The 242,076-nt window shown below is 35.8% G+C and overlaps 1 protein-coding gene across 1 annotated transcript; it reads right to left on the bottom strand.

Moving 5' to 3' along the window:
- Positions 1-22,511: 22,511 nt before the first annotated feature.
- Positions 22,512-235,961, bottom strand: trhde.2 (thyrotropin releasing hormone degrading enzyme, tandem duplicate 2). The gene is made up of 19 exons (XM_056455542.1): positions 234,948-235,961; positions 228,619-228,892; positions 215,952-216,078; positions 138,235-138,389; positions 123,389-123,502; positions 112,074-112,211; positions 107,664-107,729; positions 92,509-92,574; positions 86,981-87,168; positions 70,091-70,179; positions 64,996-65,129; positions 63,124-63,179; positions 47,739-47,886; positions 40,125-40,222; positions 39,811-39,918; positions 36,272-36,439; positions 28,545-28,685; positions 28,227-28,308; positions 22,512-25,929 (listed from the first exon to the last, which is right to left on the bottom strand). The coding sequence occupies exons 1-19, from the start codon at positions 235,634-235,636 to the stop codon at positions 25,786-25,788; spliced, it is 2,985 nt and encodes a 994-aa protein (XP_056311517.1). The 5' UTR covers positions 235,637-235,961; the 3' UTR covers positions 22,512-25,785.
- Between the last annotated feature and the right edge of the window lie 6,115 nt (positions 235,962-242,076).

Raw genomic sequence — 242,076 nt, 5'->3', positions numbered from 1 at the left:
CTCTGTTCTTGGTTGAGCAAGAGTGTTGACTCATTCTGCCATGTTTCACCTCTTAGAGACGTAATAAACCCTGTGATCTGTAAAAACTTCAAAAAGCCTCAGAGTATAAATAAATAATTCTAATCCGGCAGACAACGGCAAACTTTCCAATTGTGCTGACATTTCAGAACAAAGCACTACAAGAGACCATAAATCCTTTTTGTGCCTCGAATGCAAATTAATATTTTGCCATTTCCACAATACCTATAATCAGAGCGCTTTCACATTCAAATCAATGGCGGGATTGGGAACGGATTCTCTCTTATCGCAGGCCTTTGTTCTCTGTAGAGTCGGAAAAATAAGGGAGAAGATCCAAGCATGCGAAAAATAAACAACTTAGTGCCACTCTAGATTCCTTACAGCAAGACGAATCACAGAAAAACCTTAATCTGTTTCATCTGCTTTGTAAAAGTACTTCAACAACACCTTCAAAACCACGATGAACTGACACTGAACAGATACAAGGACTGCTACTATATTTTTGTAGTAGAAAATTGTTTTTTCCAGACAATTAGATTCTTTCATGCTTAAACACATTATATTAAAATTATATATCATGTCATCTTGGACACGGGATATTTGAAATTATGCAAACAAAAGGTTCAGTGACATTTTACTTCAAGGAGGGCTACTATAACATTTGGGATATTCATGTCAGGAATTCACTAACCTTGCTTTGGCTTCAAGGACAGAAGTTAAAGTAAACAGTGGAACAGCAATTGATATGAATCCCACGCTTGCTTAAAGCACTTAATAATAAATGAAAAGTACAATGACCTTGACTGACTGTAAACACTGCAAATGCACAACAAATCTGTGATAAATACTGTAGTAACAGTGCTGCAGTACTCTATAAACCAAAAAACAAACACTGGGAGCTAACATAATCTGACAGCAAACACAGAGGTGATAGGTAAAAGGGTGAACATTTTTAGAGGGATATGATGACAAAGCTTTGTCTATGAAAAAAAAATTAATAATTTGGATGAGGATAAATTCCCAAAGTGAGGGTCTTCAGAAGAATATAGTGAGTAGCCTCTGTTTATGGTCTTCAGAAGTTTAAAACTTCTACATTTAAAGTTTAAAGTTGTTTGGTGATTGATTGGTTGATCTTTCCACAACAATCAGAGATAAGCTGTGGTAAGATGTTATTTAAACCCAAACTGCGTAATATATGGACTAACCCAAGCATTGGGTTAAATTTGATCCTATTCATTTAAATTAAAATAACCCAGCAGTTGGTTTTGTTCGTATAACACCCAGAATTGGGTTGAAATACCCTCATAACTAATATCATAACTAATACCCTCATAACTATAACTAATATTTAATCTGACTGCAAACACAGACACAACAGATGAGAGATATATGGTATGAATAATAATATGACGATTCATCTTAATTGTTTATCAGGAATGTATTTACATTTTATGTTACAGCTTTATTCCAAAATGGTTAAAATGCAAACATTTTCTCAAAATTCTTCAAAAATCTTGTATAATTTTTCTTGTATCTTGCAAATATTGCAATATTTTTATTATTATTGTATTATTTTTTATTATTGTTATTTAAAAATTACATATTAACAACTAAAGGGTCTATACTGGTACATCAAAAGACTACATTTTAGATGCAAGTGTGTACCACAGCACTGAAAAAAAATATTCAAAGATGATTGCTTAGATTTACTAAAAAAGATTGTGTAAGTGGTTGTAAACTATTTATTTGGGCTGAATTTAAATGGACAAATTAAGTTGAACATTGCTACATTTATTTTGTTTGTTTCAATTCAACACATAAATTGTTTGCACAATTTTGCAGACATCATTTTTTTCAGTGTGAGGTAACAATATCGGGGAGTCAATTTTTGATGTCTTCAGAAATCTTCAATTGGGTTCAGGTCTGGGCTTTGTTCGAGCCACTTAGGAACATTCACATTTGCACTGACACATAGTTTTGTGCTGGCATTGTTGTGCTGTTGAAAGTTGAACTATTATCCCAGTGTGAGGTCCAGAGCACACTGGAGCAGATTGCTACATTAATCTTTCTTCTTGATCCTGACTGGTCTCCCAGGTTTTGTCACAGAAAACAACATCCCCCCAGCTTCCAGCATGCTTCACTATAGGGATAATCGTTGCCTGCTTTCAAACAAACTTCTTTCATGATGTCATTGTGGGTGGTGTTTTTAAATTTTTTGGGAAATTATGAGAGGAATTCAACCCATTTTCATATTCAATGTTATAAAGCAAACACACAATTCATCACCATCAATACTTGCCCAAAGATTTATTAAATGTAACGTTTCCTTCTCCTAGCGTTCAGCAGATTCAATGTTGTAAAAGCAAAATGCAGAAAAACAGTAAAGCACTGTGAATACTTTCCGGATGCATTGCATCAAGAAAAAAAAAAACATCAAAATGAACAATACAGATGATGGGACAGGCTGCTTTGGGGAAACTAGTGGACTTCATGTACTGTACTGAGGAAAACGGTGGTGACTGGTGCTGCTGTTACCTTCGGCAGATTACTATTGATTTCTGTGCCACAAGAGGGTTGGCCTTTAAAGATCAAACATATGCCCTCACATCCTGCCCCACAGCAAATGCAACCACTTTCTGTGCCAGTTTTTGCCTCTGTATTGTCCTCAGTGGATTGCGTAGCTCTTGTACAAGCTTCCCATGTGTACTGCGAATTTCTTTGAACAAGTGAAAAAAAATAAAATGCTGTGTTTTGGTCACAACACCACTAGAGAGTTGACTTTTATACATATAAAAAATTATTTCTCAATGTCTGTTGAAAGATATTGATTTAGCACAAGTACATGTCATATGGATATTTCTGTATGAAGTTGTTGCATAGTTTAAGACTAAAATTTAAAAGCAAAATTGTCATAATCAATTGAGTTTATCCAGCTATCCTATACCCAATCATGCTTTTTAAAAAAAAATAATTATGATGGATAAAAATCGAGCACAATTTTTACTACAGATATGAATTATTTAAAATTATTTCAGTTCTTTGGAAGAATGGACAGTTTGTTCTACATCAAATTGTATTATTTAAACAAATCAATACTGTTTCTGATGGGCACATCAAGTTAAATATTGTGAATATATTTTATTATTTAGGAGAGTTTTTCATTTTATTTTTCTATCTAAATGATAAATAGAACACTGCATGCAACTTGCTTTACATGAGGATAACATGTTTCAAAGTACTATAGTCTACTGACAACAATTATCTGTGTAGTTCTTTAAAATTAATGTAAGTAAAGACAATGTATGTTTATTTACATGCACTCAAAAAATAGCCTTTGATGCTTTTTCAAACTAATTTAAAATGAATTGAAACAACACAATTCTTATGTTTTTTGAGGGGACAACTTAATTATTTTATGTTCAATGGACTTAAGTGTGGAAAAACAGTTAAGTAAACTTAAGTGATTCTGTTGGGACAAAATGAAGGAATAGTGTGAAACACAGCATTTTTTACAGTGTCTAAATGGTGTGTTTATTTGTATTTCAAACCAATAAACTGCACTGTAAAAAAATTCGTAATTTTACCCTTTTTTTTTTGGCAGCTAGGGTGCCAGAAAAAAACTGTAAAATAACGGCTGTTAAATTACAGAAATTTACTGTAAAATAACATGTTAAATTACAGAAATTTTACTAGAATTTAATATTTAAGGAATTTTCTGTAATTTAACATCCGTTATTTTACGGTAAATTTCTGTAATTTAACGACCGTTATTTTAAGTTTTTTTCCAGCACGCTAGCTGCTGGAAGAAAACCGTAAAATTGTACATTTTTTAGTGTTCATTTCTATCTTTTTAACTTTATTTAGTAATTTTTAAAATACTGTTACAATACAGATGGCCACAATAAAGATAAAGCAAATACTGCGCCACGGAAATTTGACACAGTCACTAATATATTTGTTAAGCATATTTGTTATAACTTACATTTACATTAAATTTATTCATTTAGTAATGCTTTTAGCCACTTTTGCTTTTAAGCAACTTACAAGTAAAGATAAAAAAGTATATTAAAGCCCAAGTCTAAGCTAATTTAGCAGTTTAGCCTACTCGCCTGACTGAAACACACTCAGTATTGCACAATGTTTTCTCCAAAACATGGACTGTTGATAAGAAAGTGTCTTATATATTATTCAAAGGCACAGTATTAAAACTTTAAATAATATATTTGAAATATACACTTTTAGAAACTTCACAGTCATCCAAAGCAACAGCCTCTAATCTTACTACGTGTTTTTGAAATCCTGTAACATTCCGTAATCTTTCCTTATCCTAACAACATTGCTGTTCTCTATTTTTAAGGGTTTAAACTGTTTTTTTGTTGAATGTTTTTTTACATTTATTTTGTAAAACACTCTTCAACAGCACTCAAAGATCATTTCTACTTGTTCAAACTACTTATTTAAAATTTTAAATTAAAAAAACTTAATTGTTTTATGTTCAATCCACTTAACTTCGTAAAAACAATTAAGTTAACTTATTTAATTTGTGTTGAGACAACTTTAAGACATTTTGTGGAACCCAGCATTTATTAAAATGTAGCATGGCAGCACCACAACAAAAATTTCTTGTAATGTACAGTCATGTGTGTTTATATAGCAAATTTATCGTGTATGGCCATGCACCCAAAGTGCTTTACAATCATGAAGGGTGTTTAACTTTGTCCAAAAGATGGCGCTCACTGACAGTATAGTGTCCCCTTCACTATACTGGGGCATTAGGACTCACACAGATCGCATGTTGAGTGCCCCCTGCTGGCCTCACTAACACCACGTCCAATAGCAACCTAGTTTTCCCATGTGGTCTCATATCCAGGTACTGACCAGGCTCAGCCCTGCTTAGCTTCAGTGAGTAACCGAATAGTCTTGTATTGTATAGTCTTGGGCTGCAGTGTGATATGGCTGTGGCATTTCTTGAATTTTTTTTTTTTTACTTTGTTTATAAATTCTGTATTTTTATTATATTGTAATGCATTGTGTTATTGATTTGTGCTCTTCTGATGTATGCACGTTATCAAACATTCCAAAATGTCTTTTCCAAAGGCTCTTGCTGTCGCACTGTCTGAAACAATTTTTTCATCATCACCACATCTATGCCCGGTCCCTAAAGCGACTCCACAGGGACCTTGTTCTCATTTCTCTCTTCTCCCTCTGGAGCGATGCAGGTGATCAATGTCTGTCGGCTACACCAGGCCCTGCGGGACGCCCTCGAAACCAACAGGTACTCTGTCTGAGAGTCGTCAAATCGCTCTCATTCATCTACAAGCTGATTATGTGACTCTGGGGCTGAGATGGTATTGATCAGGGGTCAGAGAGCCACAAGACGGCCATACACATTATCTAACCCTCAGTGTAATCTATAAGGCTGAGAGTAATCTTCTTTCCTGACGCTCCGACTTTACCCAAGATGGAGAAGGGGAACATGGAAGATGATTTATAGGGACAAAGCCCAAATGAAATAGAGCGAAAGAAGAATTGAATGAAGGCACAAAGTGAAACTCATAGGACAAAGGTGGAGCGATCGTTGGGAGGAGTGAAAATGGCTCAAGAGTGGAATTAATTGTAAGGAAATGGAAAGCAGATGGCAGAGATGAAGTCTGTCAAGCAGAACCGCAACCAAGTTCAACTCTTTTCCCCAACTCGGTCTTGTAATCTGTATCAGTCGTGTTAAATCAAAAAGCACTTTATACACTGAACATGTTATGAAACCTGAGCTTGTATTGAACCTATAATGAAAGCAGCTTTTCAATTACATCAACCAATAAATCAATCAAAAATACATTCTTAAATAAACTTAATTTTGTATTAGAGGTTATTGACTGGTTTTGGAGAATTGTGAAGCAATTTTCTATAATAATAAGCATAATAATTTTTTAAAAAGGCTTTAACAAGAAACTTAAAGGTGCACCAAGCAATATTTGACATTGTGGTCAAAGGGGTTTTTCACTGTCATTATTAGCTCACAGTGATTAGTGAGGGGGGTTTGGGGCACGGCAAGCTAGATAGACCGTCAGGCCACCCGGTGCTCCTTATGGCCAGTCCGCCCCTGGTTGCCATTCTTGGAGCACCTCTGACACTTTTCTGCAGTTACTGTATAATGAATTTTTACATATCTTGCACTCTTAGATTGTACCTTCCAGATGGGTAATAGTGCTGATATAGCACAAACATACAACTCTTTAACACCCCCATGCCATGCCACCTCCAACATATTCAGTTTAATATATTTTCCTTTTCTCTCTCTCTAAAATGAATGCACATCATATATTGCTTATGCACATATACTGTTTGTTGCACAATATGTGGGTTATAGTGTGGTTCTAATATAATATAATATAATATAATATAATATAATATAATATAATATAATATAATATAATATAATATAATATAATATAATATAATATAATATAATATAATAATAAATACAGTGAAATAATTGTAGCTGTGTAGCGTGCAAACAGAATTGTGAAGTATTGGACAAGTTAATAAAAATAATTGAGTTTGTGTAATTATCATCAACATGGGGCAAATGGGAAAAGTCATAGAACATGTCTTGTCATAGTTTAAAGCACAATGCATAGCCCAAAGCAAAAAAACTGAACGTAAACAACAACAAATAAGGCAGATTTGGTGCAGTTGTGGAGAAGTTTAAACATTAGCCTCACTAATTTACTTGAACAACCAAAAATATAATGTTTTCCAGATTCATTGACATGAGTTACCCTGAAGTGATGCACGGGATTCATCTTGTACTTTTTTTGCCTCTTCTTGGCTCCAGACTGCTGCGGGCATAGAGCTGCAACTTGCATCAATTGTAATTATATGGTGATAGCAGCCACAAAGATAAGTAGGACCGGACTGTAAAAAAATTCTGTCAACATATTATTAATCACATATTTTATTTACACTCAGTTTATGTTAATATTATTCAATAAATATTAATACTTTTTTTAAACAACAGAGATGAACCCCCTCTCCGGAGTTGATGCCCTATGCAGCCTATAGGAAGCGGTGGTACGGTGTCTATTAGTCTTCTAAACATAGTCATATTGGCTAGAACAAGGCTAAATTGGGGGTGTCAGTGAAAATCTAATAGACTTCTAAAACTAGGCCAAAACTAGATTAGTCAACAAATAAACAGAAATGAATGACTACACATATATTGTAAAGTCTGTCTAATCTGTCTATCTGATGACTAGTTTTGGGGTATTCTTAGAAGTCAGTTAGATTTTCACTGACATCCCAATTTCAGCCAAGCAGCCTATGTTTAGATGTTTATTAGATGTCCGTTATACACAAAATTGTTTGCTGGGATGTTTTACTACTTAAATACTACTGTATTTTCAACACTGTAAAAAATCCCACACTCCCTCTGAAAGCAAAAATCCTGTCTACTTTAATCTGATTGGCCACCTAATAGCTCGCCATTTTGACACAAAAAAGTGCTGCTACAGTAGATGGCTGAGGCAGACCAGCCAGTAGAAATTATAGCCACTGAACTGACAACACAAAATAGTTACGCTTCCTCATGAGATCAGGCTGAAATGTCACTTTAAACCATCTTGCGAAGAGTTCAGTGGAAAGAATATAGACATAAGCAATCTAAAGCAACGGAAAATTGGTATTTGTGTCATATATTTGTATACAAAGTTTGTTGCATTTTGTGCCTATTCAAGCAACTGCTTAGCTTAGCATGCTAACAACAACATCTAAAATGCATTGCTAGCTGTGTGTGAAGTTGTGTGCGAAGTCATTGTCAAGTTAAGATTAATTCAAGAGCTTCCTATTTAGACAGTAAACAACAAGGGAGCTCACTAGGTGTGATAGCATTGCTAATGAGAAGGAAATAGGAACAGCAGGTGATGTGCTAACTGTTAAATGTTAAATAGTGTCTCTTGCCCCCACTGAATCAACTATTAAAACCCCAGGCCTTTTGATAAAGGTAATTAGATATTGATTACATTGCTAATCCAATATCCGCCCGCATCTTCAAAAGCAGGTTGCTCTCACAGGAAATTCACATGAGAACAATCGGTTACATACAAAGGAGAAAAATAAGTGTGATCAAATTGGATATTACATATCTCACCTACCATATCAAGCTCTTTACTTGTCTTCAAATAGCTGACGTAAAGAAAAAAAAGTTAAATATCTATAGTTAAATCTCTCTGCAAGGTATAATGGTGTAATTATCCAAAACACTTTCAGACTCTGTTCGGCGAGGTTTAATTAAATCCCCCACAGCAAATATTGTAAAATTATAATGGGAATTATAAATACAGAACGGAGTGCTGATAAGAGTAATGGAGCTTTTGGAAGACAAAGTCACAGCAAGGTTACTGTGTTTTGGAGATTAGACCTGTCTCTATTTCAGACACATTCTTGGTTAAGTTTGACTGCACCTATGTGTTTTACAAAGCAGATATTCAAATGGGATCAATGCAGGCTTTGAATATAGATACATCTTCAATCTTAGGAATGTTTGAAGAAAATTCAAGGTCAGTGTGAAATATCATCACAAATACCACCAGAACTGTTTTGTCTTTTTCTGTTCAGTGCCTAAGTTTTCATTGTAACTATCCCTGCATCTGAAAATGCCTACTTTAATATGCAGGTAAATACAGTATCTGAACAAGTACTGTATGTTCAATTTTATAGTATTAATAAAACACTAGTTTAAAGCTATTTTTGGTTAAAGTCAAACCTATGAGGTCATAATTGTGTTTGGAATAACATAAATGATAGTAGATTTATAAACTTGAAATAAAGTAATATAATAATAAATCACAATTGTTTATAATTAATTATTAGATTATAATTTTTTTCCAGAAGACATTTATTTCTAAAATGGTTCATTTAACTGGTCATTTAATAAATCAATAATAAAGTTTCAATTGATAACATTAGTTTAAGCTTAAGCTATCAAACAAACAATGACCAATACATTTGGTAACACTTTATTTTGGTGGTTCATTTAAGTATTAGTAGACCGTCTGCTTAATATCTGTTGATACTGCTCCTTTAACAGATATTTTAACTAACTATAACAAACTTTGAAAGTATGTCAACTTACACTAACCATAACCCCAACCCTAACCCCAACGTAACAGTCTACAGTACTTATAATCTAATGAGAATTAGTTGGCATGTAGATGCAATGTAACTAAATTCAACAAACAGACCATCAAAATAAACAACTTTTTGATTCTCTCCCTTCACAAATTTGTCATCCAAGGCATTGGTTCTCAAACTTTTTACACCACGTACCAACTCGGAAAATATTTGTTTCTCCAAGTACCACCATATGGACCTGCAGTAAAATACAGTAGTGTAGTGGGCCTAACTATGTAGCTACAGCTCTGCACATTTCTAAAAACAAGTTTTCTTGTATTTAAAGTTTCCATTGTGGCGCATTTCCATTGTACAACTTGACACACTGCAGCCGATGATTTATGGATTTCCCCATTCTGCACATAATGACAAACATCATTAATTACAAACATTATAATTATGTTGTAAAATATCTGATATTCTGCTTCTCAAATATGTGTAAGAACATGCACTTACTGTAGTCATTTAAACAGCTCGTTAGAAGGAGAGATTGTTGCTGCTAGATTTTCAACATGTTATTTCATCAACTGCTTCTGAATTACATTAAAGTAAATGGCTGTTGAACTGGGAGAAGAATAAAGTAATCTAAACAGTGTGTATCTGCTGTGAATAACAAACATTGTCATATATTATGTGTTCAATAATTATTATAGCCGTCTCTTTAGACGTCAATGTGTATTTTACAAACCATAATGGTAATATATTGCTAGTACTTATATGTATTTATACAACAGTTCTTTCTAGTTCTCAAATCTGATTGGCTGATAGCCGTGCAATATTCTGCAATAGCGGCACTCGTACAGCCTCTTCACATTTTTGTATTACTCCACCCATAAAGAGTGACAACAGATCAATAAACTCACCACAGTTTAACAAATATTGCAGCTGTTGGACAACATAACATAGTTTTGAGGCTTTTTTAGGAGAAAATATAGTTTTTTAGACTGCAACTTTGCAGGGGTGCATTTCCGAAAACCATCATTAGCCAACCAAGGTTGTAAGTTGCGTCATTACAAACATAGTTTGTTGATTCAGCATTTCCCAAATCTGTCGTTCCAACAAACATTCGCAAACTGCGTCACAAACTTATGTGCTTGCAATTACACCTCTGGAGCTGTAGTTAGAAACATAGTTCCTGGTTGTGTCCTATTCCCAGTTATCCCCCTATGACCTATTTGTTGAGAACATTCTAACACTTAAACTTGGAATGATTTTTTTTAAACATTAAAGTCATCTCTCTTAAGTGTAATTTGCTTTCAAAGCATTTTTAAAGTTCAGTTTAGCGATCTTTATGTTTACAATTGTGCTCCCTTCGCAGTGCACTTGTGAAAACATTTATGATATTTTGAACACAGCTGTGGCTCATGAGGAAAGCTATAGGTGACCTATTATTTAAAAGCGGAATTTACGTTACGTCTCAAAAGCTTGTGAAAACAAAAAACATAGCATACGTTAATCATTTAAATTTATAGTGGGTTATATATTAAGTATCTGTACTGAATATGACATGGGCCTGTTGTTTAGAACATTTCAGCAGTGGTTTGCATGTGTCATATTGCAAATGTAGACTTTTCAAAAAATAAAAATTAAACGATATACTACTTAACAACAACAATAATAATAATGATAATAATAATAATAATAATACTAACAACATTATCATCATCATTATTATAATTATTATTAATATTATTAGTAAAGTAGTTTTTTAAATTGCCTAATAAATAATAAATAAATAAAAATTTCATTTCTTAATAAATAGCCTCGTTATTTATTTATATTATTTAAATATGATATTAGAATACGCTTTTGTAAGTGATTTTATGTTAATTTAGAATAGACGGAATATATGGAATATTCTCAATAATATTTGGAAAGGAATCATATACGCCCTATATTTGCCATTTAAATATATTTCAGTTAATATGGAAAGCGAGTGCATGTTTTTACCAAAATTAATATTGGATTTTTTTTAATGCGTGTGCGTGTTTTTTTTTTTTTTGCACAATGAAATCATGGGGTTCTTCTTTAAAGAAGTTGTTACCACCCCATTTAGAGCATCATTATAGGTGTTTTACGTTATAACTAACGTGTTTCAAACGATGGATCTGCGACAGAGAAACTGAGGTTTTGGGAAACACTCGTCACTACATGGTTCTTTTCCCAAACGATGCATCATACTATGATAGTTCAGCCACGAGTAATGTCGTTGTTTGGGAAAGGCACCCCAGTTCATTTATTAGGACAGTGCTTATTTTAAATGTTTATAATTTCTGAGATGCAGTGCGTCTGCATCCATCAGCCTGTCATACTGAGCAGAGCAAAGACAGTTGACGTTCCACCTTAAGATGGCGACAGAGACCGCATAATAAGTCTTTAGAGGAGAAAAACTCTGCGTAATTTCTTTATAAAACAGGTAAGTGACATTCTAAGTCCATCTCTCTCTTATATATGTTGTACTGCAGTGTTTATACCAAAGTCTGGTAGTGTATCTGGTAGTGATTGCTTTGCTTTGGCTTTTCCAGGGTTTATTATTGTGATATTGCAATTGCAACAGAGAAATACTGGAAAATGTCTTTAGACTGATGGCAAGTCATGAATGTTTGAAAAATTTTAGAAAAATCATAATGTTTTGTCATTACTTTAGATATTACAGAGAATAAATCGAATACTAGCTTTAAACTGATGTTTGTGAAGTCGCAACAGTTTCTGCTGTTCTGACTTCAGCTGCAGATGTCAATGAATAGCGGAAAAAATAGTTTCTCATACAAAAGCATTTTGAGACTCTCCGTGCTTGATCTTTTTTTATATACACAATTATGCCTTCAAATTGTTGTATAAACGCAGTATCACACTCGTAGCGATGCAATATGGCTGTATATTGTCACTGGTAAGGCACAACACGTGCCTCCCACCAGTGCCGATATGCAGCCATATCACACTGCTAATCGTGCGATATTGCTCATTCAAATTTCTGAAACCTAAAATAAACGTTATTTGTTTGGAAACGCTGAAAATGTATAATTTGTGACAAGAGTCATGCAGCTATTCCTCTGGCTCAGCTTGAGCCATTGTCAGAAGCAAATTTATGTTCAGCAGCTAATGACGTGATGCACTAAACTTTCTAATCACCCCGGTATGATTGACACGTCAAAGGGTTAAAAATGTTTTAATCTCCACCAGGTGGCACTCCACCCTGCATCTCTTCCATTCAGCCAGACTGCACTTCCCACTATGCATTGTGACAATCAACCCACTACAGCTGTGACCCATCTGAACTCTGATTACACTATACCTGCAGGACATTACTGACTCACATATAACCACCAAACTCACACACATTTAGGGCTAAGTGTTTTTCACTGTTGTGTGCATCTCTCCACATTTTCCTGTTCCTGTCTTTTCACTGCATTGTTTAGTATTTTGGATTATGGATTGACCTGTCCTGTTTCCTCATGTTTCGACTACTGATTGTTGACTATTCTTTATTATAACTCAGTTCCTAATAGTAGCACATCAGTCAAGACCAAACAATGTACATTATTTATTATGTACTTTTCGAGAGTTATCAGGACAGAATTGTATGCTAACCAGCATTTCTTTTGAATATCTTCCATGTTCAACAGAAGAAATCAACTCATTTAGGTTTGGAGCAAGTTGACGGTGAGTAAATGGTGACCAAATTTCTATTATTATTGTTCCACATTATTAATGTTCCTTTCATTTTGCTTGTTTTAAAATGAATACAAATGTAATTAGCTATTTAATTCATGCTATTTTTTAATAGCTTTGTATCAGCAAAAAAAAGAGAAAAAAATCTGAACAAAATGAAACAAAAGCAATGTGGGTGTAAGAGAATATTTCTGTCCTCTGAACACAATCTCCGCTGAGATTTGTTTCAGATGAGATGTCCGCTGTGAGATTTAGCGCACAATATCAGAGCTCAGAGAACACAATGACAGCTTGAGCGCTGTTTTCCCATAAGATGCTCAGTCAACCCACAGTTTCGTTATTTTTCCCTTTGATTCATTAAACTGAAACATCAAAGCCTATTCCTTTCCCAAACATGTCAAATGCTTCGAATTCATTAGGATTTGATGTAAAAAGAAGTCTTTTCTTCAAATTCATTGCAGTCTTCCTTGATAATTAGCACAATAGACTTACATTGATTGATCATTAGCAAAGCTGTTGTTTGATACTGAAAAAACCCGAAGGATCTGAAATGCTTACTAATTGTGTGTGACTCTAATACGCGAGAAGAAAATGTGCAGAATTATGCAAATGTTTCCATCATCTTGAAAAGGTTACCTTAAAGATGAAACTCTTTTCACTTTTTTTTTTCACGGAACAGTAAACAATGCAGAGATTTATTCATTTTCTAATTGAATTTCTCATATTTTTTAGATTTAGGGCTGATACAAGCCATACATGATTAATAACGGTGGCCATTCAGACCAAAACACTGAGCATCAATAATTCATGCTGAGGTGATAAAATTGGTTTTCTCAATTTCGCTCTCCCTCTCACTCTCCCATCAGCCCCTGCATTTGGCGCGCATTGTTGTTTTGATCTGTTGTTAGTGTCTCGCAGCACTTTTCCAAATGGAAGAGAACAAGGACAATATTAGCCATTGTACTTGGCCATCATGCCACATTAGAGCCCAGAGCGAACTGAATGTCTGGTAAAACATCTTCACTTTGCTGATAAAAGAATGGCTAATGTGTTTCCATTTTGTTGTCTCTGTGTTCGTATCTGAAAGAAGAAGGAGAAAAAAAACCCAACAACAACAGTGGCCTCCACTTACCTGTACAGTAAATATAGAGCACAATGTATTTTGATGGACAGGAGTGAAAAGTTTACATGAATGAACTGTAATAGAAGGAATTTATCAGAGAAATGAACATTTATGAGATGGAAATATGTTTAAGGGTCATTCCTGGTGGATTTTATGAAACAATAGTGAATATCTGACATTTAAATGTACATCAGCTGGTTTTCAACATAGTATACAATGCATAGTTATACCACATTGTCACAAAGTGCTTATACTTAAAAGAAATTGCCATTATCTTTATATGAGTTGCAGTTTAAGTTCCAATTTATTTGCTTTTAATTGTGAAATAAGGTCAGTTGTAACCATAACCTAATCATTACTTTTGATTTATGACCTAAATTAAACACATTAATATAAAAAAATGTGAATTTTGAAGCTGTAATGTTAATTTTAGAATAATAAAACTAGTTATAGCAGACTAGATAAGAACGTTTATGTTGAGTCTGTGCAGTTTATGATGTAGAGCAAAAAGTCTAAGTATTGTCTTTATAAAAACCAGAACCAGCAGTTCATTTGTATTCTGAGTTTTGAATCCACAAACTGCAGCACTATATACAAGCCAGAAACAATGGGGATATCTTATGTTGTAAATAAATGTAAATTTTAAAATAAAGTTTTATTGTTATTATTATTATTTTATTATGTTCTTAATATAAAATGCATTATACATTATGTGTGTGGCCCCTCTCTATACCTTTATGAAGCTTACATCTCTTCTTTTAACTCCTTGGAGTGTATAGTCACATTTATAGAGAGTAATGTACAAATATCTGTTAAACACATAAAAAATATTACAAAAAAATTTAAACTGTCAGCGAGAGTCAAAAGCACATATAAATGCAAAGCTACACTTCAAACATGATCAATAGCCCCCATTTATTTATTTATTATTTATTCTGCATTACATAAAATAACTATTATTAATTTTGAACTAAATCTTCAACCACTTCGAGTCAGAGTGGCTATGTGCATTCAAGTTGTGAACAAACTGATTCATAACCTGTGAAACTGTTTGGCAAATTGCTTCTTTTGTCAACTGGACTGATATGATTGCATTTCTTTTTTTATTCCATAACTCACTAATTCAAACGATCCATTCAAAGGAGGTCTTCTAACGGTTCACAACCAAGAACGGACAATAGTGTCTGGATGCAGCCTTTATGATGCAAGATGAGACTGCATATCTCAGTGATACAATGTCAGACCCAATGCTCTCAATGAATCTAGTAACGTCACTGTGAAATGTAGAATTAGGGGGTGGGATTAGAATCATTAAAATCATTGCATGCAGTTCAGATTGCATCTGCACCAAGTCTGCAGTCAGACCTCTCAGAACGGCAGGTCCGCAGAGCTTGATTGATCAAAAATATTTTCAAAATTGTCCTAGGACAAGGATGTTGTACAATAGTTTTAAGACAACTTTGATGACAGGATTTGATCTACTTCAAATGTTGGCTATAAAGAAGGTTCACTTGTTTTCTTTTAGAATTATCATTATCAACATTTTGTAGTAAGCTAGTGCATACGTTTTCATTCATTCATTTTCTTTTCGGCTTAGTCCCTCCATTAATCAGGGGTCGCCACAGCGGAATGAACCGCCAACTTATCCCACATATGTTCTACACAGCAGATGCCCTTCCAGCTGCAACCCATGACCGGGAAACACCCATACACTGCCATACACACACACGCAGACAATTTAGCCTACCCAATTCACCTTTAGCACATGCCTTCGGACTTGTGGGGGAAACCGGAGCAGCCGGAGGAAACTCACACAAACACAAGATGAACATGAAAACTCCACACAGAAATGGCAACTGACACAAACGAGGCTCAAACCAGCAACCTTCTTGCAATGAGGCGACAGCACTACCCACTGAGCCACCTTGCTGCCCCTAAATAAGGACAGACCACCCTGCATAAGTTTCCATAATAAAATAAAATGTTTTCTTTAATAAAAATATATGCTTATATTACTTAAATCAGTATATATATATATATATATATATATATATATATATATATATATATATATATATATATATATATATATATATATATATATATATGTAGCTTATCCCTTTAATACTGGGTACGCTTTAATAATGTGTCTGTACTTTTCGATTTGTGTAATTCGTCCACTACTTCATCCACTACTGACACATCTTGAATGGCTAGAAGAAGGTATGTAACAGTAATAAAAGAAACAAAAAATACCAAAGCAAAAAGAACTGTTAATTATCTTAAAGCCTTAAATCTTCTCTTTGAATAATTGTAATTTTTATATTGTATTTATTTTGATGTCAATTTAGTTTTATGTTATTGCCCTTGTATGTTTTGTGTTCTAAACTTGCAATAATAATGATAAAAAAAAACATTAACAGCACAAAAGTTTTGGCATGAAGTGCTACCCCTTTACAATTAATGGTGCGGTTCCGCCGCACAAAGTCACATGACCATAATCAGCAGGTGTTCATTAGTTTCACTGTCCCTACCTGCAAATGGATCATCTTTCTGAAGTGCCAAACGCTGTAAAACAAAACAAAACAAAACAAAATACAAAGTAAGTCTTAGATATAAACATGCCTGTCTTTTCTTTCTTCCAAAATGAAATGTTATTCCCCGAATAGCGCGTTGTTCTTTCCTATAATGTAATGTGTATCATTATCGTTAGCTTAAAACTTCCTCCCTGTTAAGGTCCATCCTGTTATATGAAGTAAGTTAGACTGAGACTGTCTGCACTGAAAGAACGCAGCAAAGTAAACGTTTCATATCGATTTGTCTGTCATTTTAGAGGTATTGAGTAACGCTATGTCATAAATAAATGGAGGTTATATAGAAATATAACTCATGCAGTGTAAATAGTAGGCTAACGTTAGTGTCGATTATTATCATTATCGTGTTATCGTATCAGTCGCGCATCACTGCACTTTCTGCCAATGATACGCTTAAGGACAGGCATAAAGGGTAGTACTGACATCTGGTGAAGCATTCTTATAATAGTGAGGTACTGCATGACACATAACCTACTGTATTCCAGCTACTTTTTCCAGTTCTGCCTCCCTCTTTCAATTTTATCTTTGACCCTGCGCCAAACTTTAGTCATCCTTAAAAGAAATACACCATTTCACAAACCTTGAAAGCATAAGAGTGAGGTTTTTATAGCGTAAAAATTGCCCTGAAGGGATGTTCTGGAGTTTTTGTCATGGTCCTTGATGTTGCCTCATGGATCAGAACAATTTCTCCAGTCACAGTATATAGTGCTGCTATTCTGGCCCCAGTGTTCACTTTCTTGTGTCGCTCTCAGTGGTGTGTGTGTAGAAGAAAAACCTGTACACAGACTAGTGGTCTAGTGGTCTCAATTTTGTGGGACTGTGAAACATTACTTTGATGATTATGACTGATTTATGGAAAATATGCCTCAGCAGTCACCTAAAACTTGATGTGAATGAACTAGAGTATAACACAGTAATATTAAAATATCAATATAATATTTAAAAGCTGGAATCTGCTTGATCAATTTTTAAATATTAATTTGTGTAATGGACAAGCTGAATTTTCAGTTTTACTGGATCCTTCATTAATAATTATGATACTCTGATTCTGTGCTCAAGAATAATTTCTTATTATCAGCGTTGAAAGCAGCAGTTCTTCCTAAAGGTTTAGTGTACCAGGATACTTTGTTTTTGTAGGATTCATTAATTTATAGAAATGAAAAAAGAAAGCATTTATATAAAAGAAACTTTGTTAAAACAAAGAATAACTACTCTAATATAATAAATATTCTGTAATTTTGATACACTTTCAAATACAGTAGAAAGACAAAGCATTTTTTGTATCTTTATGGATTTTTAGCAAAAAATAAAGGCAGTCGTATGTATTTTTAGCATTATTTACACACGAAATGCTAAAATGCAGTTTGGTGTAAGAATTATATATATATATATATATATATATATATATATATATATATATATATATATATATATATATATATATATATATATATATATATGTGTATGTATATATATATATATATATATATACATATATATATATATATATATATATATATATATATATATATATATATATATATATATATACATATATATATATACATATATATATATATATATATATATATATATATATATATATATATATATATATATATATATATATATATATATATATATATATATATATATAAATCAGGCATAGAAGAAGAATCTTTTCACAGTGTAGCCACCATTAGGTTTTACCCATTTTCCATCAAGAGTTAATCATAATTAAAATATAATACAGTTTAATATGATAACTTAACGTATAAGAATCAGTATGTTGCTTTATTATTTACATAAATATAATATTTGAAGATTTTTTGACTCAAAACTTTTCTTGCTTTTTATTGGATTTCTATGTATATAACAAAGAATTAATTTGCTGTAGGTAATTTGATCAAACATGAATATGAAACCTCACATGTTTTAACCAAATTGTATATTTGCAAACTAGCCAAGGGATTTTAGAACCTGTCAGAGATGCTATGGTTATAAGTGCATTAATATGTGAAGGAATCTGAGAACTTCTATTATGTATTTACAGGGGCCTGATGCACAAAATGAGTTGGACAAACACCGGGTTGCACAGTAAGTTTTGGGTTAACAAATTCAACCTGGATGCTTAAGATCAGGTTACTGTAGGTGCTTTCACAATGTTTATAAATGACATAAGCGTTCTCTGTTAACTCATAGTTTAACCAAGAGTTTGTAATTAACTCTGGACAGCATGCACCTGAAATAGTGCTGCAAACAGCAAATCACATGACACATGAGAGTATCAGTTTGATTAATTTCTCATGGGAGTGTCAACAATTCACTTCTCTGTTGATTAAGATATCATTATTAGAAATACTGTATAATGAATTTAAACACATATACAAGGCAGAAATAAACACTTCTGATCCAGTGAAAGTTTAGGAAGGCAATTTATTATATAGTTATATCATTGCATATCAATCATTTATTTTAATAATGCAGGTTCACAAGCAGCTCAAAAGACAGACATTTTAAAAGCTTTATATATTAAAGGAAAATGTATGCTAATATGTAAATGCTTAATTAAAGCCATTAGCAATTTATCAATTGAACATTCTAAACTGTTTGAATATTAAATGTAGTACAAGTATAAATCACTATAATTGGTAACACTTTAAATCAGTTAATGTTAATGTATTTACTAACATAAACTAGTAATACATTTATTATGACATTTATTCATCTTTGTTAACATTAGTTAATTTTGTTTAAGTCCAATCAATGTTAGTTTATGTTAACTTAGAGTTCATTAACTAATCTTAACAACCCCAACATTGGATTTTGATAATGCATTAGGTAATGTTGAACTATGATTAATAAATGCTTTACAAGATTATTCATACTTAATGTTAGTAAACAAATTAACTGTATAAAACTAACAGACCATTATTCTAAATTGTTACCTTAATATTTGTATAATATAAATAAATATTTAGCAACAGAATATAATTTTAACTCAAAAATACTTTTATTGTAAAGGTTTTAATTTGGAGCAAGAAATGAGCACTGCGGGTGGCTTTATTGCATTGATTCAGTTTGGGTAGGCGATCTAAAGGTATACCAATCAAAACCAACCTACCATCTTGAGCTACAAAACTCAGTGTTTGCTCGAACTAACTACAAACTTACTTGGATAAAAACCCTGGCTTTGTGCAACAGACCTCAGACTTACGATCTCTTTCACTCTTCATGATTTCTGCAAAACCGCACTGAAAAATTGATAAATGAAAACATGTCTATTTTGAGACACAAGATTATTTTCAACTGTGAGAGCTAATGAAGCTATTTTTCACTGTGACATTTAAAAAAAACTGAGGATAAATAGTTTATTTACAGCTTACAGTTACACTTATAGTCTAAGGTGCATATTTTGAGTGCAACTATGAGAATCAAATTCACTGCTGTATAGCAGTCGCCTTCAATAAAAGAGCTCATTCGCAACCACAGGCAGCAGCCACATGATCGAAATGTGAAAATGTGAACTTGATGAATGAGTAATGCAAGGCAGTACTTATCAGCACTTCAGCATGGGGTTATGGGAAGGAAGAAAGTGTGCTCATATTTTCCAGAAATTCTTGTCACCATTCAGCTTTGAACACACTGATCCAATCAGACAATGACTGGTCAGTTTTCCCCCCTATATTGTCAATTTCTTTTGGACTGAGAACAACAGTTTGGCTGATTTGTCAGACCTTAACTATAACTTTTCATTTTGGCACCACCATAAATAATATCAAGGTGGAGAGATGTTTTTTTTTATGGTATAATATTGCTATCCTGTTGTTTTACGAACGCTCAACAAAATAGAGTGATAAACTGAACTCATCCAGAGAAAGAGCAGACGGTTGCAGAATTGTTTTGGCTTGTGCTGTATACACTACAGCTGTTTTATTTGGTCGTCTGTCAAGCCTTTTTATGTCATTTGTTGCACTTTTTCCCATCCAATGCAGTGATTCACAGAGTAACAGTCACAACAGAGCCTGAAAATTTGCGAATACTGAATATTTGCGATCTTTCTGTGTCCTGTTTTAGATACTAAGGCACTATGAAGCACATTTTATGTTTTCCCAAATTTCGTTAACATATAATTTTCTTCCTTAAACTCCATTTTAATTTATAGATTTTAATTGAACAGATTTAGTTTTTTATTAAAATTTATTTTTTCTTGTTTTCTTCTCTTTTATGACAAAATAATACAAACGCGTTACAAATCATCACTGGTAGGCCTAATGTAAAGCCAGGATGTATACAGTGGTTACTATGGACAAACATACAATATTACAAAGAAAACCTGGCGAGTGATTTTAAATTGTCTTACAAGACATCGTTAAATAAGACCAGAAGTCTTCCCACATTGGGATACATACAGGGACCCCTGATTTGTCCTTATTATGTAATTTGTAAAGTAAATATTCATACGAAGCAGTTTTAGTTATTATATTGACCCATTCTTTTAACTCTGGAATTTTGGGAGTTTTATTATGTTTTAAGATGACTTTAGCCATCACTGAAATCCCCACCATGATCACTGTGAACTCTCCTTTTGTAATATGTGACATCTGCTCCCTGTCTCCCAGTAAGCAAAACCTTGGTGACAGTGGTATTAATGTTCCAAGCCATTTACTCAGAATATATAGGGTTTGGGGCCAAAAAGGCTGAACTAGTGAACAGTTCCAATTACAATGAATAAATGTGCTTCTTTTTTGAAATTTCAAAGAAACGTTATTATTTGCCAAACCCATTCTATTGAGTCAAACAGGTGTGAAGTAAAACTTGTGAGTAAATTGTCCTCTAGCTTCTCTTACATATTTACCAGTATTTGAAAACACACTTTTCCATTTCTCATCCCCTTATTGCATTCTGAATATCCTTTTCCCAAATTGTCTTTAAGTGTGTGCAGTCAATGCTGAGCACATGGATGGTCATCTTGTAGAAAACAGAGGCTTTTTATTGAAGATGAGGCAGTGTTAGAAGGTCTAGGATATGGTTTCCATCTGTGTGTTGGCAGATTTTGGTTTTTAAATGCATGTCTAGTTATTGAAGGTTCTTCAATTTAAAAACATGTTTAGAAGGGTTAAATTGACAAAAATGTAATTAGTTTGAATCAGAATTAGTTCCAGATCTGTACAGGTAATTCAGATTTTACTGCATTGTAGAAATAAAAGGGCTAAATTATATACACTCGAAAAAACAACACAATTCTTGAGTTTTTTGGGGTTTAAGGTTTTATGTTTAATCCACTGAAATTTGTAAAAACAGTTACGTTTACTTGATCAATTTTTGGTGGGACAACATGAACGAATTGTGTGGAACCCAGCATTTTTTTACAGTGTTTGAAGAATTTAGAATCTGCTTCAAAAAATAAAAATAAAAAATAAAATCACGGTCATAAGAATATTAATGACAGTTTCTAGATTTACTTTTAGTGTATATGCTAATTTCTTCCAGTCTCATCTGCTGTTGTCTTTGTGTTTCAACGAAGCTCCTGTGGACTAACAGTGACTTCTTGGTTGACCTTTTTTGTTTTGCAGTTGAACCTTCTGGACTTCGGTCTACACCCTAACTCTACCCTCCGTTGCATGGTTAAAAGCATCAGGTAACTATTTTGCTATATCAAGTATATGGCATATATTAGTATTATTTCTTAATAGTTTCTTGATTTTGAGGTTATACAATTTGATATTGTATAACATGACTTGACAAATTGTATACAAAATGCTTGTTATATGCACAGTGAATTTTAAAAACATTTCTTTCTTAAAAATATGAAATAAATTATTACGCATAATTATTGTAAAACATTTCAGTCATTTAATGGTTATGCCAACATTTTATTTGAATATTCACAAAATATATATATATATATAAAAAAAATATTGAAACTCATAATTTGAATACTCTCATCATAGACGCACAGCATTCCTCTCACTGTCTATATAAAATGCATAAGTACAATCATTTAAAGGGATAGTTCAGCCAAAATTCAGTAATTTAAACAGCCATGCTTGCTTAACATGCAAGCCAATGAGCTTTATTCTTACATGAGTGACCTTATTTGATAAGCTCTACGTATGTGCATTGATCATTGTTTAATAAAGGGCTGGATTAAAAATGTCATGTAAGACAAAAATGATCTTGAATTAAACCAATCAGTGCACATGGATTACTTTTACCATGTCTTGATACTCTTACAATGTCGTACTTTTGATGTTGCTTTTTAGGTTGCTTGAAAAAAATATTTAAATGCCTTTATTTTTGCTCCAAAGATGAAGAAAATGATGAGTAAATGATGACATTAATGCTGTTTATGGGTGAAATATCCCTTTTATTAAAAAAGAAAAAACAAACAAGCGAAAAAAATCCACATCTTTGACCCATATGCACTTAACTTTGTATAAATATATACATAAACACACATACATATGCATTTCCCTCAAGTTATATCATCATCAATACCATAGAATGTCCATTGTAAAAACTCACTTTCAGTCCACTACTGACCCAATACAACAGAGATATAGGCACCTTAAAGAATTCCTTAATTAGCATCGACCCCTAATAAGACAAACCTGTGTTTGTTCATGATAACGGACAACTGACAGTGGCCTGGTCTGAATCCTCCTGTGACCTGTAGTTATCTTTAGCTAACTGTTTGATGAAGGTAGATATGGCCTCATTTGATACTATACAAAATAGAATTCAACAAAATGGTGTGATTGTGCAAGGAAAGCAAACAGCAGCTTATCACTGAAATTTAAACCTTTTTTAAAAAAAAGAGTCTTCGTTTCTTCTGAGAATCGCAGCAGTCCTATGGAAAATAAAGGCATGTATTATAGAATAGTCCCTTTGTGGCCATTTTCTTTTGTTGTTGTTGGTGCTATCAAACATGAAAATACAGCTTCTGAATCTGGCTGATTTGGGGAAAGAAAATGTAAGATTTTTTTCACATTATAACCGTCCTAACAACACTCGACCCAACAAGATTCCTGTATCAAGCAATCAAGCAAACATTTAAATGCCAGCCATTTTTAAGAGAAGAATAGTACACTCAACAAAATAGACAGATTTACAACCGAATTAATAAATAATAAACCTATTTAATGTTATTACAAGAACATACTGAGTGATTGATGATAATTTGCACGCTTACAGTTCTGATGTTTATATGTTGCTGGCTATTTTATTTTCAACATCTGAAGGACTTCTGTATCTGCTGTCATGTAAAAAGGTATTCAAACTCATATTGGTAGCAATTAACACTGAATAAAGCACAAAATAAGCACCTGAGGTGATCTTTGTCATGCTGTTTTTTCAGCCGTGACATTGCAGAAAAAGAAACCCTTTCATTCATTCATTCTCCTTCGGCTTAGTCCCTGTATTCATCAAGGGTTGCCACAGCGGAATGAACCGCCAACTTATCTGGCATACTGTATGTTTTATGCAGTGGATGGCCTTCTAGCTGCAACCCAATGCTGGGAAACATCCATACACTCTCACATTCACACACATACACTACGGCCAATTTATCTTACCCAATTCACCTATAGGGCATGTCTTTGGACTTGTGGGGGAAACCGGAGCACCCAGAGGAAACCCATGCGAACGCTGGGAGTACATGCAAACTCAACACAGAAATGCCAACTGACCCAGCTGGGACTCGAACCAGAGACCTTCTTGCTGTGAGGTGATAGTGCTAACCACTGAGCCACCATGTCACCTGGAAACCATTTCTAAAATAGTAAAACTGTGTGTCACCATTGTGGATGGTTTGGGCAAAAACTCCCTTTAACATTGAAAAGATACTTTTTTTATTTGTGTGTCACAGCATCGTGTGTAGTTAGGACACTGTGATACGAATGCAATCTGACCAGAAAAAGGATCAAATATTTGCCTGTTTGGCTATTTATTTCTACATGTGTGGTTTGTAGTAAATTGGGACTTGACTGAGACCAGAGTATTGACAATTTCATCTATTCATTTTATACCAGGGGTCTCAAACTGCCAGCCTATGAGCCATTTACGGGCCACCCTTCCTCTCCCTCCAGCCCGCACCTGACGTTAAAAATATAATGAGATTCTGCCTGCCAAAACATAGATTTTTGAACCACTATCATTGTTGTGCAGTCACGTCTAGCCACTTGGGGTATTGACCCGCCACCTAGTTGATGTTTATGGTACTGCATTCAGATTCGTTTTTCTTATATTTTTTCTCAGTGTACGGTCAGGAGTAACACACATGCGTTTTAATTTTTATGGCTGATTTAAACGTTAAAATATATGTCTGTAATTTCTCTATTTTTACTAAAGCTCTATTATAGTAAATATTCAAGGGTCGTTTGATTATTATCAGTTTTATACTATTGCATTTTGTTGTACAAACACTTCTTTATGGCTTGCACGTTATGCTGGTGGTGTAACAAATGTGATCAGTTTGCTAATAGCTGATTCAAATGGTCCCATTTAATAGATTTTTTTCATACGCTTATTAAGATTTGCATAAAAACTATGTGCATAAGTAAAATTGTACTGCTACTTGAAATGAACTTGTTAAAGTAAATGTGAATGTGTACATTCTTTTTCCCTCTTTGCTGTAGTTTTACAAAAAAGAAAGAAATTGAGAAGAACAATTGCCAGTAAAGTCACTTAAGTTACCCAAACTGTTTTCTGCTGTTCTAACACTATTGGGACAATACAATTGGTTGGGACAGAATAATAATTATTATGCCTATTATTTGTAGTATTTTCATAGCAATTTAAACGACCCCTTCAATATGTACAACAAGAAACAAAAAGCATACTTTTTGTTAGGTTTCCACTTTTTTGTGCTTGCATGTTAAAACGGTCCTGCTATGAATTGTCAGTCACTGAAATGGCCCCCCCATCAATTTGAGTTTGAGACCCCTGTTTTATTCAAGCTGCCAGTCTCCTCTTCATTTTACAGTCTCAGTTGTAGTAAGTGTGTTGGACAGCAGGGCGGCACTGTTGTTTTCTGGGAATTTTTCCTGATCCATCAGTCCTCACATGGATATAAAAGTAAAGTTGTGCTGCTTCCCAGACTCTGTAAATGTTTGATCTTTAATATGACGTAGGTGTCCTCATGTCACTGGCCTCGAAATGTCTAATAGAGTCTCCATGCTAATTGAACGCTCCATGCTAAATGTTGCATTATCCATCGGGAGCTTTCTGCAGCCATTGGTAAAACTGTTCCTGGAACAGGATGTGCCATTTTACATTGGCTTGAACGATCTCAACGGCTCGAGCGAACGCAGGCACCGACTCTCCTCCGCTGGTCAAGATGAACTCTTTCAGCTGAGAAGAAGATAAACAATTCTCATTAACATTATCATATGTATCAGAGATTGTGTGTTTATGTTTGTAAGTGGCACCTTCGTCTCTGACTGATAAACAGCATTAGAATATATGACGCATTTACATGCAAATGCCTGATGTGTAATTTAGCAGATAACAATGATGTTTATGATAATGAGGTGTGGAAATGCATTCAAGTAAACAGAATTATCGGTGTTGTTTTAGTTGTTTGTCTGATAGGGAAGGACACGGGTTTCTGAAAAAAAAAAATAAAATTATGATAATATTTTCAATTGGTGATGTTGTGAGGTCTTGTGCATATGAAAGAATGTGCACTCAGATTTAGTATTCAACATCTTTGTTTAGTTTTAATCCATTTCAGAATTGCATTTCATAGAATCTTTCAACAGAAATGTAGAAATGCCAATCCAACAGTTAATGTGAATCTGTGGATGAAGTGCTCTGGCAGCAGCTGATTGTCAATGACAGTATGCTAATGCTCTGCTTAAGAAAACAATGAGAGGGTTCGTATTATCTTTTTATAAATGATAAGTTGTGGAAGGCAAAGTCAGCCGGATGAGAAAGTGCTGCAGTGAGAAGCATCAGCAGTCTGTTTCCTCTGGGACTGAAGCTGAATGAATTTGAATAAGTGAATATGTGTTACATTTCCTCTAATAAGGTTAAGAAGTTACAATGAAGAAATAACCCAACTAATCAGTCTAGGGAACATTTCTGCAGTCTCCAAACTGTACTTTTGCTCATATTACATATTGCTCATCTACTTTGCTCACACAATCTGCTGATAACATGGTTCACTTTTCGCAGTTTCGCATTTTTTTAGTGCAATTTGTGCGCAAATTGGTTGTAGACCATTGTCAATCTATCTTCTCTGTGCCGTGTCTCCTGTAAAGTACAGAATGTGTTCAGCTTGCCAAATTGACATTAATCTTTGATTGCTAGTAGTGTGACTCTGAAGTACTGTACTGTATGCTTGCAAGCTTTCTCCCCAACAAACCCCATAATGTCAATGAAACTTTCTGCACCATCGAAGGCACCCATGGTAGCACCCAAAAGACAGAGAAAGTTGCCAACCATTACAAATAAAGTTGGACTTCTAGACATGCTCATGGAAGGTAGAAATTTACTGAGTATTTAAACAAGAGAGTAAAGTATGAAAATGTTAATGCCTATCTGAGAAAGTAGTGTAGTGAGGGTTTTACAGTCTCAAAACATCTATGATAATTGTAAAAAATAAAGAGGACTACTTTGCGGATTTCACCTATTGGGGGCTATTTTTAGAACTATTTTTAAACGAGGGACCACTGTAGTTCATTAGTGTTTATATATAATTTTTACAATGGTGTGTAGATAAACAAGAAAATTTTCTGTTATTTTTTAAGCTTAGTACAGATGACTATTTCCATAGTGACCCCATTCATACTTAAACAGAAAATGTTGTGTTATGCATACCAAATCAAGTTGCAATGCCATTTTGTGAAAAAATACTTCTTTTCAGCACTCATATGTGACCCAAAACCAGTCATAAGGGTCAATTTTTGAAATTGAGATTTGCACATCACTTGATGTATATGTATATTGAATGAACAAATAGGTTTTCTATTAATATACTGTATACTCTGTTAGGAAAGGTCAATATTTGGCTGAGATTCAGCTATTAAATCTGGAATCTGAGGGTTAAAAACATCAAAACAGTGAGAAAATCACCTTTAAAGATGTCTTAATGAAGTGCTTAGCATTGCACATGACTAATCAAAAACTTTTTTGATATATTTACAGTTATCCAAATCCAAACAGCAAATCCAAACAGAACATGATCATTAATATTCTAATGATTTTTGGCGTAAAAGAAAAAAATATATAAAATTTTATGGTAACACTTTATTTTGATGGTCCATTTGAGTATTAGTAGACTGTCTGCTTAATATATGTTGATACTGCTCCTTCAACAGATATTTAACTGACTATAAAAAACTTAAAATCTAATGAAAATTGGTTGCAATGTAACTTAAATTCAACAAACGGACCATCAAAATAAAGTGTGACCAATTTTATTGACCCATATAATGTGTTTTTGGATATTTTGGTTTTGTGCTCCAGGGTCACATATACTGTAATGTTGTAGTCTGTTGCTGTTGTTAATATGTTAGTACAAATTCTTCATTAAATAGATTGGGAATGCAGTTTTAGGCTCTCAAAACGTTGATGCCATATAAATTAATGGCCCAATTGTGTAAAGATTTCCATGTTTATTTGAAAATGGTGTCATGCAGACTCACCTCATTCAATTCGGCCTCAGTATTAAGAAACTCTGTCACACCGCTGATTAATTTTGAGTTCATAAATAAAGCTTCTCCATACCTGCGAATGAGAGACGCAAACTATTTTATTAAAAACTTTGGGGAGCCTTTAATCAGCCCAGCAGTAAACAAACACCAGTAAATATTTCTCATAATTCGTTCTGGTCCTCCAACAACAAACAAGAAATAACATTCACCAATAAATATCTTATGAGAGTGTGGATGTAAAATTCATATCAGGGACTGAAAAGAAGGTTAAATTCACTGATAAGCAGGGATGAATAGAACTACATTCACCTGGAGTTCAAAATGTCCCACTTCTCTCTGAAATATCTCCATGCTAAATGTCTTCCCAGTGGATTGCGGGCCACATGTATGATGACATCAATCACATCCTGATCCGGCACAAGGTCTGACGTGAGGGACAGATTCAGGAGCCTGTGGACAACAAAACAAAATTCTGTCATACTTTAGGTACAATTTTCGCCATTAACAAATCATTAACTATGATTTTAGCACAATAAACCCCTAATTTGCTGCTTATTATTAGTTATTAATGTAGTATTTAGGTCTAGGTATTAGGTAGGATTAGGGATGTAGAATAAGATCATGCAGACTATGTACTTCATATGTACAAAATAAGCTACATAGTCTTAATAGGCAAGTAATAATCCACTAGTTAATGATGACAACTGGTATTTAAGTCTAAAGTGTTACCCAAATGTCCTTAGTTTGTAAGAATATATTGAAATCTTTATAAGTTATTCTAAACAAATCAGTTTCGCAATCTACTGTATTTGAGCCAATCTTCTCATTCTTGGTTGTTTTCCACAACATCCACTGACAGGCAGCAAAAACGCAATAATTCAAAAATGCTTTCAATGCTGTGAGTCCGCATCATCAAAAAGTAATTAATCGAGTTCAGACAGACCCATTCACTTTAAATTGGTGCAAAATGTCAAGTAGATGATGATGGAGGAAATAGGAAATGAGATGTTACACATAAAGACGTTCAAGTTTTCAATTTGCAATGACATGTGAGTTAATTTCTTCACCGTGATTTCAGTTCAGCTGCTCTTCCGGGCTTTTGACTTGCGTCATGAAGTCACTTCCTGCAGCTTTTCATTAACAACCTAGACATCATTGCCACGAGGATAAAGCTAACATCTGAGTGAAAACAAGCTTTTAGAATATTTTTCATTCGTTCAATCATTTTCCTTCAGCTTAGTCCCTTATTTTTCTGATAATGCACCTGTATGGATTAACAAAGTAGGATAATACTGTTTTAAGTATTTAATGTGTACATGTATGTCATAAGTGGGGTGTGGCCGAGAGCTATGGGAATAAGCTGATGAGCATCACGTGCCACCAAAGTCTCTTTGGCTGCATCCAAAATCGCAAACTTATATATTAGTTCGCTAAAAACAGTATGCAAGCCGAGTAGTATGTTCGAATTCATAGTATTCGAAAAACAGTATGTGAGGAGTACCAGGATGACCTACTACTTGCGGCGAGATTCTGAAGTGCGCATCCGATGCACCGTGAGAGAATTCATGAATGGGAGTGAAGCAATGCAACTGACTTGAGTAGGTTATGTGACTATGACAAAATGGCGATTGTAGTACGTAGTACGAGTTTCATTCATCCTACTCACATTTATACTGTATAGAACGTACTTTTTTTTAATAGTCGAGTAGTACATTCAAATTCAAATGCACTACCTACTGAGTAGTAGGTAATTTCAGATGCAGCCTTTGTGAATTATGGATGCCACCAAAGTGAATTCTATTCACTTGGCTGCCATGTTTACAAAGCAATGTTTGCAATCCAAATGAGTGGGGAATCCTGAAATCCCCAAAACTGCTTGCTTTAATTTTACAATAAAGTACATACTTTACATCAGCAACAAGTAGTGACCTGTCCCATTACTTTTGCTCTAATTACTACTTAAGCTCTAATTACATGAAAACATTTCCAGTTTGCTCTAGCTACTGTGCATGTGCAAAGATTGACAAAACCCCAGTCTCATTTACCGCTGTTTCAATTGTAACCAGAGGACATAGTTATAAATTTAAAAAAAAAAAAACAGAGACAGAACCCATAACAAAAAAATGGAACATGGAAAGGGAAGGACACAATATGTGACAAGTTCTGCAGTCCAGCTCAAAAGCACCCACATCACTGGCCTCGCTCCATTCACAATTCCATTTATTACTATATACTACGTTATATGTGCAGCTGTTATGTGCAAATTGGCATGTAAAGTGTGTTGTTAAATAAGTGTATAAGTGTTGCGATCCAGTGTGCCTTAAGGCTCAGGTGGATTAGACTTAATTTTCCAAGTTCAGCTCTGTCTTCAGCAGAATTTCTATGTTTTTGTTTTTGACCATGAAAATGTGTCATTTGCGCAAAATGTGTAAATGTTGACAATGTATACTGCATTTAAAACATTTACACATTTTGCGCAAAGGACACATTTTCATGGTCAAAAAAAAACAAAAACGTAAAAATTCTGCTGAAGACAGAGCTGAACTTGGAAAATTAAGTCTAATCCACCTGAGCCTTAAGGCACACTGGATCGCAACACTTATCAAAAGAAAAAAGAACATGGAGGAGGGGGATACAATTTACTTCATGTCATAGAAATCAATACCAAATGTACCCATGCACCCCATCCTTCACATTCAGTGATTGAAGCACATTTACTAGCTCACTCCAAGCAGGGTAGTTTTTCTCTGTGGTAGATTAAATATCAAACACACACACACATGTGCGCACACACTCACACAGCTCATCTGGGATGGGGCTTTGCTTGTGCTTGCGGTGTGAAATTTAAGTGTGCCTGAAATCAATGAACTGCTGCTAAAGGTCTTCTCTACTCTTTTAAGTCTGGCAGTAGAGCAAAGGTGGATGTCTGAATGCTGCAGTCAAATGTCTTCCATGTTTGGGGTTCTGGATAACCCTGAATGAACTGATATTAGAGTCACTTCAAATGCAGGCAGGTTCCTAATGTAATGTGTAGTTTCTACTTGCATGGCTTTTTAAATGAGACTCGCTGTTAAGTGTGTAATGTAGACCTTACTCTTGAGACCTCATTTGAGAAAAGCACTTAGACATTTGCACCTTTGGATCATGATCTGGATGTTTCTGAAATCACACAGTTTAGATAGCCAAGAATAAAGGGATGGAAATCCCAGTACAAATCCAATGGGACAAATTAGGGCTGGTAAGTGTGGATTCCTGTTCATTTACGCACACTGTGAGAATTATGGGTCTTCAGCAACAGCAAGTTGAAACTAGGAAGGTATATAAATCTTACTGGCATTAAGTCAACTATATACTATAAATACATCTTCCTAATGTGAATCAAAATCAATTCTTAGAGAAGAAAGATTTTGAAGGATATAGCAAATGTGAATAAATGTTTCCCCTACATGTTGTTTAGAGATAACAAACACTTTTATATCATGGAGAATGATATTTATTAACACGGTTTATACTCTCAGAGGACAGTCAACAGTAGATCCCCCCCCCCCCCCCCCTTTGAGCTTTGACTTTGTTACAGGTTCTCCACACAGCAGTGTGGCTATCACATCATGCTAATGCTATGCATTGTAGCCCTTGGTGCCAGTTTCTAATTATCACATGAGTGTTTTTAGCGCCTGTGTTTTTCTAACTATGATGTCTAACACTTCAACACCAGCACATCACTTCTGCTGCTGCTGCTAGCGCCACATCATTTGCTAATATTCATATATTTTTGTGATGTGGAAGAAAAAAATTTAAGTTAGCAACCAGATTTAAACTACTGTACCAGCAAAGTTGATCTTACCATGATCTGATCACACAAATGCAGTGTGTTCCTGGATCAAGAATTACAGTGTGTCAAAAAACACAGTCCTAATCAGTAACCAGTGTTGTAGTCAAGACTAACTCATTTGAGTCAAAGTCAAGACTCTATCCAAAAAAGGAGTCAGTCCTATTATAAGATCAAGACTTAGAGTTTTGGAATCTTGGCTTACAAACAATAGGTACTGCAACAAACTAGATAATGCAACAGCAGTTTTTCTGCACAAGCTTATTGATGAAGAGGAGAAAAGCAGTTAGTAGATATTGGGACGGTTAGGAGGGCACGATAAACAGAGGCCAGTTGACAAGTTTGGCCAAGATATGAAGAGTTTTTGAAGGAAATCCTGAGATTTTTATTGACCTCAAAGTTATGTCTCATCTGAAGTTTCTCATTGATAGTGTCACTATACTGATGACTTGAACCTTAACTCAAACACTCTTTGGATTAAAATCTTCATTCAGACCCAATGTTATTTTGGTTTTGACTGTAATATTATACTATACAGTGTGTCCTTGTCACTATACTGGGGCACTAAGACCCACACAGACTACACCTCTTTCAGCAGCAACCTAGTTTTCCCATATGGCCTTTCATCCGGGTACTAACCAGACACACCTTGCTTAGCTTCAGCGGGCAACCATGTGAAAGCTGCAGAGCGCTAGCTGCCTTAACCCTGTTCTGGCAGCTGATTTGAATGTTATCACTCGATTGAATTGCCGTTATCAGTGGTTATCATATCATACATATGGGCCAGTAGGGGCCTTCTGCGCCTACTGGTAGACTCAGAAGACTGTTATCATTCATCCACATGGTTAATCAGCTATAGATCACATACGACTGCGGCTGGAAGTTAATGAGAATTATTTATATTATTTATTAAATTTGCCATTAATTGCAATTTCTACCCCTTCCCCAACCCTAAACCCAATCGTCACAGTAATGTAAAAACAGATCTGGATCTGGAGTCTTCTCTATTAGTGTAGTAGGTTTGCCCTTTAAATGACTGCATTGCGTGCTAATCATGCCACGGCTTTATAGGAGCAGGTGAGGTCTCCGTCTCTGGTTGGCATTTTGTTGTTTTGACCTGTTGATGGGACTCTCTCCACAAGCCCTCCAGTTAGTAAAGCATGTTGGAAACCGTAAGTAAGATGGAATGGATTATCAATTTTAAATGACTGTATTTTGGCTGTAGGAAATTAACTTGATTGGGCGCAGCCCAATGTTAAGTGTACATGTATAGTTAATTTATGGTGTACATGTATAGTTAATTCCAAAGGTAAGTCTTCTGCGTTAGAGTATATCTAGGGAAAAAAAGAAGAGTTGTAAGGAGTTGTTGTTTTACAGAGTCTGCTAGCTGCTGCTTTGCTGTAGCTTGAGTGTCATCTAGCCTTATGCGAAAATGGCATTTCCATGTGTGTGTGTGTATTGGAATTCTGACATAAGCACATTGAATTTCACATCATCGGTGGTCAATTCATGTGCGCTGGCTTTGTATGATTTACAAAAGTCCTCAAACCACCTGCGCGTGTTGCTTTTGGAAACCATCATTAGTTAAGTGTGTTTGTGAGAGGTGAGTTTTGTATTAGTGTTGTTATTATTTCGTTTTCTATTCTTTACTTTTGTATGTGCTATTATTATTACTTTTTTTGAGAAGTTGGTATCATTGTTGTGATTGTAGGGATTATGTGACATTACACTTGTTTATTGGTATTGCCAAATCGGAAGCAAGAGTTTGGTGTGCATTTGATATTTTGAATTGTGTGGTTGGTGGCGTATACAATTCATTATATTTTGATTTTTGGGGGGTTTGTGATTTTGTTCTCAATGATTATGGATGATATGTAGTGGTTATATGCTGGAGTGAGACACATTGAATAACAACTGATAACTAATCTCATTTCTGTTTGGTTGTATGTGGAATATATATTGGTACAGACTTCTTGGTTATTGTATAGATGTTGTCTTTGATTATTTTGTTCTTGTATTTTTCTTTCTGTTGTATTTTGCTCTAGAATAACAAAATATGACTAATTTTTCTTAAAGAGTAAGGCCTTAAAGGGTACAGAATTGGTAAAGTATTTGCCACTAGGAAATTGTTCAATTAAGGGAATATTTTTATTGTGATGTTGAGCTCAATATTTTAAATAGTAAATGTACGAAATAAAATTGAGATTTTTTTAACTGTTAACTGCACGTCACTGTCCATTAAGTTGGAAACTTACCATTTAGGAGACCATCGTTGGTTTGGTCATAGGGGCCTTGAGGGCCATGTTCTCTGCCCATTTTACATTAGAGTAGCTGAATACCCATGTGGATGGATGATAATAGCCTTCTGAGCCTACCAATAGGCACAGAAGCCCCCTACTGTGACATATCTATAAGCTGATAACCACTGATAATGGCCATTCAATCGAGTGATAACATTCGAAGTGGGTGGTTCTCAGACTCGATTCTTAACACAAACATAACACTCTTTTGACTAATATCTTTTTTAAGACTCAACTTTCTTCTGGTATTGATCCTGACTCATATTCAACCCACGTATGGTCTTGACCTTTATGTAAACTTAATTTTCTGGTCTTGAACGTTGACTCAGAATTGAGTCAGATTTGGCTTGATCCTCTTTTGGTCTCAAACCCATACCTGCCAACGCTGACGTCTTTTTTTTCTGGGAGTCTCTCGTATTTCACTCCCATCTCCGTCCCCCCAAGAACCTTAACTTCTTTGGTACACCCCCCAGCCCCCAGTTTTATAGGAGAATGGTGGTTCCAAAGTATCTGTTAAATGTAGGATTCAGCTGCTTCACTTTAATGTGCTGTATTTTGGTTTGGTTTACAGAGAGCTTGTAAGCCTCATTGATTTTACCTTCAAGGAAGGCAATTACCAGCATCTAAAAAAAATGAAAAGGATCCTCACTGACTGTAATTTGATGAATAGTATCTAAACATGAACAAAATGAAATCTGGATGTAGAGCACTGAAATGTGTACTTGCTAAATGTGGCTCCATTTGTCTTCCCCCTCTACCAAGGCAAGATCCCTCTCCACAATCTCATACCGAAGATTCCCACAGGAATCAGCCAGTTGAGTGCTGAACACTCAATGCAGAGAAGGGTCATGGAGGGTCTCTTTATATGGCCAAGTTTCTTTCTCTCTGTGCATCTATAAAACAACAAACTGCAACTGAATAAATGGAGATGTCAAACCAGCAGTGAATCCTGAGAGAACTGCTTCAGAATTTGTGTGGGCTGTGAGATCCTCGTCTGGTCTGGACAGGGTGTAATCCGTCACCGTCCTCATCCTGCTATTGAGTCGGCAGGATTTAAGACACCATGGAGATTTGTGGAGAAAGCTCCTACAGCAGCCATTGTCTTTACTGCCCCATCAGAGGAGTGAGAGTCACTCTGTTGCTGTGAGTGGCTTGATGTGGAGGAAAGGACTGAATAGGATTACTTCATGAGGTACAGTAGACTGCAAACTAACAAGCGGGTTATAGTCAAAGTGGAGCTGTACATGCTCCAGACACCTCCAGATACTCCTTGCATTCAATGAAATGACAAAAGCTTTGTGCAGAAGTGAATAAAATGGTTGATGCATCCAGGGGTGGAAATTTCTTCTAACAGCAGGGGGGACGAAAAACATAAAACGTTGTAAGACCAATTTCTTAAGGGGGACAGAAATAAGAAGACTGAAATTAGTCTTTAAAGTTTAACCCCTCTAATTCAATAGCTACAATACTGTTCCAAGTATGTGAAAAAGTGGAAAGCAGGCATTTGTACCAAAGCAATTCAGGGGAAAGGAGAGGGAGACTGAAAATGTTCTAAACCTGTTTGCGTTTGTCTTGATTTACACATTTCTAAAGGTATAAAATTGACACATTATTTAAAGTGTAAAGCATTGTTATTTACAATTTTTAATCATAGTTTTTTTTGGGGGGTGGGGGGGGCAAGTTTGACAAACCTTAAGTGGGGGTAGGATTGGGGGATTTCCACCAATGCATGGTACAGAGTTGTCAAAGATTTTTCAAAATTTATATTTATTTCAAACAAAGTTTAAATTAGCTGATAAATGCATCATGCTACATAACCGTATTATTATTATTATTATTAATATTATTATTATTAGTATTATTATTATTATTATTATCATTATTAAAGTGTAATAGTGTTGGCTGACCTGTTAAGCAGGAAGATGTTGTCACTGCAGGTCAAGGCCTCCAGAAGAACCTTCTTCTCAGAGACAGCTGTAGATGAGTGAAACTTCATCCAGATAAACTCCCACACATCCTCATCCATTAGAGAAACACCTGTGCAGTACACAATGTCCCGGACGTTGGGTGGAATCCTGTGAGACAGAAGATTAAAGAACTGAGTGAAGCCAAGAGCTGAAAACACATTTATAGTTAGATACATTTTGAGGTAAATACCAAAGTAGATCCAAACTCTACTGATTTTCTTTCACATAAATATGAAGAATGACTTTTAGAGTAGAAGGGGAAAATGTGGAGAATGCTAGTACTTGACATTGCATTCCTTAGGTGATTAGCATTCCTCAGTGTCTTTTCATTAAATATTTACAGAGATTTACTGTAGATTCACAAGTTTTAGATTACATTGTGTTCACGGCTAATTCTTATTTATGTTCCTGGGAATTCGTTTTTTCTGAAGACATGTTTTTTCACAGGAGTCGGTGAAGTCCCTTGGGGTTGTTCAAAGATAGCAAGTCACAAGCCAATCTTTTCACCTCCAGAAGAATCAGTGAAAACAGTGTGAGTGTATGTCTGCATGTTTTTATCAGTCGTACTTTTTTTACCGTTTCTTCTTAAACAGTTTTTGCTGATAATATCAATGTTAAATAAAGGCACATTTACATTTGAAAAAGACAAGTTTGGCTAAAAAAAATATTGTCTTAAAAATAGATAGACATTTAGGTAAAAAATTGCTTTCTGCTGTCTGCAATCACTTTGAATCAGTTGAATTCAGTTGAAATCAGTTGAAATGTCACAATGATAAATGGCCATAATAACACAAGCTGATCTAATTTGATGATCTTGCGCGAGGTTATAAATTAAGTGGTAAAATATGACCTGAATTCTCACTCCAGCCCTTCAAAAGTAACTCATAGTGCAATATATATATTCTGGCGATATATCGGTCATGAGAAAGAGCTCTCTGTGGACCCATGATATCATCTGGTTATAAATCGGAGAAAAGAATAGCAGAGTATAGTGGAGCTACACAGAGAGAAAAGCATCTCAGGCTGTGAGGCGATGCATGTAATATTCGTACAGAAAGAAATAACATTAAACCTCAAGAGGAGCTGCGGCGATACAGTGACTGAACTTTTGATTTGCTCAAACAAAGCGCAATAAAGACCTGCTGATTCTGGATGAGCCGTCTGAGCCTCTGGGAGTTTTCAATGTAGCGAAACCAAGAACGGCACCTTCAGTTAGATATGAAATCTTGTCACATCCAATTGGAGTGTATAGACTGAATTTCCACACCTGAGAAGGTGATGTCTTGTTTATGACTGCCAATGGCAGGATGTTTTACTGATTTCCAAAACCTAGTTAGAGAATAATATTTGCGACCTGCCATTATATCTGGAAAATTCATGAATTATAACATGTTCAGCAAGAGAAAAGAAGACAACACGAGTCATAAATCTAGTATTTACCTCTGATATTGTAACCTGAATATAAATATATGATTTCTTTTTATATTTAACGATGTGAAGGCAACTTTAAACTAAATGTCTTTTTTCCTGACTTCTACAGAGGAGAAAGCTTAATTTCCCCGCCTTATAGAAAAACAAGCAGCTTTAAAGTATGATATGCAGTGAAATGCGTATTAAAAATGCTTGTTTTGCTTTCCCACATTTTTACATGCCAATTTTCACCTATTGTCTCTTTAAGTGTGCTGAGTTTGAACTGATGGGTCGTAGTGATACGTAATTTTTCAGAAAATCACTGATATTCCATGAATTAGTCTAAAATAGATCATATAATATCATACAAGTTTAATGACTGGAATTTACCTTTAAAATTTCATGATTTTCCAGAAACTTCCTGACCCATGGGATCCTTACACATACTTTTGCTCATAATGTGTGAACATTAATTGTTTCAAACACAGTTTTAAACTTGTTATTTAGCTTGAGCAGTTTCTGCTACTATTATAGTTAATCTTGTTTCTTATGTTCTGTTTTCTAATCAATAAAACACATGAGGAGATTTTCTCAGCGTTTGACTTTTACTGTACAGTGAACTGAAGCCTCTCTCTGCAGCTCATAAACTCTGCTAGGTCATTCCTATGACATTATCACCACCTTAACCATAAAAAGACATAAAGGTCAAACACATTGCTCTTTTATGATGTGCTCATTCCTGAATATCAAGCTGAACATCATTGTTTTATTATCCCAGCAGGACTAGAGGTCATTTTTGAAGAAAGGACACTGAAGGACACATCTGGCAGACCCAAACTTCAACTGGTAGGTCAGAGGCAAACAACACAGTGTGAAAAATACAGTTCACAAGTATCAAAAGGAAGATATAACTAATAACACAAAATTGCTGCAGCAGAAAGACATCACAATTTTTCTAGCAGGTGCACTTTTCAAGTAATTTCTTACCATCTGTTGAGTTTGACATTTGTACACAAGCAACTAAAGCAGTTTTAATAGTCGTTCTGGATAAAAGTATGCCCTAAATGCCTTAAAAATGAAAATCTCTCAACTTTCATCTTTCTAAATGTCTGCCAGTGGATTAAACTAAACTCACATGATGATCCATCTAGTAGGAAGTATTGTGTTCAGTACAGAGACTACTCCACAGGGTAATAATTAGAGCCACTGCTAGAGCAATTGAGCAGTTTCAGGGCAAAAGAGTGTAAAATCTTTGACTTGGCAGGTCAAGCATTGGTTTACTTTAAGTATTTCACATGTTAAAAGCAAAAATATAAGCCAAAAAAAAATCTGTTAAAAGAGCATTTCATTGCTACAGTATCACAGTCACATTCGAAACCTAAATCAATCGTTAAATACACATAATATGAATCCAAGGTCAAGATGGGATACATAATATGAGAAAAACAGCATCTGTGTGTAGATTTAAGGTCTATCTGTCGATTTTAGGTCACGATTTTGAAACAAGCAAGCAAATTTCCAATGCGCTAAAGGTTGCCAATGTGAATAAAATGAACTGTGTGTGTGTGTGAGGCCTTTCATGTATTTATAGGCATGCGGCCAACAGTTTGGCCCGGGGACAAAAAAATATTCCTAAAAACTGAGCAAACACAATATCTTGTGCAGGCTAACATGATTTCTTCAGATACACAAACAGACACCCGCAATTATGTTTATTTTCCATTTTGGTCATTAGTCCCTGCCGGTGGCCTGGGGTTTTTGCCAGTGTGAAATAGCATACAGTACATGCATGTGAACATTGCTGTGGGCAGCAGGGAAAACAAATTACAGTAGATGAACAAATGCGTGTTGCCATGGACACCTGGCATAGAGATCTTACAGTATGAATGTTTGGAGGGTTGAACATACTAAACAGTAACCAACCTTTTTTTTGTGATTAGACCAAGCAGGAATCAGTCTAATACAGTAACTTTCAAGTCTGTAACAAATTTGCTTGCTAAATTAATTTTGTAACTACAGTGAGCAGAATCACTGAGCTTGAATATAAGCTATGCTGTATATTTGCTCACCTGTTCTTGTTGCTGGAAATCCAGTCTGAAATGAGAGAAACAGCCTGGCGGTGACAGTGTTTGTTTCCAAAACTGCAGGCCAGCATGATCACCTCTCTCTGCAGCTCTCTGAGGAGGAAAGAGGGCCGGAAACCAGCAGGAAAGTACAGGAGCAGGAAGGGGGAAATTAAAATTTAAATACACCTCTGTTGAGGTCATTCCCTCTCTTTGAGGTGGAAAATGTATGGCTTACACTTTGCAGTGTCTTTACTTCAACTACATAAACGTTTATAAAGACTATAGATAATTCAAGAAAGATGAAATGCAAGACTTACTCGGTCTGATAAGCTGAATGCATGAAGGAGCCGTCAGGGGAAGTGGCTGGCCAGCCGAGCTTGTGATACTTTGGTTCCACCTGTCTTAGAACATAATCCTGAGGAATGAAACAAAAAGCAACACAAAGCAAATCATTAAACACGGTACGAATTAAAGCAAATCAGTCTGTCTGACCAAATAGTTAGACAAGATTTGACTTACAGAAACTGCAGTTAAAACACAGATGAGTTGTTCTAAACCATATGTGTGCACGTTTGTGTGTGTGCACAGGTTATACTATTTTCAACCAAAAAATCCTCATAATTCAGAGATGTCCTCACTCACTAATGTAATGAAATTTGTTGAAAACAGAGTAGTTAGCCAGATCTCACTAGTTAAAAAAAGCATATATATCGGCATAATTATGTTTATAGTCATGAGTGACATTAGGGGTGCTATCATGGAATACCAGTCATCAGAAAGGCAGTCAACCAGTGCTCAGCAGTAGTTGGTTATAGATTTGAAAGCGTTCACTAGAACATATGAAATGTGTACCAATCAGCTGATCCATCAGCAGATCACTCATGTACTGTATGTGCATGGTTCGGCTTATAGACCGCCAACCTGTATTCACCATGTTGGACATGTTCCTAGATCAACATCTGTGTTGATCCTGGATCAACATTCCACTCAGCCAATCAGAATTAAGGGATATGTTTACCGTTTATGTTAATTTTAGGTTAAGTTTGTGCACTTCTACATGATTGTTATCCAACTATTATTCCCCTGTGATTTTGGGAATAATTTACAGTTATGGTTGGGTTTAGGGGTAGGGAATAGGTATGGATTGCATTTTTGAACAAAAATGATGTTCCAGAATCAACATAGATGTTAATCCAGGATCGCATCGTACATGGCAAAATCATGATGTTCTCTTATCGACGTGGCTTTCAAACTGTCCTGCTCAGTGGGGAACATGAATCCATGATCATTTTAGCCAATCACAGACATTTCTGTTGCACCTGATGAGCATGTAAAGTCAAGTCAGCATACCAGTCCAGATATTTGGCATGCTAGATATTAGGGATGCCACAATTCAGTATAATATTATGAATTATTATAATATACAGAACCTTATGGCTCAATATGCATATGTAAATTGCGTTTTTTCAGTTTTGCATTTAAATGTAAAAATCCATTTTTTATTTTCCTCTGCCTTTTATGACTTTCTGTCTCTGTGCATGTTTGAATGTATGTCCATGAGCTGAGAGTGGAACATGGCTCTCCGCGAGAAGATATTTAGTCAGAGAGGGCTAAAGTTTGAAAAGATTTGCTTTTAATTAGAGGTGCAACAGTTCTCGATAAAATAATAAAATAATCATAATAATTGAGCTGTATTATTCTTCATCCACATGTTGTTCTTGCCATCTGTTTTATAAAGAATCTAACTCGTCTAATCTGCAACCAAGAATCTTTACACTGCATACCTAACCAACTGCACAAACACAACACTGAGAACTAAACACACACCGTGAACACTAGTCACTATTTGTGAACATTGTTCAGTCCGTGTTCAGTCAGGTGTTCAGTCATTCATGCCATTTTTACTCACGTTTTAACAGTGTGAAAATGTGTTTGGGACCAGAAGCACACACTAGCTGTGTCTGAAATGGCACACTATGCACTTATGCACTATGTACTTATGCACTTACACACTCAACTATGATTGTAGTGTCATCCCAAATGGAACACTAATGGGTTTTTACCAAGCGGAAATTCAAACCGTTTCTCAGATGACATTTGATGGTTGCCAAATTAGTGAAATAAATCATGAAAGTACCAAATAATATCTGTCATGAGTATAACCACGTTCACCATCGGGAGGTGACATAATCACTTTTGTTGGAGAATTTTGCTTTCACAATCCAAAATAAATACCCCACCCCTTCCGCTACTTAAGCAAAGCGTTTATCATTACACACTTCATTTTAATGGTTGAATGGTTGAATGAGTTTGAATGGTTGAATGAGTGCATCATCTGTGTAATTAAAGTGCACTTATTCTTTTTAGAGTTTTCAGTGTGAACGCACTTCGTTCACTATTTAAACTACAAAATGGCGTAGAATAGTGCATAAGTATGCGATTTGGGACACACCTACTGTATATCGCTATCCATGTTTACATTTATTTAATTTAGGTTTCTGTTATTTAAACATTCATCCCCAAGGCACCCAACTTGACAAGTATTCAATCAGTTTTGGTAATGCCTTAGAACATAAACTCTCCAGAAATTGTGTAGCCTGTAGGAGAAAGTTTGCTTGATTTGTGGATTGTCTTAACAATATCTTTTGGATACCTGAAAAATTGGAAAGCAGATTATGTTATTAGTATCTTTACTATATTGTATATATCAGTGCTTCTGCTTGTACAGTAGATATATTTTTCTTTATTTTTATTTGACATTGTGCTATTTTGTTTACTGAACATATCATAAACAAAACCGTACTGTAACTGTGGCCATAAAACAATGATACCAACCGATCCATGAGCAATCTGTACCATTGCACCAGAACTAGATATTTGTATTCATGTCAGTGAGGCTCTTTGATGTGTTGTTGAGTAGTTTGCACATAAAGATTGCTAGGCACGCGCTTGTTAATTTGCTAATCAAGTTTAAATCTGCCTCAAAATCCTGTATTGGGATGTAGTGTAGGTTGTTGTCTCGATACTTATTTATATTTTCTAATTAAAATATAATTTGCTGATGGAGGTACAGAAAGACACATTTTGCTGATTTTTTATTACTAACCTGATAGAATAATCAATGAAATCAATGAAATGTCTGTTATAGTGAAACAAGTGTGTGCTTGTGTCTCTGTTTGACTCTCCATATGGTGAAGGGAAATGTCGCAGCAGGTAATGTCATGGCTAATTTAGCATGACTGCTCTCCTTCATGCCCTCTTACTGAGACCACTGAATGATCACAATTAGAGCCTGCTATGCAGCAATTCAATTCTTAACACACTCTTACAAAAGCAGGCAGAGGACATTGTTTTTTTAATATTGTAGTGATGGTTGAGCTGATTATGAGTGTTTGTCAAGCTGTTACTGCAGCAATTGAGTGATGTGTCATTGTTTTGTCTCAGATTTGATGAATGATGACCCTGTTTGTAAAAAGGCTGAAATACACTGGCCAAGACACAGGTTCGGATTGAAACGTGGTCACATGATTATAAGACACCTGACTAAACTGCTCCAGCTGTTTCCTGTCTTGAATTCCATCCAAAACATCTGCTGCATATCACAGTCAATGTGGTAAGAAGAGCTACAGAGACACGTTTAAATGCATCACACACTCACTGTGGACACTAAAGGCTCATCCATTGCAGAATAGGGGAAGAAATGACTCATGCACACCAAAGGATTGTGGGTAGTTGTGTGAATGATGTTCTGAATAACAAAGTGATGAGTTTGAAAGCAAATGGACAGGTAGGATAGAAGCCACAAAAACACAGAAAGACTCTGAAATCATGTTAAACTATACACCTGATGAAAGTCTTGTCGCCTATCTAAGGTTTAGAAATAATAATTTGACTTCTAGTTGATCATTTGGTATCAGAAGTGGCTATCATGAAAGGCAAAGACCTCGAGATTATGCTTATTTTACCAAAATAAAATATGATCATGCCTTGTTTTTTAATTAGTTAATTAGGATAGTAATGTCTAACTTTGCTTAGACAAAAGTCTTGTCACTTAACAGAAATAATGTACAGTATATAATATAAAGTCATGGTGCAGTGGAAGAAGAATTAATATTGTGTATGACTCCCATGAGCTTGGACAGCTGCATCCATACATCTCTCCAATGACTCAAATAACTTATTAATAAAGTCATCTGGAATGGCAAAGAAATCGTTCTTGCAGGACTCCCACAGTTTATCAAGATACTTTGCATTCATCTTCAATACCTCCTCCTTCATTTTACCCCAGACATGCTTAATAATTTTCATGTCTGGTGACTGGGCTGACCAATCCTGGAACACCTCAACCGTCTTTGATTTAAGGAACTTTTATGTGGAGGCTGAAGTATGAGGAGCGCTATTCTGCTAAAGAATTTGCCCTCTCCTGTGGTTTGTAATGTAATGGGCAGCACAAATGTCTAGATACCTCAGGGTGTTGATGTTGCCATCCATTCTGCAGATCTTTTGCATGCCCCTGTACTGAATGTAACCCCAAACCATGATTTTTCCTTCACCAACCTTGACTTATTTCTATGAGAATCTTGGGTTCATGCGGGTGTTCCAATAGGTGTTCCAATAGGGATGCAGTTCAACAGATGATTCATCGGAAAAATCTGCCTTCTGCCACTTTTCCAACTGATCGTCTAGAAGTCAAGTTATTATTTGTTGCTCTTACAACTAGGATCGATGACAAGACTTTTGTCAGGTAGTACTGTACATACTTTAAAGTATACTTTTTTGCTCCTCTAAAAATCAAAGTTTTGTTTAATGTTTGACATAATTTCAACTGAAACTGATTTAATTTATATCACAGCTCTGTCAGTCAGAGTAATTGAATTAAAGCATATCTGACTCATGACAGCCACAATTTATAATAGTCATGCTGAGACTGTCTGATCGTTTCTCTTCTTTAAAATGTGACATTCTGTTTCACTCAGATGGGTCCAATATGTTTTTTGGTCCTTGCCGATTTGCACATATGGCATGGGTCTGTGATGCCATCTATCTCTTGGTTGAAGCGGATCATGTAACTATGTGCTGCAGTGTTTCATAAAATATTAACATGAAATTAGACTTCATTCACCACAAAGGGACCGTATTTACATTGTCCAAATTGCTTTTCCCCCTATATAAAACTATTAAGCATATAAAAAGGTCACACTTTTTTTTGATGGTCCGTTGAATTTAAGTTACAATGCATCTACATGTCAACTAATTCTCAGTCGATTATAAATAGACTGTTAGGTTGGGGTTAGGGTTAGTGTAAGTTGACATGTACTTGCAAAGTTTCTTATAGTCAGTTAAATGTCTGTTGAAGAAGCAGATCAACAGATATTAAGTCTACTAATACTCAAATGGACCATCAAAATAAATGTTACCTTTAAAAACTGTAATTATGTCTAATAGGTTTAGTTTTGAATCTCCTAGTTGAATACATACACATATACTGACTTTTACATGTGTGTGCATTGTGTTTTGCGTGTTTGGAGCTTGTCGTTGATAAGTCAGTGATTATACACACAGCATATTTCAACGGGATGTAGTGTAGCTTCTTCCCCTTTTAAAAAAAAATACAGATAATAGCATTTTGTTTTTATCACAGCTCTGCCAGGGAGAGTGGTTAATAAGTTTGCATGCTGTTGTGGATGTTTTCATCCACTCTGAGGTGATTTTGAGTCTTAATTTGGCAACAACCTTTTCTGATTTTCAGCAAATGGAATGATTTTTGGTGACAAATCTAATTTTGACACAACTTGGGAAAATGCCTTGAAATTTTAAAAAACTTAATACACTCTGGGCAACTTTACTACCCTTTCATTATGTTAGTGGCTGTTTTTGCCCCATTGACTTCCATTATAATGACAATTTTAACTATATTTATGCATGCACATTTGTTGTTTTACTCCATAGAACTCCATTTACAAAAAAGCAGGAACTTTTTGCCACAGGCCTATCTGAAGGGTTAATAGTGCCAACTGATAATCAACAGTAAAAGTTTCAAAATTTGCCTCTTCCCAACAGGAAAAAAAACACCAACATTTAAGAATGCATGATTATATGCTGTCATGGATTTGCAATCAAAACATGGTGTTCTATTAGAAGTCACTGGGACAAATATAGCCACTAACATAACAAAAGGGGGCAGGATATGTCAAATACTAGAGAAAATTTGATTGGTCTGAAGATTTGAAGAGTGACATCAAAACAAATATGTTAATCCATTTAGGCGGACGTGACTGACTGCAAGCTTTGAATGTTTATATATTACTAATATGAATTTTGTCACTGTTTTGGAGCACACTAGATTTTAGGAATCCTTGAGACTATTATACTGATACTAGCATCTAAAAAACTTTATTTTGATTTTACGGAGACTTTAAGAGTAACATACTGATCCTAAAACCCATTTCACTAGCATTTATTTTTTATTGTTACAGGACAGCAGATTTTTGCAGAAAAATGTGGGACACCATGACTCATGTAAATATTGATTGACATAAATTCTTAAAATCAACTTGTGTACTGCACACACTGTACTGAGCTTGTAATTTGTTACGGGCACTAAGTTTGATGAGGTTAGAGTCAAGTGATACCTTACAGGAACTATTCAGCCTGTTAAATCTGAATATAGCAAACTAGTACAGGTACCTGCATTTTAGCTAAATCACTGTAACTTGATCTGGCAGCTCTAATAAAGATCTTGTGAAGAGAAAGATTTTGTAAAGAATATATCTAGAAGTCCATGCTGGTGTGATATTTTTTAATACATTGAGCATTATTAGCAGGGGGAAAAAAACAAGAAACAAACTTTCTCTGAATACAATGTTTGGCCTTTTTTCACCATTATAGCTAGAACATGACTGAAGGATTAATGGATATTTAAAAATCAACATTAGTTTTTGTTCATATTTAGTATACTTTTAATAGTGATATTGGCCAAAAATATGCATCTAAAATTTAAACGTGGGATGCTGTTTAAGTCTTGGAGGATGCAGGACAGATCTCACAACTATGGATGATCTAAGATGCAAAAATATTGGCATAACAGCAGAAATAGTTTGAGTAGTGTGATAGTACAATATCCTGACATATAAGGGTGTATTCCCACTAGGCTATCTGAACTATGTGAGGGTGTTTGACCCCCAAATGCCAGTTCGTTTGACAAGTGTGAGCACTCTTGGTTTGATTGGGGGTGAACATGAAATCTTAGATTTGAAGTCATTTTAACCATTCCAAATGGATTTATAACACATTCTTAACATGTAAACGAATGTGAATTGTCGTGTTTATCAAAGATATATACTCTTCACTGCACTTCAGCTTCAATATTACAAATATGTTAATATGTGCAGCATGATGTGTTAAAAATTTGTGACGAGTGGTGGATCTGTTCAGCAATCTATTTGGCTGCGTGTCACTGCATCCCAAATGATTTAAAATAATACACCACAGTTTAATTACAGCAATGTACTCCATAGCACTAAACGAGAGCAGTTCTCTGCATGTTTTCCCCTAAGAATTGTATTGTAATGATGCATACATCTTCATACTTTGAAAGCAAAGTACAGTGTGAGTGCAGTATGGTGGGGCAGGGTGCAGAATTGTTTCCTGGCTCGATTCAAGGCAACCTTACCTAGTTTGAATACACCTTAAAACACAGCTAATGGTAGATTATTTATTTATTTTTTTTAAATTGCCATTGTGTTTGGAAACATTGTGGACTGGATGATCAGTTTTGGATGACAGTTTTCAGTTCTTGGATTCATTGATTTTTGATGATGATCAGAGGAAGTTTGTTTTGTCTGTCTTGTTGTGAGTCAAGTCAATCAAGTCATGATGCTTGATATCAGTTAAACACAACATTTATCAAACTGATGTGAGGTCAGACTCACGCTGAACAGGCTGTGGTCTAAAGTGCGGTCCAGGAGTTTGTCCAGCTGGTAAAGTGCTCGACTAGCAGCGTGCCAGGGCAGGAACTCAGTCTCATGAGACAAATAGGAGATCATCTGCAGGGGGATGTTTTGTGGCAAATATGCAGCTCTGGAGGAAAGAAAGACACATTTTTACTCATATTACCTCTTTGGTTGGCACATTGTTAACATTTGATTACAAACAGTTCATTTGTTCATCATTATTCATTTGGAATAACTGCCAGGCATTGTGCTTTGCGTGGGGAGACATAATGTGCTGAAAGAATCCCAAAAAAAAACAGCTTCTCCTGTATGGCTACAGTCATGTTCAATTTGCATAAATCCATAAAACATAAGCTCTCTTCTAAAATACAGACATGAGCATTAACGGCACACATTCACTGTCATTTAGAGTAGCGCATCAAATCCCAGATGTGTTACAGCAGGACCTTGGGCTGTAGTCAAATGAGACCGTGTTTCTAGGGCACACATCGGTGCCTTCTTCATTTATTTTCATTCCACGTTTCTTTCCGACTTTCCCCTTCAGTCTTTTTAGAAACTCCCACAACTTTCCCACGAGAGCTGAAAAAGTGAATGTGGCCAATATCCTCAGAGCACAAACGCAAGAGAGACAAGATTTTCCAAGATTCTTGAAAGAGAATGCTTAGGGTTTTTTATTTTTTTGGCTAAGGCTCTGAATTGGAACACTTTAGCAACCACATACTGTAGCATTCTGGAGACCTAACACAGGATGGAAAGAAGTTATATGCATCACAAATACTTCAAATACATTCTTAGGGAAGTTTCAGATTTACATTTATGCATTCGGCAGACCATTTCATCCAAAAAAATGTACACCAAGTTAAAGTTATACATTTTTATCAGTCCAACTCCATTGACTAAATATTTACACATATCAATGCAGGATTAAAACAGTTACTCTGGCATGGGAAGGCAATCTGATTGGCTGTTCTGCTACAAATTGATGCACAAGAACAACAACTTAGTTACTTACTCCCAGGGCCGTTTATATTGAAGTTGATATTTAGCTGCATGTTGGTGTTTCGTAAATTCAAATTGTGCATCAGCCCAACGCTCAACCCCTGACTTGGAGAACCAGGACATGCACACATACACTACGGACAATTTAGCTTACCCAATTCACCTATTGCGCATGACTTTGGACTTGTTGGGGAAACCCATGTGAACACAGGGAGAACATGCAAACTCCACAGAAATGCCAACTGATCCAGCCGGGGCTCGAACCACCTTCTTGCTGTGAGGCAACAGTGGTACCCACTGCGCCACCATGCCACCCCAAGAACTAAAATGACAAGTAAAATGACAAAACTAAGTGACCAACACAGGTCAAGAGGGAACACAAAAAAGGCTGCCATTTCTTTGCATATCTTACATATTTGCAAATGATATGGATTATCAGACATATTTTCACAAGTGAATCCCTTTGTGGTGAGTGAGAAGTACTGTGAAAATGCTGTATAAATGTATACGTGTAGCGCTAGCTCTGACAAAACAGACTAGTGCCATCTGCAGGAAAAGAAAGATATCGTAAATCAGTGGTCCCCAACCCCCGGGTCATGAACCGGTAGCACTCTGTCGATCAATTGGTACCATGCCACACAAGAAATCTTTCATTATTTCCGTTTTATTTATTATCTGAGTCTGAACGGTCTTTTATTTAGAAATATATTTTATTTTGAAAAAAAAATATTATTTTGTTCACTCGAGCGCCAACATTTTACACAAGCTATCAAAATGAGCAAAAAACAGACGCCTTTGGAAAGTTTCTTTGTGAAGGGGAAAAGGCCCAGTGAAGGGCACAAGAACTGCCAAGGAATGTATCTGCAACCCATTTGTCACCAAATCAGGTGAATCCAGCATGTCTGTCCAAGAAACTGAAGATTGCTGGAAAACTCAACTGCTGGAGATCGCAAAAGACAGCGGTTGTTCACATATTGCATCTTTCCATGCGCAAATTCAACTTGACGTGCTCGTACCTTCCAGGTGCACCACCCAGTTACACACCGCGAGTCACATGATCAGAACTGACCAATCAGCTTTACATTTTGTATGCAATTTAAAATTGTGATCACTGAATCTTAACGCAAAATCAACAAATAGTCGCAAATTTCTGCGATCCTGCTAAATTCTTAATTAAAAGCTAAATAATCGTTAAAATAATAATAATTTCATAAAACATCAAATTCTAAACCATATAATCAAATAATATTTATTTCAGTTTGCAATGAATAGTTTTACATAACTTATAGACGTGGTATATGCAGCTCACTTGATATATTTCAGTGCCTCTCGAAAAGTAAAGTCTCACCTACGCCCTCACAAGCAGACGCAGATGGAGCGCGAGTGATTTACATGTGAAGTCAATGCAAAGATGAGATATAGGCATCTTATAGTGCAAATTGGCCGTTTTGTGTGTTTGACATGCTTCAGACTGCAAAAGAAAGTTGAAGCAAACTGGAACAAACAGGTGGAGATGAGATTGGTTCAAGAGTGACGTCCGCTGGACGTGATCGAACTGAAGGACATTATTTGTGCTTTACATGTATGGCTGGTATTATGATGTGCATCAAATCAATAAATTATTTCGTTTAACTCTTTCCCTGCAGTTAACAAAAGAAAACTATTCCCTGCCGTTGACGAGCTTTACGGTAGTGCGTGTTTTAGGTGTATTACGGTAGGGGAAGCCCTAACGCATGCCCTGTGTGTGACGATGTCAGATGCCCTGGGCAGTGAATTCTGGGAAAAAGTAACATCGTGGATAAAAATAAGAGTAATACAACCTTCCTTTGGCTTAATTCCTACCATTTATATCTTGACACAAGACCAAAATAAAGAAGCTAGCAATCTACATACACACACCACCTGGGCTGTTTTAAAAATTGTCAAGCGTTGACCGGTCCATGGTGATAAAAAGGTTGGGGACCACTGCTTTACATCATCTCATGCAGGTGCTGAACGAACATTCTCAGTTAAGCTGTCCGGTGTATTTATGCTGAGCTTTTTGGTGGTACTAGACACAGCCAGCGCGCGGTGACAGGAAAGTCAGTTTTCGTTGCAACTAGTACTTTGAGATCGTCTTGGTGCTGCTTCTAACTTCTTCTAGCTGCTTCTAACATCAGTTGGTAGGGCATCTCTTGAGGTAAGTTGAGTGGTGTTTACTCAAACAGCTTCTACTGCCTGGCTTTAAGTTCAATCTGTCCCTTTAAACTCATTCTTATCCAGTTTAAAACACCAATGTAACCCTACTATCTATGCTTGCACTGCTTCAAATGGGATTCAAACCTGAGATTGTATGCACTGACAAGGACTCTTAAGACCATAACTTTTATGGGTTAGTCAGTAGAGTGCATCTTGAAGTACAGTATGTAGAATGTTTGTATTTGCTTATACTGGCTGATCTCTATTACACTAGGCATCTTGCTTTTTTGCCCAGCAAAATTTATTCAAACAAGAATATACACGTCAGACATTTACTGACATTGAAGAGATGAAATTGTCAAATAAAGTCATGAAGGTGTTCTCAAAATTTCAATATATGAACAGTTGACCCCTTGCTGACTATGGGTCAGAGAACTCTTGGATTTTATCACAAATATCTTAATTTGTGTTTCAAAGATGAAAAGTCTAACTGGTTTGGAATGACTGAGGGTGAGTGATTAATGACAGAATCTCTTTGGTAGATGCACTAACAGAGGTACTAAATGTATGACCACCGCCTCTAGCTTTTTGACACCTGGGGAGTGAGGTTTTTGCACAGTCATTGAAATGAAGTAAAAATTGATGTGAAATGTCTGCTTTTTGTGTTTAGTACAGAGGGACAGTGGTGGACTGTGGTCACACCAGACACTGTGTATGTACAGCAATCAGATTTGCACACCTAAGCACACTACTAAAATGCTAAATCTAGTTTAGCTCATATTTATGTTCCACTTGTGCTGTGGTCTTCCTGTTAAAGGCCTTCCTCTGACTCATAATGCCTGAAATTAATCTTCATTTCTTATAATTCCATGCAGGGCACATAAATGCTCTGTATCAGAGGTCAAGAAAAAAAAAGGAAGTGATCAGACTTGGAAACGCACTCATTAAATTCCCGGGGACAGATTCACCCAACACACATTTAATTGGGACATTAATCACAGTTACTCACAGACACCCACTGCTACCCTAGGAGGTTTTTAACATTTCTAGAGAAACCGATTTGCATTAACATTAGTAAGAAATATTTGAGACTGTGAAGAATTTAAAACAAATTTCAACATCTCAATACTCACGTGTTGAATCAAATGTACTGAATTTAGAATATCTAGCAAAGTAAAATATTATTGTGTAACTGAGAAGAGATTTACTTCAAATTGTCAAAAGGTTTGTGTGTTAGTAATGTCATAAACCATGCTATTCATCTTCATATTCAGTATATTTAAAATTTTGGATGAGATATCCCTTTAACCCATACACATTATTTCAATTATTCAATGTAACTTAATACATTGAATTACACATGGTTTTGTTGTAGAAAGTAATATTAACTGTCATTTAATGTACAAATATAATATATAGTAAAAATACAGTATAAGTATTTTTTATCCGAATAACTTCCATGTTAAATATGTTCCACATTTAAATAGTTGAAGTCAGAATTATTAGCCCCCCTTTTTTATTTTTTTCCCCCAATTTCTGTTTAACGGAGAGAAGATTAATTCAACACATTTCTAAACATAATAGTTTTAATAACTCATATCAAATAACTGCTTTATTTAATCTTTGTTATGACAGTAAAAAATATTTTACTAGATATTTTTAAGACACTTCTATACATTTAACATTGCTTAACTTGCTTAACGTGACATTTAAAGGCTTAACTAGGTTAATTAGGTTAACTAGGCAGGTTAGAGTAATTAGGCAAGTTATTGTATGCTTTTATTCTAGCTGAAATAAAACAAATAAGACTTTCTCCAGAAGAAAAAATATTATCAGATATACTATGTAAATTTCCTTGCTGTGTTAAACATCATTTGGGAAATATTTAAAAATTAAAAGCGGTGCTAATAATTCTGACCTCAACTATATATATATATATATATATATACATATATATATATATATATATATATATATATATATATATATATATATATATATATATATATATATATATATATATATATATATATATATATATATACAGGCACATCTGTCTTCACAGATACAGTACATGAACTTTAATGGATTCATGTCATGTAAGACAAGGAAAGGGGTTTAAGGATTGGTTTTAACCACAGCGATTTAAACTGTAGTTTTGCCGAATGACTAAAAAGTTATCAGTATGATGGTGAAAAACTGTACATTACTAGTCAAACCATCCTTTTGCAATCTTATATAAAAAATGGAAAAATGGTGTTGCTATTATGTGATTATATTGTATTGCAATATGGAGCAATCAAATGTTTATGTTAAGTCAAAAGTAATTCACAAATACTAGAAAATGAAATGATTTAATAACAACAATTTGCTATGGTTAAACTGAATTAGTTACAAAATAACTGTATAAATCATGTTCTCCTCATGTTGGCGTGGGTCACTCCGGTTTCCCCCACAGTCCAGACATGCACTGTAAGTGAATTGGATAAACAAAATTGGCTGTGGAGTATGAGTGTGTGTGTGTGAATGTGAGATTGTATGGGTGTTTCCCAATCCTGGGTTGCAGCTGGAACGGCATCCGCTGCGTAAAGTATATACTGGCATAGTTGGCGGTTCATTCTGCTGTGGTGACCCCTGATAAATAAGGAACTAAGCCAAATGAAAATGAATGAATAACCGTATAAATTATAAAACATGATATTAATTGTACCCAGCTTAAGTGTAATTAAAGTTACCCGAGAGAGAGAGAGAGTTGAGCAGAGAGTAAGAGCCAAAGAGAGAGCCAGATAGAAGTAGCCAGTGAAAAAAGGCTCCAGAGCAGGAAAGAGCAGAGTAGGAAAAGAGAAAGAGCAAAGTTTACAATTCAGTTTTGTCTCTTCCTTGACCATGTGAGCCCACATACTGTCAAACAGTCAAACTGACCAATCAACATATGACCACATCACAAAACTCCCAAGATACACACACATCTTCGTCAGGCCCTAATCTTAGCAGAATCTGACTTTGGAATATGTATGAACCTTCTTGGTGAAAAATATATGCAATATAAACAAATGCATATAATAATTTGCACTCTGACAGGGGAATCTGATAACTGTTCCTACAAAGTTGAGAGTATGTAATTGTCAAAAATGTCTTTGTATGATAAAGCATAAAAACTAAGAAATGGCAAGCCAAGAATAATAATAATAATAAAAAAACAACAACACCACCATAATCCTCTCTCAAACAAACTTTACACTTTACACAATACAGTCAAGCAAGAACCATTCTCCTGGCAAACACCAAACATAGACCTATCTATCAGATTGCCAGACAGAGAAGCATGATTAATTACTTTATTATAATACCAATAAGTGTTGACTGTAGAATATTTAGCAGTTTTTAAAATTCAAGCATTCAAGCAACACCACAGTTGAGTTCAGTAAGCTTCTGAGAGCTACCCATTCTGTCACAAATGTTTGTAGAAGTAGTCTGAATGTCAAGGTGCTTGATTTTATACAGATGTGGCCATGGAAGTGTTTGTCAAACTTTTGCCAACAATAGGTATTGTATCCAAGATTCAGTTTGCCAGAACTAAGCATCAAAATTTCATCTAATGAGCCATGATTGTACAGTATATAATAAACAATTAATCAGTCTGTAATGATGCCGAAAAATTCCAGACACTCATCATCTATCATTCTTTCAAACTGATTACATGGAAATATTCAATGTATATTCTCATGATTAATGTGCACACAAGATATGAAGGATGGAGTTTTAGCATTGCTTCAAGAGCTTAATCATGTCATGCGCATATTAGTTGTTGTGTTTCTCATTAAGGTTCAGTATTTATAGACATTTCAGCACAGCGTATTGCTATATTTGAAGGGTTTGATTTAAAAAAAAACAATGTACTGTATATAGTATTTTGGTACAGATGGTTATGCGTTAAAATCCCAGTAGGATTTGGTTGGTTTGAACTTCATCAAATCTTTTTGACTGTCTGTCTAATTGCATTTATTTGCTACCACTTGATTAAAAACTGTTAGTCAGCACTTATTTCTGGGGATTTGCACCTACCTAAATTTAAATAGTAACAGTTCTTGACTCCAGTGAGCTACAAACATTATTTAGGTATAATTGGAAAGAAGACAATTTGAGCTTCACTATGGTCCGTCTAGAAAGTTTAGAATGCTAAAAAATATAAAAAGTTATACATCATGATGTAATGAGAAAGAAAAATTGTACTGTGTTAAAAACTTGTTTTTCCATATACAAACAAAGGAAAACATTAATGTAATAACCTAGAAAAATGCCTTGAAAGCCAAGTTAATCACTATTAAATTGAATATGAAACACAAAAATAATAATTTACATGGAAAATAGCAAACTTAAAATCATTACTTCATAATAATCACCGATGCTTCAATTATTACCACATTTTAACAGTAGCAACTGGAATAAGGTCATTGTATTTATACTCTCCATGAAAATCCTCATTTCCTTTTTTTATTTTTGAATTATTCAGTAGAAATAGCCATTAAAAAGAAAAGATCAGAACATTACCATAAAACTATTATGAGGCACTGACATTTTCACTGCTTTTGGCGATCCAAGTAATGTATGACTTCTTTTGTTCTAATCAAAAGAATCATACTAATGTATGATCTTTTTTGAGACATGATATACACAATGTCAATGGGATAGCACAGAGAAAATATAATATACAATATACAATTTTAATTTTTTAATCAAAATGCAATAGCTGTGTTTCATTTTTAAACAAGGCAAATGCTGCTGACATTGAAATAAATAATGAGTAACATAAGAGACTCCTAAATAAATCATTGACTTCTAAATTGGCCTGTAATTGTAACTCATTTAGCCCGAGCTTTAGCAGAACATTTCAAACAGACCTATTAAGAAGCTTCATCAATGAGACTTTAATGAGTCTCTGCACACAGACACACACAATATATATTTTATATATAATTAATTTTATTCAAACGAACGAAGTATGTGAAAAAATATATTTTTTCAGTTCTTTCTTGTTGCTGCGTGAGATGCAACAGAATTGTCAGCAAGTGTTGTGATGTTTTTTTAAAGCACTACAACCTTTGGACTCTGTGGTAACAACATTCTGATGTCAATGTGAAGTTAGAATCATATCTGTGTTTCTTTGGAAGTTCAAAACACAGCGTTAAGACAAGTAATTTTAGATCACATTAATGACTGAGAGTTGTTAACAGCAACTGATAATTACTTAAGTAGATGCAGTTTAGGAAAACTGAAGCAAACACCCAACGCACAGGGGTGGGTACAGGAGGCAGATCTGGTAGCTACAGCAGAGGAATTTATTCAGTTAAAAGTTATTTAACAGCTGATATCATTTTAGAGACATTATTTTACGGTCGAAAAACTTGCATAGTGCTGCTTTAATACCAAAATCAAAACAAGCAAGCACTTAAAAATAATGTTCATAAGAAAATGATTTGCTATTTTAGCATTCTAGTAGAGGTTTGCAGTCCAAAATTATAAATTTCTGAATAAAACATGGTAACTCTAGCGGTCTAACAATATAGTGTTCCCGAGTCCCGATGTTATTTCGGAACAGTATGTTTGTGATTTCCTCATTTTTATTGAGCACAGCCATGTACAGCCATTGCTCACGACTGTTACACATAATGCATGCCCAGTGCTTTCTGCATGTACTTTTTTTTTTTGTACAGTCTGTGCAAATCTGCATAACGGTCCTCTGAGCGGGCTTTACTATTGCAAAGCAAACTGAAGATGCGCTGTCCTTGAAGGACGTTCAGCTTGCATTACAAAACAGTCAGTTTACTGTTAGAATGTATGGAAGTCTTTTCCTTTTGTCATAGAGGCAAATGGAAAAAAAACTACCCTTTGCATGATGTGATAATACCTCAAAGTTTTACCCTTTAGCAGTCACAAGACTGGAACCTCAGGTTTAAGGCGGCACTCATGTCTCCTAACAAAGGGGCAAACAAAACTGACATTTAGCCTACAATGTTTGCACAACCTACAGTTTTATCTGTTACCTCTCTCTTTTGGTAGTACCCAATTTAAATGTGAGATTTTGGAAACCAGATCTTAATTTAACGGGAATAGTCGGTTGGGTACAACATTAATCTAAACAGGCAGTGGGTGAACAAAGACTGAATATACAGAAGGATTGGTCGAGTGCGGAATAAAACGTCACAAGAGCGAGACTATAAAAACAGTCCTGCACAGACCTCTACTTTCTAGGGCTATTTTCATGATTCTTAAACAAATTCTCTTCTACAATTAGTACGAAGTGAGTTTTTTTTATATTAAATATAACTGACTATGACCTTGTTAATATGTTAACTGTAAACATATTTTGTCTTTTAACTTTGCAAAAAGATTTAAATCACTTTTTTATTTTAAATTACAGTTCCATCAAATGTTTAAATGTAACCTGATCTGGAGTCGGGTGTGATTCAGGCAGTGGTGCTGAGTATTATGGATGATCTAAATAACGACCATGGCACATGTCCAAGTGAGTTGGGTAACACTGGAAAGTGTAGCCACATGGGAAAGGTTGACATTTAAGGCCAGGAATGTCTGGTCATTAGGAAGGATAGGGTAACAATCAAATTTGGCCTCTATGTTCAGGATGAGACAATTCCATCCATTGAAGAGAGTCCTAACAAGTGCTTTGGCAAACAGACAATTTGGTTGAAGAATATTGACTAATCCAGAGTTTCTGAAAAGTTTAAATCCTGGCTGTACCAGCACGGCCTTCTCCCCAAACTAATTTGGCTCCTCACAGTCTATGAGTTTTTTCTAACAGCTGTGGAAGGCATTGAAAGGAAAATTAACATGCACCTGCTGAGGTGGTTGGGGATACCCTACTCTATATTCCATCAGGTCAGTTGCAGCTCCGTCTTTCATCTGTCTTGGAGGAGTTTAAGGTGGCAAAATGTAGAGTCACACTAACTCTGAGAGATTCTAAAGATGCTCTGGTATATCCCTCATATGCAAACCACTCTGAAAACAGTATATTGTTTTTACAGAAATTATTCACTATTTCCTTGGAGATCATAAACTTGGACAGCATAAACTTAAGCTCTGATTTCTTTAAAATTAGTCTTCACCACCAGACTGAGATATTATATAAAATGGGTCTCAGACCACACAAGAATCATTCAGTTTATATCCATTTTTTGTGCCAAATTTTTATAATATGAAATGTATTCTACCACTGTATTTCCAATGGGGTTTCTAAATTCGCTTGCTGCTACTGACGGTGCTTGCATTTTAACCGTGATTCATTTTGTTTCACACTAGAACAACTAAATGAATGCTTAAGTCTATTTAACAGATTATATTTTAAATGCATTACAACGTCGATGCTGTAAAAGGAACCTTATGAAATTTAAAATAGTAGTATTAACCTTTCATTGAAAGTTTATCAGCAGCTGAAAAATACTTAGGGGCTGATCACACCAAACGCGCTTTTTGCGTTGAGAGGTGCCTTTTTTGAATGATTTACCAATGGCCACGAGCTAGTTGTGTGCTGCTTATGCTTCCTGCGTGCCTTATGTTTTAACTGCCTGCTGCGCATCACATTTTTGCCCTTGCCAGCTTTGCTCACAGTTGAAAAATGTCAACTTTTGAGTGGAAAAAGTGTGTTATGTCAGTTGCGTCTTTTTCATTCTGCAATCAAACGAAAACAAAGGTGGGGTTTCCGTTGAGGGGACAGCACTGTTTGTGTTGTCAAGATGACTACAGATATTTTTGAAGATACAGGAGAGACTTGTGGTTGCTGTATGACAAATCTTGAATTTTAAAATATTATTAAAATTTTAATATTTTAAAATATAAAAATTATACCAATATCAACAGCAACACTCGTACAATACCCAGTTGATTCAGTCATTGCCTAGCGACAAAACCACGAAAGAACCATGTTTCTTTTTTCTTGTCAATAAACGCGTCTTGCATTGTTGAAATGTAAAATCTCGTTTGGTGTGACCGGGCCCTTAATGTGCATATAGCCCATTGTTGATTGTGTTCACCTGTGTCTTGTTTAACTGATTTTCCCTGCGTGTATTAGCACTATCGTTGTTGTGTTGTGTTTTTAGGTGGTGTCTCTTTACAGCAGATTACTGAGATTATGCAATTCTCTATTTATTATTTCTGGCTGTTATGTTTTGTATATGTTGGTTACATATATATATAATAGTAGAAATATCTGAGTTTGATTTGTTGTCTGTGTTGTTATTTTATGTTTTAAATCTGGCTTAAATATGACTTAAAATTTTAATGAGACTAATCAAACCTCTCTGTAGAGCTGGTGCTGCATATGCCAATATCTCTGTGTTAAAGATATTTTTTGTAAAGTTGCAAAATTATGCAATTAACCCAATTATTATATTCCTCCATTAATAATGCATATTAAATATGATCTTCTGTCTCAAACTAGGCTCTGCTAACGGCAGCTTTCTTCTCTCCAATTGATCCAGTAATTCATAATCACAATAAAGGCTGACTGAGCTTTGTGCGGCTGAATTGATCTGTGTGAATGATTCCCATGAGCACCAGGGGCATTTAATTAGGTGACATCACTCCAGGCATTCAGTTCCCTCAGTCATATGAAAACTCTTTATCATCCAGCAATTTTACAAAGAGACATTTTACACATGGTGATTTACGCTGATGCTGTTTTAACACAGGTTGGCATTTCCGCTTCTTGAGAGCCAATAAAAACATCCACAGCCCTGAGGTAGAATAAGACATCCTGTTAGCATCCACAGTTTTATTAAGAGTAGCGGTAAACAACAACAGAGAGAAACAATATGCACCAACCTGAAATAAATCAAAGCTGAGGAACTGAAGGATTTGCGTTTAGTCCTGTTAGTTTTCAATTATCCAGCTCTTCGGTAAACAAGGCCAAGCTGAATAAACAGGCTAAATGAACATGACGTACGACAACGCAGCAGGAACAGGTTTCCATTCTCAGCTTAATGTGATGGCAATAAACACACAGTTCCCTGCGGGTTTGTCATCAGTTGACTGAATCGTCATGGTTAGGAAACATCTGTGGCCAAAAACACAATTCTCCACATGCCCACTAAACCCCTGTCTAGCTCAACGTGAGCCGCGCAGACGAGTCTGTCGCTTCGGTATGATGAACAGCAGCGCTAATGCTAGCAGAGCATCTGGCAGCTTCCTCATTTAGTTTGGTGGAAGAGTAAAAATGACTGTCCAAACTAACGTCATTCAACAAACAAAGCAGCTCCAGAAAATACAGAGTTCGATGTTTAAACAAGCCCATCAGTGATACGTAAACTCTGATTAGTTTTCTTAGCATCCAAGCTGCTCGCGATTGAATATTTACTTCATAACACAGAAAGAATGAGAGGCCCTGAGGGAGAGCAGTCGCTCCTGACAGGACTAATGACTGCTTCTGGTGCTTACTTTTATCATTTCTGTTTCATTGGACGTGTGTATGAGAGTCTCCAGCTAATGATGAAGCTCTAAATCTGGATCTACACAATGAGGTAACAGTGAAAAGGCAGGAGTGCAGAGGTTTACTTCACTTTCTTATTATCCACTATGGCAGTAACGGCTGAATAGTCTCACCACAGGTCTATTCTTGATGAGCTAAAGGCTTTTTCTTCAATAATGCCTTCAGGCTGAAGGAGAAAAGGAAGGAACTAACAGTACAAGAGCTGCATCTGTCAGTGATGAACGGTCAGAAGTTGACTGGATCTGACTGCTCTTTCTAGTGTGATGGACGGCTTTATAACAATCCATTTAAACTAACTAGAAAAAAAGTGAGTGTTAGCTTTGAGATTAAGGTCCTTCCAAAGGCCAGATGCCAAATTTCTGTATTTTTTTTGGACAGAATTAACTGTTCATTCCATGTCAACCAAAAAAGAGGTGGCATTTGCTGCTGATTGGCTAATTATTTTGGATTGATAAGGTTCACAATAATTATGAGCAGAACATAATTATATATTCAAATTAAATTAATATTACAGGATTTTATTGTTAAATGTTAGTATTCTGACATCAGAAGATCAAATATAACATGAACATTATTCTGGTGGTGCTATTTTGAGATTGTTATGAAAGCATGTGGCGTCAAATGTTGTGAGACTAACACATACATGTATATAGAAAGCTTACAGACAGTTGTTTTGGAATCTATAACAGTCTCAGCTTGGTGACAGATCAATCGAGTTGCATGTTAATACCAGGACTGAACAAGTCTTTGAGTCTTGCAACACTTTGCTTTCATACTGATCTGTCAGTCATGATGTAATCTTTTGAAATCTCATGAAGATGAAAATGTATTTGCTCTGTTTGTCTAGACTATAACCTTAAGTTTAAGCTCCCCGTCTGTACTTTGACATTTGAAAATTGAGAATATTCATGCAGAAATAAAGCTTATTTTTATTTAAAGTTACATTTTCAAAATGATAGAACAGAAATGGGTATTTTCAGTTAGTGGAACAAAAAATGTGTTCAGTTTTTAAAAAATGACTATGGCAACTTTTTATTTTGTCATTTCATTTACAAATATCCAGTGGTGGAAAGTGTACTAAAAGTATTCTCAAGTAAAAATTCCATTACTTGCCAAATAATGTAAAGTATATTTTTTGAATACTACTGAAACTATGAGTAAAAAGTAGTCCTTCTAAAAGTGCTTGAGTAGTGAGTATTACGCTGTGAAAATTATACCACATTATACCATGCAAATTAACAGTGTAGCTTACAGTCATTTTCTTTTAAGGGTGTAACTTTTAACTGTAAGTTTATTTGCCATTCATGGAATATAGATTTAAAATGTAAGATCAAATTTAGCTGTGACAATATGTAAGTGCTTATTTTGCAAGCTACAAGTGTCCAGCAGTTGGCACTGCAAACCAAGCATGCGTATGTGTTTGAAAACGTAACATTCTGTAGCGCATTTAGTCATTGTTTAAGGCCATTCTGTGATTTCAGTCGTCCTACAATAGGCATCCTTTATCTTCTCACCAGTCTAAAAAATCTCTTGGCTTTTGCGAGTAATGGTTTTAATGATTTTGCCTCTTTTGACATTTTTGATGCTTCCACACCATACATGTTTATTGCATTTATAAAGCATCCATGTTTTAAAGTCAGTCAGTCTTATGGGATTTTTCTGTGTGATTTGATGAGATGGGAATCACGGCACTGATTATTCTACTTAGCCAATCACTGTAGAAAACATAAAGTACTAATACAGCACTAAAATGTAGTCAAGTAAAAGTAAAGGTACACATAAAAAAAGTACAATTTCTGAGGAAAAACTACACTATTACAGAAATGTGAGTATTTGTAATGCATTACTTTACACCACTACACATATCTGCAGTTTGGAAACCAAATGGTGTATAAGTGATGTTAAAAAAATAAAGTGTTTTACCACATTTGAAAATACCACATTCACTAAACCTTACCCTAAAGTGATCAAAACATGCACTAAAAATCCAAGCATGTCATTTTATGTTGTATTTACATGGTTTGGGATAATTATCAAATTGTTTTATGGGACTTAAGCACACAAAAAAGTGTTTCATGAAAAGTTCAATGCTTTACCAGGTGAACTATTGAGCAAGTTTACTACGAAAGAAAATACATGCAGAGAAAGATGTTTAATGTAAGTGATTAGAAGTATTATTTTACAAATTACATAGTATGGTAGTACTGTACAAAGGAGTGTGCAGAAGTGTGTCTTCAGTAATCAGCTCTATAATCAGAATTATAATCAGAATTTATAATAAAGTTGGTTGTATGAGCACTCAATAGTCTGGATATATTCACTTAATAATGTGTAGACTTAATTAATTAATTCTGACCATAGCTACATTTACAGAGATGAGTTTCATTTGAACAATTTGTGATTGTGTGTGTGAGTGTGCTGAATAACCCAGACATGCTCTCAGTGGGCTTTTATACTCTGAGAGTTTTCCCTCACCGCTGTCACTTTGTACTTTCTCAGTGGTTGGTCAAAGACCTCCTGAAATAACCTGACAGTTAGTGTGACAATAAAAAGCAGCACACAAATAAAGCTGAATTAGACTCTGCAGGGGTGTGAAGGACATTAAATAGATCTCTAGTGCAGGTTTCGGGCTCTCTGAATGACTCTGCATGTTTCCAGAGGCTCCATTTAACAAACACAACTCACCTCGCCAGGTTGAAGACGTCATCAATCAGACCGGCCCTGTTGCCCGCAGAGATGATCTGCCACAAGAGAACAGCACACACATTTATAATGCAGCAGAAAGCAGGCGGATAGATGAGAGATGAGGAGGAAAAGAGGAATCATGACTGAAGGGGAAACATGATTTGAAACAGAAAGAAAAGATGACAAAGTGACAAAAACCTGCTTTCCAATAATTCATTCGGGATTAAACAAACAAACAAAAAACTACTGCAAAAAAAAAAGATGTTTCCATTTGCCATTGCTATGCAGCTAAATAATATTTTCTCTTCTAATGAGAAGTAATTAAAAAAATTATAACGACAGATGTTGTTAGGTTCATTTGTATGGCTGCCATATATTTAATCAAAGCCCACATGAAAGAAATACTAAAGTAATTTATAATAAATACTATAGTGTTTTTGAACTATACTATAGTGAAGTATATTATACTGTATATATTGTAGTATCTACACATCTTCGCTAATGAATGCAACTGAATAATGTAGTATTACCTATAGTGAATTGAAAGATTATAATAAATACTGTAGTTTTACTTCAATACTTTTTTAGACCCAAGATTCTCCCAGAAATCAGTCAAGTTTGGTGAAGTTACTTTCAGTATGGGGGCATGTGAGAGATCTGAAGAGTGAATGGCAACATCAACAGCATGAGGTATCAAGACATTTGTGCTGCCCATTACATTACAAACCACAGAAGAGGGCAAATTCTTCAGCAGGATTCCTCATTCTTCTGCCTCCACATCAAAGTTCCTGAAAGCAAATAAGGTCAAGGTACTCCAGTATTGGCCAGCCCAGTAACCAGACATGAACAGAATTGAGCATGTCTGGGGTAAGATGAAGGAGGACTGAAGATAAATCCAAAGAATCTTGATGAACTCTGGGAGTCCTGCAAGAATGCTTTCGTTGCCATTCCACATGACTTTATTAATAAGTTATTTGAGTCATTGCAGAGATGTATGGATGCAGTCCTCCAAGCTCATGAGAGTCAGACACACTATTAATTCTTTTCCCACTGCACCATGACTTATATGTAAGTTTTTTTCTGTTAAGTAACAAGACTTTTGTCTAAGCAAAGTCAGACTTTACTGTCCTAATTAAATGATTAAAAATCAAGGCATGATCATATTTTATTTTGGTAAAATAAGCGTAATCTAGAGGCCTTTGCTTTTCAAATAAGCCACTTCTAATACCAAATGATCAACTAGAAGTCAAGTTGTTATCTGTTGTTCCTAAAACTTGGATAGGCGACAAGACTTCTGTCAGGTAGTGTATTATTTACTATAGTTGTTGTGTAACCATAGCGAGCATAGAATTACCACAACAGATTAATTCAAGAATTTTACTATAATATGGTTTAAAAACACATCATTATTTACTACACTTTACTATAGTATTTTTTTCATGTGGGAAGTGACATAGTCATGTTACCCAAACATTGATGGCAAGGAAAGCCCCTTATACTTGGCAGTACGCAGTATTAGATGCTCCTGGTACATTATAATTTGATTTTCAGGATGAACAGATCAAGCTTTTTTGAGTTGTGCAATGCAATGTATCCAAGAGAAGCAGTTTCTTCAAATAAACCCATCATAAAGACTGGCCATGGGACTTTACATGTTGAATGTAAACTGGTGATCTGTAAATGTGAAAAACTGTGATTACAGTTTTGTGAAATATAACTTTTATAAAATGGCTTAAACCACCTCAAGCAAAATATGGGAGTTTTAACATATGTCCATTAAGTATATTTTAGTCAGCTTGTTTCAGTTTGCACAGCTTGAAGCGGAATGGAAACACACATAGAGATGGATGAAAGGGATTGTGGGATTTTTACCGTCGGGTTTCTCATCAGCTGTTGAATAAGAAGTTTCCAGTTGTGAAGATCGTAGTTCACTCTAAAGTAGCCCGTCTGATTGATGTTGCCCAGCAACCATGTCTCACCAACCATGTGACCCACTCTGTGCATCTCTGTAAATACATGAGCATGAAAAGGAAATCTCTGTAGCTACAAGCACGCACATGTTTTGAGCAAAAAAATAAATAAAAAACCGGTAGCACTTGTGTCACATCTGGTGTATCTGTGTTGTGTCATGTGATGTTATGTTGTGCCGTGTTCCATGTGTGTGTGTTTATGTCATGTGACCCCTTTGTTTTGTTTCCCTGCTGTCTGTTAATGATCATTAGTTCCACCTGTTGTGTCACCCCTGTTTGTAATCTGTGTAATTGTGTCCTGTGTATTTATACCCCTGTTTTGGTTTAGTTTATTGTCCGATATTGAAGTGTCAGCCTCCATGTGAGTCCTGTGTGCCAAGTTTCTGTTGTAAGTGCGATTTTGTAAATAAATAGGTGTTTTTGATAATCTCTGAGTCTCGATCATCTGTGGTGCGACACCGACTGTGACAACTTAAAGAGGTGTAAGATGGTGTAAGAGGTTTATGGGAACTCTCATTAAGTGTCAGTCACACAGTTATACACCCTTACACACCTTTAAGTGCATTTGACATAACCAAATAAATGATAACATGTTTTGTCATGACATCTTGACATTACAATAAAACCTATCAATGTTTTTGTCATGGCAGCTTGACATTATCAAGACAAGACAACATAACTTGTCATAAATCTGTCATGACTGTCATGAAGCCATTATAATTGTGTCACGAATTGTATAAAAACATCATTATTAAATTTCTTGACCTTAACTACAGTGGTATAATTGAATCTGTCATTAAAATATCAATAAATGTCATTAAATATTAATGGCAAGGTAAAAAAAAAATGATTTGACAATATTGACACTTAAAGAGAAAGTGTAATGACAAATTCAGTTTGTTTGAAAAAAGTCATGACACATTTACAGTGGCCTCAAAACAATCAGATTTATGACAAGTTTTGTTGTCTTGGTAATATTAAGTTGTTATGACAGACACTGAAAGGTTATGATGGATTGGTTATGAGTAGGGTTAGATGGAATCTGCGGACGTTTTTTGCTATTTCTGTTGAGAATTTTGGTAAAAATCTGCTGATTTCTGCTGAATTATTTTGGGAGCATCATAACTAAAACCTTAATTTGTGAAATAAAAAATATTATCTTTTTAACTTTTATTTAATGTTTAAAATGCAAATCCAATTAGATCCACTTTATTTGGTAAACAAAGATTCTCATATAATATATATAATATCTCTACTAAAAGACAGAAAATATTACTTTAAAACTGCATTGTACATAAATCAGATGAACATTTCCACATTAGTCAATAATATTACTGTAATTAATAAAAAACTGAATAAATATAGATTTACACACATTTACTCAAGTAAATAAACAGAATTAATGATGGTCTAAAAATCTGCGGAAAAATCTGCAGAATTCTGCGCGCGCAGATTCCGTGTGGGCCTAGTTATGAGTCATATCAAACAATGTCATATTTTTATTTAAAATGACATAAGTGAGCAAATGACACTTAATGGCAGTTGTCATAAGCAGGCATAAAATATCATTCATATTCATGACATGTCATCTTATAATATTATAATATTATTATAAAGGTGTCAAGCTGGTAATGAGCATCACCTGTTCGCGCACCGGTCTTAAGTCTCACGGAGGAGCGGAAGCATAAAAAGAGGAGTGAAAACAAAGGAAGAGAAGCGAGAACCAAGCCTAAACACTTGTGTTTTGTTTTGCTTTTTAAGCCATACAACCTTTTTTATTACAGTAACATTGGGTTAATTATTTTGAATTCAATTTAATTGATACTTTTTAACCCAATGGTTGGGTATGTCCACATTTGACCCAATTTTGGGTTACAACAATCCAGAATTTTTTCGAGAGCAGAGATAAATTTGCATGTCTTAGAGGCCAATCACACCACTACGCTTTCAGTTCTGTAAGAGAGAGACACTTTTTATGTTGCCAAGCAGTCGTTTTATCATCAGTCTTTTTGCTGGAGTGTGTGATATTGGGCACTTTTTCCTCAAACAGTTGACTTTTCAGCGACAGTCGCACAGAACACTCCATCAAAAATGCGAAGTGTGATTAAAACATGAGCCTGGGATGAATAAACAGCGTGAGTAACATTAACTTCCAATAGAAAACCATTTTAAAAAGGTTTCTCTCATAAAAAAACACATCCTTTGTGATCAGGACTTTAGGATAGCATAATTTGGTTCATTATTATACATTTTATCTAAACTTTTGATAAAATATAACTAGACAGAATCTTACTTTTTGCTACTTCTCCTACTACTTATTTTTGAGAAATATCTGTAAATTATGCAGAAGGATGTTGAGAGTATAGGAGCTCTAAGCTGAAAACTTAGGATTAAAAATAAAATAAATTATAAAATTGTATTTAGGCGTTACAATGCAAATCCAATTAGAATCGATCATTTGATAATAAAAAAAAACAGCAGTCATATTTATAATATTAAAAAACTGAAAATATTACTTTACAAATTGTATTTTTTTTTTTTTGCATTTGCATATTATTCAGTAATATTAATGACATTAATATATAACCTGAATAAATAAATATTTACACACATAAGAAAATAAATAGTAATTGAATGATTCAAAAATGTGTTAACTTTTATGCAGATTTCTGTGGTAATAGATTTCTTGTGTGTCTAAATATAAGTAACAAATGCTCACTTTGTCACATGGACTGATAGAGTTTGCCTGACTGCACTTGCAAAATGTTGAAAATTGCCATTACTATTTATCATCACTCGAATGAACTCATAACAGCAGTTCTGCATAAATATATACACGAAGAGATGATGTGTTTAGCATTTGAGTAATGTACAACATCTGTAATCTAACATGTTTGCAATATTCCAGCCAGACCTTGTGCTTTTTTGTGGAAAATAAATGCACTAGTTAAGTGCTTTCCAGCTTATGCACTGGATGGATTTTTGGAGTGTATCATGATCCCGAGCGCAGCCGACCAGATTGCAAGAGTCAGGCGGTGAGCTAATGCATATAAATGGGGTCTCTGCGTTCCAGACTCTGTTTCCTCCAAGAGTCATTGTCTCCGCTTCACTCTGTGTTGTCTGCATTGTTGCCCTGATGAGCCTCTTTTTCAGGAAAGGTGAGCTGAAAATGGAGGCTGTTAAATGCTCTCATAATCAGTGGACTCTCAGCTCTGAGCCGCTCGCAGAACAAATTCAATTCCTGCTCTTAGAATTTGACTCGCTGTGGCTCCATCCGAATAAAATCCACCTCTTTCTCCCAAAGGAGAAGAAAGAAATCACATATAATGACGGTGAATGTGGAGCTCATGCAAGAGTGTGTGGAGTGTGTGAATTACTAGCAAAAAGCACTAAAATGTTTTCATAAAAAGACATTTTACATAAATTCACTTTTGGAAGTGAATTATTCTAATTTAATGAGGAAATCCAATTAAAGTTGTACTTTGTAATTATGATGTAATTTGCTGTTATGGCAGCATAGACTTTAGACTTCATAGACTTTATAGGTCAAGGACTCTCAAAATTTTCTTTACACTCAAATACACTTCTGCTATGAGCATGTTTTGCTTTTTAATTAAAATTAGTTTCTCTTTCGACTTAGTTCTTGAAAAGTCAAAAAAGTCAGGGTGATGCATCTGACCTGAGATTATAATGAATGACAAGCCTTATTAAAATAATGATTATCTTGGGAGAGAAAGCTTGTGAAGCTTTGAACTCATTGGCATTTCATTGGCATTTCATTGGCCATTATTGAATTTTTATACTCTTTCAGATGATTGGATTCTGATAAAATCCCCATAGTGAAAGTTTTCCACATAGCATTTTCATCCCCCCCCCCCTTGGGGAACGAGGGTTACTTTAGTAACCGTTGCGTTTTTTATTCATATTTTTGTATGTATTTGTTAATTTACTCGTGTGAAGTAACTAACATGCAGTCAATACGTCAGTCAATCAATGTATAAAACATACTGTTGTGCATCATGGTTATTAAGTCTCTTAAATTTCTGTATCAAATAATCAAAAATCATCATGTTGTGAGAGACATCCCCCCCCCCCCCTAAAACATTGACAATTATCAACAATTTAAAAATAATGAACAAGAATTTACCCCCCTGATAAATGCAATTTTGACAATTACTTTACAAATTGTGTGTGTTACACATATTTACACAGTAAGAAGGTCACTGGTTTGAGTCCCGGCTGGGCCAGTTGGCTTTTCTGTGTGGAGTTTGCATGTTCTCCCAGTGTTCTCTTGGGCTTCCTCCGGGTGTTCTGGTTTCCCCGCATAGTCCAAAGACAATGCGCCATAAGTGAATTAACAAAATTGGCCATAGTGTTCATATTTTTATTATTATTTAGATATGGAGTTGTCGTAAGAACATGTCTGGTGCAAATGTGCAAACCAGACTGGTTCAAGTGTCAGAGAAATGAAAGAGTGTGTGTTCTAAAAGTGGTTTGTCAAACCCACTCACCTGTGTGAGGCACTATCAGAATTGCATTAAGTTTTGAGGTTGTTGTGTGGTGTGGTAGGGGAGAGAGAAGAGTGGATCCTGGTTACACAGATAAAAACATGCCAGTCCATGTAATGCCCCAAACATTTACAAAATTGTCTCCAGTAAGGATTTGGTATTATGCATTTAGTTTAACTGTGCATTTTTAACCCCTATATGAATTTATATTTATATTATATGATAATATATTGCTGAACTTTTAAAAAATGAATTAATTAGTTAATTAATTAATTTGTTATTTCAGTTATTCAATTAGTTTGTTCGTTAGTTAGTTAATAGCATTATTGCCACAAACCCCCAGTATTTTTATGACTCTGAGTATTTTCTTTAGTGTTCGAGGAAAATTCTATTACTTTTCATCTAGTGTTTACACCACATGCCATATTCAGAGTCCTATTAAAAGTCATATCGTGACTATGTTCATCAAACACTGATAATAATTCATACCTGTTTTATCTGTGACCCAAATGATGGTCTCAGTTGATATGTGACTGGCGTTTCCCACTGCGAGCGTTAGCGGTATTTGCCACTGGAAGCTGAAATAAAACAAAGACAGAGATACTAGATGAAACACGTCTGTCTGATCTCAGGGGTTTAAGTGTCACGTACTGTATGAAGCACATAATCTGACACATATGGACTCCCACCACTTAATGGGATTGTGGGATTTATTCATCCGATATCCTCGGTCATGACACCGACGGGCAAAGTGACAAAATCAGAAACATCAGATGATTGTGAAGCTCAAAGAAAGCCCAGCAGTGTCAGAGCTCAAAGAAATCATATCTCATTCTTTCCCAGACTGCACTGCTTTGTCTTTCTCTCTCTCTCTGTCACACACACTTTCATTCGTCACCTGATCGCTGTCATGTTCTGTGCCGCCGCCTCATTCTGACGTAGAATCATCTGTGTGTTTGTGCTTTCATGTGTTGGTGCGTGTGCATGAACATCTCCAGGTATGAGTGCACATCCTGTAAAAGCCTGTCTGACAGCTGTCACACTGGACGGCCAGCCCGCTTTCAGCCTGTCAAAATGGCAGACACACAGGTGGACAAGGCCTGCTTTCTGCCAGAATAAATCACCTCAGAGAACCCCAATAATGTAATACTGTAACATTGGAAGAGCTAATGTAATATTAAATGCAAAGTAGTTAAATTAGCATTTTCCACAATAAAAACCTTCCATTAGCTGAGAAATCCTAATGGTTTTCATTATAAAACATTATAAACCATCAAAATTTAACCAGTAAAAGCAGTAGATTTTGGAATATGTTCCATTAGGTTGGATTTAACATGCAATAGAAGGCACAAATTGCCAGTAGAGACATGAAAGGAACATTATAATTTCCATTAAAGCTCATTATAAACATTAAAACAATAAAAATGTGTATTTATCAGCAGGGATTTTTCAGTGCCTCATAAGAAATGATAGCGCCAACCATGACTTGATGGTGTTTTTTTATTCATAATCATGAAAATATGGTAATAAGTGAATTTCAAATTGCATATCGCAATACATTTCTAAAGTTAAAATGATTACGAACCACATCCTTTTCTGTTTGCCTTGGGTTAGCAAGCTAACAGCTTATCCTGCTTACCATAGTGATAATTGCTTCGAAAAAGCTCTATTCATTAGCTACTGTAGAACAAAACATCACATTAAATTGTCTTTTATCTTTATGCAAAAACACTGAAAACACCTTGCTTTTGACAACATCCAGTCATCGCAAAAGCCTAGCATTGTGGCAGTGAACTTTACAAAGGCACGCACCACATTTCCTTCATAAAATGTCAAGATTTAGTCATCTGATATGAGAAGAGCAGCCTGGATTATTTCCTGGCGTCGCTCTCGGATGTGTGGATCATTAGGGATTTGTGTTAGAAAAATCACAGGAATGGACAAAATCCTTTTCAAGCTGCTGGTGACACCTCAAATCACTCATTAAGATTATATTCATCATATAATGTCTGTTAATTTTGTCTGAATAAACCCCTTTTGAATTAAGAAAGCTGTAATAAAAGAACGTTTCAAAGATAAACTTTTATTTAAGCTGTAAACAGCAAACACAGGAGATACAAGAACTGAATGTTTCCATCACAGAGGAATCTATAGCTCAGTTGAAGAGACATCACGCATAAGATGAAGCAATATGAAGCCCTGCTGGGAAACAGTATTTAACCGCATATGTTTGTAAGGGGACTATAGAGAGAGATTGTGAAAGAGACGAGCGCTGATAACAACACTTCTGAATTCCAGTGATAATAGAAGCATCTGTGTGTGTTCAAATGAAATACATTTACATAAAACCGTGTTCATCAGTGGGATTGAGCAAAATAAGAAAGCAGAGGAAAATTAAAGTTCTCCACAGGCTGGTAATTTGGTGGCTCGTGTTTATGTTCATTTATGGAAGCGTCTGTTATCATCAGCGTTATTTACATCCCTCAGGGACTTTGTGTTCTGGCCCAGAGCTTTAGATAAAACACAAATGAAGGTTTGGTTCTCTGCAGCAGATGGATAAATGCGTGTCAGATGAGACATGTGGGCATCATATCATGTTTATGGAATGATGCAACGTTTGTTATCTTCACTTGTAGATATTGTTCACTTGCTGTATGTTGAAAAGTGTTTATAAATAAGAAGTAATAAGGCAGAACAAGGAGTGTATTATAAAGCAATAATCTCCAAGAAACAGTGGTTTACAGGGATTTTATAACAGCTGAAGGGCATTGTTAGGCACAACGCATGTTTTTACAAAACTAAACAAAGTTTTTGGCTCATTACTGATGTGTCTGTGTTTATAATCTTCAAACATGGCACAGTCTGTCAGAATGAAAGACAAGAACTATTATTTTTACACCAGTGATTATACCACAGTCAAGAAGAATTATGCATAATCTGAATTAAAATGTAATAATTAGGACATTTTAAGAGAAAATGTAAAATGCTCTGTATAGTAGTGGTGCAACGGATCACAAATCTCACAGTTCGGATCACACTGCGGACATACAAGCAGGAGACAAATATCATTTGCTTTCCATTTATACAAAAAATATTACTGCAAAAACCATTGGTTTTGACAAACAGAACTTAGAATCTGTAATTTTAACAAAAATAAAAATCAAGGAAGAACCAGCTGAAAAAAAACGAAAATATTCAATAAGAGAAATGATCGTTGCTACAGCTGCTGATAATGCTAAATATAGAAATCTAACATCTTGTACAACATATCATATTTATTTTCAATTAATGATTCAAAAACTTAATTCATTATAGGTGGATAATTTTTGAAAACCTTTTCAGTGACATAATTTTGATGGTTGTTTGTCGCCACCCATTGCTTAAACAATGTAAATACTACAACAGTCACCAGCGTCAAGTTCCATTAAACCAGGGGTCTCAAATTGGTGATCGGCCATTTCAGTGACTAACAATTAGGAGGGCCGTTTTAACATTCAAGCACAAAAAAAAGTGATGCATCTTAAGACAACAGATATGACGTTTATATTTCAAGCATTGTCTATGCAAATCAGCATGTTTTTTGCTTCACACAACTTCTGAAAATGGCTGTTTAAATTAGCATTTTGACATTTAAATAGTCATAATATTGATAAAAATAAATATTATTATTCTTTCCCAAACAATTGTTGCTTTGCCAAAAGTTTAACAGATAGCGTAATAACAGCAGAAACAATTTGTGTAACTTTAGTGACTTTACTGGCTATTGATCTTCTTAGTATCTTTTTTTTTTTTTTGTAAAACTACAACATAGAGAGGGAAAAGTTTTGTACATACTCACATTTACTTTATCATGTTCAGTTCAGCCAGCAGCAAAATGTAAATAGTTTTTTGTAGAAATCTCAATACACTGTATGAGGAAAATCTATTAAATTGGACCATTTGAATCAAATAGTAGCAAAATTATTATATTTGTTACACCACCACCATAACGTGTAAGCAATAAAAAAGTGTTTGTTAAACAAAAAACAGGTGGTGTATAACTAATCAAATGACCCTTGAATATTTACAAAAATTGAGTTTTAGTAAAAACAGAGCACTTATGCACATTTGTTTTAACGTTTAAATCAGCCACAGAAATAATAAGCATGTGCGTTGCTCTCAACCACACGCTCAGAAAAAAGACAGTAAAACAGAAATACAGTATAATATATTGCAGTACTTTAAACGTCCAGAAGGTGGGGGGTTCAAAACCACAAGTGGCTATACGCAACAGCACAATAATGGTAGTGATTCAAAATATATGTTTTGGTGGGCTGAATCTCGTGTTATTTTTGACGTCATTTACGGGCAGGGAGTTTGAGACCGCTGCATTAAATGGGGATTTTAATCTTTACCATAAACGTGTTTATATCTGAACTGTAAACTGTTCTCCCAGTACTTCTGTGTTATTTAATGGTTTGTAACGAACTGAAAAAGTGTAAAAACAGAATCTATCTCGATCAAATGCAGATTTAAATGCAGTGCTTTGAAGGATTAATAAACATATACAAATCATTATCATTTATCATCCATGTTGCGCGGGTTTGAATTGAGATCACGATCTATTAATGATTAATTTTGCAGGTTTACACTGAATGCGTTACTGCAGGCTAAACAAACAGTGACAGAAAACATCTTTATTAATAACCTAGGAAAGCATTTAGGTAGGTCCACAACTTCTTCCTTCATCATTATGTTTTACAAGGAAGCCAAAATGCTTTCATACACGTGATTTGAATAACGCGAGAGGTAATCTCTCTGCAATTGTTATAAATGTTGGATTAACTTACAAGTTCAAAAAAGTTCAATTAAAAGTTATTAATCAATGGGTCACATGCATTCCGAACTGTGGGTAGTCATCTGTATGGATCCGTTACACCCCTACTGTATAGACTGTGCTGCAACAATGTTCGAGTGCTGTATGTTTGCTAAGGTGTTCCAATGGGTTGCTAGGGTGTTCCCTAGATGTTCTTGGTGGTTGATTGCAAGCATTTTTTTCTAATATTAAAAATTCAGGCAATTTCCAATAATGACTGAGTTGGTGCAGTGCTTGAGCCTTGAAGTGCATATCAGCGCAGTAAAAGAGTAACAGCTGTGGTCTGGATGTGTCTACATTTAAAATTCACTGTGATTAAGCAGCATCCACTGTTTTTCTGCTGCTCTCTCTTTTGCTCATGGGTTGTGAGCTCTCAGTCTCTCTGTGCGGCTGTGATAATATCTCAGACTCTCTTTAGGGAGCGCTGGCTTTTGCAGTCTATAATGAGTCACTGGGGGCTTTTGTGGCTCAACATGTGTGATTCTGCAGATCCTCCAACACTTTTATCCAATACCGACTGCACTGAAGAGAGGAAAAGATACAACTGTCTTCATTCGAAACCTTCCCTGGATGTTGGACGCAGTGTGGAGCTTGAGCGGTTGTGTTCATTTGTGTTGTGTAGACTCGTGTTAGAGTTTCAGTCAATCATCGTGAAACCACTGAGACATGAGAAACTGGACAAAAGAAGATGATCATGTTCTGCTGCATGGCTATGGGATATGTTTGATATTGAGGAAAGCTACAGTATTTACCCGTAGAGAGCAACTTGAAGCTAAACATCTGTGAAAACTGCTGTAGGATTTCTGGGAAAACGAGGGAGTACTAGAGACTTACAACTAAAGTTTCTGAAGGCTACAGCAGTCAAGTATGAGTAGGAAGTGTAAAAGTTCTTGCTTTGAATGGCTTCAGCACATCTGAACACAGGACATCAATATTAGTCTCTAGGTCAGCTCTTCTTCAGTCTCTTTCACAGTTCACTGACTGTAGTGGTTTTCTTAGCCATAACTTTTGGCCAAGGATTTTCGATAGATTTTTAATCATGTTAAAAAACATTCTTCAGACCATGATAGATTCTTCTCAACATTTCACAGACTAATTAAACATGCTTTTATTACTGAAGTAAACTTTGGACCATTTCTCTGTCCACACAACCTCCTCCTCAGCAAAGGTTACTCCTTTGATTCCTTCTACTGACGAAGGTTTGGCCACTGTTGGGATTTCAGCCCAAGTTTTCTTAAAACAGATTAGGCTGTTCAGAGCTGAACTGATGATCAATTCCAGGTGAGAGTCTTAGCATTTTCCTGTACTCTTCTGCATTTGAAAAATTGAAAATTTCTCATGCGAATTATAGGTGCGTTTCCATCCAGTTGCTAGGGTGACTGTCTGTAATATCGGTAATCTAGGAACCAGCAGTAAACAAGGTAAGCACAATGGAGAAAGCTCATTAGTATTGTGATTAGATTATATAGTAATTAGAGCCAATCATAGCCATTTCTGTTGACCATGTGAACACAATGGCCAATCATAAGTGTTTTAAAAGCTCACTCGACAATTGCTCAAGAAGCAAGTGGGAAACGGTGGTACCTCACTTAGTAGTTTTTTACTTTTGTGTTTTCGCTTTAATGGCCTGTTTCCACTGAGTGGCTTGCGTTTCCACTGCATAAAGGGTACCGATTGTACCCTTTTGGTGGGTGTGGTGTATGACAGTTTCAGTTGACATCATTCTCACATATAAGTCAAAGTAAAGCTAAATAGGTCATTCATATATCATATGATGCTTTATACTCATAAAAACTTGCGTTTAAATGTTTATTACAACCCTTTCTATGAATATGATTTGATTATAACTGCAGATCAATAATGATGCAAAATAGCCTACTGTGATGTCTACAATTATATAAAATAAATAAATAAATGCAACATATATGAACACTTATTCCATGGTCTGTTGAAATTCTGGATTCTGATTGGCTGGAGGGTGTGCTATATTTTTGTTGCAACGTTCCAGTCAGTTTTGATCACAGTTCGAAATGCTTCCAGCTTCCAGCCTCCGGTGCTTAAACTGCAGCTCTGCACAAGACGTTTGGCAAGTGGAGAAATGGTTGTACCCATCTGAGCCTGGTTCTCTTGGGGTTTTTTTTTCTTCACTTTTGCCAATTGGTGAAGTTTTAGTGATTATTAAATCACACTGAACTGAGCTAAACTGAACTGAACTTAAACTTTAAAAACTGAACTACACTGTTTTAATTTACTATGATCTTTTATGTGAAGCTGCTTTGACACAAAGCGATATACAAGTAAAGGTGAATTGAATTAAATTGAAATAATGCGCTTCTCCCAAACATTTATAATTACCATAGCAACTCGCATTTGATGCACAGGAAACCAATGAGGACTTTTAATGGCGGACGGGAATCCGCAAAATTTGAAAAATACTCATAAATTATGCCACAAAATTAAGTTTTAAGAGTTTTTCAAGCAAGAATATAGTTATTTTAAAGTCAAATCGGCAGTTTATGTATCAGGATAGCGCGTGTTTAAAAATGTTGGATGCTCCAGGCGGTCAGCAGCAGAGAAGCTTTATATTGGCCAGACCATCTCAGGACCTAGGATCTAATCTCTTGCATCTCTGTTGTTAAAACGTGATATATAATTGATCTTTTGTGTATCTAACGGTCAGTCTTTGGACTTTTGAACCTATTATTTGTTCTCAGGTGTATTTTTTGGCAGATCGCAGAGATAAGTTTCATAATTAATTTATGACCATAAGTAATGTAATACTACACTGATCCTGCGTGTTTGGCAGCTTGCTTTTGTTTTAAAGAAGATAAATAAAGCAGAATGTTCTCCTACCTGTCCCGATATGTTTTTTTCTTTTGCTAAATTTCCTTACATATTTTACAGCAAATATTTCTGAAAAGGGCTTTGGCTGCTTTTTCTTTAATGCATCTTATGTGCCCTTGGACTGGCGTTTCTTAAGTTACAGCTTTGTTGGATTAATGTGTTTTAATAATCGTAACAATATTCTACTTAACGCAGTGATCGCGGTATTTTTGTTAGATCAATTCCATGAGATCAGTTCTCCACGTCCTGCCTTAAAATCCTTTAACACACGGAAAGCTGTTGATTGTCCCTTACATACAGACCCTTACAGTCTCCGATATGTTACCAACTACAGGAAAAAATTACACACAGCATACATTTAGTCGTTATTTGGGTTCAAAAACAACATGCAACGTATAGCCCACAGTAACCTCTCGTCTGTATCTTCAATCTTCACCAGGACAGGTAACCTCTATTAAAGTAATTTCGTCATTCCGAGTTCATAATAGACCAAAAGGCGGTGATAATAGTTAATCATGGTAGTTTGTTTTAGGTTGCTGAATGAATCATTTGCTCCTTTGTTTTTTTCAAGCTTCTCCTTTGATTTTTTTGTGATTCGCTCTCGCGTTTGTCCGTTTCTGAAAGAATAGGATGTCAGAACAACAATCACATGCATGTTATTATCATCAGCTCAAGAAGTTCATTTCAAATATACATGCACATGTGAGCTCCATTGAGAAAGTGAAACTGCTTGCTCTTTAGACGGCCTTGTAAACAACAAGGAAACAGGGAAGATTCTGCTCTTCTTCTTGGCTGTGTGGCAGTTCATCAAGACGACGACAAGGTTTGTTTGAGCTCGGGTCGTCCATGGCTCCTTATTATATGTATATATTATTACCGTGTACTGTCTCGGCTGTGTATTTAAAAACGGCGATTTCTTTGTTGGGATTCTCCTGCTTGTGTACAAGCTAGTGACGTATCTCTGTAAACCAACAGTGTTGGGGAGTAACTAGTTACATGTAATGGCGTTACGTATTTTAAATACAAAATAAAAGTAACAGTAATTCGTTACAGTTACTGAGAATTTTTTTTTATTACAGTTACTTATGAAAATGTTAAAGATTACAAATGGGGTTACATCTAAATATGCTGAATAATATTCATCTGTTGCTTTGCCTGTTTTTGAAATTCACAATGCCTTCTGCTAAGGCCATTTATTAAAGCAGTGCTATTCTGATGCTTTTGATTGGTTTTCCGGTTTGATTGCGGCGCACCACATCTACCACTTACGGTAATCCTCTCTGCCGCTGAAAACAGTAGGCTACTACGACCAGTCTGAGAGCTGGTACCATAGTAAGTGATAAAAATGCATTTCATTGCTGGAAATTACAAATAATTTCACCCTGAAATCCGAGAAGGGCACAAATATAACAGTTCAGTGCAAAATTAGTTTGCCAAAGGCTTCAATGTCGAACCTGGGGAAGCATCTACAGGTACGCAACCTAGCCTTACTTGTTGATGATGACATATTATGACTCTCAAGGTTATCGATTTGTGAAATTCAGGGCACCAACAGACTCCTCCGGCCAAAGCGATTTTATCACATTAACAGTGTTGGGCAGTAGCGTCGCTACAAGTTGTGACACTACTAGCTTAATCACATTTCTCAGTAGCGTTGCGTCGCTACTTTATAAATCAAAAAATTTTCAGAAGCAAAGCTATTTTAATAGCGAAGTAGTGCAGTAGTGTCCACACAAGCTACATTTACCGATCGCGGATCAATAAGTGGCAGCACCTACATTCACAGAGCTGTGAGGCCGGTGTCTAGCCGATGAAAGTAAATCCATATGATATCGAGGATGATGATTTCTTCTTCTTGCTGTTTTTCAGTGGTCAACAACAAACTTTTTGGTGCATTACTGCCACCTCTCGCTCTGGTCGGTGACGTTGCCAACCAGTTACAGCTAGGCTGACACGAAAAAATTTCCTTGATGGAAAGATGACTGAGGGAAAGGAGGTCTATATATATATATATATATATATATATATATATATATATATATATATATATATATATATACTGTAGTAAAGGCTGAAGTATACTATGTTAATTACTATTAGTTCATGATAGTTACTAATGATACTACATTATGTAGTGTAATTTATTAATGAAGAGTTGTAAATATATAGACAATATAATGCTTTTCCCTAAATATTTCCATTTAATATAAATTACTATAGTATTTTAAATGTGAAACACCTGCTTTTATTGGATTTTTTTTAGTTTTTGCTGTTATATATCATTTGTTTCTGTTTGGTACAGCATATTATTTACAGTAAATAACTGAACTGAACAGTTATGCCTCATATGCTTCATTGTCAGTTTTATTGATCACTAAGATATGATTGACTTGGATTTAAGTTGCTTTGATTTAAAAATGAAAATTGCAAAAATAGCTGAGATGTACTGTTTATTGCGAATGCCACAAAAATCACCCTGCACAACTAACAAAAATTTAGATGTTGTAACAACAGTAAACACATTTTTGTTATAAGGTCTGGTTTTGTGGTATCTGTACTTTAAAATTAAATTATTATAATTTTAATTCAAGTGATGAAAGATTTTGAAATTCTAACAGTAATCAGGGCTATTGTAAGGTCACATCTGCTTGGTATAAATGCTTGAAATTGATTTAGTTGAAAATCTCCATTAGAAACTTAAAAGTAATCAAAAAGTAATCAGATGTAATCTGTTACTTTACTTTTATAAAGTAATTGAAAAGGTACACTACTTATTACTTTTTAAATTGGGTAACTTGTAATCTGTAATCTATTACATTTCCAAAGTCACTTCCCCAACACTGTAAACCAACATCGTTCAACTGCACGTCTTGCTCTGCCTTTTGGTACCCTTTTGAAAAGTGGTACGGTACGGTTCCCTTTTTGGTACCTTTTGACAGTGGAAATGGCCACAAAAGCTTACTGAACTATACTGTGCCGTACCACTCAGTTGAAATGGTCCATAAATGCTCCTATTGTCTATTGTGCCCGTAATGTTACTTGAGCTGTTTGATACATACAAGAAGTGTTTTTTTTTTCTTTGAGCAGGTACAATTAAAGTTTCAGTTCATATATCTGACTGCTTGTATTAAAAGACAAAATTGTATTCTTGTGAAGTAAAATTAAAAAGTGTGGATGGAAAACTATGTCAATGCATTGCCAGCAATGAAACCCAGCTATTGTGAAGATAGAATATTTGAGAAGTCACAGATGTGGAAAGGGCTACTTTTATATGGCTAAAAGGACAATTCCCTTGGCCTTCATCTGGACAGCCTGGTGTCTAAGGGTTTCAGTACATTTAGAGCAGATCACATCTTCCAAAGTCAGAGAAAACTGGAAAGCTTGGCTGCCAGTTAAACGGTGCTTGTCGGTTAATTAAGGAAATAACCCCCTGGTGCCAGATACTGGGAGGTATTAGAAAGTGTCCTCTAAATTGGATCTGTGTGTTTTTTAAATATTTTTCATAAGGTTTCAATACTATGCTTCAGAATAATATTACTATATAAATAAAGCAGTAACCTTGTAGGTAGTTCTCTAATTTCCATATCCACTGTATATAGACGTATATACTGTATACTAAAGTGTATCTTAGATTTGTGCACTCTGTACTATTATAGTAATGCTGTATTTCCCTTCAAGGATTACTGAGGTATCTAAACCAGGAGCATTATCTTCAGGTTAAAAGTGGTCCTTGATAGTTTTATTATCAGTTTCTTGATGGATTTTTTATTGTGTGTCTGATCATCACCTTGTGACCCTGAATGTGAATGTTATACACCAGCCTGAAGTACACCTACACTTACCTGCAAGATTATAGACTATACAACTCTATAAGGTTTGAATCCAGCAGGGCACTATAAAATAATTCAAAAAAACTTCTCGTCCCCATTATAGTCTATGATGGCAGAATCCAGTTGCATCTTCAAGTGCTAATAAGATGTTTATATTCTCTATAATCTCACCTCAGCACAAATTCTGTGCAGTGTAAATTCCAGCAGAAGCCAGGTATGATACGAGTGTAAAGGTGTTAATGAAGAAACAGATTCAGATTTTTTTTATGCTGTTGAAAAAAATGGTGAGATTTGCAAACTATCTTGGGCATTGAACAGTCCTTTGATTTCAGATGAAGCAGTCTTTTGATTTGCTGTGATCTGCCTGAGAGAAAACCATGTACTTGAACTTCTGTAAGTTTTATAAGCTAACTAGTATTATGCCAACAAGCTGGTGTTGCTGTGTGTAATGGAGGCTAGCTGATGAGCGCTGTGTGGGTAATACCTCACTTCTCTGATGCCAAGAGTTGCTCTAGCAACAAACACTGTTAGACTGCTTGCATCTCACGTTGAAATCACTGTTTGAGCTCCACTTGTAATGGGTGAGTAGGCGTCAGACCAGAAAGGTTAAATTGGTGCCGTGACCCGGATGGGAGTGAGGTTTAGGGAGGTGAGTGAAATAGAGGCCAGATGGTGTGTGGGTAAAACATCACTCCAAATGCTTGAGACTGCAGTCTTTGTTTGTAATCCTTGTTAGAGCACTTGGGTGTTGGTTTAGAGGGGTTACACCAGTTACATTACCCAGATGGGATATACAGTGGGGGAAATAAGTATTGAACACATCACCATTTTTCTCAGAAAACATATTTCTAAAGGTGCTGTTGACTTGAAATTTCCACCAGATGTTGATAAGAGAATGATGTTGAGAAAACAAAAGACAGTGAAAGCCCAGACAGCAGATAAAATCTCTCAGTAGTTCTTCAGCAACCATCTGCCCTTGGTCATTTTAAATGAATATAAGCTGCTTCAGTCCAACATCCACATTAGCAGGATGATAAACATGGAACCAGGGTAAACATTTTAGCAAGACAATGATCCAAAACACAGACACTAAAACTCTCAAATGCTTTCAGAGAAAGAAAATCAAGCCCAGCTAATCACCTGACTTGAATCCAATGGAGAATACAAAATCAGAATTGGTAGAAGTGACCCACAGAACCATCAAGATTTTTACACTCTGTTGAAGTCTGTGAAAGAAATCACACCTGAGCAATGCATGTGACTTAATTCTCCATATGACAGGTGCATCTTTAAGCTGCTATCACCAAAAAAGGCTTTTAAATAAAGTATTAAATACATTTTAGTAGTTCAGTACTTTCGCCTTGTCATTTCATTGTTATTACATAAAACAAATTTTTCATTTTTACGTTTATATATTTGTGTTTTTACAAAAATCTGGTTCAATTCCATGTCAACAGCTCCTTTAGAAATATAACATGACATGTTGAATACTTATTTCCCCTATTGCATATATAACATTAAATACATATGATAGTATTTTAAAATCCAATAACCATCAAATGATATTTAAGAAATGAATAGGCTTCTGTGGTAGTACTTTAATATAAAGGCCAAAGGATGAGTCAGATTTAATCAATGTGGTAGTAAATAACAGAGCAAAGAAGGAATTATTACAGCCCTAGTTGTATTTAACCTTTTTAACCCAGAAAAAGACTGCTTTAATGCGGGTCTGAAAGAGGAAGTCAATTAGCACATCAAGTGTGAGGCTCTTTGCTTGCTGGATTATGGAGCAGCTTCAACAGAATATCTAAATGCAGGAACAAGTGTAATGTGTCTAATAAATATAATTTTCTGCAGTTTTCTGTGTGGAGTTTGGACCTCTCCAGAAGCAGACCCTTTATGAACTTTAATAAGACAGCGGTGGACATGAAACACACAGAAGGAGTGTGAAATACATTCAAACTGACCTTCTCTGTTTTCCTTTAGTTGCTGCCAATGTTTCTGTCAGCACATTTTGCTTGGCTGGCTTAAAGCCTCAAGTGAGGTGTTACACTGCATTTACAAAGGTGCCAAATCCCCCTGCATTCTGGCAGGTTGTCTGGTACTCAGATGAAAACCCGCCTGAGGGGCAAAACAGGAAAGAGACGCCCCTACTCACAACACAGCTTGGCTATTGATTCTTGGAGCCGCTGTGCCTCTGAACGCCTCTGCAGAAGAACCGCAGCTCTCAGAAAACACGTTCACGTAGGAGGAGACGCTCACAGGAAGGTGCCTTTGTCTGCGCTCAACAAATGAACTCAGGAAAGAGGTCGACTAACAGATTTCTACCTGTATGTTTCATATTTATCCCAACAGATGACTCTGTGAAGGGTTAGCCTTGCCGCACTAAGTTTTAGAATGAAAACGATCCACGTCCACACTGCCATTTCACCTAGCGTTTCTAAACAGCTCTCCTTCCACACTAGATAGCTGAAAACACAGATCACGTGACTACACACACACTCTGGCAAGTGCTGCAGCGTATGTGCGCATCTGAGCTTCAGGCAGTCAGCGAGTGCTTTGAGCATAGAATCCCAGGTGAGAGCTGCGCATGTCAAACGGTTCATCAAATGGATCTGCGCATGTTAGTCGGCTCTACCGCTAGATCTAATCTCACTACATTTGTTAAACGTGATATTTGTCTATATCTAACAACATATTACAAGACTGGTTTTTTGAATCTATTACTTGTTCTCTGGTAATGGGTTTTGGCTGAGCCATTACTTTATGTAACCACGCACGCTGATTCTGCACATGTGACTGATTGCTTGCCTTTATTTCCTATAATGTATAAACCTATTCTTCGTTATACTTTTATAACGGCCATTATTGATTATTAAAACTGATATTCAACAAAAGAGACAGGATATGTTTAATATTTTTCTTTGAAAATGAAAGGAGGCAGTTATTTTATAGGCTTCATTTTGTTATTAATATGCATACAGTGAAGATGATGGTTATATAAATATGTAGCTACACGTTGCCTCTTTTGGTGTCTGTTAAGTTGCTAATATCAAAATGAAAATAAGCATCTCCTTAAGTGTTTTCATTTTGTTGTTAAGATGGTGAAACAACGTAGTCAGGGTGATGTGAATGAGGTTATAAAGTACACTGTTCCATTTGAAGATTTACTTTGCGTGTCCTTGAGAGTTTGTTTTCCATATCAAACTTGTGAGTCTGAACTTACAAGGAGAGGTTGCGAGACTGAACTTTGTGCACTTAATACTGAGGAAAAAGCCCCAATCAGATGATATCTGCAGCTACGCCTCCATTTTCAGATGTCTCCGTTTTTCTTCATCCACACTGACACAGAGCAGCGTTTTAGAATAAAAATGGCCTATTCAGCGTTTTCAAAAAGCTCCGTTTTTTAGGAGCTCAAAAATGGGGCCTAAAACATAAAGGGCCCTATCATACACCCGGCGCAAGGCGCGACGCAATTGTTGTTTGCTAGTTTCAGCTTGGCGCAAGAGTCGTTTTGACGTTTTGCACCACACTGTTTAAATAGCAAATGCATTTGCTCTCATATGTGCGCCCATAGGCGTTCTGGTCTAAAAAAGGAGGCGCATTGCTCTTTTGAGGAACTTAAATAGACTGTTCAATAGATCAGATCAAATCAGATCTATAGTCCAGCGCGTTAGTTGTGCTCCTCGCTTACACATTGCTTAATACACACAGGGTGTACAGCTATACGCAAATATCTTTACAAATGAAAAAGACAAAAAAAACAAAAAATTTCTAGCCTATATAAATACCACTGCCTCCATGCCTTCTTCATCAAAGGGGGCTTTTTCAGTTTATTCATGACAGTTTGCTTTTGTATAATGTCATTATTAGTAGCAGTATTATGTATTATATGCATATTAATACTTGTTTTATTAAAAACAAGCTTAGATTTGCCCACCTGTCAGGTTTTAGACCATATGGGGCATAGCATGTGTATTAGGATATAACTCTGGTTTTTGACCACACTTCGTTATTATTGTTCATTTATTAGTTTGCTGGAAATTAGAACTGAATTTAAAAATAGTTTTGAAACAAATCTTTGCAATTACCAAACTAAATTAAATATGTATAGGCTAATTGATGTCTGTATGTACAACACGGTTCCCTATCCACGAGAGTGAAAGTGAAAGTAAATAATGAGGAGGCTTATCTCTCCTTCTCCCGCCGTAGATGCTCTGTTTAACTGTTTTATTGCTAGTGAAATGCTCAGTTTTTACCCTTACAAAGTCCCCCATGTAAATAGCAAATGCACCATGGGGCGACGCAACTGACTCTTAAAGGGAATGGGAGATGAGAGTCTGATTGGTTTATTCTCAAAACGCACCTAACTCATTAAGAGAATAAGCTCAACCCTTTTAGACCATGCGCCACAATGCAAGGCGGATTTTTCCGTCCTTAAAATAGCAAAAGTGGATTCTGACACGCCCTTAGTGTGTTTGCGCCCTGCGCTTTGCACTTTGCGCATGGATTGTCAAAATAGAGCCCCATGTCTTTGATCATTTGCAAATAGTAAATCAAAGGCTTTTGTGAAGACTTTAATCTCACTAGAATTGGTCGGCGCCAATAGCCTAGTGGTTAGCGCGTCGACACATAGCACCGATGTGCTCACGGCGACCTGAGTTTGATTACCGGCTTGAGGTCCTTTGCCGATCCTTCTCTTATCTCTCCTCCCCACACTTTCCTGTCTCTAATCTCCACTCCACTAGAATTATTTTTTCTACTATTTATAACAAATGTGAGTTTTAAACACATTTAATCAAAAGTTACAATAAAATATTAAACAAAGATTACATGTTACAAGTTAATTTCTTTTAATAAAAAAAAATTTTGCACTGATTTTGTTCTCAATATGAGAAACTTTTCTTACTATCTCAATGACAAAAGAGCTCAGCAACATTCACTCCTCACACTCAGACTGACAGTTCAGCATTAAAATTCAATTCTTAAGTCAATTCTTGCACCGCTAACAGTGTCTGATCCTAAACAAAAGGAAGATTTCTAAAGAGGATCAGAGGCAGTATTGAATTATTCATCTCACCCTAACAAAGAATTAAACTAATCTATCCGTCAGTGACACACGCAGTTTTCTGCGACGACGCAGACGCTGCCAAACAGGATGTGGCAGTGACAGGTTAGCATGGGTCGCTAATAATAAATGAAATGCTCAGCTAATAGCCGCTTAATAGCTTGTGTGTGTGAACATGACATGAAATATGATTCATACAAACAGGGTTGTGTTACACTTTACAGTAGTGAAAAAAATATATAAATGAAATATCAACATAAGCTTTAGTATGCTGCTTTAGCTAACTGGAAAGACTTAAAGCTAGTTTATGGCTAGTTTTCTTTTATCATTTTTGCTAAAGGCAGACATCTAAAGACATGCTAACAATAAAATATTCACATCACTTGGATAAGTGAGGAAATCCTCTGGGTCTTCATGCTGCGGGGCGCTAGGCTAGTCTTTAGCTGTCTAGCTGTGCTTATAATCTCCAGATGGTCTATTCTTCTGTATTTCTTCCAAAATAACTTAATGTTTAATCTTTTAATCAAAATCCGATCCTCTCTGCAGTTACAGAACTACAGTATTGAATCTGATCACAGGAAACTATCAGAGGATTCTTGAATCATGTGTGTGATTTTTACGTTATTCAGCATTGCAACATTCGGCAAACATAAGGACCGGCACACAATACATTTTCTACAGCGATCTATGAGCTTTTGAGGAATCAATGTGAAGAGGTCAGTTGACTGATGGGCTTTCATTTTCATGTAACAACCTGTCACCACTGAAATATGGCAGACTACCTTTTGTTGAACAGCTCAGGATTCTGGATCTTGGCGTCTGTGTCGTAGACAAAGTGCTCTTGGGAAATAGTGATACTGTTGTCCAGACTGTCGTTCTTGCTGATGGTGACGACCGGATAGCCCATCTGTAGAGTCCAGCGGTCCATAACCTGTGTGATGTTGATATCCTTTCCCTCTCGCTGCATAGCCTGTAACGCAAAACACAAAAACACATCACACATATAAATATTTATGTAGCTGAATAGGCTAATTTAAATGAATGGAAGTTTTTTGTCATCTTTATAGTTGAGGCCCCACCAAATGGAAACATATTCATAAAATAATCCAGATTTGATGTAATTAATGAGTGTTTTTTTTAGATTGTCTAGCATCTAGGACTTTTTATTTCTTTAATTAAATATGATTTAATAATAAAATATATATTTTTATGTTATAATAAAAAACTCTAAAGGAATAAAAAGGAAATTAAACATTACCGTTCTATTTAACAGCGCACACAGGATTATCATAAAGCAATTTCTAGTTATCTAACTTCTCTACACAAGAGTGACTCTTGTAAAAGAGCAAAATTAGATTTATAGGTCTGATTTGTTCAGAGGAAGCTGCTCCTCCTATTTTAAAGAAGTAAAACATAAAATTGGATCTCACGGCTCATTAATGAAGAAAGCTTGTAATATGACTGAGTTTTGTCCCTGAGGGAAATGTGCTGCATACACCGCTCCTCCTTATTCTTTAAAAATGCAACTATAAATGGCTCGGCACGGTGGACAACTGGCAGTTTTCTGAGTGAATTGTTTTCAAAAGCTTTCTGTATGTATGAGGAATGTTTTAATACTTTATAGAATTTCTTCCATGTTTCACCTTGAGCTGCTGTATCCATTTTCTAAACTACAGTAGCTGACTGCATAACACTGGAAATGCTATGAATAACATTTATTTTTTTTATATAAAAAATGTTGTCCTTAGACATCAAAAATTTAAAAGAGTATGATCAAGGTGAACTTCAAATGTCAGAACAAAGAACTCAAAGTCTATATTGATTACAGCAATCCCAGAATGCACTGCATCTGGAATGTGGAAAAATACTAACTATACACTTGTATTCCAATCAGGCCTTAAAACGTAATAAAAATATGTTTTTATCTTATTCAACCTTTGCTCTCAAGAGGTATGTCAACAGTTTTTCTTCTTTTTTAGCACACTGGCACAGTTGATATGGGTTCAAGACAAGTAATCTCTACTAAGGGAATGGGTAAAAACTTTCCTGCCTGTACAATTCTAGAAACCTCAGTTGAATTTGCATCACCATGTTAATGTGCATTTTGAAATACCACATGACCCTTAATCACAAAAAAGTTTTTAGGCTCCCTTGAGGTGGGCATATTGCTAATACATAAAAAGGGTTACTGTGAATAATGGTAAATGGAAGAACATTTGCTGAATAAACTCTGATGTAGTGAACATTTCACCCACATCACTAACCAGCTTTTGTCATCATGTGTACCTGTGTTTACTGTTGGTTTTACTACACTCAGTAACTCTAACAACTTATTGGAAGCACACATAAACTCATTGGCCACTTTATTAGCTACACCATACTAGTACCTCTTGTGCCTTCAAAACTGCCTTAATCCTTCGTGGCATATATTCAACAAGGTACTAGAAATATTCCACATGGATTTTGGTCCATATTGACATTATAGCATCACACAGCTCCTGCAGATTTGTCGGCTGCACATCCATAATGCGAATCTCCCATTCCACCACATCCCAAAGGTGCTCTATTGGATTGAGCTCTGGTGACTGTGGAGGCCATTTGAGTACAGTGAACTCATTGTCATGTTCAAGAAACCAGTCTGAGATGATTCGCACTTTATGATATGGCACGTTATGCTGCTGGAAATAGCCATCAGAAGATGGGTACACTGTGGTCATAAAGGGATGGACTTGGCCAGCAACAATACTCAGGTAGGCTGTAGCGTTGACAAGATGCTTAATTGGTACTAATGAGCCCAAAGTGTGCCAAGAAAATATCCCCCATACCATTACACCACCACCACCATCCTGAGCTGTTGATACAAGGCAGGATGGATCCATGCTGTCATGTTGTTGATGCCAAATTCTGCCCCTACCTATGATCTGAATGTTGCAGCAGAAATCGAGACTCATCAGACCAGAAAACATTTTTCCAATCATCTATTGTCCAATATTGGTGAGCCAGTGCCAATTGTAGCCTCAGTTTCCAGACAGGAGTGGCCCCCATTGTGGTCTTCTGCTGCTGTAGTCCATCCGCTGGTGTGCGTTCAGAGATGCTCTTTTGCATACCTTGGTTGTGACGAGTGGTTATTTGAGTTACTGTCGCCATTCTATCAGCTTAAACCAGTCTGGCTATTCTCCTCTGACCTTTGGCATCAACAAGGCATTTGCACCCACAGAACTGCCGCTCACTGGATATTTTCCTTTTTTCAAACCATTCTCTGTAAACCCAAGAGAAAATCCCAGTAGATCAGCAGTTTCTGAAATACTCAGACCAGCCTGTCTGGCATCAACAACCATGCCACATTCAAAGTCACTTAAATCAACTTTCTTTGAACTGCAGCAGATCGTCTTGACCATGTCTACATGCCTAAATGCATTGAGTTGCTGCCATGTGATTGGATGATTAGTAATTTGCGTTAACGAGCAGTTGGACAGGTGGACCTAATAAAGTAGCTAGTGAGTTTAGTTTGCATTTGGAATTTTTTCCTTGTTTTTGAAAACTGAAAAGATTTGCTTCATGTTAAAATGTTAGGCCGGCTACTTAGACCTTGACTTGCTTTTCTGGCTGTGTTTTATTTTGGTTGGAGAGAATCTCTGCAAGGCTATGGCTTTGCTGGACTGAATTTCTCATCCATGCTCTGTAACCACAATGATACTGTGACCTGAATATAGGTGTGACAATAAGTGCTGTGCTAAAACCTAATTTCTCTGGCCTAAAGAGGTGCAATTAGCAACTGATGCTAAAATCATGCACCTAATATCCAGTGGTGCCTATTTATTGTTTAAGTTCCTTTTTGTGCATGCGTGCAATGCACTGAAGTAAAACACAACAGAAATCAATTGTAAGTCAAGCCTCTTGTGTGCTACATATGAGAAGTATCTGTATCACTGCCAGTGCAAAGTCAATGATTTATGGGGTTTTATTTCAGTCCTGATCTAGCTGTCTGTTTTGGTAGTAGATAGGAAAGCAGTCTGCTAGGTTTTGGATCAAAGTGAATTTCATTGGATTCACAGGCATTTCCAATCATTTCCATTCGCTGCATCCTAAATATGTGCCGCATTTCATATTTACTAAGTCCATTTGGTAGTTTTGTCTGAAACTGGTTGTAAAGCTGTGTACAGTGTTTCTGCAGCAGCACAGAGTCAGTGTGTTGTTTTGACCCGTGGGAATTAAAGGGGAATGTGGTGACAGAAACAAAAGTGCTCTGTCAGGCTCTCTTGCTCTTCTGTAAACTTCAACCTGACCAGATCAGTCGAGCATGTGCACTAGTGAAACTCTTGCTTATACAGATTATTATGACCATCATGAGCATTCAAATATGAGCGTAACCAAGCTGACTGATGAGTGTCTAGAATATATAACAGAAACTGGATGACTTTTCACATTTGTAGATGACTCATATTTTGTTTACCGTATGAATACAGAAGAAGAGAAGAGGCTGATGACGGCAGCTCATGTTCCTACATTATGAATCATTTTCTGTAGGAAGGCTTTCAGGAAGCTACTGTACCTTTACTCTGGTGGAAATAATTAAAGGAAGTGAAGGCCAGTCCGGCGATGGGTCGTGAGCTTGACAAAGGGCTTTGTGGGCGCTAAGCACTGCCAGATTATTGCAGCAAATTGGATTTCATGAATAGCTAATGAACACAGCGCATATCAGTATTCATTAGATGATGGGCTGTCACGGACTGTTAATGTAGCTAAATTCGTCAGTGCCTCACAAACACGGTCACTGAGAGGATAGAGGGGTCCAGGTTCGGCTACTCCGCATGAATTCACCTTTAAATCTCTTCAGATCTTAGAGAGAAAATGAAAAAGAGTCGCCCATCAGCCGGGAGAGTGATGTGAATGACAAAACGCTTCACTCGACACTGATAGCTGCTAAATGTCCTGCTGGTATATTACAAAGTATAATAACGTTGAGATTACGCTTGAAAGTAATCTCATTAAAGTCATGACACTTGTGAGATGAGCACTGAGAGGACTTGCTGAGAGTCTTCCGACTTTAAAAGCAGATCTCAGTGTTCAGGACTTGAACTCAATGCTCAGTTTCTCTGTGATTATGGCTGTTGGCTACGTTTATTAATAATCACTCACTTTCATTCTTGCTTCCTCTTGCAGTATCAAGTTCTTTTCATGTCCTAAACTGCCATTTAAAAACTTAAATCTTTGATATTATACTTTTAAAATCTTTGATATTACACTTTTAAATAACATCTGGATAATTTACAACAGCATGATTATCATATTAGCATGTTTGTTAGGTTAACACATCCACCCGAAAAAGTTTGTTAAGTCTAAAATTGTGTTTCACCATGGTATATCCTCTCATTATTTGATAAATCTGACCATGAAGACATTTAGCTGATGGCCAGATAATGGTGTATAAAGAGATCTGCTGTATTATCATGTAATGAAAAAGCATTAGCATCAGCGTTAGCCTTCCTGGTAATGAAACAGAAGGAATTATGGGAAGTGAAGTGTGCAAGTAACAATATATGTTTGCTAAACCTTCAGTGGTACTACAAAAGACAGAGAAACTGAAGCAGCGGATCACAGAAAACACACCTGAGTGTTTCTGTCAGGAGGGGGACAGTCATGCCAAACCCAATAAATACTGTATTTCTGAGGCCAGAGTCAAGCATTAAATAGGTCAACTTTCCTCCAGCAGACGATCATTTTTAGATTCTTCTTGGGTTATTTTTGACTACACCTGAGCTAAAGGGCTAACACTCATGCTTGAGACTCATCAGGCTTGTCAACAATTATGCTACACTTCACTAATTAAGATTCAAGTCATTTATAAACTGATTAAAATCAGCAGAATCAGCAACAGAAAGACTTGATTTGCAGTATCAATGTACATTTGCATTCAGTTGGTTTGCAGTGATGAGATTTCTGGATCAATATCTGACCTTCCTCAGTAAGAAACATTTCCATTTTAAGTGAAACCTCAAGTGTAAAAGCAAGAGAATCAAACATAACCCAGACTCTTTCCCATGTGGCATTTGTATAAAACCCTTATGCATTGATGTGAGTAGGTGGTGTGTTGGCATAAATTATGCTCTGCTGATGATGTGCAGTTATATAATGGCCTCTGACCCAAATGCAGCATATGAATCTCTGAGCACCTGCAGGAGCTTCACTCACTGAATTTAAGTGGGTTGAACACACACAATTTCACTCGCTGCTGAGTATTAACTGACCCCAGCCATGATTCCTGCTCACGGATGTAGGTCTCACACCCAGAAGATGTGTAAAATCTTACCTCGGAGAGTTTGTTCCATAAGTCATCTCTTGCTGCATTCCCGTACATGTGCGTCATCAAGTAATCCTGCAAACACACAGAGATGCAGATCAATATTGGAAGAGGAATAGATTGGACTTGGACAGGAATGCCAACTTGGGAAACCGAATAAGCCCAAACAATAACATTACTAATCCTCTCAATTCAAGCTGAACTTATGCAAATCAGCAGCAGATGTTTGGGTGTGATTGGCTGTCAGTTCAAGGAGGACCATAAGGAGGCCAATTAGAGGCTGATTATGTTGTTCAAGTCGATGCTGCATCAGTGTGTGTCACTGCATGAGTAAAATACAAATCAGCAACATGATTTTACAAGAGTTTCATTCAAGACACAAAAGATGGGGAAGTTATCCACTTTAAAATAAGCATCTTGAGTTTTAAAGGAGAATGTTTTTAACAAGAGAAATACACTAATTCCTTCAGTATGTACAATTCTTAATACTGCTTTAAGCTATTTCTTGTGTAGTGCTATTATATTACATGTGTTATTATCATAGTACATGTCCAAAAGACATGGTCTGTTTGGAAACATTTCAAACATTTTTCCATATTCTTTTCCTGTGCTTGAATGATTTACAACTAATGTATGATTTACAGTATTTGTTATTAATGTGAAGTAATGCAAAATGATTTAATGTGGTTAATTGTATTATGATTCTAAATGTTTAACTTATTAAACCACTTTTTAAACCACTAACAAGTAACAAAGGTGACATTTTCATCATTTTGTGTTTCTAACTTCAAACCAGATACCACATGGTATGTCTAAAACAGTCTTTTCATCATATTATTGGTTTTAAGATTCTGTGAAAAATCACAATAACAAATAGTTGACAAAGAATTGGATACCATTGGTGTATTCTAAACATTTAGCTAAAATTAACGAGAGATTAATGATGTGCCTCAATGCCTTCCAGATTTTTATTTTTATTTTTTGTCATAGGAAGTAAAATCAATTGGAGCAAGTTACACAATCTGAGTGAGTTACTCAGATTATTATTTCTTTCAGGAACATTCTATATATTTATATATATATATATATATATATATATATATATATATATATATATATATATATATATATATATATATATCCCCTCAAATATATATATGCCCTCAAATGTATCTTTTAAATTCATATCTTAATAGGAAGCTATAATATTATATTTGTGCATACATTAGATTAATCTTAAAATCTGAAGCCAAATCTGGAGCTTAACAAAATAACTTACGATAACAGTGCAAAAACAGTACACCCAAATTTATATGTTATAGAAAAATATGAAATACAAATTTAAAAAGAGGAAAAATCAAGAGATGCAAAAAAATTGAAACATTTTATTTATATTTTATTTATTTATTTTACAATATTTAGCTTGAATTTAATTGTTTTATCTTTCAATTTCTAAATATGTTTGATGACTAAAATATTATTTTAAAAAATATATCTGTTTAATAAATCTGTTTTGTTTAAATGCACCAAAATACTGTGCAAATGCCTATAATTATATAATTACAAATAATGCAGAAAATAGATATTTTATGTAATTGTTTATATAATTTAGTAGAGTGAACACAGGCAAAAAATTTGACCCAAGTTAAATTTTAATTATAATTTAAGCTAAATACATGATTCAATAGGCAGAGACAGTATAAAATAGGTAGAGTGGGGTAAATAGGAATTCAACACGTCACTGTTTTTCTCAGAAAACATATTGCTAAAGGTGCTGACTTGAAATTTTCACCAAATGTTGGTAACAACCAAATAAATCCATATATGCAAAGAAAACAATTGGTGGAACAGGAAAAAAGTATTGAACACATGAAGAAATAAAGGTGTAAAAAGGCAGTGAAAGCCCAGACAGCAGCTGAAATCTCTCAGTAGTTATTAAAAAACCCTCTGCCCTTTCTTATTGTAAATTAATATCAGCTGATTCCGTCCAAAATCTACATTATCAGGATGATGAAGATGAAACCAGTGGACATTTCAGCAAGACAATGATCCAAAACACAGACAAGGAAACTCTCATGGTTTCAGAGAGAGAAAATCAAGCTGTAGAATGGCCCAGCCAATCACCTGACTTAAATCTACTGGAAAACACAAAGTAAAGATAAGATTTGATAGACGAGACTCCCAGAACCATCAGGATTTTTACACTGTTGAAGCAATGCATGGCTTCATTCTCCATATGAGAAGCGTCTTTAAGCTGCCGTTTTTTGTTTTGTTATATTTTTATGTTGGTATTGTTTGGGTTTTTACCAAAATCTGGTTCAATTCCATGTCAACAGCACCTTCATAATATTTTTCCCAGAAAAAAAAATACGTTTCCCCCCACAGTATATAAAGGGAGTTAAACTTTTCAAGACATAATGTCCCTAAATACACTTAAAAACATTATTTTTCAAGATAACTTTATATAATTTGTGTTATTATTATTCAAAATGGTTTTATTAATGTTTTGGAAAAAGAACGAGGTTTATCTTGGAGATGCTAAATGCACCCACAATTCTAGAATCACACATATAAAAGTTCATTATTATGCATGATTTTTGCGATGAAAGGAAACATCTCACCCTAAGTCAGCAAACTGCTTAAAAAATCAATTTGAAATCATATTTAATGTATCCTAATCCAAGTGCCTCTACATCAAACACAGACAAATTTGCACTAAAAAGTGAAAGTAATATCTGTGTTGTGTATTATTGAAGCAAAGACACCAGTGGGTGTTCATTTGACTGCTAAAAGACTTTAATCTGTTAAACAGCGGCAGTTCTTCATTATCAGTCTTATTCTGCCCTGCAGTCTCAGTGATACAGGTGGTGGGCGACATGAAGATGAAGGTGTCTGGTCCTGGAAAGCACATTTGCATTCATCTGATAAGAACATTTAGTGGGAGGTCTTTACTCGACTTTACTAGATTCTTTGATAACTTTTGACTGACTGTGAGCGATAAACTGGCTGGAGTCAAGAGATCAAGCTGACCAAAAACTGCTTTTTTTTGCTAAATCTTTTTAACTCTTTATTGGTTTTAAAGGTAGCGATTTCAAAGTGGTTTTGATTTTGTCCATAAAGCACAAATAAAAGTATTTTGCAGAATGTTCAAGCAAGAAAATGAGTATTTGAAAATTTTGCAGTTGTTATGTCTGTGTAACATCTGAAAAAAATAAGAGTCTTTGAAAATGATAATGTAATGCACATGCATGGTACTTGTTGAGGAAGGTGTACAATGGAAGCATGGCAAGTATGGACAAGTTTTAGGAACAACAAAAAATAAACTTGACTTCTAGTTGATCTTTTGCTAACAGAAGGGGCTGATATGAAAGGCAAAGGCCTCTAAATTACGCTTATTGGACCAAAATAAAATATGATCATGCCTTGATTTTTAATTATTTAATTAGGACAGTAATGTCTGACTTTGCTTAGACAAAAGTCTTGTCATTTAACTGAAATAATATACAGTATAGAATATAAAGTCATACTGCAGTGGAAAAATAATTAATATTGTGTATGACTCCCATGAGCTTGGAGGACTGCATCAGTACATCTCTGACTCAAATAACTTATAATAAAGTCATCTGGAATAGCGAAGAAAGCATTCTTGCAGGACTCCCAGAGTTCATCAAGATTCTTAAGATTCATCTTCAATGCCTTCTCCTTTATCTTACCCCAGGCATGCTCAATAATGTTCATGTCTGGTGTCTGGGCTGGTCAATCCTGGAGCACCTTGACCTTCTTTGCTTTCAGAAATTTTTATGTGGAAGCTGAAGTATGAGGAGTATGGAGCGCTATCCTGCTGAAAAAATTGCCCTCTCCTGTGTTTTGTAATGGGCAGCACAAATGTCTTGATACTTCAGGCTGTATAGTTGCCATCCACTCTGCAGATCTCTCGCACACCCCCATACTGAATGTAACCCCAAACCATAATTTTTCCTTGACCAAACTTGACTGATTTCTAGAAGAATATTGGGTCCATGTGGGTTTCAATAGGTCTTATGCAGCATTTGTGATTATTTGAATGCAGTTCAACAGATGAACCATCGAAAAATCTACCTTCTGCCACTTTTCCAAGTAATTAAAGAGCCCATATTATACATGAAATAGGGTCATATTTAGGTTGTAAGGGTCTCCAACAACAGTCTAATATGCATGCAAGGTCAAAAAACACTTTGATGGTCTTATAATCTGCATTTATTTTTACCTAATTATCCCAGCGACTCCCATATGAATCGTTCAGCGATTCATTTGTTCCCAAACATGTCCTCAGCGCGAAGCTAATCTGCGCTGATTGGACCGATGACAACCTGCTGCGATTGGTCGACACAGACAAGGCTTCAGCGCGAGGCAGAGTGAAATGCCCAGCTGCTAATCAACAATATAAAAGTAGTCTCAGTGCATACACGCTTTATAGTGGATTTTGGCTGCCCATGGGTGAATGTAAATACAGACGATAGACTAGAAAATACCGACGACTAACTATTTTATCAAGCAAAAAGTCCAAGAACTGGCGAGGAGATCTCCTAGCCCGTCCCGTCGCAGTCTACTTGCTCTTTTCACACACACACACACCCACACGCACGCACGCACGCACACACAGGGCCAGCGCGTCCATAGAGGAGACCTAGAGCGGCAGAATAGAGAGGGGGCGGCGCTCAGTTATATCCGCGAATCGCTCCGTTATATCCGCGGCGCTCAGAGGAGACACACACACACACACACACACACGACACACATTACAATCCTCCCCGAGGACACGACACACACGCCTAGAGCGCCAGTTCAGCTTGCTGGGTGCAATTTATACACCTCACCTCGAAAACTAAGCTGAACTATTTTGAAACTTGACCGTTGCATGCGTGTAGCAACAGCTGATGATCCGTAAACAAAGCGGCACGCGTCACATTTTCAACGTGGCTTTACACGCGATATGAGAAAATAAAGAGTTAACCTGATACAGTACACACGGTTACAAGTAACAAAACACAACTAAATACCTCATGTGCAAGCTAGAGTAAACGAGGCAACAGTTTTAATCGCACGTACTTACACTGGTGAAATGGGGGAAGAAACTGATTCATGATGCACTGATCCATGTTCTGACAGTCTTTACTGATCCTTCCTTTGACAAACCGATGAAGTCTTCTTTGTAAGCAGGTAGTTTCCAGAAGCACTAGATCTGCTCAAGGCTAGGCTATATTGCTGAGGTTTCATCTTTGATTAGACTGTCAATAAAATCCATCTTCACAGCGTGACTTCATTCCACTGGTGTCTCTCTCTGTGTGTGTGTGTGTGTGTGTGAGAGAGACTTTTTTTCTGTTAGTGGGCGGGGCCGCAGGTTTCAAATCTCCCGGGTTTGCGCGTGCAACTACTTGTGTTTCGTAGACGGGTCATCACGAAACACCTAATGACTCGTTATCAAGACGACTCGTTTGAAGCACTATGAGTCGACTCTTTTATAGATGAATCAATAGTTTTAAACACTGTACACTTACAGATTTAAGCCTTAGCTGGATATTTCACTTCACTTAGAGCTGTGTTACACACTACATGGAAGGGCATTTTCAAAAACCCATAATATGGGCTCTTTAACTAGAAGTCAAGTTATTATTTGTTGCCTTTACAACTGGGATGAACGACAAGACTTTTGTCAGGTAGTGTATAATGACACAGCAGATGAAGTTTTAGTAAATTGAAACTGCTTCAGTTCAGTTGTCACAGTTGAAGTTCAGTAAAGACCAGTTTAGTAATGCAAATGTCAAAACACGAAGAGCAACTCCACCAATGCACTGTTCCACTAGTTGCGAGCCAAGCAAGCGATACACACCAATGTGTAAACATGGTGTAAACATTGCAATAAACAAGTGAGAACTGCACAAAAACCCCTTGTGTGTGCTTTAAAGTAGAGGTTTTCAACATTTTACTTTTTTTTGTCTTTATTAATCCCTCATCCAAAGAGCACCATCAATTACCCTTGAAGCACTTTTTGTTTGATTCTGGATTTATAATCTTTTTTTAATCTTTTTTATAATCTTTAATAATCAGATTTTTTTTTTTTTTTGAGAAAATGCTACTGGTCTAATGTGATTCAATGAATTATGCTAAGCTAAGCTAAACATCCTCCCCGATACCTGTAGATTGGCTGAATGGATTCAAACATGGTAAAGCTCAACTGTTTAACTCTAGGTGACTTAAAATGAGCCTGTTTTAAAAAGAAAGATAAGAAAAGAAAAGAAAAGAATAAGTGGAGATTTTTTTTAATGCACCTTTTTCTTTAATAAACCACAAAGAGATCACATAAATGTAACTGTAAGTGAATAACTGAAGACAAATTCTATAGACTAGAAATGGTGTGAGCAGATAGTGTCAGGGATTTTATTGTGGGATGACCAATTCCTTTAATAAGGCAATTATTCTAGCCTTTGCCTCACAAATCAAATCAAAAAGGGCACTTGTTGACAGGAGTCATGCTGAGAGGTCTGAGCAAATTGCATTGGGATCCTGAAAGCGTGACTCAGTCCAGCTGGCCTTCTTCTCTCTACATGCTCTGCTGAGCTCTCAGAGAGTCTGGGATTTGAGTCTGGAGCTGCACCAGATTCATGTTACCACCCTGATGAATCTGTTTTAAATCGGTGCAATTCCTCTTCCTCTTTCTCGCTCTCTCTTTTTTCTATTTGTAGAGTTATTCCCCTCAGGCAGAGTGACCATGTGGCATAAACCTGCCTCTGATAGGGCCGTCACAGTGTGTTGTCATTATTTTGACACTGATTTGTTCTGCTGACTGCCATGGCAGGAGGAGAAAAAATACATCCAGTTGCACACAAATTGGATTATTTATCCAAAGTCGACCAATCAACAAGCAACTTACGATCTGAATTCACTTCTTTTTGTAATTAATGACAAATTTGAGTGAGTTTTTAACCATTTCCCAGTCTCTTTCAGCAGATATCAGTGCTGAGAGAATCTGAATTCAAGTGTTGCAGTATGAAATACCCATTCGGCTCATTTGCATGCATTTGCATGGCGGCGAGGGACCACCCAGAGCCATTTTATGCTGGTGTTGACATTTTCCAGTCTGCTTGCCCTAAAAGTGTGTATTTTAATGACTATGTTGCTACCCACTGCAGTTTAGTGACCAAAAGCTCTTATAGAGAGACAGAAAAAAAGGAGAAAAACACTCAGACAACCAAAACACAGCGAGTCGATCATCTTAAAAGCTCTGCCATCTACATACTGTGGTCATTTATATAGTAAGAAAACATTGTGATTTAAACGAAATTTCATATGACTGATATGAAACATTTAGCATCTGCATTGCCATGAAAGTACTATCAGACTAGTGTTAGCATATGTTGCTAAGCTAGCATGGTTTTGTAAGAAGAATACAAATGACATATTCTGCAAAACTTAATATGTAAACAACTACTTTTTCAGTTTTTCAATGCACCCTGGGGGTGCTTTAGCTAGTGACTAATCATTTTAGCAGTTAGCTGTAACAGTATCTGCATTTGGGAAACACTTGAAGCCGACTTATACTCATAATGCTGAAAAATCTGTCTATAAACAGACAGCTTGGATCAGACCTACAGACTCACTTCATAGCAGATTCCATTAAGATGCTGGTGTTAATTTTATTTAACTTACTGTAATTAGCATAGGCTAGTTACTCTTCTGACTTCTCGTTAGGACTAAATAAAATCCTAAACGACCCTTCATCAGATTTTATAACCACATTCAGTTCTGTCTTCTGATTCTGCAAAGTCAAATTACTTATAAAGGGAGACAAAAGATTGATCACTTTCGATATGCAAATCCCCCTGAGCTAGAACACAAGATTTCTGAGAGAACCTTCACCACCAGAGTCAAAGCAGATCATAAATAATTAATTATTCATCCAACTAAATGAGTTCCCTCAAAAGTAATACGAGAAGAAATATATCCACAATTTTCCTGCATATGAAAAGTAATTTGGAGGCAATGGAGGCAGAATGTTTGGTGAGGTGCTGTGTTTATCTATTCTTCTCATCAATCACTCAGAGACAGACAGAGATGCTGAAAGTTCCCACAAGAGAGAGACAGAAAACAGTAATAATGAGGCGGAACAGCCTAGCCGGAGGGAGAAGAAGAGGAAGACGGGGAAAAATGGATCCTCTCTGTGTTCCAGGATGTTGGCAAATTGAATCGAGGAGTATCTGGCGATTTCATCTGTGTTCAGAGCAGATTATTATCCCACAACATCCACAGGGATTTCACAGAGTGTCTTTCTCCAAGTCAGGAACCCGTTGAGAGCCGACAAACAGGAATTCAGGAAAGGAGAAGCTTCAAATCACACCCGGAGGATGAAGGAGGACTGTAACACACTGGAGTTTATTTCTCCCGGGCAGAAGCGCACTTGTCCTCTGCTATTCACAGGTCACGATTTCACATTTCCAGGCGGAATGAATATTTCTCCCATCCCATAATATGATCCGTCTGAAAGTGGCTTTAAAAGCGATGGGCAGTGTGTGTAAATGACATGGCGGAGCTTCATCACTCCAGCAGTAGACTTCATTTATGACTCCCACTACTCTTTATAAGAGACATTCATCCTCCGCCTCAGCAGCGCATCCACCATTTACCAATGAAGACGCCCTCGTGCTCACAGAAAGAGAGAGAGCATGATGGGTAATGGACTTCAATCTGTCTGCTGTTTAAGTATTCTGAAGAGTTCAGCTTCACTTCTGTCTGCTGCTCCAATATTGGAGAGACACGAGGAGGAGAAGAGATGCCACACAGAGCAAAAGAGAGACACTGAGAGAATGAAATCAGCTACAGTCAACAGAGGAAGACACACGGCAGAGGAGAGAACAGAGCTGATTAAGGACATATGTTGAATGACGCAAGCCGTCCACATAAGGGATATTTTGCCCAAAATCAAACATTTTCTAATAATCTGGTAAGCTGAATGAAATGGTAAATAATTGGTAGGATCAAATATGACAGTTTGTATTGGCTCATTTCAAACTGGAATGAACGTAAGTTTTAGATCTGTGTTGACTCGAGCTGCTTACTTTCAGATTGTTTTGTATCATTTGATGAACTGGTTAACTCTAGAACTACTGAGGCAGTCATTTTCACCATTTTTAAAATTTACGTAATAACTTTGTTAAAATAAAACCTTTCCTAAACATCTGTATATTTGTATTTAATGTAGTTAATCTTATACAATTACTTGCTTACTAACTCCCAGGGCCGTTTATATCGAAGTTGATATAGCCGCACCATATTGGTGTTTCGTAACATTTTACTTTTACAAGGTGGGTCGTTAGCGAAATGCTCAAACCCTAACCTGGAGGACTAGGACATACATACAATATACTACATACAATTTAGCTTAACCAGTTCACCTATAGTGCATGTCTTTGGACTTATGGGGGAATCCGGAGCACTCAGAGGAAACCCACATGAACTGGGGGAGAACATGCAAACTCCACACCTAAATGCCAAACGACCCACCTGGGGCTTGAATCAGCGATCGTCTTGCTGTGAGGCCACAGTGCTGACCACTGCACCACCATGCCGCCCAGTTTAATACAATTACAAAACACAGAAGAGTTCTGGTTATTTCTACCTTGAGCTCAAAATGACCACATGCAATGCAGTCTCCATTACGTTTCCCCGTGCCGTTGAATATGTGTACCTCTTTACTTCAAATATGTCTTTCAAAAACAACTTATTCAGTGCTACAAAAAAACCTTGCTCTCTTACTTGTGAAGTAAAAGTGAGGTGCCTCTATCAGGGATGGGGAGTTACGAAATGCGTTGTATAAAATATAAAAGTGATTGTATTTCATTATAATTACATTTCAAATAGGTGGTATTGAAACTGGAGTTACATCAGAAAACAAGTTTAGATTTTAAAATACCTAAGTAATTACTGTGAATTTTAATGTCATTATTTTAATTGACATTTTAAGTAAACATGGGTTTTTTAACCAATAAGGCAACTCATAGTAGTGCTGATCATCATGGCAGGATAACAGTTGACACAGAAAACATTTTTTTTTCCTTCTCTGCTGAAATTACAAACAGCATTTTGCTTTTAAATCTGAAAATGGACACAACCTACTCTATGCCTACCTGCAACAAAATTTTTATCATTTCGAGCCAGTTCATGGTCATGAAATTTGTTATCAGTAAGCCTTGTTTTCAATACCCTCATATTTTCACTGTGGATTGGTTATTGCTGTTGTTGTTTTAGATAATTTAATGAAAAAATAAACTGAATTCTCATAGAAATCACTTTGCTTTCACTTAACTGTACCACACAAATTATGTATGGTTATAAACGTTTTTAAAGTCAAACTAGAGCTTTGTGTGTTTTACAGATAAACTTGAAGTCGTTCAAGTTCATGCATTCAAAATGTTGGTGCAGTAATGCGAGTTCATGATCCGATTCGTTGTGAACAGATGACTCAATCAATCTTAATTTTATAATTTCTTTTGCTTAACAAAACCCGTTTGAGTGATTCCCGAACTGGATAGATCTGGAGCATTTTTCCTAAAGCATTGTTAGTGAATTGTCCTTGTTAAATTACACTGAAATGTAACAACATTACTTGTGATCGTAGTTGTTTTGCTTGTCAAAATTTATCCGAAGTTTCAGGTGCTGCACATCTTGTATCTTCACACCATAGACAATTGCCTTCAGATGACCCCAAAGATAAAAGTCTAAGGGGGTCAGATCGGGAGACCTTGGGGGCCATTCAACTGGCCCACAACGACCAATCCACTTTTCAGGAAACTGTTCATCTAGGAATGCGCGGACCTGACACCCATAATGTGGTCTTGCACCATCTTGCTGGAAAAACTCAGGGAACGTGTGAGCTTCAGTGCATAAAGAGGGAAACACATCATCATGTAGCAATTTCAAATATCCAGTGGCCTTGAGGTTTCCATTGATGAAGAAGGGCCCCACTATCTCTGTTGTCTGTGGTGTGAAGATACAAGATGTGCAGCACCTGAAACTTCGGATAGTGGAAGCCTGTGCTGGCATTTCTCCTGCGGTGTTGCTATCAGTGTGTGAAGAGTGGGAGAAGAGGGTTGCATTGACAATCCAACACAATGGGCAGCACATTGAACACATTTTATAAGTGGTCAGAAACTTGTAAATAACTCATGAAAGAATAAAGTTACGTTAAAACCAAGCACACCATAGTTTTTCTTGTGAAATTCCCAATAAGTTTGATGTGTCAAATGACCTTCTTCCTATTGGAAATACAAAAGTTGGATCCAAGATGGCCGACTTCAAAATGGCCACTATGGTCACCACCCATCTTGAAAAGTTTGCCCCCTCACATATACTAATGTGCCACAAACAGGATGTTAATATCACCAACCATTCCCATTTTATTAAGGTGTATCCACATAAGTGGCTCACCCTGTAGTTACCAACCAATATAAAGTGTGACCGATTAAGCTATTGGAAGATATCATTCCATCACGACTTATTGATCACGCTAACTGATACTAAACAAAATTAACCAAACTTATTTTAGACAAGGCAAAGCAAGGAAGGATTATTTATATAGTACATTTCATGCACAATGGTAATTCAAAGGTCTTTACATTAATTTCACAATAATGAAAGAATCAAGAAAAAAAAACATCAAAGAAAAAATATATTAAAAAGAGACTGAAATGTGTTAAAATAAGTTTTAAATGAATAAAAAAGAAAAGAAAGACATAATAGTGCGATCTGTCAGACGTGGCACAGTGCTCATTCAGTAAAGGCACAGCTAAACAGACGTGTTTTCAGTCTTGATTTGAATGTGCCTAATGTTGGAGCACATCTGATCATTTCTGGAAGCTGATTTCACCAGCAGTGACGTAGTGGCTGAAGGTGGATTCACCCTGCTTTGACTGAACTCTTGAAATTTTTGGGTAAGGCCAATGAGGAGTCTATTACAGTAATCCACGCTGATAGTGGTAAAAGCCAGCCTGCAAAAGTTTCTCTAACTCCTCCCTGAAAGCAAAGCATCTAATTCTTGCAATGTTTTTGAGCATTTTAGATAATTCAAATCAATTAAACTCAAGTCTACTGATCAGAGATGTATTATTACTAAAATTCATAAAGCTTAAATGTGCGACTATCTAAAATCTATAAATGAAGCATTAAATGTGTTTCTCTGCAGAAAACATGACCTGATTGTGCCACTAATAGCAACACTACACCACAACGTCAAAAATAACCCAGAAATAGGCTGTGAAACTGACAGATTTTTGACAGTAGCGCAGTCATAAAGAAATAAAATGAGAAGCTACTCATGTTTTGAAAACTGTTTTATCTGGATCTACAAGGTGAGGAATCTGTATGTGAGTTTTACACCTCTGAAACGGCACAACCGTATGAACCCTTGTCAAAACATGGGGACTTTATACCTTTAAATTACATTTATTACAGATTTACTCCTAACCTGCAGCCAGTTTGTTCACAACTCTGGTCCTTTCACCACATTTCTGCATGTAGTCTGATGCAGCAGCCATATGGTGTCCAGAAAAGCATTAATAGTCTCTAATAATACAGCACAGAGCTGCTGTTCACTCTCCAGTAGGGTTGGGTATCGCTTGGGATTATTTCGATACCGGTGCTAAATTGATACTTTTAAAACGATACCGGTGCCAAAACGGTGCCTGAGCTGATACTTTTAAGCCACAAAACTATGGTGGATGACTCTAGAAAAATATTTTATTTGACAAAATCTTTTTAAAAATATTTTTAATAGAACAATATAATCAAAGTTTAAAGTAAACATCAATTCATATTTTATATATTTGAATTGCATTAATATATTTTCTTTGATCATTTGTTGGTTAGCATGAATTGAATATTTGCATTATGAAATTACATTAGCTTACTAGTAACCTGTGGAATGGCTGTCATCAAAATACTGAACTCCGTTTTTCTAGGGTTGGGGCTTGTGACTATGTTTACATGGTTATCAGTAATCTAATGATTTGCCTTAATCTGAACAAGACAATAATATGATCAAGGTGTTTACATGAGTTGCTTTTTGAATGTTCCTTTCATGATCACACTTTGACATATATCACAAAATACTTAAAAAATAAGATAATTAAATAACTTAAACTCAAAATAATCATCCTTGTTCATTTATTTGACAAGTAACTTTGTACTGGTGTAGGATAACACATTACTAACATTCAAGTACATCAAGGCACATTGTTGCACCTGTAAACTTTAACAGATAGGCCTACAGTTGAAGTCAATTTATTTTGCCAACCCATTCATTTAAAATAATGTTTCTGAACATTTTCACAGTGTTTCCTAAAAAAATATTATTCTGGAGTCAAAATAAGTCGTATTTCTCATTGTTTATTTCTTGAATAAAAGTAGTTTTTTATAAAAAAAAAAAAAAATTAAGATCAGTATTATTAGCCTCCTTCAGAAATATTTACTGTATATTTTTTGATTTACACAACAAATCAGTTACAAAATAATTTGACTAATTTCAACTTTCGTAGTTATCTGATTAAGTCTTTAAATTACACTTTAATCTAGATAAAAGACTATAAAACACTTAAAGGGACTTTGTCTGAATACAACTGTCTTGCAAAATAACTAATAAAATATTATGCACTCACTGTCACAATGGGGAAGATAAAAATGTAGATATTAGAAACGAGTTAAACTATTATGTTTAAAAATGTGTTGTAAATAAATCATGTGTTGAAGACGGAAATCAAAAATGAATGAAGGGAAAACTGAATCAGTTGAATAGGACTTACATGAGTGTGACTGAAAACTACATTTGATCAATGTGTTACATCTGTTACATCTTGTACTTGCTGACTGTTTGTAAATTGAATACTGCATTTCCAAACGTAAAACTATGTACACTAGATTTCTAATTAATTATGGTCTCTGCATAGCCGAGCACTTCCTATATTAAAAGTGTTAAAATCGCGATTACCTGTGTCAATTTGGGCGTCAACCTCTGACAAATACGGGGAACTAGGCTAATGCGTGCAGCAGCATCACTGACAGAGAGAGCAAGTGCGCACGTTGCTGTGTTAGAGTCCTTGCTTGTAAAATACGCTTTAGAACACTTAGTTTAAGCAAATTTGATGGACACGATCATGCGTGTTGATCTGAAGAGTCGCTCTCGCTCACCGAATGCGCTGTACTGCGTGCGTTGCATGCCTTCGTTCCTTAACCAACAAGAACAAACACCTGACATCGCCTGTCCATATTCCTCATAGTTGTTTAGAATTAAATGTTTACAGATGGTGTGACAACGCGTACCTATGTGTGCCTTTGATGCACCCCTTGATGCTTCTTACGTCCTTGTCGCAGCACCAGTAGCACCGAAGTTAGGCACTGAAATTCATATGCTGATTTGATCCGGTTACAAAGGTACTGGTGCTATAATGGCACTGGGTTTCGGTACCCAACCCTACTCTCCAGGATGTCTAGACTAAGACGGACAAGGAAAGAGCTTGAGGAAAAACTTCAAAATACTGTATAAAGCCTCACACTGAAACTCCAGCCCTAGTCTTTCATCTTCAGTTTCAACACAATATCAGACCTTTAATGAAGCTGATGTGTTTCCCCAGATATGAAGAATGAAGACATAGGTTTATCTTCTGATTGTGAATGCTTCAGACATTCAATTAGTTTGTGAACACGTTTAATAGCTTGTCTGATTGTGTGGCTTTCACCTCAAGCTGATGGCAGCGCGTCACAAGCTGTTGTAGCTCTGAAGATAAGAAGTGCATGTAAACAGACACGCTCCTATAATCTCACAAACGCTCACGGCAGAAACCTACGTGACTCTCAGAACAACATTTGTCGCGATATTCAAGCTGAGAATGGTAAGAATTGTTTTTAGCACATTCAGATTCCCTAAAAATAACATTTCACAGATTTAACAAGGACTGAACTTTTGGAAAATAAATAAATAAATTGGGACATATTTGTTGATTTTTTTAAAGCACAATGTACAGAATAACATAAGGCCTTGTAAGCATATTCTTACGATACGTTAGCAGTAAAAACACACACATGCGTGTGAAATCTTCTGTGACCACAAAGAGAAAAGATGAAAGAAACTCTTGACTTACATTGAGGGCTCTCTGGAATAGTGTTTGTCCCATGACGTTTGCCAGCATTCGGATCAGAGCAGCTCCCTAAAGAAGCACAGTAAAAATGCCTTCAGTCATAGATTCACATTTACATTTGCTGTACACATATATACACATATCAACAAAATATAGTATGAAGCTTTATGAACAGAATAACAATCTCAAATGCTGTTGGTTACCTGAGAAAATCATTTAAAATCATCTGTAATCCACATAATGCTAATGCACTACAAAATACTTTTGCTGCTTGTTCAAACTCATAGATATATACAATAGATATCGCTTACAGGCCCTGAGCATGAGTGAATGCCGTGCATAAGTACAGTGCTCCCAGCACAAAAGTCATTCAACAGCTCTTTGTCAAGACTAAAGTCAATCTGAAGATGATGGACTTTAGCTCTGCATATGGGTGTAGTAACAAGCAAACAAAGAAAACAAAGCATAAAGGCATCACATTTCATGGGTAAAATTTCTTAACATTATTGTAAGTAGTATTATTGATCATAATACAGTTACTGCACCCGACCATAAGGCAAAGCAGCACTAACTTGCACTAAATTCAAGGCTTACGCTAGAGATTGTTGAATAAAATTAGCAAACAATGTAAATGAAATATGAAAGCAAGACGCTGCGGTGAAACTTGTATTATTTATGGCATTATATTATATTATTGATTGTATTATTATAAAATTTGTATTATCGAAGTGAAGTAACGCCTAGTTTTTGAACTTATGCCTGATAACATTCAGTGCCTGCTCCTCAGTGTGAATACTTTCCACCCTAAATTATTGAATAATACAAATGTTATAGACATTTAGATCAGAAAGGTGGATGTGCATTTAGACGCAGGGATATCAATGGTTCACACGAGTCATTCACAACGGAGATTCATTCACAAACGAATCGCTCCCTCAGATAGAATTAAAAGTAGACTGAAATGTACTGAAATGTGTACTAAAAAGGCGGCTCTATTGACTTAATTAAAGTGAGTTTTTGGGGAACAACTTAATTGTTTTATGTTCAGGCTACTTAAAGGGCACCTAGGTTTTTTCAGATTTAATATAAGTCTAATAATATAAGTTTGTGTCCCCAGAATGTGTCTGTAAAGTTTGAGCTCAAAACAACCATCAGAGTATTTGTTATAGCTGTTTGAAGTGTCTGTATTATAGCCGGTAAAACTTGGTTGCTATTTTTTTGTACTGGGCCTTAAAGGCTAGTCCTCCCCGCCCACCGTTACGACGTGCCTGTCAGCAACATGCCTCAGTCGCCGCCCTCGGCTGCCTCAGGAAGCAGATCTCACGTCACGTTTGTGAGAAATACTACAGTAAGAACTTTACCAATCAGTATTTGCAACCATGAGTCACAAACAAAGTAGTTACAAAGTTCACATGCACACACAGCGAGGACACGCACACACACACACATAGCGCAGACTCACACCAATAGCGTAGACACCCACACACACACAGAGAGAGAGAGAGAGAGAGAGCGTTTAGCTTCGCATTCTGTTTGCACGCATATGTGACAGGATACAGGTTAATCCTCACTGCTGTATGGATATCTGTTATGTTAATGAAAAAAATAAACCTGATTTAACGTCCACAAACCAAGATTGAAGCGTCTTCTTTTATAATTGTTCTGACACGCGGCTGTGCTGATGAAGTAAAGCTAAGCTAAATCGCTGTAATTCATTACACACGTGCACTGTTTTAATACATTTTAAACTTGTAAAACTCACTCTTGATCATATTTGATGATGATTGATGATCCTAGTGAATTGAACACACCTTTTATTCCCGGTTGCTTTGCGCACGTCTGGTCTTGTTGATATGATTATACACGTGACTACTGGGACATGTTAATATGCAAAGCTGTCAGTCAATTCGGTGGGCGGGGGGACCGCACTCCTACGTCAAGTTGCAGTCGATCTGAAAACCACTCCAATTGGTCCACCATTTTTATGTTGTTAAATTGAAAAAAAAAAGGACTGGGTGTGTTTAAATCACCCCAATATGACTGTCTATACACTATATCTACTTACATGTCTGTCCAAACAGCTTTAAAAGTAGATTTTTAACCATAGGTGCCCTTTAAATTTGTGAAAAGAATTATTTAAACTTAATTTGTGTTGCGACAACATGACCAAAGTGTGTGGAACCCACACTTTTTACAGTGAGTCCATAAAAAGTTTAAGTATCTTGTTCATAAAAGTGTCCTAATTAAAGTAATAAAGGTTGTCAAATTCATAATTCTATTGGTGTGACTGTCAATGATTTAAGTTTGTTTAAACAGTATGATAGTGTTATGCTGTGTTTACACCAGATGCGGAAGACGCGTGAAGCGCGAGTGATTTACATGTCAAGTCAATACAAAGACATCCTGCTGCGCGTTACGCGTGAATGGCGCAGCGTGAATGACGCGAATTGTGCAACTGGCGTGACACGAATGACGCTTAACGCGCGAATTGCGTAAAGCGGTCGTGTTCGAAAATCTGAACTACTGCGGACATTTGCGCCACGTTAACCAATCAGGAGCTTGCACTTGTGGGAGACGTGATTATGACGTAGCACCTGTTGTTGGTGTCCTGGGGGAAAATCCTCCTGCCTACACCGACATCAATCAAACTGGGCTCGGCTCAGTCAGAAGCCCCGCTGAAAGCCTCCATCATCCAGGTTAATTTTCTGGAGGAGTTTATGAGCTCACAGAGCTGGGTGCACTTCTGAAAGTATCTAGTGGACTCAGACACTGCTCCAAACAAATCAAAGCAGTTTTTCAGCATTCCTAAAGCACATAAACACAGCTATTCTCTCAATACTATCCATGTTAGCCATTTAGCAACGAAGCTACAGTCACCGGGCAGACAGAAGCCCTGCCCATGACGTGAATCTGCGTCTGTTCTGATGTGAATTTGACACATGAATGAAGTGGATTTGACGTGCAAATGAAGCGGATTTTGACATGCAAATGAAGCGGATTTTGACGCGCAAATGAAGTGAATTTTGATGTGCGAATGAAGCGAGTAAACTCAAATGTTCACGCATCTATTTACGTGCGAATAGTGCGATTTATACATGCGTTCCACGTTTGGTGTAAACACATTATAATGGTATCTAGAATGAATAACATTTTTGAGGGTCTAAACATGGTCGAAAACTCACCAAACTTTGCACAAGTGCCAGAAGTGGTGAAAATTTCCGTTTGTTATAGGTTTCAGAAGTGAGTGTGGCAAAATGCCCGGGTGCAAAGTCCCTTTCATTGCTTTGATATTAATGTTAAATTAAACATTAATATTTTATGTAAAAAAATTAATTAATGTATTCATTTAAAATGTTTTTATTAAGTTAATAAGTTCAAATTTTTTTTACATTGTGCCTCACAGAAAACATTTAACATTTTTAAATAAAATTTGTGTTAATTATGACTCCATGACACGTCTTGGTGTTTTCTGCTATTTTATAAATCTGTATTTTACTTTTTACTCTGAGTGACTTTGACATGCTTATTTGACAGAATCTCATTCCCATCCGTCTGTGTGATGCGTGTCACTTCCTGTTAGCTCAGAGACTCATGGGATGTTTTGTGGGAGGAAGCGATGAGGCTCAATGTCACGATCACCGTAGTTTGACTGACAGAGTTCATAATGCCACAGGACTTGAGGAAACAGGGAGGGGCTTGAGGAAGAGCAACAGCCAATCACAATCTGGCCTTGAGTTGGAAGGAGAGTTGATTCTTGAGTGGCTTTTATCTGTGTCTGATCTCTGACAAAGGACAAGATTTTCACTTTAGTGCTTTCTGTGCCTTTAATGGCCTTTAGATGTTGGAGATGAGAGGATTTATTTGGGCGCTGGAGTTATTAACAGTAAAGTGTGTTCCAGTGAGAAAGAGGTAATTAAATAGATGTCGTCTGGTTTTATTGTGCCACTAAAGTCCCCAGAGTACACGAAACCTCACAATCTCTCACAATGTAACGGATTTTGTCCTCGACTTACTTAAAAACAAGCTTTTAATTAAACTGTTTTTCTTGCCTATGTGAAGAGGCTTATAACAGCGCTACTCCATTTACTATTCACAAAGATAAACTGGGAACATTTTTGCTGGAGAAAATAACAAGCAAACTGAGGTGTTTACTGGACTTAATAAAAGATCAAGTTTTATCAGTGTGGTGAAGGCCTCACATAAATACAACCCTGATTTAGACCAGCGATATTACTCTTTTGCAAAGTCATTGTTCCTCTTCAACTGGCTGCTCATAAAAAGGAAAATAAAGCATGGAATTTCACTTTACTTGTTAAATTTTTGCTATACAACAGTTCAACTTTATATTAAAGGCTGATAGTCATTTCCATCATGCAGATAAAGCCTGTAGGAGCCCATGAGAGATTCTCTTGCCTTCTTATAGGCGATCCAGTCAAAGACTCTGTCGATGTCTGTGGCTTCAAACACTTGCTGAGAGATCGGGTGAGAACTGGCCAAACCATCCAGCAACATCACTTCATGAAGGACGTCAGTCAGAAACCTCTGCTTCTCCTGTGGATTAGAGAAGGAAAGACATTTTACTGGGTTTACATACAAGCTTCTGCTTTACTTTTTTAAAAGTCAACATAACTGTAATCGGCTCTATAAATGAAATTAGAAAGTGTTTCTGGGAAATGCAGCTCATATTTCTCATGAGCGAAGCCTTTTTATTCATTGATATGCAAAAACACTGACTGTAGGCACATGAGAATAAACTGGATTCACTCCTGAGAGAAACTCTGCTGCTACATCAATCTCTCCCTGTAGGATTCACTATGAAAACAGGTGGAAGTTTTGGGTCAAAGAAAAAGACCTTCATCATTGACTGTGTCTGTGGAACAGAGATTCTCCATTTCTAATACAGTCACATGAGGAAAAACCTGTTTTTTTCTTATTTAAATAAAGTCTGAATAGATTAGAACTGATAAAATTAAATTTTAATGATAAAATATACCACATTGAGGCTATTTAAATAAAAAAAAATACCATGATACTTTAATTTTTTTCTTTGAATTATCTGCAGAAATGAACAAACAGCATATTATTAAAAAAAATTATAGCTGAAAAGAGCTGTTTATATTAAATGTTTGAATATACTGATAATTTTTAACCATAGTTTTGTTCTGCATTACACCATTAATGTAATACCACAATCTCAAGTATTTCAGTAAAACATGACACCGTCTTCCAGTTAGTCATTTAAAGGTGGCTTTTTGCCAGTTGCCGTATATGAAAACAGATTAAATATGAATAACATGAATTATATATGAAAGCATTACACTGCAGGTTCATCTTCTGCACATCTTCATAATGGAGCCTCTGGCAAAATCTCTGCTGACCGACCAGATTTAAAATGACTCTTTATGTTATTAGTATTTTCACATCATTGTATTGTTTGACTAAGAGAAAGCCAGCCAAATGCTCAGCTGTTATAAACATGTCTGAGTTTGATGCTCCAAATGTTTTATTACACCTTTATTCCTCCATCATTATGAATAATTCTTGGCCATTAAAGCTTTTGGCAGCTTGATTAAAAATCCCACTGAAGACATTAATCCAAGAGAGCGGGATATTTTAATCAAGGGATTTGAGCTCAAACAAACAACGTACGGAAATGAATCAAGAAACAAATGTTCATCAACAGCGTTCATGGCTTTATGTCAGTATAATGCAGTGTCTTTTATTAACCCAGTAAATCCTGTTCACGTGTGTGAGAGATTCTGCTCAAGGCAAATTAATGAATTGACATGAGACATAAAATAGACTCACATGAAAGTGAGAATTTAAATCAATACAGGAAATTTTAAGCTAAGAATGATGAGTGTCTGTTGGGTGAGTTTTTACCTCATCAACAGATGAAAGTGTAGATAAAAGTGTCTCTTGGTGACAGACATGAGCTACTTCTTTTTGAGGTTATAAAAGGCAAAATTTCATCAATAAAAACTGAGGTATAATTATCTTAAGATGTCTAATAAATATAAAATATCTGAAACCTAAAGTATGCTGCGCCTAATGGACTGCTGCAATAATTTATCCCTCATTTTTAACTTCAGAGGGAAGATCTTAAAAAAGTAGTGCTTTTTGAAACCACCAGTGTCCTAATTTCTGAGACTATTTATATCATTACATACTTTAAGTGATCTTGTGGAAGAGAACAGTATGTGACATCTGTCTCTTTAACGTTTTCTGACAGACAGTCAGAATGTGCATATATAGTGTACATATAAGGAAAAAAAGCATTCATGTTAATTTATAACATGCATTATAGTGACTATAAACAGACAGACAGACAGACAGACGGACAGACAGACAGAAAGAGAACAGCTGGTGGTTTAGAGCTGATTTTATGCGAGTCACGTAACGTGCACTTAAAAAACGGGTGCAATGAGAAGAGCTTCCATCTGGCCCATATGTGCTCTCAACAAGGTGTTTACGTCCAATGATGCTTCATTTAGATCCTGCTTATTAACGTCTCAACATCATTACCTGTTGTAAAAGCACTCAAACTTCCACACTGATTGACCACTTTAAGGTCAGCAGCATGGGAGCAAAGCCTGATGGGAAAGCAAAACCTCTCTGAGAGCTTCGCTAGCATGATAGATATGTGAAAGAGGCAGAAAACAAACAGTCCAGCAGTTTTGAGCAGGTGAAGGGACCTGGAGGCTGATTTAATGACCTATTACAATCTACTGTCAAATCCATTCACAACATTTCTCAATGCATTTGAGAGTTTTCACTTCTAGTTTAGACTCTTTCCTCCTGAAATAAGCAATATTAGCTATATTTAGGAAGGGAAATGCTTGCAGTCGTCCTATCAGCCCAATGAATTGTTTCCATCAAAACCTATCGAACGTGAAACCCAATTGCTCACTGAAATGACGTTCCCTAAATGGTCTTTCTGCCCGGCTGATGCTCCATAACCAAGATGCTTTAAAGCAAAGAGCTGTGAAATACTGGGACAGACCGGATAGTAGGTCATTATGTGAGCAGAAATCACTCATGCATTTAACAGGGACACCATATTGAAATACATATGGCATTTTTGGTCATAATGAAGACAGTATATATTAGAAAAATGTTCTTTTACATTTAAAAATTTAATAGAATGCTTTAGATTGCTTTATTGCTGAAACTTGTATACTTTGTCCAGTCTAAACATAAGGATATCTATTTGAATTATCTTTAATGAAGTGCATGGAAGTGTACAGTCCCTATGCATGTCCAAATCCAATTTGGTTATTTAAAGGATGAGAAAAGCAGTCAGCGACCTGGTGCATGGTCTAAAAATATTGTCCTTATTCTCTTAATGAGTTATGGGGGCTTGTTGAGGCATTAAACCAATAATTTAATGTAGCTGATGTGGTCACATCATGGCACAATCGCTATTCAGATGGAAAAAATAAATCAGAAAAACAAAACACTTCACCAGCACAGAAACAGCTTTAATTTTGCACATGAGCAGAACAGAAATAGCACCCTGAGGGGAAAAAGTTGTGGGAGGAGGTATTGTTTTTATATATTATTATATTTTACATTTTAATCTTTAAATTTTTTCATATTTAATAATGTTTGTGTGCTGCTGGACATCCATGTTTGTGTAATAAGCGAAGTGTATACACGTTATGGACTGTCTATAGGTGCATATCACTAACACACACAAAAAAATGGATTACTGAATTTACACAATTTTTAGTTGGTCAATGGTACTGTTACAGAAGGATGGTGACAACGAAGTAGAGAATCCACATGCAGCTTTATTAAAGAGTAGTCGTACAAGCAGTGGTCAAACACGGGTAAACGTGTACATACAGGCAAATCCAAAAGCATCGTCAGGTCACAAGCAAATGGTCAAGGCAAGAACAAGGCAATGGTCAGACACGGAAAAATTAGACTAGAAGAACGCTTTGTAATGTTACACGGTATAACCAAACTCAAAGGCTCAGACAATGTCTGTGAGTGTGTGGGCTTTTTATATGGTCGATGTAATCAGTCTTGAGTAGCTTTCAGCTGTCTGTATGTGTAATCAATGGAGAACTGGAACAGGTGTGTGTGTGGTGGCTTAAGGGAGTTGTAGTTCATATAGTGGCAGAATTATAGTAGGAGTGAAATTAATGTTATCCAGCAATCTATGAGGGTTACGTCTGATACAATCCATTTTAGTGGCCTGAAAATTGTTATGTGCCAACAATGTGCCTTAACACACCTTTATTTCAGACCAGAATGCATTTGCTATTTAAACAATGTGCTGCAAAATGTGAAAAGATAGCTGCACCAGGCTAAAACTTGCAAAAAACAATTGCATCGCACCTGGTACCATGTTGTGCCAGGTGTATGATAGGCCCAAGGTCTGAGGTTTAATTACCAGTGTTCTGTCAATATGGCCTGCCTTGTCAGGTTGTCCTACCTTTGCACAAAATAATATTTAAAAACTTTTTAAAAAATCAGGATCATTTTACAGTTAAAAAATACCTCGTCCTAAACTCTCAGAAATAAAGGTATGCGAGCTGTCACTGGGGTGGTACCTTTTCAAAAGGTACAAATTTGTACCTAAAAGGTCCTAATAAATACCTCAAGGGTACATATTAGTACCTAAAAAGTACAAAATGTTCCTCTTAAAATTTGTAGGTACTAATATATACTCTTGAGGTACTAATAGGGACCCTTCAGGTACAAATGTGTACTTTTTGAAAAGGTACCACCCCAGTTACAGCTTGCATACCTTTATTTCTAAGAGTGTACGAAATGAATCCTATGAATAATCCTATGAATTAGTCCTTAAATTAAGAAATCCACATGCTAGTAGTAAAACAGTTATGTGCTTGTCTAACTCAACAAACATAACAATAGCAGTAAACTCTGGTAAGACAATCTGACCAGTAGGATAAAATGTCTGGACTATAATAATCTTCATGATAAAATGAAAACATTCAACAACTCATAATGAGCAGGAAATACAGATTTCATCATGACTACTAATTCACAGCAAAGGCCCTAAGTGTCATAAACACTGAAAACTGTCTCCATTATTTTCCATTCCTTTTTTTCATTGAACGAGTGAAACTTCAATAGGAGCATTGCAGGCCACTAAATCTGGACATGAATTTAATTATGTTAATTTCTAGCATTATGCTCAAGGAAAAGCAGATCTTTTCATCAGGTTGCTTTTTCAATAACAAACCTAAATGTGGATTTCATTATGAAACGTAATTGATACTTCAATGTTGAACAGTTAACAAACAGTGAGCATGCCTAATCAAAATGAATGCTGCATACAGTACGCCATACATGAATTAAACTCATGGACAAAAATACACTTGAAATATAATACCCAGATTCTAATTATTAAAGGGCCTTCAGAGGAACAGCTGGTGACTAGGTTTATTGCATCATCCTTAAAAATGAAGTTTTAAAGAACAAGGTTGAAGTCCTTTTCTTGCTCAATGACTCCAGAAATCTCATAAAATATTAGTCATGTTCATATATAGGCTGCATCTGAATCACCCTTCACTGTAAAAAAAAAATCCCAACACAATTCAGTTAAGTTAATTTAACTAATTTAAGTGGAGCAAACATAAAACAATTAAGAATCGTGTTGTTTCGTATCATTTTATATACAGTGTATATAGACTGGACTACTGTAGGTAGTTTGAATAAGTAGCAAAAATATTTTTTGATTGTTAAATTGTCCCCTATTTGAGGGAGCAGCCATTTGTATTGGTGTACAAAACCATAGTGAATGTTCTGAAGTGCACTCAGTCAATCTTAAAATGTAATAAAAAGTGTACAACCGATGTACACTCAATAGTTAGAAAATAGCCTTGATACACTGTCCTACGCTCAAAAAAATATTACTGTTGCTTGTTCAAACTACCTGTTGAGCTGAAACAACACAGTTCTTGTAATTTCTTTGACCAATTTATTTGTTTTATGTTCAGTTCACTTAAATTTGTAAACCAATATAAGCTTTTTTTGTTGGGACAACATGAAGGAATTGTGTTGGTTCATCTACCTGGTTAGGGGATTTGTAGTTCTCTTTGCGTGGGATTAGAGAGGGAAATATTGACAATAAAATTATTAGGTGTTTAAAGTTAATAAAAAGACTTGTTAGAGTGTAATTCATTTCATTTTAGTTTGAAGATTTATAAGATTTTCTTGTAATGCTTTGAGTTTTTGAGACTACCACCTTCCAGAAGCATGCTTTGGTGTTGCTTAGTTAGCTAATATGTAGTTTGTTACTTTGCTCAGTGAGCAATAACTGTAAAATTAGATCAGTCTCAACTGTATATGTAACTCAAAATATTCTTAAAAATGGCTCTTTTAGTTTATTTAGGATAACTTCAAATAAAACTACTGTAAGAGACTTTGAAATGTACAGCACATAATAGACATAATACGATGTACTACAACAGACATACTATGATATTATCAAGCCTTTGAGTTTAAGTTAAATAAAAAATATAAATGCATTAAAGCTTTTATTTGATAAAATCATGATGGACCAACTCAATTGCATTTAATTGTGTGATTGTTTAATTGTGCTAAATAATTTATTAAATGAAACCCTGCCCTAAATTATATTTCCTCAATTAAAGAGTTCATCCAATGAGTTCTTTTTTTGAGTGTATCAGTGTAAGTTTCCAAATAAATTGGTCTTTATTTGTTGAATTAACATTTGTATGACAGAGATTAAAATAATTTGTTTCATTACTGATAAACAGCTGGCTAAGTGGTTAATAACTATCACAGGGTCTGACTAAGAAGCCAAAAATCAAGGGATTTATTTGTCTGAAAAAAATGTCATCCTCTCTAGTGCGCTCAGTTCTCCAATTCACTCATTTCACTGTTACCGAAAATTTTATTGTCACCATTTGGGGCGATTTGTTCTGCAGCGTAAAAGATTTACAACATATACAGTTGAAGTCAGAATTATTAGACCCCCTTTTATTACTTTATCCCCCCCCCCCCCCAAAATTATGTTTAACAGAACAAGGAAATTTTCACAGTATGTCTGATAATATTTTTTTCTTCTGGAGAAAGTCTTATTTTTGAATAAAAGCTGTTTTTTTTTTTTTTAACAATTTAAGGTCAAAATTATTAGCCCCTTTAAGCTATATTTTTTTCGATAGTCTACAGAACAAACCATTGTTATACAATGACTTGCCTAATTACCCTAACCTGCTTAGTTAACCTAATTAACCCATTTAAGCTTTTAAATGCCACTGTAGGCTGTATAGAAGTGTCTAGATTCTTATTAAAACTATTATGTTCAGAAATGTGTTGAAAAAATCTTCTCTACATTAAACAAAAATTGGGGAAAAAAATTAAAAGGAGGGCTAATAATTCAGGGGGGCTAATAATTCTGACTTCAACTGTATATCAAACCACACACTTAAGACAAACATTAAACAACATTAATTGTACAGTGGCTACCTCTTTCCATTAAAATTCAGCAAATCAATCGCACAAGGAATAAATGAAAATTTAAATCTGTTGGTCCTTGCCAAAGGGACCCTATACCGAGATCCTGAGGGAAGGATTTAAAATGAATCAAATTGAAATGAAAATGAATTTTATTCACTCCTTTCAATCAACCGTATTAGACTGATGTAGGGAATAGTGTATGGGGTGATTTCAGATACACCCATAGAGACTGTTTACAATCTAATAACAGAGATATTGCAATAGTGTCTGTCTGCAGACTTGCACATCCACTCTCCGGCACATGTATTCAATAGAGCAAGTGACATCACTGTGAAGGTTAGGGGGGTGGGTTAGGTGAAGAAGCCAATAGTGTCTGAGAGTGCACATGGTCTACAGCCAGGCTCTTCTTTTTATTGTGAGCTAAAATACTCATAATTCTTGGCAAGTTTACAAGGATTCAGACCATCACTGAACTTGTTTGACTTCAGTGACAGGACGGGTTTATAGTAATACTGTATGTTAAAACAATGTGAGGAATACACTATTAAACATTATTCCAAAATATTACAATTCACATGATAACTTATTTTTTATTTAGTACTTATTTCTCATTTAGCACAATTAAATGGCCTTTTGTCCACTGCACATGAAAAAAAAAAATGCATTGCCTATAACCCAGAAATATTGTGAGATGATGGTGTTTGCACCTGGTCTGCCAAAACAGGCTCATAATTCTTGGCCGGTTTACAAGCATTCAGAGCATCACTGAACCTGTGTGACTCCAGTGAGACGACTGAGCATTTCAAAATGAAGCTTTGCTTTGTCCTTCTGGAAACGTGATGAAACTCATAGATGTGGGCGATTTTGGGCTTTACTTTGTCTCAGTGTGTTGTCCTTGAATTCTAGCCTTTTCAATTTCAGCTTAGCAGGGAGTGCAGCTCTGAATGAATCAGACTGTCACAGAGGTCTAACACTTTTAATGTAGTTTGTTTTATATCACTGAATATATATATTCTTGCAAATTTTTAGACTAGCGCAGGTGAGAGAATTCAAACATGTTGACTGCAATCAAAAGTAATATTTCAAAGCTCATTTCTCATAATTAATTGAACATTCAGAGTCAACTCCATATAGACTAGCATTATAATACAATAAAGCATTATATTATAAGCACTGGTTGCTGTGGCAATGAAGTGGGAATGAAACAGAAGCATGTTGATAACAGAGTTCAACACCATTGGATATGAACATGAAGTCAAACTCCAACTGTGCTCATAATAACCATTAAAACAGTTGGAACAATTTGTTCTTTACAAGCTCATAATGAACCAGACCATGCATGTCTCCATTTAGCACACTTATTCATTAAGATCAGGAAAGATCAAACGCACACTTGTCATTAACATAATTATATACACACTGCCCAGAGAGAAGGATTGAAGCATTGCAAATAGACTACAAAATAAAATATTATACCTTTAATTTACATTATTATAAAAACGTGTTTTTGTTAAAAGATTTCATTTAGTTTTCCTTTATTTTCTGCTTTTGGCATTCACAAAATGTCAAAGAGACTGCAAGAAATGACAGGTAGAAATAAGACTGGGCTCATGTCCTCCATTTGATGCTTCAATGTGCTGAAGTATATGAATACAGGTTCAACAGCTACAAAAGCATTGTCCTGTTGAGAAGAGTGACTTTACGCTGTGACATCTTTCTTGGGTGATTTCAAAAGGAAGGAAATTACTGTCCCTGCTGAGTGCCACTGACCAGCCAGCAGCGACTGGCACACTGTGATGCAGTTATATTGTGACAGTTGACTGACCCAACACTGAGAAATCACTGGACGGAGAGCTCAACACACAGAGAGATGAAATAAAGCCAATCTGTGCTTGATTAGCAATAGCTGAACAAATGATATCGCATTCGGTTCTTTTGTTTAAAAGGATAAAATGAAATCAATTGGTTTTGTGAGATTGTTATCTACATTTAACAGGGAGACTTGAGCAATCAAAGTATCTAAGGCCAGCAAATACACCGTGATAAGACTGTTGTTTCATGCTCAATTGAATCTTGGCACAAGAATAAAAGCTCAAGATATAGCGTCTGTAGAAACAGCATGGAAGAATTACTCTGAATTTGAGGAACTGAACTGCGTGAATAGCCACCAGAACGGTCTCTACAGTAAAAAGTATGCACTTGTATAATAAGACCATATACACTATACACTATAAAAATGATTAGATGACTTTACTTTAAAAAGCAAATATTCGACTTTAAAAGCAACAGGTTTACTCACTTAAGTAATAAGTTGACTTTAAAACTTAAAATAAAAAATATTCTGCTTTTAAAGTAATTAGTTGACTTTACTCAAAAAGAAAAGTAAGTAAGTATATGGTCTCTACACTACCTGACAAAAGTCTTGTCATCGATTCCAATTGTAAGAGCAACAAATAATAACTTGACTTATAGTTGATTGTTTGGAAAAGTGACAGAAGGTAAATTTTTTTCTGATAAATCATCTGTTGACCTGCATCCTAATCGTTACAAATACTGCAGAAGACCCATTGGAACCTGCATGGACCCAAGATCTCACAGAAGTCAGGCAAGTGTGGTGAAGGAAAAGTCATGGTTTGGAGTTACATTCAGTATGGGGGCATACAAGAGATCTGCAGAGTGGATGGCAACATCAACAACAGAGGTATCAAGACATTTGTGCTGCTCATTACATTACAAACCACAGAAGAGGGCAAATTCTTTAGCAGGATTCCTCATTCTTCAGCCTCCACATCAAAGTTCCTGAAAGCAAATAAGGTCAAGGTGCTCCAGGATTGGCCAGCCCAGTAACTAGACATGAACAGAATTGAGCATGTCTGGGGTAAGATGCATTGAAGATGAATCCAAAGAATCCTGATGAACTCTGGGAGTCTTGCAAGAATGCTTTCGTTGCCATTCCAGATTACTTTATTAATAAGTTCTTTGAGTCATTGCAGAGATGTATGGCAAAGTCACTTTACTGTCCTAATTAAATAATTAAAAATCAAGGCATGATCATATTTTATTTTGGTAAAATAATCTAGAGGCCTTTGCCTTTCATATAAGCCACTTCTGATACCAAATGATCAACTAGAGGTCAAATTATTATCTGTTGTTCCTAAACGTGGATATGCGACAAGACTTTTATCAGGTAGTGTATTATATAAAGTGTGCACTTATGTATAGCAAGACCATATATATATATATATATATATATATATATATATATATATATATATATATATATATATATATATATATATATATATATATATATATATATATATATATATATATATATATATATATAATGTTACTTAATTTAACCAGATTAAAAAAACAGATAGAGTAAAATGATTTAATTGGGATGAGACATTTTTAGTTCAGACTGAAGAGAATTCCAGGATGAGGGGTGGCATGACTAAAGGCTCGCTTCCCTATTTCAGTTCAAACCAGGGGAACAGAAAAATGATATGTTTCACTTGAACATAAGGCATACTGGCTTTTTGACCTCATACATCCTACATTAATAAATAATTAAATAAACAATTAGTTTAATTTACCCAAAACCCGATTGTTTTTAAAGTAGTAAGGTGAGTAAGCCTGTTGCTTTAAAAGTGAGCTGGCTTTGGATAAAAAGGTGAGTTAACATGTTGCTTTTAAAGTGATTAGCTGACTTTACTTAAAGTGAGTAAACCTGGTGCTTTTAAATCGATTAGTTGACTTAAAATATTAGCCCATTGCTTTTAAATGGATTCATTTATTTTCCTTGAAAAAAAGTGAGTAAACCCATTGCTTTTAAAGTGATTAGTTGACTTTACTTAAAAAAATTGGGTAAACCTGTTGCATTTAAACCAATTCATTTACTTAAAAAACATGAGTAAACCTGGTGCTTTTTAGTTGACTTAAAAAAGGTGAGTAGGGTTTACATCGCCTTAAAATTATAGTAAATAAATGAGGTAAATTCTGTACATAATTATAAAAATTTACTTAGGTCATCTTGCTGTAATAGTTCGAACTCACTTTCTTAAGTGGTCAACTTGTCTTTCAAGGCAACAAGTTTACATTTATTTTTAAGAAACTAATCACTTTTTTACAGTGTAAGGCCTTGATGAATGTATATTATGAGACAAATCATTTGTGTCATATATCACATCTTTCTCCCAATCAAAGTTATGAATGATCCATTACATTTAACCAAAAGAATTTCTGACTTTTGAGAAACAACTCACCATGTTCCACTTTGGAAAGAGGAAATCAGTCCCAATGTACTCAAAGTAATGAGCGAATCCCTCTTTCAGCCAAACGTCCTCCCACCAAACCGGTGTGACCAGATCCCCGAACCACTAGAAGAGGAGAAATGAACAATCAATCATCCACACAGAAACAGAGCGACCATTACAAAGATCGATTTCATGTTCACCGGCAAAGAATTACAACAAACTTCTGTTGTTTTCTACAAAGAAAAGTGTTTATGGGTTAACTGAAAACCAAACTTTCTTCATCAGGAAAATATGAACTCTTCAATTCATCCAATACCCTGGAAAAGCATATTACATCCACTGCCAAACACATTTATATTAGAAAAGTCCAATACAGCAGAAAAATAACTTTTCCTTTCAGAAGTAAATACAAGTGAGCACTTCTAATAACCAACTGCTCTCGGGTTCAACAGAAAAGTTATTCACAAACAGCTTCACTGAACATTCAGAGCTTTTGAACTCTGACTAATAGTGGCCTAAACAATCAATTACCTACGCTCGCACAATTAAAGCACATTTTTCAGTTTCACAGCATTCATACCTGGGCGATTCGCCAAGGACACCGTAAAATAAACAGGACAGAGAAAAAATAAGGATTTGATTATGAAACTCTCCATCTGGAAGGTAGAGAGTATCCAAATGACCCCTGGCATTGTGTGCAGATGACAGTGCGCAAAACAGAGCTATTGACTGGACAAGATGCACTTCTAAATGGCCTGGATGTTTTCCAGAGACTCAGATGCCGTCAAGCAGATGTGCTACTGAATGCTGCATCTGAAAACCTCTTTCATTTGAACATGACATGATTACAAGAGCTCAAAGACTCTTAAAGGTCCTGATGGGACGTTCATTTCTGACTCTGAGCTGCTGTCTTTCTCTCAGTGGAACCTTCTAATGGCTTCACAAAGGTTTAGTCACTTTTTGTGCCCTCTTCTGATTTCACACACTGCTTTTACAATGGCATAATGAAAGAGGACTGCTTCCATGAAATGGAGGAAAACTTAGTGGAGTTGTGTCACCATGGCACTACCACAGGACTGTAGCGAGCTGGGGGGTTCGGGTGGTACAGAAGACCCACCCTTTACTGACAAATGTCCAGAATTTGTCCCATACATGAGCTTATTTGTCCTATTCTGACTGCTATATCTTCATAAATAGTGAAAATAACCCATCAAAAAGGCTTTAAGACCAACTGGAATTCTCTGTTGGCTGTCGCTTTGGTGTAACTTCAGCTAATCAGTTTTGGCCAATGCAACCAGTTATTTTCATTTTACAGTCTGACGTAAGAGAAGTCATCTTTCGCTACCGCATTGTTTTTAAACAGAGAAAGCATTTTTACAGGTAACTGTCATTCTAAATCTTGGACCTTTTGCTTAAAACAAAAAATGAGCAATAAAAAGGTATGAAGCATGTCATGGCAAGCCTTACAAGGTTTACTTCCAAAACTATTTTATTCTTTTCAAAGATCAAGTCCGACAGACTCTAGGTTTTATCTTTTTACCCTTCTTCAGGGCCCACTTCGTCACAGATGACACGCAGTTATCTTTAGAGCATTAGATTTTAGAGCCAGGATTTACACTTATTGAATGCATTTTTAAAAGCTGATAACCACTTTCCGAATGACCCTTCTTGTAATATTTGTTTTTGTATAATCTTTAGGAAGGCATATGTTTCTTAATATATGATGTTTCTAGTAAGAAAGAGTTTTATAGAAATCAATGTTTTAATAAAAATTTAAATGAATTTTTCCACCACAATTTCCCCCTTTTTATCATTCATTGATAACTGATCATTAAAAATTCATTACACATTACTTAATATTGATTAATCTAATAGTTGCTTGTTAATTATGAGATGTTCAATATTTCAGTGAAGCCAGGCTAAACGAATAGACACTGTTGCGCTCCTGAACGGAGTCAGTCCAAAAGCGGACCATATTGATATTGATTTGAATAATATTTTGGCCATTGTTGATATCCATGAATTTTCCAATGTAATTTTTTTACTAGAGAAGCTAGAAAAATTGTGAAGCATTATTATTATTATTATTATTATTATTATTATTATTATTATTATTATTATTATTATTATTATTATTATTATTATTATTATTATTATTATTATCATCATCATCATCATTATTATTATTACTTTTATTTGTTTTTTTATTTTTATTATGTTTAAAATTTTTTTTTAAATGGTCAAATTCTGACTGAGGAAAGTTGAATGTGCTGGCCAGTTTGTGATTTGCCATATAAATGACAATAAACTACAGCTATTATTTAAAACTTTAACAGATTCTTATTTTTTCTAATGATATATGATGTGATAAATATGTATTTTAAATATTAATATTTCTTCACCTTTTTTATAATATTTTTTAGGAAATATTTTTGGTATATCTAAAAGTGTGGTTATGATGACCATCCGACAAGCTAATTTAGCTAAAAATGTCACTAAAATGGATGAATAACTGCACAAAGATCCACTTTTTGAGAAAAAAAGAACCACCCCTTTTACCAGGCTGGCTATGGGCCTGTACCATGACTGAATATAAGGATAAATGTTGGCGATCGATAGCCGAGGCACTTCTTCAGCCTGGTGAGTGAGTACTGAAATTAGCATGTAAACTAACAAGTTACTCATTAAATTCTCATTCAACCTGTGGTGCAGGTCATTTTTGAATGAATCTTTGAAAGTAATCGGTTGTCTACTACTTTATTTACAGCCATTGCTTGTTAACCAAAATCACCTCTTGTTGGCACACAATGAATCTACTTGTACCTGTTGTCATTTTTTAAAAAATGACAAACGACTTTTATGGGGGAAACTGCTGTCTGTAGGGAAGCACTTTTTAGACAATTACAAAGATATTTGTTATTTATCTTTCTTCATGATGACAGAATGTGCATTGTAGATGCCAAGCAATGACTGATCGTGAAGCAATGTGTAGTCTTGCATATTTGGTACCCACAATGACACATAACGGTTTTATCTAGACAAAATAGCATAATCTGACAGTAAAAAGTGTGTAGTCCGAATGGGACTTTGACTAATAAACAAAAGGATGGATGACTGGAAACCCAAACAAGTAAACAATGAATATTCATCTTTGTGCAAAGGATCTCTTTCAAGTTTGGAAGAAACTTTAGAATATAGATTTTTTTACTGCTCACATGTTTGACACCTTTCCACTGCACAAGACATTCGGAAGTGACTGGGAATATATGCATTACACATATTTTATGCTATTTTGGGGGAGGGGAACGATCTTAATAAATTGTTTTTGTGTAACCCAAAAATACTCTTTGAAATCATCTTTCAAAGCACATGTCTAGCATCAAACAGTGTGATATTTGCCGAGACTATTCCTTTGAGCCAGGTATTTTATCCACACTTACGTGCAGAGTGTGTATATCACAGATTGTAAAAGTAGACATGTGTACAGTGAAGGACTGCACAATTAACCAATAGCCATTATTCTCCATGCATGGTGGAATTAATAAATTAATAAATGAATTAACACAAACAATAAAAAGAAATGCATAGGCTACTGCCAACAATTTTGAAGGGAACATGGAGTGTACCGGAAGGATGCTGACAACAGGCATGCGGACGCAAGTGCAGTGTATTAACAAGAGTAGTCAGGCAGGCAATTAGTCAAACGGGTACAAACTGGAGCATTAGGGAAATCCCAAGTGCGTAGTCAGAAACAGGCAAAGAGGTCTATGCAGGCGGCTAAACAACATTAACAAGGAAACAAGGCAGGGCTCAAACACGGGAAGACTAGACAAGGAGACGGTTCATAGTGTTACAGAAAACAAGACTCAGCAAAGTGTATGTGTGAGTGAGATGCATACAGTAGATAGTCCTGGTAATCAGTCTATCATGAGCTTCCAGCTGTGTGTGAGTTATCAGAGGTAATCAGGAACTGGTGTGCATGTGAGGTGCATGATAGTATTTGTAGTCCAGTTCAGTGTAAGAGTTATAAAGACACATGACTCCTAATGACAGCAGGACAAAAGCATTGTAAAGTATCCATCCAGAGTTCTGACAGCTTGAGTTTTGCATTTAAGCCTGGTTTACCCTCTGGGGTCTGAGGGGGGATACAAATATATTATAGGCACTGTATTTAACACAAAATTTGCAACAATAATACATATGCAGCATGTATGATGTTGTTTTTGGTGGGACAATAGGGATAATCATGTTTTTTTTTTTACTTTTTAAAGTAACAGCACTAGTCAATAGACACTAAACTGGGAGAACATTGCTCAATTACTTCAAGGATGTTATAGTGAGACGAAAGCTGAAAAGATGGATTCTACAGTTCTCCTGCTTCATTAACAATTCTGCTGCAAGAGTTCGGTCTGTTCCTCTACTTTATATTGCATCTAACACCGGACATATGAGGCAGGAGAAAACCTTCAAAACCATCATTAAAACAGCCTTAAGACATGAATCTCTCAGAAGCAGACAAGAATCTCTCTGGGGATAAAACTGACATGAAGCCTTCAACCAAACTGTCAGTCTTTACTTATAGAAAAGCCCTGAATAACTGAGTGTAAATGTCCTTCATTGACATTTAATGAGAAGGTTCAAGTAAGGTCTGTCTACTCAATGTTTGTGACTCACTGCTTTCTGAAATAATATTACTAAAAAAAAAAAAAAAACTACAACAAAGAAGTCTTGAATACAATGTCAAGTGTTCAAACTTTCTTTCTATTATTCAAATGAAAAGTTATTTTGCAGGTATACAATACTGTAAACAGTGTATGTTGTAGACGCAAGCATTATTTGAATATTAAGATGTAACTTTAAATGATTTGTTTCAATACATCAATAAAAACTACCTTATACAGTTTGATTAATTAAAATTGTTAAAATTTAACACTCAAACACACTTTAAAACACTTTAAACAAGTATGTATTTATTTATTTATTGAGATTCTGTGCATTAATTTGACACCATTGAATTAAACGTATTCGAATGTAGATGCATCATTCATTCATTTATTCATTTTCTTTTCGGCTTAGTCCCTTTATTAACCTGGGGTCACCACAGCGGAATGAACCGCCAACTTATTCAGCGCATGTGTTACGCAACCCATCTCTGGGAAACACCCATACACACTCACTCGCACTTACACTATGGACAATTTAGCCTTTCCAATTCACCTGTACCACTTGTCTTTGGACTGTGGGGGAAACCCATGCAAACGTAGGAAGAACATGCAAACTCCACACAGAAATGCCAACTGACCCAGCCGAGGCTCGAACCAGCGACCTTCTTGCTGTGAGGTGACAGCACTACCTACTGCGCCACTGCGTCGCCTTAAAAAAATTAGAATCTGTTAAAAAAGATTATTTGTTTAAAGTCACAACAAATCATTTTTGCCACTAGAGGGCGTGTATACACAACAAACAAAGGCATAGTTTGATGAGGTTGTGACTGAGTGTGGAATCATGGGAGTTGTGGTCTTTGTTACATACTATGGGACTCAAAAATATTTTCAAATCTTAACATGGTACTATCATGGATTTTAGCCTTCTACAAAACATTTGGATTAATGTAAATACACAAGTCAGCAAAATATAAAAAGCTGTTCTAGTGGTTTCTGGATATATTAATGAAAAGAATCATAGATATTGTGCCACGGTTGTGGGTGTGTGCACTCTTTCAGTGGTTGTCAGTGTTGTTTTCACGGTTGTTATGTTTTGCTTTACTCCACGTTCGTTTGTTGTTGCGTGTCTGTGTCACGTGTTTTCATTACTTAACGCCGATCAGCTGTTCCAATCAGCTGCTACAGCTGTGATTAATTTCCACGTCTATATCTGAGCAGCATTTCCTTGCTTTGTTGTCAGTTTGTTATTGTTTGTTCATAGTGTCTTGTCAGGACTCTTGTTGGTGTTTCGCTGAATAATCCTGAGCTGTTCTATTTTTGGGACTTATTTATGCTCAGGTTCAGCTATGACGTTTGGGTCATTTGTCATCTTTTTTGGACTGTTTTTGCACCTTTTGATCTATGACCTTTGGTCATTATAAAATACACTTGCGTCTGGATTTATCTCTGTTTGTTTTTGTTTACTTTTAGCCAGTGCTTAATTTGTAAATGAATAATTCCCAGAATAAAACCAGGAAATAAAAGTGACAGTGACCGACGTCCACCACACAATTTCAGTTTTCCCGGAACATGACGTCATTAAATGGTGATAGCGCAAAAAAGAGCATCACAATTCTGAAATGTCTTTAGGTTGCCCACTGTGCTATTATTTATTTTTGCTGCTCATTGCACGCAAAAATAATAATCTACAACCACTGAGAGTGATTGTGAACATAAGGCCCTCAACAAATATTGTTGAGGGCCAATAGCTAAACGTGACGGATTTCAAGTTAATGCCGGATCCATTAAATCAAATACTGAAACGCAAAACACGAATATCTGACATTTTCCGGAATAGGATCGGCAAGATCTGGCTCAAGTTAAGCTCTGCTTTTAGTGTCACATACTGTGCCTTTAAACAAAACTTTTTCATTTCTAAGAAATATGTTTCAATATAATAGCTTGAAATAAATACCACACTTCCCACAATTCTTTGCATGTACAGCTTATTTTTGTGACAAAATGTATTTTACACATAAGCATGTTTGCCCTTGTTGCTTAGCTAATCAACATGCTAGCAGCAAACTTCATGGGAAGTATACTATAACAAATAGCATAATCTTTATTTTGAGTTGGAGCTTGTATCCAAATCATGAAATGTTTGCTACTTATAACATTTTGCATTATTCATGTAATCTTATCAAGTTAAACCTGATCTCAATTACAAATGCTAACATTAACTGTAATATGTGACCAGTGCTTGTGCATCACTGTTGGTAGCCCTGACTTTCCTGCCTGATTTATGTCAAAATGTTGAGGTAGAAAAAAAATGATGAAGGTGGCCACCTCATTATTCTCTCTACAAAAAAAAATGGCTATTATTAGCTAGATTTGAAATCAATCATTCATGAGTTTTAAACTTAATGGCAATACTTCCTTAGAAAGCAGCTGCTTCTGTATGCAGCTCACCATGCCTGTAACAGAGACATCATCACACTTTCTGCTTGCACTAATAAAACAAATACGATTGTTTATCCTCTTCATATTTAAATCTCACTAAACCTGAAATAAATGAACTAGAACTGCAAGCTGCTCCAAATTACCATAAACGAAATTGAAATCCTCTGTTTTGACTGACAAAATTCATTTATTAGTCTGTATTCTGAGTGAGAGTGTGAAATCTCAGATTTCATGTGTTTTCAGACGCTGTATTTTATAAACAAGCAGAGAATAAAACAGCAGCCAACAGACGTGAGTCATTTACACAAGACTCAGTTCCACTGACAGCCATTTATCCTCATATTTCATAACTCATATTTAACATCTAACTGTTTTAAAAGCAGCATATAAGAGCTGACGTGTCTCACTTTCTCAATATATTCATAACCAAAGGTCAGAAAGTCACCTCTTCAATCTGTGGGAAAATAAGAAAGCTCAACATCAGTTGTATTGGCCTCTAATGGGCTTGTGTTATTGGCTGAATAACTGCATATGAAGGACTGTGGCAGCATCATTTAATTCTGAGAGGCTGAAACGAGATGAGAAATTTACAGTGATTGAATGGCTGTGACAAATAAACTCCATCGTTGGCTGGGGGCAAATCTACTAACAATTCAGTGCAGTAAATGACAGAGAAAGGGGATCCTGTGACCCAAAGAGCCCACGGGACAAACCTAAACAATAGCAAACTGCGCCTGTCGTCCACTAATCAATTCTCTGCAGGCAGTCCAGAGAGAGAGAGAAAGGAAGAGGAGATACAAATGTGATTTATCAGACGCCGGCACTTTAACACCAGCTCAAGTTATTAGCGCACAGACAGACCTTTTATATATGACAGAATAAGTGCTGGACGAGGACTAATCTAATGCATTTTGAAATAAAACTGTCAATCAGAATGTCAACTGAGCATACGCTCCGCCCACTGGTGCACTCTGAGCTCAGTTTAACTGGAAAACAATTAGCCGTGGGTTATTTAACTCTACATGAAAATGATGGTCATGAGACTTAAACAGAGAAGTAGTTTGAATAGAAAATGTCATCTTAAAAACATGCAACACAAAAGGTTAAAACAGCCACATTCAATAAAAAAATAAAAACTAAAACCACTCAATGACAATCTGAAATGCTACTTTGTTTTATCTTTGAATTATCTACAAAATATCAAAATCTGTTAAAAATGTATACTGTTTTAATCACATCTTGAGTTGAAAGTTAACTTTTTTCCTCTATATTTCTCCCCACAGCATTATATGCTTTTCAGATGTGTACAGTGTGTGATAAGACCAGTGTTAGGTTACCTCAAAACAGTAATTAATTACAACATAACAATTGTATTTAAATTACTTTTGTAATTGCTTCATCTGTAAAGTAATTTAGTTACTCAGTAAGTAACTTAACTTTTTTTTTTTTTTTAACCTTTTATTGTGATATGATCGTGGAGGACAGACAGAAAAAGCATTAGGAGCAAGAACTCAAAGAGGCTCCAACTTGCCTCAACAGACCTGCAAGGATGTTTCTAGAAAGCCCAGTAAGAACTTGATTAGCTAGCCCAGGCGTGTCTGATTGGGATTGGAACTAAACTTTGTAGGACAATTTTGGGCACCCCTGCACATTAGCACCAACAGTAATTAAATTAGTTGACTAAATTAGAAAAATCAATATGCAATAAATCTCAATATAAATTGAATTCTTTAAATTTGAGTCAAACAGGGCCATTTCATTTTGTTTAAAAAAAAAAATAACACTTACAATTAAAACATCAAACAATATATGTATCATAAATCAATGTTTTAAACAAATCATTAAAAAATCATTAAAAAAGTGATGGCACCATATATCTACATATCATAGATTGGCATAAATTGAAATTATATTGTTTATAAGTATGTGCATTTGTATAAAACAAAAAACAAATAAAACCTTATTTTTTTATTTGAAAAAAATATATAATAATAAAAAAAAAATATATATATATACACACACACACTTTATTAGGTACACCTTAGTAGTACCAGGTTGGACCTTTTTTTGCATTCAGAAATGCCTTAATCCATTGTAGCATAGATTCAGCAAGGTACTGGAAATATTTATCAGAGATTTTGATCCATATTGACCTGATAGCATCACGCAGTTGCGGCAGATTTGTTGGCTGCACATCCATGATGTACATCTCGTGTTCCACCACATCCCAAAAGTGCTCTATTGGATTGAGATCTGGTGACTGTGGAGGCCATTTGGGTACAAGTGAACTCATTGTCGTGTACAAAAAAACCAGTCTAAGATGATTCACGCTTTATGACATGGCGCGTTATCCTGCTGGAAGTAGTCATCTGGATAGTTTTTGTTTTTCAGACCATTCTGTGTAGACCCTATAGATGGTTGTGCGTAAAAATCCCAGTAGATCAGCAGTATCTGAAATACTCAGACCAGCCCATCGGGCACCAACAACCATGCCACATTAAAAGTCACTTAAATCACCTTTACCTAATGTACCTAATAAAGTGGGCGGTAAGTGTACATATATACAATTGCTCTGCCACTTTGATTTTATACCATATTGTCATGAAGTAATTTCTCAATGATTTTAATCACTTTACGTATTTAGCAGACTAGCTTCTTTGGATAAGACCAATTATATAATAATCTGCTATCATGTGTGTGTGTGTGTGTGTGTGTGTGTGTGTGTGTGCGTGTGTGTGTGTGTGTGTGTGTGTGTGTCACTTTCTTGTACACATGCATAAATGTGAATTCAGTGGGGATGTTATAGCAGTACAATATTGAACGTTTTTCAGTTTTCTGCCTGTAGACATTGACTCTGATCAATATTATAGTTCCAGCCTTCTTTGCGGCTCCATTTCAATTTGTTCTTGATCATAAAACAGGACTTTATATGCGGAGAACAGTATGATCTGGGCCACTCTCAGCTTTAAAAATATCAAATATTCACGTTATTGCTGTTTCTGAAATAATACCATGATTTCATTCTCCCTGAGAGAGTGTTTTACTGTATAAGGTTCGGCATGAGTTCAGACGGAGCTGTATTATCTGTGCCGAGATGAGGGGATTGTTTTATTTATTTCCATCTCTATAAAATAAAAAAAAAGTGGAAGGGAAAGGGAGCTGAAGAAATGGTGTTTCATCCCGCTCAATGAGCTTTTATCAAAATGCATAGAACACAATGCAGACTATTCAAGAGATGAATCCAGAACAATCCTGGAAAGCACAGAACATCTCCAATAACTCATAAATAATCCCACCATAACAAAAGACTCTAAAATCCATCGTTCTAAAACACAAGAGCTGCAAACAAAGCCTGCGCGGTGAAAAATGAACCCATGCAATGAATAATTCCATTGTTTCACAATTCATGCCGATATTTTTGTAAGTTTAACTCCCTTAATGAAGATTTCATTCCTGAAAAAAAAAGTTAACACAGACTACTTGTTTGATCTGTGTCTGATAGTCTGCCATGATGCAAAGACATGGAAAAAAATAGGTTATTTAATACAACGATGTGTATAACCCTCTGGAGAGGGCAAACCAGAGTGAGGAAAAAAGTAGGATGAAGAAAAATAAGTCTGTACTTTCATCATCCCAGTGGATGTAATGTGTGAAGCTCTTTTTATATGAGCCATGCTTTAAATTCTCAAGATGTCCAATTACATCTGCTGTTGTTCTGCCCTTTTACTCAACAGCTGACCGTCTTCACACTCTGTTACTCTCTGACTCGTGGGTTTTTCTCTTTATTTTATGTTTTAAATTTAAATAAGAATAAATCGGTTGAATAAATGATGCACACACACACACACACACACACACACACACACACACACACACACACACACACACACACACACACACACACACACACACAATATTCAGCTACTTAGCACTGCTATGTGTGCTCAAACCAGGGGCGGACTTAACCAATAAGCGAGGTAAGCACCCACTTACACAGCGTTTAGAGTAAGATTTACTCCATCTCTAAATTGAGCGCTAATGTTAGTCAAGTTAATGAGACAATGAAAGTATTAATCAGGTGATGATTGAGGACTGAAGCTGCGGTCACAATAGAGTTTGAGCTTACGAAATTGTGTAGTATGGTGCTGTGAAAAGGGGCAGGATTAAACGATAATTAGACATTAAATTAAAATCGAGCGATTGGTCCATATTCAAAATTTCTGTCCAGAGATGTCATATTTTGATCCTCGATTGGTCTCACACAGTCAAATGATGCAATTTCGCAGGTCAGAGTTCACCAAGCTTGAACTTTGCAACGCAGCGAACTGCAAAACTTATCGCACAAGCTTGCGTTCCCGATCTGACTCATTCGCGTGTGTATGAATGGAAGTCTATGGGGAGAAAAGTCCAGTGTGACCGCACTGTAACAACACCTGCTGTTGTTAAGCAGAAACACAGAAGATAAACATAAAACTACAACTAACCTCAGTCACAGCCTTGGATGAAATCAGCTGAAATATTATACATTGAATTTCTCAAAATCTCAGCAGAGGATCAACTCGATCAATAAGCAACTCCACAAACAGCAGCTTTACTTATTACCAACCTGTTTGCTCTTATATAAAGAGGGACCAAATACTCTCTGAACTGAGTAAATTTTACTCAGAGGATTTTGCTGTGTAGGGTCCTGGGGACCTATGCCATGAAGCTTATATAATTATATCATATGTTTTAAAAATGTGTCTATAACTGTTAAGATTTTAAGGTTATTACTTCTTTTCAAATCCAGGGGGCATGAATAATAGAAGGTTCCTTCCATACTGCACATGCTCAAAGATGCTGCCAGTTCAAGAAAAAAAAAAAGTAGAAATAAGACAAGCAAACGCAGCTACCTCCGCAATTCTGCCCTCTGGCTGAAACACCTGTCAGATGATAAGCGCTGTGCGCTGGGATGGGCAGTAAATATAATACATGTATTTCAAATACGTATTTTAAATACAAAATAGTAATTTGTATTTGATAGGGTTTATTAAAATGGGTTATTATTTGTATCAAAATACTTAGGCATCTTATATTTTTGTATTTTTAAAATACTGTAAAATACTTTGTAAGAAGTCTACATGATGACATCATAAAAATGTAGCCTTTGAATAATGCTTTCTCAGTTATTTGCCAAGGCTTAAGATCAGACTAGAAAATGTATTAATATTGAAGAAGTTGATCAATGCTTGGAGTATAGATGGAAATTATGCATGACAAATAAAGAAAGTAACAGACAAATATTAGGGGTAAATCCAGGAGCAGGTCAAAATCAGACAGGAAAATAAGAAAAACAACATAAAACAGTTCTACAGTGGCGATACATATACAAAAAAAAATTATTGGCTGTTTCAAATGCCAGTAGCTGATCTGCAGATGCTCTTTATACTTTATTACAAATTTGACATAGTTAATCAGTATGAGACAAAAACATTAAATAATATTCCAGTCTACTGGTCAAAAAGTTCAACGTTTTTTAGATATTGTGTTTTGAAGAGTACAGTGGCAAAAAAACATGATTTATGGCATTGACTAAAACTGGAGATTTCAGTAGTTTTCAGAAATTGTGATTTTACATTGAGTATTGAAGATTTTAAGTGCAAACCTGTTGAAAAATAAGACTTTTTAGAGATGGTGGCAATTTTCTCAATCAAGAGATATACAGTAGTACTATATTCCAACTCTACATATCTACATTATATGGTTTATACAGTGATTAAAGACAGTACTTCAAGACAGTACTTTCTGTATGAAACTTGTACAAAATCTATACTAAAATCAAAGAGGAAAAACAAGTTTTATGAATACATTTTTTTTTAATTCATAAATAATGTAAGCTTTGTAAAAGTAAAATGTCATGCTCCCTTGTAAAAGTTCTTTGTAGTATTTTCAAAAATACAAAATACAGTATTTTATTCTGATGCATTTGTAACTGCTGTATTTTGTAGTTTATTTTGAAACACTTAAAATTTAGGTAATTGGTATTTTATTTTAAAATACATTTCAATGTATTTTGCCTATTCCTGGCTGTGAGCTTGTTAAGTGATTGAGGACTTGTTCAAATAAAATAAAATGTCTCCCTAGCTTAACGACGGCAGATTCACAAACAGCAATTATTAAATTCATATAAAAAATGGTGAAAGATTACTTTTATTGATTGTAAATTCAATTTTATTTAGTTATATTATTTAATCGTTTCACAAAGTTGGCTAATGTTTCTTATTTGTGAATTTGTTAATAAAAAAAAAATTGTAGAAAAAGAGAATAATTTGAGTGTCAATGCTAGAGCCCTATACCTGCAATTGCTTAGGGCCCCCAAATCACTTAGTCTGCCCCTGGCTCAAACACGAAACAAACTGCTATTGATTTGTTTGAAACTATTTTCTTATTTGAAATAGAGCATAAACACTCAGTCTGTAACAAAATTTTTATAAATAAATGGTTGTTTTTTTCTGTCATTTTTAAAATCAATTATTATAAATGTTAGCAATTAGTTGATGGTACCTGAACGTGAACACACTGAACTGAGCTAAACTAAACTAAACTGAACTTCAACTCTGAAATATGACTTTACTAGTAGTAAGCTGCTTTGACACAATCGACATTGTAAAAGCGCAATATAAATAAACATGAATTGAATTGAGTCGAATCTTTATGTCGAAATTTTCCAAGGATATTTCCAGTTTTTGGTGTCCTGTCCCCATGTTATAGCCATATACTGTATAAAGTTACAGCACGTTTGAAACCACAAAAGCCAGCTTTATTGCAGCTTTTGTTCCAAAAGTATGGTGTAATGGTTATTTTCGCCAATAGAGGGGGCTGGGAGATACACTGATTACCTGGTCACGTGACTATATTTTGAAGGACTGAAACTGAACGTGATCAGAACGCTATCAAAACAGACATCTTCAAGGTTGTAACATGCTGCTTATTCACTTTAAATCTAAGTAATAATGTCCGTGTGTACTTTATAACATGTCTAAACAGCATGTGTGATTGCTTTGCCCGTAATTGTCAACGTTGTCATAAGTCATAACGCACCAAATTCCAAACAAACATCCTAACATGTATATGTAGATTTAATTACACCAATATAAACTTATAATCAATTAAATTATTAAAACTGCACTACTATATTTGCAAAAGTGCCTAGATATTGACTAATCAATAATGAAGTCGATAGAAAAGGAACATTTCTAAAAGCAGAAACAGCATCAGATCCATGTTAATTACTGTAGGCTACACCCAAACTTGTCAGTCAAAATGTTTCAGTTTTGATTACTGTTTTAGCTATCATTTTCTTATAGATAGACAGATAGATAGGAATATAAGGGAACAATCAAATATATCGCAAGTAATTTACATTTGTTTAAAGTTCTGAGCTGATGAAGCTGTTAAATATGATTTAAAATTATATGTTAATGCCATAAAACAATTGAAATATCACACAAAAACGATTGGACCGATATAAGTTGCTTATCTCAAATAATATGCAACACTTCAGTGGCCATGAAATAAACAACACAAGATGCCAAGAGTGACTGGTCCACTGAAATAATTGGACTAAATGAATCCATTATGATTTCTTATTAACACACCTGATATTATTATCGCAGTCTTTAACCTCGTCAAACCAGCAAGATAAATTTTGACTGTGACTGAAACAATGCATGACCACACAGCAGCTGTGTTCCAGAAGTAACTGTATTTTACCTGATGGCAGATCTCGTGCACCACCACCATGGTGAGCTCCATCTGATAGGAGAAGGAGGAGATGTCAGGATCCAGTAAGATCTTCTGCTCCACAAACACGCTGAGGCCCCAGTTCTCCATGGCTGCATACGGATGTTTCGGCACTGCCAGCAGATCTGTACGCACACACAGAGACCAAAAGCCAAGATCAATGATGGAGAACAAAGTAAACAGCAAGTAAGCATTTGGAAAAATATTCCGCAAACAGCAGCTGGTCATTTTACAAAAGTGTAAATAATGACAGCAGCTTTTGCAAACTGTTATCGTTTACTCTCATTTAAATGGATGGCAAAGTAATGCAGGTAACAGTTACTTGGGTTTAAATTTGAATTCACATATTTTCTTGAAAATTATTGACCATTCTATTTATATAAAAAAAAGTACTGCCAAAACATCATTCATTTATTTGAGTCCCTTTTTTAATCACACAGTGGAATGAACTGCCAACTTATGCAGCATATGTTTTACAATATTATTATATTTAATACTCATTTTTTCATGACCAGATATAGTATTATATTTCTAAATATAGCTATAAATACAACAGTTCTTTCTGGTTCTACAATCTGATTAGCTTATAGCAATGCTTTTTAATGGGCTCACCTAACCCCAACCCTACCCCTCACAGTGACATCACTAGCTCCATTGAGTGCATTGTGTCTGAGATTTAATCGCTGAGAGATGCAATCTCGGCTTGCATCATAAAGACTGCATCCAGATACTATTGATATTGGCAGACCCTTATTTAGGACACTGATGAATGTCTTTAGAGTAGTCTATCGTGAAATGTAATTTGTTCAGGCTATATCTAGGGCAATATTTGGTCGCAGTCATCTGTTAAAGGGCCATGAAACCCCTCTTTCGGTTCAAGTCTACCTCAGAATTTTTTCCAAAAATGCTCCGAGTGCTGTGGGCAGAGGGAGGAGTGGGCGTGGCCGGCAGAGCAGGGAAAAAAAGAGGGGAACGAACTACTTTTGTCAGTTGGGTCACAAAATGAGACACAAACCATGAGGAGACCCATGATTTTATAGTTTAGTTTAGTTTGAGAAGAATCATCTCATTTTCGAGGGGGTCCCTAAAAGTTCATAAATCAAACAGAGTACAACACATCATAACGTACATACACTTAACAAGACAAACAAACAAGCAGCACACTCCACCTAAAACACTTCCCACACTCTGAGGCCTGAATAAACAAAAACATATAATCTGGCATATATATGTATAAAAACATATATATGGCGAAGTGAATATCGTTTAGAAAGTTAAAATGCAAAAGAATAAACAGTAATTTAATGCCCCGTTACATATGTTATTTGTAATTTCATATACACATAACCACAATTTGTTATATCATTATAAAGATACTCATGTTTAAACAAACACTATAAATGAGGAGAACTCTCCTCTTCAATCCCCGGGTCTGAATGCAGACACAATGGATAGCAATGCATCAGGTCTCTTGCCCTGTCTATTCCAACCATTAACCCTGCCAGTATTCTGGAAGATTTTAAATATAGGCAAACACAGCAGCACAGATATAGGCAATGTGTCTGAATAGTAACGAACTCAGATGATAAAAGACAAAGTCCGCCATTCTCCAATTTTCGTACAGCTCTCTCGACTAAAATGCTTGCTGCAAACCAACAGCTTTGCTGTGTCGGCCCTAACAGAATCAGGGGGAAAAACATGCAACAAACCCTGTGGATCATGGAAACAAACACATACGACTTGTGTCATGCACGGTCTCACCCAGTCATTAGGGCTGCCTAGCTTTCGGAAAGCACATGCTCTCATGAATAATTAAGAAGCAGGGTCTTCTCATAGGATAAAAAAACTCCGCTATGAATAATAATGAGAAACCGACGCGTCATCAATCCACTAGCAGATTTACACTACGTCACTGATTTTGATCCCGCCCCAAAAATAATTTTAAACCCAGACAATGAAATTCGATGACAAGAGCTCAAAACTATTCAGTTTTCCCCACATTTAAAGCTGATAGGTGCTAACGTTGTCTTAACTGATGCTCAACACACACAAATCTGTTAAAATAAAAACTAAAAATACTCCAGGGTGTCTTAAACATTTAAGAGCAAATAGATTTGGCTGCAATGTTAACTTTAGGCTAATATAAATTATGCCAAAAAAAAACCTTAAATCTTTATAATACTGTTTGTTAAAAATAATTGTTCAACAAGGGCATTTGATATAAAAGTGTGTTTGGCAGTTGATGTTACATTTTTAACGATTAGATGGCGACTTTATATAGACCTTAAAATAATTAGTCATTTAGTTTTTAAAGCTGAGTCACCCGCTTCGAATGTTATCGCTCGATTAAATGGGCATTATCAGTGGTTATCAGCTGATAGATATGGGCCAATATGGGGCCTCTACACCTACTGGTTGGCTCAGAAGACTGTTATCATCCATCCACATGGTTAATTAACTATACTAATAGAGAAGACTCCAGATCCAGATCTGTTTACTTTACTGTTATGGTTGGGGTAGGGGTAGACATTAATAAAATACGATTAATAGGAAATGTAATAAATAATATAAATAAGTCACATTAACTTCCAGCCGCAGCAATATGTAATCTATAGCTGATTAACCATGTGGATTTTTAAAATCTTATATTAATAATATAATTTTAGAGACCACGAGGGGCAACATAAATAATATTAGATTTCACATTTTTCCTCCTATAGTATGTTGTGTTCCACAATGTGAGAAAGACAACACGGCACACACCATTAGATTTTCAACTAGACCTGAGAATAAACATTGAGGAAGATTAAGTTCAACATGTTGATTATTTGCGATTCACTATTCTCACACTACAGGAGAATCTGATAAGTTCAACCAACGTAATCAGAAAATTAACTAGGATTAAAAATTAACTATTTTTTCATTTATATTAAATATATAAATACATTTATGTGAAGAGAGTGATAGTGTGTTAAATCCCAAATACCCCTTCAACATGAATCTCCTGTGGAAAAACGTCTAATTGAAAAGAACTGAACATTTGCAACCAAAAGTGCATTTCATACCTTGCTCATTCATAATGATTTTTTATTTTGTAATAGACAAACTGTTTGGATTTTAATGCATAATCAATGAAAGCTCAAATCCCAGATATCACATGATGTAGATTTGTCCTTACTTTATGTAAGACTTGTGTCATGCTATAGTCAACAATGATTGCATTTTAAACCAAAATCAGATACAGCAAAGCAGCAAGACACTCGATTTGTTAATCACATTTCCCCCCAAATGTCTGTTTTCCTGAAGTCAGTGTATCAGTGACATAGCAGCTGTGGATCAGCTGTTTTAAACGCCTCCTCCTCTATCAGCTCGACTCTGAAAGCTTTCATATGCCAATGAGAACAGAAGCAGCTCAACCTCTGGCGCTGTTAAATCCACATCTTATACTCAGTCGGAGGAAGAGGAACTGTTGAAAGCTGTAACATGATTATCCGGCGGGCTGCTGTGTGTCTTATTTGCATGTTTGGTGAATGTGTCTGAGAGCAGTCTTAGAGTTTTAGAGAGAAACTGCAAGCTTTGTGGCGACTGTTATTACATCTGCAGGGCTGTGGTGGAAGAATATGCTTTAATGATGAACAGAAAGTCAGACGCTTCACTGGTAATGAGAAATCCCCATTAGGATTGTACATTCACACACGATTAATGTTTTACCTTTATAGAGATGAAGATGGAGTGACGAGCTCATTCAGGAGACAAAGAACAATGAAAAAAGCAACGCAAAGGTGAGAGACTGAAAGAGCTGCTCTAATAAATGACTTTAGCAAGTAAATCAGAATCAGCCAGTGAAGGTTTAATTGGCCATTTTTAATGTGCTTTATGGATGAGAAACTTGATGCTCTTTTAATTGGGCTTTTATACAGACTCTTGCTGCAATTAGACAGAGACAGAAGTACAGTACCATGGATTAAGAGTTATACACCAACCATGAACCAAAGCATCTTGACACCTCATTGGCCACATCCAGTTGTATCGGTAAGTCAATATGATAATCTATTAGTAAATAGAGTAAGATTTGGGGTGAGTGAAACATAGAAGGTTGTATTTTAACAATCTAGATGCAAAGTCTAAAGCACATGGTGCAAAAGCATTAAGGGCATGTCCGAATCCACTTTTGCTATTTTAAGGATGGAAAAATACGGTTTGCGCCCTGGCGCATGGTCTAACAGGGTTGTGCTTATTCTGTTAATGAGTTATGGGTGTGTTTTGAGCATGACGTGCATTAAACCAATCAGAGTCTCATCTCACCTTCCCTTTAAGGGTCAGGTGCATTTGCTATTTACATGGCAGACTTTTTAAGAGGAAAAACTGAACGCTTCACTAGCAAGAAACCAGTTAAACAGACCATCTGCAGCGCGAGAATAAAGCCTCTTTCATTCGGCCTCTTTACTTTCTCTTTACTATACTTTTACTCTTTATTTAATACTTTACTTTAGTGGATGAGGAAACAGTGTTGGACGCACTCCACTGAAGACATCCATTAGCCTACATATTTACTTTCGTTTGTTAAGCGCAAAGATTTGTTTCAAAACTATTTCGAAATTTAGTTCTAATTTCCAGCAAACTAATAAATGAACAATAATAAAAAAGTGTGGTCAAAAAAAAGTTATATTCAAACACACGTCCTATTCTTGTACCCCATAACGTGATGCATACATCTCCAAAACCCGACAGGTGGACAAATCTAAACTAGTTTTTATTAAAATCAATAAAAATATTCATATAATAAGTAATACTGCTAATAATAATAATAACATTATACAAAGGCAAATTGTCATGAATAAACTAAAAAATGCCCCCTGACATGATGGAGGCCGTGGTTTTTATATTTATGTAGAAAATAATATTTTTTGTAATATTTTATTCCTTTAATTCTTTTTCATTTGTAAATATATTTGTGTATTACTCTACATCCTGTGTGCATTAAGCAATGTGTACTGCACTGGACTTTCAGCTGGTCAATTGCGCAGTCTATTTTAGTTTCTCAAAATTGCAACGCACCAACAAAACGCCTTAACACACCTCCTTTCTAGACCAGAACTAGACCCATGAATCCACAAAGTGGCGCAATTGAATTTACTATTTAAACAATGTGACTCAATACGGGAAAATTAGGCTTACATTGGTCTAAAAATAGCAACAAATTGTGCCAAACACGTCTTGTGCCTTATTGCACTAGGTGTATGATAGGGCACAGAGAGTCTGAACAAACGAGTTACCTATAGTCATTATAAGCAGGTACATTATACAAGATGATATTTCATGAATATTACAGAAATATGTCAGTATTTGTTTATCAAGTAGATAATGGTATGAGATTGCTTTCATAGTACCAAAATTTAAATCAGTAATATTGAAATACCGCTACTCATTTGAATTGAAAAAATATTTGTTTATGACCACTTTTTAGTCATATCACACATTATTAATGAGTTTTATATAAAACCATGGTGTACACAACAGTCCCTGTGTAACAGACATCAATATTTTAACATTTTATAAAAATTTATTATAAAATTATTACCATTTGATGAGCCTCTCCGTACAATTTCATACAGCGCTTGGACCTGGAAGCCACTTCGCATGACGTTACACTTAACAAGCTGATAGACATTATCTTGGAAGTTACTTTGTGGCAAACATTAACTAAAAATATTTCCAAAAAAGCTGCACAGAGTTGGTTGAGTGGAGAATTGGTTGAGTGGATGATTCAATGACTCACTCACAATTATTACTAAAATGTGCATGATTCGTATAGTGTACGAAGCTGATTGGTTGGTTGTTGTCATGTGACACTGACTGTGCTTTTAGCATTCTGAAAAGTTGAGAACTTAAAGCTGTGTACAGAACGTACAATGACGTAGAACTGGCAAAATGATGTCCAATACAAATAATGAGCTGCCTTGTTTTGTTCCTCTTGATATATATGGGCAGTGTGGCACAAAGCGCTATAATACCATAGTCTCCCAGAACATATTGATACTAAGTCTGCTATTTAAAACAAAGAAAAGAAGCAGGGGCACAAGAAAGTATGCATATTTTTTAAAGAGTGTGTAAGTGTGCAATTTGCTCATGTTACATGCTCATGCACCACTTTATTTAGATTTTATGTAAACACTTTATTTGATTTAATTCTGACAAAAAAAAAGGGTCCATGTAAGCGCACTCAAGTAATTTTGCTATGTAAGGTACCACTGATTTACCTCCAAGAACACATAGTGTTGTGACATTAAATTATTCCACATCCATGTCCACGTCAAATTTCTCCACCAGACAAGTTGATCTAAAGAACATGGATCAGTTTTTAAACTAATCACGTAAATCATCAGAAATAAAGGCTTTGTGTAAATCGCTGTAAATTGCTGTTAAGAGATCACGTGTGAACAGACTCTTTTTATTAACATTCTAAAAAATGTTCCTGCAATTTTCTGGAAAGACAAGTTACATCACCAATCTATTGATGGCAAAAAAAATTGTGGTATGAGGATGTATAAGTTCAGAATACGCTGACATAAGACTGTGGGCTACTTAGAACATTCTGATGCCAATGACGCATTCACTCTGTCCTATTTATGAAAATAAAAGCCTTTGAATTCTTTGTCTAAACTAGGCTAAACTTCAGTTGCTTCTTATTAATCAAAACACGCTCCAATGTTGTTTCTTAGTGCCACCTGTGGAAAGAAACATAAATGCTTATGATAAACCACTATGAGTTTAGCTGCAAATGCTGTGTTCAACTGTGTGACCACCCTTCAACAACAACTCTTTACAAATACAAGTGCAGCCATTTAGAGCTCTTTTTTTAATGGTTAATGATGTCACAGGTTTCTTGAAATGGATGTGTGAATGATGCTTTTCTGGAATAATTATGGAGCATTGTTGCCTGTGTGAATAGAATAAAATTGACCAGTAAAGGAAATTTACCTTTTTTATTGTGTGAAATGGGGCTAATGGCTCCCTACAGTACATACTGTATTACTCTACAGGAGTCTCAGTGTTGTTGGGTTTTTGAAGAAAATCAGCTGGGGTTTTTTAAGTGCCATGGCATAACAATGGATGTAGTCATTTTAAACTGATGTTCTCACAGTCCTGATTTTTCTGGAAAGTTAAGATAAACTTTTTTTGTGCTTTTCTTGTAAGTCATTATAAGCAGGTGTGTGACATGTAGTTGATCTACTGTATAAAAGCTCCACTATCTTGGTGGCAGGCAGGTGCAACATTGCAGAAATCTTGATGATGATGCAAAGTTGGATTAATTCTATCCCTCCTGTCATTCACTGCCATGCGTCTGCTATTAAAAGATGCTGGAGGGATCTGTGAGGGGAAGATAAAGGGGACTAAACAGAGGGGGAGTGCAGAGCAGGACACAGTGAACGGCGGGAGACACAGAAACACGAGTGTCTGGAAAACAGTGAGATCAAAATAAACAAACAGCTTGTGTTTTCAGAGAGCAGAACCTCCACTAGCTTCACTAAAGCAATTATTCATCACGATTCTCACACCTCCGTCTGTTTCACACACACAGAGCCTGAGGTTTTAGTTCTGAACATGTGTATCTGAGGGTCTGTATTAATACCTGTGCTGCTCTTTGAGGCTGTTTTAGGGCGAGTAGTCTTGGGTGACACAGGAAGTGAGGCAAAGGGAGGCAGGAAGAAGTGAACATGAGGCTTTGCTCACAGCAGGGCTCCTTCTGTCAGAACTCACCTGCTCCCGTTCAACAAAGACACATGTTTACTTTATAAGGATTAGCTAGACAATGTTTGTATAAAGATAGGAAGAATAGAAAAAAAACTTCACAGTTTGCTTACCTACTGCTTTGAATAAATGTATTATTATTATTATTATTATTATTATTATTATTATTATTATTATTATTATTATTGTTGTCATCAAAGACACTTCAAAAAAGATGTTCAGTTATAAATATGCTTATTCATCTACACTATATCGGCATAATTTGTGGAAACCCCTCCAAATCATTAAATCCAAGTGTATAAAATCAAACACCCGGGCATGCAGAGTGCATTCAAGTCTTAAAGGAATAGTAGGGTCCTTTCCTGTTACAACATGACATGTGCACCAGTACACAAGGGTCCATAAAGACGTGGATGAATGAGTTTGGTGTGAAGGAAATTGACTGGCCTGTACAGAGTCCTGACCTCAACCCGAGAGAACACCTTTGGGAGGAATTAGAGCAGAGTCTGTGAGCCAGGGCTTTTCAACCAACATCAGTAGGTGATCTCACAAATGCACTTCTAGAAGAATGGTCAAAAGTTCCCAAAAACACACTTCTAAACCTTGTGGAAAGCCTTCCCAGTGGAGATCAAGCTGTTCTAGCTGCAAAAGGTTAACTCTATATTAAACCTTATGGATTAAGAATGGGATGTCATAAAAATCCATGTGCATGTACTGTAAAGGCAGATGTTCAATAGTCTATCTATTTATCAGACCCAGTGTTGCCAGATTGGGCGGTTTTGAATTTTATTGTCTAGTTAAAAAATGGCATTGGCGGGCTGACAGAATTCGAAAGGTAAATTTTAAATGCAACTTATTTAACTGTGTGCTTCTAATCTATTCAGTTAGTAATGGCCAGTGCATAAACTAAACCATGTGGGCCCATACGCAAGGAGGTGAAGGAAAGTTGTATCAAAATCAGACTCCTGGACAAATCTGACTCCCCTTCGCATGCATGCACGTCACGCAGCACCTGCAGTTAAACTCACAGCAGTTCATCATGACACTTTTATCCGCAGTTAACAGCAAGAACAAACATAGAAGCATTGTCTGATTGACAGAATTAAAAGAATTAAAAATGCCAAATGGGACGAATTTATACCCCCTTTTCGAAAGTAAAACATACTCTAATAGATAAATGCAGTGTGGGTGAGAGGGGGCAGTGTTTCGATGTGATCCGGTTATGTTGTGCTTCTGTGACTGCTGGTGTTGGTTGCTGTATGGTTAATATGACAGTTAAAGTAACTAGGTTAATTTCTGTAAAGAAAAAGTCAGCTATATCTGGCAACACTGGTCAGATCATTCAACAATCCATCCAGCCATTCCTTTAAATATGCATAGCATCCATATTTTCTGTTCAAGCTTAAAAGTGGTCACCATCAATTCTGTATTTACTGTAAAGTCAGTATGACTATTTTTTCCTTTATTTTGTGTACTGTAGGTCCATGTTTTCTTTTCGCCAAGTACAAATAGTGAGATAGCTTTGAAAGTAATCACACGTCTTCTTACAAAGGCATAATTTAAACCATAATACAGTATATGTGCAAATAGATGTACAGGATTTAATGTAATACTTTGTTCAGATCAATAATTGTGAGGCTGCTGTTTGCTGAAGTGCAGAACATATGAACATATTTGTCTTAATCTCTGTTAGCATCACACGTTGTTAGCAAATATCTCCTTGAAACTAGAGCATGTTCCTCCCCACAGGCATAGACATTTGCATTTATAATATACTGTAGTTACTGGACACACATTAATATCAGTCCAATAATAACTCCACAATTACACTGTATTTGTCTCAGAGGAACCAGAGCTCTGAGAGGAACCAACGCTAAACCTCAAACCACTGGAAAGATTTAATGAAGTTTCCTCATTGAATTACTACTCTTAATGGCCATCAAGGAGTCTGCAGTTGAAGTAGTTGTCCATGAATATGAGCAGCGCTAGTTCTTTTGATGCTAGTTCTGTGTGTGAACCATGTTCATTAGCAACCTGCTTTCTCACCCTTAGCACACTGAAAATATGCAGTGAGGAATGAAAAGACACACAAACTTGCACTATTTACCCTGAATTTCTTCATATGAAAGAGCTATTGCTGTATAGACACGTGAATCATGGCTCTAAATACCAATACACACTGTATAATGTAAATGCTAACTTTATGCTAGCATTTAAACTTTACCTTACTATATAACCATAACATCTTTTCAAAATCTGCATCCTTAGAAACATCGAATGAATCTAGATTCAACATCTGACTATTTTTTTGCAATATCATACTAATAATATAATGGTACAGTATAGCTTACAGCAACAGAAATAGTTGATAGAAATAGTCTTCTCTCAGAGGAGCTAAATAGTTCTCACTAGCACAGATAAAGCAACAATACACTTTCAGTCAAGCATTAGCGAGGTCAGAACTTCAGGCTTTAAACACTTTAGCTGTTAATGCTATAAGCTCCATCTTCTTTCCTCTGTTTTATAGCTCAGATAAGAGTTAAACTGGCCTGAATGCAGTGCTGGGCTTTTTTAGCATGAGTCTGTTGAAGTGATGTGACGTGAAGGTCTGTGGGGACGACTGTCAGAGCAGCTGTTCACTTTCACAAACTCTACCATCATATACGTGCAGTTTCACCTTCAACAGCTCTACAGGATTACAGTATTGACAGAACATTCATCAATGGATTAAACACAATAAGAAATACATGAAAGTACACTCAACAGAGTGTCTCAGTGTGTGAAGTCTGCTTCTCTTCCTACTTGACATTTAGATGTTTCAATCCTTTCTTGTAGTACAATTCCCAATAATCTTTCGTTTGATTTTCCAGAATGTTCTAGCCTGCTCCAGTTGTGGTTTTTTAGTCTGTAGTTGATTAGAATCCATTTTGGGTAATTTTTTCTTATTGTAATGATTGCCACCCCCCCCCCCCCCCCATATTTGCATCATTTTAAAAAAACATTTAGTTAAAAAATACATATGCTTGACTTGCTAGCACATACACTACCCAACAAAAGTCTTGTCATCCCAGTTGTAAGGGCAACAAATAATAATTTGACTTTTAGTTGATCATTTGAAAAGTGTCATCAGAATCATCTGTTAAACTGCATCCCAATCATCACAACTACTGCAGAAGACCTATTTGAACCCACATGGACTCAAGATTCTCACAGGAATCAGTCAAGTTTTTGAAAGGAAAATCATGGTTTGGGGTTACATTCAGTATAGGGATGTGCGGGAGATCTGCACAGTGGATGGCAGCATCAACAGCCTGAGGTATCAAGACGTTTGTGGTGCCCATTACATTACAAACCACAGGAGAGGGCAAATTTTTTAGCAGGATAGCGCTCCTCATTCTTCAGCCTCCCCATCAAAGTTCCTGATAGCAAAGAAGGTCAAGGTGCTCCAGGATTGGCCAGCCTAGTCACCAGACATGAACATTATTGAGCATGTCTGGGTAAGATGGAGGAGGAAGCATGGAAGATGAATTCAAAGAATCTTGATGAACTCTGGGAGTCCTGCAAGAATGCTTTCTTTGCCATTCCAGATGACTTTATTAATAAGTTATTTGAGTCATTTGCAGAGATGTATGGATGCAGTCGTCCAAGCTCATGGGAGTCAGACACACTATTAATTCTATTTCCACTGCACCATAACTTTATACTCTATACTGTACATTACTGACAATACTTTTGTCAGGTAGTGTACATGATACAGAAAGTATATTTGGCCTACTCTTTGTGTCTTGAAAAGTGTGATTAAGTATAAAAGCAGTTAACCTGACAACCAAAAAAGGTGCCGCCAGTGCAGCTTACATATGAGATTATACAATTCTCGAGGACTGGCTTTGGCCAGTAAAGTGTTCAGTGTCTGAATGGGAAAAGCTGCCAGTTCAAATGAGTTTTATGAAATACATTGGTGGTGATGCACTGTGGAATCACTTTTTGCAGTCAAACCACAAATGTTCAATTGGGTTCATGTCAGGTGACTTTAGAGGTTACGGCATTAAGCAAAATTCACAAGTGTCTTGCACCACCCATAGTGATTCAGGCATGGCTATCAATGTAAAACAGTAGTCACGAACGAGCAAGCTTCATCCACAATGATGTTCAGACACCAGGGGTGTCAGAGGTTTTGCTAATGGAAAAAATGGGCCCCAAATTATTCTAAGAAAGCACTGCCTACAACATAAGACCACCACCACTGACTTATGTCCTCCAAATAGTACATGAGTTGCCTTAGGGTCTTGCTGACCACACCTGCAGCACACAGTGAACACAGCCGAAAAGATCATCAGTGCCCTTCTATCCTCCATTCAGGACATTTTCCTCTCAAGGTGCTCCAGCAAAGCTAGCAGTATTGTGAAAGACTCTACCCATCCCTTCCACAGTCTTCCAGCTGCTGCCATCAGGATGAAGGTTTTGAAGTTTTAGAACCTGCTCAGCTAGACTACTCAACAGCTTCTTTCCACATGCTGTTAAGAGACCTCAACTCCAGTCAATTTACCCCCCTCTGAAATCTTATCCACCTCCCCATCCCCCCTTCCAATACATTTCTGAGTATGTCCCATACAGGTGAGTGGGCTTAACAAACCACCTGTAGAAAAGGCACCCTCTCATCTCTCTGACTCTTGCACCAGGTTGCACATTTGCATTATAGACACTTTCTTAATCACTTCATGTCTCTTGGAAACATTGTTCATTTCAAATTGTGCTTCATACAGGTGAGTGGGCTTGACAAACCACCCATAGAAACACTCTTCTCTCCTATGCACCTGACACTTTATCTAAACTCCATCTTACAAGAACTCAATAAACGATGTTAACTATAAATGTAGCACAATCATGTGCACTGCTTGTTTCAACCGTAAATAACTCTCTTGCACAATATCCTGCACAACATTGTTCAGTCTCATGTAAAAGTGCTTGTATAGCCTGTCTTATATGCATAGTTAAGTATCTTATAGTATATGTTAGTTATGCATAAGTAATTTTTAAATAGCTCTTATGTTCAGTGGTGTGTTTGTATTTATGATTAATTTATGTATCACCGTTTTTTTGCGAGACACAATATTCCGTTCCTCTGTATGTCCAGACATGTAGCGGAATGACAATAAAGCTCGACTTGACTTGACTTGACTTGACTTGACTTGACTTGACTTGACTTGACTTGACTTGACTTGACTTGACTTGACTTGAATTGACTTGATAGCCTCTATCGACATATCCACAATTGATCACTGATGTGATTCAACATCAATCTTGATTCATCCTAACAGGTCACTTCTAGTCATCCACAGTTCAGTCTTGATGTTAGGGCATTTCCAGTTATTGCTGGTGATGACAGTTACCACAAGCCTGAGCCATCAACTGCACAGTCTTTTCCACAGAAGTCTGTGATAAACTGTGTGACACTTTGCCCTGGTCACCACTGTTGTAACTGCTGGTGATTTGTTGCAGTCAGTAGCTATGTTTCCATCCACCTATTTTTATGTTCATTTTGGACATGCACATAAAAAATCAGTTAATGGGAACACCAAGATGCGCATAAATTTTGAAAATGTTCATAAAAAACTATTTTTAATGAACCTTTAAATAAAATGTTTTAATCGCTAAGAAAACATGCGCATAAACTACGATGGAAACACTTTTACAGAACAAATTCCATTATGTGCATTAAAAAAGTAAACGATGCAGGTCAGTCCTTTCTGGATTTAATGAGCTGTGATGGAAAACTGTTCAGTTCAGTCACCCAAGTGTCACCCATGTGTCCAATAGTATGTGCTCACTAGCAGAACATCAACAACTCACAAGGTGTGCCATTTTCAAGATTGATCTTCTGAGAAAAGAAGAACTATGGACTGATAATGTTGAACTTATAATGTTATTTGGTGTAATTGTTTTAAATTGAAAGTGGGTTCCTCTGTAATCTCACAGACAGTAAGTGCCTTTTTAGAGCAGTTTTCCACCGAAGGATTATTTTTAAGAGGCAATTCAGAACAAGTGGTCATGTTCCTTTTTGTCTATGATGTGACTGATTCATGAACATGCTGTAAATTGCTACCACACCTTGTTAAGACACGGAATTTGATGTTGAATTTTGATCATTTGACCTTGTCTGCCTTTATAGCGGGTTTAGACATTTTCATCTGCTTTTTTCATGTGGAGATTTTCTGTTTCTAGCGGTTTCTGCTGAGGTAAATCATGAAGAATGATAAAATGTTTCCAGACTTTAAAGTCTCTCCCCTGGAGATTATTAATCAGAATTATCTACCCAATTTGCTTTCTGTATTTTTCTTTTAATAGATGTTTCTTCATGTGGAGACTCAGTTTGCAGTTTGTCCTAATTGATGCAGTTTTGTTGGATAATTGGGCCACAAATTTCACTTCAGCATGAAATCTGAATCACACTGTTGGAATGAATTGCAAAACACCTCAAATTAACATTTTTATTTGAAACAAATGAAATATGTGCTCTTGAGACTTTGTCTTGCATTAATGACATGCTGTGAGTAGAAATGGTGATTAGCTGTAGCTGGGTTTGTTATGTTGATGTCAGTTTGTGCGTCATGCGTTCACCTGGACCTCATATTACTCACATACTCTTGACTTTTAAAACTCTTGCAATATTACTTTTCTTTATCTCTTCCTGCACAGAGTTCAAACAGCACTGTATTTAACTCCCAATGCAGCATAGAGATGTCAATACAAGGTCACGACTTCTGTTTTGCAGTTGTTTAGTCTTTAGAAACACTAAATCTACCAACAAAATCATCTTTTGAAATGTCCTGAGATAATGAACAGCAGAATATGAACCCTCATTTAACACTGACCTCATTAAAAGCTCAGGAGAGTATGAGGCTGAATATGAGGCGAGAGGCTGTATTTGGGATTGTATGTGCGTGCGTCTATGTGTGTGTGTTCACGGTAAAGTGGAGAGACTCGTTCTCGGTCCACAGCACCCCTGACGCCCTGCGGTCGACTCTCACATCTGAGCTCTTAACACAGGCAGCGGGGCAGAAGAGAGCGGCCCTTCATGGAGCTGCAGTGGAGCCTGAGGAGAAAAGCCTCCAGAGAGGGTCTAACAGATGCTCTCAGCTCCTCTCATTATCACACACTTCACTCCACCTCTCTATGACGCTCTCACAGAGTGCTTTTTCTCTCCATTATTTCAAACTATCTGCATTTCAGCATTTGCTTCCCTCGTCAACACAACTGTTACTGTAAGATTATTGATTATGATGACAGTTTATAAACCATTGACAACTTTAATAGTAAAGATTGCATTTGTTTCCAATCATTAGCAGTAGAATTAGTGATTTCAGACCCAGAGTTGCTCTTTTATTGCTTAGAAGTATTTATGGAGCACATATTGTACTTTAGCTGTTGCAATTAGGCTAGTCTCAGAAAATCCATTTGGAATTTGGAGACTAAAAATAAAACACACAGAGATCTTAAAATGAATGTCAATAGAAGCTCTGATCCTTTGGTTCTGTTTGATGAGAATTCTTGGCACTATTTATGGTTAAATCCAAGCAAAGTTTGATAATAGAAGAAATAGTTGAGATCTGAAACTTGAGAAGAGATTTCTGGGAATTTACTATAGGAGACTAATATGAGAAGCTGGAATGGATTAGTTCACCCCAAAATGAAAATTATTTTATTAACTCACCCTCATGTCGTTCCAAACCAATGAGACATTCGTTCATCTTGGGAACATAAATAAAGATATTTTGGATGAAATCTAGAGCTCTCTGACACTCCTTAAGCCTGATGTATACTTTAGCCTGGCGTGCATCGTGCATCTCCGCCAAATATACGCTCAACTCATGAAACAGATTTGGCTTTTATACTTGATGCGTTCGCTATTGTGAAATTCTTTAAAACAACAAGAGGCAATGTAGGTAGTTTTCGGAACGAACTAGGTCTTATCATTAATACCATTCAAGATTTTTAAACTAATTATTTGTATTATTTTTATAAATCATTTTAATGATTATAAAGATTTTTATAACCATTCAAGAATTTTTAAATTCAAACTTTGATGCATCACTTACTTTTGTTCATATTCCGGACAGTTCTACCTATTAAAGTTTATTAAAATATTACTGACAACAGAACATGGGTTGCTCTACAAATATATTTTTTTATTATGGAAAAAATAAACCATTGTCACTAATAAAGCCTAGAAAAATAGGCCATCAATATATTGTAAACTGATGGGTTCAAATATTCTTTTCGAGGTGTCAAAGAAATAATTTGTTCTTTGATTATAGTTTTGTAACTATTAATGAATGATGAAAAATACATATTTCTGTAATTGTGTATTAATACCACCTGGATCTCCACTTTTGCCATGACCTCTTGAACAATCGTATCCCTCAGGTTTTTCCAAACTTTTACAAAAATGTTCCTTCTTTCCCACTGCTGTTGCAATTTCTAGCCAATAATTATTGGTCATCTGGTAATTCCTATGAATCCACGCATGGATGGATCATAAGATGTGTGTACAGGCGTACCTGTTTCAGACAAAACCTCTTCAAAGTGGTTAATATTCAACTCAAATCAAATGTGGCGCCACGCGAACTGTTCGCTCGAGTCTTTTGTGCGCTCCACCAGCCGAAATCATGTCACACGCGCCCAAAGCAAACACAGCGATGAGGGAGGTTGGAGGAGAAGTTAAAAGCGCTCATTTTCAGTTTATTTGGACCCAAGAAATGGAGGAAAAACTAGTTGTAAATTTGGCACCCATGTCTGTTTGACTTGTTGTCTGAGCAATATCACAACTGGGTCGAAAAAGAAAAAAAGGTGAGGAGAAATTACTAATTACCTTCAAACCCAGGTGAGTATAATAAGTAAATTTTCTACCCCACTAAAGGCTTCTTTCTCATTATGTAGTTAATAACAAAATATATATACTACATGACCTAGTGTTGTTTCCATGTCAATTCTCGCATGTGTTTTGGTTGTGAGACATAGTTTGGACAAAGTTGTCCTGCAGTGTGAAACCCCTGTCGCTAACCCCCATCTTGCACTGTAAACAAAGCAGCAACGAAACCCCAGATAGTCATGCGGCGTGAAAACATCTGTGACACGACTACTTTGAAAATCGTGCAGTCTGAACTCGGCATAAGAAGAAGAAACTGTTAAATTGAATAAAGTTGTTTTTTTGTTTTGTACTCTTGTAGCATGATTGTATTCCAACTTCAGGGATACAGTATGGTCTGTTTTGAAGATGTTGTGTGGTATTTTTCCAGTTTAAATTGCTCAGATCATTACTGTCTTTGGAGAATTTGGGAACCTAAAATCTCTTCATTTCTTTTCTGAAGATGGATGAAGTTCATCTCAAGGGTTTGGAACAACATGAGGGTGTGCAATCATTAACATAACTTTAAAGGGGTGGTCCACTATGATATATTTTAAACTTAAGTTGATGTGTAAAGGCTTTTACAGAGTTAGCTTAGCAAAGCCTACAGTGAACGAACTTTGAGTAGCTTTAGCAGTAGCTGAGTAGCTGTATATAATCAAAGTAAGATATAGGAAAAAATAATGGAATTTTCTACAAGTGAAGCATGAGCACACATTACTTTGCATCTTATAAACACAACCAAGACTTAAAATTACATTCTGGACCACCCCTTTAATGTCACTAATACTTTAAGCAATGCTTTCAATTTAATCAGTGTATTCCCTTTACATTTATTCATTGTTCTGTCAAAAGTTATGTAAAAATCATGAAATTAAAGAGGTCTCATTTGCCATTTGCTATTTCTTGAATAGAAACATTTAAGAATCTTTTAGAAACATTCAAATGCTTCATGGGATTTGTTGCTTCATGTTTGTGGAAGCTTTTTGAAGTGGTTTTAATGATTTCATATCATTGAGTTCTGCATGAAATTTTCCCACAGCAGTTTATAGAGTGACCCATAGCACTTCTTCATCTTTTCATTTTGGCTTTTATTTTTCTATAAGGATTTGTCTTCTCACAGCAACAGGTGTGTGTTGCTCATCTAAAGTAATATCCTGTGCACTTCATAACCTTTTTTATTATTTAGCGGCCACATCATTTCCAGACTCAGCACCTGTGTGCATTCCTCACATTGACACATTCCCGGTCTCTCTCCGCTCAGCTCACCATCAAATTCCCGAGCTCATCCTGCTAACACAATCAATCGCAATTTCAGCCAGTGTGAGCCACTATAAGCGCTATTACAGCTCCAGCTGGAGCGTCCCGCTAGTATCAGCTCTCTCTAATGATATCTGCGGCCCATTCTGCTCTTCCACAAATCACCGCTGCTGAAATGGAGAGAAGTCTTTAGAGGCAAGAGGCAATAACAGTGAGAAGTGGTCAAATTCAGGTGCTCACTACAAATCAGAGCGCCGCCCGAGCAGAACGGAGGGACACAAACATTTTTTTATTCTCTATCCTGTGAGCGTTTCTGGACCCGAGCGGCGGCCGGGTGGAATTATTAGGACACAGATCAGTGAGCCTCAGACACTGTCCTGAAACACTCCAGCAGTTTTCTGCTCTCCATTTGCTATTCGTCTTTATCAGTAATTGGAAGAGGAGAGAAGGCGAAGCTGCTTGTTATTCGACTTTTTGTCTCTCTGCTGACACTGGGAGCTACGCTGATGCCGGGATGGAAAGTGAACGGCAGAAGGAGAAAATATTCAAAGCCATGAACTTGCACTTTAATATGTGTGACTGTGAAATTATCAGCAGTGACTGCTGGGAAGACACAGTATATTTACCAAAGCACCGAGAGACAGGAAAAACGAGTTCAGTGTCTCTGAGAAAATTCCTAGAGTAAACTATTAAACTGCATCGTCAGGTGCTTCTTCAGCGACGTGTTTAGACGAAAACACACTAAATGGAACAGGAAATGTATTGTAGGCATATTAAATGGTTGCTTTTCTTTTGGAACTTCCTGCAAATGTCCAAGAAAACAATGTGCCTTTTTGTCAAACCTGATAATAGGATGGAAACCATGTTAGTTTAAAAATGCAAGTTGAAGCAACATCATTGTTCATTTGGCTGCTTCATTTTTCTCTTCCTCATGGCAGAGAGCGTTCTTTTCTTCTTTAATTCCTGCCAAGCTTGGGCTCGAGCCTAATTGAGCCCAAAACATTCATAAACTCAACACATTCCCTAAATGAAATGAGTAGAGGAAACCAGGGAGTGTCATTTTTATTTGGAAAATTCATTTAAAATCTCAAACCGGAGCCAAATAAAAGCACCAAGGGAAGAAAACAAGAAGAGGAGTCAAGAAAAACGAGTGATGTTTGTCTCTGTAGAATTAGCTACTATAAAGGTAATGTGTTTTGAATAGATGTTTTACAGTAGCCAGTATTAGGAATTGTTAAAATGCTGCAATGTGTTTTCTAATCCTGGATTTAGGATGGAAATGTCTGCAGCTCTGACATGGCTACCAAAGCAGATCATGGCCACTCTAGTGATTAACATGTTTCAGAAACAGCTCTCTATACTGCTCTACTTAAGAAAGGCATCTGTTCTTTTTTTTTTTTTTGTAACATGCCACATGCAAGCCTTATGGGTATAATAAAATACAAACTTAACCCTTTTGACCGCCCACTCTACCAAATGGTTGACCATGTTTTGACTGTTTTAAATAATGACTGTTACAGTCGTTTAAAGAATGACTTACGTTTAAATAATGGTTTACACACACAGCATTGTTGGTTTATAAAAAATATCAAACAAACATGATCCTGTTGCACTACTACTCTTGATTTTGATTTTATTATTTAAAATATATATATATATATATATATATATATATATTTTATGACATACTTAAAAAATAAAGATAATTTATGTACTTTTACCATAAACCGACATATCAACCATTTGGTAGAGGTTGATATTTTAGAAATTATGTGTGTTAACTAGCGACATTATCAGTTAAGAAATGCAAAATTTCAGTAGTTAAAATAGTTAAAGGGTTAGGCCAAATGAAACAGGACACCAAATAGTTTGATAATATTTAATATATTACGGATGTTAAGGATGTATTTTAAATGACTAAAACACAGCAACAAATATTTTCTTATTTTCCTTCATAACTGGAAAAGTGTATCAAACTGTTATCAGCTTTGTAGGCCACAAGACAGCAGAGTAAGACGTACCAAGAAACACAGCAAGAAACACAATTAATTTGCACAAACCAGTTGACATTTAGCCAATTTGTCTGTGGTAGATCCTCAAAAAATCTGGAAAATGAGCTAGCAAATAAGGTCAGACCCATTGACCCTTTTCTTGACAGTTGATGTTGAGGCCATCCACAAAGAGTTATCCGTTTAACTCACTGCTCTAGGGTTGTACTCTCTCCGCTGTGTCAAACAATTGCAAGGGTCAGTTTGCTTCTGAAATGCCACTACTGAGATTTTGGCACTGTACACAAGATGGTACACAACTTTGTTGAAACCATAAAGTGCTACACACAAGGTAAATGCAGTGTAAGGAGCTGTTCACAAGTTCAAATGGAGACACTTGCCATTGTTCAAAATTTTAAAAACGTGCGTTGTGACAAGAACAAGCCATCAATGTCACACTTTACATGGATTATACACATTTCAGTATTAACGTTAGACTAATTACCTCAGACAAAAGCTTATCACCCAAACACTGCAACACTTTTTAATTTTCTCCATAAATAACACGTGTATCAGAGCTGTAGCAATGGTTTGTCAGTAATAGACCCTATTCACAATGACATTACTTCACTTCCCCCTATTGGCAATGTATTCTTAGTTCCGTGGGGACGCCTTGGAGATGCTTCCCTGCTTCAGTCTATGTAACCTGGTGTGCAATAAAACAATGCAGTTCTCTGCAGCACACCCTCGTGTTGTCTGTAATGTGTTGTCTCGTTATTGAAATTTTTTAAACGTTCCATTTCAGGATGAGCGCGTTCTTAAAAACACCTCTGATTTGCCAAAGTATTCACCATTGCTCAAAAGAAATGATTGTGATTGACCATGAAGGTCATTAGTTCGCCGCTCTTCACCAAGTGCAAATACAAATACAGGGACAGTAGAGCATTTTAAAGGGCACAAAGATCAGTCGATTCATCAGCAGATCACTCGATTGTGTTTGCACTCGGTAAACATTGGGGAAGTGCAGTGAACTGATGACTTTACAGCCAATCACAGTCATTTCTGTTGAGTATGTAAACACAATGGCAAGTCAGCTGTGTTTAAGAATGCGCTCAACTGCTTAAATGTTAGCAAAAAATTGACTTTTTAAAAAAAATAAATTTCAGTACCGAAATTCAGTATTGTGACAGGTCTAATATAGTGAAATAATCAGTTAATTAACTTGAGTTTGATAAATAGCATCTAAAATGTGTGTTTGAGGAAGAAAGTGTTAGCTAACTAGTGCCATTTCCCTTAACGTAGCTGAAAATGAGGTCTGATATCCTTTTTTATTTTTACTATCCATTCAGAACGAACCTTCGGGTCACTCGGAAGGCAGTGAAATTATCAATTTGTGTCATTTTCTCTTCGCTGTTAAGATATACAGCCAGGTACACAATGTTCCAGTGTGGCTCAGGCAATACTTTCGGGTTTCTTTTAACTGCAGCCTCGATTTCACTTTTAAAATGGCAGCCACGTAAAATCAGTCCATTAAAGTATTGGGCATGTGTCCAAATGTTTCTATTTTAATACTGAACAGCTTTCTGAGTTCGAAAATTATTCTTTAAGTTATTAAGATTAGGAATAAGCTATTGTTTGTCAAGCAAAGTATATGTTTGCAACCTTTTCTCTTATTAATTAAGTTTATTTCCTCAATAATGGTTGTGTTTTTACTTTAATGTTGCTATAAATATAAGTTTATATTATGTGTTATATGTAAATGTTCCAGCGTGAGTAACATTTTTTATTAAATCTACTCATATTACCTGGTAAGTATGTCTATAAATGACCATAAATGCAATGAGTTTCATCATTTATTATTTATTGATCTATTAATGTTTTGTTCAGGGTCTCCATTTGAATGAATTAAGACAGTGTCCTAACGCCACCTACTGGGTGGATTTAATTAAAGATTAGTACTACCTTTCAATTAATAATGTTGCAAATAAATTCATATTCTAATAATACTGAATTAATATGCTGTCTTCTTGGTGTTATTTTTGCAACTGTAAATTTTATAATAATTTTGTTTGATTATTTAGATTCGCATACAACATTGTTATTGTATTTCATTTAATTTGAATATTAAATAGACATAAATGTTTTATGTTCATGAGTAAAATACCTGTATAGAAAGAAAAATGTCTGAGAACTGAGCAGTGTTTGTGAATGTGTTTGTGAATCAGCTGTCCACTGTAAACAACCAGTAAAACATCCACAGTTAAAATAAATTTGATATAAAAATGTTCAGCACCCATGTAAACATGAAATTTTTACTTGACAAATACTGACAGGTACATACAAACTTCATCTGCAGTAAAGACAGCAACACAAAGCAATCGACAGTTTGAAGTCCCATTTACTTGGTTCAATCGGAAATCTGGATGATCTCTCTATATATATATATTTTTTTATCTCAGAAGTCTCACCTTGAATGCAGACAACAGAAAACAGCCATAGTCATCATCTAACCGTGCTGCGAGGCATTTTCCCTCGTTGGCAAACGCATCTTGTGAGTTTAAATGAAGCCTTGTCATCACTAAAGTGAACATTTTCTACTTCTTTTAAATCTTTCCAACCCAAACAAATATAATTCACCAAAATGTTTGACACACACGTACTGTCCCACTAACACATTGAATTAATAAGTGTCACAAAGTGAAAATTCAGTGATAGTGATAGTTTCATGCCAGTAAAATGGTTTGCTCTTTACAATGCAGTGAGGTATTGTTTATGATTGTTTGTTTGCATTGAAGAGCCGCGGTGTACATTATAAAAGCTGACAGGTCGGGAACACTAATGCTATATTTCAGCATCTGATCTGACGGCAGACAATGAATTAGGAGAGCTGAATTCTTTCACACTTGAACCGCATCTGACAGAAGCATAACAGCTTTTACCACACGTCTGCCTTTCAAAATTAAAGTTTTGCTTCACAAAAACACTCCGTAAGCCATTGAAAACAATATTGACACACAGTTGAGAAACGCAGCTCTGGCTGATGACAATTCTTAAAGGAGGTTCTAAGCATCCTACCAGAAGGCGCTGGTCACTATGGCACCCTCTATGCAGCAATGAAGAAATAGGTCTATAGAGAACACAGCTGATTGCTTAGCACTGACCAATGGCACAGAAATGCACGTTCAGAAACGAGTTGAAATTGGTGAAAAAAATTGGCACCTTTCACACAGTTCTAGATGTGATATGTGAACAGCCCCTCTACAGTTCATTCTGCTGTAGCGACCTCTGATAAAGTTTGAGTGAGTGTTTCTAAAGCTTGATTTACACTACTGGATAGATTGCATGAGGATGGTCTGGCGAAGCCTTTAAACAGTCAAAAACCCTTTACTGTAACTGATGATAACCCTGACGTGCATCTGTCAAAAATGTCATGCCAACACAGCACAAGAGCTATGATTGGTTGGCTTGATATCGGTGATGAGTGTGGGTGGAGCTGAGTGCCTTGAGAGAGATGCTAGCTTAGTGGCGCGAGTGTTAAACAAGTGTCAAGTCTGGTGGAGGAGCACCAGATAGATACTTTTGCTCTGTGTTTACTTTATGATAAAAGATGTTGACCGTCCACCATTTCATGACTCTGAATGAGTAAATTTGAGCTACTTGTATAGTAAATTAGCACTACAGGTATTCCTGGTGTAAACAAAACACTTGCGAAGAAACTCAACACAGTGTTTCCAGCTAGCATTTCATATTAGTAGTGGTATTGTCAGAGCAACACAAACAGAATGCAGATGTATACATGCATGGCTATGTGCAAGGCAAGCGCCTTTTTACAGCAATCACTTAATGCAGAAGCATAATATAGCCTTAAAACTTGCTAGCCCTGCTGAAAAATCCAGCTTAAACTAGCCTAGGCTGGTTGGCTGGTTTTAGCTGGTTGACCAGCCTGGTTTTAGAGGGGTTTTGGCCTTTTCCAGGCTGGTTTCCAGTTATTTCCAGCCTGATCTTAGCTGGTCAGGCTGGAAAATAACCAGCTAAAACCAGCTTGACCAGCCTAGCCGGGCTAGGAGCCCAGCCAAAACCAGCTATGTCCAGCTTAAACCAAGCTGGTCATGCTGGTTTTAGCTATATTCAGCTGGTCATTTTACAACCGGCCAACCAGCCTAGGCTGGCTTAAGCTGTTTTTTTCAGTATGGGGGTGATTCAACCACTTGCTAACTTGCTAGAATTTTGCTATCTGTTTGTTAACAATGTAACATATAGCTAATAGCTTAGTAAATATCACTTTAACGGTTTGTTTTGAAGGCGAATGGATGTTTTCAGGGATTTCAGCACCTTAAATTTTGTCACTCTGCCACGACTAACACCTCATTAGCACTCGGTGGGTAACTAGCCAATCTCTCCACAGTTTCCATGCTAACCTCTCTGTTGACCTTTGGCTAAATGTCATTGTTGATATTAGAGGAAACAGCAGCTACACTAGCGTATCATACAGCTTTTTTATTCAGGAGAAAATTATTTCTGGGAGATAATGCTGATTCAACTTCACATTGAATCCTGCTGAAAGTCAAGTGAGATGTTGGACTTGTAACCTACAAAGAGTAAGTGTGTCAACTGCTATTAAGTCTAATGTGTCCTGTTGCTTCTTCACTCAAGAGCAGGTCTGAGATCAGATCCATCATTATGGAGACTCTCAAACCCACAGCACTTCAATACAGATGAACACTCCACCAGGGAGCTGAATTATAGAGATTAAAGTATCTGCGTTTCCCATGAGTGAACAATATTTTAAATATATAAATCAATGAATATATAAATTCTAGGATGAAGATTTAGCTTGTTCTGTATATCAACAATCCAACATACAGTACAATGTTAAAATCACATACTACATTTTTAGCATTTTGCTTTTGCATAAATCCATTTATTGTTTTAATTTAGTTTTATGTTACAATTTTATGCTTTCGTTCTGACTTCTGGAACTTAACCTTTAAGACTTCTGTATATAAATAACTTGTGTTATGACTGACTAGTCTCTTATTACTATTATTGTTCACTAGGGTTGTGTATCGGCTAGAATCAGGCAATTTGAGGCACATTATGTATGTATGTATGTATCCATTCAATTTAACAGCGGATCTGCTGTGGACCACTAGACATTGCTGACATGGATCACATTATGGACATATATAAGTTCTAGAACCGGTGCAAGAAAAACAAACAAACAAACATTACTTTTCATAATAAAAAAACGAAATAATATAATTTTCAAACATTATTAAAGACAAATAATTAAATAAAAACATTCATTCTTTCTTTCATTCATTTTCCTTTGGCTTAGTCCCCTGTTCATCAGTGGTCGCCATAGCAGAATCAACCGTCAAATATTCCAGCATACATTTTACACAGCGGATGCCCTTCTAGCCACAACCCAGTACTGGGAAAGACACATACACTCTTACTTTCACACATGCACTCATACACTGTGGTCAATTTCTTTTACCCAATTCTCCTGTACCGCATATCTTTGGACTGTGGGGGAAACCGGAGGACTCAGAGGAAACCCACATGAAGATGCTGAGAAACATGCAAACTCCACACATAAATGCCAACTGTCCCAGCCGGGACTCAAACCAGTGGCATTCCTGCTGTAAGGCAACAGTGCTAATCACTGAGCCACCTTGCTGCCCCTAAATAAGGACAGACAAAACAAATTTGCAATCATACAAATATATACAAATGAACAAAGATTAAAGTAAAGGTGAAAACAGTTATTGAATGTAAAATAACTTACTGTAGTAATCACATTAACACGACACAGACTCAACATACTGATACACAAATGTTTTCTTTCTACAATCAAGTAATTATACTGTACATGTTAGCAAAAAGGAACTGTTAGGAACTGCACACATTTGTAAATTAAAAAATATGAATAATTGTCGCTATGTAAAAGAGTAAAAAGAAAAAAATATATGTTGATGCAGTGCTTTTGAAAATCAATATATTCCAGCATCTCATCATGTTCACACATATTGATATTTTCTTACACCCCTATAGTTCAGCTGGTGTGACTGTGGCTTCGTCTGTCAATCAACTTTCATAAAAAAAAAAATTAATAAAAGAGAAAAACATCTATTATTATTTGTTATATGCAGGATGGGTAGTCTCAAGTTACAGTAGGCAAGACAATTTATTTATTTATATATAATTTTTTACCAGTTGTCATGTGAGGGACGCTGACAACAGAGTTGAGGATCCAAATGCAGGTTTATTATGAGAACGTCTGGCTAGCAGTGGTCAAAACAGAGGCAAACAGATGCATGCAGGGAATCCAGAGTCATGTCAATAAACAGGCAAATGTTCGGTACAGGCAGCAAGGAATCAAAACAAGAAAACAAAGCAAAGGGTCCAAACATGGCTTGGCTAGACAATGGAAAACGCGTCGTAATGTCAAAAACAATATAATAAGACTCAGCAAAGTCTGTGTGTTTGTGTGCAGTATACTTAGTCCATCTTATCATGAGTAGCTCCCAGCCGTGTGTGTGTAATCAACAGAAAACAGGAACAGGTGTGTGTGGTGCTTGAGGGGATTTGTTGGCAGAAGTGTAGTCCATGTGAAAGTAAAGGTTCTCCAGCGATCTATGAGGGTATAGATCACTGGTGATCGTGACACCAGTAGTGCTACGCAAAGTGTATATAGATGTAATGAGGCAAATGTTACAACTCACTGCGCCTGGAAAACGTGAGCATGACATACCGCATGTCCATCCCATCTCCATTTGAAATAATGAAACTGAGCTCGCTAAGGACGCTAATTGTGAAAGTCGCCTTTTCTTGACTCGCAATTTCGGACATGTGCATTGTAAGGCCCTGTTTGCGGTTGAATTTTAATTAAATAAATACTTCACGTGGGCTTATCAAAGACATCCAGCGGGCTTCACGTGGCCCGGGGGCCGTGAAATGCTCAGGTCTGTGATAGAGGCGTAATGCAGAAATATTGTTTACACCACTACATCTGTACTATGTGTCTGATGCAAACAGTTCAAAAGACAAATAGAAACTTTGCTGTTCTTTGTCAAGCCCAACTAAGTGTACTAAATATACATATATTTTCACAGCTAGTACCGCTATTACAACCAGCCAATGTTTTGCCACCCAATAGGGGCATTTTTAGGCATGTTCATGTGATAAAATGACATTGATGCAATTTATATGTTAATAACCTAATGATTATTGTCTTGGCAATGATTTCAGAACACGTTTTTTGCTCATTTTTAGATGATCATAATGATCTTGATACACAAAACTGTTTTTTTCTGTGGAGTTTAGATGTCAGGCTTTCAGAATGTCAAAATGTATCAGTCTGGAGATTCTTTCCATCTGAGATGCTGAAATATTTTCTTTGTTTCAATTTTGTACATGTGGAAGCTTATTCAATACATTTGGCTATGGGGAAAACTCCTGAGCATGAAATATATGCTTCAATACTGTCCTGAAGCACACATAGTTTCCATGTTCGCGTGTGTGTCTGTGTTGACATCATGAGTACAGAAGACCCTCTTTTCTCCTCAACAAAGTTTTCCTCCATTTCCTGACACTGTCTGATCGTGAACTTAAACTGTCACTCTCACTTTCTCATGTCGCAGAAAAGGAAAGAGCAAACACTTTCCTTAGTAAGAAATTGTCCTATATATTTCCTTTATCTCTTTCCTTCCCTTTCTAAAACTGGAAATAAGGCAGTGTGAGGAAATTCCCTGCAGAATCATGTGTTTTGATGGTACATGAGGTTAAATCCTTCATTAAAGGAATGGTTCACCCAAAACTGAAATATGAAAACTGAAAACTGTCTCATCATTTACTCATCCTCCACTTGAGTTTTTTTTTTTTTTTTTTTTTGTTGAACACAAAGGAAAACATTCCAGTCTAGTCTGCTATGGAAATGGCTGCAGGTTTCCAACATTCTTCAGAAAATCTTATTTTGTGTTCAACGGAAGAAATTAATTAAGTTTAAGCCTCGGTCAGATCACACGATTGTTTATTGTATTTTATGTCAGATTATGCTTTTTTTTTCCTGATAAAATCTTGACTTGGATAAGATTTTGCTATAACAATATTTCTTATCTCAATTTAATTATTTGTTTATCTTATTTCAATCAATAAAACATTGATGCTTGCAGACAACTAATAACTACATTATTTAAGGACATGACTTATGACATGGAAAGGATCAAACTTATGACTTCTTTTAATTTTAAGATATTTTCTTTGAAATCTAAATGTATATTTTCCTGCAATGGGTTTCTTATTAAACACTTCACCTGAACTTTCCGTGAGTGAGACGAGAAAATGAAAACACATCGGCAGCAGCAAGGAAAAATCTGATTATATTAAGACATAATCTTTATAATAATGACATATTAGAAAATTAGCAAATATATAACTGAGATTTTTGATACAATCATAGTGAAGCATTCATTAAATCCTTATTTTCCACAGAGCGAAACAAATCGTCCACCCGTAGAGTTGAATAGTGGAAGGGCACGAACAAAAATATAACTTGTATATTTTTCTTGGAAAAATATCCTTTTGAAACGAATTTCGTTTGCTATCATTTTTATTTTAAATCTAATTTTAATGTATCTTTTGTTGGTCAGTTATCTATAAACCAGAATAATGAATAACATTTCAGGTGATGCGCTTCAAAACAAGTTCGCTATATGTGCCAAAACACGAATTGACATGAGATTGTGTTGGTTTGTTTCTAAAGTTTGCATAACCAATGATTGATCTTATCCACTCGTCACCCACCCATAAATAAATATGCAGCCTATTTTTTGATTACCTGACCGGCGCATTAATGGCAGCACCCGCTGATATAACTGAGAAATTATTCATCTCAGAATTAAACTATTGCACAGTGTCACCTACGTGATGGAACGTGAACTATGTAACATTACCAGGGGTGTAGTGGACATTTTAAAAGTGGGGGGACAGCAGTATGAAATCCAAAGGTTTACATTCTTAATCACCTGTTTCTAAACGGTCTGTCTCTAAAAGTGCGGGGGACGTATCCTCCCGCCCCCCCCAGTTGCTACGCCCCTGCACATTACACAAGAAGAAGCAATTGAATCTTGTGTCATGACCAGAGATGTATAGTAACGAAGTATAACTACTTCACTACTGTACTTAGGTACTAAAAGGCAGTATCTGTACTTTACTGGAGTATTGTTTTTTCTCCTACTTCCACTTTTACTTAAGTACATATTTTCGATGAGTTTAATACTTTTACTCCGATAGATTTTTTATGAGCTGCATCGTTACTCGTTACTAGAGGTGTCAAAATGGTCGATATCGGTTCAGTAATAGATCATAACGGGTTATTACGTACTGACGTCATTTATCTCCTATGTGCGATGTCGCAATACTATGGCGAAGGACGGAGGCGCGAGGGCGAGTGAAGGCGGCACAGCACACGAGCCGCTATTTCACTACTACAGAGAAATGTTTTGAGACTCCATCTCTGCCTCTCTCACTTTGGACATTTGACCCGCTGGCCTGTTTGTGAGGTAACTTTATAGATTACCTGTGATAACCGCGAATTATACATACATAGACTGTAACCGCGGCTGTTCTTCCCGCCATCAGTGAACAACACTTTCATTTCTAAAGCCGATAGCAGCTCTTTCTGTTGAGAAGGTGAAGACAATAACCAATCAAAGGGGTGTAAGACCTCGCCTGTCAGCGTTTAAAAAGCAGGCGGGAGAATATTTACATTAGTTTATTTGCTATAAATGCTCATGCTGTCTTCTGTGCATGAGTTTTGTTTGATACATTCAGAAAGAGTGTTTTCTTTGAGCGGGTCAGATTAAGGGCACAGTTAATATATCTTACTGCTGTATTAAAGGACACAATTGTATTACAAGTAACCATTTAACTGTCACACCAAGAAAAAAAACAATAGAATTTTTTTATTTATTGCATTTCTTAACTCCTAATGTCGCTAGTTAACACAATCAATACATTTTCCCCCAACACATCCCATACTTTCTAAAATATCAGCCTCTACCAAATGGTTGAGATGTTGGTTTATGGTAAAAGTACCAGAATGAATAAATATACTATAAAAATATGAAGTTTAAGACCAATTTAATTAAAACATAATCAAAATGAAACATTTTTGAATACTAAATCATAGCCATAAGCCATAAAATATTTCAGATTTTCATTTAACACAGTAATATACACGTTTTCTTTTTTTTTACAATAAAATCAAAATCAAGTGAATTAGAACGTTCGTTTACAGCGTTTACAACCAGTAATTTGTGCTCCGAAAATGGGTTTCAATAGCGTTTTGAGTGGATTATGGACTGTTTTTGTGACACACAACTTTGAAAGGTGTGTGTTAAAGCTGTTATAATCTGTCAGATCTGTGGTTCAAGCGTGAGAGAAAAACAGTATTGTAAGTCATGTTTCTTTTCGTTCTGCTTAATGACGTGCCTCCAAAAAAGAGATTTAAAATAAACAAAACAATATGATGTCTTTTGACTGCATTCTTTAATAACTACATTACACAATACTTCTACTTCTACTTTCAGTACTTGAGTAGTACATTTTGAAATAAACTACTTGCAATCCTTAAGTACAAAAAATTTTGAATACTTTAGTACTTCCACTTAAGTATGGTGCTTAAAGAGCACTTTTACTTCTACTCAAGTCACTTTTTGATAGAGTACTTGTACTTTTACTTAAGTCTGGGTCTCTAGTACTTTATACATCTCTGGTCATGACATCCATTTGTCTTTTACGAATCCCCATGACACCCTACTTCAAAGAAATCGTGCCAAAATCATGAAGAATTTGTGTGATCTGACCAGGGCTTTAAAACTACTTAAGCGTGGGTAACTGGTGAGGAAAGTTTAACTTTGGTATGAACTACCTCTATAAATCCAGCCCTCTTTCTCCTTGCAAACAGCCAGTGTTGATCTGTTTACTTCTGCAGATCTCCAGTCTCAGGGGAAGTTGTCATCTGACCTCGATCTGCCATTGTCCAGCAGATTTCAGATGGTCAGTCTGTGGGCTTTTGTTTTCTGTTTTGTGTCACGTTGATCAGAAATGTCACGTTGTTAAAAATAGAAAAATGCAGCACAGCGACACTTCTTGACAGACGCTGCCAAACTGACACGTTCAATGAAAGCTGAGAGATAGCAAAGAGAAAACCGCAGTAAACTGTATTTGAACTGCATGTAAACTCAGCAGCATCCCAATTTAATCAATTCAGTAGCTTTCAGAAGTTCTAGATAGCAGAAATACTATAGTAGGCTGATTTACAATACGCTTCAGACATACATAATTCAACATTGTATAACAATGTAAGGCTTCTCGATTATGGGAAAAATCATAATCACGATTATTTTGTTAATAATTATAATCAAGATTATTCAAAATGATTACAGTTGAAGTCAAAATTATTAGCCCTCCTGTGAATTTTTTATTTTTTTTAATAATTATTTCCCAAATGATGTTTAACAGAGCAAGGAATTTTTCACAGTATTTCCTATAATATTTTTTTCTTCTGGAGAAAGGCTTATTTGTTTTATTTTGGCTAGAATAAAAGCAGGTTTAATTTTTTTTAAAATCTATTTTAAGGTCAATATTATTATGTATCTTATTATGTATTTTTTTGATTGTCTGCAGAAGAAACTACTGTAATACAATCACTTGCCTAATTACCCTAATTAAGCCTTTGAATCTCACTTTAATCTGAATGCTTGTATTTTGAAAAATATCTAGTAAATATTATATCATCATATATGCTGTCATCATAGCAATGATAAAAGAAATCAGCTATTATAAATGAGTAATTAAATTTATTATGTTTAGAAATGGGTTGAAAAAAATCTTCTTTCCATTAAACAGAAATTGGGGAAAGGCTCGCCAATAATTCAGGAGGGCTAATAATTATGACTTTTATTTTCCTCCCTGTAAATAAGGTAAGGGAAATAAATACAATAGAATAAAAATATGAAACAAACTGTGCTTTAAGCATCTTCACTGTAAGACAAAAACTTTAATTATAGCTACAAAAGTCCTTCAGTCAAGAGCAGTGAGTGATTTTGTCCTTTTGTTGTTTGATTAATAATGATAAAACAGTCTGCAGCAGGAATATTGTGCACTGTCACTTTAAGAGCAGTGCAGTTCTGATTAATGGTTTCTCTTTCACATGTCTTTTGATTCTCAACTCATTTGTTTAATACACAAATGACGCTTAATATAATTAATCACTAAACGCCACATTTTGACACCTATTTGACCATTAAAGCGCTCACATTAAGATGACTTTAGATGTGTGTGCTCTGCTTGTCTCTGAGGCTTAGCGTGCACACACACAACAGCATGCAGTTTCATTCGCGCTTTTAAAAACATGAATGATTCGAATGCCAACAAGGCAAGGGCGTAGGTTTGCACTTGACATTGGTGGGGACGGGTGAATCAAACAATAAGTGTGGTTATGATAACCATCCGACAAGCTAATCCAGCAAAAAAATAGTTCTTAAAATGTCACTAAATTGCTATATTTATACCTCATAATTAAATAGAAAACCAGGCAAATAACTGCAAAATGGTTAAGTTTTTCTGAAAAAATAGCCACCCCTTGCAATAAGCTCCCTACAGGCCTAATAGTGTAATGTTTACTTTACTAATGTATTGTTTATTATCTGATAAAGGGAGAGTTTAAGGAAGACTTCCATTTATTTTAGCCATAGTGCAAATGAAACATGTCATCAATATTATGCCCATACACAGGCTGTATTTTTTTTCTGATAAACTGAAATTGGACATGCTACTCTGAGAGATTAGGAGAACTGGCCGGGATCATACTTTATCTGTTTATGCTGCAGTTAGTTTTCAGGGCAAATTATTCAGACTATATCAGTCTGCGATATAGCGATAGACTGCGTCACAAGCATTAACGGCATTATCTTAATGGACTTATTCAGTAGCTGTACTGTATGTGTTTACAGAATGTGACTTACACTATAGTTGAAAAAAGCACCTTATGTCCACCTTTTTTGCGGCCACCATCCTTACTTGTGTCACCCAACACACCATACTCTAGCACTGGAAAAAAACAATCCACCACGTTTGGCGCTGCTTGTATCTGAAGGCAGCCACACAGCCTCTCACATGATAGCAGGGAAAGGCACAGCCAATCAAAATGTCCATATGCTTTTTGGGGGCGGGAGGACTCAAGGAGAGAATGTGATTCAACCCTTTCTGCATGTCTAGGTTTATGGTCTAGGTTAATGTTGACAGTACGATTTTTTAAAAAGTGGATTAAATTATTGGTGGGGACATTTCTATGGTTGGTGGAAATTGGTGGGGACGCGTCACCTCCGTCCACCCTAAATCTGCGCCCCTGCATCAAGGAACGATGTACATCCCGTGCTGCAAAAGTTACAGTACATGCTTTTAGTCATTTTACCGTGGAACTGAGCTTTGCAGAGCAACAAATGTGTACAACTGGAAAGGGGGGCGGTATATGATGCAGTAATCGTTTTATGTCGATTAATGTTTTTTCATAATCGTTAGAAGCCGAAATCGAAACCGAATTTTCGATTAATTGCACAGCCCTAACATAATGACAAAATGGCCTAAAAGTAGAGTCAACACACTGTTGTTGTGTCAGCAATACTAAATACATTCAGCATAACAACAAGTTTACAAAACATGAATAAGTAAAAACTTAAATCTCCAAACTATAGCAGACTATCTGTATTTTTCATGTAAAATGTAGCAGTACACTGTAAAAAGTGTTGAGTTCCACACAATCGATTTGTGTTGGGACAACATGAAGGAATTAAGTTACAAATTTAAGTGGATTGAATATAGAACAATTAAGCTGTCCCAAAAAAACTCAATAATTTTGTTGATTCAGCTCATTTTAAATAGTAAAAACATTTTTCGAGTGCATGCTTATTAAAGCAGTGTGTAATTTAACGCAATATATTTCAGCTAATGTTGACAAGTCTCCCAGTCTTCATCCAGGGATTTTAATGGCTTAAATTCAAGATCTCATTCACCCACATTTTATTATATTTGCAAACCTTGTGCAAATTACATTTGATAATCTAATTCCTACTGAGAGCCAACAGTGTAATATTTGAAGAAAACAAGTTTGATGAAGTGTTTTCATTCACATTAGAACCTGCAGAGTTCCTAGTAAATGCAATTATTCTGGACAAGATTACATATTTAGCGGCACAAGGAAACTAAATGAACAATATATCAACAGTAACCTCATGTTGTACAGTTTAAGTCCGAATGACAGACAAAATAACAATTAGTGAAGTATTTTACATTCCAGTGCACAAAAAGGCCATTATAGCTGAATTTAAAGCAAGATTCAAAGGAAAGGGTCTTGAACTGTTTTTGTTCAGCTCTTTCATTAAAGTTTCTTGGCTAATTTCTAATGGCTTTGGTGCCTTTGTTCAGTTTTGTTGGGCGACATTCAAAAGCACATGAAAAGAAGCGGCCAGCAATAGATAAAGGCTGAAACGCAAACACACTCACATTATAAGAGGGAATAAAGGCTTCGACCAAACAGGGACATTTGAATTCCATTCAAAAGTGTAGAAAGTGTAGAAAAAGTTTTAAAGGTGGATGCCAGTGCAGTAATGTGACAGACATTTTCCCTTTGAGCCACTCTGAGGACTTTCACACACACAAAAACACACAACTCTAGATATAGACACACATTGAGGAACTTTAGATTTTTACTTTCTGCACAGAACAAATGCTTGGTAAACAAACCAACCAATCAATATCCTCTATTTATGACACATTCTTTTCTTTTTGTCGAATCCTTGCGCTCAATGCGACAATCTGTCTTTTGTTTACAGCGTTCACTCGGCAGACGCTTCAGACGGTCGATAATATTGGCAGATGCTCTAATTTGTTCATGCAGGTCGAGCGAGAGGCGTTTCAGACGTGAATAAACACCTTATTGTTGAATTGTTCAACCTGATGAGTGGCATTAGGATAAAGACGCATTCAAGTGCACTCAGTGACTATGTAATGTTTCAGTTAAATACCGTTGCAGTACCAGGTTGTTTCTATTTTCTTTAGTGTGGCCTGTCTTTGAGGAATGTTCATTTTGACTGCGAGTTATTATGTTGTTTTGGTTATAATCTTTTGTTAAATTCTGGATAGTTTTATATTTTAGTTATCTAAATCTGTTATAGTTATCTAAATCTTGTCAACCAAATTTACAATTTTGGTCTAGTTAATCTACAGGAGACAGTTTGAGTAGAATTGTAATGCATTATTTATGCACATTCATTCATTCCACAACAGGTTCTGTAGTGGGAATTGTTTCTTTAGATTATTAAGTCTTTAGATATTCACTCTTAGAAATAAGTATTCTTTTATTAGTTATCCAATAGCGAAGCACTCTTTTTCTTACCTTTGTTTTTAAGATTTAATTTCTAGAGTTGTCTACGTTCTCTATACTGCTAAAGAAAAACTCCAGCAGTTAATATTAAAGGGCCATGAAACCTCCCTGTCTCAGCAGGGTGTTTTTACATCTCTAGTTTGAAAAAAGTTAGGAAAGTGGGCAAATCCAGCTTTGTTTAGGTGGGAGTGTCGAGTGTCGAAAGAGAGAAGGGTTTGCAGGAAAATGGGAGTTTCATTACTTGCACAACAGCTGATTTTCACACTGGCAACACAGACGCAGAGGATTTAAAGCAGATCTGAGAGCTGTGTGGAAGTAGAGGATTTTCAGTCCATAATATTGTAATATTATATATTTATATAATATTCTAATCATATTATTTATATAATATAAATATTATATAATATAGTAATATTATTGTAAACTTAGTAACTAAATAATTTTGACTAAGGTATGTCTTTAAAAACTGAAATAGTACTGCTGACAATACTAACTAATTTTACCATGTGAATAAACATAAACAAAGAACAATGATCACACACTTACCAAATCTGTAGAGACAGGACAATAAACACAGACTGGAACCGTGTCAAATCTGTATTTCAGAGCTCTTGGGTGAAAAATGTTTCTTACAAACATATTTATGTCGCGTGTTAGCAGACCACTGTAATCCACAGCTGTGCTCTCATCGCAGGGAAATGGAAACAAAACTTTTAAAACATGTTCCACATTTAAAAACAGAACACTGACGACCCATGTCTCCGAGCAATTATTTTACTACTTGTTTGAATTATGGTTGGCAACAAAACATGACATCTCTCTGAACAGTTAGAGGTGAAAAAAGTCTTCAAAACCATATTATGCATATTAATGAAGTTGCATCTTGTTCACAATAGAGTGTGCTGATTAGCTTGACCCAAGTCTTTCTCATGAATTAAAGAACAGATGTGCTGAAAACTCAATGATGTCACTTTGTAGCAGCCAATACAGACAGCCAATCTCTACGCTGGAATTTACACAGTGATCTCATGGCCGAAATGTTGCTTCAAAGTTTCTTTTTAAACTGAAAAAAATGTATTTGCTCTAAACAATGCAAAAACGTGGGACATACAGTTAAAGTCAGAATTATTAGCCCACCTGAATTATTAGCCCTCCTGTTTATTTTTTCAGACTAATTTCTGTTTAACGGAGAAAATATTTTTTTCAACCCATTTCTAAACATAATAGTTTTAATAACTCATGTCTAATAACTGTGTTATTTTATCTTTGCCATGATTTTTTGCCAAATAATATTTGACTAAATATTTTCAAGACACTTCTATACAGCTTAAAGTGACATTTAAAGGCTTAACTAGGTTAATTAGGTTAACTAGGCAGGTTAGGATAATTAGGCAAGTTATTGTATAAGGATGGTTTGTTCAGTAGATTATCGAAAAAATATATAGCTTAAAGGGGCTAATAATTTTGACCTTAAAATGGTTTTTAAAAAATTAAGAACTGATTTTATTCTAGATGAAATAAATAAGAATTTCTCCAGAAGAAAAACTATTATCAGAAAATTTCCTTGCTCTGTTACAAAAATGTTACAAATTAAACATAATTTGGGAAATAATTAAAAATGAAATAAAATCAAAGGGGGGGCTAATAATTCTGACTTCAACTCTATATATGACTGTCAACATCTCAAAAAAGTGTTTTGGTGTTTCATGACCCTTTAAAGGCTATTGCTCACTGAATCCAAAATTTTCGTTTGTAATTTTTGCATTTTAAAAAATAAATTCGTCCTCACATTGTGTGAATCGTTTTGACACACTGCCTCAGAAACTTTTCATTTTTCACTTCCAAAAAGGAGCTTTGAGGCGAGTCCTAACAGTTCAGAGCCACCATAAAAGTGAAAGACAAAATACAAAATGCAGTATCTTGAGCCACAGTTTTTTTTTTGGGACAACTTAATTGTTTTATGTTCAATCCACTGTTGTAAAAGCTAATAAGTTAACTTAATCAAATTGTGTTGGAACAACATGAAGGAATTGTGTGGAGCCCAACAGCTTTTAGTGTGTGCATAATTATAAAAAAATAAGTTAAATCAGCTTAACAGTTCCAAGTTTTAATGGCTTTGCTAAATGTTTTAAGTAAAGTCAACTTGTTGCCTTTAAGGCAACAGGTTTACTCACTTTTTTCAAGTAAATATTCACTTTTGACAAAGTACAGGATTAATTTTGAATTGACTAAAAACCAAACCAATGCAGTCAGGCTTTCCATGTCGCTGATCATTGAATTTTTCTGTTAACTCTAAGAGCACCTACACATGAAGGCAGGACATCAGTAGCAAGCAGTCAATCACATGCTTTAAAACATACTGTGGATAAGTTCTCACAAGAGAGATGCAATTCACAGCCAAAGATTAAACGATTTAAAAGTAAAATGAATTTAAAAAACATTCATACAGAAAAAAAAGAGTTGGACAGCTAAAAGAAAGCAGCTTACTTTATTAGGCAAGTAAAGTTGTGAAGTTGATTTGTAAGATTTATAATATTATCAAACATCTAAGCTCATATGTAATCTTTTTAAAGAGTGTCTTTATAGCATCAGAGATTTGTTAGATGGCTCACAGTTGATTGGTGTAATCTTGGTTAGGATCCAACCAACATTTTGAACCAGAACATAACCTGCCCCGGAGCAGGTAGCCATGGAGCTCAAGACAGCATGCAGTGTAAAAAATATCCATTAATTAACAGTTTCCATATTTTATGATTTTCCATTTATTTATGGTTGTAAATGGCATTATGGGAACTTGATCTCCGTTCTGTCGACTTTTGATGTTGGAAATTCAACTCTACAGTTTAACAAACTGACTTTCAAAAATATAATGTGTAGTGAATACTATATAGATAAGTCTTTAAAATAACAGAAAAGGTTTTTGTACCATAAAATACAACACTAACTCTAAACTATTCAAATGGTTAATAAAAGTCACATTTTTAACTTTTCAAAGTTAAACGTTGTTGGAAGAAAACTCAAGATCCAATAATGCAATTCAAAAGCATAAATAAATGGGTAAAAAATAAATAAATAACACATGAATCACAAAAAGTTAGAAACCGGTAATTTACTGATAGTTTAATGTGGCAACTAAGAGTGATCAAAGCTGAGTTACCTTCTTCGTACTTAAAATCAGGGATTGGTGTGATCCAAACTTAAATTGAGCTGGTTTACCAGATAATTCAGCTTTATGGAACAGACCCAAGGTGTGTGAAACCAGAAGACCACACCAAATGGAATAATTTTTCACCTTGTCATGCTTTTTCACATTTATCCATGTCAGCTTCTTCTTTTTTATTCCAGACATTTAATTTTTGACCGTTTTATAAGACATGCGACAAATATTCGTTAACTTATGAGTGCAATTCGGTTACAATTAAGATATGCTAAAAATAGATCCTAAATCATTCAGTTTTTCCATTATCGAAAATGTTTATACAAGTTTTGTCATCATTTGTCTCATTAAAAACCGAGGTTTGTTTAGTTATTGTCTAGTTTTTATCAGCAAAAAAGTTATCATAAGTTATTAAGTTTGTGTGACATCTATAATTATATATTTAAAACGAACAAAATTAGCTCCGGTAATTTGTCTCTAAATCTGAATCTGATCAGAGCTGGTAATTTGCACCATGCCCTTTGTGACTCAGTTTCCAAAACACAAGCACATTCATTTGGACAGAGACAACACAGTCAGCAGAGGATCTGCAGCCTTGTGAGAGTGAAGTGAATACTGATCAGCCGTCCTCATCAGTGCTGCTCTCAGATCAGTTGCTTTTGCTGGACGAGCTGGAAATGGAAATAGGAAACTGGGGTTTGTTTCACAGAGAGATTCTCACAGCTTGAATTGTGTATCTGTGAATCCTGGATGATGGTTGGGTTGAGTCTGATTCGTATGGCTCTCTCTGATTGGTGGGTTTCTCTCTGAGTGCCATGGTAACCCCTATGACTCTTTGATCTGGTCGGATCTGGGCTAATTGAATGGGATGTGTGCAGGATTTGGTGGCTACCTGCTGCTCTCACACTGTGCACATAGCTTTTTACTTTGCTGTTTTTTTTGTGTAGTTTTTATACTTATTTGGAAATGCTCAGCTGGAAACAAAGATGTAACTTCAGTATACAGTATACACACTGAATTGCAATGAGCTATACTATCTTAAATTAGTTGACACAGTCCTTTACTTTTTTGGCACATGTGATATTTTAACTCCACAGTCCTTATGTTGATTCTCATGTTCAGCCAAATGAACAGCCAGTAGTCAACAATATACTGCCCTATATTTCAGTTCAATATAATCAATTCAAAACTGCAGCTGGAATGAGAGTGTAGTTGCTAATGTGCGTCACATGAAAAACAAGTGATGGAAGCATCAAAGTGAAAAAAAAGGGCAAAAAAGCTTTTAAAATACCTTGATGGGGTTTTGGACTTGTGTAAAAAAGGGTTTGTGTGAATAGTGGGATATGGAAGTGCATTTATCAAAAAAACAAGCACAGTGAACATTACATTCACATGACTGATCAGCTGTCTCCTTTATGCTTGCCTTGTTTACTGTTGGTTACTAGGTTACCAACACTACTTATTCCAAACACACCTTATTTGCGTTTCTTGGAACTTATTCGCTTCACATTAGTATGGAAATCCAGCTTGTGTCTCAACGGGAATTTGCAGAGACCAAACCTCTTATCAACAACAAGAATCAAAAGACTAGACCAACTTTGGCAGAGGAGCATGCTGTTTGGACAGAAAACTGGTCCAAAGTTCAATTTAGTGATGAAAGCAAGTTTAATTATATTAGGTCCAAATGGAGAACATTATGTTCGCCGTCAGACTGGGCCAAGACTGACCCTAAACAGTGTTGCCAACTACTTTTCAATAGAAAGTAGCGAAGCTCTGCTTGAAAATTCACAATATTTGCATATTACTGACATTGTCATGTCCTGCTTGTATCTAAGTTCACGTTTACACTGTCAGGTCTTGATGCCCAATTCCGATTTGTTGCCTTTATCTGATGCCCGTCTGTTTACACGTTCTTTTAATTGTGACCCAGATCCGATTCATGTGTTTACACTTGCCACACAATTTACAACATCGCGCATGCCTTAAAAATGATTTTGAGGCGGAGGAGGAGGCACATAAGTTCTGCCGTCGACCACTGACCACTTTCCTCCTCCATGTTTCCTCTGTTGTTGTTGTTTACCGTGTCGGCATCTCCACACATGCTCTTCCTTTTACGTCATTAAACTGCAGAGAAGTACCATACAAGTTTAATGAAATGCAAAATGGAATGCCTAAATAAATCCGATCTGCCTATTTACTTCATAGTCGCATTGTCACATATCCAATGTATATCTGATTTATTTCCACATATGAAGGAGGCCTGACACCGATCTCTGAATATCAGAATGCATGCTTTTTTTGTGTGTGTGTTTACATGGTCATAGAGCAGATCTGTGTCACATATGAGCAAAAAATCTGAATTGGGTCACATTTAACTGGCAGTGTAAATGGGGCCTAAGTGTATTGTGTTTTATAAAGTGGTATTAGTGTTTGCTCTTTATGTTTATGGTTCATATATGTATTTCAGTTTAAATTAATTGTTGTTTGAATACAGTACAACTGTACATACAGTGCAGTGTATTTAGTACAGTGTAGGCTGTCAGACGTAATTGAGAAACTGGTCTGTCACTAAAACATTGTTATTGGGACTAAAATACGCACAATAGAAGAATACACAGTCAAATTACATTGCTTTAATTCGAAACAAAGAAGTATGTATATATATATATATATATATATATATATATATATATATATATATATATATATATATATATACAGGGCTTGACATAAATAGGACTTTGACATGCTAAAATTACTTGATTTAGATTTTGCGTTATGTCCACATGCCTCCTCATTCATTTAACGTTTTGTGCATCGTGTATGAGCTTGCTCAATGAGTATGAGCAAATGGGTTATGGTTTCAGTGTCATATTACAATTAGTTTTTATTTTTACATGACTTTTCAGAGCTCAAAATGAAGGATTTACCAAATTATTTCTTAGCCACACATTTTAAATGTGTCAAAACAAGCAAAATATAGCTGTATACTATACTTTATATTTAACAAAACATTTCTTAAAAAAACAATTGACGTTTGAAAAATAATTATTGTCATCTATCTAAAATATGCACAGTAATCTGTCCTGGGCTAAAGGTCCCAGATCACCAGTTAACTACACATATGGGGAGTTAATCTCCCATTAAAGCATTGTTACTGTAAAAAATGATAAGTAAACCATGTTAACAAAAATAACTGTAAGCAAAAGAAAGCAGATGACAAACATACCCTGTTTGATAATGAAAGGATGATAACGTGCACATGGTTAACTTTAGGCCAATTAATAATCTGTTCAAATAATGGTTAAAGCGAAAGCAACTGGTGCTGCTTACAAAAGACAAATCTGGAGCTCTTGAACGCTGCAAGACTGTGGGTGCATGAGCATAACTTTTTGTCTAGCCTATTTGAAAGAGAACTGATCACACCAGTTAGGCACTGTTGTTTCACCCAAGAAAACGGGAGCGCGTATGCTTTTTAAACAATCACACGCATCAAATCAGCTGTTAGCGTGAGGGATCATCCTCTCATTATGTATGCACCTGCTTTCTTTCGCTTGCACGAACAATTAAATTTGTCAGTCGTCCCGCTTCTTGATTCTAAGATGGCATTTGCATGCATATTGGGCCATCTTTTTTGTCGAAAACTACAACTTAAAAATAATTTTCAACCAGCCGAAGTGGCTAGTGGAGGTGGCTGTCTAACTCACTACAGCTGAAATCTACCCGCATTTGGCGGACTAGCGGGTGTTAATGTCAAGCCCTGAATATATATACATTGTTCCATGATAACTCACGTATGTACAGCTTATTCATGTCTATGTGAGCATTGCTGTGGTCAACAAAATGTGCTGCTGTCAGTCCTCACTGAATGCAGGTAGTGATGTAATTGTACAGCAATACATTGCGCTCGTAGGACTTTTGCCCAACAGTTGCTTAATTTGTCACTACGTATTTGCTATTTGGAATTAAAGTTTCTAAAGGGGTCTGGAACAATGATAAATCTAATTACGAAGTTGCCAGTTTGGCAAGGTGGAGGAGGAAGTGTTATGGTTTGGCATTTTGTATTTTTCTTTCTGTTTTGCCAGTAAGTGTCAGAATTTTGTGGTAGCACTTTATTTTAAGGTGTCAATTAAATATATGCACTTATTATAAGCTTAGGGCTAGAATGTGAGTTTGGTTTAGGGTTAGTTGCATGTACACACTACCTGGAAAAAGTCTTGTCGTCGATCCCAGTTGTAAGAGCAACAAATAATAACTTGACTTCTAGTTGATCATTTGGAAAAGAAGGTAGATGTTTCTGATAAAACATCTGTTGAACTGCATCCCAATCATCACAAATACTGCAGAAGACCTATTGGAACCCGCATGGACCCAAGGTTCTCACAGAAATCAGTCAAGTTAGGTGAAGGAAAAATCATGGTTTTGGGGCTACATTCAGTATGGGGCATACAAGAGATCTGCAGAGTGGATTTGTGCTGCCCATTACATTACAAACCACAGGAAAGGGCAAATTAGCACTCCATCTCATACTTCAGCCTCCATATCAAAGTTGCTGAAAGCAAAGAGGGTCAAGGTGATCTAGGATTGATCAGCCCAGTCATCAGATATGAACATTATTGAGCATGTCTGGGGTAAGATGGAGGAGGCATTAAATTTGAATCCAAAGAGTCTTGCAGGACTCTGGGAACTAGATCAACTAGAAATCAATTTGTATTTGTTGTTCCTAAAACTTTGATAGGCAACAAGAGTTTTGTCAGGTAGTGTAATTGTGTATAATTAATTGTAATTACTTTAGTAAGTAGATGAAATATGTGGTGTAAGGACACCTTAAAAAAATTGTAACCCTCTTTAAAAAAAAAGACTAATGGATATCTACAATTGTGAATCTGCTGTCTGAAGCGTTAACCATCATTATGCAAGAATGTGCCAAGTGCCATTTACTCCAAATTAAATGCCTCAAACCTAAACTTACCTAAAAACAGTAACACCATATTTTAGTGCTTTACAAATCCTGCCGTTTCCTTTAGGAAATGCAAATGTAGATGAATTCATCGCTGCTTGTCTCTGCAGAAATTGCCTTTGGCCAGAAGCTCACATTCTTCACATCTCTTAAAACCTCTGCGGGAGACTGATGCAATTGTCATTTTGTGTGTGCGTGTGTGCGTGTGTGCGTGTGTGTGTGTGTGCGTGCGTGTGTGTGTATTACGTTTTGGTAGTAAAACAAAAGTTAAAAAAGGGCAGAATCCTTAGTAAAAGCTGAAGTGCAACAATTTCCTTTTATGGTGTCGTATCCTAAACAGCTAACAGTAGCACTTCATTCCTGACGCAAACACGTTGCAGTTAAATTTGAGTAATAAAATGTGAAAAGAGGCTGAAGATGTCTAAAATAGTGTGAAAACTGCCACACATATACATTCACCACTGTGTATTTGACAGAATAAACAAATCCCATCTCCATCTCAGCCAGTCTCAAGCGCTGGGTGTGAGACACTTTTCAGTCTCTTGTTTGGATGTGTCATTCTGTCATCGGCAGAAATCTGTTTGCTTTTAGCAGCTCATTTCTAAAGCACTGACTTCACATTGACAGGAGGAGAATCAATCCACTGCGCTGCCACAAACCCACCAATGCTTTGACAAAGACAAACTACCACCACCAAACTTCAGCTGCGCAGAGTCACCAAAAAAATACAATTATCTAATGGGTCTTCGACCTAGGGCTAAAACACATCAACCACATGTCCAGCAATGAGAAATGCAGGCAAGAACATATTTAAACATAAAAAGTAGAGCCAATGCTACGTGATTAAGGTAAAACAGGACTGAAAAACTAAATATTTGTTAGGAAAAAATGAAAAAGTGGCATGGATGGATGGATGGCTACACCGCAGAGCACCTGTGCTCCCATCATGCTTGAGCACTTTCAGGCCGTGAGGGATTGTGGGTCCAGAAGGCTGCTAGCAAACCGAGAAACAAGTGTGAAATGGAGCAAGAAAGAAATGAGGAAAGAAAAGGACATAAACCTGCGGGTGAAATTCAGCCACTTTGTTAAATATGTATGAGAGTTTTGAGGGAAAGAAGCTGTTTTAGCTGTTTGACTTCTAGAGTGACTTCAATGTCACGAATTTCACTGAACGACTTTGACATCGACCTGCTGTTTTGTCTGAAACACCTAATTCAGAGCAAAAAGGCCTGTGGTTCATCTTTATAAGAGTGTTAAGGGTGTGTTGTTGGGTCTTGTGTCTTTTTTTACCTTTATATAGTTAGTACAGTAGGAGGAGAGACGGAAAATCAAAGGAGGACAGAGGGGAATTGGACAGGGAAAGAAACTTCAAACTGGACCTCGAACCCAGGTCATCCAAAGTGCAAGCATTCACCATATGTCAGAGCACTTTCCCATAAGGCTATGGCTCTGATGAATGGCACTATTACTGTGTTCATACAGTTTGTGTGTTATGGTTTGGGAGTCTACACACTACACTTTGCAAGCTGCTCTCTCTTACTAACAGAAAAAAAAGTCAGATTTGTTTTAAGTTTGTGTGTCATAATCACAAATGAAATTCTATACACTTAAATTTGGGCTGGGAGAAACAGTGAATTGTTAGATGCATATTGATGCAGATGTGGGTGATTCTGTACCAATTCATAAATGTCAAAAATCATTGTTCATTGTGTTGATTCCACAATGGAATATACTTGCTCCGACTGTTTGCATTAGCACTGCTGTGCTGTCATGGCAAGCTAGTAAAATGATTCCTCTCACTGTTTGCTGCCAATAAAATGTGGTTATTTTATTGACTTTTTAAAATCGGCATAATTGTTATAAGTGTGTGTGTGTGTGTGTTGTGTGTGTGTGTGTGTGTGTGTGTGTGTGTGCGTGCGTGCGTGCGTGTGTGTGTGTGTTTTGTGATAAAATGGATTTTCTGGTGATAATTCCCAGAAATTTGCGGACAATTTTGCGATAAAAAAAAATGTGTGGGTGTGCGCGTGTGTGTATTTGAAGTAAGACTTATTAGCCCCCCTTTGATTTTTTTCTTCTATTTCAAATATTTCCCAAATAGTGTTTAACAGAGCAAGGACATTTTCACAGTATGTCTGATAATATTTTTTTTCTTCTGGAGAAAGTCTTTGCATTATTTCAGCTAAAATAAAAGCAGTTTAAATTTTTTTAAATCCATTTTAAGGTCAATATTATTAGCCCCTTTAAGCAAAATTTTTTTCGATAATCTACAGAACAAACCATCATCACACAATAACTTCCCTAATTACCCTAACCTGCCTAGTTAACCTAACTAACCTAGTTAAGCCTTTAAATGTCACTGTAAGTTATATAGAAGTGTCTTGAAAATATCTATTCAAATATTATTTACTGTCATCATGGCAAAGATAAAATAAATCAGTTATTAGAGATGAGTTATTAAAACTATTATGTTTAGAAATGGGTTGAACAAATCTTCTCTCCCTTAAACAGAAATTCAGGAAAAAATAAACAGGGGGGCTTACAATTCTGACTTCAGCTGTGTGTGTATATATATATATATATATATATATATATATATATATATATATATATATAACAACAAATATATATAACAACAAATATATAAACTTATATATATATATATATGTCTTATCTAATTTACCATATTAGGTAGCCTATTATGCTGGATGTGCAATCTGACACAATGATAATGACACAAATCATAAAAATAGAGCTTCTTTATTTTGGTCTCTTGTCAAGATCAACGGTGGGGATTAAGCCAAAGGAAGGCTGTATCCTTGAATCAACCTCCATCAATGTAAGCTGCTTGCTTTTCTGTCTGTTCCATTGCTCTGCTTGTTAAGATGTTTGCTCAAACTTTGCGTTCACGCAAAAAAATAAAAAATAAATACGCCCAATTTGCACCACAGGATGTCTATTCCAATTTTTGCATTGACTTCACATGTAAATCACTCATGCTTCATCCGCATCTGATTACAAGCACAGGCTGCTTGCCCACTCTCATGTAATATAATGATTGTGAGGGCGTAGGTGAGACGTCATTTCTCGAGAGACTCTCAAATACATCATGTGCGCTGTGTATGCAACATCTATAGATCAAATAAAATAATTAATTGCAAAGTGAATAAACATAATTACATTTTATGGTTTGGAATTGGATGTTTTATGAGATTATTTAAGTTTTTTGCGATTATTTTGCGTTTAAATAAAGAATTTTGCAGGATCGTGAAAATGTTCGACTTTTTTGTTGATTTTACGTTAGATTCAGAGATTACAGAATCACAAAAAACTAGGGGGTCTGATCTATAGAAGTTATAGAAAATACTTTATATTATTTAATAAAATAATAAATAATTATTTCAAATTCTTGATTATTCTTATTATCAATAATTAACTTATTTTTAATATTCATTTTTGTCCAAGTGCATCTACAATTATTGCTTTCATCCCAGAATTTCCCTTTAGGTGCATCCCTAATTATATTGTTCATTATGTACACAACAGGATGTTTGTTGGACAATTTTGTCAGTGGTTATTTTGTCAGAAGATGCTTAAATTTGTTAATTTGCTACAAGTATGCAGGCACATTTTTCCTTTTGTTGGTTCTTTGTAACCTTGTTGTTCGCTTGCCAAATCACTTTCACTTCCATCAGTGTGTAATAGAGCTCTAATGGAATGAAACATCCTGCTGATTTGCAAATCTGAAACTACATGTATAAAGTTAAGAAAGAATTGACTCAATGAGTCAATCTTTAAAAGGATCTTTAGCTATTTTGTTGTGCCGTTTCATTGTAACATTGCCCACCCACTTGTTGCGCACAGAGATGTGTAACGGATTCAGGCTTATTCGTGAAGACACTGCTCTACGCTGTGAGATGTTGATTTATTTATTTACTGCCTAAAGATTACATTAAAATTCATATTACTATAAACCACAGTTCATATTATCAGACACCACAGTATAGCCTCAACCTTGTGTTTTATGTTACTGTCATTTTAATGATAACTACTGCAGCATCAAGTTGTTATTAAAGGAAGGATCAGTACCAAAAACTATAAATGTAAAGGGGACTTTGTCAGTACCCTGTTTATATTCTGGATCTCTGGTTAAGCAACTAAAGTGGCTTTCACACTGGACATGGAACGCGCTGTGCTATGAAACCCATTCATTTCAATGGCTTGAGCTGCACCAACCAGAGCATGTGCAAGCAGCAGCATAAAGCACTGACGAATTTCAAATTAATTGTTTTTTGTCATTGTTGTAGTTATGATGAATAGAGCAATATGCTGGTGTACAAACAGCAGTGCTTTATCAATACATTACTGAATTGGACTCACACATATATTCTGTTCAAATCGCACCGACTACGTTGCCAGACCAAACACCCAGATTACTTTTATGCAGCAGTGCATGACACAAGTGTGAACAAATCATATAGGAGTCGTTTAGATAATTATATAAAATAAATGCATATTATAAGACAATAAAAGGATTTTCATTTATTTATTTTTTTTACTGTGCATGCATATCAGCCTGTTGTTAGGGACTCTTCAAACCAAATTATGAACCTTAATAATCAATGATGGGGAGAAAAAAATTAAATCTATTAAAACAAAAGATGCATTGATAACCATTTTATCACACCCCTTGAATATACATATGCAGATGCAAATGCAAGCAGATAAGACTAAAATATAAAATAAATAAAATCTAAAATATTTTGCCTAATCTAAAATCTAAAAAATCATTGTTCTAACTCGAATACACAAGTTTAACATCCTATAAAACAAATTATTTATTGATTTAATTCAATTATTTATCTCAATCAAAACACAGGTATAACTCTGATGTTTAACTAATTGAATTATTACTAATTTTTACTAATTGAAGAATAGAAAAACTTATTTTGCCGCAGTGGGACTTGAAGTTAATAAAATTTAACAGAAGTTAATGATAATTTTGTACAGTATATTGCAATTAGTGTAAACAAACGAGTTAAAAATATTCTACTGTAGTTTTAGGTTTAGAAATTTAACAGTACATTTAAACAACAACAACAGAAATTACTCCAAATACATTTTTCCTTTGTGCTGTTGAACAGTCTCCATTTTTGTCTGAATTTGTCGATCTCCTACAATCCCCATTCACACAGATCTGCAAAAACACAAACTAGAGCAGCTTTTCCCCTGAATAACAAAATGTCTGCTAATAATAACAATATGACCTAAAAACCAGAATGCAAAATTGTGTCTTATTAGTTGAGTAAACATGACAGCTCATAAAAGACTGAAATAAAATGTTTGCAGAAGCTCTTGAGACAAACACTGAGCGAGGATAGAGTAGAACCCACAGAGACGAGAGTCATGACCAGGTTGAGACAGAAGGCTGTTTTGAGCACACATATTCGACAGTCCCCTGAGCGAAGAGCGATCTGGAGAGATCTATTATTGTTGAAGAGGAGCGGAAAAACACGAACAACACTTCAGCCATGAAAGATGTCTGATCACACACACATACATACATACATACTTGTAGATATGGTTTACGAGGACTCTCCATAGGCATAATGCATTTTGGATTGTAAAAACTACTTATTTATTTACTTATACATATGGCCTTAAGCTACCCCTACCCCTAAACCAAAATTTCAATGTCAAAAGACCTTGATAAGTATGATTTTTAAGCGTTTTGATTTATGAGGACACAAGGCATGTCCTTGTAAACCATCTTAATAGAGTACAATACAATTTATCGACCTCCTAAATCACATAAACACATTCACACACACACACAATTACACAGAAACAAGAGTTTCCCTTGAATCTGTGTCTTTGTCTTCAAGTGAGTACGAGGGACAAGTCTATACATGCTGAACCAGAATGTTTATGTGCATAAGAGACAGTGGAGCTGCCAAAAGCCACAAGACCGAGACAGAGATTTGACCCTTGAAGACCCCTGGAGACCCTCAGCAGCACAGAGCGTCAAAACTGACAAACTCCAGCAAACTTTTGTGCTGTGTAGCTCAACAGCCGCTCTCCTCTGAGAACACAGGCCAGGTCACATCACTCGCAAACATAAGAGGACTCCACTTGAAGATGAAAACAGGAAAAACTGATTCAGACTAAGAGGAGAGAGAAGAGGAACACTTGAAAAAGAAAGGACAAGAGAGCTTGAGAGAAACATGCAAATGAAGAGACCAGGACATGGAGAAAGAAGTGAGACAGGATAACATATGGACAAGAGTCTCGCAGATGGTAGAGATATTCAGTGATGAAGAAAGAAGTCAGTTTGATTTGCTTGTGTGTTTGTTTTATGTTAAAGGTGCACAATAATTATCCAGGATAATATCATGATTGTTGTTTAAACAATGTGCAAGCTTGCATTATCAAGTATCACTCACTCATTCAAAAAAATGCTAAGAGTCTAAAAGCGGTGACTGTGTGATGCTAGAAGTTAGAATGACATTATAATTCAAGTTATTTACAGTTTAACCCATAGAAGGGTTTTTTGACAAAGTCGAAGCAAAACATTGGCATCCCTCAGGGAAAATCAGTTTTAAATGAATCTTTTGAATCAGTGATCAACTAGGGAATAACGAAACAATTGTTTTACGGGAACTCTTTGAAAATGTAGTTGAATGACTATCATTAAAATAGACCAAATCAAAAATTAAACTTGCATTACATGTTTTCTGTCATAATTTACTCACCCATCACTTGTGAAAAAAATGTTTCGAGTTTCTTTCTTCTTTTGAACACAGATATTTGTTGAGAATATATTTTGAAGAATGCGGAAAACTTGTAACCATTGACAGTCATAATATCTGTTTTTCCTACCATGCATGTCAGTGGTTACCGGTTTTCGACTTTCTTCAAAATATGTTTTTTGTGTAACAGAATAAAGAACCTCATAAAGGTTTGTAACCACTTGAGGGTGAGTATATAGTGAGTACATTTTCATTTTAAGGTGAACTTTCCCTTTAATTCACTTTCAAACTAGTGAATTAGTTTGAAATGAATACTAGTTGAAATTCAAAGTAATTTTATTTACAGTTAATTTATACAAATGTTTTAATTATGAATAGCTAAGATACATCGATTGTTGCTCTGAAACTACTTTTAGCCAGACAGAGGACTTTTTAAAGTATAAAGTAACAACTAAGTAAAGAAAGTTAAATTGTAAAGTGTTTTAACCCTAAGCCTACACATAAGCCATTTTTAACTACATTGCTGGCATACAAAATAGATCGCTTTTAGTATTTTTTTATCTATCTATGTGAATGGGTATCACTTTGGCAACATTGTTGTTTGTGTGTGCCATTTTTCAAATACACTAAGGACAAACTTGACTGCTTTAAAGTTGTATTTTACCCTTAAAGCCCTGGTATACTTAAAAAGAAATCAAAGAATAAACTGAAACGATGTAATTTTGAACACAAATCCATACAAAACAAAGTTCTTTTTGAGTTTGTTTTGGCAGTTCAGACCAGCAGTATTTGTAGAATTGAAGCAAATGATAGGATTTATACTCAATTTCTGCTTCATTAGACTGAATAATTATTATCGTACAAAGAAAGATTTAGAAAAAAAAGAGAAAGAATCCAAGTAAAAGACTAATAAAGATTTTTTTTTTCTATTTAAAAGCATGTTCAGCTTCTCAAACCCATTTCAGTATGTTATTTTCCACCCGCACACACACATGTAACTGAATTGTCAGTTTATATCTATATTCATCACAGTTTCTGAGGTATTTTTGAGCTGTTATAAAATCACAACTCATCATGAAGTCAGTTCATCCAGCAGCACACCAGTTTATTTTCAATCCCAGTAGTGCAGTTACTTTAATAACACACGACACGTGAAATTATTAATGCAATTAGTCTCAAATATAACCAGCCTAATAATTTACTTCAATTTACTGAGCGATTCAATTACTTGCTGCAGTGCTTTCAACAAATAAGTGTTGACGCTTCAGTCCCTAAGTGTAAAAAAAGTTATTCAGCAGAATAATTTAAGCTCAGTGGGTACTGTACCCTTAAGGCACTGGTATACTTAACAAGGAACTGAAGAACGAACTGAAATGACGTAATTTTGAAAATCCAAAACCATCTGAAACAATTCTTTCTGAGATGTTTCAGCAGTTCAAATCAGCTCACCTTTGGGGGGTTAGTTTTGGCTCCTAAACACCTTTGAGCTACCATTGGACCGGAGCGATTACATCTGCCGCCATCATTGTGTTTAGAGGTACATTTGAGCAGCATCACACATTTAAAACCCCACCTACAGGTGTGCAGGACTGTTGAAGTGTTCAGAGTTTATTTTTGCCCTCAAACAAAAACTGCAAAAGATCTTCATGTGAAGTATAACAGAGCCTTTAAAGTGTTGTTCCAGAAGCCTTAACAGCCACCCATAATAAATTATTTTTCCATCATCTTGCTTGAATGCAGCTCAGATCATTCATCATTTGATCTGACTGGCAGAAAGCTGCGCGGATCTGATGGCTGCTAATTGACATGTCAAGATTTGATTTTAAGGGAAAAAGGTCAGTGAGGACGCAGACAGAGAAACTGAGACAGTGGAATTAACACAAAACTTGCAACCAACCCCAAGAATAATGTCGCACAGAGTCTGACATTGTCCAGTGTTAATTTATAAGACAGACAGATAAAAAGATGGTCGAGGCAGATATATAGCCCTGTTAAAAAGAATTATAAAGCTTTGCACTTAATGTGATCTCCGTGCGGATGATACCAGTGATATTTGTAGCCCAAGGCAACAGTCAAGCTAAGCAAGTATAAAATGGTTAATTACAGCTCAAGCAAAGAGCCTGAAGGAGAACGAGCCACACAACAACAAACTGCAGAGGTCAAGTGTTATTTAGGTTAATCTAAGAGAAGACAATCTCTGTTCATCTCCTAATGATGATCTTCATAGGAAATGAAGCACTTTATGAGTGTTTAATACCGGAGCCGCTTTTACATCTGAGATTTAATCTCAACCGGCAATGATAAAAACTATATTAAAGATGATTATTTAGTCAAAAACAATTTGAGAAATCATTTCCACACTCCATTATTATTCCTTTCAGACACTTTCTGTTTGTGTGTTTGTGTATTCACAGAATTGAAGCAAATTATAGGATTCAAACTCAATTTCGGCTTCATTAGACTGAATAATTGTTATCTTGCATTGACTGATTTAGAAAAAGAGAAAGAATCACAAATAAATGGACTAATATTACACTATTTGAAAGCATGTTGAGCTTCTCAAACCCCTTCAGTATGTTATTTTCCACCCGCACACACTCGTAACTGAATTGTCAGTTTAGTTTGTGCTTTGAACTGCAGAAGTTTTCAATTACGTCTATATTTATCACAGTTTCTGAGGTATTTTTGAGCTGTTATAAAAAACTCTTCATGAACTCAGTTCATCCAGCAGCACACCAGTTTATTTTCACTCCCAGCAGTGCAGTTACTTTAATAACACACAACACGTGAAATTATTAATGCAATTAGTCTCAACTATAACCAGCCTCATTATTACTGAGCGATTCAATTACTTGCTGTGGTGCTTTCAACAAATAAGTGTTGACGCTTCTGTCCTTAAGTGTAAAAACATCAGCAGAACAATTTGAGTTCGGTGGGTTTCAGACGCTTGCAGATCATCCTGCGGTGTCAATATTGTGAAGATCATCATATAATAATTGACTTCTAGCTTGAGATTCTGTCCATTATTAAGCTCAGATTCTTCATTTTACGCTCAGATTGGCTGTGATTGTTTCTTGACGAGTGAAATCAATGAGCTGTTTGGTGTATAAATTGCAAAACACAAGCTAAAGAGCATATTAATTATAGGCTGTTAAAAGTTTAATCTGTTGTGCCAGAGCTGCCGTGACAGATTTGTATAAATCATAGATAAAACACTACTGATCCTAGTTTTATTATCTCTGAATTTCCAAGAAAAGTTAGGAAAAGAGCAATATGCAGGGATTTTGATCTCAGGGATCCCCTAACATCAAGCGCTTAGGATCATGAAAGATTTAAGAATCTATTTAAAATATGAAATTTAGATTGTAATATAGTTTAAAGTTGTTTTATTATATTTACTAACCCTAAAATGTTTAGACAGTTATGTCTAGGAAAATTGTAGCTATAATATAGTATAGAATAAAATCTATTTACTTCATTTTATTTGTTGTCATAATGCTGAGTAATATTTAAATGAATAGTTTACCCAAAATTAAAAGCGTCTTATCATTTACTCTTCCTCATGGTTTTAAACCTTTATGATTTTTTTTTCTTTTTCTGTTTGAAAACAAAGAAGATATTTTGAACAATTCTGGTTTTTGGAACCCATCGACTTCCATAGAAGGAGAAAAAATACTATGGAAGTCAATGGGTCCCAGCAACCAGTATTTTTTACCAATACCAGAAATACCTTCTGTGTTTAACAGAAGAAAGAAACTTAAATCAGTTTGAGCTGTGGAGTAAATTATGTAGAACAAATACATTTTTGTTTGAACTATCTCTTTAAATATTTAAATATTATTTAGTATTTTTACTTTATATGAAGTTCCTTTTTTTCTACCCATTATTAATGTTACAAACATTTTCAAGAGCAGTTTATATTTGTAAATATTTGTTTACAATATTAACAGACAGTTCTCAAAATTGAATGAATGAATGAATGAATGATTCAGACTGGATGAGAAACATTCGTTTGCAATTATTTTCTGATAAATGCACAGCTAAAGTACACTAAAAATGGCATTTGCTGTTTGCTCAAACTACTTTAAATGAGCTGAAACAACACAATTCTTGAGTTTTTTGGGGGGAAAGCTTAATTTTGTTATGTTCAATCCACTTAAATTGGTGAAACTAATAAGTTAACTTAATTCCTTCATGTTGTCCTAGCACAAATCGATTGTGTGGAACCCAGTATTTTCTACAGTGTATTTTCTGGCAAGTCTCGACCTCCTTACAATTCCATATCACTACACCAATCAAATGACACTGTCTACATGTTTTAACCACATTGTTGTTGAATCACCATTTTAATTGTTGTCACACAAAGTCCCTTTAAGGCAAGTCATTTCACTCAGTGGCCATCTTTGAAATTCCTCTCGGGCAGTATGCTCGGGCATTCTCTCTGAATGGGGAAACATCAAATTCTCCAAAACTGGTTGCCAAGCTTACAATTACAGTACATACAGGTATTTGGTATCACAGATCACAAATTAAACAACAACTTTCTGATAAGTTTTGTTTCTGAATGTTTGAGTCAAACGAAATCTGCATGTTTTTCAGGTTCCCCAAGCTAATGCTCATGCGGGCTTGAAATTAACGAGATCACAGCACCAACCTCATTTATGGCCATTCTACATATTATTATCCTCTGAATAATGCTTCGTCAGATCGCGCTGCTTTTCTGAAGTAATTCACAGCTTGGTGTTGATGGCGAATCTTCTCAAGAAATAAAAAGAAGACTCTTTGTTTACATGTTTTTTGCCATTTGAGTAATTGCTGTCATGTGATCTACAAAACCATAAAAACTTTTGTTTTCAAGTGCAGTTGGTTCATTTAAAAGTACACATGTCAAGCTTTATGTGGGTATATTTCTTATGTCTGTGAAAATAAGTGTTCGCTGAGATTCCAGTGCATTTGTTGACCACAAAATCTGTTGTATAAGCACACGTCTGGTCCAAGTTTCTCCCCGGAGAAACATCGGTCTATACTGATTGATTGGCTCCTGTACTTGTAGGCGGGACTTCGTTCACCATATTGACCTTTACACTTTTCACCATTCAAAACTAGATGAGTGACATGTCTTGTCTATTCTAGAGTCTAAGTTGTCATATCACCACCTAGCGTGTGCTTTTTCCCCCAAATAATACAACAGACTGGAGTCAGTTACTTTTTACACACTGTATATGGACAAATAACATATATTGCTTGCTGACTGGCTAATTTAGTCCAACCACAGCCAATCAGACACATGAATTCCCCTTTAAATCCTCCTCTCAGGTGCTTGTTAACACGTCAAAGCATTTCACTCAATCAAACTTTAATCTGAGAGGGCACAGTTTTATTTCAGCAGTTGAGTTTGCTGGAGCTCATCTCATCACTCCTGCTCTCTTTAGAGGATGAGGAGTGTGTGTGTGTGTGTGTGTTGGCTCTCTCGTGTTTCGTCAGGGTTCAGTGTGTGTGATGTGCTTTTTATAGCAGAGTGTTATAGATTTGGCTGCTGTAGCCGCAGGCCGACAGATCTGCGATGTGATTGGTCAAGTTCTTTGGTCGGCCGGCCGTTTGCCCTCTCGGGGTCGAGACAATTAAAAGCATAAAGACAATGTTCCTCGCTCACTGGAGCAGAGCTCTTTCACCTCGTCCACCCGCCGCTCTACAAACTCCTGCTCTTTCTCCTCCGTCATTCATCATCTGCACTGCTCACTCTCTGTGTGTATGTGTGTGTCTCGTCAACTCTGTTACATCATCATCATCATCACAGCAGCAGAGGCCCGACTGACTGACTGATGCTGATGAGAGAATAAAGCTCATCGATTCTGATCCTATGAACACACACTCACAAACATGACACACACACATACACAGAAAAAGTCACACATTCACACACACACATACATTCAACACAAACATGCACATACTCAGATGTCACTCAAATATACACACGTACAAGCACACACACAAACATACACACACCCACAAACACATGAAACTCAAACAAACATGTATGCACACACTTGCACACACTCAAACACACTCACTTTTGCACACACATACTAACCACCAGCACTTGAGCAGCAAGTTCGTCTGCGTGTTCAATTATCGGTGGTTAGTGTGTGTGTGGATAAGTGAGTGTGTTTGAGTGTGTACATGTATGCACACATACACACTCACTTTTGCACACATACACTAACCAGCGACACTTGAACACGCACACGAACTTGCTGCTCAACCTCATGCATAATCATGTATAGGCACATGCATATGCATCCATAAGACACAGAGACAATACACACACACACACACGCACACACACACACACACACACACACACACACACACACACACACACACACACACACACACACACACATATACACACATACATTCCCTACTCAAACTCATGCATATAATCATGTACACACACATGCATACACAATACAATACACAAAACACACAGATGCATACAGATACATGCACACACACACATACTCATACTCATGCATATTTATAAACACATATAGACATACACACACACACACACACACACACACACACATTTGTCTGATCTTAATGAGGAATTTAGATCAAATAAAAACATGTTTAGGTTACATTATATATATTTTTAATGGACGAGGACCAGTAAAATAGCTTCACTAGTCAGTTTTTAAGGTATTTCACTACATTGCACAGGCCCTCACTAGTATAGTCAAACCAGTAGACAAACACATACACGCACACACTTACTGCTCAAACTCATGCATAATCATGTGCACACACAAACACACACATAGTCTCACTGCTTATACTCATGCATAATCATGTACACACACACTGAATAAACACTTACAGCATTTGTTGCTGAAAACACACACACACTGGACTGATGAGAAGGACACAACTTCAGGTCAGAGCTACACTACCGATTAAAGTTTGGGGTCGTTTATTTTTTTTAAGAAAATGATTCTGTTCATCAAGGCAGCATTTATTAAAAAAAACTTGTTAAATACTTATTTGTTAAATACTTAATTATAACTTATTGTATGTATTTTAAAATGAAAATGATTACTCCAGTCATTATTGCTTTTATTACTATTACTAGTAATAATAATAAATTATAATACAGTGATTTCTGAAGGATCATGTGACTCTGAAAACTGGAGTAATGAAGCTGAAAATTCATCATTAAATTATTAAATAAAAATTATAAACTACTTGTGAACAGTTATTATATAGTGCAATAACATTTCATAATTGCACAATTTTTACTGTATTTTTGATGAAATAAATGCAGCCTTGGTAAGCAGGATAAGCTTATTTTAAAATATTTAAAAGTCCTACTGACCCCAAACCTTTGACTGGTAGTGTAATTATGTGTTTATTTATGTTTCTTAGCCATAAGTAGCCACATTTGTGACAGTAAGCCAAAGCAGAAGCAGAAGCTCTCTGGATGAACTTGTTTTATATTTAATTGTTGTAAAGGATATATTTATAGTCTTACTGTTACAAGCACCAGCGATCTAGTGACTGTGGATAGCCGGAGAACTACACGCACACCACTTTAAGAACTACTATTCCCAGCTTGCACCTTGCACACACCGGTTTCCTGTTTCATTTTTATTACACTCACACAGCGGGAGGATCATTATGGACTGATAACATGGACTTTAAAGTAGGATTGAGTGATATTGCACAAAAAAAAAAATCACTATCATGTTTTATATCATTTGGTATCAATAATTATTGAATATTTTTTTATAATCCATTTAGGAATATTATGTTTTTTTATTTATTTAATCAATTTATTTTAATTTACCAACATTTTGAAGGCAAATGGTTTTAATAGTCAAAAATCTAAAATATTTAAACAAAATATCTGATCTGTTTATGATAAAATAAACATAAGTGTTAAAGAGACTCTTAAACTTGATAAATAAAATTTTACAAAGTGTGTGCAATGGTAAACACTTTAAGGTATGAACAATAATGATACAGTGAACCTCAAACTCTGTCAACAACAGAAATTATGATAATCAAATCTGACCTTTCAAGCAAAGGAACCAGCAATAATTATTCAAATACATACTGCAACATTACAAATCGTGAAGTTGGATGACTACATTACCCCCTATGCTAAAAATTCTTACAGATGGGGAACTAGTGTCTGGGATGCACAAGAAAGGAAACCAAAAAGCCACTCTGGTGACATCTTTATATCCATTTTTATTCACAGTCTCCTCGCTGCTGCCACACAGCACTCATTTTCGCATGTGTTGTTATTCTGACCTGAAGTAACAAGCTTACCTGGCGTCTCTTGTAACTAGGTGACCATCAACCATTTTCTCAGAGGATGATAAATGGATTAATCATTGCTGCTGCTCTGATGCAAGCTTATTGAGAAAAGTAAAAACTGCTGCAGTGTTTAGGTGCGCTGTGTTTGTCTGAGATAATTAGTCTGCAGTTATTACTGAAGTGTGTATATTCCATACAAAGTGTAAAGCAGATTGGTTACTTCTATTTACATGAATTGTTCACGGCAACGTTCAGATGTTTTCAACTAGGTGCGGCTGGAAAATGCGCACGATTCACATGCACGCCGCTTGCACAACATATGCGCGCCTTCATTGAAAATTACAAACTTACACTCTAAGCTTATTGGCACTGCTTTCAAGGCACGCACTCAGCAGCCACATTTTATTAAAACTATATCGCTTCATACCAAAACTACACACCAAATCTTTTTTTATCATTATTGACAATGGTGTTTTGTCAATAAAAAGTGATACTGATTTTATCGCCCAGCCATACTTTAAATACAGCGTGCACACACACATCTTGGCTGAGTCTTTCCGCTGCCGACTTTCGCTTTGATTGTTTGTTTTGTTTATGGTTTTAGCCGCCCAGATCGACCCGGCCTGTTTATTGACCCTTCTTTGGATTTGTCTATATGCACCCATTTTTTATCTGTCACTCTTTGCCTGCATCACGATTCTTGTTAATTAAACCTGCATTTTGATCCGCAACTCCCTTGTCAGCATCCCAGCTCCATGACACGTACTATTTACAGTGAGTAAAACACATTTTTAACATGCTTTTTTTTCCTGGTAAATATATTTCTAAAGTAGCCGCGGACATGAATTTGACACAGATTTTGGTAAAAACCCTAGCAATTCAAACATAGAAGTGGAAATCACTTCAGCTCTAATACAGTTCTTATTTTCCATTGGACTCAAGCCAGGTGATTGGCTGGGTCATTCTAGCAGCTTTATTTTCTTTTCTAAAACAAAATGAAAGTTTTCTTGACTGTGTTTGGGCTCATTGTCTAGTTGAAATGTCCACCCTGGTTTCACCTTCATCACCTTTGACTTTAACTTTATTTATAAAGCACATTTAAATGCTTTAAAAAATACAGTAATACAGATAAATAAAAAGAAAAATATTTATACAATTATTTCCTATTTAAAGCACAAGAGAAAAGATGTGTTTTTAACTTTCATTTATAATCAAATAGCGAACAAGCAGTTCTGATTGGTAGAGGTAGAACTAGGTAGCTTAGGACTAACTACTGCAAAAGCTCAGTCATTCCAGCACATTCCAGACCATGGTATTGACATGAGCTGGCCTTCTTGGGATCTGAGTGACCTAGTTGGATAATGGGGGGTGAGTAAGTCCGAAAGATACACCGTGACATGATTTTAGTGAGCTTTATAAACAAATAGCAGAATTTTGAAGTCAATTCTATAACTGAGAGGTAGCCAGTGCAAGGAGCGCAGGATTGGTGTAATGTGGTCTCATTATGATGGCCTGTGAGCAGACGAGCTTCCGCATTTTTGATCATATGAAGACGAGAAATTAGGGCTGCATGATATTGGAAAAAACTGACATTGCAGTGTTTTGTTTTTCTGCAATATATATTGTGATGTGAATATAATTTTACCAGATGACTTGAATAGCTCAATTTGGAAAGAATTACTGATTTTATATTGACTGGGTTGACTTCATAGGACAGGTATGTACATAAATGAAATAGACAATGGGTGTATTTGAGTATAAATTTAATAATCAAGCATAACTAAATAACACTGCATAGACATCATTGCATAAAAGGTTAAATAGAATTAATCTTTGCTAAAACTATAATTTCCAATACACAAATGGTTTAAAGGCACTTGAAATCTGTTCAATTTATACATTACAGCTATAATTTCACTCAAATTTCCTAAAGGGATGAATAAACAAACTGAACTCGACATTGCAAATTCTGCTATGTGACTATTGCGGATTTGCCCATTGCGATATCGATACTGAAACGATAAATTGTGCTGCCCTATGAGAAATATATGAAAGCGGAAATCCAGCAAATAAAGAGTTACAATAATCAAGTCACAAGGAGATAAAAAGCATGGATCACAGTTTCACAACTTTCCATGCTTAGGAAAGGCTTTACTTTTGTTAGCATGTTTGATGGTAATTTCAATGTAATTCATTTACACTGAGGGATTTCTGTTGCTTTCCATGCCCTTTTACATCTTCCTTTCTTCATGTGTTCAATCCTCGTTCCCTGTGTCATTTAATTTTATTACACATAACGTAATATGAGCTAATTAGTTTTGTTTTCATTGCATGTATGGATTACTTTAGTTGTTACTAACATCTGGTGAAAAGTCAACAGCATCTTTAGAAATGTTTTCTGAGAAAAGTGTCTTCAATACTTAATTTACTGAGAGTCTACAAATACTGTTCGTTTAACTAATATCCATGAATACACTCATAAATCCTATAGAGCAGAAAATGCTAGATCAATAAAAGTGGACATGACTTTCAGAAACACTAAGACGCTGTATTAAGAGAACCTGTAAAGCTAAACTGCAGAATTTTAGTCATTTAATAACAGAATCGAGCAGCACACCCTGAGGAAAAAAAGCCCAAGGAACCAACTCTGCAGGGAAGAGGCTTGTTTAAACACAGAAAGTGTTTTGCGCAGATGAAACACCTCACTAAACGCTTTCCCAGCTGAAAATGTCCACCTTGTTTGAAGAATGTGAGCTTTCATAAAGTTTTAATCAGTAGGCAAATACACAGAGGCCAGGCGAGACAGAAGAGCTGATTATGTTTTTGCTCAGACTCTCATTTCATGGCGGATTTGCAATGAAACAGGTGTGATTGAGATCAGAAACTTCACTACAAATCCAAAGAGACTCCAATCCTCATCACGTATGAAGGAAACACTTTAGACAATGAACAGAGATTGAGAAGAGGGTGATAATTACTCTCAAATCCACTCTAATGAAGAGTGACTGCTGATTTGCTTCATTTATAAAGCATACAACTCACATCCACTCTTAAAATGCTTTAATTGCATCTGTGGTTCCTTGAAACTTGAAAACATACATGAAAACTTTCTATGGCACAAAATGTTCTTTGCGAAATCTAAAAACCTTTTATTTCTGTGGCGTTACTGCAAAAATAATCTGTTTTATGTTTTAAGACCATAAAGGTCCACACTTATGCACTTTATTTTCTTCTGTGTCTTGTGAGATTGTGCTTTTAAACCTTTTGAAAATGCTTTCCAAAGTGTACAAATTTCAAAACACCACTTTCCCAGTGCATGGACTGTGAAAAAAAGATTATCCATTTTTAGTCGTGACACAATCATGTCACCCATTTTCAAAATTTTCAAAATAGTTTTATTTTTCTCAGTAATTAAATCTGTTAAGTATACAGTTTTGGATATTTTTCTTTTTGTCTGATTTTTAAATACTTTGTTTAAAATCTTAGTTTACAATGATTATTGGCAAAGTCAATGAAAAAATGTAGATGAAAATATGGGATAGATGCTAATGTACCATGTTGTTCATTCCCTTTATTATTTCTCTATTCCCTCGTTTTCTTTTGCCTACTTTGTTTATTTCCAAGGTTTCCCTCATCAGTTGACAGTAAGTAGCTATGTTTCCATCCAAAAATGCTAAATTAACTTTATACGCAACACTGGATTATCGCATAAAAGACGTGCGAATAAAGCAGCGTTTACATCCAACGAGTCAAAGCCAACAAAATCGTCACTTCCTGATTAACTGGTGCCAAATATCAACAGTAAAAAGGGAATTTGCTGCAGTAGGAGAAGCTGTGTGAATCTTTTCTTCATTTAATCAATGACTTGTGCCTCAGAAGACAATCCTAACATGCAGTGAACGTACGGTGGTGTTTGAAGGCGTGAGACGTGGAGCACAGATGCTCCTGATTCTGGAGGTAATTAATAATATAATAACACTAATACTAAATTTTCCATCCCTCAGTCCATCCATTCATCTGTACACTAATTTGCACAACTTAAAAATAAAAAAAAATGTAAATAAGTTGTCACTACATTTTGACAATCAGACAGAACCTTATTATTAATTCTGTTAAACAGTTGTGACATCACATTCAAAAGAAATGTTCCATTTACATAAAAAATATGCATAGACTATGTATATTTTTCCCTATATACAGTCAAGCCTGAAATGATTCAAACCCCTGGCAAATTCTGACTTAAAATTACTTTTATTCAGACAGAAAGTTTAAGGGGTCTATTTGACTGGAAATGACAGGTCAGAATTTGTCAGTGGTATGAATAATTTCAGAGTTGACTATATACAGTTGAAGTCAGAATTTCCCAAATGATGTTTAACAGAACAAGGAAATTTTCACGGTATGTCTGATAATATTTTTTCTCCTGGAGTAAGTCTTATTTGTTTCATTTCTGCTAGAATAAAAGCAGTTTTTTGTTTTTTATAAGCCATTTTAAGGTCAAAATTATTAGCCCCTTTAAGCTGTATTTGTTTTCGATAGTCTACAGATCAAACCATCGTTATACAATAACTTGCCTAATTAACCTAATTAACATAGTTAAGCCTTTAAATGTCACTTTAAGCTGTATAGACGTGTCTTGAAAAATATCTAGTCAAATATTATGTACTGTCATCATGGCAAAGATAAAATAAATCAGTTATTAGAAGTGAGTTATTAAAACCATTGTGTTTAGAAATGTGTTGAAAAAAATATTTTCTCCGTTAAACAGAAATTGGGGAAAAAATTAGACGGGGCTAATAATTCTGATATCAACTGTGTGTATGTATTGTGCAAATACAAACTTTTAATGTGTACACAACTCACAATTAATCTTTAAAAAGCACTATTTATATTTCCAAGGTAATTTAAGACATAAATAGTCAAGGTACAAGTAAAATGTAAAATTACTAGATAAAAAAATCATATTTTTTTGTAGGAACAAAAAAACTAAGTACAGTATATGTATTTGCATGTCCAGCGTGCCACTGGGCCTGATGCTCTTTTCTCTTCTCTCCTCTCTGTCATAATCAATCCAATTATAGGCTTACATCACACTTTATTGAACAGTCCTCTGGAGGCATTTTGTCCAGATCTAATCCGCATTATAAAATCAGCCCTTTCTGCTATTTGTGAGAGGGCGAATTCTTGACTTTTTCTCTTTTCTCTGTTCGCTGAAGCTCCTCAAATCTCTCTTCAGCAGCACCTGAGGGACTTTATCCTTAAAGCCATTTAAAGAGAGCATAAATACTTAAATACCATCATCCTCCATCATTCCCAGTGAGATTCCTAAATCAGCACAAACAGATAGATGGCAGCTTTTCTCTAAGAAAAAGTATACATCAAGGCTTTATAAAGGACACATATTTTACTTTTCGCCTTACTGTTGATCCTAAATGTCCAATCAGAGTCTGACAAGAGATGAATGAGGTTTCAGCTCTGAATGAACCAATGACAAATGACTCTGATCTACATCACAAACTGAGATCCTGCAATCAAACTCAAGCGTGTGTGAAACTGAACTGTGAACTCATTGACCAGCACACAAACACAACATAAAACTGCTTCCATTGGCAGAAATCTGGAGAGACGACTGAAGCACGGGTCCTGACAGCATGAGACTCCACTGAGGTCAATATCATTAACACACACTCAGTAGGGTGCTTGCTCTTTAGTGTGCGCTCAATACATCTCTTTATTTTTACTTCTTTTCTTAAAAGGTTCTGCAGTCGTGCCGCCCATAATACAGTAAGATCAGAAACAGGTGGTAAATGTAATGTATAATGTAATTATACATTATACATTATTACTATAATGTAATACTGTAGTATGTTTCTGTAATATTGATACACTTTAATACTGGTAATATCAATAATATTCATATTGATAACTTAAAAATAGCATATTACGATAAAAACGTATATATTTCTAGTCATACTGAATGATGTACTGGGGTTATCACTATAGTGGGATCAAGTGTTACTTTATTTATATATTTATTTATTTATTTACTTATTTAAATATTTATATATTTACAAACAATAAGAAATATAAACATCCTCTATATGGTTTTGTGTGAAATAATAAGTTACAAATCAATAATAATAAGTTCATATATGTTTAGCTTTCCTTATTTGCAACACAAGTTTTATTTTACATTTTATTGACTGTTCATATTTAAAATAGCTTATATTGTATAAATACACTTAGATTTAAATAGACATTATTAAAATATACCATATAATTAAATCAACACAATCTCACGGCAATTCGTAACTTTTTTTTAGTGGCTAATTCGTACGAATTTGTATGATCTAATTCGTACAATTTAGTACGATTTGCTCATCCTCCAATGACGGTTGGGTTTAGGGGCGGGGTTAGGTGCCACGCCTCCTTTTTAAAATCGTACCATTTCGTACGACTGAACTCGTACGAATTCGTACGAATTAGCCACTAAACTGTCAAAACGTAAAATACTTACGTTTTCTCGTGAGATCAGGCTGAATTAAATACTGTAATAAATATGTATTTAATAATAATAATATAAAAATATATGTTGTTGCTATTTTAATTCATTACATATATAACATGCCACGGTTACAATGGCCTTATGACATTTAAGTTTATAACAGATTTATAACAAGTTATGTCATGTTGGTAATGTGAAGTTGACATAACATACTGTGCAAATGACACCTATAATGACATGTGCATACATAAAATCTCCTTTCTTTCATGGCCTGTCATATCATGGTTATAAAAGTGTCATGTCAGTCTTATGAACACCCCATCATGAAAAGTGTTACCACATGCTATTTTAGAGCAAATCATTGCCATAGGAATACATGTATGATACAATTATAATACAGTGATACGATTTTTAATTGTTGTGGGAATATAACAAATAGATCCCAAGAATATGGTGTATTCTGGATGGTGCAATCACAAGCAGAGCTTTTGACTTGATAACCCAGCTAACAGTTAATTTGTTAACTTTACAAGATTTGCTAAGCAATATTAACAGTACCAGATCAACACCAACAAAAATGAAGGTCACACTTTATTTTGATGGCCTGTTTGTTGAATTTAAGTTACATTGCATCTTAATGCCAACTAATTCTCATTAGATTATAAGTAGACTGTTAGGTTAGGGTTAGTGTAAGTTGACATGTACTTGTAGAGTTTCTTATAGTCAGTTAAATGTCTGTTGAAGGAGCAGTATTAACAGATATTAAGCAGTCTATTAATACTCAAATAGATCATAAAAATAAAATGTTACCAAAACGAAAACTCCTCCTAATCTTGATTTGAGCTTAAAACGAGTCTCTACACTTGACCAGCAGCTCCTGCTCACCTGCTGAATATATCAGCGCTATAGTCAAAGCTAAGGATTATGGGAACCACACACAGCAGGGAAAAGATTACACAGGACAGTGAACTGAACTGGCAAAAACATCAGAGCCGTGTTTCCTGCTGTATTTCAGTGTAATCTGATGTCTGGATTCCTCAACCTTCAGCAAAGCTGCTTTTAATCTGTGTGAAGGAAACAGCAGCAGGAGATTCTGCTTCAGCTTCAGGTTTGAGTCTCAGCAGGAGGAGGACAGAAATGATGGACACAATCGATAGAGAGCAGAGGCTGAAGAGTTCAGAAGCAGATGATAGATGAAAAGACACGAGGGCCACGACTTCGCCTTCAGCGAGACCTGAACTCAGCAGAAAAAAACAAGGCTTCCAGCTTTCATCATGCTTCACCTCCACCCAAAATACACACACACAAACAAAAAAAAACACACACACAGAAAGAGCTGTGATTAAACACACTAAAGGTCAATGTGTTTCCTGGAATAAAGCCGCACTGCTGGTGCCAGAGCTCTGAAAGCTGAAAATGAAGACAGAAGAACCACAAAAAATGACAAGTGAGAGAAACGTGAGCTTATTGCAGATTTCTGGAGATGCTGGATCACTTTTCATACTCTGCTGTATTTAAAAGAAACAGATGAAAAACAAAAGCTAACATCTTAATATAAATACAAAAATGACAAATACTAAAATACAGAGAAGCACTGTACATTTCAATTACACTAGTTAACAATCACTTCTCTTAATATGATCACTGACCATGGTAATTATACATTAAAAACCTCTAAAAGTGCATTTGCAGTTAGTTGAAATTAAATAAAAAACAAAAATAACAAATAATTTTCTTTTACAGTGTAAAAAATGTAATGACACAAAGTCAAAACAACAATTATTTTTATGTTGCTTTAAGTAATTTTAATAAGTTAATCGGGATTCAACTAATGTTTTTAAGTTATACAAAGTTTAACTTAACATTTTTTTGTCCGTTTGATTGATCAGAACTTGAGATGACTAGAAAAGTTTGTTTGATTCAACCTAAATATTTAAGACAGCAAGATTTTTTTTTTTTTACAGTGTATAAACAGAACCACAGCCATATCACCCTGCAGCTCAAGAGTGGTTGCCCACTTAAGCGAAGCACGGCTGAGCCTGGTCAGTACCTGGATGGGAGACCACATGGGAACACAAGGTTGCTGTTGGCAGGGGTGTTAGCGAGGCTAGCAGGGGGCACGCAACCTGTGCTCTGTGTGGGTCTTAATGCCCCAGTATAGTGAAGGGGACACTATACTGTCAGTGAGCACTGTCGTTCGCATGAGACGTTAAACCGAGGTCCTGACTCTCTGTGGTCATTAAAAATCCCATGGCACTTCTTGTAAAAAGTAGGCTGTCCTGGTGTCCTGGCTAAATTCCCTCCCTTGGCCCTTACCCATCATGGCCTCCCAATCATCTATTGAATTGGCTGTATCACTGTTTCTCCACTCCCCCTACAGCTGATATGTAGTGAGCGCACTGGCGCCATTGTCTTGTGACTGCCGTCGCATCATCCAAGTGGATGCTGCACACTGGTAATGGTGTGGAGAGACCCTCTCTCATGATTGTGAAGCGCTTTGGGTGTATGGCCATACATGATAAATGCGCTATATAAATAAACACATTGCATTACATTACAGAAGAAAGAATGTAGAGGAAGTGTAATTGATAACAGAATTTTATTTTTGTTGTTCGTGTAATGAAAAACAAATGTTATTAAATTACATTTAGTTAGTTATTAAGTTATTATAACATAGCATAAGTTATTAAGTTATTAATTTACTTAATTGAGTATTGAATTCAATAAATTAGTTTACCAGGCACCATTTTTTCAACAAAACTAAAACTGAATTTAAATAAATAAATAAATTCATGAGCTCACACTTACAGATGTTTGAAAGAATAAAGCATATTTGGCGGGCTGTCCAAGGAGGGGTCTCTGAGCTCAGCCTAACTAGTGTTATTCCTCTTGTCGGAAAAGAGAGAGACGTTGGGGTCCAAGTGAAGGGTCTAGCCTGGCCTCAGAACGCTCCCCCGAGGTAGATATTGACCCAATCCCAATTTTATCCCTTAGCCCTTGCCCTTACCAATTTTTTTAGCTTTAAGGTGTAGGGCTATGGGGAAGGGCTAGATAGCCCTTGAAACTGAGATTTTGTAACGACATTGTTCGTGACTCATCATTGCAAATCAACAACAAATGCATCAAAAATTCATTGGTAAAGTTTTTACTGTAGTACGCTACGTGAGATCTGCTTCCTTTATGTCTGTTATCTGAGGCAGCCGAGGGAGGAGATTAAGACACGCATAAAGGCACGTAGAAACGGTGGGCGAGGAGGACTTACCTTAAAGGTGCAGTACAATAAAACCGCCACCTGATTAAAAAAGGTATAAAAAAATCAACTTATAAAAGGTATAGTAAAAAATCTGATGGGTGTTTTGAGCTGAAACTTTACGGACACATTCTGGAGACACAAACGACTTATATTACATCTGAAAAAAGGGGTAACCTAGGTGTCCTTTAATACACTCATAATGGTGTTCATGTTTAACGCTAAATTTGGCTATCTATAATCCATTATAATAACTCCTGTATAGTAGTCCCACAACATACTTTCACATCTGTCACTTGATGACACTCGAATACCCTGTCATTAGCTTTTACAGTGTCTGGTATAACATTAATGTTAATGTTGTTTGGATAATGTCGTGTGTCTAGATGAATATGGCCACGGTGTAAATGTACAGTAGTTTCGAGCTTATTTCCACATTAGATCTTTATGATAACATGATATCGTTGCCTTCAGTGATTTCCTGAGGATAAATACCAATAAAAATAACAAAAGTTGAATAACTACAGCAGTTGCCATCGTCAATCTCATCTGAAGTAAGAGATTGCGATGACATATGATGACGTGTGCAGGTGTTGGAGTGCTGTCCCATTTCTTAGGGGTAAGATTTGAAGCCCTTCCCCTTCACACACTTAGTTTCAAGGGCCTATGCGAAGGGGTAGAGGTAAAAAAAAAAGAATTTGGATTGGGACTGTGTCTCGGGGATTGGTGGAGGGATGCGAAAGTCATGAAGGAAGAACGAGTTTGGTATTCATGGGGGTTTGGTCTAATGCTGAAACTAATAATAGAATGATTGTCAATGATGTATTAGAATTGTTGAAACTTCTGCGCATGCTCCTCCCGCATTTTTATAAAACATCACTAAATATAGATTTATTTAAAAACTCCAAATGAAAGATTTATTAAAATTACTGAAATGCTTTGGAACAGATTTAACAAAACACTTTCACATGTGTGTTTGCGGATAACGACTGCTCTTGCTGGTATATTTGGATGATGAAGGCTTCGACCTTGTATTGACACTTGAAGATATCTGAAGAGAAGCACAGACAAGCTAGGTCCTTTTGATCATGTGACTTTATATTCATATCATAAACCACAGCAGACACATACACACAGAAAAAAACATACACTTAAAGTATTAGTACATTGAGTTCTGGCTTTGCGAGGCTGCTAATGGAAAACAATATACTGTGAAGCTTTCAGTCAGTGCTGGGAAATATTACATTCAAATATGAAGGAAAGAAAGTAATGGTGGATTTTAAAAAAAAAATATTCATCAGATGAATAATGAAATTAAGATTCTTGTAATAAGATTTATGTTCTCGTACTCCAATAAAACTTGATCTAAAAAGGAAGTGAACTCATCAATCATATTTAATGGCACATAATGTGTTAATAATATTGATTTTGAATATAGCATGCTTTTCTCCTCTTGAATACTACACTACTTATACCATTGTTGCAGTGTGCAATACAAATATAAATGCTTCTTTATATCTATGAAATATTCAGAATATTGACAATTACCATAAAATGCAACTAATACATATAAGAAATAGTCTTATTTGTAGTATGGAGTAAGCAGTATATACTATAATTTATTGTGTGAACAGATTAATATCATTATTCAGAGAAAAGAGTCTCAATCTTTACTCTTCGCAGAGCTTAAAGTGTCAAAGGTCTGTTTGAGAAACACTTTAAGAGTAAAAGAGGAGAGGCGAAGAGCGTCGCTATGTTAACATTCATCAGACATACAGCGGCTTTGTGATTCTTTTATAATGTGCTCATTTTTCATCTCTAGTGAAACACCCTTCAGTTTTATGACCGTCACTTTCACAGCAATAGTGAGACGCTTTCAAAACGCCCCTCGCTCGACCTTGATGATTAGTTTTAATGAATTCTGGAAGAGATTACCATTACCCTTGGGATTTTTTATATTAAGGGCCTAACCCAGAACATTTACAGAGATAGTGATCGAGACACAAAAATGAGGTATTTAGAAGAGCAGCTTATGCTTCAGTTCTCGAAGACGTGAGGGATGATGGGCATTTTTGTTATTTATTTATTTTTTTGATGGTGTCAAGGAGAACAGAGAACAAACGAGCAAATGAGAAAGAAATAAAGAGAAGAAAATGTGATGGTTGTGTTTATAATAAATAATAATGGCATAGAGCAGGAACGCTGCACAGAAAGATGACCTTGCAGAGGACATGAACTGCAAAAATGAGCCAATAAGTGAACTCGAAATACAAAACAACCCCATCTTCCTCAAAATCAATCATTCACCTCAGAAAATATTGTATCTGTGACACCTGAGAGCGTCTGCTGTATGTGAACATCGAATCTCCTCAGCTGTTTAATATCTCATTCTCTCAGATTAATACACACAGTTTGATCTCCAGCTCTGTGTTTCCCACAAGACTGAAGAAATTACCCAGAATACCCTCTTCTCACTGTAATCTCATAAAGCTATGGCAGCCAGGAGGTGACTGTGATGAATATCATCATTCCCATCTTGCATCTGAGATCAAATAAATGTGAAGGTCATGTGTGTGTGATTGTGATCTCTGAGAAACATGAGCTTTACATCCTTCAGACAAGAGGAACTTGTTCCTGGATCAATATGTAGTTAAGACGAGACATGTTTTGCATGCACCTATCAATTTTGGGACAGCTGGATTTTCATAAAGTGTTTTTTTATGCAAGGAAAACACAGAATACATTTTAAGTGTTTCTTTTGTACCAATTTTCTGGTTGTAAGATTTCATGTGCAATACAAATTTGTAAAGCCTGTTTTGTCAACAACAAAAAAGCCATAAATATCCAATTCACCCACTTTTACATACACCAAATGACAAAGAGTTATTTATATTCTAAAGGATTTTTTCATAAGTAAGTTGCCTGATTATATACAACAAAAAAAAACTCCTTGACCTCACCTTGTGTTCAAATATTTGTGCTAGAAATTAATTAATTTTCTTTTATTTACCTTCGGCTTAGTCTCTATTTCAGAGGTCGCCACAGCGGAATGAACCACCAACTATTCCAGCGGTTTATCCAGCGGATGCTCTTCTATCCACCACCCAATACTGGAAAACACCCTTACACTTTCGCATTCACATGCTCATTCATACACTACGGCCAATTTTTAGTTTATTCAATTCACCTATACTGCATGACTGTGGGGGAAACCGGAGCACCCAGAGGAAACCCACGCCAACACAGGGAAAACATGCAAACTCTACACAGAAATGCCAACTGGCCCAACTAGGATTCAAACCAGTGACCTTCTTGCTGTAAGGCGACAGTGCTAACCACTAAGCCACCATGTCACCATTAAGCAATGCATAATTTGGATACTTAAACATAATGTTCCCTTTATACATCTATCTTGATTTTTATCTAGATTTATATCTGGTATTTATTAAGAAGCGGCAATCCTTATCTCATTTTTGATCAGTTGTGGTCAGTGCAATAATTATTAGGAGTTATTAACCATTATTATTTATTGTTTTGCTATAGTAATCATAATATTTACAATCATGTGTTGAATTTGATCTCTAGATTAGTGTACATTGTTTTATAACAATAATTTATTCTATTTAATGTCCATGTCATTCATTTAACGTATTTAATATTGGGGTCAACCAAGTGTTTTGACATAGTTTTCTTCTTTTAAAAAGTTAGGGGCCAATCATAACGAACATGATTTTCTGTTCTAAAAATGTGAGGGGCACCACACTGCTTTTTTTGTTGACAAGTCAAAAAAAAAGAAGTGCGGGGCGCTTTTTATGCTGCTAGGCAACCACTAAATCAGCTGTGCATTGTGCGCAAGCATTGTTGATATCGGTATAATTGCGACCACTAGTCTTCCCTCCATCAATAAAGTCTTCTTGGTCGTCTTGACAACACAAAAACTGCTGTCAACTCAATGGAAACCCTCCGCCTCTGCTTTCATTTGATTGGACAATGAAAAAAGACGCAAGTGACTAAGCACGCTTTTTCCACTTAGAGTTGACTTTTTTCAACTGCGAGTGCAGAACGTGCAACGACAAAAACATGAGGTGCGCAGGATACATAAGCAGTACGCAAAACGCTCATAGCTGCAAAGACTGTAGAATACACAAGACATGTCACTTATATAGTTTTAAATGAGGAAAAGTGTAACGGTCAACATGTCGAATGAAGCCTGCCTATTAGTACAGGAGCCAATCAATGATCGCTATAGACTGACAACTCTCCGAGGGAGGGGCTCGGACCAGCCTTGAGTTTCTGCAGATTTTGTGTGATTCGAATGTTTAGAAATGAAACTAAAGACACAGTTGTGGTTTCCTAATATGATTCCTAATATGAAATTTAACCATAAGCTTGGCAAGCAATTTTGGAGAATTTGATGTTTCGCCAACCAGACAGAAAGCCCGAGCATACTTCTTGAGAGGCGTTTTAAAGACGGCCACTGAATGAAATGAGTTGTGTTAAAGGGACTTTAGTGGCTGTTAAAACATTCTAACCGTTATACCATTGAAAAGTTGTACCTCTCAACGCAAAAAAAAAAGCGTGTGATCGGCTCCTTACACAATAGTTACTTTCCCTGGTAATTAGTTACTTTTTAAAATAATTTTACTAACTCTTACTATTTGTGAAAAGTAAATAGTAACTGGGGATGCACAGTACACTTGGAGTCGTATTGGTATCTGTTGTAGTTGCCAGCTGTGTTTTCTCCGCTGGAGATTACTTCCGGTATTCTTACCGAAATACAACTCCCAGAACTCTTTGCACCCATCAACTTCTGCAGCAGCTGACAATAATCCAGAGATTCACACACACATACACAGCTGTAGCTTGTTCTCACTGATTGCATGAACTGATTAGATGGACTATATACAAGTCACTTTCTTATTTACATCGCTGAGTCTTGTTCCTTTATTAAACATTAGAAAGCGTTTTTCCTGGTCTTGATTCTCATCTTATCATTTTTTGATTCTTTGCCGCCTACCCAGACCTTTCGCCTGTGTATTGACTACCTTTGTTGGATTAGCCTTTATGCTTCTGTTTTGCTCTTAGTTTTTCCCTCTGCCTGTATGACCTGTCCTGTAATAAACTGAATTAGGATCTGCAAGTCTTTTGTCAGCGTCCACTTTGTAACAATATAGGTACAATATTAGGCTGATATTTTTGGCTGATATCTGGTGTTTTGATTTTGGTTAATATTCAGTGATTTGTTGCTTTATTTGTGCTATTTTTATCAGGCAGTAAATTTTATTCATATAAAAGAAAGTTGACTATAGAAAAGAATAGTTGATTAATAAAGTTCGGAAATGCATCTTTTAAAGCCTTTTGTTTTTGCAGTGACGCGGAAAAAAATGGACATATATATCGGTAAATACGTCAGCTATTGGTTTCCAGTTATTGGTATTGGTTGAAAATTCCATATCGGTGCTTCCCTAATTATACTCATAAAGATTTCTAATTACTTTTTTAAAGTAATATGCTCAACTGGTATTTTGTTTTACGCTATTTAGCTGCAGCGTCTTGAGCTGAATGACACTGGGATTTGATTTGATTGGTTTGGACTGGTTCTTTTCCCACTGTCCAACATTTCACACCCATCCTTTGTTTTAATAGCAATGGAAGATTAACCCGTCCACATTTGTCACGTATTGGATTTCCTTCTGCATTGCTCTGTATCTGTCAGTCTCATTCTGCTGTCGACTCGGCCTCTTTTTGATAGATCATTGATCTCCGTCTGAGAAGCACTTACAGTAGATCAATATCTAAGAAAGATCACGTCCCTCTCAAAGGACGCACTAAATGCTTCTTCAAGCGCTCACAATGTCTATTTCTTTTGACAAACAGATGATGTGCTCCATTACAGCCTTCATACAAGCTGATTATATTGACAGAGGACACCAAAAGACCAGCTGTCATGTCCAATTTTAAATACATTTATCAGTAAAGCTTGTTTTTATTAAGTGAAATTGAATTAGGATGGGATCGGAAATAATACAAAAACATATTGATCTTAATTTTCAATAGGGTCAACTTGATATGTTCAATTAAGATAACCAGTGTGATGCTGAATTTGCATCTTTTGTTGGTTCTGAAATAGTGTTCCTGTTAAAAACCACTTTGTACAGTGGCCGGGAAGTGCAAAACAATATTACAAAGTGTGAAACACTTTTACAAAGCTCAAGACAAATTTACATTTTAAAAAACATTGTTACCTATAATGAGACACAATTACCTAGGAAAAACAATTTTACCAAGGACGAAACAAATTTACATTTTAGAAAAAAAACGCAAAACAATTTTATCACTACTGAAACTAATTTACAATTACAGATTCTTTACGGAAAGGGGAATTTTTGATCTGTATTTTTGATACTGTATTTTTGATCAAATAAACTCAGACTTGTCAAGCAGAATTGCCTTCTTTTACTATATAAAATATCTTATTGATTCCAAATTTGGACTGTTATTGTATTTATTTATTTATGTATTTGCTGAGTTTTTTTCTTTCACTTTCGTCAATTAGTGAAGTTTGTTCCTCGCCACTGTTTCTCGCCACCTCTGGCTTGCTTCGTTTGGGACGTGTGGAGCTGCGGATCAGTGGAATTGCACTTCAGCGTTTGGACATTTAGCAGTAAAAATTAAACCATACTGAACTGAACTAAACTGAGCTTCAACTCTGACAGCTGGACTGACACTGTTTCAATTTATTAGAATGGCTGCTATGTTAAGCTGCTTTCACACTTTTCATTAAAAACCCACATATGTAAATGATAATATATATATTTTATTTATTTTACTGGATGCCATTTATTTAAATTGCTTACATATAAAGCATTTATATTGTTAAATATACATTGTTATTTCACCATTCCCTAATGCTTTATTCTCTGCTTAATGCAGCAGCATCTTAGTTGATATACAGATTGAGAGGCAGACGGTGACAAAACACTGTCAACAAAATCTGAGAATTGGCCATTGTATGTGTTTTGGCACACAGATCGGTGGGTGTGAAATGTCTAAATGAAAGAGCTTACAAACTTTGGACCTTTTTTTTAAATCTGCATTTATCAAGACCCTCCCAAAAGCATCAGCAGTTAAATTCCAGCAGATTGAGGATATTTACTGATATAATGAAAGCTAAGTGGCAGAATGGTGTTGTGGATGCTCTGATTCTTCATCTGATCGTTATTCTGCATGCGGCTCTTCACTGCTGATGAAGCTTCTGGAGGCTTTTGGCTTCTAAAGCATGAAACTGATTACTGAGCTATTAAATGCAGCCTGACAACAAAGTCCATTTTCTCTTCTGCTTTACATCATTGTTTGAATGTCTTTCCTGCTGATTTCACCCTCTTTGAGAGAGAGAGACTGAAAAAGAAAGTGTTTGGTGGCTCTTTGTCTCCTCTGTCAGTCAAGCTGATCTGGGCTCTGATTAAGTTGCTCTAATTGGACTTTGCTTCAGAATCGACGGGTGAACAACGAGCCACTATAATGAAGGACTCGTGCTGCGGTTTCTGCTGTCGTTTCACAAACTGAGAGAAATCTCTTCGCCATTAGTGAGGAATCACATGCCAAGAGGCGTAGACACAAAGAACTTTATCCTGTAAGTCAAAGAACGAAACCAAATACTGTAACTGCAAAATCTCTTAAAACACATAAACTGGAGCACTCGGAAATGCTTTGTAACAAACTAAAAGACGTCATTGAGGTGTTTCAGACACTTGAGATGTGATTTTCTGCTTAACCTGTAAGCTCCAAGTTTATTTCTCTTTATTTTTGTGCTTTGCATGAGCAGAAAGACAGAATGTCCCTGTTTAGAGGCCAGAGGCTCTGCAACTGCTCCAACACTCCACACACAGATGGTGCCTTTACATAACGGACGCATTCATTACATCCACATCATTTCTCAAATCTCATGCTGAAATCATTTCGTCCTTCAGTTTAGAAATCACATGCAACATGTCAGAAGTCTCTTAGGGTCACCAAATAAAACAAACTCTATCTTTTGTACAGGCAGCATTTCTGACATGACATTTTAACAGTCAGACGGGACTGTCTTTATAGCAGGCGACAAAATAAAGGTCGTGAAAATCTGGAGCCTCATTAAAGGATTCGGCATGTTTGAAAAGATTCAGTCAAAGGATCCTGCAGGACGTCAATCAATAGAGCAGCAGTAATGAAAAGACTCATTAGCGACACCAGGGCATGTGTAGAGCTTTTAAAAGATGCCAATCCTGTTGTACTGTAAGTCACATGACTGTCAACAAGCTATTGATCATCTCGTGTCCTGTGAAGAACTGAAAGCTTTAGATTTTGAGACAGAATGTCATGTGTAATCTTGTGAGAAATAATCACAATTTAGCACGTCTACTTTAAAAAGAATATACGTATGTATTATTTTCAGGCATACTGTAGTACCACATGCTTTTTTAAATTTAAATTGAAATGTAGAGTTTAAAATAGTCATTTTAATTACAGTATACACAAAGCATTACACTTCATTCACAAGGGAAACATATCAGCTAGACTGCTACATTTTCCTCATTACCACTAAACATTTCAAGTGTAATTACAGGTAATGTTATAACTATAATGTCCTCTAAAAACCTGGTAGGTAATCCAGCTTAAGCAGTTAGCTGTGTTTTTGAATTTGCTAGCTGGCTAATATGCTACAGAGAAGGAGATTGACAGTCTTGTTCATAACACAACTAAAGCCGGCTTTTCCAGGAGGCAAAGATGAGAAATAAATAGAGAAAGAAAAGCACTAAAATGTTTGTGTGTGTGTGAAAATGATGAGGGTCTTAACCTTATTAGCAAACTGAGCAACTGCTTCCCAGAGAGCGTTTACAGAGTAAAGCACATGATTAATATTACATGCCTGCTGAAACACACACACACACACACACACATTTGGAGATGAGTGAGCAGACGGCAGGAGAGCGACAGACAGAAGCCCAGAGAGAGATTGATGCCTACATTCAGATGAATACAGAGAGCTGACAGGAACCCAATGGAGCGAAACGAGTCGTCCAGAACAAACGCACTCACACTTACAACTACATACAGCACATACACGTCAAAACAGCCACAAACACACACTTTCACAGCACAAGCAAGGTGCGTGCTCTGATTCCCAAGAAAACAAGCGCACGCGGCCTGCAGCACTTTGAGGATCAATAAACGCAAGAGCTGTGTTGATATCGACACTCTTCACTTCTTCACACCAACACAAAACATGAAGTCACACAGAACCGGCAGCAGGAACAATGAAAAATCTCATAAGAAGAACATTCATCAGCAGTTTCAGCAGCGTCATTGAAGCCAGATAAAGATGAAGACATTTCACCGGCCGGCTTACCTAATTTGGGGAGGGAATATTTGACTTTGAAGTAATCCTGGTAAAACTGCAGGAGTCTCTTGGTGATGCGCAGAGCGTAGTCACCCGATCCGCTCTGGATGGCATCAGGTCTGGCGTACAGCCGAATCTACAACAACAACACAACAGAGAACAGAAGTCAGAATAAACTCTTATTCTGCTCCCGTGAGGAGAAATGAAAAGTAATCCTTGGGGAATTTATCTGCCAAACGCTTTCATCTGGCGGAATATTTCATTCATCTTTCAAGTGCATCCGCCATCTATTATGCAAAACATTACAAACTAGAGTGCCACAAATTAACAATCAGTCATTTTCACCTAAGAACCTTTTTTTCCAAGCAGGGCAACCATGATTGCAATGTTAATATTGAATTATGACGAACTGCTACCCATAATTCCTAAAAAAAAAAAGATTCACCAGAAAAGTAGGAAAAGTTGGTTGGAACTAAAGCCTGTTTTCTATATTTATTTATTTGCAACTTATTCATGTGATTTTTAGCATCATAACTCCATTCATCTGTGTGTCATGATCCTTCGCAAATCCTATAAAAACATGATACTGATTTAATGCGTAAAACCGACATGTACTTATCAAATTCTCTGAATGTGTTTTATGTTATCAGAGATGCCCAAACTAGGGCCCTCTAGTTTGGGCATCTCTCAGGCCAGAGTTGGCCCATAGTAACCTTTGATTTGGCCCACCATCCCATCTGAGAAGAGTGATGAGAATGATGAGCATAGTTTCGATATTGTCTATTCAAATTTAATGCAACCATTTTTATTTGTGTTAATTGTTAAAATCTGAAATTAAATGTTTCAAATAAATGGTGTAAATTAATCTGATTTCTTGTTTAAATGTACAGTTGAAATCAAAATTATTAGCCCCCCTTTGAATTTCTTTTCTTTTTTTAAATATTTTCTAAATGATGTTTAACAGAACATAAGGGAAATTTTCACAGTATGTCTGATAATATTTTTTCTTCTGGAGAAAGTCTTATTTTTTTTTATTTCAGCTAGAATAAAACCATTTTTTTGTTTTTTAAAAAACATTTTAAGGTCAAAATTATTAGACCCTTTAAGCTATATTTTTTTCGATAATATTTTTTTCGAAAAAAACATCATTATACAATAACTTACCTAATTACCCTAACCAGCCTAGTTATCCTAATTAACATAGTTAAGCCTTTAAATGTCACTTTAAGCTGTATAGAAGTGTCTTAAAATATCTAGTGAAATATTATTTACTGTCATTATGGCAAAGATAAAATAAATCAGTTATTAGAAATTAGTTATCAAAACTATTATGTTTAGAAATGGGTTGAAAAAATCTTCTCTTCATTAAACAGAAATTGGGGAAAAAAATAAACAGGGGGACTAATAATTCAGGGGGGCTAATAATTCTGACTTCAACTGTATCTATTGTACTATTTATTCTATTATTATTCTATTATTTATTGTATCTATTGCTATTGAACTTCAGCTGTTGAAAAATGTCATTTACAACTATAATATGTGTTATTTACGGTAACTGAATTAAGTAGAAATCTGAAATGTGAGATTATTATTAGAAATACGCAGAGATCCTTAATTCTGTGTCAGCAGTAAATAATTAAATGTGTGTGAAAGAGGAAGTAAGAAAGGTGAGAAAACGAGTGTGAAAGAGGAAGAGTGTGAGGTGTGGCTCACTGGGAAATATATTCCCACAATGAAAATGATCTTGGACTCTTTTAGCCGAAGGCTTTCTGAACGGCGCAGCTTTCTGAACGGGCATCCATCTAGTCTGAATGAATGTCCTCCTACACTAACAGAGTTAGCCTGCAAAACAAGCAGAAGGAAAGCCTTTGTTTCAGAGCCTGGCAGCAATGCGCATTGAATTATGTGTTGTTTACCGCACATGTTGCTGGCGTATCGATCAGCTCTATGTCTGATGTAAAGATGAATGGCTGGCACTTAGAGCTGAGGAAATGATTGGAAGCTCAATCAAATCAATGTGATTTTAAAACAACCTGTAATTAGACAAAGCGCTCAAGTTGACGATCAAGAGGCGCTTCATTAATCAGCCATTGGGAAGATTGTTCGCTGACTCCAGTGTCGACTGCTTCATCTGTTTGTTTGTTTGCTTTTGTTGACGGCAGCGTGACAGAGACTTAAATGGGGTTAATTGAACTGTAATAGACAGATTCTCCACAAGCCGCTGCTCAACATTGATCCATTAACAAGCTCTTTCTGATGAAAAGATGAAGCTTTAGTCGACATTCAGAAAACTATGAGGAGCTCTTGACCTGAAACAACAACCTGTTGAGTTATTATACTATACATGTTTGTATATGAGCGATACTTCACATAATCTTTTCTACATATGTCTGATGGAATGTTATTTAATATTGATCCATGGCAGAAAGTCTAACTACCAGTTTATTTTTATTTTTTGTATACAAGACTAGTTTAGCAGCTTGCCTGACATTCATGCTGTTATAAGCTGATGTTTTAACTTAAAACCTGCATCGATGTTTTGAGGCATTAGCATTCTACTGCTAAAACTATCATTTTGCCCATTAAATGCTGTAAACATGCTTTTTGATCTGGCTGAGTAATTTCATGAATATCTAATGAGCACATGTAGTATAGTGGTGCAGAATGTTGATTAGATATTAGAGGAACATTTGTCATTTTAATGATAAGATAAATAAAAACTGACTGACACTAAACCAGAGAATTTAATATTGGCTGGTATTAAACAGTGTTGTGAATCAAACATGATGCTTTCAGACAATCAGATTACAAGATCCTCTTATTTGAGCAGTTTTAGTAATATAATATCCAACTAAACAGAATAGCTGATCAGAAAATGAAATTATGTTGAGTATAAATGTGTTTTTTGTTATGAATTGTGTTTGATAGATGGTTGGCTGGATGGATGGATGGATGGATGGATTGGTGCAATAGCCTTTGATGTGTGCCTTGTACTTTATAAACTATGAAAATATAAACAACACTCCAAAAAATGTAATAGTGAAACTAAATTGTACATTTAGGTGTGCAACATCTCGTCACCTTGAAATGACATTATACACTTTTAAGAAGCGCACAGTGGTAGTTAAATTAATTTACATAATTAATTAAATAAATCACAATCAATGAAACAACTCTTCAAATTGTAAGATATTATTTGTTATTATTCTAGTCCCCAAAAAAATAAAGAATTTATATATATATAAAATTTATATATTTATAATAATATACATATATATATATATATATATATATATATATATATATATATATATATATATATATATATATATAATAAATATTTTTTGTATATTATACAGTTAATACAACTTTTTATATTATACAGTTGAAATCAAAATTATTAGCCCCCCTTTGATTTTTTTTTTCTTTTTTAAATATTTCCCAAGTGATGTTTAACAGAGCAAGGAAATTTTTTACAGTATGTCTGATAATATTTTTTTTTCTTCTGGAGAAAGTCTTATTTGTTTTATTTTGGCTAGAATTAAAGCAGTTTTTAATTTTATAAATGTTATTATTAAAAGGTCAAAATTATTAGCTTCTTTAAGCTTTGTATTTTTTTTCGACTGTCTACAGAACAAACCACTGCTATACAATAAATTGCCTAATTACCCTAACCTGCCTAGTTGACCTAATTACCCAACTCAATCTCACAGTAATTCTTAACTTTTTGATTTAGTGGCTAATTCCTATCAATTCGTACAATATTATTCATACTATTTAGTATGATTTGCTCATCACCCAATGACAATTTTTGTACGACTGAACTTGTAAAAACGTAAGCTGATGAAACGTAAAATACTTATGCTGAATTACCCTAGTTAAGCCCTTAGCCCTCTACCGCATGGTGTTACCATATGGCAACATGATATTTATGTTCATTTCCCTGCCACTGTTTCTTTAAGACCAACATTGAATTTTTTTTTGTTGGACAGAGAAGACCTTAATTTAGCCAATGATGTGCTTTGGTTAAGTCACAAGACATGCAGTGTTTTTCTGTGGCACAATTGCTGACAGACAATGTCAATAAAAGCAAAGGACCAAATTATGTCAGATCCACAAAAAAATCTGAAACATCACCTCCAATAAGTTATGATGACATATTGACAACTCAATTTTTTTTAATCAAATTAGTTTTTTGTAAATGGATCAAATGTATGTTCGCCAAATGGTGGCCATAGTGGAACGTGCAATATTGCAATAGGTTAGCTAGCTAGCAAGGTCAACTGTGAACTTTTAAGTTGTAACAATAACAGCATGAATCCTAGTAATATTAAGTTGATTAGTTGTATGTTAATGGCATTTGAATTATAGATAAAATCTAGTTTTAATGGCAATACTACTTTTGAATAGATATGAATACAGGGAACAGTGTATTATTGAGCACCACCATGTTCTATGGTAAGTAAAACAAGAAAAGGACAGAGCTGGCTCTTCCTGCAGATGAAAGTGAGGATGAGATGGGTTTTAGTGACCATGAGAATGATGCAGATTGGACATTTGATAAGAGCAGTGATGAAGACAGTTGAAGTAATTTAGCTCTGAGGCAGATAAGACAGGCGTTGTATAGTATATAGAATAATATTCAATTCAATTCAATTCACCTTTATTTGTATAGCGCTTATACAATGTAGATTGTGTCAAAGCAGCTTCACATAAAAGGTAACAGTAAATAGGAACAGTGTGGTTCAGTTTGTAGTGTTTAAGTTCAGTTCAGTTTAGCTCAGTTCAGTGTGGTTTATTAATCACTACTGAGAGTCCAAATACTGATATATATAATATATAAACATTGTTTGCTAGTAGCTACATTATTCTGATGCATCTGGATGTACTAGACTTTTTTATTTATTTGTTATAATATTTACTGGAGAAATTATTTGTATTCACTGTATGTTGTATACATGATAATACAATATTAGGTTTGTTTTTAATAATATTCAGCAAAAAATAATGGATTAAATGAAAGCTGTTGGAATATCAGTTATTGAAAAGTACGTATAAGGTGTCATTTATAAGTTCTACGTTAAAGATTATAAACTGCAACACCAATTAAATCATTTCAAACAACAAAATTAAATATAAGGAAAGTTCTAAATTTGAAATTTCTAAGTTAGATCCACTGTTGGACATTGTTGCCATATGGCAACATATCATAAAGTACCTTAAAAAATAAATTTTTCCAAATTTTATTTTTACAGCACTTCAAGTTAAGCCATTTTAAGAAAAGAAAAACAGTCAAATATTTTTTATAGATCTATCATAATGCGTGCAGTAGAGGATTAAATGTCACTTTAAGCTGTATAGAAGTGTCTTGAAAAATATCATGTAAAATATTATGTACTATTGAAAAAAAAAGAAAAAATCTTCTCTCCGTTAAACAGAAATTGGGCAAAAAAATAAACAGGAGGGCTAATAATTCTGACTTTAACTGTATGCGAAATGCTTTATCCACAAACAAAATTGTCTTAAATCCTCTCCCTCATTTTTTAACTTAAATTGATTCCTTGCTTAAAGCAACATGTTTATTTAACAACAAAAAATTCTGCAACTTAATAGAAACTTATGAAAATATAATGCTTCTAGTAAGTATTTCTTTTATGCTTTCTGTGTTTTTTATTTATTTTGCACTTCCCCTTTCTTTATTTTGTTCTCTTTTCTTTTTTCCTTTATATTTCTTATTTGTTACTTATTTTTTTCACTTTGTATATACTTGTATTCCAATCTCTGACTGATTTATACTGTACATTTCTTCTTTCTAAATAAAAGTTTTTTTTTTAAAAAAAGCACATTCAAGTATACGATTGATTACATTAAAGTACTACTATAAACCTTTTTGTGGTACATACATTTTTTTTTTATGTATCCACTCCAGTGAGTGACATGCTGTTTTTTAGGGGGTGTAAAATGGAAAACAGTACAGAATGTTCTCTTCTTTCTTCCTTTTTTTCTGTTGATAATTCTAAAAAACATATTAAGCATAAAGGTAAGGTTTAAAATAAACCCCATGTAATATATAGCTAAGAACAAGCTAAACAAACAAACAAAAAAAAAAAACAGGTATAACGTTTGACATTCTGTTCTTTTCACTTATGAATTGATGTCTATGCCTCTGGATTGATGGATACAGAAACAACTGGACAAACAGATATTAATAACATTTTAACTGCATCAATAACTGCATATTCTTCATTAATTCAGAATTGACTATAGTTAAAATTCACCACTAACATCTAAACATTTAGCATCTTTGTTTGGCTTTCAATGTTTAGAATACTGTATACTTATTTAAAGGGCACCTATTTTCCCCTTTTTTCAAGATTTAATATAAGTTTATTGTGTCTCCAGAATGTCCAAAATTTCAGCTCAAAACACCCATCATATTATTTATTATACCTTTTTGAATATGGGAAATTTGATCTGTTGTGGTGCTGTGATGATGAATTACATAGAGATTTCACTGTCTTTTTCTTTATTACCAACATGGATTGTTTTAAAAAATGTTTTAAACTTGTAAAACTCATTCTTGTGGTGCAGGTGATCACAGCGAGCTGAAGAGATCTTTTAATCCCAGTTGCTTTGCTCACATCCTGTCTCGTGGATATGATTATACGAGTTACTACTGAGACATGTTAATACGTGGCTGTCAATCAATTCGGTAGGTGGGGAAAACCACACTCCTACATCACGTTGATGTTCGTCCTCAGAATTGCAGGGATTTGGATCCTATTTTAATGTCAGGAAATTTCAAAAAAGAGACTTGTTGTGTTTCTATACTTGCACACAGCTCTGTCCAAACACTTACAAAAGTTGATTTTCATTACAGGTGTCCTTTATTTAAACATATTCCAAAATGTATAAAAAAATTTATATTATATATATATATATATATATATATATATATATATTTATTTATTTATTTATTTTTTTCTTCTTAAATTCTCATTAAATTTCAAAGTATAAATATAAACGCTGTAGGTTAAACGATGACAACAAACAAGCCTGCAGTTCTCAAGAAACACAGTCTCAGGCATCATTAATCCACTCAACACACAGATCATTATGCTGGAGGTAGAGGAAGATGAGTCAAATGCATCAATAAATGTGCTTATAAATTCATATAGTTGTTGTAAAAACCTAAAACACAACTGCTCAACTGACCTCTATATGACCTGTAGTTCTTTTATGATCTCTGTGGTATTTTGTGGGTAGTTTTCTCTTTTTATCTGTTCCTGTCTGCTCTAGATGGGCATGGCTAATTATAATGAAATGTATGTGGTTATTGATCAACCATAGGTGATTGGTCAGCCTTTACTTGATGCCACTTTTGTGTCATTGCCGTTGCTCTATTTGAGTTTACATCATTCACTCGTACAATTCACTTTCATTTGTTCATTTGTTTGCCTGAGAAAGAGTGTTTCAGATCAGAGAGAAAGTTCTTTTGATTGTTTTTTGTTACTGTGTACTGATTTTCTCAATTTATTGACCATTGACTGTTTAAAGAAACATTTCAGCTTTGTGATTTCTGAATATACGGTTTGGAATTTTGTATATACCATATATACTTTGTTTTTACCAATTTTAAGGGAAGTAGAGAACATGATGTCGTTTCATTTCATAATAATTACAGTTGTTTTTATTTAGGGAGTTGGGTAAATTAACATGTATTTTATTTTCTTGTGTTTACACATACAGATGTGGCCACTGAGAATGTGCTTTTCTTCACGCGTAGTGCTGCAATTTGTTACGCACAGTCACGTGCTGTGCTGCAGCATCAAAGGCCGCCTTTTCATTAAAAAAAGCATATCCACCAGGTGGCACAAGGAACAACCGCTTTTTCACTGAACCGCTTTTCCTCTTTCCCTAAATCAAACAACACGCCCAGGGGTACGTTTCTGAAAACCATTGTTTGCCAACTAAGGTCACAAGTTCCATCGTTATAATAAATACATAAATATGAGGGATAGAAAAAAACATAGCTTGTGGTCAGTTTAAAAAGTGTATTTTTAAGGCTTGGTTGTGTTTATGGGGTGCAAAGCAATGTGTGCTCATGATTCATTTGTAGAAAATCATGTAATTTTTCATGTAGCCTATCTTACTTTGATTATATACAGCTACTCAGCTGTCATATTTCTTAGTTCCTCCTAAAACCCGCCCTCAACAGACTCTGATTGGTCATCTAACATAGTGTGCTATGATTCACGGATCGGCTCCACATCACCAGGAAGAGCCATGCCTCTGCTAGCATGTGCTTTGCCGTTGTGTAAATACTGTCAATCATATTAGCTGTTAGCCGTGTCAGTTTGAGCCTGAATCAGACAGAAAATGAAGAGGAGACAGTTGAACCTCACGCCTGCTATCTAAAATAAAATCTGACAATTGTCTTTCACATATATTCGGAATAAGCATGTGTAAGTAATATGAAACGTTCACATATCTTTTGTGAGTTGGTTATTTGAGATGTCAAATGCAGGGAAAGCTGCATAGAGAGAACTGCAGCACTGCTGAAGATTGTGGGTGTTTACAGCAGTTTGAGTAATAAATATGAATTTGTGACTAAATTGTTAGCGGTGCCAAACAGCATTTCCCATTGTTTACTTCCTTGTTTACGTCCTTGCTACAACATACTGTTAATGCTACAAAACTGTGCATGTAATTGATCAATTTTAACAAATAAATATACTTACAGGTTATGGCTCACAATCAACAACTTCTTCTATTATGGTTGGAGCTGCTCCTTCTTTGAGGAGTTTTTTTAGATTCTGGAAGCTGTCCTTTGTCAAATACTAGAGCTATATTTTTATTAAAATTCTCTGGAACATAATTAAAATTAAATTGTAATCACTCCTCTCTTTGTGTCGTGTACTTTGGAAGCCCAAATACAGAAACAGAGTTAGCTCTGTGGAAAAAGCAGCGTTTGGACGACATTTTAGCTTTCTCTGCTATAACAGTGCAGTGCCTCTGGCCACGCCCCTTTGCTGCAGGTGGTGTATGTGCGTGGTAAGTGCACGTAACCTTTTGGGTTTATGACATCATTAACCCAGATGTATTTTTTTGTAGTCCCCAAACTTTGTTCGCTGTAGGTTTTGCTAAGCTAAAAAGCTAATGTCTCTCTTTGCATTGATGTATGAGCGTCTTACATTCAGAGATGTTATGTCAAACAGCTACATTACACATCAACCAAAGTTTAAAATATGATATAGTAGTGGACCACCCCTTTAAGATATTCCATTAAACACCTTATAGTCTAGCGGTCTTCTTTGCATAAGATCACCCTTATGTTTCCCTTTTAAATTTAAAGGTGTTGCATAAAATAACAAAGTAGTTTTAGTTTAATTAGTGATATATTTTGCTGCGTCCTCCTTGATGTTTTAATAATGCATAATAATCTAATTACACTAAAGACACAGCAGCCAGTAACTTTCAGTTGTCAAGAGTTTTTGTCACACTTAAAAAGTGTGTTTGTGCATGAAACGTGCGCGTTTAGATGCATGTATCTGTGTGTAAGAGACCAGGCGAAAGAGCACTTGCTTCACAGCTCCGTCGATGCCGTGATCAGCTAGATTTCTTTCTTTCTTTATTTTTTTCTTAATTTTGGAGATAATTAATACATTTTTGTATTCAAATATGAATACAACATCAAACTTTACGAATTACATGTCCACTTTTGTGGGCTCAACTCAATGGTGTCAGATAAAATAGCCTAAGCTGTTTTGAAATCATATAAAGAATTACAAATAGAGGATATAATATAAAACAAGTTTTACTAAATTACAAAAATACAAAACCACTTTTGGTTTATACATTTCTCTGGTTTGATTGTATGTTTGACATTCTTTTATATACAATCATTTCATTCAGTTTTTTCATTATCATACCAAATACCCCTTTCTGTTACAGCTTACCCCTAGAGTTCATAACAGAAAAGTGGGGGCTTGTCAGCATGTCAGCTTGAAAATTCCATGATAATTTGAGTTTAGATTCTCCTCATCTATATTCTTAAAGAGCGTAATCCATAAAGTCCAGGCAACGGCTTCAGGTCTGATGAGATCTTTACACATGTGCGTGTGGTAGATCAGTGTTTGCCCATAAACCCAGAGTAATAACTCCACTCTCGTCTCCCACGCTCTTTCCTCTCGCTCCACACAGACGAATCTTTATGATGAATGGAGTGAAGGGGCTGCCCCGCCGCTTTAATGTGATTGATGGGGGAAACTGGCGCTCGGCTAACCGCTACAAGCCACGGTGTGGGCATAAATGCCCCAGATAGAAGCACAGTCAGCATGGCAGAGATGATTTGATAGAAAGGAGAGCGCGGTCATGCTGAAGGAGAGAGATTAATTACACTAATATGAGGAGGAGGCTGAGCAAGGGCAAACAGCAGGAGACTCTGAGGAAGCCATCAGGAAGTGTCTAATATGACTACAGGACTCTGAGTGAATGGGAGATCAGTAACAAACAGCACGTGTCTGCTGAGACCCAGTGCCCAAAATAAAAACATTTAAGTGCATGTGATGAAAGTAATACAGTGAAGCTGCTAATATCTAAATTTCACCTAAAGCATGTTCTCATATGACATTTAAAACATGGATGAGTTTGTCATGAACCCAATCCTGGACATCAGCATATATATGGACATGTTGCACATGTGACTATTAGCCTTTTAAGGCACATGACTTTGTGGCCACTAGATTAATGTTAATGGAGCTGACCATTTACATTATATAATCATTGTGTAACCATTATGTATTGACTGTTCTCTACCAGTCAAAAGTTATAGAACAAAAAATGTTTTTTTTATTATTATTATTATTTATGAAGTCTCTTCTGCTCTCAGCAATAACACTTGAAAAAAAAATTGCTAAATGTTTTTTTGCTACTTAAAGATAACTTATGTCAAATCAGAATTTTTAGGATCATTACTCCCATCACATTCTGATATGCTATTAACTCTAAATTATTATTACTATTATTATTATTATTATTATTATTATTATCATCATCATCATCATCATCATCATCATCATCAATATTTATTATCAGTTGAGTACTTTTTCAAGTTTCTTGATGATTAGAAAAGTCCAAGGATTAGCATTTTCCTGAAATAAAAAGCTTTTGTAACTTTATACACTATACCATTCAAAAGCTTGGAGTTAGTATATTTTTTATTTGAAGTGATTATTCATTTATACTTTATAAGTGTTTTTATGTTTATGTTTATGTCCTAATGTTCATTTGTTGTTGTTACTGTATGAGTTCCTTTGTGTGGCACTGTTGTGAGATGAGGACTCTTGACTGCAAACCAAATCTACCTTCGGGTATAAATAAAGTAACCTAACCTAACCTTAGATACTAAATAAAGGGAGGGCATTGCTACTTGTGTTCAGCAAGTGTGCCTTAAAAATTATTCAAAGTTATGTTAAAGACATTTGTCTTGTCACAGAAGATTTCAATTTCAGATAAATGTTGTTCTGAAATGTATGCTTGCCAAAGAAATCCGGAAAAACAATTGACTCAGCTGTGTTCAACATAATAATAGTAATAGTTTTCTAAGGAGCAATCAGAATATTAGAATGATTTCTGGAGGAACATGTGACTTAAAAAATCAGCAATGAAATCACAGGATTAAATTAAATTACATTTTAAAATATATTCCAAATAAATATATTTTAAATTGTAAAAATGTTTCAGAATTGTGCTGTTTTTGGTGTACTTGTAATTAAATAATTCCAGGCTTGGTGAGCAGAAGAGACGTTCTTAAAAAAACATTTAAAAATGTACTTTTTTAAATGTTTAATCAGTAGTTTGTGCAGTCGTTTATGTTTTATATGAAACTGTAAACCTAAGATTATAAATAGCTTTGTTGCAAATCTTCCTTGTTCCTTCTAAGGTCACAGATTAGAAAACTTTACATAACATGTAAATACAGTATATGAACAATACTATGACATTCAGTTTACAACTGAAAACAATAAACTGTATTAACATATTGCTTATCAAGTGATTCTGAATGTCAATGAACATTATATACACATCATACATGAATACTAGTTAAAGCAGTGCATTTATAATTAGATTCCAAACACTTTTCAGATTCATTAAATGTAATATTGCTTACATTGTATGCTAAAATATTACGTTTGGGGACTGAATGATTTTTAAGGTCTTTGTAAGGCTGCATTTCTTTGATAAAAAATAAATTAAACAGTAATACTGCAGATTATTACTAGATTTAGAAACTGTTCTATTTAATAAATGTGAAAATTTTATTTTCTGATTGGCAAATCAAATTTTAGCACCATTACTTTAGACTTTGGTGTCACATGATTCTTCACGGATCTCTGTAGCATGCTACAGTAATTCACCCAAGAAACAATTGGTGATTGCTTGCTTGTTTGATTGATTTTTCCCCAGACTTTTTTGTTGACTGTTGACTACTGTTGATACATTTAAAGTTGAAATCTTTTATCAGTTTAAAGTTGATAAATTATAATTTTAAACCTTTTTGGAACTGTTGTGAATCCTCAAAATGCTGCTCACTAGTTTTTAGTGAAGCATTCTGGAAGAATAAAATCTTAGTCAGCTGTTTCCAACTGAGTTTTGAAGAATTAAACTGACTCACCATGACTCCATTGTCTGCGACTGCTTCTTTGTAGGTGAAGTTACAAACGGCCCAGGCCAGGTAATACGTGGACATGCGAGGCGTCCTGGAGAAATGGTTGGTCACCCATCCGTCCTCATCAGACGTGGTGGCCTCCACTGGCATGTTGGACAGCGATTGATACGAGCTCTCGTGTTTCAGACTCACTCTGAATGTGGCTTTATAGATGGGCTCATCAAAACATGGGAAGGCCTTTCTAGCATGAGTCGGAGAAAACTGCGTCACCGCCAGAAACCTGCAGAGGAAAGAAAGGTGAGATGAAATCTCTGGAATATATGTGTGATTGAACTATTCTAAGATTCTGCGGTGAAAAGTCATTTCACCTCAACTTCATTAAACTGGATGTCACATGACTTTACTGAATGCAAATGAGCTCAGACTGCCATCGCTGGACTCATCGCTGTGCATTTTTATCACACTAATGAGCTTCCTGGTGTGAAGATGGACAAAATTATTTCACCGCAGCAACTAAATTACATCAGATGTCGACATATTATAAATCACACTAGAATTACAGAAGTAATGTTTTTTAATTTGATATCTGCATTGTGACATCTGAAACACAAAAAAATGAGCCATTTTTAGTGACAAGGCTAGCTGTCAATCTGGTGTTGCATTAGTGTCTTTTAAGTGAAATGTTACACAATAAATATTCACATTCAGGTCATCGAAATTAGAGTTAAGTGATCTACAAACATCCAAGGAAATATTCTGTTATATAACCAAACAAAACATTATATACTTTCAACATATCTCACATTTTCAAAGTTTATTTAATATAGTTAAGAAATAATATGGAAGTCAAATATGACAAGAACTCAATTCTGCACAGTTAATCTGTACCAAAACAAATTAATCTTGATAATGTACTGTAAGATAACCTTGAAGGATGGAAAGGATTGCTATCACACAACTGTTAGTATGACAATATTTACATGACTCAATACTCTGTTGGTGCACCCTAAGCCTCAGTGACAGCCTGTAGTCTCTGCTGTCAACCATATTCATCAAAGCTGAACTTTATTTTCTCACACTTGTTGCAGTTGCTTTTCAGCTCTTTTTGGTTTTTAGGACTTTGGAGTATATCATGCAACATTTTACTTTACATTTTTATGCCTTCACTTACATGAATGAATTATACAATGTCCTGCATTCATTGCTAAAATGAAAAATAGGAATTTAACATGAACAAAATATATCTGGTTGTGTGAATAATTTTTATTTGACTGTAAGTAGAGCTATGTGATTTGTCCTAAAATCAAAATCTCGATTAACTGAATATTTAAACTTGATTACGATTAATGAATGAATTTATTTGTTTATTTATTTATTTCCCTTTATTTAGTTCTCTGACCAGTTTTGTGTAGTAATCCTCACATCTTACAAGTGAGAGATTTTTTAATGAAGGAAACACACACTACTATCTACTATCTATAAATATTTATAGAACATCAACGCTGAACAACCGAAATTAATACACACATTGCCTAAAACCAACTTTTTTTTTTTAAAGTAACAAATTCAAAAATATAGTAAACAAAATAAAGTATTTTCAAAGTTTTTCATATTAAAAGTAGAATATAAACTGTTTCTCCTCTAAATGAAATAACTTGTGGCGCAGCTGCCAATCATCGACAATGTAGTGCAAAGTAAGGCTTAAGAATGGGTCCATCATCCTACTTGACCAGAGATCAGATGTGGCTGCGAAGTGGCCGCAGAAGTATAGATAAGCTGTAAGATCTTTACATAAGTATATACAGTTGAAGTCAGAACTATTAGCCCCCCTGAATTATTAGTCCCCCTGTTTATTTTTTCCCCAATTTCTGTTTAACAGAGAGATTTTTTCAACACATTTCTAGACATAATAGTTTTAATAACTTATTTCTAATGACTGGTTTATTTTATCTTTGTCATGATTACAGTAAATAATATTTTAGTAGATATTTTTCAAGACACTTCTATACAGCTTAAAATGACATTTAAAGGCTTAACTAGGTTAATTAGGTTAACTAGGCAAGTTAGAGTAATTAGGCTAGTTATTGTATGATGATGGTTTGTTTTGTAGACCAGGGGTCACCAAACTTGTTCCTGGAGGGCCGGTGTCCTGCAGATTTTAGCTCCAGCCCTAATCAAACCCACCTGAACAAGCTAATCAAGGTCTTACTAGGTATATTTGAAACACCCAGGCAGCTGTGTTGAGGCAAGTTGGAGCTAACCCCTGCAGGAACACCGGCCCTCCTGCACCGAGATTGTGAATCCCTGCTGTAGACTATCGAAAAAAAAATTTGCTTAAATACGGCTTTCTTCAGAAGACAAAATATTATCAGACATACTATGAAAATTTCCTTGCTCTGTTAAACATCATTTGGGAAATATTTAAAAAATAAATAAAATTCAAATAATTCTGACTTCAACTGTATCTTTAGAGACTGATTTATACTTCTGCATCGAGTGATTACCTTGACCTACGGTGGATGCCTTGCACGTTGCCGTGCATTTATACTACTGTGTGCTGTTTGTGTTGCTCTGCAATAACACTTCCAAAACGCTAGCTGGCAGTGGCTTTTATGTTTCCCTGTGTCGAGTTTCATTATGGGGGTTTTGTTTCTTTGGAATGCTACATTAATGGGAAAGAAGCTAAAACTTGCTTATGTATAGATCAGGAACTGGTGGACATGCAACAACTTTAATCATAAGGTAAACACAGAACAAAAGTCTCCATATGGAGCTCCTCACCAGACATAACACTTATAAACACAACAGGCTTGCTGCTCTACCATGGCTCTTCGCCCCGCCCACGCTCGAACGTGGTTACTTGAGTAAAAAATCACACTGGAAAATTTTGATCGATACAGGTTCTGAATGTCAATTTCGATTACTTTTTGATTAATCGCCCAGCCTTAACAGTAAGTAATGTGTAGAATTCTAATAGATGTGCCGTCCGGTATGCCATGGCTTTTAAAGAGCATTCTTAGCCAGCCATCTCTTTACACCACATCAGGTCGCAAAATGCAGGATGTACGGATTATACATTTATTCAGAGCCACCCCGATAATACTTAAGATCTGTTTAAATGTATATTTTGTTAGTTTAACATGTAATTTTGAAATTTTCTGCATATGTTTGTAATGAGGCAAAAAAACACATGTAGACTGCTGAGTTTAAGTGTTTGATGTAGTTACTTTAATTATTTTATGTATACTGACTGACAAAAGTCTTGTCGTCGACCCCAATTGCAAGAACAACAAATAATAACTTGACTTCCAGTTGATCATTTGAAAGAGGGCAGAAGGTAGATTTTTCAGATGACTCATCTGTAGAATTGCATCCCAATCATCACAAATACTGCAGAAGACCTATTGGAACCAGCATGGACCCCAGATTCTCAAGAAATCAGTCAAGTTTGGTGAAGGAAAAATCATGGTTTGGGGTTACATTCAGTATGGGGGCATACAAGAGATCTGCAGAGTGGATAGCAGCATCGACAGCCTAAGATAACAAGACATTTGTGCTGCCCATTATGTTACAAACCACACAAGAGGGCAAATTCTTCAGCAGGATAACACTCCTTCTCATACTTCAGCCTCCACATCAAAGTTCCTAGAAGCAAAGAAGGTCAAGGTGCTCCAGGATTGGCCAGCCCAGTCACCAGACATGAACATTATTGAGTCTGGGGTAAGATGAAGGAGAAGGCATTAAAGATAAATCCAACGAATCTTGATGAACTCTGGGAGTCCTGCAAGAATGCTTTCTTTGCCATTCCAAATGACTTTATTAATAAGTTATTTGATTTATTGAGGAGATGTATTGATGCAGGCGTCCAAGCTCATGGGAGTCATACACAATATTAAATTTTTTTTGACTGCACCATGACTTAATATTCTGTACTATACATTATTTCTGTTAAGTGACAAAACAAAATAAGACCTGACTGTCCTAATTAAATAATAAAAAATCAAGGCATGATCATATTTTATTTAGGTCTTTGACCATTGAGGCCTTTGCATTTCATATAAGCCACCAGTATGATCAACTGATCATACCAAGTGATCATCTAGAAGTCAGGTTATTATTTTTTGCTCCTAAACCTTGGATAGGTGACAAGACTTTTGTCAGGTAGTTTACATTAAAGCTTATAAATACAATTCTAAATACATCTCTGCTGGTCCCTTTTGTCAAGTATAATTATAATTTAGTCCACAATACAACGCAGGAGCAAAAAAAGTTACTCCGGTAGTGTAAATTAGGCAGCTAAAACAAACCTTGCTACCTCACTATAAGATTTAACAAGGCATCTACTCAATTTGTTAAAAGATTTTTTGACAAAAGATGTATGATTATATAGCACATCTAATAAGCAGTAAGCAGAGCTCATTAATAATGATGATGTTTTCAAATATGGTCAAAATGAAGTTTCTCATTTTACTGGTAATTCGTATTGTTGTTAATGACCATATACAACCATTTCTGGATTGCTTTTGAACTTACCTAAACCACATACCTACTATGTACAGGAGATGTCAGTGAACAATTTAACTTATTGAATCAATGCAGTCTTTAAAACTTGACCAGCAGAGCGTTCTGTTCGCTCCTGCTTTTCTGTCACTGCTTTTTTATTATCATCAGCAGCCATTCATGCACTAATAATCTATAATTATAATGTCCCATCTGTTTACATCTCCTCTATCTATAGATACTAGTACCATTTAAACTTCTGTACACTATTTAAAAATCCCAGTGAGGACACAGGCAGGGGGTGAGGAGAAATCAGACAAACAGACACACTGCATGAGAATTTACAGTGATGTCAGACTGAAAGTATGTTATGACACACGTGGGGTGTTTGAGCTTGGTGGAGATGTTTTCTGCCTGTTCATGTGTCAGAAAACATTTCTGTTAAAAGTCAGGATAAACCAGACCATCAGATGTCGGATTGATGCTCCAGTGCCCACGTCTAACTACATAAACACAGGTATTTTTTCAATCCTGCGAGATCCTGCCGTTCATGGTGTTCAGGAAACACGAGCAGACAGCAGGAGCCGATTACAGTAAACTAGATGATCTTCAGAGCCCGTGGAGCTGAGAGATGCTGTCTCTACATAAACATGCTGAATTTATTTCAGAGACGCTCTTAATATCAAGACCTCAGCCTGCGCTGGAAAAAAGCTTTTGATGAAGAATCTTTTCTATGAACCCGGAACATGCTGTGTTTACAGCTGAGACTGAAGCTTCAGCAGTTTCTGCAAAGGCAGAAAGGAAACTAGTAGATGGACAGAAGTATATCCATGAAAGCGAACCCTTCAGGGTAAAACAAAGCTTAAACATGTCTCAAATACAGGAAAACCTGGGGCTAAGATTCAAATATCAGCCAGTTTCCCTCAGAGGACCAAGAGTCAGAAGCCGGAAAATAGAAGAAAGAAGCTGATATTCAGTGCTGCTGACCTGAAATAACTAGAGATATGAGGCTGAAATTGACAGTAAAACTATAAGATTAAATGCTTGTGGTAATCAAACGCTCATTTGAAAGAGTTACTTATGAATATAAGAGGGAAACAGATGTTTTTCAAACATTAAAATTGTCTAATAATCAGTTTGTTGGCTTAATCTGTATACATCACTGTTTATTTAACCAGACAACAGTACTGCAGCTGCATGAATATACTTAAATGGTTCATTTAAGTTTACCCTAATGTAAATGTGTGAATTTTTATGACTTAGTCTCAATGTCCGACAGTAAAGAAGTTTTTTAAATGTATCATCAGACACTGAGGTTTGACTAGTCTTCATTTAGATCTTTGTGACCTCTGACCTCCATGAACAATCACTAATAGTTACTGCAGAGATAGGAAAATCACATGCAGAGAGGAGTGCATGCCTAAGCTCAACTATAACCTGGATTTTTGTTGTTGTTTTTTTTTTTTTTACTTCAGCAGCCAAAAACCTGACTTGCACTATTTTGTCCAAAACATGTCAAGAATGCCATAAATAAGAATCCAGAATCCTCACAATTTAAATAAATATGAACCTAAAAGTTTGTTTCTCTCTCAAACGTTAACTAATATTAAGGTTTGGTCCTAACAAAACAGCTAATGATTTCCGCTAAATTAATATTTCCAAGCTTTAACTGCTGTATGAAGCATTATTGAGCACTTATTTGACACATGTTAAGTTAGGTGAGTTGAGTTAAGGTAACTTGCAGTTTGTATCAGCATCTGTCGTTCCCATAGTAACAGTTGACACCTAATCAACATATGAAAGGCTTAGAAACTGACACCTTAAACAGCTTTTACCTTCTTTCTCCATTGAGCATGTAGGAGCTGCGGAAGAAGCCCAGCAGCTCGTGCTCGATGTGCGCGGTGAAGGTGATGTTGATCTTGTATGTTCTGAGGGGCTTCATCTCTCTGTGCAGCGCGATCACATACACCTGTTTGGGCTGATAGTGGAACCGGCGCTGGATCCGCATAGCGCCCGCTTTCTTACTGTCCGAAAACACCAGCACTTTGTCCAGCTCTAGCCTGTCCGAGTGCAGCACGATCAGCTTGGTAGAGTTGACGCACTCAAACTCGATGTTCACCTCGCCGGAGAAGCTGAAGTTCTCCATGTGCACGGTCAGGCGGAGGTCGTAGTGGCGCGGGCGCAGGGTGGCCGGTAAGCGCAGGTGTCTCCAGGGCTGCTGGCCGTCCTCCGAATCTCTGTGACTGATGTTCCCGTCCCGGGACTGTTTCCACTTACTGTTGCTGGAGCCGTTGGCGGCCAGAGCCCCGCTGCTCTCCGCAGCGCATCTCTCGAAGCTGACGCTGAGCGTGATGGCGATGGCCGTGACGATGATGAGGGTGAGGATGGAGATGGCGAAGCCCAGCACCAGTCTTTTATGCACCGTGATGTGCTGCTCGGTGGTCCGGGGCCGGACCACCACGCTGTCGGCCCACTGATCGGACAGAGCCCGTCCGTTCCTCATGCCCGCGTCCTCGATGCCCATTATATGCCCGATCTGATGTGTTTCATATTCATCATCAGCCTCCGTTCAGGCGCTACAGCTCACGCTGATTTAAAGGCGGGAAATGCCGCAAAGATCCCGCGAAAAAGAAGCTTGGGACAGAATGAAAAAGCCGCTGATCGATGAGCTCGAGACTGGATGAGAATCTGAAGTTCGTTCGGTCAGATGCTGGAGCTCATCGAGTCCTACCGCAGAGCCATTTCTCCTCGGACATCAGTGAGATGTGGATGAAAGTCCAGCACCTGCTCTGATCAATGAAGAGAGTGTTGTGAATCTCTCTTCTCTCTCTTCATCTCTCTATCCTCCATCCTCAGCCCTGCTTCTCTATCTATGCTGCTGCTTCCTCTCTTTCAGTCAGTGGGCTGTGTTCTCTCTCTCTCTCTCTCTCTCTCTCTCTCTCTCTCTCTCTCTCTCTCTCTCTCTCTCTCTCTCTCTCTCTCTCTCTTTCTGTCAAATCACATTTAATTAAACATGGAGATATCCAGACAGGCCGATGGGACTCTCTCCTCGTTTACCCAAATAAAAAAGCGCTGAGTTGCATGAATAGTACACGGAATTATTCGTTTTAATTTAATGGAAGAAATCAAATGAAAAAAAAAAAAATGAGAAATGCATTTGAGACGTGTACTTGTCAAAATCGTACTCTAGTGCTGTGACAATATTTATATCGTGCAAATAGATTAGCTTGATTTGTGCTTTCAGAACAAAGTGTGAAATAGGTGCTGTTTTTGAGTGAACTGATAAAGTAATTACAATCCAAATATGCTTTGCGAGCCAGTCAAAGAATTGTTCATCTTCACTCCTCTTGTCTACTCTCTGCATGTAAAGTTTGTTAGTTTTGTGCAGTAGTGTGTATTTCAGGGTCAGGCTGAGCAGGGGTCAGTTTTAAAATATCATATTCTGTATGTGAGCTGCAACTGTAATTTGAAGGCAGCTGTCCATGGTGCTGAATCAAACAAGACCCGAGGCAGCCTCAGCACCAGTAGCGCCTCTAAATAGAGCCTAGTAAAAAAAGCATTTCAAACAAGTTTGCCGAACATTTCCCCATACGCTATTGGTTGAATAAACAGATGACCCAGCCCACAATCACACCATTGGTTAGCTGATTTTCAAGCCCATAAATTTATCTGTTTGCGTCTTAAACATGTACATGTGCATACAGTAATTGCTCATGTTCCCGATATTTATAACGGAGGCTTATAATATTAGTTCTTATATATATATATATATATATATATATATATATAAATTGATACTGTTAGCATTAGATTATATTTAAATATATATTGCAATAAAGGATTATGTAAAACTCAAGATTGTTTTGATTTTGATCAAATAAATGCAGCCTTGCTGTGAAGGACAATAATTATTATTATTACTTTGTATTATATTTTTTAATTATTACTTTTACTACTATTATTATTGTTATTATTATTATTATTTATTTATTATTTTTTATTACTATTATTATTAATATATATATATATATATATATATATATATATATATATATATATATATATATATATATATATATATATATATATATATAAATATATATATATATATATATATATATATATATATATATATATATATATATATATTTTTTTTTTTTTTTTTTTTAATTATTATTTTATTACTATTTTTATTGTTATTACTATTATTATTTATGTTATTTTCATCATTGTTTTAAATATCAATGTTAGTATTAGGGCTGCACGATAATGGAAAAATCTGACATTGCCATATTTTATATTTCTGCGATGTATATTGCAAAATACATTGAATTTCACCAGATGACTTAATTCCCTCCATTTGGAAACAATGGATTAATTTTCTATTGATTGGCATGATTCTTTAGGGAAGCAAATCATGCATGTAATGTAATAAACAAATTAGCTTAATGCAATAGAGCAAACGTAAAAGTGAAATAAACAGTACTTTGTGGTTTCCAGGCTAGTCAAATTGTATTCAGGTACAAAAATTGAAGAAAAAAAATTGAATATAAAATAACACTGCAAAAAAGGCCCCAAGATCAAGCAGGAACTGAAGACAGTTGCTGTAGAGGCCTGAAAGAGCACCACTAGGAATGAAACGTAGCGTCTGCGGATGTCTATGTGCTTCAGACTTCAGGCTGTAATTGACTGCAAAGGATTTGCAACCAAGTATTAAAAGGTGAAAGTTTGATTTATGGTTATTATTCTGTCCAAATAATTTTGGACCCTTTACAAGTGGGAGGCACATATGCAAACTTTATTTTTTTTCAAATGAGGAGGTCTGAGATTAACTCAACTTAAAGTAACAAGTTGGCAAAAGCTTTTTTGGGTGAACTTTGAGTTTTGCTCACAAGCTAATCTTTTTAACTTAATGAAGAAAATTTAGATTTAGGTAAAGTAAACATGTTAAATGTAGTTGTACAGATATTTTTATGTTTATTTTTGCCAAACCAACAAAAAAAAAACAAGTAATTTCAACTTTCTTAGAGTGTTGTTATGTGGATAAAATTAGATTCTGAAAATATTACATGTTAATTATTGGCTTTCATTACATAGTATAGATATAATGAAGGCTTTAGCATTGGTTCAGATTAATAATAATGTACCTTTTTCAAGTAATTGAAGTTATGTAAATCAAATTAGATTTTCATAGGAATATTTTCAGGTTGACCAAACAAGAGAAATATACAGTACTCTATGAATACAATACTGTAGATACTAATGAATAAAACATCCCCTAAACCTTAACCCAATCTTCACATCTTTCCACATCCTCTCTTGATATTTTCTGCTTCTCATTCATCTCAGTGCATCCGTCATTGTTTCACAAAGGAAGAAAAGTGGTGGCTCTTTGAACAATATGACGGCTCCAAACACCAAATAACACCCTCAATTTGCAGCCTTGGCATGGCTGGTTAAACAGCACAGCGAGAGGAGAGCGCTGAGCGTGTGAAGAGACCCTTGAAGGAGCCCAGAGAGAGAAGGAGAGCTGGAAAGATGACAGGATGCTGAAAAGGAGAAGGAGGGCTTTGCGTTTTATTTACATTGAAATTTTTCTATAGTAGAACAGGCAAGAATTGCATTCAGATTCTCATCTGATAAACACACTTGCCCCCTTAACCCCAATGGAATTTAAAACCTATTTTTCTGAAATAATGAGACAGAGATTGAACGTCCAAGAATGATTGTGAGATCTTCAGATTGAATGAAAATGTAGGTGCATTTAAAAAGGAAAATAAGCAATTTCCACGAAGCTTCTGAACACAAAAGCCTGTGTCGAGGTGCGCAAATGGTTTTTGAACCAAAAGCCTCCAGTTTGAATGGAAACATACAACACAAGATCAGTGTGGAGAGACTGTGAGGGGGGCTAATTGAATAAAAGATGTCAGAAAAAAAAACATTCCTCAGGGCAGCTGTGACTGTCGGCATACACAGGGTCATTTCTACTCGGAGGACACAAAAACACACACACGTAAAAAAAGATGTTTAGAAGGAAGTAAATAGGCAGAGCAGAGAAACACCGCCCCCTGCAGTCTATAAGGAATATTAACATAAGTGTCGTAATCAACCAATAATCAGGGGCGGATTTAACCAATAAGCAAGGGAAGCGGACACTTAGGGCCCTAGGACATCTCGGGGCCCCCAATAAATATCTAGAAGTATAAATATTAAAAAATTATAGAACATGTTAACATTTTGCATTGCTGGATTGCTTTTGAAACATTTGATGGAGTGAAAATGAAAATGCAATTTATGTATTTTTTTTGCAAAAATAAAGGACAAAATATCTTTGTTGTTAACATCAAAAAGGTCATAGGCAGATTTATTTAAAATAAACAAGATTAATCCATACTGTAAAACCCAACAGTCTTTTTTTATCAGACGAAATTAGTGTAGTTAACCCAAAATTTACAGAAAGTTAATTTTACTCATTTGAAAAGAGTTTTGAACTCAGTGTTGAAGGTAATGATTTCATTAAATACCTCATTACACAGTACTCATAGATTCGTTTTTGTTAACTCAATAAAAAGTAGCAATCAGTTTCCTCAAACGGTTGGAGTTGCCTTAACTTAAAGTACTCAGTTGGTTTGAGTTCTCTTTATTTATTGGGTTTTGCTTTGCTTAAATCGCTTAATTTACACAAATGGATTAAGTTCACAGTACTCATTAGGATTAGATTTTGAACTTAAATTGTTTGTTGCAATCGATTTCCTCAAATGGTTTGAGTTAGCTTAACTTTTTGGGTTTTACAGTGCATAAATGTAGCAGATGTTGTTGTGTTACTTTTGACCCACCCCTGTGTTACTTTCGTCCCTGCTGATGGGGGTCAAAAGAAACAATGTGCAACTTTTGTTTAAAGTAAAGTTGTATTGGAGTTGTTCTACCTACATTGATACAAAATAACACTTGATTTTGATAAACCACATGGTCACACTTTATTTTGATGCTCCGTTTGTTGAATTTAAGTTACGTTAAATCTTTTTTTGATGTACGATACCACAGCCAATCCATTATTAACCATATATGATTCACTTTGATTGTGATTGTGTGGTTTGGATTGTGTGTCCTGAAATGCGTGTGGGTCTGCAGCTGGAAACATGGATGTAATAAGCACAGCACAACTGCTCTGCTGCAGCACGCTATCTGCACAATCTGGCGAAGTCTCTCTAAAACCTGTAAAGCTTTGCCGTTATTCATCATCTCAGCGATCAGGCAGATGTCCTTGTCCAGTGAAACTTCTACAAGCTTAAACAGCTGTTCGGTTTCAGGCAATGAATGAGCCCACCTGCAGAGCCACTGCAAATCCCAGCTCACACACCTGCTTGAGTCGCACTGATGACAAGCTGTTTCAGTGTGCAGGAGTGAAGCACAAGCGCTTGCATTTAGACTTCCTTTCTACATTTAGATTTGTTGTGTTGTTGGGTAGAATGAATTTTTAAATATGCAAACGCTTGCATTTTGACTAACTTTCTATGTTTAGATTTGCTGTATTGTTGGTAGAATGCACTCTCAGAAATAAAGGTACGTGAGCTGTCACTGGGGTGGTACCTTTTCAAAAGGTACAATGTTGTACCTAAAAGGCCCATATTAATACCTTAAGGGTACATGTTAGTACCTAAAAAGTGCAAAACTGTTCCTCTTAAAATTTGTAGGTACTAATATATACCTTTTTGAGGTACCAATATGGACCCTTCAGGTGCGACTGTGTACCATTTGAAAAGGTACCACCCCAGTGACAGCTCGCGTACCTTTATTTCTGAGAGTGTGGGATATTTAATGTAATATAAACAGTTTGTAAATCCTCCTTGCCTCAAGAGGCGCTATTGTAGGTATTATTACATAAACTCTCATCTTCTTATTTTGTCTTCCAGGAAATTGCTGTCTTGACAGAGCTTGATGAACAAGGTTAGTAAATTTGTTTACATATTCGCATGTGAAAGTAAATAATGTGTACTTTAAGATTATTATCATAATTACTGGACACTGCTGGAATTGACATGTAGAAACCAATCAAAGTCTTAAGGGGAAAGTATAGATAAGCGTAAATAAGTGTACTCCCTTTGAAAATGAATATTTTTGTCAATTTCCTAGTGATTTTAGACAATACATTTTGGTGTATTTAAATAAAATCGTTTTATTAAAGTTATATTCATTAAAATAAGAGTATGGTCACTGAACTTCTTAAGGAATAAAAAGATAATACATTATTACTTGTATTAATACATTATAAAATGTTGCAAAACAAAATTACAGGCTACAATATTTCAACTAAATTAGGGTTGTCTGTATTGTATTTAAGATTTGAAAAATTAAAGAGAGCACTCAAAGTGCACCTATGATGAAAATCATCTTTTGTAAGTGTTTGGACAGAACTTTGTGTATGTATAGTGTGTTCAGTGTCATATTGAAGTGATAGAAAAACAATAAGCCTTTTTTTAAATTTCCTGATGTTAAAATATGATCCAAATCCCTCCCATTTTGAGGCTGACCGCAACGTGACATGGGAGTGCAGTTTCCCCGCCCAACAAATTGATTCACAGATGCATGTTAACATGTCTTCGTAGTAATGCGTATAATCAAATCTGCATGTGTGCAAAGCAACCGGGATTAAAAGATCTGTTCAGCTCTCTGTGATTATCTGCACCTCCAGAATGACTTTCACAAGTTTAAAACGTTTTTAAAACAGTGCATGTTTGTAATAAATACAGTAAATCATCACCACAGCCGCAAAGTGTCAGTGCAATTATAAAAGAAGATGCTTCAATTCCAGTTTGTGAACTTAAATCAGGTTTATTTTGTAAATTAACATAACGGATGTTCATACAGAAGTGGATATTAACGTGTATCGTGTTACATTTGCTGTGCATTTGTGTGTGTGTGTGTGTGTGTGTGTGTGTGTGTGTGTCTGTGTGTGTGTGTGTG

This window comes from Danio aesculapii, chromosome 4 (assembly GCF_903798145.1).
Source record: "Danio aesculapii chromosome 4, fDanAes4.1, whole genome shotgun sequence".
NCBI lineage: Eukaryota > Metazoa > Chordata > Actinopteri > Cypriniformes > Danionidae > Danio > Danio aesculapii.
This window is presented reverse-complemented; position numbering and strand designations above follow the sequence as displayed.

Bases quoted from the DNA above. Each gene is read 5' to 3' on its own strand.
- trhde.2 (XM_056455542.1), bottom strand. From the start codon at position 235,636: ATGGGCATCGAGGACGCGGGCATGAGGAACGGACGGGCTCTGTCCGAT. The intron at 216,079-228,618 runs GTGAGTCAGTTT...TTGTTGTTGTAG, and splicing joins TCGCAGACAATGGAGTCATG to ATTCGGCTGTACGCCAGACC. The intron at 138,390-215,951 runs GTAAGCCGGCCG...GTGTGCGTACAG, and splicing joins ATATTCCCTCCCCAAATTAG to ATCTGCTGGCAGTGCCGAAA.